The sequence below is a fragment of the Ovis canadensis genome, chromosome 13, assembly GCF_042477335.2.
Source record: "Ovis canadensis isolate MfBH-ARS-UI-01 breed Bighorn chromosome 13, ARS-UI_OviCan_v2, whole genome shotgun sequence".
NCBI lineage: Eukaryota > Metazoa > Chordata > Mammalia > Artiodactyla > Bovidae > Ovis > Ovis canadensis.
The window spans coordinates 48482481-48770838 of record NC_091257.1 but is presented as its reverse complement, the minus strand read 5'-3'; the positions used below and the strand labels follow the sequence as shown (position 1 = coordinate 48770838).

At 39.8% G+C, this 288358-nt stretch overlaps 2 protein-coding genes and 1 non-coding gene across 16 annotated transcripts; 2 read left to right on the top strand and 1 right to left on the bottom strand.

The window, feature by feature from the left end:
- The first annotated feature begins 45225 nt into the window (after positions 1–45225).
- Positions 45226–246967, top strand: ZEB1 (zinc finger E-box binding homeobox 1). 12 transcript variants are annotated; one of them, XM_069547657.1, is made up of 11 exons: positions 45226–45573; positions 97216–97372; positions 110823–110963; positions 190113–190313; positions 211189–211251; positions 218625–218786; positions 227054–227256; positions 231046–231151; positions 240311–242121; positions 244141–244321; positions 244445–246967. In XM_069547657.1, exons 4-11 carry the CDS (start codon positions 190223–190225, stop codon positions 245041–245043), a joined length of 3216 nt encoding a protein of 1071 aa, XP_069403758.1. In that variant the 5' UTR covers positions 45226–45573; positions 97216–97372; positions 110823–110963; positions 190113–190222; the 3' UTR covers positions 245044–246967. The 12 variants fall into 12 exon arrangements, with proteins under 12 accessions (XP_069403758.1, XP_069403750.1, XP_069403752.1 ...); XM_069547656.1 differs by lacking the exon at positions 45226–45573 and adding an exon at positions 45650–45739; XM_069547659.1 differs by lacking the exon at positions 45226–45573 and adding an exon at positions 45662–45739 and having other exon boundaries at positions 211192–211251.
- On the top strand, positions 195277–195401 carry LOC138417949 (small nucleolar RNA U109). The gene has a single exon (XR_011248364.1). It is a non-coding gene; the product is annotated as a small nucleolar RNA U109 (small nucleolar RNA).
- Positions 225576–286150, bottom strand: LOC138417462 (uncharacterized). 3 transcript variants are annotated; one of them, XM_069547731.1, is made up of 4 exons: positions 285690–286150; positions 284145–284256; positions 283901–283981; positions 225576–225809 (listed from the first exon to the last, which is right to left on the bottom strand). In XM_069547731.1, exons 1-4 carry the CDS (start codon positions 286058–286060, stop codon positions 225660–225662), a joined length of 714 nt encoding a protein of 237 aa, XP_069403832.1. In that variant the 5' UTR covers positions 286061–286150; the 3' UTR covers positions 225576–225659. The 3 variants fall into 3 exon arrangements, with proteins under 3 accessions (XP_069403832.1, XP_069403833.1, XP_069403831.1); XM_069547732.1 differs by lacking the exon at positions 225576–225809 and adding an exon at positions 230449–230717; XM_069547730.1 differs by lacking the exon at positions 225576–225809 and adding an exon at positions 230691–230937.
- Between the last annotated feature and the right edge of the window lie 2208 nt (positions 286151–288358).

Genomic DNA, 288358 nt, shown 5'->3' with positions numbered 1-288358 from the left:
TGTATCTACCTTCATTTTGCTGTATGGGAGAAATTATCACAATGTTGTAAATCAAATATATTGCAATTTTAAAAAATTATTTTGACCCTTTTAATTACTGAGCTCCCATTCTTACCAGTGATGGAGTTCCCTAGTTGGGTTCCCCTGCCAGTTAGAGACCACATTCCTCAAATGTGCCTATAAAACTAAATTCACTCCAATGATAGAAGCGGGCAAAAATAATATATGTGATTTCTGGGGCACCTTCTTAATCGCAAGGTGCTTGTTCTGAACCTCTCTTTCCTGCTGGCTGGGGGATCTGATGGTTCAATCAATCTGGGAAACCACCAGTTCAGGGTGGCAGAACACCCTCATAGCACTGGATACGCCTATGGGCTGAGGTGAAATAAATGTATTTCTATCTTAATTAAACTACTGTATTTTAGATCTGTTTGTTACAGCAGCTAAATAATTAGCCTAACAAACACTCCCCATGCAGAAGGTGCTGTTTTTTATTCCTCTTTGTAGCCGCTTCATGACTCAGCTCAGTGGTTTATACTGAATAAGCATTCAGTAGCTGTTTACTGGGATGCATACTGAAAAAGGAATAAATGAACTCCATATACGTGTAATGTTGTCCCTGAAATATTTAGAAGCTTAAAATCCTACATACTTTTCATTTTTAAATATCAGACAAAATTACGTTCTGCCTGGTTTTACCGTAACACATCATAATAGGGCTACAATTAAAATTACTAAAATGTAGAAAGTACAGAAAATGAAATGACTTAAAGATGGTATCTATATAATAAAGCTTTTGGGTTTTTTTTTCCAGTTTGTAAAGTATCATAGAATTGTAAAATAATACACTCAAGGATAAATTATGGATTAACAATTTAAACTAATTTTACATCTAAATTTATCCTTTGTTCTTCCCAAGAAAAGTTATCAACTTCCAAATCAGCTAATACATTGCTATAACAATTAACTGTAAACATGTGTTTCATAAAAGGTGATCAATATGCATCAAAGAGCTTGACCCCCTCATTGAAACAAACCTGATTCTTTACTGACAAAATCTGATCAAAACAATTTGTAAATCAATCCTGGTTTCCTCAAAAAAGTTAGCTGTGTGAAAACACAGTAGACTTCCTTTAAAAAATGTTATTTAATTCACCTCTAGTCATTGCAATTAAAGATTTCAGCCAAAATTTTTTTAGGTTTTTTTTTTTTTTTTAGTGTGGGCCATTTTTAAAATCTTTATTGAATTTGTCACAATATTGCTTCTGTTTTATGTTTTGGGTTTTTGGCCTAGAGGCATGTGGGATCTTAGTTCCCCCACCAGGGATGGAACTGCACCGCCTGCATTGGAAGGCGACATCTTAACCACTGGACCACCGGGGAAGTCCAGCCAAAATTTTTTCATGGCAGAAGAATCAGTAGAATTTCATATTGCTTCACAAATATATGATTTTTAAAAGGTTGCATTGCTGCTTGCTCAAGGCTAAACTACTTCTGCTTTGATGTCATTACTTCTAATAGTAAAGCTTTACGAACAGCCTTTTTAAAAATTCAAAATCAAAGAAATGTAGTGTAGAGGCTTCTTGTTGTTCAATCATTCAGTCGTGTCCAACTCTTTTCAATCCTGTGGACTGCTGCACACCAAGCTTCCCTCTCCTTCACTGTCTCCTGCAGTTTGCTCTAACTCATGTCCATTGAGTTGATGATGTAGAGCCTAGGTGTCAATATACAAATATTGAGTTTCAGGGCTGATATTTTCATGAGTGTCAGTCTTCCTTATGCCAGAGGAGAAAATCAATTGCCAGTCTGTCTACTAGGAAATCCTATAAAGACTTCCTCCCAGACTTCCCTTCACTTGGTTCTAAGGGTACAGTAATTTCTTAAGGTCAAATTAATAAGCCTTAGCAACTATAATTGTGTGTTCTCACCATCAATATAGTTATTAAAGTCAAGTCCTTGTTAGAGTTCATTCTAACTCTAAAAAACAATTTTTTATCTCAGCAAATCAACCTCCTTCCCCAATGGGTGATGTATTAAATATACAGACTGATTAGCATCCTTTTAGTTTAATCAACTATAAATGGTATGCCTGCATCACTCTCGCATTGGTATCTCAAGCTACTTACCATTCTTTCATTCAGGATGATGAAAAATCACTTACGGCCATTTACATCGCTGGCATGTAAATTTAAAGTAGCTATCCATCACAAAAATATATTATGAAATTATTAAAATGGCATTTCATTGTACTTAAAATAGTTGCTCTGATGTGAATTTTAAGTAGAAAGTGAGTTAAACACATTTTCCAAATAATTTCTCCTCAAAAGCCTTAAACCAACTGTTATTCAAAGAAGAATTTTGATACATAATGATTATCTGTTCTATAATTAAAACTAGGATGGCTGTGTGACATTTAGAATTCAAAATGAAAAGCTCTTTCATCTCCCTGCCTACCTCTGGGATTGCATTTTTCTCTCTTTAAAAACATTTTTGTTGTTGCTTAATATATATTTCTATTTATTTATTTATCTGGCTGCCCTGGGTCTTGGTTGTGGCATGCAGGACCAAGATCCCTGACTAAGGAGGGAACCCAGGCCCCCTGCATTGGGAGCCCACAGTGGGAGCCCCTGGACCATCCAGGAAGTCCTGCCTGGGATTGCAGTTTTCTTAATCTGATATTTCCCACGAGGGACTCAGCTAGTTATACAGACTCTTTGGGTGGTGCATGCATGCTGTTGCTTCACTTGTGTGCAACTCTTTGTGACCCTATGGACTGTAGCCTGCCAGGCTCCTCTGTCCATGGGATTCTCCAGGCAGGAACACTGGAGTGGGAGCTATGCCCTCCTCCAGGCAATCTTCCTGACCCAGGGATCTAACCCAAGTCTCCTGCATTGGCCGGTGGGTTCTTTACCACTAGCACCACCTGGAAAGCCACTACACACAGGTCTGAGTTTAATCCCAGCTCTTCCTCTATATGCTCTGGTGAAGTTCTAGGTGACTTAGTTACCTCACCTACAATATGAGAACAGAAATGACCACCTCATCGAGCTGAGATGTTAAGGAGGAAGTGTGGGGAAAGGGTCTAGGTGGGTGGGACCCCTCCCAGGTGCCTCGCCTAACTTAGACCCTTGTCTCCACCCTGTTTCACTCTGGCCTGTCCGTCTGTCCAGTATCATGAATATAAATCTTGAGGCCAGAAGAGTCAGAACACATAAAGAAATGACATCCGTTCTTTCAGCCTGACTCTTTGGCTTCCAGACTCTCAGGTGCTTCATAGTGTAAACACCACAAAGGCAGTCCTGAGAAACTGGATTTACCATGAGAAAAGGATGGGCAAGGATGAGGAAGCAGATTGACCAGTACTGAGAAGGTTGTGTGTTTTTGTTTCTTGTATTTCCAGTACCTGGAATTGATTGCCCAGCCATGTTCTTTTCTAGGATTATGTGCTCAGGATCACAACAAGACAGCCCAGCACCTCCTATGGTGCTGGACCTTTTTTCCATTTGTTAAAACTTTTAAGAGGTTTTCAATGGGGAGAGAGGCAAAGAGTACTTTTCCTCTCATGGTAATTTATTGGGTTGGTCAAAAAGTTTGTTTGGGTTTTTCCATAAAATCTTATGGAAAAGCCAAAATGAACATTTTGGTCAACCCAATACATTATTTCTGGTTCAAAAATTGCCTGGTGCAATGGGCCTGTCCAAAAGTGGGTCCAAGTTTATCAAAAAAGAACATCTTCCAGGTCCCAAACTAGAGGGAACTGTACAGCGGCCCACTGGGCCAAGCACCCAGGACATCCCTGGGCCCAGGGTGGAGTGGGCTCTCCAGGGCAAGTCTGAGGGTCTGCAAGGTGTTCAGCATCCAGTGCCACAGGCCATCAGTTCAGTTCACTTGCTCAGCCGTGTCTGACTCTTTGCGACCCCATGGACTCCAGCAAGCCAGGCCTCCCTGTCCATCACCATTGACCATGATGTGAGGTTATTTCAGGAGAGCTTCGAGGGGCTGAACTTCATGTGCCTGACTGGAGAAACACAGTCATTACCTGTACACTCACACACAGAGTCTCTTCTTTTAAGGAAGTGTTGTAAAGAACACAGATGGCCAGGCTGGTGACTCTCTTGGAGAGGATGCTGGGCCCAGCTTGCTGAACACATGCTGCAGGCATCAGTTACCAGCATTCCCTGTCCACCAGCTGGAAATCATCCCAGCCTTCACTGAGACAAGCCCAGGGCTATCTGTGATGCCATGGAATAACACATGTGGAGAAGGTGTGTTCCAGGCCCAGGCTGCACATAGCAGGCACTTGATGTACTTGGGGCAAAGATCTCTATGTGCTTCTTGAGTGTCTTCAAGGAAGTCCACAGTCTCTAGTGTTTGGTGACCCAACCCTGACTCGGCACACTGTGAGGTGTTAAGATGGGTGGGCCAGAGAGTTGTGTCCACAGGTAGGAAAAAGTGCAAGGACGCAAAGACAAGGAGGCCTCTAATGAAAATTTTAAGTAGAAAGTAAGTTAAATCCATTTTCCAAATAATTTTTCCTCCAAAGCCTTAACTGTTATTTGCAAAAGAATTTAAATAATGATTATCTGTTCTACAATTAAAACTAGGATGGCTGTGTGACATTTAGAACACAGCAGAACAGGAAGAGCCCTTGCTGGCTGTGCCACGTTGTACAAGTGACTTAACTTCTCTGAGCCTCAGTTTCCTTCTCTGTGAAATGGGGATAATACTAGTCTTACATATACTGGATCAAAAACTGTGATAAAGAGGGGCATTATTTATTGAGTACTTACTCTGTACAGTGTTTGGCTTGAGCACTGTATATGTGAAACTCCCTTAGTATTCACAGTATTAAGGAATAGTTGCTACTGTGATCCTGATTTCACAGTGAGAAACCTGAGCCATAATAATACTCATTATGGGAGTCATCGTTATTAACAATCACAATGTCACTATTATTGTTAGAAGGATTAACATCCAATGAGGAAAGGAAGTAAAACAACAGGAATTTCTTCACTCTAAGAAATTATTAAAGCAAGATTTATACAGGAAAAAAACTGAGTAAGGGTAAGATAAATCATTCTTTAGATTTACACTTGATTTCTTCCCCCACACTTCATTCTCCAAAGTCATAGGTCATGCAAACTATTTGCCATAAATGAGCCTTATGGTCTGAACAGTTCTATAAGACATGATTAGAAACTTGTTTGCTAGTTTCAGCAAATGGGGAAAGTATAAACAAATAATCCCCCTCAAATTAAAAGATAAGACTTTCCACATTTGAAGGGGCCAGCCCAAGAAACAAGAAAAGATACACATCAAACCACATCAGTGAAATTTAGGAACATCAGTAGAAGAGAAGATCCTAAAATCTTCCCACAAAGGACAAGCAAGTAAACACCACTCAGGTGTCAAGTGGCATCTAACTCCCAACAACACAGGAAGCTAGAGGACGATGGAGAGAAGTCCTCAAAGGTTTGAGGCAAAATTCTTTCCCACCTAAAACATTACTCCCAGGCACACAATTGATTATTTCTGGTATTTTATGATATTCAGAAGCTCAAAACTTTTACCTCCTATGTCTACGCTTTCTCAGGAAACTACTAGAGAATCCAGTCCAGAAAAAAGAGGAAGTAAGTGAAGAAAAAGGAAGACATGCAATACAGGAAACAGAGGATTTAGGAGCCTATGGAAATTCCCAGGGGGCAGTGAAAGAATGTTCCGGAATGACAGCTGTGCGGCAGCCCTGGACAGCAGGTCCATGTTCCAGCAAGGTTGAAAGCCATGGGAGAGAAATCTCCAGAGAGGGGAAAAGGGAACTGATTGATGTGCTGTGTTTGTCTTTTAGGAAAATTAATTTTTAATTATTTGACAGGTATGTTACAGCATTAAGAAATATATATATATATAGTGATAGATACACAGAAACTAAGCAAATAAAAACATAAATTAGTTCTAGGAAGAATAAAAACTTACATACAGAAAAAGAAACAAAGTATACTGCCTGTATAAGCAACAGAAAAGATTAATGTAGAACTATAAAGGCAAACCATGACTGCTGATCTAGCCACAAATTCAAATTTCACTCTGTTGGGAAAATGGGAGCGGGGAATGGAAAGGGAGGGTAAGACCATGGCCTCGCCTACAAAACACGGGTTGATGCTGACAAGAATTCATAAACTGAGGAACTGCAGTCTAAGCACATTACCTATGAGGTAGAGAAGCAGAGAAAAGAACTGAACTTGGCTGCCCTGCGGTCCTCAGACTGGGAAGTGAAGGGGGACAATGAGAGAGACTCTCTTCAACAAGACTTTCGGGGCTTGTTTTCTTTTTTAAAAAATTGCAACATAATTGACATATAACATTATTTTAGTTCCAGGTGTTTGAACTTTGAGGCTTTTTAATTTCAAAATACGTGAGTATGCTTGTGTACCACCTTACAGGTGAAAATTTTTTTTAAATAATACATTTAAAAAGCGCTGATTCTGTAACCTGGCTAAATGTATTGATTAGTTCTACACAATCGGTCACATTGTTTGCAAATAAAGACAGCTTTACTCCCTCCTTTCCAAATACATAAATATATAAGGCTCACCCTAGACTGTTTTTAGAGCCACATTAGATGATTCTGATCTCAGGGTTAAAGATTATAGTTTTCTGTGGGTCATCTGCACCTGGATGTGCACAGATAGGAAGTAATGGGAAGGAAAAAATGTAATGCAGGTAAATAAAGCATTTAAAAAATTACCAGTCGTTGATTTGAAACTAGTTACTAAAAACTTTTTTTTTTCCCCCTTTGAGCCTTAAAACAGGAGACACATGAAAGAATGTACCTAAAAGATCAAAGAGAACTAATATATTCTGAGAGGGGAAAAAGAACATTTCCAAAGAGCCTGAAAGCTCTTCCCCATCTGTGTGAGTAGTGGGATTCCCAGGCTGGAGAGGGTCTTCCCTGGGGTAGAGGAGGATGCTGGGCATGTAAAGATCTGGGGAAAGGGCTACTAGGAAATGTAGGCTTCTTCCCCCGACCCAGTCCAATTGGAAACAGGTTTTGACTTTGAATTAAATCTCTGTTCCTTCTTCTATACTTTAATAGCTATTTGTGCTACATCAGTTTCCAAATGTTCTGAGTTTCTGGGTAAAATCATATTTCAAGCCTCGTTTCCGTTCATCCAACGCATGGTGAAGTTTGAAAGCTTGTGCAGCACTACGGAAATTTGAGGTCACAAGTGGATGGTTCTGAAGCCAAGGTCACCATTTTGATGCTACCGTTATTGTTCCAGATGTCTGAAGTCCTTTCAACCATGTGAAAAGAATAAGAAAATTGCCTTATCTTTTCTATCAGGTAAGTGTACGCATGACTGCTTAGTCCACAACTTACACAGTCATTTATTCTTTAATCATTTCTAATTATTTTCATGAGAATTCTAGAAGTAGTCATAGTCCTGGTTACCAAAAGGGAAAGGTATTTAAGAAATAATGTTGGTTGAACTCACTCAGTGACACATAGAAAACTTGGATCTCCTAAAACACAGTTCAAAAGATTAACGTGAAAAAAGCCAACTTCCATTTCAAGATACGATGGGGTACCTTAGAGTACCTCAATGTTCCCATTGAGAAAAAATGGACAAATACAAGATAAGATACACAAAACACAAATCTGTTTAAATGCATCAGTGACTTATTGAAGGAACAAGGACGAACAGAGGCTGAGACTTGGAAGCTTCTGTAAAGAAGGCAACCAGGGAAAGAGCAGGTCAGAGTCTGTAGCTGCTTTTTCCCTGGAGTTTGCCAAAGGTCAGTCCTAGAATCTGGGGATGGCATGGATAGAGGGCTACTGAGCAGAGACAGAAGCAGTTTTGGGTGGTCTTGCTGCACTGGGACACAAAATTAGAGACCCAAAGGGCCAGTAGTCAATTGAAAAGGGACTGTTGAGAGTGTAGCTGAACTCTTCCATGGTATCATTGCCTCAGCAGACATTTCATCTCACCAAGGGGCCTGCAGGGGCCTTACACTGACACCAGCCTCAGTGCAAGTGCTCACCCTAGATAACAGCCCCGGAGTCACAGGCAGTGCAAGCTCCTGATATGACTTCCCCATCAGCAGTCTGCCTGCCTCCCAGCACCTCTGTTGAGGGCACCTAAGAACTTCTCCCAAACCCACTCTTTTTGGTTAAAATTGACCAATCTGGTCTTAGCACAGGAACCCCAAAAGCATTGCACCCACTGACTCTAATAAAAGTATGTGCCCAGGTCCTGCCTCTTTCTCTGCCTGCTCCCCCTCTAACCCCTCGAACTGTGCCATGAACTTCCTCCAGGACCTATGAGTGATAAACTTCTCTGTTTCAGTCTCTTGTGACCTTTTGTTGAACCATGGCTCACCACCCAGCACCCTATGTGCAACGTAACCAAAAGCTTGACAAAGTTATAACAGGAGTAGAAGAAATACTAAGACTGGCAAGTGGTAGGCTCTCCTTGGACATCTGCTGAATTCTGAAAGCTGCAAAGGTGGAAAACTAAGGGAAACTAAGAACAAAGACCAGAAAAATCAGACCTGAGTTTCTGATTGAGGAGAAAAAAAATTAAGGACTAGACAGAAGGCAAGGGTCTGGGGAACACAGGAGGCCTCCATCTGGAAGTCATGGAGAGCTGACCTCCAGTGAACACAGTCCAGTCCTTGACTGGATTTAGATGGTCAGTCTTCACTCTGTCTGCCCAGCAGAGGAAAAGGTGAAAACCATCTGAACAAAGATGATATGATCTGGAGTCTCTACAGTTTAATTCACACAGTGTCCAGAATTAATAGAAAATTACTTGGCATGCCAAGAAAAAGATCATGCAACCCAAACTCAAGAGATAAAGGAGACTTCTTAGAGATTTGGTGACTAGACTTAGCAGACAAGAGCTTTAAAATGACTATAATTAACATCTTCAATGAAATAAAAGAGGACAAAAATATACTAAAATATAGGAAAAGACAAAAACTGAAATTAAGAACTCAACATATGAGTTTAAACATATAGAGATTAAAAGAATAAGTAATATATCAAAACTCACAGGATGCAGCTAAAGCTTTACCTCCAAAACTATGTCCTCAAATGCACTTATGAGCAAAGAAAACAGGCTGAAAAGAATGTTTTAAGTTTCAACGTTAACAAGCTAGAATAAACATAAGTATTTAAAGCCTAAGAAAAGTAAAAGAATGGAAATAATAGGCACAAGGTTAGAAATCAACTGAATAAAACTGATGAAAACCTATCAAGACCAATTATTAAGAAATGTACTTGGATAAGCATATATAACATCAGAAATAAAAAATGAACATCACTACAGATCTTACAGACATAAATAATGTATTAAGGTACTAATAGGTACAACTTTTATGGTCAAGCAGCAACAGTTAGAACATGACATGGAACAACAGACTGGTTCAAAATTGGGAAAGGAGTACATCAAGGCTGTATATTGTCACCCTCCTTATTTAACTTATTTGCAGAGTGTCTGTGTGCTTAGTCACTCAGTGGTGTTTGAGTCTTTGCGACCCCATGGTCTGTAGACTACCAGGATCCTCTGTCCATGGGGATTTTCCAGATAGGCATACTGGAGTGGGTTGCCACGCCCTCCTCCAGGGGATCTTCCCAGCCCAGGGATCAAAACCCAGGTCTCCTGCATTGCAGACAGCTTCTTTACTGTCTGAGCCACCAGGGAAGCCCTATATACAGAGTATATCATGAGAAACGCTGGGCTGGATGAAGCACAAGCTGGAGTCAAAATTGCCAGGAGAAATATCAATAACCTCAGATATGCAGATGACACCACCCTTACGGCAGGAAGTGAAGAGGAACTAAAGAGCTTCTTGATAAGGTGAAAGAGGAGTGTGACAAAGCTGGCTTAAAACTCAACATTCGAAAAACAAAGATCATGGCATCTAGTCACATCACTTCATGGCAAATAGATGGGGAAACAATGGAAACAGTGACAGACTTTATTTTCTTGGGCTCAAAAATCACTGCAGATGGTGACTATAGCCATGAAATTAAAAGACACTTGCTTCTTGGAAGGAAAGCTATGACAAACCTAGACAGCACATTAAAAAGCAGAGACATTACTTTACCAACAAAGGTCCCTAAAGTCAAAGCTATGGTTTTTCCAGTAGCGGATGTAAGAGTCGGACCATAAAGAAAGCTGAGCGCCGAAGAATTGATGCTTTTGAACTGTGGTGTTGGGGAAGACTCTTGAAAGTCCCTTGGACCGCAGGGAGATCAAACCAGTCAATCCTAAAGGAAATCAATTCTGAATATTCACTGGAAGGACTGATGCTGAAGCTAAAGCTCCAATACTTTGGCCACCTGATGCGAAGAGCTGACTCATTAGAAAAGACCCTGATGCGGGGAAAGATTCAAGGCAGAAGTGGACGACAAAGGACAAGATGATTGGATGGCATCACTGACTCAATGGACATGAGTTTGAGCAGTTTCTGGGAGATGGTGAAGGACAGGGAGGCCTGGCAAGCTGCAGTCCATGGGGTCACAAAGAGTCAGACACGGCTGAGTGACTGAACAACAAATGTACAACTTCATGCCATGAAATGTGGCAGTCTGGATGAAATAACAAATTCTTTAAAAACAGAATTTACCAAAGCTGACAAAAGAATAAATGTAAAATCTAAATAGTCAAACATGCATGCGCATATGCACACACACATATGTGTTAAATAATTATGTTATTGATAACCTTCCCATGAAGAAGGCTCCAAGCCCAGATGGCTTCAAAGCCTTTCACAATTTTTCAGGAAGACATATCGTGAATAAACACATTCTAGAGAACAGAAAAAGATGGAATGGATCACAACTTTTGTATGAGACCAGAATAATCTTGATATCAAAATCTGCAAGGATATTACATGAAAATCACAAACTAGTCTCTCTTGGACAAACATTCAACATTTCTAAATCATGTAATAGCAAGTCAAATCCAGCTATGTATAAAAGTAGCATTATATTATGACTAAGTGGAGTTTATTACAGAAATGTAAGTGTAGTGTAACATCTGAAAATCAGTTCACGTAATACACTTCACTTAATGGAGAAAAAAGGAGAAAAAAGAATGATATGGTCATTTTGGTAGATGAAGAAAAAGTAGATGATGATGTTGAGCAGGCAGACTGCAGCTACCAATCCCCAGAGAGGATTCCCACTGAATGGAGGGCAACAAAGATCGTAACAGTGCCAACCACCACAAGTGGGAAGCCACAGAGCTCAGCCCACTGCACCTTCTACCAGTTGGGAAGGACTCAGCATTTAGGGTAGTGGTTGGAACAAGGTTTCACTCACAGAAGGGAGAATATATGCAGCAAAATCAGGTGTGCAGAGTGTGCTGGTTCCCAGTGAGCAGGATGACCCTCTCGATGGTCAATGCAAGGCTGTGGATATGTGCACCTCTCTCATGCTGTAGGTGAAAGCCTCATTCCTTTCCCAAGGAGCAGGGGCAGATATACATGGGGATGTCCACATGCCATATAACACACGCAGTTAAGAAATGAAAGGAAGTTTACTGCGTGTCCAGAACAGGGGAAAGTTTTCTCTAACAAGGAAGAAGCACCTAGGGCTAAGTGACAGCTTGGAACCCAGCCTCCACATAAGGGACTATCCTAGGCCCAGAGCATTGTTTCAATCCAGGAGAGGGACAGAAGGTCCTACTGCCTCAACAGATATAATTCAACATTGATCCATGATATCATTTCTTAGAAACAAGAAATAAAAGGGAATTTTATTAATCTGATGACTATTTACAAAAATAAAACAAAGCTTATGGCAAGTGTAATACTTATTGGTGAATTATTGAAAGCCCTCTCCCTAAGATTGAGAAAGAGACAGTGATGTCCAATACTACCATTTCTATTCAGCATTGTATTAGAGATCCTAGTTAGTGCAATAAGGCAAGAAAAATTTTAATGAAGAGGACCAGGAGACTTTATTCATGCCTTGATCCAATGAATCAAGAATGGCTTAAGAATGTTACAAGCACTCAGCTTCTTTCAGTCTCTCTGCTCTATCTTCTACAGTATCAGCAGCATCAAAAGGTGGCTCTTGTGGTAGTCATAAGATGACTATCAAGAGCTTCCGTGGCTACATGTTTTCTCAGCCAAAGACAGAAAGAGAGAGATTGAGATGGAGACTGCTCAAACATTGCAAGTGAAAGACCTGAGATTTACTCTGGTTGGGCTGATTTGGGACACCTATTCATCTCTTTGGAATTGGAATGAAAACTGACCTTTTCCAGGCCTGTGGCCACTGCTGAGTTTTCCAAATTTGCTGGCATATTGAGTGCAGCACTTTCACAGCATCATCTTTCAGGATTTGAAACAGCTCAACTGGAATTCCATCACCTCCACTAGCTTTGTTCGTAGTGATGCTTTCTAAGGCCCACTTGACTTCACATTCCAAGATGTCTGGCTCTAGATTAGTGATCACATCATCATGACTATCTGGGTCATGAAGATCTTTTTTGTACAGTTCTTCTGTGTATTCTTGCCACCTCTTCTTAATATCTTCTGCTTCTGTTAGGTCCATACCATTTCTGTCCTTTATCGAGCCCATCTTTGCATGAAATGTTCCCTTGGTATCTCTAATTTTCTTGAAGAGATCTCTAGTCTTTCCCATTTTGTTGTTTTTCTCTATTTCTTTGCATTGATCACTGAACAAGGCTTTCTTATCTCTTCTTGCTATTCTTTGGAACTCTGCATTCAGATGCTTATATCTTTCCTTTTCTCCTTTGCTTTTTGCCTCTCTTCTTTTCACAGCTATTTGTAAGGCCTCTCCAGACAGCCATTTTGCTTTTTTGCATTTCTTTTCCATGGGGATGGTCTCGATCCCTGTCTCCTGTACAGTGTCACGAACCTCATTCCATAGTTCATCAGGCACTCTATCTATCAGATCTAGACCCTTAAATCTATTTCGCACTTCCACTGTATAATCATAAGGGATTTGATTTAGGTCATACCTGAATGGTCTAGCGGTTTTCCCTACTTTCTTCAATTTAAGTCTGAATTTGGCAATCAGGAGTTCATGATCTGAGCCACAGTCAGCTCCCAGTCTTGTTTTTGTTGACTGTATAGAGCTTCTCCATCTTTGGCTGCAAAGAATATAATCAATCTGATTTCGGTGTTGACCATCTGGTGATGTCCATGTGTAGAGTCTTCTCTTGTGTTGTTGGAAGAGGGTGTTTGCTATGACCAGTGCATTTTCTTGGCAAAACTCTATTAGTCTTTGCCCTGCTTCATTCTGCATTCCAAGGCCAAATTTGCCTGCTACTCCAGGTGTTTCTTGGCTTCCTACTTTTGCATTCCAGTCCCCTATAATGAAAAGGGTGTTAGTTCTAAAAGATCGTGTAGGTCTTCATAAAACCGTTCAACTTCAGTTTCTTCAGCATTACTGGTTGGGGCATAGACTTGGATAACTGTGATATTGAGTGGTTTGCCTTGGAGACGAGCAGAGATCATTCTGTCATTTTTGAGATTGCATCCAAGTACCTGGAAAAGGTCAGTTTTCATTCCAATTCCAAAGAAAGGCAATGCCAAAGAATGCTCAAACTACTGCACAATTGCACTCATCTCACATGCTAGTGAAGTAATGCTCAAAATTCTCCAAGCCAGACTTCAGCAATACATGAACCATGAACTCCCTGATGTTTAAGCTGGTTTTAGAAAAGGCAGAGGAACCAGAGATCAAATTGCCAACATCTGCTGGATCATGGAAAAAGCAAGAGAGTTCCAGAAAAACATCTATTTCTGCTTTATTGACTATGCCAAAGCCTTTGACTGTGTGGATCACAATAAACTGTGGACAATTCTGAAAGAGATAGGAATACCAGAACACCTAACCTGCCTCTTGAGAAATCTATATGTAGGTCAGGAAGCAACAGTTAGAACTGGACATGGAACAACTGACTGCTTCTAAATAGGAAAAGGAGTACCTCAAGGCTGTATATTGTCACCCTGCTTATTTAACTTATATGCAGAGTACCTCATGAGAAATGCTGGACTGGAAGAAACACAAGCTGGAATCAAGATTGCTGGGAGAAATATCAATAACCTCAGATATGCAGATGACACCACCCTTATGGCAGAAAGTGAAGAGGAATTAAAAAGCCTCTTGATGAAAGTGAAAGAGGAGAGTGAAAAAGTTGGCTTAAAGCTCAACATTCAGAAAACGAAGATCATGGCATTCGGTCCCATCACTTCATGGGAGATAGATGGGAAACAGTGGAAACAGTGTCAGACTTTATTTTTGGGGGCTCCAAAATCACTGCAGATGGTGACTGCAGCCATGAAATTAAAAGACGCTTACTCCTTGGAAGAAAAGTTATGACCAACCTAGATAGTATATTCAAAAGCAGAGACATTACTTTGCTGACGAAGGTCCGTCTAGTCAAGGCTATGGTTTTTCCAGTGGTCATGTATGGATGTGAGAGTTGGACTGTGAAGAAAGCTGAGCGCTGAAGAATTGATGCTTTTGAATTGCGTTGTTGGAGAAGACTCTTGAGAGTCCCTTGGACTGCAAGGAGATCCAACCAGTCCATTCTGAAGGAGATCAGCCCTGGGATTTCTTTGGAAGGAATGATGCTAAAGCTGAAACTCCAGTACTTTGGCCACCTCATGCAAAGAATTGACTCATTGGAAAAGACCCTGATGCTGGGAGGGATTGGGGGCAGGAGGAGAAGGGGACGACCCAGGATGAGATGGCTGGATGGCATCACTGACTTGATGGACGTGAGTCTGAGTGAACTCCAAGAGTTGGTGATGGACAGGGAGGCCTGGCGTGCTGCGATTCATGGGGTCACAAAGAGTCAGACACGACTGAGCGACCGAACTGAACTGAACTGATTCATCTCTTAACAAGGTCTGGAAGATAGACTGTATTGACTGATTTAGCTTGATCACATCATCCATCCCTCAAATCCAATGATGCATTCAATGTCTCGGATCCACATGGATCCCCATAGAGTTGTTGATAAGAAGGTAATGCAGAGGTGCTAAACTTCCGCTGCTCACAGTGCCCTTAGTGCCTCAGTAATGTTTTCATGGTGCCTCTCAGTCAAAAGAAATAATCAACAGCTCCTTTTTTGTTCCTTTTATTATTAAATGGTCAGGTCCAAACAACTTAATAATAGTAGTTAACACAGCATTCAACAAATGTTACAGTGCTTCTCTTGAAAATGTAAAATATCTCCCAGGGCTTCTGTGAGTTCTCTGTGGTGCCCCAGAGCACATCAGTTCAGCATGGGGCTTACAGTAGTAATGGCTGATGCTGAGGCAACCACCCATAACCACTGACTTCCTAGGTCAACAATCAGGAAAAATAATAATTTTTAAAAACCCACATAATTATTTCAGAACAAAGGACAGATACTTTCATAAAGAGATAACTAAGGAAGCATAGCTGCAAACATCAATTTTCTGGCATTATATTTTGAACATTCTTTACCTTTAACAAGCCCACAAAATATTAAGAATGGACGGAGTTTAGGGAAGGGGCAGAAAAAAAGATGAGAAAAATTCAACCCATTCTGCTCCCCACTGAGCCAAGAGCTTTGAAAGAGGATGAGAATTCCTATGCTTGCATTTGAAACTTCATGTCCTGGAGGCATGTCCTTGGTTCTCTTCTGTACTGGCTCCTGCACAGATCTGAGCTCTGAACTAACATAATTAGACTACTTTGCAGATTTGCAGTCCCATCAAAGAACTGGATTGATGGCAAGTAAGGGAATTTCAGATAGCAAAAACAGACAAAAATAAGAGAATGTTTAAGAGCACGTATTTTAAAGGCTATAATTTTTTATATTAAAATTAAAAATTTACCTATAGCTAACTAGGGAAATTCTGCTTTCAGTGAATCTTTCTGTCACTTGCTAACACAATATCCTAGGTCTCTACAAATCTGCCTGAAGCAATTCTGACAGCTCAAGGGCTGTTTCATATGAGCTCCTTAATAAATCTGGTCAATTTTCACCATGATGAAGAGAATTCACCAGCATGTATGGCTTTAATCCCTTTTTGCTCTGTTATGTCCACTGGGCACAGCCAGGCATGCCAGGCCTACCAGGTACTGCCACATTTTATGAACATTATTGTCATTTCTTTCAGATACCATTTAATAAACAGTATATAGCTGCACAATTTTCCATGAGAAGAGGTAGAGAGTTAATCATGAGATTACAGCACACTTCTCCTCCCCAATACTTCGCCACCAATCAACAAGGCTCCATTGCAATAACGGTAGATTACAACTGAGATAGTGGGGAGACACAGACTGTTTAAGAAGGAGCTTTTCAGGAAACCTAAAGACGACAGCAGGGAAGAAAATAACACTAAAAACAAAACACTGCACACAAAACCAAAAAACCCCAGAGGAAACAGAAGCTTCTGGCCAAACTATAGCAAAGATTATAAAGACCAGCTCCTGGACAAACTGACAGTTCACACTAAAAGCCTGATAAACTCAATTCCTATTACTAGCTAGATCACATCTGGCTTTAAGCAAACAAAACACAAGTCATGCTGAAAGTCAAGACAAGGTGAAGACACCCATCTTACAGATGACATACACACACACAGAAACCTCTGCCCTTGTCCAGCTCCTCTTCCCAATGGCAGGGGGAAATCTCATGACCAACTGATGCTGTGTGCTCTGAAGTGGGTGAAGGCAGAAAAGATGTGGGGCCTTGGGCTTCAGAAGATCAGAACCAAATGAGACTCCAGCTCTGGGGAAATGGATAGGGAGAGGGGCTCTGGAGCCATATTACCGGAGTTTGAATACTGACTACTTAGCAGCTGTCTGCCTGGCTTAGCATTTCTACACTTCATACTTCCAATCTGCAAAATGGTGCTTATTATAACACCCACCTCACAGGGATTTTATGACAACAGGTAAATGAAATGATACAAATGGGCACTTACAAGTGCACCACACTTATAATAAGCACTCAGATATCAGCTGTGATTGTCCACAAAGGCCAAAATCATCCAGGTACACAGATATCCACCATGTCTCCTGTTCTCTTATAACAATCCTATATTATGGCAAAGAAAGATTTTGTTTTGATGCATGGTGTAGGAGAATAACAGAGAGCCAGGGTACTAATTTTCTAGCCGTGAAGAAAAAATATTATTTGTTCCCTTCTAGATTCAACAATTTAGGGAGTACATTAACACATGTCGTGTCCACTGCTTCATTTCTAACAGGTTCTGATGTCTTCATTTCCTGGTGTTAAACTAAGAACTACTAGCAGCAGTAGGTACAGACTTCAATGATCAACAGTTCTCTGTTAGAAGAAAAACTCAATTCTTAGAACAGCATGATTCAAAAATGATGGGTTTCCAGAGGAAATGTAGCCTGATCTTGAGAAGACAATTTCTAAATTTAAGGAATCTAAGTGAAATATTCAACTTGATTATTAGGTATATAAATGGATGATTTAATTATATTGTATTATAATTTCCATTTGTGAATAGTGGCTATACCTTTGTGTAAGTTGTCTGACATTCTATATCTGACATTTAAACAGGAACTGTGGCTGGGTGTTTGGGCATGGAATGCTATCTGCTATGTTTCTCCCTTTCCACTAAAGCCTCATTCCACTCACATTTACCATAACTTACCTGCCTTCAACGATTCATTGGTACCCATTGTGGTGCCATACTTTAATTCTTGATGAAATAATTTCTAGCTATACTGCTGAATCCAATTCTGAATGACTATTCACAAAAGCATGGTTCTGGTTATTTTCAATGTCAAAAAATATTTATACTCTTGACCTAGAGATTCCTATATACATATTCTCTCAAATACATAAAGATATATATTTGTTGTAATAATTTTGTAATAACAAATAACTAGAAGTAATATAAATACCTATCAGTAGGAGAAAAGCTAAATGTAATACATTATGACATTTCCTGATGTTTGGATATTATGCAGCCATTAAAAATATGACATCGACACTATATTTAAAACAAGATGTATAATATATTTACATACTGATATGCAAACACATGAATATGCTGAAACTATATTGTTCAGTTCAGTTCAGTTCAGTCACTCTGTTGTGTCCAACTCTTTGTGACCCCATGAACCGCAGCACACCAGGCCTCCCTGTCCATCACCAACTCCCGGAGTCCACCCAAATCCATGTCCATCGAGTCAGTGATGCCATCCAACCATCTCATCCTCTGTCATCCCCTTCTCCTCCTGCCCTCAATCTTTCCCAGCATCAGGGTCTTTTCCAGTGAGTCAGTTCTTCGCATCAGGTGGCCAAAGTATTGAGTTTCAGCCTCAATATCAGTCCTTCCAGTGAACACCCAGGACCGATCTCCTTTAGGATGGACTGGTTGGATCTCCTTGCAGTCCAAGGGACTCTCAAGAGTCTTCCCCAACACCACAGTTCAAAAGCATCATTCTTCTGCATTCAGCTTTCTTCACAGTCCAACTCTCACATGCATACATGACTAGTGGAAAAACCATAGCCTTGACTAGACAGACCTTTGTTGGCAAAGTAATGCCTCTGCTTTTTAATATGCTTTCTAGGTTGGTCATAACTTTCCTTCCAAGGAGTAAGCATCTTTTAATTTCATGGCTGCAGTCACCATCTGCAGTGATTTTGGAGCCAAGAAAAAATTAAGTCAGCCACTGTTTTCACTGTTTCCCCATCTATTTGCCATGAAGTGATGGGACCGAATGCCATGATCTTCGTTTTCTGAATGTTGAGCTTTAAGCCAACTTTTTCACTCTCCTCTTTCACTTTCATCAAGGCTCTTTAGCTCTTGTTCACTTTCTGCCATAACGGTGGTGTCATCTGCCTGTCTGAGGTTATTGATATTTCTCCTGGCAATCTTGATTCCAGTTTGTGCTTCCTCCAGCCCAGAGTTTGGCAAACCACTTCAGTATTCTTGCCTTGAGAACCCCATGAACAGTATGAAAAGACAAAAAGATAGGACACTGAAAGATGAACTCCCCAGGTCAGTAGGTGCCCAATATGCTACTGGAGATCAGTGGAGAAATAACTCCAGAAAGAATGAAGGGATGGAGCCAAAGCAAAAAAGAACCTTAGTTGTGAATGGGACGGGTGATAGAAGCAAGATTCAATGCTGTAAAGAGCAATATTGCATAGGAACCTTTAGGTCCATGCTGCTGCTGCTAAGTCGCTTCAGTCGTGTCCGACTCTGTGAGACCCCATAGACGGCAACCCACTAGGCTCCTCTGTCCCTGGGATTCTCCAGGCAAGAATACTGGAGTGGGTTGCCATTTCCTTCTCTAATGCATGAAAGTGAAAAGTGAAAATGAAGTCGCTCAGTCGTGCCCGACTCTTAGCAACCCCAGGGACTGCAGCCTACCAGGATTCTCTGTCCATGGGATTTTCCAGGCAAGAGTACTGCAGTGGGGTGCCATTGCCTTCTCCATGAATCAGGGCAAATTGGAAGTGGTCAAACAGGAGATGGCAAGAGTGAAAACTGACGTTCTAGGAATCAGTGAACTAAGATGGACTGGAATAGGTGAATTTAACTCAGATGACCATTATATCTACTACTGTGGGCAGGAATCCCTTAGAAGAAATGGAGTAGCCATCATAGTCAACAAGAGTCCAAAATGCAGTACTTGGATGCAATCTCAAAAATGACAGAATGATCTCTGTTCGTTTCCAAGGCAGACCATTCACTATCACAGTAGTTCAAGTCTATGCCCCGGCCAGTAACACTGAAGAAGCTGAAGTTGAACAGTTCTATGAAGACCTACAAGACCTTCTAGAACTAACACCGAAAAAAGATGTCCTTTTCATTATAAGGGACTGGAATGCAAAAGTAGGAAGTCAAGAAACACCTGGAGTAACAGGCAAATTTGGCCTTGGAGTACAGAATGAAGCAGGACAAAGGCTAATAGAGTTCTGCCAAGAAACTATATTGAGGAAAAGACTAAGTTGAAGAAGAGCATGGTCTCAAACTGTTAAAAAATAAACAAAAACTGTATTGACATACACTGAGCACTTGTGGAAAGATGAAAAAAGCAGAAGTGTTAACAAGCTTAATTCTGGGAAGCGGGGAAAGGTAAGGGGAGGAGTAAATGGAATTTACATTTAATTCTTATAGTTTTTTGAGTTTAAATAACAACATTTACTTTATAAAAATAAATAAATTAGAAAGATTTCACACATACATTTTAGATACACAAATAAACTACAAAATAGTATGTAAGTTATGACCACATTTCATTGTTTAAAAACTAGGCATTTTACGTGTATTGATAAACACAGGCATGGAGTAACGTGTGCAGCCATAGAACACCACAGAACAATGTATTACTTCAGAATTAAGATATTTTTTGAAAAAGTATTCACTTGATAAGCGGCTCCTAAAATTTTATTTGTAACCATGCTTGCTAACACAAAATATGCAGTAAAATAACTCGGTCATTTTTCAGGTCAATAGTATAATTTCCTGAGGTGCTGTTAATATTATATTTTTAATTCACATAATGCTGTTTCCAACAACTGTAAGATACTGTAACAGAAATAAATCCATTGACAAAATAGGTAAAAAAAAAAAATAGTACCTAATAAGTAAAACTTGCTATTCTGCAGGGGAAATTTTAAAAATCTTTTAAATATGATTGAAGTATAATAGACATATATTAAAGTGAAAATCATAACCTGATGAATTATCCCAAAGTGGACATCTTTATGACCACCCCCCAGGTCAAGAAATAGAGCATTACTAGCTTCCTAAAGTCTCCCTCTTGGTCCCTTTTCCATTTCTAAATCCTCCCTTCTCCTGAAAGATAATCAACATTCTGATTTCTATCACCATACATTCATGTTATTTATTTTTTAACTCTATATAAATGAAACAACAGTGGTTAGTTCATTTGCATTGCCTGAATGAATGTTTCACAATGTTACTTTCATATATGCTGCTATGAACATTCTTGTATACGCCTTTTGATGTATGTGCACGTATGTGTGCATTTCTGCCAAGAAGTGGAAGTACTGGGTCAGAAGGTATGACTCTGCACAGTTTTAGTAGGTGGTACAAAATAGTTTTCTAACTGACAAGTACCAATTTACATCCCTACCAGCAATACAGGGGTACCTATTGCTTCATATCCTCCCTACATTGTGCTGCCAGGCATTTCTATTTTAGTCATTCCAGTAGATTTGAAGTAAAATCTCTTCATGGTTTTAATTTCCATTCTCCTGAAGAGTAACAATGTCACCTTTTCATATCTTTATTGGTCATTTGGATATCCTCTTTTGTGAAGTTCAAGTCTCCTGCCCACTATTCTTTTGGTAATCTTTTTCTTATTGATCTATAAGAGTCCTTCACAAATTCTGGATATGAGCTCTTGCTGATTATATGGTTGCAAATATTGCCTTTTACTCCATGGATTTCATTTTTACTCTCTAATGATTTGACTGGTAGAAGTTCTTAATTTCAACGCAATCTATTTAACATGACGTACAATCACTCTCTTTTTAGACAGTGTTTTTTGGTTTCTGTTCAAGGAAACCACCTATCTTATTGTCCTGAAGATATTCCTGTTTCATTTTCTGCAAGATTTAATGTTTACACTCCATATTTATTTACAATTTACTTGTAATGGATTATGTGTGATATGAAGGGTGAGGTTTCATCTTTTACCATATGGGGAGCCAACTGACTCAATACCACTTACCAAGGATGGCACGTGTCATAAAACGAGTCCATATATGTATATGAATCAGTTTTGAAAAATCTTCTCTGGTCTACTCGTCTTTATCTCAATCCTTTTGCCAGTTGACACCCTTAATTACTTTGTTTTTTAATAAATCATGGCTCCTCCATACTTCTTTTTCTTCTTTAAGAAACTTTGCCTTTCCATATAAAATTTTAGAATCAGCTTGTCAGTTTGCTAAAAACCTGCTGGAGTCTTTATTGGGTTCATTTGAATATATTCATTACATTAAACTCACTAAATTTAGGGAGCAGAGACATTACTTTGCCAACAAAGGTCCATCTAGTCAAGGCTATGGTTTTTCCAGTAGTCATGTATGGATGTGAGAGTTGGGCTATAAAGAAAGCTGAGCACCAAAGAATTGATGCTTTTGAACTGTGGTGTTGGAGAAGACTCTTGAGAGTCCCTTGGACTGCAAGGAGATTCAACCAGTCCATTCTAAAGGAGATCAGTCCTGGGTGTTCTTTGGAAGGAATGGTGCTAAAGCTGAAACTCCAGTACTTTGGCCACCTCATGCAAAGAGTTGACTCATTGGAAAAGACTCTGATGCTGGGAGGGATTGGGGGCAGGAGGAGAAGGGGATGACAGAGGATGAGATGGCTGGATGGCATCACCGACTTGATGGACGTGAGTCTGAGTGAACTCCAGGAGTTGGTGATGGACAGGGAGGCCTGGCGTGCTGCAATTCATGGGGTTGCAAAGAGTCGGACACGACTGAGCGACTGAACTAACTAAATTTACAACAGAGTTTTTCAATGCACACACACATTTATTAAGGGGCTTCTATGCCTTTAATAATGTTTTATAGTTTGGTTTTCTATATAGAGGTGTACATCTTCTAATAAGCTTATTTCTAGGCATTTGATGCTTTTAAAACTATTCTATATGATATCTTTAAATTTTTCCTTTTTTCTAGGTCCTACTTACTCTGGAGTTTGGAGAAATACAATTGATGCTTGTATTATTGATTGCATACTCAGCCTTCTTGCTAATTCTCTAATTAATTCTAAAAATTTACCTAAAGGTCTTTTTGGACTTTGACCCAATCTTATCACTTGTGAACAACGTACTTTATTTTTTACTTTCCTATCCTTCTATGCTTCATATCTTTTTCTTGCCTTATTGTATTGGCTATGACCTTCATTACAATATTGTTTAGACATTAATAAAGGGCATGATTATCTTATCCCAATCTTAAGGAGAAGGTTTTCATCACTTCACCAATAAATACAACATTTTATATAAGGTTTTTTATAGGTGCTTTGTCAGATTAACTATTGATAAATGTACTTCTATTTCTAGTTTCCTAAGAGTTATTTTTTAAATCACAAATGAATGTTGAATGCTATCAAATGCTTTTTCTGCACCTACTATCTTAAAATTTTTATTCTTTAGTTTGTTAACATGATGAATTCACTAACTGGTATTATATTGTTGAATAAGACACGCATTCCAGATTCTTTTAACAGTCATTGTCCTATTCCCTTTTGGACAAAGGCACCTACCTGACAGTCCCTTTTGCAAAATCACCTGGGCCTCTCCAGTTTCTCTCCCTCCTTCTCAATTTCTGTCTCTATTTCTCTCATTCGCCGGTACATCCCCCTACTCCAACATGGGCTTGACACCTGTGGTGTCATTGTAGGTGCTAGCACTGAATAGACCCTAAATATTTGTTGACAGTATTTAGATGATTTTATATTAATTAAGACAATCTGCATATATCATACATCACAGAACTCTGCTAGACCTTTTTTTAAAGTCTTACAACTGTTTATATCACATTATTAAGAAATAGCCCAGCACAATAAAGCATATGTTCAGAATTCTTTTTAATAAAGGAATTTTTAAAAATTTAGGTGCTATGTCTCTATGAGAATATTCTGATTAGGATTTCTGGGGATACTCAATTAAATTATTTGGATTTAGGAATAGGCTTTGGGATCTGAGAGACCTTGGTTCTAATCCCTGCTCTAGGGCAGAAACTTGCTTGGCACATACAAGGAAACTGAGGAGGCCAGTGTGGTGGAGACGAGTGAAGATGGGACTGCAGGGGGTGAGGCTGGAGAGCTGGGTTGTGGGCACATCATGCGGACGTTGAAGATCACCGTGAGGACTGTGGATTGAACTTATTGAGAGGGCACGCTTTGGGGGGTTCTGAGCAAAGAACATGAGCTGACTTGTTTCAACAGGACAGCTCGGGCTGACCCACTGAAACGGGCTGGAGGTAGAAACAGGGAAAACCCCATGACGGACACTGGTGACTACAACAGTCCAGGTGAGTGACAGTGGCGGCTCCACCAGAAGACTGTGAAGGAAAGTGGGCAAGTTCTGAATATATTTTGAAAGTAGAACACGTGAGTTTTCTGAAAAATTGAGCAAGGTGTTTAAGAAAAAGGGGAGTCAAGATTAACTGCAAGGTTAACTCAAGATTAAGTCTGTCCTGAGCCTTTTAGAAGGATGGGATTATTGTTGTGTGAAACGAGAGACTAAGCAGACAGAAGGAACAGGTTGGGGGAGCGGAGTTGATACCAAAAGCTCAGTTCGGGGCAGTTTAAGTCTGTGGTGTCTACTGGCCATCCAATTAGAGAGGCCAAGTCAGCTCAGAGTTCACAGATTAGAACCAGGCTGGAGATATTTATCTGGGAGCCACTGACCAAGCGATGTTGAAGCTGAAACTCCAATACTTTGGCCACCTGATGCGAAGAACTGACTCATTTGAAAAGACCCTGATGCTGGGAAATATTGAGGGCAGGAGGAGAGGGGGACCACAGAAGATGAGATGGTTGGATGGCATCACTGACTCAATGGACATGGCTTTGGGTAGACTCCGGCAGTTGGTGATGGACAGGGAGGACTGGTGTGCTGCGGTTCATAGGGTCACAAAGAGTTGGACACGACTGAGCGACTGGACTGAACTGACCAAGTGATGAGAACTAAAGCCAAGGACACGGATGAGATCACTTCAGGAAGGCATGCAGGTGGAGAAGGAAAGACAGCTGTGGAGTGACTCCTGGCACTTCAATATTTAGAGAGTGGGAAGAAGAAGATGAACAAGTCAGAGAGATTGAGACGGAGTTGCTTGAAAAGTGTTAGGGAAATCAGACCAGTGTGCTGTCGTAAAGTTCAAGTGCAGGAGATCTTTTAGGAACAGAGGCTCAGCCATGAGGATTTGCCATCCCAAGGACTGAAGACTAACCGCCAGCTCTCAGGATGCTGTAACAGTTGTGTTACTGACAGGGATACGGATGCAGAAGAGAGGAAGCAATTTCCTTCCCTGAGTGAAGGAGAAGCAGTGCAATGCAGTGTACCAGTAGAGGAGGAGAGGGGTCTTGTGCTGGCCTTATTGCCAGTTGAGAAAACCAGAAGAAAATGCAAAAATACAAAAGTAGTAAGTCAGTATAGTACTAAAGAGGAAGGGGGGATGGGATGAATTGGGAGATTGGAATTGACATATATATACACTACTATGTATAAAATAGATAACTAGTGAGAACCTTGGAGAAGGCAATGGCACCCCACTCCAGTACTCTTGCCTGGAAAATCCCACGGACGGAGGAGCCTGGTAGGCTGTAGTCCATGGGGTCGCGAAGAGTCGGACATGACTGAGCGACTTCACTTTCACTTTTCACTTTCATGCATTGGAGAAGGAAATGGCAACCCACTCCAGTGTTCTTGCCCGGAGAATCCCAGGGATGAGGGAGCCTGGTGGGCTGCCGTCTATGGGGTCGCACAGAGTCGGACATGACTGAAGCGACTTAGCAGCAGCAGCAGTAGTAAGAACCTACTGTATAGCACAGGGAACACTATCTCAATGCTCTGTGATGACCTAAGTGGGAAGGAAATCCAAAAAAGAGTGGATCTATGTATAGTTGATTCATTTTGCTGTATAGTAAAAACTAATATAACATTGTAAGGCAATTATACCCCAATTTTTAAAAAAGCAGTAAGCCATTTGAGCAATAAGGAAAAAATATACTAATAAAGCTGTAAAAGTGGAAAGAAGGCCTAAGTCTCCTTCTCTGGGGAGTTAATTTTTACAGACATTCCATAAATAATATACTTTTCACCTGGGTGCAGGGTAGGGAACTCCTGTTGCTGCTGCTGCTAAGTCGCTTCAGTCGTGTCCGACTCTGTGCGACCCCATAGATGGCAGCCCACCAGGCTCCTCCATCCCTGGGATTCTCCAGGCAAGAACACTGGAGTGGGTTGCCATTTCCTTCTCCAATGTATGAAGGTGAAAAGTGAAAGTGAAGTCGCTCAGACATGTCCGACTCTTCGTGACCCCATGGACTGCAGCCTACCAGGCTCCTCCATCCGTGGGATTTTCCAGGCAAGAATACTGGAGTGGGTTGGATAATGTTAAATTTCATCTCATTATTCAATATGCAATTAAACTTGCTTATCAATCCCTCAGAGAGTATACACACACACATCCCTCTAAGAATATTTTTGAACAGCAAGGGAAAAAAAATTAAGATTTCAAGGAGACTTTATTTCTACTGTTGCATAAACAAAATGTGATAGGATATTCTTTCACAAGCTTAATGGCCAAGTTGGAAATAGAGACCTGAGGCAAAGCCCATAGCAGTGAATGTTCCAGACGCGCATTAATACACAATCAAGGACTAAAATGACTCAGGGTTTAGTGGTTCTGCTTCTGCACTAACACAAGTATTGAGACTTGACTATTCCACAAATTTAAATTCTAAAATTTTGGCTTGATTCATAAATTACATACAAAGTAGTAAAACAGTGACTTGGATATACTAATTTTTTGCAATATCCAGTTTCAGTTTTTTTCCATCTTGAAAAAATCATGAATTATTAAGAATGACTGTACAAGAGATGTTTCATTTTAAAAAATTGTAGAATTTGTATCCTGGGTGAACATATTTTTCAATAAACACTGTTTCTTAATCTGCTATACCCCAATACAAAATTAAAAGTTTAAAAAAAAAAGCAAAATAAAACAGAAAAAAAAAAAAGTCAACCAGAGTTCTCATGCATACTTGGTTGCTTCCTTTATCAGAGATTACAACAGTTCTGGTCCTACCTGCCCCCCAACCCCCCGATGCAAAGGAGAGTTGGGGTGAGCTGAGCTGAGCTCTGGCTGGGGCAGAGGAACCAACTGTGGACAAAATGAGAGAGGCATTTAGTTATTAAAGGGCAAGACTTACCTAGGTCATCGAAATACCAAGATTCGGTAAGTTCTGTTAAATACTGCCCCAGTTTTCACAACAAAACCAAGTCACTGAAGCCTAAGTAACTGAGATGTTTGGTTTTTTTAGGAACAGTTCAGTATAATATTCAGCTTTGCCTCACACACTGCGCCCTTCACCCAACTAGGTGAGCAATCATGGCAAAATAACCTTGCTGACCCTTAGCTGCCAAAAGATGTTCCTCACATTGTAATGTTATCATGAGGGAGATTTTAAGTGGTCATGAGCCCAAAGCTCTTTGAACTAGGGTGACTGGAGTTTAAGAATGATACATCTTCTTCTTACTTCTGATGATCTTTCAAGGATGAGAAAAGAGGCAGAAGTTCCCACATTGATGTGGTGTGGAGTTTTAGTGTTACTGATGATGTACGTGGATCACATTTAGAAGAGATGAGCAAAGGTACTTGAAGCCCATGGTCCCTGGCAGCAGATAGCAAATCCCTCCATATTGGGTGCTATGCAAACATATGAGCTCTGCGTTTTCATCTGTGTGGTTAAAGACATTAGCCCTGTTTTCATCAACATGCAAACACAGGCAACTGTATCACCATTAACACTGATGGAAAGAAAGCCAGAGTTGGTAACTGCACATATGTTCAATTATTTTGTTTTAAAACAGTGGTGAAATAGTATTTAACATAATGGAAAACAAAAGCAAGGTAAATAAGGAGAACAGGTGTTAGGGAGTCAATTAATGAGAGACACCACAGACTTCATTACAGTGTTCATAACAGACTATATGGGCTTCCCAGGCGGCTCAGCAGTAAAGAATCTGCCTGCCAATGCAAGAGACTCAGGTTTGATTCCTGGGTAGAGGAGATCCTCTGGAGAAGGAAATGGCAACCCACTCCAGTATTTTTGCCTGAAAAATCCCAAGAACAGAGGAGCCTGGCAGGCTACAGCCCACGGAGCTGCAAAAGAGTTGGACATGACTTAGCGACTAAACAACAGACTTATATTCTTATGAGAACTCCACTGCTTCCATTCTGGTGCTCTGACAACACCTGTTTTGAACCAAATGAACATTATGGAGGAATTAAAAGCAAACAGTCGTGCATGGAAGAAGTCCTACCTGCCTAGCTCCCCCAACACCCTCCTGGATATGCCAGTGTTCACCTTTACTTTTTAAATTTATTTTTAATTGCAGCACACACCTTTCTGAGACCATGTTACCAGCTAATGGTAATTTTGCTCAGTAATTTAAAAGAGGGATCATGGTCAATCAGCATCTCTAATCTCTCTTACCCTCTTCTACTTTTCCATAGCATTTAATCCTTTTTAACATGTTAAATGATTTGCTTATTTATTTATACTATATCCGTTGCTTATTACTTGTCTCATTCCACTAGCAAGTTCTGCTGAGCAAGGATTTGTGTCTCTCTGGCCCGTTGATGTCTTCCAACAACTTAGAACAGTGCTTGGCACACAGAAGCAGATCAATAAATATTTGTCCAATGAATGGAAAAGATTTCTTCTTAAGTGTTCCTCTTTAAAAAGATTAGGCACTCTCCCTTGCTTCCAAGGTAGGCTTATAAGGTTAAATGGCCTGTTTTGACATCTTTGACTTAATATTTGATCTGTTTTTATCTTACTTGGCACACAGCTCTGTCCAGTTTTCTAAAAACAATCCAGCAGTATTTTCTGTAATCACCTTACCACACTGACTTTCTTGATACTCAAAGAACAATCATCCTTATGCCTTAAACCAACAGTTGGCTTCACTCAAATATCTTTCAATTTCACTATGATTTCGTTCTGTTTGTTAATGACTTGGATGACTTTTAAAAGATATTCTTTCTCTGCTGACATCTCTTTGTGGAAAACTGTTAGTATCTCTATTCTTTTCAAAATTTTTTTCTTAGTGTGACTAGACCCTTATCTTTTGATCCTTATTCTTAGATATCCAGTCAATGTTTATTGTTTATATTTTACTCTTTCAAATTATCAATCACTACATCGTATGTGTATGTGCATCTATATAAAACTATCTTTTTTTCTTGTAGGAATGTCTTAGTGCTGAGACACAATTACTTGAAAACATTTTAATTTTGTCCTTTAAAACTGTTTTTTGGTAGGCTATTTGAGTTTTTTTCCTGCTCTGCAGTCATTTGTTTTGACTCCAGATAATCCTGGTTTGAAAAAGTAGGTTAACTGAGATGCTGAGAGTGATGCATATTTTTGAGATCTTGCCCTGATGCTTAAATTGCCTTCCATGACAAATAAAACATCTTGTGATGTCTGAAAAAACTTTTCCTCTCCCTACATCCATATGTCTGCCATTTCTTAATTTTTCTATTGGCTAATTTAAAATGTGCCTATCAAAGGCACGGTACCTTGAGAGTCCTACAAATTAATTCTGTATCAGGTTGGCAATCTATCTAGGTCCAAAAGGAGATAGTTATGAACTCTTGGCTCCATGTTTTATTTTATCATAAAACTTTTAAATTCTGTTTCAAAAGAATCTTTGGCATTATGTTTGTGGGTTATGCTAGCAACAATGTCAGATTTTTTTCTCCCAACTCTTAGTTTTCCCCATTAGAAGTATTCACTTCAGAAGATATACTCTTAAAAAATTATTTATTTGACTGTGTAGGGTCTTAGTTGCAGCATGTGGGATCTTTCATTGCAGCACACAAACTCTCTAGTTGTGGCATGCAGGCCCAGTAGTTGCTGCACAGAGGCTCAGTTGCCCCACAGCATGCGGGATCTTAGGTGCCCAATCAGAAATTGAACATGCATCCCTGGACTGCAAGATGGATTCTTAACCACTGGAACCACCAGGGAAGTTCTTAGAAGACATAGTCTTGACTTATTCTGTTTCTGTAACTCCCAAGCTGTGTTGTGTTCCCACTTTCATGGACCATCTAGAGCCCTTGTTATTTATTCCAGGGCTACCAAATTTTATTAAGTTGTTTGGGATGATGGACATCTTTCAACTTTTGACTGCTATTTTCCTTCTTTTGGTCTAGTCACGTCAAAGATGTCTGCTCCCCAAACCAACCTTTACTTCCTTGGCTCTCAGAAGTCAGGTGTACTAATACCATAAGTAATGATATAAAAAGTGATGGCTCATCTTTGGCAGCTCATTTCAAAAGGGCTACTGCTCTTCCAACCTTTTTTTTTTTTTGGTTCTTATTGGGTTAAGTTCAGGTCAATTACTCTGAGACAAAATGTGCTCTTTCCATGTCAGCTTCCAGGAAGGACCCTTTCAGATATGTCATTGATGGAAGTTATCAATCATGGAAGATACTTGAAAATATATATACTTTCCAGACATGACCATCACAACAACACAGTAACTATGGAGTTACAAGCACCCCATAGTCTATCGTAAAAGACTTTATAATGGAGCATGAGAGAAAAGACATGGACCAATTGATTATGAAATAAAGATAATTAAAAACTTGATGGTTGGATACTACAGAAATCAATGCAGCAGATCAGGAGGAATGGGGAGAAAAAGAACCTTCTGAAGGAATCTCTTGTGTTCACGGAATTGCTCAAGGAGAGAAGAGGGGATATGGAAAGAACTACAAGTCACTCAAAATGGTATACATCATGAGAAAACTTACAGAAATGTTGAATGTATAACCAAATGTTCACTAAAATATTTCTGCTCGTTATTTTTCTGAAGGCTAACATTTCCTTTAAAATGGCAACCCACTCCAGTGTTCTTGCCTGGAGAATCCCAGGGACGGGGGAGCCTGGTGGGCTGCCGTCTCTAGGGTCGCACAGAGTCAGACACGACTGAAGCGACTTAGCAGCAGCAGCAGCAGCAACACTTCCTTTATGCTTCAGAACTCTGTTTTGGCAAAGCCATGGGTATGCTTTTATGCTAACCAAGTACAACAGAATTTGAAGGTGGGGTTTGTTTAGTCAGTGTCAGCTGAGTCCCGGTCTAGACTATTCTCAACTGGGTGATGGCAGCCTCTCTGAATCTGTATCTACACATATGAGATGGGAATAATGTCAGTGAGCGCTGTTAATGAAGCGCAAATAAAACCATGTTGAGAGCAGATTATAAAGGCTCTACAAATTGTATAAAAGGCTCTACATCTTTTCCTTTTATTCTTTTTTGTTCTCAGATCTAAACACAGGGGATACGTGATTCGCCATTTTCTCGTGGAAAGCAGCTTTCATTCTTCATCTGGAATGCAACAGCAATCATTCTCCAGTTAGATCGAAATGACTGAATTGCAAGGTGAACTGTGTTGGGGACTAGCTCATTTTCCCTCACCTCCAGCACCCTCCTTTCCCAGATAAAGCAATTTTCCTGTGTAATGAACTATATCTGCTATCAAGTGGCCTGGAAATTAAGAGGTCCCAAGCATCTCCCAGATCCTTGTTCCCTATTTGGTATCATGATGTCTTTTGCTGTTACACCATTGATCTGTGTTTTCCAGGGCTCTGCAAAGGAGAAATGCAACAATGAATGGAACTCCAGAACAACTCTGTATCTGGGGGAAGAGCTTCAATTGATTTTTGAATTATTCACGGGATGGTTTGGGTTGTCCAATTCTTTGCATCAAGTGCTTCTGTCTGGTTGATAACATTTTGGTCAGTTCGATGCTGACTGGCAGTGGAAGAGGAGAGGATGTGAAGCAGGACATGCGTTATAATCAACAGCAACCCCCAAAGTGAACTGTAGTGGTTTGATTTACATCCATAATGCACCCAAAGTCTGCAGAAAGCGAGCTTGAGGGAGGACAAAGATATAAGTCAACTAGAGACTAAGAAAAACGGAAATTCAGGCCATGTTCTCTTGACTTATTATGACTTCTATAGGGACAGAAAATAAAATGAAGAACTAATCAATTTATTCAACTGTCTCATGACATTAATTATATTTTTCTCCTATAATCAATGTTTCTCATCTTTTTCTGTTAGTAGACAGTATCTGAGTAATTTCTTCTACTAACCATTTCTGCTATTTATAAAGTTTATGCTAGCATTTGATATTTTATATTCATATATTAGGAGGCTTCCCTGGTGGCTCAGTGGTAAAGAATCTGCCTACAATACAGGAGACACAGGAGATGCAGGTTTGATCCCTGAGATAGGAAGGTTCCCTGCAGGAAGGCATGGCAACCCATTCCAGTATTTTTGCCTAGAGAATCCCATGGACAGAGGAGCCTGGTGGGCTGCAGTTAATAGCGTCGCAGAGTAGGACAAGACTGAAGTGACTTAGCACGCATGCATTTATATATTACTTTTTAGAATTTACTAAATATGTCACTGGTTAGCTATGTGAAAATATGAGTCAGAAAATCTTTTGTATCATTGTAATATTATCTGAAATTATATTTCAGATATTTAAATATCTGAAAAATATCAGTAACAGATATTTGTCAGTGACTTTACCAGTCAAAAGCATATTGGATTGGCAGAATCAGAAAATAAGTTGAGCTACTCAAGAGAAAAAAATACTTATCTAATGACATTCATTAATTCAACATATACAAAGTGACTAAATTCCACAACTATTTACATTAAAATAACATAAATAAAATAATGTAAATGACTAGTTGTAAGTAACAGCAAAATGTATTGAATAATGTTGATTCAAAGTGTGGGTGTGCTCCATACTATTTTAAATAGGAATGATTTTACCTATAACTACAATATTGCTACTGAAAGTAAAACACCACAATTATCTAAAGTTATACAGCAAAATGTGAAACAATATAAAAGTTAGGAGTAAATAATAATTTGGTTATTTGCGGGCATTTTTAATGGTCTGTTGGGAGCACTTTATAAGGTAATCTAGAAGGAAAAATGTGACTAAATTCAATTGCATTTGACAGTTGGCTGAAATCCTGGAAGATAATTTCAGAGACAAAACTGGTCATAAAACCAAAGCCAGTCCTTTGCAAAAGTCTTCAGAAAGAAAAAGCAAATATTTTTTCAAAAGTATATCATGGTGGTTTTAAAATAATAGTTAAATATTTGATATGCCATTTTAGTTCAGACCTCTTTTTCCTCTTTTTTAATCTATTTTGGTTTTGACGTTTTCCTGTTTAAAGTCACCTCCATTAGAGGATGAGCAAGAGAAAGGAAAGAAATTAAAAATAATCAATTTATTTTACTGAAATGAGTTAATATTAGAGGTTCAAATAAAATACAAAGGAGCTAATTATTCAAAACTTCTTAACATTTGACTTTAGGAAGTATTTTTATACTGATACAGGTTTGCACAGTAAAACTTCAAATCTTGATGTCTTACAGTTTTCAAAATAACATCCACCCACATGATCTCATGTCATACTTACCAAGGCCCTGTGAATATGTAAGGGATTTTAGTTTACGTAGGGGAACTAGGTTTAATTCTGCAGGGAAGGAACCTGGGGTCAAGGAAGTTAGATGATTTGCCTAAGGATCCAACCAGTCTATTCTAAAGGAGATCAGTCCTGGGTGTTCTTTGGAAGGAATGATGTTAAAGCTGAAACTCCAGTACTTTGGCCACCTCATGCAAAGAGTTGACTCATTGGAAAAGACTGTGATGCTGGGAGGGATTGAGGGCAGGAGGAGAAGGGGACAACAGAGGATGAGATGGCTGGATGGCATCACCGACTTGATGGACACTGAGTTTGAGTGAACTCCAGGAGTTGGTGATGGACAGGGAGGCCTGGTGTGCTGCAATTCATGGGGTCGCAAAGAGTCGGACACAACTGAGCGACTGAACTGAACTGATGCCTACAATAAACTGCTGAGTGTGGACTCTCAAATCTCATGTATTCATTCACTCATTCATCCATCTTTGGCTAACTGAGCTTCCTTTCCCTAAGTTCTCTTTGTTGGATAAAGGCAATCTTGATAGAGAAATAAAAACCACCTGAGTTAAGAATGTACTATAGAAACTCAGCAAAATGGGAAAGTGGCCAGAATTGTATGGTTAGGACATGAATCAAAAGTAAAAATATTGGCTAACAGAGATTTTCAGTTTTGTCAGACCATGCTATCCTTACACTCATCAGCAGGGCTAAGAGCTGGCTGTCTTCCTACTTCACAGCTTTAAATGGAATCCCTTTACCATGATCTGGAGCATCATCTACTTTACAGCTTTAAATGGAATCACTTTACCGTGCTCTTGGGCATCGTCATCTTTCTAGCTTATGCACAGGCATGTATATGTGTGTGTACAATTATGAGGATAAAATAAATGGTAGATAAACTATACATTCTGTTATCTTGCCATTTTATCTAACTTTAATTTTCTTTTTGAGAGTTTTTCAGATCAACTGTTCCATTCTTTTTTTTACTTTGAAAAATTTATTAACTTATTTTTGGCTGTGCTGGGTCTTCATTGCTGCTCACAGGCTTCAGTAGTTGCAGCTCCCAGGCTCTAGAGCCCAGGCTCAGTAGTTTTGGTGCACAGGCTTAGCTGCCCCACACCACGTGGGATATTCCCGGACCAGGGATCAAACCCAAGTCCCACGCACTGGCATGCAGATTCTTAACCACTGGGCCACCAGAGGAGCCCCATGCTCCATTCTTTTTAAATGACTGCACAGTATTCCTAGGAATGCCTTTGGATTAATTTCCAGTTTATTTGATAGCCAAATATGCTTTTTCAAGTATTCTAAAATTGCTAACCTTTGCTATCATAGAAAAGGAATCTTTGCAGTTAACTGATTATTCCATAAGAGCAAGTGAGAATTATGAAACTTACAAAGTTCTAAATACTCTCATCTTACTAGACATTTATTTTAAAATCCAGTGATAAGCTTAGTTAGAACATAAATGAAATTCAAACTGTTCTTGCACTAATAAGGGAATTTTAAGTAAAAAAATGAATAAACACACATTTTTAATACTAGGCATGAAAGCGCTTGAATAGGTCTTTCAAGATGGAATTATTAATGTTTGAATCCAGTATGGAATTTACTATATATTCATATATGTTCTTTATTAGTTCATTTAAGTGTCTTCCTATAGATTCTAAAGCATAGAATGATCTGTATGATTCCAAGCAGTGTGAATAAACTACCTATTTTCAAAAATTTTTAGTTTTGGTGAGACCAATTCTTATATTTCCAGGGGCATCATAAGTTGATACAACTCTTTACAATGCTGATGACAAGTTTAAAAATATGTAACCATGTTCATTTTCATTGACTAAATAATTCCAGTGTTAAACAGTATTTCTCTAGGAGATGACAAAAAGCATACAATAGTGTTCATTTTTCACAACAACAAAAAACCTGGATGTAATGTAAATGTTCAACAAGATATAATTGGTTTAGTAAATTATAGTATATCAATTTGAGGAATGTTACAGTTAAGCAGGACTAAGGGCTTCCCTGGTGGCTCAGACAGTAAAGCATCTGCCTACAATGTGGGAGACCAAGGTTCAATCCCTGGGTCGGGAAGATCCTCTGGAGAAGAAAATGGCAACCCACTCCAGTACTCTTGCCTGGAAAATCCCATGGATGGAGGAGCATGGTAGGCTACAGTCCATGGGGTCGAAAAAGAGTTGGACATGACTGAGCGACTTCACAGTGAAAAAAAAAAAATTCAAATCATAAAGGCTATGTGCCTACCTGGGAAAACGTATTTGATATGCTCAGTGAAAGCAGGATAACGCTAAATTATACACCGTTCTTATACACATGTATGGCAAAAACCAGGCATTATCATAACTGTATAAATTACAAATGAAAAGTGAACAGTCCTATGTTGGGGCTGGGGTAGCAGTGACTGTTTTCATCCCAAGTATTGTGTGATGTTATAGCGTCTCCCCAGACCTCTCCTGAGTCCATCCCACCCTCGTGCAGAGCAGGAGGTTGAGAGAAAAAACGAGTCAGAGCCGTACAAGGGCGCAGAGGTGAGCAAGGGCGCAGCACTGCCTGCACATCTACAGGTGCTCCGGATCCTCACTCCTGACCAGCTGCTCCCCGACTTTAGGATTCCCTGGGGAAAATCCCACCCACATCCTTATTATTAATTCTTCTTGGGCCATGTTTTTATTTATTATTCCCTATTTTTGTTTTTATTGGGTTTCCCAGATGGCTCAGTGATAAACATTCCGCCTGCAAAGCGGGAGATATGGATTCGTTCGATCCCTGGGTGGGGCAGATTCCCTGGAGAAGGAAATGGCAACCTACTTCAGTTTTCTTGCCTGGAGAATCCCAGGGACAGTGGAGCCTGGTGGTCTACATTTTTTTTTTTAAACTGCAGTAAAATTGCTTTACAGTGCTGTGTTAGTTTCTGCTGTTACAACGCTAATCAGCATATGAACCCTCCCTCCCACCTCTGCACCCCCCAGCCCCAGGCCATCGCACAGCACGGAGCTGAGCTCCCTGAGCTATACAGCAGGTTCCCGCTAGCTACCTGCTTTACACGTGGTAGTGTGTATAGGTCAGTCCTACTCTCCCAGTTCTTCCCCCCCTCCCCTTCCCCCACTGTGTCCACAGGTCCATTCTGTGTCTGCACCTCTACGCTTGGCTTGACCCACTTTGAACTGGTGTCTGTTACAAATCAAGAAATGAAGAATTTTTAATATTCCTTTCATAATCTGTAATCTGCATTTTTAAAAGCCCCACACACAATCTGACTGCACGGCAAATAGTGTTACTCATTCCAGGAAAGGGAGCTCACTTACTGTGTAGACAGATGTTCTAGAGATAATATAACTAATGTGAGCCAATAGTATTTCTAGACAACCTAACCAAGTGATGTTAAACAAACAACATGTTAATATCATCTTCTCTTTCTGCCTTTTAATTAGAATCATTCCACCTACACCTGAAGTGACATTTTCAGGGGTAAAAATTATCTTATCCTTTAGCCTGAACAGAAAGGCACTGTGTAGGAATGCTAGTAGATTATGCTCATAACATCTGACTCTAATCTTCGCCCAAGAATTTGCTTTTGTCGTAGTACCAATCATGTTTGCCATGCGCCAAGCAGCATGTAAAACTTCACATGTAATATCTCATTGCTCTTCACAAAGCCCCCCCACCAGAATGCATGAATGATGCATGAATGGCAGGTGCTTTCAGTCTTCTCCATAATTAACCGAGTGTTCTTCCCATTAGACAGGCATTGCTTTTGGTATCAGAAATACAAAGATGAAGAGCCTCAGACTAGGCAAGGAGAGAGATGTGAAACAGTCAAGATGGTCAACGCTCACCATAGTGGAAGGTACGACATGCTCTGAAGCGGCTGAGGGAATTACCAGCTATGTGGGGCTGGTGGTACAATTCTCAAGGACTCTGATACAACTGGAGAAGTGCTGAGATAAGGTGAAAACTAGGGAATGAAAATCGACTTGCCTTCCTGAAAATACGTGAGGTAACCTGGAAGACACCAGGATTTGAATGGAGAGGATGTGAGTTTTTATGAGTTGGGCTGTAGTAAATGTGATAGTGGGGAAAAAAGCCGAGTATTAAAAGGTACATCAGAGAAACTTTCAAAAAATATTTATTCATTTAGTACATAATTTTGAGGTCCTACCATGTACTGAGGCAGTTTTAGGAGCTAGTAAGACCATTGCAAGAATGTATAATCTGAAACAATTCTACTATATATGACAGTGTTTATATGAGAAATGATAATTATGCTTTACATTGCTTTTAATATTATTATACTACTTGCTAATATAATCTGGAAATGTTATCTTCCATCTGTGCTTTGTTTGGATAGTCACAGCTTGTATTGCTTTTACTTGCTCAGTTATTCCTTTGTAAATGATTATTCAAGAGGAAAATAAAAACTTTTAGAATTTTCTTGATGTTTGCTGTTCTGCTCACCCCCTCATCCCCCACGCCCAGAACACTAATTAACATCATGTACAACATGGACACTCTTGATTTTAAAAAAACCTTTCCATGGCTACAACTCATCACTGTAAAAGCTTAGCATCTTCACAGGATCTGTTTCCTGCTCACCCACCTCTGCAGCCTCTTCTGGAACATGTGCGTTTTTTATTCGATGCATTCATTCTACTGGACTTGCCACCTCCCCCTACCCCTGCTCCACAATACACTACTTTCATCTGGAGATTTCTGCCTATGTTGTGACTTTTAACACACTTCTCCTCCTCCTGACAAATTCCATCACTTCTTCAAGACTTCCTTGACTCCAGATGACTTTAGGTGTCTCTCACGCACACTTGTGCAGCAGCCTCTTTGTCAACTTGTTTATTCCACAATCCTCCAAGCTTCTTGAGGCTGGGGACCAAATTAGGCATTTATAGCCTCACCCAACACCTGTCACATTAGAATACGGTCAAGAACATTAGGTGGGGGGAAAAAAGAATATTAGGTGAATAAATGAACCAAAGGATTATTAACACTTCTATGTGACCCAGTGTTAAATGTTATATAAAAAATAATGACCACTTAGTGAAATGCTTTATAGCTGCTTATCAATTAAGATGAACTGATTAATCAACACAAACATACTTCTCAATCACAAAGCTTAAAGCTTGCATCCTTTGGGAGGCACAGTGCCTCCCAAAGACGTCTATGCCCTAATGCCCTGAGCACAGATTGGATGTATATGTCAGGTCATCAGGCAAAGAGAAAATAAGGGTGCAGATGGGATAAGCCTAATCATAATCAGCTGACCTTAAAATGGAACGATACCTTGAATGAGCCAGGTGGACCTAATCTAATCGCAAAGGCCCTCAGACACGGAAGAGGGAGGCAGGATTAGAGCCAGTGATCCGGCAGCATGACATGCATGGGCTCTGCCCGGTGCTGCTGGCTTTGAAGATGGAAGCTGCCCAGGAGTCAAAGGATGCTGCTGCTGCTAAGTCACTTCAATCGTGTCCGACTCTGTGCGACCCCATAAACAGCAGCCCACCAGGCTCTGCCGTCCCTGGGATTCTCCAGGCAAGAACACTGGAGTGGGTTGCCATTTCCTTCTCCAATGCATGAAAGTGAAAAGTCAAAGTGAAGTCACTGAGTCGTGTCCAACTCTCAGTGACCCCATGGACTGCAGCCTACCAGGCTCCTCCGTCCATGGGATTTTCCAGGCAAGAGTACTGGAGTGGGGTGCCATTGCCTTCTCCAGTTGAAGGATGGGGAGGGACCTAAGAAGCTGGAAAAGGCCAGGAAATGGTTTCTCCATTAGAGTATTCAGCAGAAACCCAATCATGCCAACACCTTCATTTTGGCCCAGTGAGCCCCATTCTGGCTTCTGATTTCCAGAAACGTAGGATAATGTACTTGTGCTAAGCCACCAAGTGTGTGTGTGTGTCTGTGTGTTTTTTTTTAAAACAGCAGCAACAGGAAACTAATTCACAGCCCTATACCAAACAGGATTAACTTTGGCTGCATGTGACAGAAAACCTGAGACAACAGCAGCTGAAAAAAGATGTCAGTTGACTTGTCTCTGTAACGGAGACCTGGAGGCAGAAGTTACAAGCTTTCCTGTGGCGTCAGGGACTCAGGCTCCTCTATCTTGTTGGTGTGCCTTCCTTAACCTGACGGGACTCTGGCCAGCAGGTCTGATTCCAGCCAGCAGAAAGAGAAGGAATGGTGAACCACTTCTCTTGAGACTTCCATCAACCAGCACATCACTCACAGACCAGGACTGAGCAGCACAGTAGCAATGAGGTAGGTGCAAGGACCATTCCAGGGCCGTGTGATAAGCGTGGATGGTTCCATTATTAAAACAGGAAGAAACTGATGGGAACAATCATTTTTTCCATCTTAATACTGAAGCACTGATTCCCCCGGCCCATTGTTTGAAGTATATGAAAGTAGTTTCTCTTACTTTAGATCAACCAAGGCAGGGGGCTTCCTGACAAAAACAGTAACTGAATAAGTGTATGTCGTAGACTCCAGCACATTCTATGCAGCATCTGCCAGATTTTGCATGTACACTTATTAGGACATGAGTATATGCCTGACAATGATGACATAAGGCATCTACCTCACATTCAAACTTTAGTGTTGTAATTCATGGAAACAACTCTTGATTAGAAATAGGATAAAAACACATTTCTAGGTGTGTACAACTCAGGGGCCTGGCAGGCAACAGATGGCACACTCCAAGGGTAAATCGAAGAGAGTCTGATAAAGAGACTCTTACAGTGACATGGGAAGGCATTAGGGGAACCAGCAAGGGATAAGGACACACAATTATAAGGAGGAAGCCATGGCCATCTCTAGGCCTGAGGGGACAAAGGGAAGGAGCCGTTTCTGGTACTTGCTAAGACCTGTAGCCATGGGCAGGACTGTCTGACCCAAGCCATGGCCTTAGGTAGAGGAATGAAGTTTCTGCCAAAAGCCACAGAAAGGCAGGAGGGTGTGTAGGGGAAGGTTAAATTAATATCCTGACCTCTCTCTCCTTCCTTCCTCTGATCATCTGCCAATGCCTCCAAACTGGCTGAAACCGAACAGAAACCAAAGGGCAAAGGGGTTTGGGGGATGTGGTCCACAGAAACCAGTTTTTCACGGCACAGAAATGCAGTGAAGGAATTCTGAGGGTCAGAGGATAACCAGCAGTTTTTCATTCTTCAGAAAATTTTTCTGTGAAAGCATTTTACAGGGCGGGGATGATTCAAAAAACCTTGAACAAAAACAGAAAGGGAACTGACCCAAAGAGATCTGGGCTAGACCTGGGATAAAGATAAAGAGAATGATTAACACGTGAGACAGTCAAGAGGGGCACAGGTGTGATCTATTTAAGTGAGACAACAAGAGGGAGCAAAGAAATTGAGGTATAAGATGAAAAAATGAGAAGTGCCTGATCAGGAGCCTTAAAGCTGTGGATCTATGTGAACACAGTGTTTCTAACCGCCAACTGTTCCATGTGAGCGTAACACAATGATGGGACATCTAAAATCTGTTACTGGCTGCAAATATTCTTAATATGTATACTGAAAGGATGGAACAGAGGCAGTGATTATAACTGAAGGTCTGTGGAATACAGAAGGCCAGGACTGTAGGTCAAAGAAATAGCAATACTCTGTAGCAGAACCAGTCAGCTGCAAAAAATAAGCCAAGATGCCAGAGAAAAGAAATACATTGAGACAAAAGGGAAAAAACAGCAGTAGAAACCTGATATCAGACCTCTGATACCACAAGATTCTTAAAATTCCATCAAATCCTAAACATGCACGTTGCTTCCCCATCTCTAGTACAAATTACCTACCTATAGTTGTTAAGTGTATGAAAAAAATGCTATTCATGTTCATAAAGGATTTCAATAATAGAAACTATGACCTATCTTCTGTAGAGGCAGCCTTTGAAAGCAATCGTTTTAAGTATTGTGATTTTTATAGAAACTACTTTTTGGATGTTCATTAACTGCCTTAAAACAATTCTGTCTGCATTTATTTATACTTAACATCCATTAGAAATGTTTCTGAAAAACTGTCCTCCAAATAAGAAACCCCAGGGGTTAAGATTTCAGAAATTTACATGAAAAATAGGAGCCTTATTCTCCAGAGAGAGAAAATCTGTTTCATGATGCAATATATAATAAAATCACATGGAGGTTTGAGGACACCTGTCCCTACTACTGCCTCCTGGGAGGCTTCATTAGAAAAGCGTGTGTGGGTCCTTAGGCCAGCAGTTGGTTCTGCATCACATGGTAGCCATGTTTACTTCCAGACGCGGTGACGCAGAGTTGCCCTCTCTGACTCCCCGTGAACCACACATCCAGGGTCACTACTGAGCCACAGGCTGACAGCACCTCTCTGCAGGGCTTCTACAGTCTTTCCTTTGATGGATAACATGTCTCAAATGGATTCTTTTAAAGACTTTAAGATTTTTTTAAAATTACAAGTTAATGTAGTCAACCTGTTTTATGAAATAGATATATTATCTTTAAATGAAAATAACTGATTTCTTATTTTGACAAAGATTACAGAATATTATCCTGGAGGAGGAAATGGCAACACACTCCAGTATTCTTGCCTGGGAAATCCCATGGACAGAGGAGCCTGGCGGGCTACAGTCCATGGGGTCGCAGAGAGTCAGACACAACTGAGCAACAGAAGATGCACACATAGAATATTCTGCTTCTTGAACGTGTTCATAAAGTGAGCTATGCAGAAACCATGTGCTCCAAGCGGAACACCATGAAATATGCACAGCTTAAACTTAACTATGTCAAATTTTATCCTACTGTATACATGAATCTTACATGGAATGCGAATAGCAGGTGCAAAGGATTTATGAAAAATTTATAGAAAAAACTCAATATTGAAAATATTCCACCGATTTACATTTTCCCTGTAAATTTAGAAAAGATTACAGTAATTCATTTTTAGCAGAATACCTCTCCTTCAGCATGTGCAATCCCAGTGCTCTCCAGAAGCAGTGTTAACATTTCAGTGACATTAAAATTAGGAGTACACACTGAATATACATTGTATAATGACACCACAAATACTAAAAACCAACAGTACAGGGCACATGTTAAACTCTAACTAGTATCCCCATTTTGTTTAAGGAAACCTAAATTTTGAAGTATAATTGACTAAACAAACCCAAATCTTAAAACATTTAAAAATTCCTTTTCTAAAGTTCTTCACAAGATTTTTTTCCCAATTCTTCAGTTATATTTAAGAGATAAGAAGCAACCATCACATACGCATCAGGTTTAAAGCAGCAATCTACTCTGAGATTTGCCTGCTTTCTTTTCAGCTTAGAGTTCAATAATTTTGGGAACATCATAGTAAATAAAGTGCATTTAAACATATATTATGTTTACAATCTAACTGTTGTTATTGTTCAGTTGCTAAGTCATGTCTGACTCTGTGTGATACCACAGATGGTAGCATGCCAGGATCCTTTGTCCTCCACTAACCCATTACTACAGGATTTTTTAAAAAAATTGAAATTTTGTATTAGAAAATTTGGTATATCAGTATTTCCTGCACATATTTAAAAACAGAAGTGAGCAGGATTAATCATTTTGGGGGAAAATGGCTGTGGAGAATCTAAAATCTAGAGCAATAATTCTCAAAATAAGGCAGGATATAAATGACAGTAAATGGCTTTCACACCCATAATTTCAACAGCCCCTAAGAATTAATGTGATGAAGGCGATTAACCACCCTTAGTTTATAGCCAAGAACAGATCCATAAAAGGTCAACAGTACTAACTTAAAAAAAAATTACTTATCAAGTATTTGCTATGTGACTAGGTACCCTGCTAGGTACTGAGGGCACAGAAATGAAGCAAGCAAAAGGTGGAAAAAAGGTATCTGTCTGCAAGGAGCTGAATAGTCTGGCCCAAACTAAGTAAACCAGTAACCACCAAAGACGGTTTAACTCCTACTTGGTTTATTCCTTCACTTTGTATCTGATTTCAGGGTGAGGATGAATACAGAAGGGGCTTCCCAGGTAGCTTACTGGTAAACAATCTGCCTGCCAATGCACGAGACACAGGTTCGATCCCTGGGTCAGGAAGATCCCCTGGAAGAGTAAATGGCAATCCACTCCAGGATTCTTGCCAGGATAATCCCATGGAAAGAGGAGCTTGGCAGGCTACAGTCCATGGGGTTGCAGATCAGGACAGGTTACTTCAGAAAAAGGTGTGATACTTCCTAAGATTAAGACTAAGTGAAATGTGTGCTTGAGTTAGTACTTTTTTCCACTTTCTGGCTGGGTAGCTGTAAAAAGGGTGTAAGGGGGTGTGTGTGTGTTGAGAGGAGGGGCAGGGATGTGTGTGTGTGTGTTGAGAGGAGGGGAAGGGAGATGGTGTGTGTGTTGAGAGGTGGGGGCAGGGATGTGTGATTGTGTGTGTTGAGAGGTGGGGCAGGGATGTGTGATTGTGTGTGTTGAGAGGTGGGGCAGGGATGTGTGTGTGTGTATGTTGAGAGGCAGGGCAGGGATATGTGTGTGTGTGTTGAGAGGTGGGGCAGGGATGTCAGCAAAGGATAAAGAAGCTGATTCAGAAGCCTGCAACTGAAGAACACAGCTTTTGGGAGGGTAGGGAAAAATTACCGCTTGAACCAAGCAATGCATGAGCCTCGTTCTGGTTCTCACATGCACAAGTTTGGTGAACATGGGATTGAGGAGATCAGGACTGCCTGTACTTAAGCTGATCATTCAGTGATGATTCTAGCTTTGGTACTGAGGAAGAGACCAGACACACAGACATAATGCACAGCAAAGAACAGTTACAGTCCCCTTTCATGCACCAATAAATAACACATCCACTTATCAAAATGCCAAAGCAAACGTGGGAGAGAAAATTTTCATCTATATTCAGGATTAAACTTTCTAATTTTAAATTACTAGACTTCAGCTGTAAATTTATTTCAGATGAAAGGTTTGGAGAGATTATTAATGAATCTTCCAAAAGCCTGGACGGTGTTCAAAAAATTAACATAATAAAAAAGTCCTGCCGTCGGCATGGCAAAAATCATAGGCATAAATTTGTTGAGGACCTACTTTGACAGCACTGTGGTAGGTTAACTGTGACTTCTAATACTTTGTGACGTTTCAGTCTTCTCAACTTCTTTATCATCTCTTACAATGTTCATTTATAACTCTTTATTATTCGAAACGCAGCTCAGCTGTATTCCCTCAAGTTGGTCCCAAAGATATTTCCTCGTTTGAAGACGGGGAGGAGGGGAGAGCAAAGTCTCTACTGAATACTCAAGACGTGACCTTCTTGGTATTTGTGCTGGTATCTACGTGGTCTTTCAGAAATCCCTGAAGTTGTACACAGTTCGAGATAAGATCGCCATCCATCACCTGCCAAGACCACACCTGCCAGCCCTCGTTTCACGCCATAAGTTTCTGCACAGCGACCGCTGCTCTCCCAGATACTAAATTGTGGCCTGTTAACACCTTAACTCTTAAGTCTGGGGGCCTCGGATCTGGCCGATGTACTTGGGGGCGGGGGGCCGCAGGGCGGACGTGGCCGCAGGGAGGAGGGCGCGGCCTGGGGGCGGGGGCGGCCGAGGTGACAGCAGGTGAGCGCCCATCGCGCAGAAGGAAGTGAGACAGGCCGGCGTGGGGATTACTCATTCCGCTTCACCGCCGAGGTGGCTCGCAAGCGGAACTTCTCGCCCCTCTTTCGGTCCAGCTGAACTTCTACCTCGTTGAAGTCACTTCCCACCCCCGGTTTGCTCGGGGGCGGGGGGAGGGAACCGTGCGTCCGAGGAGGGGCAGGGAGTCTCGGGGCGCCGCGTGTCCCGAACCAGCCGCCCGCCAGACCCGCCTGCCCGCCCCTCGATTGCGAGGCATCCCCGGGCGGCCGGGGTTGCGTGAACCGCCACCCCCTCCACCCCGCCCCCCGTAAGGCCGAAGGAAGACAGGTCGATCCCGCCACTCCGGGGGCGGCTCCGAGGGCACGGGATAACGGCGAGAATCAGCTAGACCCGAACGTGCCCCTGGCGGCCGCAGCGGGTGTGGCCAGTTCAGGGCTCCTATTTTACCTTTCTCGGCTCCGACGGCCAGTCGCCCTTCGGACCACGTCCACATGGTTCCCCCGCGCCCCCACCCCGCCACCCCCGCCCGCGACACCTGGAGGAAACTTTTTCCTCGCCCCTCCATGCAAACTCAGCTGCTCCCCCGTCTGCCGCAAACCGTCCTCTCCCTAGCAACAAGGTTCCGGCCGTAGAGCGAGTGGCTCTAGGTGTAAGGAAGGTGATGTCGTAAAGCCGCGAGTGTCGTAAACCAGGTGCGGTGGGGAGGGGGGAGGGGTGGAGGCGGAGGGGCGGGGGGGGGAAAGGGGGAGGGAGGGAGGGGGAGGAGGTGACTCGAGCATTTAGACACAAGCGAGAGGATCATGGCGGATGGCCCCAGGTGTAAGCGCAGAAAGCAGGCGAACCCGCGGCGCAATAACGGTGAGTGGCGGAGGGGACCGGGGAGCGGCGGAGTCAGGGGGAGCCGGGCGGCCGGTGCGCCCCCGAGGGCGAGGGGGGCGAGCTGGGCTGGGGGCGGCCGGGCAGGGACGGGCCAAGTGGAGTGGGAAAGTAGAAAGTAGTGCTCTCTGCCCCCCTCCGGGCCGCCGCCGCCGGAGCCGCGCCGCGGCCGCCCGCTCTCCCTGAACCGTTATGTCTCTTACCTGGTCTCTCCGCCTAGCGGCTCCCGCCGCCCCTGCCGCCTCGCTGGACCGTTAGCCGCCGCTGCCGCCGCCGCATCCCCGGCGCGGGCGGGCGGGCGGCCGGGACGCGGCGCCCACTTTTCTGGGCTCGGGGGGGGGAGCGGCTGTTGCTTCTTTCCGCACTTTTTCCCCACTCTTGTGCCCCCTCGGCGCCCCCCTCCCCGCCTCCTCGGCTTCCTCGGCGGTTCGTCCCCGCGGCGCCGAGGCCCCGGAGCCGAGGAACTAACTTGTGCCCGGCGCTTGCCGGTGCAGAGTGGCTTCCGCGCGCCGCGGCCCCGCCGGCGCGGTGGCTCGGGCCCCGCGGCTTGGCCAGGCGGGCGGGCCGGGCTGCGGGCGCGCGGCGGCGGGACGCGGCGGCCGCGGGCTGCGTGTCGTCCGTGCGCGCGTGTGCGCGGAGCGCGCGGCGGGCGGACGGGCCAGGCCGGTGGCGGTAAAGTTGGGAGCGGCCGGCGAGGCGCGCTCGGCGCGGGACGGGGCTTCACGGTCCTCGGGGTGGGGTGCCGGTCCCTTAAGCGCCCCGAGCGCGGTCCGCGTCCCGCGGGGAGCCGGCGGGCGGGGCGGGCGCGGAGCCGCGGCCGTGGGAGCCGTGGGGTGTGTAGGGGGGGCGGCGGCGGCGGCGGGTTGGCAGAGTTGTTACCTGGTCTCGGGACCGGGAGGAACCGCAGACAGGTCCCCCCGCCCGGGAGGACGCCTCCTCTGCGCGGGGATGGGCTGCCGAGCGTGCGCCTCCCTTGTTCTCTTTCGGTTTGGGGAAGTTGTTACCTGGGCCGGACGCGCGGGGCGTGAAACCGGCGGAGGGAGCTTGGACGGCGCTCGGGGTCTCGGGTGGAAGGAGTGTGGGGGAGGGGGGCGGCCGGACCGACGGACGCGGGTCGCCGCTGCCCGCCCGGCGGCGGCGGCGGCCGCCGGGTTTACTAATGAGTGCTGATGCTGCGCGGGGAGGGGCGCGCGCACACACACACACCCCCCATCTGCCTGGCGTGAGAGTTTAGAAAAATAACAATAATAACCGGAGAGCGAGCGAGCGAGCCCCGAACATGTGTTGGGTTGCACAGTCGCCCTTTGCGGTGGGGAGAGACGGTGGAAGTTGGTTGCATTTCTGCTTATCTGGGGGGCGATGCTGCGCCCGCCCGCCCGCCGGCTCCGCGGCGACCGTCTGCTGGTGGGTATTGTCTGGACAGTTCCTGCGGCGACAGGGCCGAGGCCGGAGCGCGGCCCCCGCCCGCCCGGTACCTGTTTGGAGAATAATGGGCGGCTACGGCCCTGCCGCTGGCTGCGGCCGAGTCTATATAAGGAATTGCACGGATCTAGCGGACCGAGGGGCTCGTATGGGTTCCTGCGTTATTTTTAAAACGAGTTTCTGAGAGTAGGGAAATAAATGCGCCTGGAACGGGATCTCCGTATCCTCCAGAAAATGAGGAAATACGGGTTTAAGTCAAAACTCTCCGGCGCTCGCCCCACCCCCAGGCCCGGGCTCCCTTTCTCCCTCCCCTGCGGGATGCGAAACGCGAGGTTTTGTAACCTTTCCTGGCAATTTTAGATTTTGTGTGGGATTTCCTGTCTAGAAGCAGATACGGAGGTTTTTAGGCGGTTTCAAGATGTAAACATAATTTTAATTTATTCTAGCCGACATTGAAACCGCCGCTTTCGTGAACGGTCTTAGTTATCCAAATACACATTTGCATTTTAAAGACGTCTGTTAAGTGATGATCGATAACTAATATTTGGCGTCCTCGTTGTGGAGAGATGACTTGTTACGGCCAGGAGCGGAGCACAGGCTATTGCAATTTTAATTTCCTGTTTTAGCGTCAAACAGTGTGTGTGCTATATTGAGCTGTTGCTGCTGTTGCTGATGTGGCTTTATGAAAGGTAAGTTGGTCTGGAAAGGGCTGTTCGCGTTTTACCTTATTTAAAATGTTCATCGCCAGAGAAAGGGGCTTTTCTTGTTGCTGACGACATGTGTGTGACATGTGAGTCTGAACCACCCAGCGTCTGTGCAGCTGCTGTAAACATGTTTACCTGAGCAGGAAAGGATGGATTTTTCTTCTAAAGATCCTGGGATGTGACTATTACACCCATCAGGCATATCAACAGATGACTTAAGGGGAAAAAGCGATCCTGAAAGGTACTTGAAATCAACAGGAAAGAGAGCTGTTGGATCGCTGCAGCAAATGGCAACTTGTGCAGGTAGAAAAAAGATGGGGTTTAGTTTTCCTCCTGCATGTATGTCAGCCCGCTCCTGTCTGCTGCTTTCATTCTCAAGGGAGGGATTTATTTACCGTGCTTGCTGTCAGTGTTTTTCCTTTGTGTTTAATATTAGAAAAACAGATTTGGGGATGTTTAGCACAAAACGTCTTGTCTGCAGTGAGGATTACTCTCAGAAAACAAAAGGTGTTTCAGATAGCAGTGTGCTACTACAGGTATCTTCCATTTTCATCACTTTTGGCTCCGTCCTTGTATTTCTTTTTGTTCTCAGATTCATTTCATCCATTGCTGATTATTACAGCCACGCTATTTGATTAAGCCTCCTGATTTGCAAATTAAAAATGAAGTTACACGCCATTGTGTTGTGAAACCTCAGGATAGGTGCTGGTTAGGATTTCTTAGCAACGCAATCATATGTAAGTTGCAGTTGTTACTGGAGAGAATCGCTTGGAAAAAATGTTAACTCTTAAATCTTTTTAATGAAGGAATAAATGATGTGATGTATACAGTGGGAGATAGTCATGGAGGTACTTTATGCTGTAATTTATATGTAAATAATTTTTTGTTCATTTTGAAATAAGGCATGCAGATTTTCTGCTCAGCCTCCAGTAAAATATTTTAATTTCTTCTCTGGAATATATCTGCAGAGTAGGATACTAATGGGAGTATCAAGTAATGTGATTTGACAGGGGTAAACCAGTTGAGCAAGGTTTGAGAAAGCATCAACCTTATGTAGTAACTTTATGGTAATGATGTTAGTCGTCTCTAAAGGAGTGGCATTAGAATGGCTTAAATTTTTTTTTTTTACCATTTATAATGTAATGCTTTGTTTGCTGTATTTTCAAAATCTGTCTTCTCATTTTCCACTTCTCCTCTTTGTGGTTACTTTTTTTTTTTTTTTTCCCTTGAGAAACCTACTCTAGTCACTAATGACTACACACTGATTAATTCACCCTGGATGGACTAGCAGGTACATATCTTCTGTCATTTGCATTTCTGCTTGCTGTCTTTGGAAACCACCAGTAGAGGATGCTAACAAAAATGATTATTGCTTTAGTATTACCATAAACCTGTCTTATCTCCTGTTGATTTGGGACCTCTGCTTTGATAGGGACCTTCAATGTAATTCTGGGTCTTAACTGTTATTTAAAACTAGCCCTAGGTAAATTAGGCATAGCATTTTCTAGGCTGCCAGGACTGGAAAGAAGTAGGATTGTTTTAGCTTGGATAGTTTTATAAATTTGATCTTTTTGAATCTTGAAATTGAGGTTGCTATCAATTTAGTCTTGCTTTAGACCAGTTGTATTACTGCTTCTTTAAAGAAAGTTTTATGTTGGTAGGTTTGGAGAAGAATATGTAATGATTTGTCCATATTTATTTTACATAATTACTATTTTTTTAACTCCCTTTTTCATTCATAGTAAGATCTCTGGGAATATATACTTTTAGACGTTAACATGTAAATGGTTGGATATAGTAAGAAAATTTGAAATTGGTGATACTGTGTAATTATTTTTTCATAATTTATGTAGACTTAAACTATGCATGGGTTGGCAGACAACTTCTGAAGAAGGTATTAAACAGCGGTTACTCAGATGTTAGTGATTTTTAGATTTTGTCTTTCCCGCCCCTTCTAGTTAAGATTCAGAATCAGGTAGTATATAAATTTTAAATTGATCAGCTGAAAATTAAGGAGTGTACATTTGTTTTGAAGTTTTAAATTCATTTAAAAATCTCTGCAGCTTATTAATTAGTATGCTTGTATTCAAAGAATTCTTTTCAATAAATGTAAATTGATATAACTTATATTGCACAAGATTCAGTGTATTTATATCTTTTTGGCCTGTGTCTGTATAATTATGTTAATGTAACTGTAAACTTTTGGAATTCCTACTTAGGTCAAATGTCATGAATATTTATTTCCTTAATTGTTTTTAATGGTTTCTCCATTAATGCACCAACACCATTACCATAATGCAATTGTAATACTCTTTATCTTGAATTGTAGGAATTCAGGTAGGAATTACCTGAATTATCAGGAAAACTTGTGTGAATTTCTCACTTTAGGGTGTCATAGTTCTTCAAGAGTGTGTTTTTGTGTGTATAGTTTCACATTTCCTGATATAGTTCTTGAGATTGGTGTTCTACCAATTCCTAGAGCTCAATAGTGAATAGTGTTGGTTTACTTATTATTATTTTTTTTAATGAACTAAGGAATTTCACCACTAAGCCATGACATGTACAGTTATAGCGTGGAATAAAACTTAAAATATCTTATAAATTGGAAGCATCAAGCATTTGTTAAGATGACTCTGATATAAAAACATATGGAATATTTGGTTTGTACTTTTCTTTCTTATAGACAGTATTTTTTAAAATGCCATACCCTGTGTTTGCAATTTGGATAGCTTTGAAGCATATGGTAAGAAAGTTCTATCAAATTGGAAATGATACATTTAAAATAACAGCATAATTATTGCTCCTGGTTGTGTTATTTTCTTCTCTTTTTTTGCTTTCCCTTGTATAAATCACTTCTAAGCATGTGATTAGAGCCAGATGTAAACACAGATGCAGTATCATGTGGAATTATATTACTAGCTACACTTGACTACTTGTCATGAATTACAGAAGAGGTAAAGAAAAATCACACAGATTTTGGAAGAAGATATGCGTTAATGTGCAAAAGTGCAGTGAGAGGTTAGAGGACTTGATGAAATGATAGTAGTATTCAGGCGTGAAAAAGGGGAAGGAAATAGCAACTCACTCCAGTGTTCCTACCTTGGAAATTCCATGGATAGGGGAGCCTGGTGGGCTGTGGTCCATGGGGCCGCAAGAGTGGGACCTGACTTAGTGACTAAACCATCACTACCACCACAATCCTTGCAGTATGATCGATAATTTATGGGGAGAAATGTCTCTTCATTTCCAACAGACCTATAAGCTAAATAAAATTAAAGTTCATTATTGACATAAAATGTAAATTTTTAAAATTAAAGTGCCTTAGTTAAGAAATAAAATGCAATATATTAAAAATGAATATATAAAATGAAAATACTTTTTGAAAGACTATGTTGTGCATATAGCTAGCTAAATAATAGCTAAAATAGGTGTATTAAAAGTGGAAAATAAATGGATATACACAGAGTAGGAAAAGTTTTGCAGCAACCTTGGTTAAAATGAAATGTGACCTACTGTACAAGCTTTGCTATAGGAAATCATCTTTCCTTTGGATGAGACAGTGGCTTTTTTCTTATTTTTTCCAGCTTTACTGAGATATAATAGACGCATAACACTGTGAAAGTTTAAGGTGTACAATGTGATAATTTGATACACATATGTATTGCAGCGTGTTTACCACAGTAAGGTTAGTTAACACATCCTTCACCTCACATAATTACCAGTTTGTTGTTGTCATGATGAGAACATTCAACCTCTACTCTCAAAGCAACTTTCAAGTACAGTGTACAGTACTGTTAACCAGCCATCAGTTCCCCGAATTTCTTCGTGTTATAATTGGAAGTTTGTCCCTTTGACAAACATCCCTGTGGAACAGTGCTTGAAGAATGATAGCTGTAAAGGAAGCATTCTTGGGGCATTGGTTTTACCAAATAAAGTTTTTAAGTCTGTTGTGTGCATGATGAGGGTGGTTTATGCTGCTGGTTAATCTGAAACTGGGTGTCTTGAAAGTATGGCAGTAAGAGGCCCTCTAGTAGATTGTGTTCAGAGAAGAAAATTAATGTTTACAACCCACTTCATTGATTTTGTTAAAACATACTTTGGAGAATATCACTGGGGTGTAGATAAATTGAAAGGTTCCAAAAGTATCAGCTAAAAAAAGTATTCAAGTCCATGCTTGTGTTAACAGCTATGAAACGTTATTAGATTCTTTATTCCTTCTCTAAGAAGTTATTTTCCTCTCGTTTATTTCTTCAAACATTTTCTTGGTGTTTACTAGAGGTCCCCTGTAGACACAGAGAATGCAGTTAATTGTCCACGTACATGTTTGTCCTATAGTCAACTCTGTGGATATCTGAGACTTGATGTGCAGGCTTTGGAGTCTACACTTTAGTTGTTGGTGGAAGACCTCGTAGCGTGGTGGCCTGGGGGACCTGCAGGAACAACTGTATCTGTGCTGGAATTATTAGGAACAGATGTTTCGTGACCTCTTAATTCCCACTCCCCTTCCCCCGCCCCTTCCCCATCCGTATTTAAACTTCAGTGTGGATGAAGATAAATATGGGAGTGATGTCAGTTTCTCATATTTATTCTAAAAATATTGCAAGACATCCCTTTTCTCTTTTAATATGTTCCAGTTTCAGAATTTTAGGTATATTCTAATTTCAGGTATATTCTAAATTTTAAAATATTTAAAATATTGATTTTAATTTTCTTTTTGTAAAATGTGACATCACTATTCTTCAGATACCTCAGTTACTATTCGTGGTTACCAAGCTACAGTATAGTCTAATTTCTCTTATTTTTAAGGCCTTATATCCATTCAATCCACAGATATAATTGAACGCTTGTTTTATTTGTTGTTGTTGTTAAGTGCCCAGAATGTGACCAGTTTGTTGATTTTAAAAATTCATCATTCTTTTGGAATCTTAACATGTTTAATATGGAACGGACCTTTAGGGAATCATCAGTTTTTATCTGAAAACTGATACAGTAAAGCTGAAATTTAGAACCTTCAAGTAGAAACTCCATGAGAGACTTTAACATATGTTTTAAGAAGGGGCAGTGGTAATGGGTGGAATACCTAAAATCCTTCATGAAATAAAATGTCTGAGCCTGGGTTCCAGTTAACCTTACTCTACCTTAGATATGGGAAAAGGCTCTTTGAACATCACGGTATCTCTAATGTTTTCTAGTTTCTATCCTAAAAAACTAAGTTGCTGTTCACTCCTATTGCTACATCTTTTTCTAAATCTCTTTTGATACTCTTTTTTTTTTTTAATTGGGGGAGGAAATTGTTGGAGCAGAGAGAAAATAATTTAATGTGAACAGATAGTAATTAAATGAAATCTTGGAGCTGGAGGGATTTGGGAGAATTATCCAAATCTATTTTTTTCAGATAAGTAAACAGATTCAAAGAGGAAAAAGAACTTTGCAAAATTCTGTTACTAGTTTGCTTGGACTTGGTTCCAGTTTCTCAGGCGAGTAGCTTGATATGCCTTAATTGGACCATTTCACCTATGAAGATAACAAGGAAGAAGTAGAAGTCTTGAATTCTCAGATTTATCATAGGAAAAACCAAAGGTATCTTGTGGAATACTCAGTTGTCTCATAAAAATGGATTTGTAATCTCTTCCCATAAATCCATCAAATTTGACAGTTGGTGTGCTGACTTCATCTAAAACATTGCAGGTGCAGAGTTGGTATCGTGTTGCTTAGAGGCATATTCCTATTACTTGGATTGTCATTGTCCCTCTTCATTCCCTGCCTCAGCTTCTATTCACTCTCTCCTTCCCAACTCTCGCTTGTACTCATCTAATGTGTTTTATGTATGTTCTTGGCTGTTTCCTTGTAAAATTATCTAGTTCTTTGTTTTGTATCCGTATAACTGATATTTTGCTGTATGTTTCCTTCACTTAGTGTTGTTTGAGATCTGTTCATGTTATTGTAAGTACATGTCTTTCATTGCTTGTAGCTGTGTGGTATTTCATGGTTTGCTTCAGCACTTAACGATTACTTAATCAGTTCCCCTAATAATGGTGACCCATATTGACTCCAACTCTTGGGTACAAATAATTCTGTAAAAAGCATCTTTCTATCTGTTGCTAATGGCTGTGAAAGAGTTTCTCTGGGAACATATATCCAGGCATCGCCCGCGAACATATATCCAGGCATCGTATTGCTGAGTTATAAGTTAGTCACGTATTAAATATCACCAAGTTCTGCCAGATTATTTCTGAAGTGGCTACACCAGTTTTTTCCCTTCACCAGTGTTAGATAATTCCCATTTTCTTGCATTTTTGTCAGCTTTTGGTATTGTACAGCATCTATATTTGGTTAATTTAACAGTTGTTAAGTAGATTATTGTAATTGCTTTGTATAAAGTGTAAAACACATTTCTCTGTTTCATAGGCAGGTTGATTGTTTCTTCGCGTCCTTGGTGGCCATCTAAGTTTCCCTTTCCAGGTCTGACTTATTCATGTTCTTTGCCTTCTTTTTGGTTGAGTTTCCACTTGTTGATTTCCTGAAATTCCTTGTGTGTTTGAGATAGTAATCCCAGTCACCTGTTGATGTTGACTATGGTATGGGGATCCCAAATTGTAATATACTTAAATCCATCACGTTTTTTACTTTGTGGGTCATATGATGTCCTTTCTAATCCATAAGTTACAAAGATATTTTCTTAGATTTTCTTCTAATAGTTTTGTAGTTTTACCTTTCATATTTAGGTCTTTGGTAAGACTGTAGTTCACTTTTTGAATATGGTGTTTCTTTCTGAAGGGGAGCAAACAGTAGTTAAGGATTTGGGTTGATCCTATAATATATTACCTGAGTTGCCTTGACTAAGAAAATTAAGTTTCTTAGTCTCCATGTGCTTAAATTCCCCCATATGTAAAATGGGGATGGTAACCTTAGAGTTTACCTTAGGTTGAATAAGATGTATGAAGCCCTGAGCTTAATACATGTTTTAAGCATTCAATAAATTTTGTTTAAATTTTTATTTATATTATTAAGATTATTTGCTTTAAATGCATCTTGACTCAACTGACAATTTCTTATTCTCTTGTCCATAATTAACTTTAACTAATACAGTAATAAGTGCCATCTAAAAGGATATTGTTTTATTATTTATATTTATTTTTATTTATTTATAAAATTTGTTTTTTGTTTCTATAGCTTTAACCTTAAGCATTGCTTAATTGTTTTGGTCTTAACAACATGGCTGACTGTTAAGTCAGTAGAACAGCAACATAACCTGAAGCTTCATCTTACGGGTATCTGGGTATGTCATTTAGCTTTAGAAAGGCTGCCTTGGACTCTTTTTAAAGGACATTTTATTGCAAGAGACCTCACCGTATTACCTCATATATAGTATTGACCTGAACTTGTTATTCTGCTGCCTAAAACAGCCTAATCCCAAGGAAGCTAAGCTTCATATGCCATAATTGAATAGCATAAGGAATGTGGCATCCACAACTTTTCATGGTTTCATTCATTTAGTTTGAAAATAATACGGAAGAAGACAGTTGTATGTCTTCCTAAAACATAGTGTGTCCTTGTGGTTATAGATCAAGGCAATCCTAAGATAAAAGTTAAAATGTGACTCTGATTTTTGTGCATGTTATGAAGTTTTATTGAGGTTTAACTTATGTACAGTAGTATGCATGTACATTCTGATGAGTTTCAACATACCTGTGGTTACCTGTGTAACCAACAACAGAATCAAGATACGGAATGTTTCCCGCATCTCCAAAAGTTCCCTTGTACCTCGTCTCTGTCAGTCATCGCTGCCTCTGGCCCAAGCCACTGGCAATCCGGTTTTGATCATTAGAGATGAGATTGACCATCCTAGAGTTTTATATGAGCAGAATCATACAGTGTGTGCTGTCTGCCTGCTTTCGCTCAGCACAGCTTTTCATTGTGTTATAGCATGTATCAGTAGTCCATCCCTTTTGTCTTGCTGAGCAGTCTTCCCTTGTGTGGTAGAATTGATTTTCTGTTCATTTGCAATGGGCTTACCACAGGCAGACCTTGAAGATCCTGCAGGTTTTGTTCCAGATCACCACAGTAAAATGAGTGTCGCCTGAAAGTGTCACATGCAGGTCTCACTGTCCTGTGCTCTAAGTGTTCAGTAAGCAGCATTATGTCTTAAAAAGCTACACATACCTAAATTAAAATAAGTGCGGAAGCATGCTAGCCATCATTTGATAACACACGGTTGCCTCAAACCTTCAGTTTTTTTTTTTTTTAATGCAGTGACTTTGAAGTACTGTAAAGTCAAACAGTAGAACGAGTTATGCCTGCATTTGGGTTGTTTTCTGGTTCTTTGCTGTAGAACAAAGCAGCTATGAGCATTCACATCCAGTTTTTATGTTATATGCTTATATTTCTTTTGGGTAGAATTGCTGGCTCATGTAGTAAGTGCATGTTTAACTTGGCAAGAAACTGCCAAACTAGTTTCTCGTGTGCTTGTACCGTTTCATCTTTTGCAAAGAATGATAGTTCTGGTTGTTCCAATCCTTGCAGACGTTTGTCCATGTTTTAGATTAGGCTATTCCAGTAGGTATGTAGAGGTGTACTTTGGTTTTAATTTGGATTTAACTGCAAACTAATGACGTTTGAGTATCTTCTGATGTACTTATTGGCCATTTTGATATTTTGTTTTCTGAAATATGTCTTCTAACCATTTATCTACTTTTAATTGGGTTCCTTGCCTTTTTATTATTGAGTTATAAGAGTTCTCTGTATATTCTGGATCCAAGATCTTTGTTGGATTTAGATATGTGAAATATTTTCTCCCTTTCTGTGGCTTATCCCACATTTGATGAAGTACAGTTTATAATTTTATTCTTTTAGGCTTTGTGCTTTTTGTATTCTAGGAAATCTTTGCCCAGTTGAGGAAATTTTTCTCCTTATTTTTTAAGTTTATAGCTTTAACATTTGTGTCTATGGTCCATTTCGGGTTAACTTTTGTCTGAATCTTGTTTTGATTTTCATCTGCAAATGTAGATAGCCTTGAGTAGTTTGCAGGAGACAAAAACTAGATCTTACTCATCAAAATTTCAGCATAAGAATTTCTACTTGAGATTTTTAAGAATGTTTTTCAGAACCTAACTAAAGAACTGAAGTTCTTTCTTGATTGTAGAGAAACACAAATCCTGCTTTCCTGGTTTTATACATTTTTTTTTTTAAACAGAGAGCCATTTCATTGTGTCCAGTCAGTTTTCAAATTTTTCTGTCCTTGACACATTTTCATTTCACAGAGATACTCAAGGCTAACGTTTTCTAGAAAGATCCTGAAAGAGGGTAACCAGACTTGAGCTGCCTGTGAGTGTTCTCTGTGCACTCTTGCATTCCTGCGTGGTGGTGGTGAGTTTAGCACTTCCAGTCTTAAACTAGCTGGTTGTTGCTCCTTCCTCTGGTCTGCCACGCAGGTTGCTGCCGAAACTATCTGTGAGAAAAGAAGTCTCATTCAATCATTACCCTAGTTAAACCCCTTCCTGGGATCTTTACTAACTTACTGGGCAAAACCAAGGTCCTTCCAGAGGCATCCCAGGCCCTGGTTTATGGTCCTGCCTGCTATTTCTCCCTCTTTCTGGCAGCCCCTCCCGCCTCCAGACTCCTGGCTTTTGCTCCGTGCCTTCCGAGGTCCTTTTGTTCCCTCTACCTGGTACACACTTTTTTCCCCATGATCCCCTGGGTTTTGTTACATTGTGAAATGACAGGAGTGCATCTCAGATGTTTCTCCCACTAAAATGCTTTCACTGGTCCCCTTCCCGTTTGTCAGAGGAAGGTGGCTGTCTTCTCTTCTGTTACAGTTGTGGGCCAGGTTTATACTTGTATTATTGTGCTTGTTCTGCTGTGTCACGGAGTTTCTGTGTCATCCTCCCTACCTGACCCTGGTTTTCTTGATCTTTCTTCATTTTTTTTTAATTGGAGGAAAATTGCTGTACATTGTTGTGCTGGTTTCCTTTTCTTCCCTGCCCTGGTATGCCAGGGGTGGTCTCAAGGTGGTGGTGACTGGCCAGGTTCAGCACCTGCGGTGTTTACACTGTTCTCCACAGGGCAGGTGCTATTCTGAGGGTGTCACATTTACTATTAAGAGCTCATTTGATTCTCAGTGATCCTGTTAAGGTCAGACCCTTTTTGTAGGTCTAATAAACAGTAGAACTGGGGTTTGACTCCAGTTAGATTCCGTCTTCCTGGACCCTGCCCTTTCGTGCCTCTCAGTGAACCTGCCTATGGTAGGCAATCAGTGCTTGTGGAGTCAAGGCTAACCCTTGGAGAAGTTGTCTTGCCCTGCTCCCCTCTGCCCCTAGGGTAACTTCAAAGACTATTTTCAAATTTTCTGTGTTTTGTAATATTTAAATATTTTAAAGCATATAGATCTGAGTTGGTTAATATTATGTTTACTTCTCAATGTGAGCTTTTTTAAGGTCATTTCTCTTGAGACTGGTGGTTTTTTATTTAAGTTAAAATCTTGCTTCCTAAAACGTTTTTCCCATAAAAGGTAACATATACCAAATAAAGCTGCTTTCCTCTTAACATAAATGATCATTATACCCTTTGTTGTTGTTGTTTGATCCCCAAATTGTGTCCAGCTCTTTACAACCTTATGCACTGAAGCCCACCAGGCTCCTCTGTCCTTGGGATTCTCCAGGTAAGAATACTGGAGTGGGTTGTCATTTCCTCCTCCAGGGGATCTTCCTGACCCAGACATTATACTTTTGTCTCCTGCATTGCAGGTGGCTTCTTTACCACTGAGCCACCTGAGAAGCCCCATTATACCCATTACTTTGGCAAAGATGCTTGATCTTGTTTTTTTTTTGCTACATACTTTATCCCTCATTGAAGTTGATTAAGATAATGTTTGTTTATTATTTATCTTTTTCATGTCCTAAAAAGCCTATATGTCACTGGATTAACTCCTATGTGGTTCTTATTTTTAAGATAGTATTTTTCTAACTAATTTTTCTATTTTTATCACCTGTCCCTATTTCTTGAAAATCCATTGTAACTAACTTTTATCTTATTTTTTGTTTGTAAAGCTCTCACTTTTTTATAGTCCACTTAGCTTTGTATCTGGCTTGAACTTTATAGATACTAATGCATAATTCCTTCTGTTCTGGTATCCTTAGGTGCATGTATAGAAAGAGCTTTGAACTGAAAGATAGAAGTCTTAGATGCTAATATTAAATCTACTGCTACTCAGCCTATGAAATTGGGAAAATAATTTATTTGGGTCAAGTTTGTTCATCTGTAGAATGAGCATGATGGATCTCTGTGTGAAAGGCAGTGAAACCCTGAGGATGAAGGATACAGTATGTAGCCCTGAAGAGCTTACAGTGTACTATGGAAGAAATATAGGAAAACCAGCCTTTAGAATATAGTTTGATGTATAACTGATGTGATACTCTGACCCACATGCACAGAGGGGATGGCTGTGTCTTACAGGATGTGTCTGGGTTATCTTAGTAAAAATGTAGAGAGCAATATTCCAAACAGGGAATTGTATGCAAGTACATCACACACACACATACCCAGGGTTAGGGTTAGGGTTAGGGGCTTACAAGTCACGTTTGGTTGAACTCTGTAGGGCAAGTGGAGGAATGGCTAAAGATGAGGCTGGAGAATTAGATTGGAAGCAAATGAAAAAAATAAAGCTGTGTTTTACTGTGATTGGATTTTATCTTGGATGCAATGATGATGAGGAATTGCCAAAGGTCTTAAGGAAGAGGGTGAGGTGATTATGTAATCTATCATCCAGTTTTCTTTATGTATTAGATGTTAAATGATTAAACACTGAAGAACATATATGCTGCTTTATTAAAAGTGGGAAAAGCTATAAAAGTGAAAGCATATTTTCCCTGTTTTCCCGAGTTTTTGCTTGGGCGCTGCATTGCTAACAGTCACACAGTAACTGCTCTGATTGTGCGGCTGCCGTTGTGACGGTCACCACTGCCACTTCCTCATCTCTGAATAAAAGACTTACTTCACTGGAAGCAGAAGTGGCCTTGGTTGGAGTAGATTGCTCAAATCTGTAAGAAGTTGGTTGTTTCTGAGCTCTGCACTATTGTGAGGAATTTTATGTATATATATATATATATATTTTTTTTTCCTTTTTCAAATCAGTAAATCACAACCCATGCAAATGTGTTGTGGACTTACAGTCTTAAGGAATAAGATGGTTTTGCTGCTGTTAATTATGATTCTCTGAAGATGTAAAATCCTCTGCATTTATTATTACTGGGCAGTTTTCTAGATTATTTCTGGCACTTATTAATGGTTCTGTGTAGAACTCCATCTTGTGAATCTGTTATATGTACTTTGTGATCAGTTCTCTACTGTAGATAATTAATAAAATAAGGTAATGGTGCTTGCCATTCTTTGGGCTGGCAGGATCCACTACCTGCTTGTTAATATTAAAGAAGGCTGATAAATGAGCTGACTCTTACTGTCTACATTAAAATAACTAGGCATGTATGAAACTTACAGATTCCAAATAAAATAAAAGTTTGTTTAAGGGAATGTTTCTGGTTCATAATAGCTGTAGGATTGGTGTGTGTTTCTCTTAATAAACAAACAGAAAAAAAAATTCAAGCTCTTTTGGGAAATCACACTGCATGTTAAAGGATAGATTAGTGCTTGTATTTAGACCAGGTGCTGAGAAAGCACACTTCATCGTGTTTCAATCACTGAGTAATTCTTATGTAAAAAATATCGTCTTATCTGTATGGTGGTGGTGGTTTAATTGCTAAGTCATGTCTGACTCTTGCAACCCCATGGACTGTAGCCTGCCAGGCTCCTCTGTCCATGGGATTCTCCAGGCAAGAGTGCTGGAGTGGGTAGCCATTCCCTTCTCCTCTTATCTGTATATGTTTTCTAAATATATCACATTGGATCTAATTTTGTGTTAATTAAGGGGCTTTTGTGCTCCATATGCTATAAACTGTATTTGTAGTAGAAACTTTTAAAGCTTAACTAAGTTCATCTTCATGATACTCATTTGTACCTTTTGTATATGTTTACCTTACTGTGTGTGACAGTAGTAAACTTAACTGTTGTAAAATGCTCTGTAATCGTGGCTTTACCATGTGAAGTTGCTTTTCTGGACAAGGCTCATCCTCCTCTTTTTTCCACAGTAGATGAGTATGGAGTTTTACTGTGCTACAAAAACAGTTCAAGGCAGGAAGGCGGACTTGGACAGTCTGTTCTTGGACAGTGACGCATCGGGGGAAGGAAGCAAGGTACTAGCTGTTGGCAGATTTCGTGACCACACTCACCCCACTTGTTCTTGGTCACCTGAGTCATGCAGAGCCCAGGTTGCCGTCTGTCCTTGGTGCACTGGGTTGAGTCAGCAGTCAGTTAACAAGTCACGGTCATACTGCCACCATCATGTTCTCTTGAGTTTCTGATCACCAAGGGTAAGGAAGGCGGCCGCAGATGGAAAGTCTGAGATGTAAGGCGAGAGAGCCCAGGAGATGAAATGGTAAATAAGGAAGACAGAGCAACACTGTAAACTTGGCAGGAGGGTAATATTATTGATAAGCTGTAGACTTTGGTAAGTTGTGTACTCATGTTAAAACTTCTGAGATAAGGAATAAAAATCTGGAAGTAGTATGTATTTCTTCCAAACTAGTAGAATAGGGAAATAGAATTAGAAAATATACTCAATTTTTTAAAAAAGACAAGAAATGGGAATAAAGTAGAAAGCACAAATAAGGTAGTAGTAATATAAATGTAAATATATTAGAAATGAAATGCATGTAAATTGGAAAAATGCTCTTGTTAACAGAAACTCATTGTCAGATTGGATAAAATAGGAAAATCTAGTTATGTGCTCTTTCAAAGAAACATGCCTTTTAAAAAGTTATAAAAAATTTAAAAAGGATAAAAATAAGATATGCCTGACAATAGTTACTAAAGAAAAGCTGTGTTATGTTGCCATATGAATATTGTGTAAAGTTTACTTTGGGGGGAAAAACTATCCTAGAGAGTGAGGGTCACCAAATAATGATAAAAAAAAAAATGATAAAAGGAATGGTAATTTAAAACTGCCATGCACCTGATAATATGCTTTCTAAATATATTAAGCAAAAAATAGGACCACAGGAAAAAATCCATCAGCATTGTGAGTTATTTAAAGGTTTCCCTTACTAGAGCTTAGTATTAATTTTTAATAAGCTTATAATAATTTCTCTGCTTATAAATGTTGAAATGAGCAGAGAAAATCAACAAAAATATAGAAGATTTTAATAACAGCATTTACAAACTTGCTGTCCCGGCCATTTATAGAACATTGCCTGTCAGATGTCTTTAAAAAATTCTTTTAAAGCGCATGGGGAACATATAATAAAACTGACAGTACTCCTGGTCAAATACAGCCGGTTTTTAACAAATTCCTGTGTATTGACATCATACTGCAGTCTCTGTTTACAATGCCATTAACTACAAACACATAATTTATATAACAATAATGATAACATAATTTCCCTGTCAGTTCAGTTCAGTCGCTCAGTCTTGTCCGACTCTTTGCGACCCCATGAATCGCAGCACGCCAGGCTTCTCTGTCCATCACCAACTCCCTGAGTTCACTCAGACTTGGGTCCATCGAGTCACTGATGCCATCCAGCCATCCCATCCTCCGTCGTCCCCTTCTCCTCCTGCCCCCAATCCCTCCCAGCATCAGGGTCTTTTCCAATGAGTCAACTCTTCGCATGAGGTGGCCAAAGTACTGGAGCTTCAGCTTTAGCATCATTCCTTCCAAAGGTGGGAATTCAGGTGTATTATTTGCAAATAACTCTTGGGCCAAAGAAAAACTCATAAAGAATGTTAGAAAATATTTATAATTTAACAGTAATAAAATACTGTATATCGGGGCTTATGTGATATAGCTAAAGTGATAGTTTATGGAAATTTGTAGACTTTAATGTTTATGTTACAGGACTATATGCTGAAAAAAATAACTGAATTGTTAAGAATTAGAAGAATAAAAGAATGCTCCTTCAAGTAGTGTAAAAAGGAAATATAAGTTAATTAAATTGAAACCAAAAGTAAATTAGAGGAAACAATGCAACTAAGAACCTGTTATTTCTAACAAGATTGAAAACTACTGGCAGGGCTAAAGGGAAGAGAAGTCACAAGATAGTATGGTTCTGGAGTGAAGAAGAGTGTTCCAGTGGTGTTTCAGGAATGGCCATCTTTATGCTCCTGTAGATGGAAGTTACATCAGTGGACACATTCCTAGAAAAATATAGCTTGTATTGATTAGCTCAAGAAGGCATAAAAGATTGAATGGTCTTAAAACATAAAGGAAAAATATGCTCACAAAAATACCAGCTACACACAGGTTACTAGCAAATTCTATTGATACAAACTATTCAAGGAATAATAGTAAGATATTCATAAAGGAAGCCTGATCAGTAACAGCACTGGTATTGTTGGATGACCCGGTATTTGGGGTGGTTGGTTAATTAAGTGGAGAAAAGTTGAGTTGGAGCATCACCTCGTAATAGTTAAAGAAATCAGTTAGACTTGATTGTAGATCTAAACCTGTAGGTAAGATAAAGGCATAGTTAAGGTAAAACCATACCACTTTCCAAAGGTAATAGAGTAGGATATTTTAAGGACTGAATAAATAAGGTAAAAATGCATAAATAGAGCAAAAGATGGGCAAGCATGACTACATCAAAATTAATAATTTTTTCACTACATAGATATGTAAAGAGCATAGGGATTAGTTCTCAGCACATAAAAAGTCTGCCACACAGCGAAATAAAGAGCTCAATAGAAAACTGGGCAGAGGACTTAAATGTCATTTCATTCATAAAAGAATAAAGTCATTTGACCAATAAGCATATTATAAGATATTCAACTTCATGAGTAATCAGGGAAAGAAAGTGAAGTCACTCAGATGTGTGTGACTCTTTGCGACCCTGTGGACTGTAGCCTACCAGGCTCCTCCATCCATGGGATTCTCCAGGCAAGAATGCTGGAGTGGGTTGCCATTTCCTTCTCCAGGGGATCTTTTCAACCCAGGGATTGAACCCAGGTCTCACACATTGCAAGCAAACACTTTTCCCTCTGAGCTACCAGAGAAGCCCCTGAGTAATTAAGGAATCACATGTTAAAACCACAAGAAGGCATTTAATTCCTCCTAGATTCTCAAAAATTAAAAGGCAAATGGTACTTCTGTTCATGTAAGTATGGAGCAGCTGGAACACTTAGAAAGTAATGGTGGTAATGTTAATTGGTACAGCCACTAGGAAAAAACTGGTGTTATTAAACGAAGATGCACATACGCTATGAGGCAGTGTCTCCATTCCTGAGTGTGTCCTTGGGAAACCTCTCCACTTGACATGTTAGGTGACGTGTATAATTGCCCATACAGCGCTGTTGATAACAATAACAACAAAACCCTTAAATTCACAGTAGGATGCATAGTGATATATTCAGACAATGGAATGCTAAAAATGAGTGAGTTATAGCTGTGCTCAATAGTTCAGATCATCTGAAGAATGTACTGTTGGTACAAAACAAATCATAGAAGATATAGCATGGTTCCGTTTATATAAAAGTCAAGAATATGTGAAGTAATATGCTGTTCAAGGATACAATTACAGTACAACTCTAAAGGGAATGATAAATATAAAATTGGAGATGAGTGAATAACATTGCTTTGGGGAGGGACATAGTAAATGCAAGAGGTAAGGGTAATGTTTTTTTCTTAAAAAAAAAAACAACAACAAACCTGTATGGTGAATACTGAAATATTTATTTTTATTTATACCTTAAACTTATTTATAGAATTATTTTTAGTATTTAATATTAACAATTACTTATAAAATTAATCAGCTGCTGATAATCAGTATTTAACTGAAAATAGTAACCAGGAAAAATTATTTTGAATATTTTGAGTTTTTAATATGACATTTGTGTCTTTTTTGAGGGAGTGTGTTAGTTTCTCAGTCATGTCCAATTGTTTGCAACCCCATGGGCTGTAGCCCATCAGGCTCCACTGTCCATGAGATTTTCTAGGCGATACTGGAGCGGCTCCACGTGCCTCCCTCTAGGGGGTCTCCCAGCCCAGGGATCAAGCCTGCGGCTCTTAGGACTCCTGCTTGGCAGGCAGGTTCTTTACTGCTAGCGCCACCTGGGAAGCCCCATGAGGCACAGCCAGCTTTAATTCTTTCACATTTTTCTGAATACTGAATTTACAGTTTGCTACTTTCAAATATATTCTACTTATTGATCACATTTTAAGAAGTTTGAGAACAGCCTTGCCCTGCCTTATGTTTTTTTTTAACTTAAAACGTATGTGATGTATTTTATTCTCACAATTTGTGGATATAATGTTTTATTTTGGGATATTGGGCTTCCCTGGTAGCTCAGCTGGTAAAGAATCCACCTGCAATGCAGGAGACCCCATTTTGATTCCAGGGTTGGGAAGATCTTCTGGAGAAGGGATAGGCTACCCACTGCAGCATTCTTGGGCTTCCCTTGTGGCTCAGCTGGTAAAGAATCCACCTGCAATGCGGAAGACATGGATTCAATCCCTGGGTTAGAAAGATCCCCTGGAGAAGGGGAAGGCTACCCATTCCAGTATTCTGGCCTGGAGAAGTCCATGGACTGTATAGTCCATGGGGTTGCAAAGAGTCGGACAGACTGACTGACTTTCTTTCAGGTTATTACCACTTTTTTTGTTGTTGTTATTGTTTATAAAATAGTAGTTTTATGTGTCAGGCACTATTCTAAGCAGTTTAAAAATATTAACTCACTTAATCTGCATTAAAATCCTGTGAGATGGATATTGTTATCTTGTTTTATAAACATGGACATAGAGACAGAGAGGCTGTTGCCTAAGGTGGCACCACTAGTAAGTAGAGCCTGTAAACCCAGCAGCCTGGCTCCAGACCACTGAGCTACAAAAGACCTTATGAAGTAGGTCTCTAAGGGAAACATCATTTTCAGTATTATTTAATAAAGAGGGTACTATTTTGGAAAATTGACAGCTTATTGTTAGACTATGATCAAATGATTATATAATTCCCTTTTATCTGATGTAAAAAATGATCTGAATAAATGATGTATTTCTAGACAATGCTTAAATTGACTCAAATTAACCTGTGTCGATATATTCATGAGATGAGAAAGGTCAGAGGTCAGAGTACCTGTTCGTCTAATTGCAGGTCTAACCCATGCACAGATGGTGATAATGACCTTTCTTTCTTCTTCTGAAGGTAGTTGATGGAGTCATACTTTAAATAAGAAAGTTTAATGGTAGCATGTATGAATTTTGGAAAGCAATATTTGATTCAGGGATGCTGATGTGATACTTTTGGGAAATTCCTATAATAAGATAGACTATGAATAGAAAAAAAGTAGGCAATTGTAAGTGATTTGTGAAGAAACTAGTAGTAACATTTGAAAATTAGGCACCAGAGGTAGAGAGAAAAGACTCAGATCCTTTAGAGTGACAGTTCTTTACCCACTGAGGGCCACATCCTTTTGAGAATCTGATGTTAGCTGATAGAAATTTCCATGTAAATTCAAGGGTTTTATAACTCTGTGTTCTTACTCTTTTTCCCCTACCAAGCACATCCGGCTTTTGGCACAAGATATTTTTCTTTCAGATGTCAAAACAGTCAGGGATACATTTTAGAAATTGTTAACTTACTCTTTCGGTATAAACTTGAAACCATTTGGAGGATAAACTATAGAAAAAGTCTTGATTTTTGTTGAATGGAACTTCAGCTAATCTTTAAATCCCATTCATAACATTTTAGAAATAGCACTTAACATTCAGAAAGGAAAAAATAAATCAGCTAACTTTTCATTTTCTGTTTTATAGAGTTTTACAATCTGGTACTTGATGAACTTACTTGCTGTTCTTGGTATGAGATTAGATGGTATAATATAACCAACATTTAATGCTTGTCACCTGTGTCATAGGCACTGTGCTAATTGCTAGGGATCCAGTGATGGATAAAGCTGTGGTCCTGCACTAAGAGAATTCATAGTTGGATGATGGATAGAGTCACAATACAGGTGTTTGTAGTACAGTACAGTCAGTGTAATATAGAAAAATGGAAAGAATGGCCAAAGAAAGCAATAGTGGAAGCAATAATGTCTGAACTGAGTATTAAAAGAATCGGAGAGAGAGCATTTGTGCGTGTGTCTGTGTTGGGGAGTGGTGGGGAATAGGAACCAAGGGCAAACCTGGGGGAGAAGAGAGGTGAAGACACGTTGATGAAAGGCAACAGTTGTGGTCTGGAAGTACATGCAGGTATGTGTTGGTAGGAGAATAACTAAGGGACCAACAGGGTGGAGAGCTGCAGTACCAGAACACGGGAAGCTTTTTTATGCAGTTGTTAGAAGACTGAAGTTCCTCTCTCATTTTTTTGCTTTGGGAAGCCGTCAATGAGTGTTAAGCAGGGGCTGTATGATTGTTGCCAAGTTGAATGGGTTACTCTGGTAGCTGTTATGGATGGTAAATTTGAAGTGAAGAAGATTGGAGGTGGGAAGGCCAAGTAGTTGGCTTAATCAGAGCTGACAAGGACTTAAATAGTACTGTATTAATAAAAATGGAGAAGCAGGAACAGATTTCAGACTCTTTACACTTGATATCGGTTGATAGTAACTTCAGTACTACTTAATGCTTGGAAATAGCTGGGGGGCAGGAGTAGACAAGATTAACTCCAGAGTTTCTATCCTATTGCTTGCATGGATGGTGATGACACCAAGCAGAGCGAATACATGATGAGTAAGGACCAGTCTAGAAGCTAAGCAAGTCAGATTGGGATATTTTGAGTTTGAGGTTTAGAAAGGCAGTTGACTTTTTGAATCTGATGCTGTGGATGCTGTGATCTGGTGATTGACGTCATGAGACCTTTCAGGCAGCATCTATGGGCTAAGAACATGGAAGAGGACAGAAGATAGATAGGCTGTTGGGGAGTTTCAGAGTCAGGTGGAGAAAGAGAAGCCCCACAAAGGAGAGAAGGAATCAACCAAGAACAAATGAAATAATCAGTGAGCCCATCTGAGGCTCCAACTAAGGCTCCAACTATGGAAATAAGAGCCATGTTTTTAATAGAACAAATTGACATGGCTGTGATGCCCTCTGTAGCCTAAACAAGTAAGTGATGGCATTCGAGATGCAGCAGTAATCCAGGGTTGGAGTCTCACCAGGCTGGCACAGTACAAACTTAGGAGCTTAGTGCAGCTAATGTGTTGAAGTCAGAGCAGTTTAGGTGATTGGCTGTGGCAGGTATTGCGTATTATGTCCTGTGCGTTATTCTTTATATGTATCAACTCATTGAATCCTCACAACAGCCTTCTCTGTTCCAGGAGATTCTCTGTTCCAGGAGATTCTAAGTGTCAGTTCCATGAGGACAGGGATTTCTGTCCTCAGTGCCTGACCTGCAGAGTGCGCCCACATGGTTGTTGAATAAATGAGTGGATTTCTTGTTGTTGTTCTTCAGTCGCGAAGTCATGTCCAGTTCTCGACAACCCCATGGACTGCAGCGTGCCAGGTTCTCCTGTCTTTCACTATCTCCTGGTGTTTGCTCAAACTCATGTTCATTGAGTCAGTGATGCCATCCGACCATCTCGTCCTCTTCCGCCCCTTTCTCCTCCTGCCCTCAGTCTTTCCCAGCATCAGGGTCTTTTTCCAGTGAGTTGGCTCTTAGCATCAGGTGGCTAAAATATTGGTGCTTCAGTATCAGTCCTTCCAGTGGATATTCGGAGTTGATTTCCTTTAGGATTGACTAGTTTGATCTTGCTGTCCCAGGGACTCTATCTAAAGAGTCTTCTCCAGCACCACAGTTCAGAAGCATTAATTCTTCAACTCTCAGCCTTCTTCATGATTCAACTCTTAAATCCGTACATGACTGTTGGAAAAGCCATGGATGTAAAGTATCATTTCCATTTTGTGGAGGTAGAAGCTGGGCAAGGAGAGGTTCAGTAACTCATGTTACTTAGTGACAGAGCTGGTAGAGAAGGAAGTGAGCCAAGACGTGGAGCTGGGAGAACAAAGGCATCCTGGGACTGTCCAGGAGGTATGGTGGGGACAAGGTCCTGACAGATGCAGAGAGGAGGATGGTCAGGGAGGTGAATGATGGGGGTTGTTCTGGGTGGTGACAAAGGGTCAGGTCTCTGGAGTGGAGTGGAGTGGAAAGTGTTCTCTGTAGACGTTTGGATGGAGGGGAAGGTGGTGGCCCAGCCCTCCTAGGTGAGGGGCTGCTCTGTGGAGACATGTTCACGAGGAAGCCCACTTTCTGTGATGAGTGCCGTTTTCTCTTTCCAGTTCCCTCGCAGCTTTTGAACATGGAGGTGAGAGCTGATTTGCTGAGAAGACAGGGATAGATTGGCTTCACTCCTTTTCAGATGGGGACAGTCCTACTGCAGAGCTACGGAAGTCCCCAGAGTAAAAATACAAAAGTTGTAAATTTTGCCTAATATTCCAGCAATATTTAAGAAGTGAATTCTGAATGTTGCATTTCTCCCCTGCAAACAAACAGACAAACAAACAAACACCCCTAAAAACCTTTCCCTGGGTTTTTGTAGTAGTAGAGTAAAATCTTGGTGTTCGTAGCAACTCTGATTTTTGTCTAGTAGCTGTTGAGGACACATCCCAAGAACAGCAGGAACAAAACGCACTTGCTTTTCTCGCCCTCGGCCGCCCTCATCCCAGTGGCTGGCCATTTGTTCCCAGTTCCCTGCTGACCCTTTACCCTGCCCCTCCCCCAGGGCCCTTTTCCAATGCTTTTGTTTCAAGAAGCTCTTGAGAGCTTTCTTTCTACATTACATGGTGACACAGAAAAAAGTAAAATTTATTTTAGCACTTACATTATAGTTAACGTTTTTGGTGGAACATTTTCAGCATGTTTCAATAACCTAAGCCATCAGTCCTGATTCATTTTTAAAAAAGATTGTTCAATCTGATATTTCATTTGCTTTGGAAGGCTCTAATTTATTTTCATATATTTTGATAGCATTGTTATTTCTGTCTTGAATATTTCCCTTTAGAAAAATATAAAAATTCAGTAATTTTTTATAGCATTGTGTTAAAACTTTTATTATTTATTGTATAATTTAAAGTATAGCTTTTGATTGATAACTTTTTTGTGTGTTTTTTTTTTAATTTAAATTTATTTATTTTAACTGGGGGAAGGGAGGTGGGAGGGGTGGGAACACGTGTATACCCATGGAGGATTCATGTTGATGTATGGCAAAACCAGTACAATATTGTAAAGTGATAACTTTTTTTCACTTTGTGGTTGTATAGTTATGTCACCTATCCTTTATGTATGTATGTATGTCCTTCTGACAAGTGAGTATCACTCTGAGTAACAGCTCTTAGGAAATTCAGAGTTAATAAAATCTGTTATAAAATATGTTCATATAATGCAAAGGGTGGAGGAGATGATTCACAAAGGTGCCTTTTAGAGCAGATTCCCATGATCTTGTTCTCTGTGCTCTGCCTACATTGGTTCTTAGTAGCAGCAGCTGAAATGCTGCTAAGTGACCTTTGACACAGAACCCATGAGTGCTCCAAGTATGATTTCACTTTCACCTCCTTCTTTGTAAGCTGAAATGCTTGTCAAATCAGATGGGTGTTTAGACCTTTTTACTGAATGTGTCTTGAGCGGGAGAACAAACCTTGGGGTCAGCTTGGCATAATCCCCACGTTTATCTTTTTCTATTGTGGAGGTTTGTTGGGGGCTGAGGGGATGAGTCTTCCAGAGGAGAAGGTGTGAGTCAAGGGTAGGTGGGCTTGCTGTACTCTTCTCTCTACTTTCCATGCAGTCAGGGAAAGAAGACTGGGGTGCTGGCTGGTGTTTGTGGTTCCCACTTGACCCAGGCACTTATATTTCATTATTAGTGTGTGAACTGATGAATTGTATCGAGACGCTGTATTTGGGAGTATCTCCCTTTCCCCTTCTCAGTAAACTAGACTGGATTGCCTCACAGTAGTTACTAGTGTAAGAGGCTTTTCGTGTATTCAATGAAAAAAAGTATTATATGTGTGTATTATATAATAAATGACTATATTTGTATTTTTCTGTGTAGATTTTTGTAAATCTGGTATTTATGCCAATTTGTCAACTCTTAATTATAAAATGCTTTAAGAGTTAAGTAAATAGTATTTTAATTTTACAGTAATGAAGTTGAAATTCTTGAATCTCTAAAACTTTCTGATTTAGGCTCTGATAACCTGTTAGGGAATTAGGCCTGGTGCTTAGTTAGGCTCGCATGACTTTGAACAGCAGAAGCTGGTACATCCTTACCGACTGTAGTTGATTAGAAGCTACGAACTGTTGCTAACTGTTAAAATACAAGAAGGTTGTAGGAGGCCGTATGGCAGAAGAACTAGCTACCTTTGCAGTTTGTTCACTGTATCTCACACACTTTGTTTCAAAAGAAAAGCTCTATTCACAGCTTGGGTGAAAGGACTCTTCCTCCCTTTAAACAAGACTTGTGGGAGATTTCTTGCTAACTTGGATATTTCAACTTGTTCAGGACTATTCTGAACATACTGAACTGGACTCTTGGAATGGTTGAGAACTTAACTAATTCATTTTTTTCTTATTGCTGAATCAATAGTTTAGTGATTAAAGCTCTTTAATTCAAATTCATAAATATAAATTTGAAACTTAAAGTAATGAAAACTATTAACATGGAGGAGATCTCCAATAATTTTGATATGAGAGAACATAGAAAAATCAGAATATTTAGTATTTGTCAGATAATAAGATTTGACCAGAAGAAATATTTGACCAGAAGAACTTGTTTGATTTTAAGATTCTGGAGGAGGGGGAAGGAAATTGAAGAGGTGGCTAAACCCAAATTGACCACTGACATGTTGAATACCCAAATCTATAGGCAGTTCACTAAACCATTTCTGTTTTCAGCATTTTTGTTGACTAGTCTTTTCACTTACAGGGCTCTGAAGTCAGTTCATTTATTCACAACTCTAGCTAAAGATTACTGTATACATTTTGATAGATGAAAACAGATTTGGGGGGATTTGCATTATACAATGTAAATGAGCTTCCCAGATGGCGTAGTGGCAAAGAATTCACTTGCCAGTACAGGAGATGAAAGAGACATGGGTTCAGTCCCTAGGTTGGGACGATCCCCTGGAGGAGGGCATGGCAATCCACTCCAGTATTCTTGCCTTGAGAATCCCATAGAGAGAGGAGCCTGGTGGGCTACAGTCCATGGGGTCACAAAGAGTCAGACACCACTGAAGCAATTTAGGACACATGCATAATGTAAATAGTTTATTATATAAGTGTAATAAATTCCATTAAAGCTGCTTAAAGTAGAAATCTCTATTTCACTTTTCAGAATTGTTTAGTGACAGAAAGGTAGACTAGTAACCTCAAATCAATTCTTTCTAACTTCATCCCATTCTTTAGCTAAGATGGTAGATTCAGACCCTACATGCTGTTAAGTTGTCCAGCTGCACAGAACCACTTTCCAGAAGCCTTGATGTTCCCCATAAAGCTGTTAAGACAAAAAAAAAAAAAAAACAAACCAACAATCCTACCACCTTTTATGGGAGAGAAACCCTGATAGGGATGTGACTCTTCTGGACTAAGCGGAATGCCTAGGGGACCAGTAGTCTAAAAGGAGGAAGATTAAAAAGGAGGCTGTTAGTAGAGAAGCCCATTCACTTACAAGCATCATCATGTTGTGAGGAAGTCAGCATCTTGAGATCATAAGAAGGGTTTGGAAAATGCTGGGAGAACCTAGAAAATTTTTCTGTGCAGACTAACAGAGATGAGAATATTTTCTTTTACTATCAGTTTTGAAAAGGACTTGAAAAAGACTGAGAGAAATGAGTACTAGATTTTTAAATTGGAAAGGGCCTTGAAGAAATCCAACTGAATAGGTCATCTGTACATAGGAACCGAGAATCTCAGAAAGCTACATGATTTGGTGTATAGATCATACAGATAATTTGAAGCAGAAACTACAATTTCCTTATTGGGTTTGGTTGGTTAAAAGTATGAAGTCATTGTTAAAATGTAAGGAATATGGGGGGCCATATGCCAGAAGGACCATTAGTTACCTTACAAAATGTTCACTGTTCCTTACACACTTCAGAAGTAAAACTCTACTCATTGACTTGTACGTAAGACTGACCTTTGTTCAAACACAAACTATGGGAAATGTCTGGCTCACTTGAGATGTCAACTCCAATAGGGTTATTTCTAAAGCTTTATGGTGGTTTTTCAGAGTTCTGCTTAGGGAGACAAAGGAGTATAAAAGAGTTGTTGATGTATGGAAGCCCTAGACCCCAAATTAAGGTAGAATGTTATGAGTTTAGTACTTAGAATTTGAATGAAACAGAAACTTTTTTGAGATATTTTAACAGTTGCCCTTAAGCAGTTTGTCTTGAATTAGATGGATTTGGGACTAATAGTATTTGTTTTGGTAAAAACATAAATATATAAATGCAAATTTTAAATATCCCATTTTTTTTCTCTTTTTGAGTGGATAAAGCATTTTAATATTCCTATCTATTATGTCTTGATTAGCCAAGAACAGACTACTTGTTGAGGAGAGGAATGAAATAGTAACTAAAATAGACAAATCCTGTTTTGTTTTGTTTTTAATTCAGTATCTTTTTGTCTGGCTATTCTTTATTGTGTAAAAAGGAACTTAATAAATCTTGTCAACTTACACAAAGTCTGTTTCTGTCTTTCAGGCATTAATATGACCATGCATGTTTAATGATGTCAGTTATCAGGTCTTCTTTCAGGATAGGTTACAGAATAACTGTGTTATCAGAACTTTGAATCTTACATAATGAATGTACGTTGCACATTTTCCTGCATTCCTCATTTAATAAATGCACAAAATATCTTTCTGCCCTAACACTACTCTTGCCCATTCAGCCCTTTTCCTTGGAGTTAAGATTAGACAAGAATTATAGAATTTAAAGAGTGTGAATTTTGAAAGGCCCCTAACTACTGAGGATAGTTTGAAGCTTTGATAAGTGATATTAATGGTTTAAAAGAGGACTTTAAAAATTATCAAAACAGTATTCCAGTTTTAAGTAAAATGCAGTTGAGCTTTAGATAAGGAAGGTATTGAGGTTTTATTTGGGGTTTAGGAAATTCATTTTATTTCTACTCTAAAGTGATTATGAGAGCAGATTTTTAGTCCTTATAAAGTGCTAGAGAAAGGAACTGAATTGTGAAATGCTGATTTTAAAAAAGTGTGTTTATTTCTTAGAGGCTAAGATCACTCTTCTGTAATCTCCTCTTACTAAAATAAGATTCTTATTTCTATCAGTCTTAATTTAGTAGAATCTCACTCAATGAAAAGCTAAGGATTCATTTGATGGAAAACATTCATTTTGCATACCTTCGTGGGCTTTTAACTTGTCCCCTCCACACACAAACCATTATTTAATAGGAAAATTCCTTTTATAAAATTTATAAAACTTTCATAAACAATTGAAATTACTCCATTATAGTTCTTTTAGTGGATATGCTATCCCCTCTTATCATTGGACATATGTTATTAAATTTTTTATAACATGAATAGCCGTACATCAAGTTTGTCTGACAGTTTATCCTAGGATAGAGTCCCAGAAGTGGAATGATTGGGCAAACCCATTTAAGCCTTCTAATACATATTGCTGGTGCTCTTTCCAAAAGCCCTTATCAGTTTATATTCTCCAACATGAATTCCCGTATCCTCTTGGGAGGTTAGTACACAGAGCACCAGATGGTGTCTGGAAACATGGTTTCTAGTCTCCGCCATACCATGTACTAATTGTAGATAACCGGGTTAATCACATAAATTGTGTGGCCCTTGGTTTCCTCACCATAACCTTAGATGAATTCTAAGTACTCTCCCAGCTCTTCGCATCCTTTTTAAAAGTGGATTTGAGCAAGGAGGATGAGTGCTGGCATTTTGCCAGGGGATTTGTCTGGAAAGAAGGCAGAAGTAGGAGAATCAGATGGCGGAGGGAGGGCAGGGGGCCAGAGGAACAAGACGTCTGAGTCACTGTTCAGGTGTTTACCTGGAGAAGAAAAACAGGATCCAGTCAAACTATATCGTGTAGACAGCTTCTCTGGAGACAGAAGGATTTTCAAATAATTTCAAGTAGAGAACGGAAGTACAGGAAACATGTATGTAATTCTTCAGAAGTTGTGTCCTATGTGGACTATAGATTACAAAAGATCCAAGCCAAGGGAAAAAAAGTTTATTAAAGATTCAGATACACAGAAGGCAAAATAGCTTCATGTTTTTAGAGTAAATTATGCTGTGATGATAAAGGGAACAAATGTTGTTTATCATCTCAAATATGTAGAAGGAGACCTGGGCATAGAATAAACTTGGTTATTTCTCTCTTCAAGCAGCAGCACCTTAACTCTGCTTTTATTCAAAGAAGACTTAATCTCTGTGAATAATTCAGACAACCAGACGTCATGAATGGTTGTGAGGGAAACCTGACCGTAGCCTGGCTGGCTCTTCAGGAGCAGGACTGCCCTCGAGAGACGTCTGTAGAATTAATCTCTATGGCCCTGTCACCAGTGGGGAGGAGTTTCCTTGGACCAGTGTAAGACATTTAAATATTGAACAGACACAAATAACGATAAAAATTAAAAGGTTGATAAATGAGCATTTTGTAATCAGCTTTCTAAAGTAAGAATAACAAAAAATTGTTTCTAATATCCTGTGATGAAAGTTATTAGCTGATTTATTGGTCTGTTAATTTAAAATGGACACTTTCGGTCTGGTTTTTAAATTTATAAATTAGAAATGTATAATTTATAAATTACAGTGTTAAAAGTGTTTTCATGTAGGAAAAAAATCAGAAATTTGCCCAATAGTGATAGTTTTTAAACTTTGTTAGTCTTTGAGTTCACTATTTAGAGTTCCTTGATGGATTGTTAGAGGTAGAAATAGTGAGTTCATTGCTGGACTGAATAAATAATTCATATGGCACAAAAGCGGCTTTTTCTTTCTCCCCAGTGCCTTTCTCCCCCATTATTCGCTTTCTCTCTTTTAAAAGGATCCTTTACAGCCAAAGAGTAACGTCGTGTGAATGTGCAAGGGCTGCAGCATGGTTGCAGGCTGGGTGTAGCAGCACAACTGGGGTCACCAGAGTTGGGGGAGGCGGCCTGTGTTAAAAGTGTGTTCTCCAGCAGCGCCTAGAAAGGGGCAGAGTAGTTACACGTCGTCAGGCCCTGTCCTGGGTGAAGTTTCCTGGGGAATTTTCTTTAGCAAAATATGTTCTTCTTTTTGGCTATAGTACCTTTCACAGTTTTTGCCTCAAGACAAAATTTAATTTTAAATTGAGGAAATCATTGCATTTCTTCTGGTTTTTCAGAAACCTTTTCATTATGACTATGACATTGCCGGAATTAGTCTGGTAAAACATGAGCATTTTTTAATCCTTTACAGGCCATTTGGGAATTTTTATTTTCTAAAAATTATGAAGATAATATTATATATTTATGTGAAGTTCTATTTTTCTACCTTTTATTATAGCACCAAAGTAGGAATTAGGCCAGGTTATTTTCTCTTTGCTATTTAAGTCATAAGAGACTTGTGTTTTATTGAATCAAAGCAGTTTCTCTCAGCCCAATAATCTCTTAAAGAGTGACACAGCTGGAGATGGTGGTTATCTTTGATAAATCAACTGCATCCTTTTTTTTGTAATAAGTTAGTGTCTGGATATCTTAAGAGATTATCTAAAAATATTTCTTGAAACATGTTTATTCAGCACATTTCATGATATAATAATACCTTTTTTACACTTATGTGATAGAAATTTAAAATACTAGACTGTAATCCAGACTTCTATCAACTGGAAATATTTATTGATATTTTGCTGCTTCTCTAGTGTACAGATACTTCACCAATATAATGTTTATCCTTGAATAAGTTTTTAAGTAAAATAAAATATTGTGATGAGTATAGTTCAGTGTGTATATTGTGTGCCTTTCATATGGCAGTCTTTAATACATAGGCTAATAAATTGATTTAGATGCTCTGCTTTGATATGTTACCTATTTGCCTTTCTTTTTTCAAACCTCAGGTGACACCTTATTTGCTTATTTTAAGACTTAGTGATTCACTCAATATTAAATTCATTCATAAATAGTCATTATGATATTATGACACTTTGTGATTTTATGACACGTGATTTTAAGTGCTGAACCATGTTGATTTTTTTTCATCAAAATTAGTTTCAATCCTTAGTAATTCTTGTCGAGAATTTTTTTTATGTGGACCATTTGTAAAGTCTTTATTGTATTTGTTACAATATTGCTTCTGTTTTTATGTTTTGGCTTTTTTGCTGTGAGGCATGTGGGACCAGGGATCGGACCTGCACCCCCTGCATGGGAAGGTGAAGTCTTAACCACTGAGTAAAGTCTAACTTTACTCTGGTTTTTCACAATTCTGTTTCAATAGTCACAGAAACCAGATGTCTTGGGGGTTTTATTGGCCTCTTTCGTGCTGATACTGTATTGTTGAAGCACGTTTCTGAGGGGGACGGTGACCGTGTCACTTACCTGTTGCTGCATAACAAACTGCCCCAAGGCTTTAGTGCTTTAAAGCGACAGTTGATTTTAATTTCTCGTCATCCCGAGGGTTGCCTGGCTCTGTCTTCTGCATCATGTGCTCATGGTCAGGGTGCTCAGAAGGATGACAGGAATACAGGATGCTGCTGGGGCAGCCCCCATGGGGGCTGGGTTCTCCTTAAATGCTTCTCTCTGGACTTGACTGGGCTTCCTCCCACTTTATAGCTGGATCCCAAGGAGGAATCTCCAGAAAGTGAAGGCAAAAGCCATAGCTCTTTTAAGGCCAAGATTCTGGAGAGACTCAGAGTCACTTCTGCCCATTCTGTTGGTCAAAACTGGTCACAAGACCACCTCACCTCAAAGCTTGGTTTCAGGGAGGGCTGGGGGGCGGCGGCGGGAGGTAGGCTTCACTTCTTGATGGGGGAGATGACAGTGAAAGAGCAGATGGGATGAGATGTGTGGTTGCAGCTATCTTGGGGAACTTGACCTGCTGCAGAGGAGTGGAGTTTTTGGCTGGACACAGATGGTGGTGGTTACACGTTTCACAAGCTGGTGTCATCAGGCATATGAGGATCGTGTGCTAGCTCCACACTGGAGTCACTTAAGAGCTATTAGCTGCCGTTTTCTCAGCCATACAGTAGTCATGTCAGCCCTCCAGGATGCCCTGACAGATGAGATGATGGGACGTGGGGCCTTGTGCCAGAGCACCAGCTACTCCTGTCCCATCCCTCTCCAGCACCTTGCATGTTTGCTTAGTGCTTGTATCTGAGATGCTAGGACTTAGAAGTCTGTTCTTAATGACAAATGGTAATTCATCTAAAGTCTTATTAGTCTTACCAAGGCATTTTGATACTTCTCATCTGAGTAAAGTTGACAATAGCCATATAATTCATAGATCTTCTAATTTTAAGCATCTACTCCATGCAAAGATTCTTTGTAAATGGCTCTGTATAGGCTGTTTACCATGTAGTAAGCTGCTGGACAGTAGAAATGTCTAAATAAATCAGCTGACCATTTTCATCTGCCATAGTTCTGTGTTCAACCCAGACTGCCATTTTGCAGAGAAGTTATGTGGCTTTCCCAGGAAAGCCCCCTTTTCAGGTCACCCTCCAGAAAATTTGTTTATGATCTGATTTACAAGTCCCTTGCTGTAGGGACGTCAAACAAAATCAGAGGAAGAAGTCTGAACAGATATGTAATTTTCCAGCAGCCATTTATAAGGAGGGTGTGGATACAGAATACTTACATGGATTAATAGCCATGGTTCAGTTCAGTTAAGTTCAGTCACTCAGTCATGTCCGACTCTTTGCGACCCCATGAATCGCAGCACGCCAGGCCTCCCTGTCCATCACCAACTCCCAGAGTTCACTTAAACTCACGTCCATCGAGTCCATGATGCCACCCAGCCATCTCATCCTCTGTCGTCCCCCTCTCCTCCTGCCCCTAGTCCCTCCCAGCATCAAAGTCTTTTCCAGTGAGTCAACTCTTTGCATGAGGTGACCAAAGTACTGGAGTTTCAGCTTTAGCATCATTCCTTCCAAAGAAATCCCAGAGCTGATCTTCTTCAGAATGAACTGGTTGGATCTCCCTGCAGTCCAAGGGACTCCCAAGAGTTTTCTCCAACACCACAGTTCAGATGCATCAATTCTTCGGTGCTCAGCCTTCTTCACAGTCCAACTCTCACATCCATACATGACTACTGGAAAAACCATACCCTTGACTAGACGGACCTTAGTCGGCAAAGTAATGTCTCTGCTTTTGAACACGCTATCTAGGTTGGTCATAACTTTTCTTCCAAGGAGCAAGCGTCTTTTAATTTCATGGCTGCAGATACCACCTGCAGTGATTTTGGAGCACAAAAAATAAAGTCTGACACTGTTTCCACTGTTTCCCCATCTTATTTCCCATGAAGTGATGGGACCGGATGCCATGATCTTCGTTTTCTGAATGTTGAGCTTTAAGCCAACTTTTTCGCTCTCCTCTTTCACTTTCATCAAGAGGCTTTTTAGTTCCTCTTCACTTTCTGCCATAAGGGTGGTGTCATCTGCATATCTGAGGTTATTGATATTTCTCCTGGCAGTTTTGATTCCAGCTTTTGCTTCTTCCAGCCCAGCGTTTCTCATGATGTACTCTGCATAGAAGTTAAATAAGCAGAGTGACAATATACAGCCTTGACGTACTCCTTTTCCTATTTGGAACCAGTCTATTGTTCCATGTCCCATTCTAACTGTTGGCTTCCTGGCCTGCATATAGATTTCTCAAGAGGCAGGTCAGGTGGTCTGGTATTCCCATCTCTTTCAGAATTTTCCACAGTTTATCGTGATCCACACAGTCAAAGGCTTTGGCATAGCCAATAAAGCAGAAATAGATGTTTTTCTGGAACTCTCTTGCTTGTTGCATGATCCAGCAGATATTGGCAGTTTGATCTCTGGTTCCTCTGCCTTTTCTAAAACCAGTTTGAACATCAGGAAGTTCACGGTTCACGTGTTCCTGAAGCCTGGCTTGGAGAATTTTGAGCATTACTTTACTAGCATGTGAGATGAGTGCAATTGTGCGGTAGTTTGAGCATTCTTTGGCATTGCCTTTCTTTGGGATTGAAATGACAACTGCCCTTTTCCAGTGCTGTGGGCACTGCTGAGTTTTCCACATTTGCTGGCATATTGAGTGCAGCACTTTCACAGCATCACCTTTCAGGATTTGAAATAGCTCAACTGGAATTCCATCACTTCCACTAGCTTTGTTCGTAGTGATGCTTTCTAAGGCCCACTTGACTTCACATTCCAGGATGTCTGGCTCTAGATGAGTGATCACACCATCGTGATTATCTGGGTTGTGAAGATTTTTTTGTACAGTTCTTCTGTGTATTCTTGCCACCTCTTCTAAATATCCTCAGCTTCTGTTAGGTCCGTACCACTTCTGTCCTTTATCGAGCCCATCTTTGCATGAAATATTCCCTTGGTATCTCTAATTTTCTTGAAGAGATCTCTAGTCTTTCCCATTTTGTTGTTTTCCTCTATTTCTTTGCATTGATCACTGAAGAAGGCTTTCTTATCTCTTCTTGCTATTCTTTGGAACTCTGCATTCAGATGCTTATATCTTTCCTTTTCTCCTTTGCTTTTCCCTTCTCTTCTTTTCAGAGCTATTTGTAAGGCCTCTCCAGACAGCCATTTTGCTTTTTTTCATTTCTTTTCCATGGGGATGGTCTTGATCCCTGTCTCCTGTACAATGTCACAAACCTCATTCCAGAGTTCATCAGGTACTCTTATCAGATCTAGGCCCTTAAATCTATTTCTCACTTCCACTGTATAATCATAAGGGATTTGATTTTGGTCATACCTGGATGGTCTAGCGGTTTTCCCTACTTTCTTCAATTTAAGTCTGAATTTGGCAATCAGGAGTTCATGATCTGAGCCACAGTCAGCTCCCGGTCTTGTTTTTGTTGACTGTGTAGAGCTTCTCCATCTTTGGCTGCAAAGAATGTAATCAGTCTGATTTCGGTGTTGACCATCTGGTGATGTCCATGTATAGAGTCTTCTCTTGTGTTGTTGGAAGAGGGTGTTTGTAATGACCAGTGCATTTTCTTGGCAAAACTCTATTAGTCTTTGCCCTGCTTCATTCTGCATTCCAACGCCAAATTTGCCTGTTACTCCAGGTGTTTCTTGGCTTCCTACTTTTTCATTCCAGTCCCCTATAATGAAAAGGACATCTTTTTTGGGTGTTAGTTCTAAAAGGTCTTGTAGGTCTTCATAGAACTGTTCAACTTCAGCTTCTTCAGCATTACTGGTTGGGGCATAGACTTGGATTACCGTGATATTGAGTGGTTTGCCTTGGAAAGGAACAGAGATCATTCTGTCGTTTTTGAGATTGCATCCAAGTACTGCATTTCAGACTCTCTTGTTGACCGTGATGGCTCTTCCGTTTCTTCTGAAGAATTCCTGCCCACAGTAGTAGATATAATGGTCATCTGAGTTAAATTCACCCATTCCAGTCCATTTTAGTTCGCTGATTCCTAGAATGTTGACGTTCACTCTTGCCATCTCCTGTTTGACCACTTCCAATTTGTGTTGATTCATGGACCTGACATTCCAGGTTCCTATGCAGTTTTGCTCTTTACAGCATCAAACCTTGCTTCTATCACCAGTCACATCCACAGCTGGGTATTGTTTTTGCTTTGGCTCCATCCCTCCATTCTTTCTGGAGTTATTTCTCCACTGACCTCCAGTAGCATATTGGGCACCTACTGACCTGGGGAGTTCCTCTTTCAGTATACTGTCATTTTGCCTTTTCATACTGTTCATGGGGTTCCCAAGGCAAGAATACTGAAGTGGTTTGCCACTGGAGAATAGCCATGGTACTATCAACCAAAGGTTTGACTCCATTTGAATCAGCTGCTCTTTGTTCTTGTCTTAGGAGTCACCACTGCCACCAATCTGTTACATTGTCATTACAGAGTCTTGGTCACCATAAATAAGTGAAATTTCGTGTCCTGCTTTGCTCTTTATGATCAGATCGCAGAGGATACTGATTTGCCTTTAAATAATGTCTTCAAAGACAAAACCAAATAAAATACTATACTAAATATAATAGACAATTGGAAAAAAGAAGATAGATGTAAGAAAGAACTTTTGGACAATAATAATGATTAGATGTTAGAATAGGTTTCCCAGGAGAATGTTTTAAAGAATTGAGCATATGATGGTGTGATGGATTGTGTTGGAAGTGCTGAAAGTGAGAATAGGGCAAAAGAAGGGGGCTTAGTTTTGTCAAGTGCATTTGTCTTTTGAAAGTTAGGGGGAGCATTTTATTTCCTCTAAAACAAAGTCAGTGACATTGGAATCTTGTTCATTTTCTTATTTTTAAACGACTTTATATGTGATTTTTGAGAGAAGCTTTTAAGTTTTATGGAAAGCAGTGCTACTTTACACATACTGGAGTGGGTTGCCATTTCCTCCTCCAGGGATCTTCCCAACCCAGGGGTTGAACTTGTGTTCCTTCATCTCCTGTCTTGGCAGGCACATTCTTTTACCACGGAGCCACCTGGGAAGCCCACCTTTAAAATTACCTGTTTGCATTTGCAGAGCATGTTTGTACATATTACTATTTTTCTTGATTCTAAGAGATAGCAGTTGAAATACGTATCCTTTGATTTAATACTTTTTTTCTCTCCTTTTGGAAAAATCGAGCGCTTATTTTGGAGGCAGGAGGAGTGTTCTACTGAAGGATTATTCTGAATTTCTTTCAGCCATAGGCATGCTGTTCTTGACCTCGAGCACTTTTCGCATTGACAGCATAATTCTGAGGCACATCAAGGAGTTCCTTTGGCTTGGCTTCCATCTCTTGGTTAAGCTTGTAGCTTTTCTTTTTTTTAACTAGTTACATTACACATCACTAAAAGTTAAGTAAATTCTCTTGAAAGTCATCCAGGAGAATTTCACAGACAAGTACTTGTTACCTGCTCAGAATTATCACTTAGTAAATCTTCACTAAACATAAATTAGCCACATGTTACAGGCAGCTCTGCATGTGTAATAACTTTTTATTTCAATGCTGCATTATAGAGTTCTTTATAAAGACATTTTAAGAGGTAATTAGGGATTTACCGTTAAGTTAAAATTCACCTCTGTATGGCTCTAGCAATGCAGTTAATTGAGGTGATAGATAAAAGGTACACTGTTAATCATGCCCAAGTTTACACAGGGATAGGCAGTGACAAGATGTGATGCCGTGTGTAATGACTGTAAAGTTCTTTTGATTTCTACTGGAAAACTCCTCTTTATTTGAAAAATGTTAAAGTGAAAAATATTAAAAATAAACACTTTTGTGTTTTTGGCTGTGCCTTACAGCATGTGGGGTCTTAGTTCCCCAACCAGGAATTGAACCCATGCCTCCTGCATTTGGAGCACAGACTGTTAACCACTGGACGGGCAGGGAAGTCGCTAGTGTACATGTATTCTAGAATACATTATAGAAGAAAACAGACTATAGTTTTTTCCTCCCTCCAACTACATAAGGAAGACATAGCAGGTATCAGATACTGTTCTTATTAAGGTCAAGAATCTTGAGACTTAAAGTCACATAATAAATGGTTGCTTTGGGATTATAAACCAGGTCTTCAGGACGTCCAGATGTGTGTACTGTCTACTGTGCTACCTTTTGCACCTTTAACTGAGACTCATTTACTCAACAAATGTTTACCAAATGTTCTTATTGTGTGCTGGGCATTCTGTTGAATGATATTGTAAAACAGTACGTTCTGTATCCTTGTGAAACCAAAAGCTTTGGGAAACACTGAAACTAAGCAACTACAACTCATAGGAACATTAAGGGAGAAGAGAGTCGCAAGGTGATGTGAGAGTATGTAACAGGTAGGCCTCAGAGAAGGCGACGGCACCCCACTCCAGTACTCTTGCCTGGAAAATCCCATGGACGGAGGGGCCTGCTAGGCTGCAGTCCTAGGGTCGCCAGGAGTCGGACACGACTGAACAACTTCATCTTCGCTTTTCATTTTCATGCGTTGGAGAAGGAAATGGCAACCCACTCCAGTGTTCTTTCCTGGAGAATCCCAGGGACGGCGGAGCCTGGTGGGCTGCCATCTGTGGGGTCACACAGAGGTGGACGCGACTTTAGTGACTCAGCAGCAGCAGCAGCAGCAACGGGTAGAACTAACCCAGCCCTGTACTGGTGGGCAGCAATAATGGGCAGGTCAGGGAGGGACAAAAAAAGTTAATTTTTAGGCTGAGGTTGTTCGGAATCCATGAGTCGAAGAGCACAACAGGCAGCAGAAATAGTCTCTGCAAGAGCAAGACGTTAAGGGATGCCAGGGTGGCTGGCATTGAGAAGGAAGAGAAGTGGCAGTGGAGAGGAATTCAGGAAGCAAATTACCTGACTCCGTTCAGGAGTTTGACCCTTATCCTAAAGAATATGGAAGTCGTGGGAAGGTTGTAATGGAGATGTAATGTGATTTGTTTTCATCTGGAAACCATGAATCTGACTGCAGTGAATGTAGAGGCCAGTTGTTAGAAGCTGTTTCTATGGATCAGGTTGGAGATGATGGATTCAGCAGCTGAGTTAGACAGAAGTGGATAGATCTGAGATTTGGGAGGTGAACAAGGGATTTGACAGAAATATAACACCAGTCTTGTTGTTCCATGTGTAGAACTCGACTGTAAGAGCATCTCCAGAATCCTCTTAGTAGCCTGGGCTTAATGTTAGGCAATGACTGTTATATAGAATAACTTAGAAAGCATTGCTCCTTAAAAAATAATTTGTGTATTGAGCTAATTCCTGTTATCATTTGTTGGATTCCATTAAGTAATCTAGGGAGAACTTAGTTTTAAAAGAATTTTCATCTTAATTCATGTGGTAAAGCTTGTGGACAAGTCTGTACATGCATGATGTGTGCTCATGTGGTACATGTTGCTTTGCTCACACTGCTTATTAATCAACATCAGATTTGAAAGGTGACTGAGTATTTAGGATCTTAGTATTCTTTTTTAAATATAAATTCGTTTACTTTAATTGGAGGCTAATTACAATATTGTATTGGTTTTGCCATTCATCGACATGAATCCACATGTGTTCCCCATCCTGAATCCCCCTTCCACCTCCCTCCCCATACTATCCCTCTGGGTCATCCCAGTGCACCAGCCCCGAGCATCCTGTATCATCCATCGAACCTGGACTGGTGATTCGTTTCACATATGATAATATATATGTTTCAATGCCATTCTCCCAAATCATCCCACCCTCGCCCTCTCCCACAGAGTCCAAAAGACTGGATCTTAGTATTCTTGATTGGGGCTTCCCAGGTGGCGCTAGTGGTAAAGAACCCACCTGCCAATGCAGGAGATATAAGAGATGCAGGTTGAATCCCTGGGTTGGGAAGATCCCCTTGTGGAAAGAAATGGCAGCCCAATCCATTATTCTTGTCTGGGAAATCCCGTGGACAGAGGAGCTTGGCAGGCTACAGTCCGTGGGGTTGCAGAGAGTTGGACACGACTAAAACAACTTGGCACGCACACTGCACATTCTTGATTGATTGATGGAAACTTAGATCTAAACCATGTTGTTTTAATAGCATATTATTAAGAAACACTTTTCCTTTGTAATGATAAGAATTTACAGTTGGCTCACTGGTTCTAGAAATAGTTTCCTAGTTAAATTAGAAGACTCAGGAGGAGGATGTTTTGGAAGCACCGTTCCCTGAGTGCCTCATCTGCTGCTGTACTTTCTTAGCCACCAGTGTCTTCTGTGTTCTTAGGGCTGCTGTCTGCTGTATCAGGGGTCGCATCGCCAGATACCTGTAAGAGCTCTGACATGAAGAGTGGGAGTGTTTAGAGAGATGACCTGGAGACTGGGGCTCTAGAGAGTTTGTGCTCCTCTAAGTGGGAGAGGGGTGGCTAGTACATCATCTCACACAGTATGAAGATAAAAGATTGGAATTATTTATAGGTAAAGCAAACATCAAAAGAAGGAAGGAAAAAAGAAAAGGAAAGAGAAAATGAAGGGTTTTTTTACATAAGAAATACATAACTATCTAGGTGTTATTTTTAGTGTAAAGAGAGATTCACTGTCCCCAGAATAATTTGTGCCTCAGAGCTCACCTCTGGCAACTTCAGCTGTCTGCGTGTGCATGGATGGGAGTGTGCGGGGAGCAGGGAGCCCAGGTGCTGTAGGTGGGCATTTGATGGTTCTCTCGTAACCAGTTCCCAGCAAAGTACAGCAGAAACAAGACACAGCTGAGTCAGAGAGAACTCCAACTCTAAGACCCATATAAGTAGGTCATGGAGCCTTGAAAGCGTTACTGTCTTAAAAGCATTATTTGACTTTTACATTCATGATCAGGAAGAGATCAGATCAGGAATTGTTTTTACATTTTACATTCTGATGTTTTAAATCCTCTTCTCTCAATAACACATATAATACAGTTATTGTAGGCAGTTAAGAAAATATAAAAAAGTGTATATACCACTTTTCTTTAAAAGCCAGGAATAGGAAAGCTAATTTTGTAATTTTCTAAAAGTATTTAAATAAAGCCAGGCACTTACTAGTTTCCTAACTGCCAGTTTTCAAACTAGTCTGATTTTGCCTCTAAAAAATAATAATTTTTATAGCTTCTGGTGGAAGATTTTCTTTTTCCAAAAATTCTCTTGTCACTTAGTAGACATCTCATTGTAGAAAAAGTTATTATGTTGATCATAAATGTAACAATGTTAGTTTACATATCTTTAAGCTTTACTTTTAAAAATGTATATTCTCATTCTGCTCTTCAAAGAATTTTTGTACCATAATCTCCAGGAGAGAGTATCATCCTTATTATCTGATTAGAAAAGTGAATTATAATTTATTGAAATTATTTACAAAGCAAAAAATACTTATTTTAAAATTATAAAAAATCTTTGTGTAGAAAATGCTATTTAAGTACCTATAGTTTTGACTAAAATATTTAACCAGCTGACCATATAGTTCATTTATTTCAGTTTTTAGATTTCTAAGTATTAGCCAAATATTTCAGTATCTGGGTCACACAGTCATTACGAGCAAATCTAGGCCACGATGGTTGATGCCTTTTGGTTGCCAGCTTGCTTCTCTGTTTGACCAGGTTCTGACTTTTCGTTATTTGGTTCCCCTTCAACTAAACTTCGTTTGCTAATTTTTCAGTGTCATATAAATTCTTTGTATAGAATAGGTCTTCTTGTGAATTTTTTCCCCTCAATCAAGGTAACAGAGCAAATAAATGACTATTCTTGACCACTGTGTTTAAAAGTTGTTGCTGTACAAAGGGTCACACATGTTAAATTGCCTACTGCCATGCTAATGATCATGTGAAATCCTGTTTAAAATGCTATACAAACTGTGTTTTGGCCCCAAAGCTGTAGCATTTCTTAAAGATCCAGCCTGCATGCAGTTTGGTATTGAGAACCTCAAAACTCCTAAGACCCTATGGACACTTGAAATGTAAACCCATTTCACTTTGTCATACTAGATGGTACAGCATCTTCTTCAGGTAAATGGGAAAATCTTAACCGTCAGTATGCAGAGATACAGGAAGGGGGAGGGAAGAGAGGAGTAAACTGAAACAACAATTTCACCCTCACTTTTGAAGTACTGTAGGCTATTCTATTCTGAAATACTTTTTTTGTAAACTTTGACAGGGGTATGGTTTATTGCCAGCTTGTGTTAAAAAGAGGCCTGTGGATTTCTTTTTCTTAAAGTTAAAAACTTTATACTATTTGGAATTTGTAATAATTGGTGTTTTCCACTGAATTTATAGTGGCTGATTTCACACTGCAGTATCCTCTTGTGAAAGTATAAAATGATAGCATAAATACCTCTTGAAAGTTTGTAGATAAATTAGTAATTTATTCATCTAGAATCGTTAGACATGCAATCAGTAAGTTTTCCAGATAATAAATGCTTGCCTTCTTTGATTGCTTGAACATTTCATCTCGACCTTTCTTAGAGTAAAATTCTTAAAAGTCATACATATATATAAGAACTCTGGATTGTTGATGACTTGTTAATATCTTCAGGGGTTATTGGGGTGTGTGTGTCATAGGGCCATCTGTCCTCACAAAAAACAGTTCTCAGTATACTCTGTTTCCTTGAGTTTTTTAAAATACTGGTTCCATTTTTCAAGGCATGATATGAATTCATATGGCTACTGGCATGTGGGGAAGGCTGCCTGTGAACAAAGTGAGGAAGAGCAGGTCCTCTTGCAGAGCACTTCCAGGAGAGTGGTGGGGCTTTGCAGTGTTTACCTTCCTCAGCTACTGCCCTCCCTGTCCTGCCTACCCCTAGTCCCTTGCCCTTAAAAAAAGTGGTACTGGCAGTTTTCCAGAGTTACTGTAAAAAGGAGGAGCATAGCCAGACGACATGGGGACTGTGATGGGTCATTTAGGGGCTCTGGGGCCTTGAGCACGCCAACAGCTATAAAGTGGCTGTGCCCCATCTGCCTCCCAGGGTTTGAGTGAGGATCTTAAATCGGGTACAGGAGAGAGGTTAACAGATGCTAGTTTTTCCTTATGTTTTAAGATAAGTGACCTGTTTGCTTTGGAACCGACATTTGCCTCTTTTAGTGTGTGACTGTGTGTGACTATCCCTAAAATATGGTAGCTTTTAATATTGCTTTAACTTTTTGGAAATAAAGGGTGTAAGACAAGATATTGTAAATTAATTTTGTTGAGCAGATGAACAAAATGTGGACTATTTTTGAAGACTGAAAATGCAAACTCAGATGCAAGAAAAATATATTTAGTGAAATGTGAAAAGCATCTTTTTTCAGCCAGCAAAACTAATTGTGTTGAAATGTTTATTAATATCTCCAAAGAGTTCATGAGCTTGTGAGTGCTGTGCTGTTGCAGGGCCATCAGCAAGCTGAACGGTACTGTTTGGGTGCCCTAGGGAATCACGTGTTTGTTGTTACAGAATTCTGTAACTTGGCATAGCTTTTATTTAATTTGTGTGCACATTAGGTTAGGGGATATAATTCATTTCATAAACACACATTTAGTGTCATTGAGTTTTGGTGGGCCAAGCTGAAAACAGTGTGGCCTTTGCTTCTGAGGAGCCATCTCAGTGATGCAACCTGCTTGGCTAAGATCGGTGCATGCGATATAAGGGAAGTCTATGAACATTGCCTATGAACAGCTTTCCAAGAAAGGCCAGGGGTGCCGGGTGGGTAGAGGCAGGGTTTAAATGAGAAGCAAGTATGACTTAAATTCTTCTTACGCATAAGAACAATGTGATATTTAAAGGTGAATCTAATTTAACAAAGCAAAGGTTCTCACTTTCAATGAAATAAATGAGCTTTATTATTTTTTGTTTGTTTGTTTGCAAGTACTTGATACCTTTATTTGTACTGAATAAAAGTTTTATTGTTGATTCTTTTTGTTGGACAGGTTGAATTTGTGAATATGTTATAAACCATATTAAAATGCATTTGTACATCCTACTAAATACAGGGAACATCATCTTTCGACCAGTCATTGTCATTTTTAGGCTTTCCAAGTGTTAAAATGTTTTTTTCTTTCTTTCTGAGTCACACCCTTATGGCCTTTTGAAGTGTCATCAAGAAAAAAACAGCTGTGAATGTTTGGCTCCAGCAGACAGGCTCACACTGCCCAGTCTTTGCCAGGGTTACCCTCTGCCTTTCATGCCACATGGTGGTCCTTATTGCCTGATGCCAAGACCACCCCATGCCCCCTTTCAACAGCTTCAGCTGTCTACCACCTCCTTCATCCTGAGCTGGTAGGGTGGAGTAGAGAGTTGCTGGGAAAGACCAGACTTCAAACTTGAATCATCTTTGATACCTGTTTTGTTCCTCACTGCCGAATGATGGATTAAAATGATCCTTTGGATTCCTGTCTCTGTCCCTTTTCAAAGCCAGGGTTGGACTGTCATAACACACCCCGTTAGGCACACCCTTGCGAAATCGGGCTTTCTGAAGGGTTGCTCGGGTTTCTGAGCAGAGAACGTTGCTTGCCCTTCCCGGACGTGGCGTGGGTCCTCTGCAGTGCATGTGCTCTCCTGGAGAGTGGGAGTTTTCCAAGGTTCTGCTTCCTGTTCATGCTGTTTTCTTCAGCCTGAAATACAGTTTATCTCTACCTATAAAGATCTTATTTGTTGTAAGGTCTGCTGCGGCTACTGCTGCTAAGTCGCTTCAATCGTGTCCAACTCTGTGTGACCCCAGAGACGGCAGCCCATGAGGCTCCCCCGTCCCTGGGATTCTCCAGGCAAGAACACTGGATTGGGTTGCCATTTCCTTCTCCAATGCATGAAAGTGAAAAGTGAAAGTGAAGTCACTCAGTCGTGTCCGACTCTTTGTGACCCCATGGACTGCAGCCTACCAGGCTCCTCCATCCATGGGATTCTCCAGGCAAGAGTACTGGAGTGAGGTGCCATTGCCTTCTCCAGTTGTAAGGTCTAGCAAAGACCTTTTTCTTCTGTGAAGGCTTCCCAATCAACCTTAATTTGAATCCTTTGTCTGAGTTCCTAGCACACACTACTCATGAGCTGGAGCAGGACTTCTGTGATTCTTGGAAGAAGCTGAGAGGCTGTTTTCATGATGAGATTCCATAACGTTTCATACTTCATGCTTCTTTCCCCCTCAACACTTAGCAGAGAATCCCACTTAGAGTGAGTGGGCAAATGTTTGGTAATTGCTTTACTCACAAGAATTTTTGCAGAATTGCTTGCTGCTCTGTACCCAAGAAGGACGGGTGTATTTAAGTTTCCTTAACTGTTGTTCAAGCCAGGACCCCTTACTTCCTTCTGTGTTCCTGTCTACCTGTAGGGTTAGTTGGGTCTTTGGAAAATAGCTCTTGGCTTTGGGGATGGGTCGTGTGTGTTTTAGAGAAGGAAATAATGCTATTGTTGGACTTTGGAAGGTGTAGCTTTTTTTGTTTTAAAGTGTTTTGCTACTTGGTACTGTATGCATAAGGCCGTGTTGGTGCAGTGTTTTGCGTATTTCTTTGCTTTGTCTTTAATACATTATTTTTAGACTTTGGGTTTGATAGTGAAATAGAATCTCTGGGAGTGGGGTTTACTCTGCATTTTTACTAAGACCGCTTTGAGGTGCTTTCAAAGGTGGTGGTGGTTGTGGTCATGACCGTGACCGCTCTGAAAGCTGATGTGTGTCTGGCCTACTCCTCCAGCCAGTGGACAGCTGTTAACTTAGCTTGTGTTCACAGCAAGCCTGTGAGCTGAGTTACTGTTGTTACCTTCATTTTTCACTGGAGAAACTGAGGTAGAGATAAATAACTTGCCCCCAAATAACTTTCTTGTAAATGTAGTAAATTTATGAAAAGGATGAGGCATATTTCTTTGGCTAATTTTAAAAATCCTCCTTTCTCAAGGGTTGCTGTGAATAATGTGATATAAAGAAACTTTATGTATGTTGTCATATCAGGACACCAGCTCTATAGAATACTTCAACAGATCTAGATATGGATACCCTATATTTTACAACTCCTGGTAAAAAAAAGACACACACAACTGCACACATTGAGGAAAACTTAAAAAAATTACACATTCTAATAAACACATGATTTTAAGAGGACTGCTCTTTAGTATAACTAAATACATGCATGTATATGTATACATATGTGTGTACATATATATATGCAATAGACATATATAGAGATGTTACTTTGTGACCAAATGGAATATAAGACTCCTTAAACACATAATTTTTGCTTAAATATCATAAGTCTTGATTTTATATTCAGAAATATTCTACTTTTAATTGGGTAAGATCATTTCATGCTCTTTGGCTGTGGTCTGGGGAGCATGTGGTAGCGGTGGTAGGAGGCGCTAATCCGTTGGTATCGTGGCCTGTTCTGAGAATTTTAGTGAATGATTTTAGGTGTTACGTAATGAGTACTCTGACTTTGGAGACTAACAGAACTAAAAAAGCGTGTTGTGTTTGACTGGAAACATCTTATGAATTATGACTGAGTAGACAAACCTAAATTGAGTTAGTGCCAACTTTTATCCTTATAGCTAAATCTAAGCAGTTTTGACTATTTTTCTATTTCTCATTTACAAATTTTCTGAACTTCTCTCACTGTCAGTTTATGGATAGTCAAGATGAGTTATATCAAGCAGTCAAGATAAGAGTTTAATTTCTAATGCTATCCATGTAGCATGGTTTAATTGCTAGACAGTCCTAAGAAAAACTGGATAAAAAAATGCCAGGAGGTAAAATAAAAATAGATGTGATGCCACGGGAAAATCTACAAAATTGACTTTTGTATTAGAGACTGTGTGTGTGTGTGTGTGTAATTTTAATTTATTTATTAATTGAAAGGTAATTGCTTTACAGAATTTTGTTTTCTGTCAAACATCAACATGAATAAGCCATAGGTATACATATATCCCCTCCCTTTTGAACCTCCCTCCCATCGCCCTCCCCATCCCACCCCTTTAGCTTAACATAGAGCCCCTGTTTGGGTTTAGAGACATACAGCGAATTCCCGTTGGCTGTCTATGCTACATATGGTCATGTAAGTGTCCATGTTACTCTCTCCATACATCTCACCCTCTCCTCCCCTCTCCCCATGTCCAGAAACCTGTTCTCTTATGTCTGTTTCTCCACTGCTGCCCTTCAGATAAATTCTTCAGTACAATTTTTCTAGATTGTGTATATATGCATTAGTATACGATGTTTATCTTTCTCTTTCTGACTTACTTCACTCTGTATAATAGGTTCTAGGTTAATCCACCTCATCAGAACTGACTCAAATGCATTCGTTTTTATGGCTGAGTAATGTTCCATTGTGTATATGCACCACAACTTCTTTATCCATTCATCTGTTGATGGGCGTCTGAGTTGCTTCCACGTTCTAGCTATTGTAAATTCTGCTGCAATGAACAATGGGATATATGTGTCTTTTTCAATTTTAGTTTCCTCAGTATATATGCCTAGGAGTGGGATTGCTGGTAGTTTTATTCTTAGTTTTTTTTTAAAGGAATCTGCAAACGGTCTTCCATAGTGGCTATATCAATTTACATTCCCACCAACAGTGCAAGAGCATTCCCTTTTCTCCACACCTTCTCCAGCGTTTACTGTTTGTAGACTTTTTGATGATGGCCATTCTGACCAGTATGAAGTGATATCTCACTGCAGTTTTGATTTGCATTTCTCTAATAATGAGCTATGTTGAGCATCTTTTCATGTGTTTGATACCTATTTGTATGTCTTTGGAGAAATGTATATTTAGGTCTTTTTCCCACTTTTTGATTGGGTTGTTTGTTTTTCTGATATTGAGTTGTATGAGTTCCTTGTATATTTTGGAAATTAATCCTTAGTCAGTTGTTTCATTTGCTATTATTTTCTCCCATTCTGAGGGTTGTCTTTTCACCTTGCTTATCGTTTCCTTTGCTGTGCAAAAGCTTTCGAGTTTAATCAGGTCCCACTTGTTTACTTTTATTTTTATTTCTGTTACTCTAGGAGGTGGGTCATAGAGGCTCTTGCTTTGATTTATGTCATCGAGTGTTCTGCCTATGTTTTCCTCTAGGAGTTTTATAGTTTCTGGTCATACATTTAGGTCTTTAATCCATTTTGAATTCATCTTTGTGTCTGGTGTTAGCAAGTGTTCTAATTTTAGTCTTTTACATGTAGGTGTCCAGTTTTCCCAGCACCACTTATTGAAGAGGCTGTCTTTGCCCCATTGTATATTCTTGCCTTTGTCAAATCTAAGGTACCCATAGGTGCGTGGGTTTATTTCTGGGCTTTCTGTCTTGTTCCATTTGTATTTCTGTTTCTATGCCAGTACCATACCGTCTTGATAACTGTAGCTTTGTCATCTAATCTGAAGTCAGGAAGGTTGATTCCTCCAGCTCCATTCTTTTTTCTCAAGACTGCTTTGGCTATTTGGGGTCTTTTGTGTTCCATATGAATTGTGAAATTTTTTGTTCTAGTTCTGTGAAAAATGCCATTGGTAGATTGATAGGGATCACATTGAATCTGTAGATCACATGTGATAGTATTGTCATTTTCACAATGACAGTTTTATTTATTCCTACCTTTATTCTTCCTACCCAGGAACTTGGAATATCTCTCCATCTGTTTATGTCATCTTTGATTTCTTTCATTAGTGTCTTAAAATTTTCTGTGTACAGTTCTTTTGTCTCCTTAGGTAAGTTTATTCCTAGATATTTTATTCTTTTTGTTGCAGTGGTGAATGAGATAGATTCCTTAATTTCTTTTTCTGATTTTTCTTTGTTAGTATATAGGAATGCAGGTTATTTCTGTGTATTTATTTTGTATCCTGCGACTTAGCTCAATTCACTGATTAGCTCTAGTAATTTTTTGATAGTATCTTTAGGGTTTTCTATGTACAGTATCATGTCATCTGCAAACAGTGAGAGCTTTACTTCTTTTCTGATCTGGATTCCTTTTATTTCTTTTCTTCTCTGATTGCTGTAGTTAGGAGTTCCAAAACTATGTTGAATAATACAGTGATGAAAGTGGACACCCTTGTCTTGTTCCTGATCTTAGGGGGAATGCTTTCAGTGTTTCACCATTGAGAATAATGTTTGCTGTAGGCTTATCATATATGGCATTTACTGTGTTGAGGTAGGGCAACAAATGTGCCCATTTTTTGAAGAGTTTTAATCATAAATGGGTGCTGAGTTTTGTCAAAGACTTTTTCTGCATCTATTGAGATCATATGGTTTTTATTTTTCAATTTGTTAATATGGTGTATCACATTGATTGATTTGTGTATGTTGAGGAATCCTTGCATCCTTGGAATAAACCCAAGTTGATCATGGTGTCTGAGCTTTTTAATGTCTTGTTGAATTCTGTTTGCTAAAATTTTGTTGAGGATTTTTGCATCTATGTTCATCAGTGATACTGGCCTGTAGAGAAACTTTTGATGAAATTTTATATATTCCTCAAACTCGTGTTCTGAGTCTGTAAGATTTGGGTGTAAGACTGAATGCCTGTGGGGTTTAAATTAATCATACATTCTTCTTCCCCTAACTTTATGTATTGAGTCTGTGTCTTTGGAGTTAGTGATCTGTATGTTTGATATTTACTGTTGAGGTTAAAAGGTTTACATCTTTTTAATAAAATTATATTTATTTCTTAGGCATAATTCTTTCTTTACTTAATTATAGTAAAAGAAACATTGGTTCTTAAGGGGTCTTGATTTTCCTGCTATTTAGCTCTGTGACTTTGGACAAGTAGTATATTACTGCTGGACCTGTTTCTCCATTAAAATGAGGGGTGGCGTTAAATGTTAAAACTGTTATAAGTATGAACTAGTTGAATGCATTTAAGATTATATATAGGCACAAAAACACTTGAGAAGTCATCATTGCTGGAGTATGAAACTACCTCTGTTATGTAGGTGTGTTATCAATAATGTTGTTCACACCAAAAGAAGCATTCTATGCTTTCTGGTTCATGGTTTTGTTACTGTGATAGTAACTTTTCAGAATTATGTCTCTTGTACTAAAAATTAAATTAAATCACTAGGTAATGATTAAATCACTAAGATGATGATTGGAATCTTTAGGATTAGTGACATGAACAAGTTTAGAATTGTTTCTCTTATACTGAAGGCTTGATTTTTAAAATATCTCTTGTTCTGCAATTTCATTTGACTAAGGAATTTATCTTTGATCTTCTTCCAGAGTAAGGGTATGAATACTCCTACAGTCATAGTCTATATTTAATTAAGTTTTGCTCTGTGGGCTTCATCAGGCTCAATAATAATAAAATAGTTGTATATTTTCTGCTTTCAAAATACATGTTGATAGAAAGTCTCAGATCACCCCACATGTGACAAATCTATTCAAACAATTTAACACTTTGTGCTTGTTTCTTTCTTGGAAATCTTTCTTTCTTGGAAATCTACCAATCACACATCCTCCCACAACCCCCGTGTTCAAAGTTTTATATTATAAAACTCCTTGAGAAAGGAGGTTAACATTGTAGCTCCTACTATCCAGGAAAGAACTCTGTTCATCTCTGAATAGTTCTTAAGTGTTATTGCTGCTGAGGATTTGGGATTAAAATTATTGGATAGAATGGAGTAAGCCTGTTTCTAGGATATCAAACTATTTGAGGTCAGAGTGATTAACTCTTAAGACACAGCAGTTTTGGTAAGCTTTGGGCTTTGTTTTGAAGTCAGTTTCTCCTGGTTTAACTATAAGTTGACTCTTTACTTTATATTCTCTTGTATGTAATACCTTGTATGTAACACCAGGTTGTTGATGGGAGGAACCTGTCAGTGTGTGGGTGGCTAGAGACGCATGTGCACTTGCCTTCACGTGTGTGAGAGGAGGGCGGGCATGGAATCTGAGGGTAGGGGTGTGTCATGCTCAGCGTTCGGATCTGAGTCCTGCGTGACTAATTATGTACACTGAGTCTGCACCTGTTACAGGTGACATTCAGAAACTGGTTTTAATCAGTAGTAAATATGATACCTCAGGAAGGTAAGACAGTGTTTTCCTTTGCTTTTCTGTCTTCGTTTCAGCTTTATTGTATATTTACTGAAGCTTTACATTGTCAGGGAAAAGATGTTATTGAATGGGCCAACTTCTGACTGGGAAGAAATGCTATTGGGGATCTGAGGGAATATCTTAACCACAGGTGGAACAATGTAATATGCCAAATACTTGAGAAGTATCAGAACAGAGAGAGACTGTACAACTTAATCAGAAAGCCCAATGATTAAAGACCATATATAATTGACAGGTGCTACAAAGATCAACTGTAGTAATTGAGAGAAAAGGAGCCTCAGCTGGTGCAGAAAAGGGGCAGAGTTGGTGCAGTGTAATTACAAGTGGTAGCCAGACATTTTTCTTCTCAGTACAGAGGATGATGCTTGCAGGCAGGGCGTGTAACCTTTAACTTCTTAATGGTGTGGACTGCAAGTAGGTGATGACTTAAATACTTTATATAAGTATAGATGATGCTGTCAGAGTGTGTCCCCATATTATAATTAGTTTTCAGGTAGATTCAATGACAGAATTTAAATTTGTGACTCTATAGTTTATAGATACATCATTGAATAAATACCATCTTTGTCATGTGTTAACTTGGGTTACAGAATAATTGTGGGAGCTTTTTGGAAACAATTGAAGTTTACTTAAAACTGTTCTCTGAAGATAATATTTTTTACCCTAGCATTTCTTCTTAAACATGTTAATGACTGCTTGAAAAGAGGTGAATCAAACTCAACTCACTTAATTTTCCAGCTTAGAGTCTTTACTCATTATCAGTTAGTGGATGTGGAAACAATTTAATAAAGTTTGGGTAATTTAGTTTCAGTTTAAATTCTCAACTGGCAATTGGCCGAAAACTCCCATCTGAAGACGTGAGCATCCAAAAGTCATGTTGTGATTTGGCTGCTGTCTGGTCGACAGAGGAAGGCCCTGCCGGGAGAGCTGTGGAAGAACTGACTGGCAAAAGAGAACCCACGGTAAGAGTTTCCCTTTAACTTACTGTGTGTGTGTGTGCGTGTGTGTGTGTGTGTGTGTGTGAAGCATACCAACCCATTGTATCTGAATTAAAATTTAGAACTTTTAAAATCTAGGACAAAATTAATGCCAAGTGTTTGAATTTACATGTCTATGATTTACATCTATAATAAGATAAATGTAAGGAATGGTTTTGTAGATAAGAGATTTTTATAATGCTTGATGTTGATAAGAAAATAATATTAAGTGTGAAAATCAGTTTAACACATTCAATTTTTTATAGTTCTGCTGTAGTTAATCATTTTAAAATAGCATATTTTAAATGTTCCTTGAGTAAAGTTTCTACCAAACTGAATTAGTTTCATAGCTGCTCCTCATTCAAAGTAAATGTCATAAATTTTGCAGTGAAGTAGCCTGTTGATTCCTGCTTCCTTTTTAATTATATTATAAGATGATAGGGAGGAAGAAAGAAAGTATAATATCAAATAATCAAATACACTGAGTCTGACATTGGGCCTTTAAAACGTCATTATTACTATACCTCTGTGCAAAATACAAAGTTCTTAAGATATTTATGTAGCCAGAATAAAATGGAGTAGCTGTTTATAATATAGCACAGTATCAAACCTTAGTGAAACAATTAGACCTCTCTCTCCTGCCTTTCACATGTTTGCACTGAGAAAATAATTCAAATTTGGCTACATTTTTATGTCCTTCAAGTGACCTGAAACTTAATAGTTTTATCCTCTTTGTGTTTGGCTCCTGTATGCCCCTTTATTTGAATATCTATGTCCTGTCAGATCCATGATTCATTATAGTAACTTTGGACAGGAGTGGAATTAGTAAATTATAAAGGTTGAAATCCAAAATCAGTGTTTATCAGAGCTTACCTGAGTGTCTCTGTGGACATAGTAACTTTGTGATAACTGGACAGTGTGATGAAGGCCAGATATTAATAATAGATTGTGATTCAGTGTCAGACTTACGATTTTTGAGATTGACATAGTTTGGGTAATTTTTCTTTTGCAATTAGAGGTGTCAAAATGATGTTAGTTGAATGTGACTGTATTTTCTAGAGCTTAATAACAAACATGTCAGGACCAGCACGTGTGACAAGCGCCTCACACAGCATCTGTCACCATATGAACATTCTCACGCTGACAGCGAGCCTGGTGCCCTGGATGGCGGCATCTGTCCTCCCTGCACTCGGTCTGTGGAGAGTCTGCTCTGTGCCGCCCGTGCAGCCGAGTGCCGAAAGGAAGATGGTGCCGTTCAGAACGGAGGCGCTTCCGAACTGCCCTTAAACGTGCAGTGTAGATGGTGATTACAGTGTAGATAAAATTGCAGCTGGAACCAGTACTTTGGAGAGGCATAAGCAGGTGTGTGAGGAAAGCGGGAAAGCAGGGATCTCTTATTTATTTACTAAGGTAACCGATGACTTGTCTTCTGAACTTCCAATATGTATCATTTATTAAATGAATATCTTCTAATCGAAACATGCAGAAAGACTGAATTCTAACCACGGAAAGTTTTTTTCTGCTGCTATTCTGTTTTCTTAGATGTTCTTAAGAATTTGCAGCAAAGCCTTGTTAAAGTCATGTTCTTATAAGAATTTCATTTTCTGGAGAGAATTCTTACGTTTTAAGATTGAATGCAGTGAATGATGGCCCTGATTTCTTCAGCTGAATTTAAGATTATTAAAATAGATGTCATCCATGAACTAACCCCTGTCCTGTCCTTAGCACTGTCCTCTCCTTAGCACTGTCCTCTCCATTCTAGTGTCAGGCCAGCACAGGAATTTATCACTCGCTTTATATCATTGAGTTGTTATGTAAAGACATTTTTAAATAATAGTATGATTTCCTTAATAAACTTTTATCCCTTTTTGAAAGAAATAACTGTAAAATTTGCTTCTTTTATAGCTTATTCTGAAATATGCATATTTTATTAAATTTTTGAAAATATATATGATAGACCATTTGATGACTAAATATTTACACTTCTTCTGTAGGACACAGTGAATCTTGTCTAAGGGAAGTGATGTTTGAAAAATGATAAAGCTAGTTTGCTTCTAAGTTAGATCTGTCAACATTAAAAAACAACTCATTGAAGACTCACTTTTCTTTATTCAGCTGATAATATGAAAGCAGATTGAATCAGAGGATGCAATCTAGTAAGGACCTAAAATCAGAAAGGTTTACTTTTAGATTAGACATGTTCTTTCCCCTAATTTACTGCTAAATATGTAAGCTATTTAAAAAATTAAATAACTACAACTATTTTTCAAGTGGCAAAAATCCAGGGTAAGTCTGTTGTTAATTTCCTCCTCAAGTTTGTGATGTTGACTTGTCTCTGCAGTGACTTCTGTTATAATTTTTTCCCGGGTACACTCAGAAGAAGGACTCCAGCCTCCCTTTCAAGTATTCTGATTTGAATATCTTAGCTCAGCTGATAAGGCAGTTTGTTTGTCACTGCTGGGAGAAAGATGTCATTCCCATCCTCCCAGGAGGAGTGTCTAGAGGAAAATGATCCTGGCTGGGCCGCGGGCCTTGCAGTTTTTATAACATCCCATTTCTATGATGGCTCTTTTAGGTTCTATGCATTTAGCTTCAAGTGGTCCATGGACAGGTGGAGAATTGGGTATTTAGCCACATAAAGATGTTTAACCACATACTTATGTAAACATCACAGATGGAAGGGGATACATAGCCTTTCTTTTACTAAAATGAATGAAAAATGACTCTTGCTTCTAAGCAAACAAAAGCAAACAAAAATAGTCATCATTTTTATGATGGACATAACTGTAACTTCAGTTTAGCGAATCGGTATCTGCTTGGTATGTTGTGATACAGTGGCTTCTAAAAGAAGTTCGGGGGCTACCACTATCAGAATAAATGATGATTAGCAATGGTGTGGAATTTGAAGTTTCAGAAAGATAAATTTTAATAAAAAGTTATTGTTTATAATAGTGGGAAGGAAAAAATCATTTTCAGTTCATAGACGGAAGAGCTTTTAAATGGGGAAAATGAGTACCTTTTAAGATCCATTCTTTTAAGAACCTAAGACAGAAGTTTATAAAGAAGGAATTCTTGCTGATAAAAATCACAAGGATCATTTGAAGAAAAATTTTGACATCTTAAAAATGAATATATTAAGTGATGATAAAAATGTATTGTCTTATGTAAAATGTTATAAGCAATATTTAGTTGCTACTACTAGGGATCTTTGGGCTCCTCAGGTGGTGCTAGTGATAAAGAACCCCCCTGCCAGTGGAGGAGACACAGGTTGGATCCTTGGATCAGGCAGTTGCGTGAGGGAGCAACTCTCTCCAATATTCTTACCTAGAGAATCCCATGGACAGAGGAGAAACTAGGCAGGCTACAGTCAATAAGGACACAAAAAGTTGGACACAACGGAAGCAACTTAGCACACACATGCTAGGGATCTTTACTAAATAAATAAAACAGATAAAAGAGTATATCCCGTTCATTCATTCTGTAAATTGTTATTGACAGGCTGCTGTATGTGTCAGGCACTACACTAGGCATAGGGGGTTGTAGTCATAAATATGACTGATGTCACCTTCAGGTTAGGGTCTGTCAGGGAGGGTAGACATTAACCTAGAAATTATTACAGTAAAGTTGTGACTTTTTTTTTAAAGCATCCTTTCTTAAGGATACCTTGAGAATTGATCTATAGTGTGTTCATTATTCAGTTTATTTTCCTCTTGAATGAGGTTATTCATTTTTACATAAAAATTGAACAGAAACTCTTTGAGAATGGGTCTTAGAAATTAGTAGGGACTTATACATTCTTGGCTTTTGAATAGCTTACTTAAAATAAGGAGACTTGAAGTTTCTAAGGTACCAAGAAATGTGAATATCGGCAGAGCTCATAAAGCCTATCCTGTATGATCACTTAATAAAATAATACAAAGCAGTTTTACATTTCTGAGTTGTCATGATTAAGAGGTTGGGCTCTAGAATCAAATCGGTTGGGTTTGACTATTAACTGAGACTTATAAGCTTGCAGCCTTAAACCCCTCTGTGTACAAAGAAAATTTTTGTATTTGTAGATTAATTCAATTCAGTTCACAATAAGCGCAAGTACTTCAATGATTTTCAGATGAAATACTTGAATTAAATTTAAGATAGGTGTTTCATACTCTAGTGTCCTTATTTTTGCTTGCAGTATAGAATTACTTCTTCCATTGTAAGGTCTCAGTAAGAGAGAATCATTTCAACACTGGAAGTATCATTTCCCATGACCCTAATCAGTTGGATAGAATTAATCAGCTTGGTAAGTTACTGAGCACTTACTAAGCTGTCTAGCACTTGCTGATAGTAGTGTCATGATAGCCAGAAGAATTATGCTGTCACTGTGCTTAGGCCTTAGGAAGACTAAAACCATGGAAAGAACACTTAGACGTCAAGCCGAAGATCTGAGACCTAGTTCCTGCTCTGCAACTGATACGTGGAGGGATCGCAGATATATGAACTGCTCTAACTGAGGCTGTCTCAGGTCTCAAGTCTCCTCACTTTATGTGTATATGTTATATATATATGTGTGTATGCATGCGCATGCGTGTGTGTGTGTGCATATGTACACGCAGTATGTATATATCCATTCCATATTATTGCCCTAAATTGAAATGAAAAGCTAAGAATTCATTTAAGCTTTTTATTTTATATGCTGAGTAAAGATTTCTGTTCTACATGGTATTTTACATGATACCATCAAGTAAAAATACATTATTGATTTTTACATATACTATTTCAGGGCTTTTCAAATATTCCCATATAAATTATGTACTATTCTGTAACTTCACAAGGGAAATGTAAAATTGCTGTGAAAGTGAAGTCGCTCAGTCGTGTCAGACTCTTTGCGACCCCATGGGCTATAGCCTACCAGGCTCCTCTGTCCATGGGATTTTCCAGGCAATAGTCAAGGAGTGGATTGCTTTAGTCTACCCAATTTCAAACTGATTTCCTTGCCATATGATTAAAATTTTTTTCCAGTAAACATTTCTAGCAGGTTCCAAGTTATTTGTTTACATCTTTAAACTAGTTTTTTATAAACCAGTCTTAAATAATTATAGTAGTTCATAGCAACTCCGCCCTTTACAACAGTGTATGGTTTTCTAGTTATGTAAACGGTATCATGAGTTTCCAGAGTACTTTACTGATTCAAGTAGAGTATATAGCCTTTGAAGGGAGAAGACATAAGCAAGCATCGTTTGTGCTTGTATGTATACACTTTACCATATGATCTCGCTGAATCCTGTAAATACCACCTACTCCTGCTAAAGGGGAGCAGAGTGACCAGAAGCTGCTAGTTAAAGGTCCCCTGTACTGCCCAGCTCTGCCTCAGTGTGTGGCAGGCATCTGGGCCTCAATGTGTTCCCAGCCAAGTGAATGTAGGAAGTTGGTTTGTATGTCTGTTGACCTACAGATGAGATTATAGTCATAATTAGAATAGGCTTCGCAGGTGGTGCCAGTGGTAAAGAACCTGCCTACCAATGAAGGAGACAAAAGAGACTCAGGTTCAAACCCTGGGTCAGGAAGGTCCCTTGGAGGAGGGCATGGCAACCCACTCCAGTATTCCTGCCTGGAGAATCCCATGGAGAGAGGAGCCTGGCCAGCTACAGTCCATAGCATCACACAGTCAGACACGACTGAAGTGACTGCACACACATTAAGAACGCCTGCTGCATTTTAAATGTTAAAATAGAACAAGGCATTAAAAGCAAAGCTTTTTGGACAAGGATAGCATTTAAATTTACAAGTTATTTGGAGGAAATACTAACATGCCGTCATATGAAAGAAGTCTTAAGTTTATAAGAATATAAAACTAACAAAATTTGTGGAGGATTTGCTTACTGTGTTACCATGTTGGAAAAAGTCCTATCCATCACTAAGCGATCATTAATACAGAAAAAGCGAAACCAAGAATTTTAAAAAGATAACATCTCTAATTACTGTGAAAATAAGACAAGTAGACAGTTCTCTCTTATGCTGTAGGGACATTTTATGTGGAGACAGATAAATGATGACTGTGGTTCCATGGTGGTGGTGATGTGGTGGAGCATATGAGGGGCACGTTTCAGGGTATCTCTGCCACATACTTTACCCTTAGAGATTCATTTAAATGTTTGAGGAACATATAAATCCAAATACCTGTGGGGGTGTTAAAATCTGTCACTTGAATACTTGAGTACCTGCTGTGAATAAAATATTATGCTGTTTTATATTTTGCTCAGTGAGGCTGTAACCCACAACCTCCTGTCACTTAGCTGAGACCAGTCAACCTCATTCAGAGAAAAGAATATCGGTTGGTTAAAGGAGGGGTCATTTGAATCGGGAATAGTTCTGAAAATGCAAACCCAAGTGTAGTACATACCATTAAAATCAGAAGGCAGCATGAGTTTATTGAGATATGAAAGAGGTATAATATCAAAGTACTTTCCTTTGAATTGGTTCAGTGTACCTGACAAACCATAATATCTCATATTTGTTTGTTAGGGGTACAGATTTTTCTGTTTCTCTGATATTTTGTTTCCTAAAGTATCATTGGACTAAAATTTACAATTTTTCCTTGCATATACACATATACGCAGTAACAATATATGCAAGTCAAATTTAATTTTTAAATGACTGTCTTACAATGTGGGTACATCTGTGCCAACCACAGGGCAGTCTGTACTATCTTTTGCACCCTTGCTTTGTACAGGGTGAGCATGTTCAGTGTGTGGCAAGGCAGTAGATAATAGTTCTATTTTTACTTAGACTGTATTTGGCTTAATAGGTGATATTCTGGGGGCCTGGGTTTTTATAATTATGAAAAGTTTCAAACATGTAAAGGAAAAGAGACAAGTGTAATAAACTCTCTATATCTGTGGTCCAGATTTAACAATTAGAAAATTTTGCCACAGTTGCTTCATCTACCTCCTCCTGTTTTCTCAACTATTTTGAAGAAGATCCCAGACGTCAAATCTTTTTTTACTCCTACCTTCTACAATAGTCAACTCTTTTATTTAAAAAAAGGACTTTTTAAAAGTTTATTTTATTGGAGTATAGTTGACTTACAATGTTGTGGTAGTTTCTGTCATATAGCAGAGTGATTCAGTTACCCCTACACACACACACACACACACACACACACACAGTGTTTTTCATATTCTCTTTCTGTCATATAGCAGGGTGATTCAGTTACCCCTATAAATACACACACACGCACAGTCTTTTTCATATTCTCTTCCAACAGATACTGAATATAGTTCCTGAGCTATACAGGAGGGAAAGAAAGACTTTTTAATATAACTACAATACCTCTAACACATCAAACAAAATTAACAAAACTTACTTGTATCAGCTGATGCTATCTCCCTATTCAGTCCCCTATGCTTTTGATTCAAAATTGTCACATGATATTTGGGCTGCTTTTTCAGAAGCCACACAAAATCCTTGTCGTGTTAGGTTGTTAGGATGGCTGCCTAGTTGAAGTCTTTTCTTCCTCACTACCTACTTCCCTTCCCCCTTGCCTCTCCCTTCCTCTTTCCCTTCCTCTCTTCATCTCTCTTTCCTTCCTGTTCTTGACTCATTAAAGGAGCTGGGGAAGTTGTCCCATAGAATAGCCCCTATTCTGGATATTTCTGGTGGCTTCTCAGTTAATATACTCCATTGACATCTACATTTCCTGCAAATTAGAAGTTAGCTCAAAAGACCTGGTTAGATCCAGGTCGAGCTTTGATTTTCGGGTTTAGGTGGGGTGGACAGGAATACCTCATACATGAAGCTGTGCCTTTATGCTGAACCACGTCACGGATCATGTGGTGTCTGCTTGGCATATTCTTCGCACTCTTTGCAGTGCTAGAATTGGTCAGTGCCAACAGCCCAGTCTCTCCATGGAGCCTTTCCCCCTTTCCTTTTGTGGTTTAATCCGTTGCCAATTGTTTCTGAATCAGTTCTATCATTAGGGTTTGCAGGATAACAAATATTTTCATCTGTTACACCATCCACATTTATTACTAGAAATTCTTCTAAGAAGAATTTTCCCTTGTAAACTTGACTTTTGATTTCTCTGAAATAGTTCTTCCTAGAAATAAACCCAGTGCTCTTAATATCTCTTTTTATTTATTTATTTATTTTTTATTTTACTTTACAATACTGTATTGGTTTTGCCATACATTGACATGAATCTGCCATGGGTATACATGAGTTCCCAATCTTAAATATCTAGTTTACTATCCAAGAGTAACTTTAGGTATGAAGATCACATAGCACTGAAGTGACCATGTAATTATAGGATTTTTATAGAGTAAAGATACTTCTTACTTGATTTTTATGAACAGTGTCAGTATTAGGACAACTTTATATAGTTAGCATATACAGCATTGATCATTTAGGAACTGGGACCCTTTTCTTCCAAGTTCTACTTGGTCAAATATGTTTCTCTCTGCTGAGTCATGAGTGATTAGTTGAACTTCAGCAAGCCAAACAGTATCACAGGGCAGAGTAGTACTGTATAGGTGGGTAGCATATAAGGGATGATCTAATATTGCCAGATTTGTAAACTTAAATTCAGGAGCAAAACTGTTATTTTTGTTATTAGTTTATTTAACAACCACCAGTAACTCCATTTAATACTGTTAACAAAATAAGAAAAATATTTCACTTTTAGATGACATGACTGATTAAGAAAACCTATGGCAGTCAGCTTTAAAGCCATTTTTATAAATAGGAAAAATAAAGTTCTAGATATACTGTATCTTTATACCAACTGAAAAAACACTGGAAAAAGACCCTACTCAGAACTGTAACAAAGCATAATACTTACCAATAAATTTGAGAAAGATGTTAGACCTTCTGAAAGAAACTTAAAACATTTGAAAGCATCTTAACATTTAAATAAATGAAGAGAAACTATTAATCTTGAGAATTGTTGGCAAATTATTTCACTATAAGCAATTAATAGATTTCTCAGTTTACTTCTGACTTTCAGATTTTCTAGTGACTTACTTTATTTGATAGTGATTCAACAGAGAGGGTAAGTCTCATTCTGCTACATACTGGGAAACGTTTAAAACATCAGTGGTAATGATGCCGGAACAGACGTGTAACTCAGATAGTAGAAAATTCTCTTCCGCTTGCAGATTTGGACAGAAGTTTTCCTTGAGCCCCTGACTTCTTGGTCAGTGGGAGTTGAGAGAAATGCCCTTCATCCTGTGACCTCTGCAAATCCCTGTCCCTCACGACCTCAGCTTTCTTGCCTCGGTGGCCACTGTGATTTCTTTGCCAGTGTCAATACAGATGGAAAATCACCCCCTTCTACTAGTATTTTTAAAATGTAGCATTCAGTGAGTTTAGAGACTCGGCAAGTTTTATCTTAATCTTTCGGCAAAACATTACTACCCACATCCTTGCCCCACTTTTACTCTTTACTAAACTAATCCAATTGCCTTTGTTAGAGGGAGTCTGAAAAGTATTTTTTCTGTCTTGTAAAACATGGATTACAGGAATGTTATAAGGAATCCAAATTTAGTCCCATGTACTTACAACAACTTAACTATTTTTCATTATAGGAGAGGCCACTTAAAGGATATTCATTCAGTAGTATTAGGTAGTGGTATAACTGCAAAAGGGATAAGACAAGAAAAGGCATTCGTCCATACTTTATACAACCAGAGAGAATTTTTTTTTTAAGTAGCATGGGAAATGCTTTTACATCTCATATATGAAGCATTGGTAGGACTCACCAAGGTAAAGTATACCCCTGAATATTAAAAATGTTTGGCAGATCAAAATATTATAATAAAAAGGATCACTGAAAATTGTGGAAAATATCTAAAACAGAAGTTACAGAGGAAGTGATAACAGATATGACAGTCTCATATTATTGCAGAATATGCAAATTTAGATTTCAAGATCCTAACATATAAATGAGAAAAAGTATGACAGATTATGAGAATAAAGAAATAAGAGTAGTATGAGGGGGAGTATTTACCTGTTCACTTACCAAAAAACTACAAATTATGACTTGGAAATATAGATTTTTCATTGTATTAAAAGGGCTAAATTTTCTTAAATCTAATCTTGCAAGATAAGCAGTAACACCAAACTCTTGGGGAGTGATTCAGGCATGTATACTCAGAATCACAGTAATGTTTAAATATTTCACTTGGGATTTAGGAAATAAATATTGTGCTAATTATAAATCATATATGTAGACTAATTATAGAACATCACTGTAAAATATTGTCTTTAATAAGTTTTGAAGACTCTAGAACAGCTGTCCAAGAGAACTTTTTGCTTTGATGAAAATATCCTATGATTTACACTAATATCATAGCCACTAGCCACACATGGCTACTGAGCATGTGAAATGTGGCTGATGGACCTTAGGAACTGAATTTTTAATTTTATTTAAATTTAGATACTCATGTGGCCACAGTATTGGGCATTGCAGTTCTAGAAATGTAGAGAAATGTTAGGTGTAAGTTATGGTTACAAGTGTGTATATACTTGTATGTACCTATGTAAAGAGGTATCTGCAGTTAAAATATCTATGTTAGATTTGAAGGAAATGGGTGATTTTTTAAATGCTAATTAGAAAGTCAAGTGAAAATAATGGCAGCACCCCACACTTGTGCTGTTCAGTATGGTAGCTACCAGCCCTACGTGGCAGTTTAAATACAAATTAATTTACATTAAGTAAAAATTAAATCTTCAGTACCTCAGTCACACTAGTACATTTTGGGTATTCAGTAACTCTGTGTGGCTAATGCTTACATTTGGACAGAGCAGATACAGAAATCAACTATTGCAAAACATTCTGTTTTAAGTGCTGTGGAGAGAACCGATGGGAGGAATATACAGGAACAAGTCCTTAATAACTTAACTGATCAGTCAATTCTGAAGGCCACAATTTAGAACTGGAAATGCGAGTCAGTAAAAGAGTCTAAGGAATAGTACCAGAAGACACTACTTTTGTAACCCAGATCAGCATCCCATAGAGTACAGGCAGTGGGCCAGTGATGGGTCTGCTGTCCCTGACTGCCTGCTTGCTCTCAACCTCAGTGCTTGCCTAGAACCTTTTATAGCCATGGGATACTTCTGTGTCATCTGAGCACATCACCTGTCTTACCTCATTGAGGCAGCTGCCTGGAGAATCCCCCTGTGGTCTGAGCTGAGTAATAGCTATGAGCTATGGGAAACATTAGTCAGGATGAAAAAGAGAAAGCAGATTGCTTATGACAGTTGTGTAAGAAACTAAGTCACTTGTACTGTACCTTAATAATCTATACTTGCAAGTGAAATTAAGTGCTGAACACTAAATTTCCAAATGTGGTAAACTTAAACTTCATTCCTCCTGCCTTTGGAGATGTGGCAAAGGATCCATCACCCTCTAATGGGAACCAGGATTTTAAAGAAGCTCCCAGTCAGGGCCTCTGTCTGGGGAACTTATGTCCTCTCTTGACCCTCCTGGGCCTGGGATTCAACCAAGTAGTGGAATCTTTTTCTTTCAGCAGAATTTCCAACTTTATGTTTTCCTTTACCTCCTTTAAGCTCATTAGTTCTTTGTAACTATGTTCACTCCTCTCCCCAGAATGAGTTTCAAAGGTTTCACAAGATGTCCAGATAAGAAATATTGTTCTAAATTCAGTGGATTTCTAAAGTTTTGTTTTAAAATTTATTCCTTTTTTCACATTTAATCCTGATGCCCTGATAAAAGATATTAAATTGAATTCTTTGTGAAATAGGGAAAGCTCTTTACTACTATAATCAAAGCATGATCTGTCAGCTAAAACATTGTTTTACTGGTAATCATCAGTCCTGGATTTACTGCCTGTTTTCTTATTGTGGTTTGGCTGTGTGTTTAACAGTTGCCTGTGCCCTGAGGTGAAAGGCCCTATGGGCACCGTCCAGTGTATTTGGAGGGCCAGTTCTACAGATGTAGAATTTGGGGTCAAATGAAATCACATATTTTGTAATAGTTTGTTCTTCTAGTAGCCTTGCTTTTCTTTTTTTTTTTTTGAGTGGAGGGTAGTTGCTTTACAATATGGTGTGGATTTCTGTCATACGTCAACCTGAATCAGCCATGGATATACAAGCCTTGCATTTTAATTAAAAAACATATACAACACATACGTATTTAGTTCTTTATCAATATGATTGTTGTATCTGTTACTGATTTCAGCATTTTTTCTTTTTCTCCCTAATTTATCAAATTTGGGAAGAGTTGTAAAACTACTTGAAGGAAATCAATCTGTGTTCTTAGTAATAGTCTGTAAGTGACAGGAAAGCAAATAAATGAATAATACTCAGCATTTCCTGTTTAAATTTTGTGGGGTTTTTTTTCAGATTAAATAAAACATAAACATTTACTTGAAATTATGAAAATCATAGAATGGCATCTTCTGATTTCATTTTAAAATTATGCTAATGCTTTACTTAAGCATAGTTATGCATATATTGATAGATAACTATTATCACTTGGTTTATGTAGACCTCTTCAAAAGATGAAAAATAATTAATAATAAAGTATTAAAAAGGCATGTTTCCTTTCACTTATATTAATATTCTTACAATTGATCCTGCATAATGTACTGTGAATGTACAGTGTGTGATTTCCACCCCTTTTCAGGAATTTGACTTGAAATAATATATTTATAACATTTCCTCATATTTTAAGATACAACATTTTTAAAACATTATATTCTTAAGTTATTTAATATGTGTTTAGGAATGTTGGTGTTGTTAATATTGTTTTCAAATAATACAGTTTCAAGCTCCTTAGAACACTTGTAGGCTTCTAATTGTTTCATTTGTGTAACTTTCGACCTTGAGAATATTGGCTAATTGGTTAATATTCTTTCTACTTAACAATTTTATTTTTAGTACTTACTATGTGCCTGGAGCTATTTTAGACTGTATAGGTAATCAGTATAAAGAAGTAAAAGCACCCCAGATCCTTTTCCTCCAGGAGCCCACATTTAGTGGATTGCTTCACGTGTGATTATGTGGCATTTAACTCAGAGGCCACTTCTCTGTTAATTGTCAGGAAATGCATGTCATCAAAGAGAGACAGAGGCAGGACAAAATTTCTATTTGATCTTTTTAACTCCTTGCTTTTCAGTGAGTTTAGCTCTCCTAAGTATTTTAATGGCATTTACGACTGTGATCATTTGACAACCTAGAGTTTTTCTGTATGTTTCTCGTCTCCCAACTGTTAGTTCAGTGCAGAGGAAGAAGTTGAACTAGTCACTTAAGGTTTAGGGTTTAAAGAGAAGTCATATTCTTTAGGGAAAATACTTTTTGTGAAAGAGAATATGGCTTTTGGAAATCCCTGATTTTATCTAATTTATTTCTTTAGCACCTACCATTTGTATTCTAGATAAACTTGAATCACATGGCAAGATCTCAGTGTAATATTTGACTCTTTTCTTCTCTTCAGGAAAATCTTAAACTTCCACCAGCAGAAGATTAAAAAGAGGTCCCTCCTGCACCGAGAAGGCTCTGCAGGTCTTTTCCGTGCTCTTGGAGGTGTGGGCTGTGAGCCCTGGTCACTTTGTGTCATCCTCCTTGCTCTCTAAAGGTAAGCACAGAGCAGGGAGTGCGCTCAGGGCTGAGGCTCCTGCAGGACTGGCTTTGGACTGCTCCGTGGAGGCCTGGAGACGCCCCTCCCTCTCTCACAGAAGAGAGGCGGAGGCCTCACGTGTGGCAGGGCACCACACACACTGTCGAGCAGGGATGGTTCTCCTTGTTGAAGTGCACACGTCCTAGAGATGCAGGGCACTTTTTGTTTTGTTTTCCAGAAATTCCACTTAACAGTAAAGCTTGTCTTCCACTTCAGTCTGCATTTAAATCAACTTAATAACTACCGTCGTTGATCCTTCATCCAAAACTCTTCTTGGATGTATTAAGATTTGCATTCAAGAATTTTGACACAGTGACAGCATTTAAGCAGTCTGCATAAATTGATGGAACCAGCTTTGAAGATTTGCTTTTCATGGTCTTCTTGAAGCTTACCTTTACTTCAGAGAAAGTCCCTCAAACCATTTTTTTTTTAAATCTCTGCTAAGCTTCAAAAAGTGTGAAAGCAAATGTCTTCTTACTCTTTAATAGGTATGTGGTCATAAAATTCATGTCAGATGGTAACAGGCGATTGGAGACCTAATGTCTACAGAACATTTCAGATTGTAATCACCAGGACATTGGTATTGACAGTGAGTACTTAGTGCTGATGAAGAAATTAAATATCTATATCTAATTTTGTTCATCTTTTTTTAAAGCTCTTAAAATGATATTGGAAAGTTTAGTTCTAAAAGATTTTAACTTTTTATGAACTATCAAATTTAGGAGAAATCTGCTGATTTCTGTCTGGTTAGCCCTGTCTTTGGTTTATGATAATTCTATTGTCTTTTCAAAGCAATTGTTATTCCTATATCTGTGTAATAAAAAGATATTAAGAAGGGAAAGTACACTGTGTGTTTGCTGTTAGAATGAGTAAAAATACGACTGAGGCCTTTTATGACAAAACCTTGAGAATAAATTTTTGTGTGTGTTTGTAGTTGGGTTAGAACCAGTCTTGCTTATTACAACTGCAGGCACCTTTAAAAGATTTAAATCTACTTTGGAGATGATATAGGTTACATTAGTGAAAAATAGAGGTTACTAAGAATTTGGAAATAACCTCTATATAATTTTCTTTCTACTTTTAATTTGGAAGAACATGTTAAATAATTTTTAACTTTTATAACAGCATGGAACAGAATAGACAGGTTTATTAATTCTTTAGGCCAGTTGAGAAAACAATTCGAATTGAAAATCAAACCAAGTGAAAATGTGAGGTGGAGTATATAAAAATAAACAGGTATTACTTCTTACCTAAGCTTTAGCTTTTATATAACTGAATTTTTTTTATTCTAAAAAAGCCTCCTCCCCCAGCGCCTGTCATTTTTGAAACAAGCTTTGTCTTACTATAGTATTGACAACATACTTTTTTAAATACAATATACTTTAAAAAAAAGAAAAATTTATTTTGTAGTTCTAGAACCAGTGCTCTAATTTCACATCCATTGTTTATTTTTCAGTTGCTAAGTTATGTCCAACTCTTTGTGACCCATGGACTGCAGCATGCCAGGCTCCACTTTCCTTCACTGTCTCCCAGAGTTTGCTCAAATTCATGTCCATTGAGTTGGTGATGCCATTCAACCATCTCATCCTCTGCCACCTGCTTCTCCTTTTGCCTTCAACTCTCCCCAGCGTCAGTCTTTTCCAATGAGTCTGCTCTTTGCATCAGGTGGCCAAAGTATAGGAACTTCAGCATCAGTCCTTCTAATGAATATTCAGGGTTGATTTCCTTTAGGATTGACTGATTTGATCTTGCAGTCCAAAGAACTCTCAAAAGTCTTCACCAGGGCCACAATTCAAAAGCAGCGATTCTTTGGCACTCAGCCTTCTTTATGGTCCAACTCTCTCACATCTGTACATGACTACTAGAAAAACCCTAGCTTTGACTATATTGACCTTTGTCAGCAAAGTAATGTCTCTGCTTTTCAATACTCTCTCTAAGTTTGTCATAGCTTTCCTTCTAAGAAGCAAGCGTCTTTTAATTTCATGGCTGTAGTCACTGTCTGCAGTGATTTTGGAGCCCAAGAAAATAAAATCTGTCACTGTTGCTACTTTTTCCCATTCTATTTGCCATGAAGTGATGGGACCATATGCTATGATCTTAGTTTCTTGAATGTTAAGTTTTAAGGCAGCTTTTTCATTCTCTTCTTTCACCCTCCTCAAGAGGCTCTTTAGTTCCTCTTCACTTTCTGCCATTTGTGTGGTATCATCTGCATATCTGAGGTTGTTGATATTTCTCCCAGCAGTCTTGATTCCAGCCTGTGGTTCGTCCAGCCCTGCATTTAGCATGATAGACTCTGCATATTATTAAATAAGTAAAATGACAATATACAGCCTATCATACTCCTTTCCCATTTTTAAACCCATCTGTTTTTCCATGTTCAGTCCTAACTGTTGCTTCTTGACCCGCATAAGGTCAAGTCATGTAGCATGAATGTAAAAAATGAGGACCTTTGAGTCTAGCCCTTCTGTATCTACAGCATCATAAGTACAGTCTTCCCAATAATTCTTAATAGTTTATGTCACCCCAATTTGTATTAGAGAACAAAACACTATTGCTCTATGATTTTGATAATATATAGGAGTGGGCACCCGACGTGGTAGTACTGAGAGGTTCTTCCACTGGAACTAGGATCTGGGAGAGTTTATTTTTATATCCAGCTGCACAACTTAATCATATACAGCGTGCACCTACTAGGGTTTATTTCTTTTGTACATAAGACCTTATCAAATAACAGGTTTCTGAATTGTCTCTCAGTTATATTTGGATGCTGTGTTTTTTATTTTTAACCTATGGAAAGCAGTCTTTGCTAGAATTTCATTTCTTTGGTATGGTCATGTCCCGTGCCTACTCTCATATCTAGACAGAAGTGAGAGGCAGCCCTTTGTTTAGTAACATTGATTTTTTAGAGAAAGAACAGCAAGGAAATTCTAGACCAGTCCTCTTCTTCAAGGCATGTAGACCAGCTCTGTCCAGTAAAAATATAATGCAAGTCACAAATACAAGCTACATGTGTAATTTTAAGAGTGTTTTGGTCGCCACATAAAAAAGGTAAAAGAAGTGGGCAAAATTACTTTTTATCATATTTTATTTAATATATCTAAAATATTATTATTTCAACATGCAATTAGTACAAAAGTTTATGAGATTTTTACCTTTTTCACACTAAGCATTCAAAATCTGGTGTGAATTTTACATTTATAGAATGTTTCATATTGAATTGGCCTCAGTTTGAGTGCTTCATAGCCACACGTTGCTTGTGACCACTGTGTTGGTGTAGATCTGGATTGAGAGTGGAAGGCCCACTCCAGCACCATCCTGCGTAACCCTGTGAGCTCCCCCTGGGTTAGAGTGTGCAGAGTTAGCAGAAGACAAAAAACAATTCAGGATGCCCAGCTTAGTTTGAATTTGAGATAAATAACAAATAAATTAGTGTAATTATGTCCCATGCTATGTTTGGGATATACTAAGGAAAAAGTATTTTTCTGAAATGCACACTTAACTGTGAATCCTGGTTTCTATCTGGCAGTCCTACCCTGGTTTGAGTGCAAGACACCAGTCTGTAGGACCAGAGGATAGAGAATCTTGTCCTCTGTGGATAAGTTTTATAACCCGCTGAAAATCAGTATGCAAACCAGGAACTATATGTAGCCCGTTTCTTCCTAATTCTCCTCCACTGGCAGGTGGATTCTTTACCACTGCGCCACCAGGGAAGCCCCTCTTCCTAATTCTCTAAGATGTTTAAGAGACAGACTGCTACTGCTGCTAAGTCACTTAAGTCACGACTTCAGTCGTGACTGACTCTGTGCGACCCCGTAGACGGCAGCCCACCAGGCTCCCCCATCCCTGGGATTCTCCAGGCAAGAACACTGGAATGGGTTGCCATTTCCTTCTCCAGTGCATGAAAGTGAAAGTGAAGTTGCTCAGTTGTGTCTGACTCCTAGCGACTCCATGAACTGCAGCCTACCAGGCTCCTCTGTCCCTGGGATTCTCCAGGCAAGAGTACTGGAGTGGGGTGCCATTGCCTTCTCCTAAGAGAAGAGGGGTTTATATATGACAGGGACACAGTCTTTGTATAGTTGAACATTTAAAGTCTAATTATCACATTAAGCTGTAAGGTTGATTAAGTTTTGTAAACTGAATGATTAGTTACTTGCGTTCATAAAGGAGAGCTTGTCGAAGGCGAACAACATATTATGAGTATCAGACCTTATGAAAAACCATCCACCCTTGGTGATAATCTCAGCAGTTTTTAGGGTCCTGGCTGTTTCAAGTTACCTTCTTACTGTTGGCTACACTGCAGCTGACTCTGCACATGACTCTTGAGTTGGCAGGCATTAACACAAAATACTAGGTTGCTAAATGCCAAGATACGATATTTAAGTGCCTGTGATGCTCTGCTCTCTAGCTGACCGTGGGACGTCACCCTGATCAACAGGCAGTCAGTTCTTACACCTGCATCACTTACTCCCCCTCAGGGCTTCTTTACAGAGGAACAGCTTTCCATTCTTACACTTTAACATTTATTTTGCATAGTATTTATTCAGTTAGGTTTTAAATGTTTTGGCTGTGGCACGTGGCACACAGGGTCTTAATTTCCCAGCCAGGGACTGAACCCATGCCTCCTGTTGTGGAAGTGTTCTGTCTTAACCTCTGGATCACTAGGGAATTCTTTGCTTTAACAGTTTTAATGTTGCAGTTTTAATGCCAGTCTTGAAGCATGTAACAGCAACTCTAGTAGTGTCTCATCCCCCTTAAACTGTAGAGGAGGGACCATTGGTAATTGGTGTTTTCTAAGGACAGTAGTTACACCACCCCACACTTCCTGTGGGGGAGCACCTGCCTCCCAGGGTGGATGACTGGATGAGCCCTGCTCCGTTCCAGTCAGGCAGGGAGAGCCGAGGCCAGTGCCGTGCGGCAGCATGTGGCAGTGTAGTGGCTGGGTGTAAGCCTTGGCGCATTCCAAATCCCCTCATGCTTAGGAGGATGAACCCAAGAGTGTGGATATGTTTATAATTACTGCATTTCCTTCAGAGAATGAGAATTACAGGTAAGTTTTGTTTTGTTTTGTTTTGTTTTTTGAGGGGGCAGTGATCCCAAATTTAAGGATCTGAAAGTACTCCCTTTCCCTTAAAACAGTCACCTGAAAGACCTCAAGTGCAACAAATGTAATATTTTTCTTCCTCACTCCAAGGGGTTGAACCTGGTAATGGGAAGGGTTGGAAGGAGACGACTTATTGTGATTTGAAAGCTGTGAATGTCACACATTACCATGTCTAGAAATACCCTGGCTTTACATAAGAATCTTATTTTGCCTAACTTCTAATGCTTTAAGTATGAATTATTTTGTCAAATTAGCACCTGTGTCTATATATAAATAAGGTGTTCAGGCTTTCCAAGCTAATATCTTTAGTAGCAATGAGTAAATTAACGAATTGTGTTTGGGTTTTCACATTTATTCTCAAGCCTGACTTTCTTTTGTTTAAAGACGTTAACCTTATTTCTGAAACCAACATTTAAAACTACAAAATACTTTAAATACACCCTAGCTCCATTTTTACCAAGTGGTACTTGGATGAGTTTCAGAGGGTCTGTGAATACCCTGGAATTATAATCAAATTTTCTGTGTATGTGTTTTTTGCTGGGAAGAATGTCTGTACTTTTTCCATCATCTTCTTGAAGGGTTTTGTAACAAAAAATCTGATAAACACTGATCAGATCTGGACTGATCTGGACTAAAGTTATCTCTTTATTGACAAACTGAAGTTCAAAAAATATGTTACTTACCTTCATTCATTTGAAACTTCATAATAACTAAAGTTTAATTCTAAGAAACATTGTACTTATTTTTAGAAGGAAAAAGCTTTAACTTGAATTAATTAGACTTGAGAAATACCAGCCTAAATGGGAACATTTACTTTGCTAATAGTTTCTCATGTTCCCCGCTTTGACTGCAGTCTCTGCCAGCTGTCACATGAAAATAACTCCTCAATAAATTGTGAGACTGTGCAATAGATTCTTGAAGCTGGAGTAAAGAAAAAAATGAATTATCTATTATCATTCGGATCCTTCCTTCAAAAAGAGTTAAGACTCAAGAAAATAAGCAATAATGTTATTTTTTTTATTATTTTCAGAGTATTTTTAAAAAGCAGTTAATTGCCCTAATAAACATCACACTGAGCATTATTGGGACCTTTTCTGGTTCTGAACTCTGGTTAAATTCTGTGATTAGATAGTGTACACGTCAAGTTGTGGTTCAGTGATAGAGTATTTTAAGGTTATTCTCTTTATTGTAAGATGCTTTTAAATCAACTATACTCCAAAAAAATTCCAAAAGTGATAGTAGTACTTTAGAAATGTTATATAAGCAAGTTCTATATTAAGGAAACTAATCTTTCTCAAAATAAAGGAAGTATCTTTTTTTTTTTTAATTTTAAAATCTTTAATTCTTACATGCATTCCTCCTTGCTTTTACTGCTTCTGGCCAGTAAAGTCTACCTAACTTTAGATTTAATGAATTTTAATGAAGATTAGAATACAAAGAAATTTGAGGAATGATACACAGAAAGCAATTATTTCCCAAAAGGAATAGAAAAAAAGCAAGGTAATTCAGGATATTACCTGTATTTTTTATTTAAACCTCATTACACTTAAAAATTTCTAAAATTTGTAGCCTAAGGCTCATTATAGAAAATGGCATTGATTTCCCAAAAAGATGACAGCTTTGTTCTTTCTTTTGGGTATTAGCACTCAAGGTGGTTATCACTTGTGCTCTCTGTCTTTATAGCCAGTAACCTTTTAAGTGTTTTTTTCCAGGAAGAACAGTTTGTGAATCAACAGGCTGCCTATATTACTTGCCATGGGTAATTATAACAAATAAGGAGTTACAGTTTTACTTTTTATTCAGCAAGTTATTTTGTGTTTAAAATAGAAAAACTGAAATTCTTCTTAGGAACATTTGCAAATATTTATAGCTTTTTAAAGTTGAGATTGACAGATATTAAATATTCTTTTTGCATGCAAAGAAGCTGAAACAACTGACCTGCTCAGTCCACTCAGAGACTTGGTAGAGCCTTGGTTTTCACAACTGGTTTAAAATAACCAACATTTGAATGTAGATGAGTAGAAAATTATTTATGATCAATTTTAGGATTTTATTACCATAGATTATTATTTAAAATGGAATTTTCAAATAAATTTAATAGCTGTATTAAAAGTGACTTCTCTGTGTGACCACATACATGACTTCCTACTTTGCTGTGTATAAGTAATTTAGCATGTAACTCTTACTTCCTTTAAGTTCTGTATCAAAAACTTGGCAGTTTCACTATTTATACTGCAGTTCATAGACTGAAACTTTGTGGCAACTACCTGCCATGTTCTTGTATAGGAAATAAATTTATTCAGGGGCTATCAAATATACAAAGAACTGAGAGAACAGAGAGGTGAATAAAGCACGTGCCCTGCCCTCAGAGAATTGACAGTCTCATACAGATGTGTGGTGGGGCCATGCAGAGGGGAGACACGGATGGTAACCTCGTCTCAGATCAGGGAAGACTTCCTGGGGAAAATGAAATTTTAGCTGAATCTGAGCACTGCTAGGAGTTAGTCCAACAAAATGCAGAGGCGGAATAAGCATATATGAAAACCATAAAGGGAGAAAGAGTGACCATTTAAGACAAAGACTTCAGAGACCTTTGTGAAATGTATTTGAGGTCATTGTTAGGAATTTGGCTTTGGGGCTTCAGCTCAGGGTGGTGGGAGGTCATGGAGCAGCATGTTTTATTTTTTCTAAAACTTTTAACTAAAGCCTCACACACATGCAGAAGAGTGAGCATATCATAAGTATATAGATGGATGAATTTCACAAACTGAATACATGTACGTGACCATCTCCTGGGTGAAGAAACAGAAGTCCCCTCTCACCTTTCCTTCCCGTCAGTGTTCCCCCTGCCCCTCAGGAGACCTCTGGCCCACTTTCTTCATAGGTTACAGAAATAGGAGCATCCTGTACAGGCTCATTTCAGGGAAAGAAGCCAGACACAGCATCATAATTATGAGAGTCACCATGTAGTTGAGTGTGGTTGCCAGTCATTCTCACTGCTCTGTAAAGCTCCATCACGTGGATGTACCACAAGATTTGCGCTTTTCTGAGACTGACGCATCTGCTCTATGAAGGATAGAAAGATGGGAGGTTGTTAGCTTCACAGTCAGTTTAGGTTTGCGCTAGTGTGGCGATGGTGAGGATGAAGAGAATTGGGTGTGTTAGAGATTTAAGAGTGAGAATTTATTGGGCGTCAGGTGTAGTTAGATGAGCAGTCGAAGAATATAGAGATACCAGGGGTATCTGTGGTTTCTGACTTGGGCAGAAATGGTGTTCACTTTATTAAGCCCTAACACTGGAGAGGAATGGATCGTTGTTTGTGTTTTAGTGATACAGGGGGATGATTAATTCACTCTCTGACCTGTGTGAGGTACTGTGCCCAGGCCTGCTTTATACAGCTAAGTACCTGTCGGTTGAATGGATGCCTGGTTTTACGTTCAGTGATATTAGTGTGCTAACAAAGAGCTCTTCTGCGTAGAGAATGTTGTAAAGCTTGTCTTTCTTCACCTGTAAATCTCATGAAATACTCTCTCTAAATGTTTGTAGGAGTGATTTTGTCGCATCTTACAGAGCTTCCCCCTGAAACAGTACTAATTTCGTATGCAAGCAGAGTTACACTTTCCTATTAATATACACATAATATGAGAGGCATTGCAGTGCCTTCACGCTTTGTGGATGTGTTAGGGCTTTTTAAGATTGAAATCTGGTTGATTTACAATGTTGTGTTACTTTCAGGTCTATACAAAGTGATTCAGTTATACATACATATATATTCTTTTTGTTAATATTTTCTTCCATTATACATTATTACAAGATATTAAGCAGAGTTCCCTGTTTCATACAATAGGTCCTTGTTCATTATCTGTTTCATATATAGTAGTGTACATATGCTAGTCCAAAACTCCTGATTTATCCTTTCCTACCATGTTTCCTCTTCAGTAGCCATGTTTGTTTTCTAAATCTGTGAGTCTGTTTCTGTTTTATAAAAACTTAATTTATATAGTTTTAAAAATTTCAGATTCCATATATGAATGATAGCCTGTGGTATTTGTCTTTCTCTAACTGATCTCACTTAGTATGACAATCTCTAGGTCCTCGTTGCTGCAGATGGCATTATTTCGTTCCTTTTCATGGCTAGGTAGTCTTCCATTGTGTATATGCACCATATCTTTAACCGCTCCTCTGCTGATGGGCGGTGAGGTTGCTTCCATGTCATGGCAATTGTAAATAGTGCTGCTGTGGACACTGGGGTGCATGCATCCTATAAAATTAGGGTTTTCTTCAGATATAAACCTGAGGGGGATGGCTGGATCATATGGTAGCTCTATTTTTCATTTTTTAAGGAACCTCTATGCTGTTCTCCATAAAGGCTTCCCCAATTTACATTTCCACCAAAAGTGCAGGAAAGATCCCTTTTCTCCACACCTTCTCCAGCATTTGTTTTTTATAGTCTTTCTGATGTTGACCATTCTCACTGATGTGAGGAGATACCTCATGTAGTTTTGAAATTTGAATTTCTCTAGTAATTAGTGATGTTGGGCATCTTTTGGCCATTTGTATATGTACTTTGGAGAATTGTCTGTTTACTTCTTTTGCCCATTTCTGGATTGGGTTGTTTTTGATACTGAGCTATATGTGCTGTCTGTCTGTTTTGGAGCTTAAATTGAGTTTCTGTTGTCGTAATTTTTTCTAATTAGCACAGTACACACACCTTAAAGTGAGTTTGTTTCTGTGAAATGATTATTTACTTGGCAAATCTCAACATGACAAATGTTCATTAGATTTCGGAAGGGCAGAGGAAAGAAAGATGAGAATGAGGTAAAACCTATAACCTGAGCACAAGTCATGGCAGCTGCCACAGGCAGGACACTGGATGTCAAAGCATGGGTGATAAAACCTGGTCAGTAGATGCCACGGGGCGGGAAGGAGCTGTGAGCAGGGAACTTTGCCTGCTGTACAGTGCTGCCAGGGCTGAGTGTACCCTTGGGAAGTTTTATAGAAAGAACAGTAATCAATCAGTATAGCGCTGACAGTGAGATCACAAATAGACATGTCCATTTACCCCTGTCACCCATACCAAGACTCAGTGCTACATTTAGATCACAAGATTTAAACTAAAGGCAGTTTATCATGTTGGTGAAAGAAAAAAAAACTAAGCAATCATGATCACAATTTTCAGTTCATAGTTTTACCCAGCTCTGGGCTTTGCTGCATATGAGGTGATACTATTTTAAAAGTTAACACTCCATTTCATTTCATGGTTGTTTTTTAAATTTTTGCCTATAATCGATGTTGACATAGTTAAATCAGACCTGTATTTTCAGAAGCCACTGAAAAGTCAACTAGTTTGTTTCAGTTCAGTTCAGTCACATCCAACTCTTTGTGACCCCATGAACCGCAGCATGCCAGGCCTCCGTGTCCATCACCAACTCCTGGAGTCCACCCAAACCCATGTCCATCGAGTCGGTGATGCCATCCAACCATCTCATCCTGTGTTGTCCCCTTCTCCTCCTGCCCTCAATCTTCCCCAGCAGCAGGCTCTTTGCTAATGAGTCAGCTCTTCGCATCAGGTGGCCAGAGTATTGGAGTTTTAGGTGCAACATCAGTCCTGCCAATGAATACCCAGGACTGATCTTCTTTAGGATGGACTGGTTGGATATCCTTGCAATCCAAGGGACTCTCAAGAGTCTTCTCCAACACCACACTTCAAAAGCATCAATTCTTTGGGGCTCAGCTTTCTTTATAGTCCACTCTCACATCCATACATGACCACTGGAAAAACCATAGCCTTGACTTAGATGGACCTTTGTTGGCAAAGTAACGTCTCTGCTTTTGAATATGCTGTCTAGGTTGGTCATAACTTTTCTTCCAAGGAGTAAGCGTCTTTTAATTTCATGGCTGCAATCACCATCTACAGTGATTTTGGAGCCCAGAAGAATAAAGTCAGCCACCGTTTCCCCGTCTATCTGCCATGAAATGATGGGACCAGATACCATGATCTTCATTTTCTGAATGTTGAGATTTAAGCCAACTTTTTCACTCTCCTCTTTCACTTTCATCAAGAGACTCTTTAGTTCTTCTTCATGTTCTGCCATAAGGGTGGTGTCATCTGCATATCTGAGGTTATTGGTATTTCTCCCAGCAATCTTGATTCCAGCTTGTGCTTCCTCCAGCCCAGCATTTCTCATGATGTACTCTGCGTATAAGGTAAATAAGCAGGGTGACAATATACAGCCTTCACGTACTCCTTTTCTTATTTGGAGCCAGTCTGTTGTTCAGCATATACTTATGAAGTAAGTGTTGTATTTGTAACAGTGTTGTAGCTGAAGGTGATGATGCCAACAAGTATTTCTGCCTATACTGCTAGCGTTCTAGTTGGGAACATACAGAAACAGTGAGCTGATGCAAATTATTATGGGGTTAACTGATTGAATGGTGTTGAAGCAGTGAGTCCAGGGGAAAGAAATTATGAGGTTATCAGAAGAAATGATAGTTGTGGTAGAATCCAATTTGGTGCTTGATGGATAAGAGGATTTGAATTGCTCAATAAGTCAGCAGATATAACAGCCCAGGTGACTGATTTTTAGATTATCTGTAAGTATAATTTTACTTTACTTGTCATCAAGTAGTAATTAATTGTTTAGATTTTACTTGTTATCATATGGTAACTATTTAGATTTTATCTATGAAATTACCTAAAGGGACAAAATGATTGTGCTTTTTAAGTTCAGGGGATCTTCCCCTGAGAGCTATGGATCAGCTTCAGTGAATCTGGACCTCTCTGAAATGAAAACAGAGGTTTAGATGTGTATCATTTCTGGTGGAAGACTTGTTGACTTTATCAGAGCTTTGAAGGACCTGACAATCCAAAAAAAACATTAATGAAACAGCTCTTGCTCTCCTGACATAAAATATTTTTAATCGAACACCTGACTTCCATCTCCTGCATCGTTTAATTTTTCCTTCACTACTAGCTCTTTTCCATCAACATACAGATAATGCTGTGTTTTTTTGTTTTCCCACCTTAAAAAAATTTCCTGTTCAGATTTTCCCTTCAGTTACTACCGAGGGTCTTTTCATTTGCAGCTAATCTCTCTGAAAGAGTTGATTGTGTGTTAGGATTTCAGTGTGTGTTGCCCCTGCCACCTCACCAGAATTGTCCTTCTTACTGACCCCGGTGATGGGCTTTTCAGCCCTCAGCTCACGTGACTGGCAGCAGCTCTGACTGCTGCCTTTATCTGGCTTCCAGATGCTGCACTCAGCTAGTTTCCCTCACCTCTCTGGCTTCTGTTTCAATCTCCTTTGCTGGTTCCTTCTCTCCTCTCTAACCTCTGAACTGGAAATTCTCCAGTGTTTTGGATTTGGACCTCTTTTCTGTTCACACTTAAGCCCTTGATGACCTCGCCCAGCCCCATGGCTTTAGATGCCCGTCTGTTTGCTGATGAGCAGAAGTCATTTTCTGTTCTCAGAGTGTACTGCAGTAAACCAGACTGCCTATCTCCCCCACGCCCACTTCCTCCTGACTGTTCCGTTTCTCAGTAGGTAGCAGCTTGGTTCTTTGCTCAGTCTTGTTGCATCCTTGATTCCTAGCTTCTTTCATCCACGTCTGATCCTTCCCCACATCTCTGTCACCATAGTCTCCTGTCTGTACTGTTAAAAAATGTCCAGAATCCAGTCACAAGTCGCCGTTTCCACTGTTGCATTTCTGATCCAGGTCCCCTTCACGTCTTGCCTCTGTTATTGAAAAAGCCTATGATAGGTCTTCCTGTTTCTGCCTGTGATTTACATAGGTCTCTTCTTAACACAGCTTGTAGCGTAGTTACGTAAAATCTAAGTCAGAATATGTCACCCCCTTGATTTAAACCCCCCTATTGACTTCTCATCTCAATCAGAATGAAATCTGGAACCAGATAAGTCTCCTCCTGGGCTCCTCCCCTTGATCTCTGTTCTTCCTGGGCCTTGGCTTCTGTTGTGCACTCTTACTCTGCTCCCTTCATACTGGTTCTTGGCTCTCTTGAAGCGTGCAGGCAGATTCTTGCTTTAGAGTATTTGCACTGGCTCTTCTCTCTGCCTGCAGATCTCTTTCCCTATTACCTGTGTCACTCATTTCCTCGTCGGTTGGGGGTTTGTACTCAGCTGTTAACTCAGGCTTTCTTCAGTTACTCGGTCTAACATTGCAAATTTCCCCCACTTCAGCCCCATTCTGCTTCCTCCACTTCTTCTTTGTGAGCGCCATTCCCATCTACCATCGCATAGATTTTACTTTTCTGTTTTTTTTTTTTTTTCCCTCTTCCACATAGAATGTAAAGGCAAGGATTTTATTCACTTTGCTCACTGCTGTATCCTTAGCACATAGAAGCCCAAGGCCTGGTTCATGTTATATGCTCAGTTAATATTTGCTGAACAAATAAATGCAATTTTGGAAGTTGTTTAGTTACTAAGTTGTATCTGACTCTTTGTGACCCCATGAACTTCAGCATGCTAGGCTTCCCTGTCCTTCACTATCTCCTGAGTTTGCTTAAACTCACGTCCACTGAGTCAGTGATGCCATCTAACCATCTCATCCTCTGTCACCCCCTTCTCCTCTTGCCCTCAATCTATCCCAGCATCATGGTCTTTTCGAATGAGTGGTCTCTTCACATTTGGTGATCAAAGTAGTGGAGCTTCAGCATCAGTCCTTTCAGTGAATATTCAGGTTGATTTCCTTTAGGATTAACTTGTTTGATCTCCTTGCTCTTCAGGGGACTCTGAAGAGTCTTCCCCAGCACCACAATTCAAAAGCATCTGTTCTTTGTGGCACTCAGCCTTCTTTATGATCTGACTCTCACATCTGTATGTGACTACTGGGAAAACCATATCTTTGACTGTATGGACCTTTGTTGGCAAAATGATGTCTCTGCTTTTCATACACTGTCACAACTTTTATCATAACTTTTCTTAGGTTCGTCACAGCTTTTCTTCCAAGGAACAAGCATCTTTTAATTTTGTGGCTGCAATCACCGTCCACAGTGGTTTTGGAGCCAAAGAAAATAAAATCTGTCACTGTTTCCATGTTTTCCCACCTATTTGCCACGAGGTTATGGAATTGAATGCCATGATCTTAGTTTTTTGAAGGTTGAGTTTAAAGCCAACTTTTTCACTCTCTTCTTTCACTCTCATCAAGGGGCTCTTTATTTCCTCTTCGCTTTCTGCCAATAAGCTGGTATCATCTGCATATCTGAGGTTGTTGATATCTCTCCCAGCAATCTTGATTCCAGCTTGTGATTCATCCAGCCTAGCGTTTCACTATGATGTACTCTGCATATAAGTTAAATAAGCAGGGTGACAATATACAGCCTTGACGTACTCCTTTCCCAGTTTTGAACCAGTCCGTTGTTCTATGTCTGGTTCTAACTATTGCTTCTTGACCTGCATATAGGTTTCTCAGGAGGCAGGTAAGGTGGATGGTATTCCCATTTCTTTAAGAATTTCCCACAGGTTGTTGTGATCCACACAGTCGAAGGCTTTAGGGTAGTCAATGAAGCGGATTTATTTTTTTAATTCTCTTGCTTTTTCTGTGAGCCAACAGATGTTACCAATCTTTTCAACAGTAGCCCCCACATTAGAAGTAGTTCAGAGTTTGTGAGGGCCCTTGGATCATTTAATAAACACTCAAACATTTCAATAAACAACATGGACCTAGAAATATGACTGTATATAGCGATATAATTATTGCATACAAAACTTGCTTCTTTGAACAAATCCTTGGTTTTGACCAATTACTTATGAAATTTTATAAGTATAGAATACTGAAAAATATTATTTGAAATTATATATGATCGTTGAGTGTGCTACAACATGGATTTCTTTTAAAGACTCTTTTTGTCTTTAAAAGTGTTGGTCATTTAGTAGAATATAAAGAATCTTGTTCTTTAAGCTTTTTAAAAATAATTTAGATTTACAGAAGAGTTATGAAGATAGTACATAATATATACTCTTTAGGATTCTTAATTTATGTTTTATAAGCTTACAAGCTTCAAAAAGCTTAACATGTAGATACTAAACTTACTAATACAGCTTTTGTTAAAGTTATTGCTTTTATAAATAATTTTTAATAACCATCAGAAAACCACCAAATAACTAATATTTTAAATTTTCTGTATTTTCTGTCTTGACTGCATGCATAATGTATCAAACTATTGTAGAGATAATGTTCATTTCATTTTGTTTCTAAATTATATCCATTTTTGCCTGATTCATTATGGTATCCATCATTGTCTTTTTTTTAATTTATTTTTAACATCATTGTCTTTTTAACTGGCTAATAATAGACCACATTGGTAATGTTCATTTTGTTTTAAAGGGTTTTGTCATTTAAAAAAAATTACTGAAGTATGGTTGATTTACAGTACTACGTTAGTTACTGCTATGTAGCATAGTGACTCAGTTATACATGTATATTCCTTTTCATATTCCCTTCCATTATGGTTTATCACAGGATATTGAATATGAGTTCCCCATGCTATACAGTAGGACCTTGTGTTTTATCCATTTATACCCATTTTCATCTTCTAATCTCAAGCTCCCAATCCATCCCTCTCCCACCCCCCTCACCTGGACAATGAACAGTCTGTTCTCTATGTCCTGATTCTATTTTTGTTTCGTAGATGGGTTCATTGTATCATATTTTAGATTTCACATATAAGTGATATATTTGTGTTTATGAGTTACTTAGTATGTGATCTCTACTTAACATTTTCATTACTGCAAATGGCATTATTTCACGCTTTTTTATAGCTGAGTTCAGTTTAGTTCAGTTGCTCAGTTGTGTCTGACTCTTTGTGACCCTGTGAACTGCAGCACACCAGGCCTCCCTGTCCATCACCAACTGCCAAAGTCTACCCAAACCCATGTCCATTGAGTCGGTGATGCCATCCAACCATCTCATCCTCTGTCGTCCCCTTCTCCTCCTGCCCTCAGTCTTCCCCAGCAGCAGGGTCTTTTCCAGTGAGTCAGCTCTTCGCATCAGGTGGCCAAAGTATTGGAGTTTCAGCTTCAGTCCCTCCAATGAACACTCAGGACCGATCTTCCCTAGGATGGATTGGTTGGATCTTCTTACAGTCCAAGGGACTCTCAAGAGTCTTCTCCAGCACTACAGTTCAGAAGCATCAATTCTTCAGTGCTCAGCTTTCTTTATAGTCCCAACTCTCACATCTATACATGACCACTGGAAAAACCATAGCCTTGACTAGACGGACCTTTGTTGGAAATGTAATGTCTCTGCTTTTGAATATGCTGTCTAGGTTGGTCATAACTTTTCTTCCAAGGAGTAAGCATCTTTTAATTTCATGGCTGCAGTGATTTTGAAGCCCCCCAAAATAAAGTCAGCCACTGTTTCCACTGTTTCCCCATCTATTTCCCATAAAGTGATGGGACCGGATGCCATGATCTTCGTTTTCTGAATGTTGAGCTTTAAGCCAACTTTTTCACTCTCCTCTTTCACTTTCATCAAGAGGCTCTTTAGTTCTTCTTCACTTTCTGCCATAAGGGTGGTGTCATCTGCATATCTGAGGTTATTGGTATTTCTCCCAGCAGTCTTGATTCCAGCTTGTGCTTCCTCCAGCCCAGCATTTCTCATGATGTACTCTGCGTATAAGGTAAATAAGCAGGGTGACAATATACAGCCTTGACGTACTCCTTTTCCTATTTGGAACCAGTCTATTGTTCCATGTCCAGTTCTAACTCTTGTTTCCTGACCTGTATACAGGTTTCTCAAGAGGCAGGTCAAGTGGTCTGGTATTCCCATCTCCTTCAGAATTTTCCACAGTTTATTGTGATCCACACAGTCAATGGCTTTGGCATAGTCAGTAATGAAAGAAAAGGAAAGTGAAGTCACTCAGTCATGTCCGACTCTTTGCGACCCCATGGAGTGTAGCCTACCAGGCTCCTCTTTCCATGGGATTTTTCAGGCAACAGCACTGGAGTGGATTGCCATTTCCTTCTCTAGCGGATCTTCCTGATTCAGGGATGGAACCCAGGTCTCCCGCATTATAGACAGACACTTTACCGTCTGAGCCACCAGAAATAGATATTTTTTTGGAACTCTCTTGCTTTTTTAGTGATCCAGCGGATGTTGGCAATTTGATCTCTGTTTCCTCTGCCTTTTCTAAAACCAGCTTGAACATCTGGGAAGTTCACGGTTCACATATTGCTTGAAGCCTGGCTTGGAGAATTTTGAGCATTACTTTACTAGCGTGTGAGATGAGTGCAATTGTGCGGTAGTTTGAGCATTCTTTGGCATTGCTTTCTTTGAGATTGGAATGAAAACTGCCCTTTTCCAGTCCTGTGGCCACTGCTGAGTTTTCCAAATTTGCTGGCATATTGAGTGCAGCACTTTCACAGCATCATCTTTCAGTATTTGAAATAGCTCAACTGGAATTCCATCACCTCCACTAGCTTTGTACGTAGTGATGCTTCCTGAGGCCCATTTGACTTCACATTCCAGAATGTCTGGCTCTAGGTGAGTGAGAGTGATGTCACCGTCGTGATTATCTTGGTCGTGAAGATCTTTTTTGTACAGTTCTCCTGGGTATTCTTGCCACATCTTAATATCTTCGGCTTCTGTTAGTTCCGTACCTTTTCTGTCGTTATTGAGCCCATCTTTGCAGTATTATTCTGTTATATATATTTATCACATCTTCTTCATCCATTCATCTGTTAATGGGTTTTTAGATTGTGTCCGTGTCTTGGCTATTGTGAATAGTGCTACTATGAACATTGGGGTGTTTGTATCATTTTGATTTATAGTTTTATTTGTATATATGCCTGGGAATGGGATTGCTGGATCGTATAGTAAGTCTGGTCTTCTGCAGTACCTCCATATTGTTCTCCATAGTGGCTGCAACAAATTCCCATCAATAATGTAAGAGGATTCCCTTTTCTCCACACCCTCTCTAGCATTTATTATTTGTAGACTCTTTATTTTTTTTTTTTTTTAGATTTTATTTTATTTTATTTTATTTTATTTTATTTTTTTTAATTTTTAGTTTTTTATTTTTTAAATTTTAAAATCTTTAATTCTTACATGCATTCCCAAACATGAACCCCCCTCCCACCTCCCTCCCCAGAACATCTTTCTGGGTCATCCCCATGCACCAGCCCCAAGCATGCTGCATCCTGCGTCAGACATAGACTGGCGATTCAATTCACATGATAGTATACATGTTAGAATGTCATTCTCCCAAATCATCCCACCCTCTCCCTCTCCCTCTGAGTCCAAAAGTCCGTTATACACATCTGTGTCTCTTTCCCTGTCTTGCATACAGGGTCGTCATTGCCATCTTCCTAAATTCCATATATATGTGTTAGTATACTGTATTGGTGTTTTTCTTTCTGGCTTACTTCACTCTGTATAATCGGCTCCAGTTTCATCCATCTCATCAGAACTGATTCAAATGAATTCTTTTTAACGGCTGAGTAATACACTAAATAGACATTTCTCCAAAGAAGACATACGGATGGCTAACAAACACATGAAAAGATGCTCAACATCACTCATTATTTGTAGACTCTTTAATGTTGACCAGCTTGACCAGTGTTAGGTGGTATCTCATGGTAATTTTGATTTGCATTTCTCTGATAATTACTGATGTTAGCATCTTTTCATATGCCTATTGGTTGTCTATATGTCGTCTTCGGTGAAATGTCTGTCTTCTGCCCAGTTTTTGTTTAGGTTGTTTTGTTGTTGTTGAGATATATGAGCTGTTTATACGTTTTGCAAATTAAGCCCTTCTATTTTGTATCATTTCAAATATTTTCTCCCATTCTGTAGATTTTCTTTTTATTTTGTTTATGGTATCCTTTGCTGTGCAAAAGCTTATAAGATTGATTAGGTCCCATCTGCTTAGTTTTGTTTTTATTTCTATTTCCTTGGAGACTGACCTAGGAAATCATCGCTATGATTTATGTCAGAGGATCTTTTGCCTGTGTTCTCTTCCAGGCCTTTTATTGTGTCATGTCTTATGTTTAAGTCTTTCAGCCATTTTGAGTTTATCTTTGTGCACAGTGCGAAGGTTCTAACTTCATTGATTTACATGTGGCTATTCAACCTTCCCAGCACCACCTGGTGAGAGAATGTCCTTTTCCTGTGGTGTTAATATATTCTTGTCTTCTTTGTTGAAGACTATTGACTGTAGGTGTGTGGGTTTATTTCTGGGCTCTCCACTCTGTTCCATCGATCCACATGTTTCCTTTTGTGTCAGTACCACATTCTTTTGATCACTGTAGCTTTGTAGTATTGTCTGAAGTCTGGGAGTATTATGCCCCCTGCTTTGTTCTTATTCTTCAGGTTCCTTTGGAAATTCTGAGCCATTTATAGTTCCATTTGAATTTAGGATTATTTGTTCTAGTTCTGTGAAAAATGTCATGGGTAATGTGATAGTGATCACATTAAATCTGTTGATGCTTTGGGTAGTATGGCCATTTTAACATTAATTCTTCCAGTCCAAGAACATGGATATCTTTCCATTTTTTTGAATCCTGATATTCATTATTAATAAACTGTTCTCCTATTAGAGATTGCTATCCAGTGCAGTGGCAGTAAGCATGGAAAATAAAGTCTAAATATAAGCAGTAGGATTTATCTTTCTATAAATACAGGACAAAGAAGGTGTGAGAGAATGATTTGTCCAAGATGGCTTCAAAGTATTATCCTTTGTAGTAAGGAGTAGTGATTCTAGGGAAAGAACAGAACATCGGGAAGGACTTTCTTTAAATTTTTTTTTTTTTAACTTTCTTCATTTTCGGCTGTGCTGGGTCTTCATGGCTGTGCACGGGCTCTCTCTTAAGTTGTGGAGAGTGGGAGCTCCCCTCTAGCTGTCGTGCGGGAGCTTCTCATTGCTGTGGTTTCTTGCATTGCTGAATCCAGGCTCTAGTGCCCATGGGCTCAGTAGCCACAGCACTTGAGTATTTGTGGAGTCTTCCTGGACCTGAGATCAAACCATGACCCCTGCATTGGCAGGCAGATTCTTAACCTCTAGACCACCAGGGACATGCCAGGAAGAAGGACTTTCTGAGTGGAAGGAGTGTGTCCTCTTGAAATGGTGACTTTTGTTTACGAGGAAGCCTCACTGTGAGCCGCCGCAGCACTGGCCTGTGTCCTGAGAGTTTGATTAATTTCATGGCACCCTGGACAGCCGTTCGCTCCTCCAGCTCTGAGCTTCTCATTCGTGAAGTAAGCGTGGGGCTACTACCAGGCGGCTGCTGAAGCCTCTCCCCATTTTGGAATGATTACTGTGTCTTTGCTTCATCGAATTCCATTACTATGTCTTCTCATTGCTTTCTAGTGACCTTTTATTTAAAACTTTGGTTTACAAAAAATGAAGATAAATGTCCAATCTGGAGTCTGTTGGAGTTGAAACTTTCATTAATATAGAAAAACGCTTGACACAGGAAGTGCAAAACTGACACTTCATTTTATCTCTGTCTGCCAGAAGCAGCTTCTTGTAGATTAAAATTTAGAACAGAGAAGATTGGATTTAAGGCCAGACTTTGAGAAAGCATTCTGGAGTTTTCCATAAGAGCTACTTGGGGGATTCTTGTTTTTCTTAGCTACTATAAGTCCCAATAAATTACTTAGAAAAAGTAATGCAATACAAATATAATAATTTCACATAAATACATACATAAAATATATGTGATAAATACAGTCTTGGGGGAAGCAATAACCTGTAGCTAAAAGAGCAGATTTTGGAATTAGTTTGGGTTCAGTCATCACTTTTACTGCTGTACTAGCGGTGTACTTTTAGGCAAATTGAAAAGAAAAGCTTGATGTCAGCGGGTGATTTAGTTTGCATGTAAAATTGGGACAGTTAATACTGAGTTTGCAGAGTTGTCTTTATGATGAGAGAGAATGTAAACTACTAAATATTAGTCTGATATTCAGTAAACACTAACCTTTTATCATTAACAGTTATAATATATACTTAATACTTTTTCAAAATCTTGCCTGTATTAAATACTTATTCTGAATTCCTATCCTGTAATTTAGGATTGTGTATGTGTCAGTGTCAGAGAGAGAGAGAGAGACCATGGGGTTTCTAATATTCAACTTTTTGGCAGCTTAAATGATATGGTAAAACCAAAGAATTATTGCTAAAATTCTTATTCTAGAGCTTCAATATATTCAAGTCTCAGGTAGAATAATGTTTATTTTTAAAGAAATGTTTTTTCTCTATAAATACTTGTCTTTTGCTGCTCTTATAAAAACATTTGTTAGATTCAGACAGTATTGCAATAAAATTACTAGAAGTACACTTTTCAGGGAGTTTAGGTCGAATAATGTAAAATGTTTTTGTGATGGAAATCAGGAGAGCTAATTTTTTTCTCAAAGGTTATTGATTGTATTTTATAATGTTATTACAATCAACTGTCATACTAAATACAGTTGTTTTTTTTAATGCTAGAAGAACTTGAGTATTTAATCAAAGGAAGGCGTCCGTGGTTCTCAGTGGCCTCTTTTGGAAAGTTTCTTTTGTTCAGGGATCTAAAGAAAGGAGATGTGTTTCGTTGACTTCATTTATGCTTGCGTGCATTCTGGCTAAGTCGCTTCAGTCATGTCTGACTCTTTGTGACCCTGTGGACTGCCAGGATCCTCTGTCCATGGGATTCTGCAGGCAAGAATACTGGAGCGGGTTACCATGCCCTCCTCAAGGGGATCTTCCCAACCCAGGGATCGAACCCTTGTCTCTTACGTCTCCAGCTTTGGCAGGTGGGTTCTTTACCACTAGTGCCACCTGGGAAGCCAACTTAATTTATACTAGTTCTTTATTCAGATACATATGGAAGAAAGAAGAGTAGGACATGAGGAAACAGTGACCATGTAGACATATCATGAGTTTCAAAACTAAGAAAACATGAATGAAAATAACTGTTTTATCAAGAAAGACATTAATCAGAATGGCAAAATAGGTTAAGATGAAAAATTAGAGGGAAATTTTTAAAAGACAGTAATGCTTTAAGTATGTATTTTGTAACAGAAGCAGAAAGATTTGTTTACATTCCAGAGAAAAGACATTTTGAATAATTAAAACATGCAAATATTAGTAATATCAAATGATGTGCTATCAGAAGACCTCTTCTTTGCAGGAATTGATTCAAACCAGCATAACTACGTGATCAGATGGCTGCCTTCATGTGGGTCCTGAAGGAACGGGCGTATGGCTTTCTCTCTCCTCTGCTGCATTTTTTACCTGGCGCCAGCTCAGTAGTGCTGTGCACTTGCAACTTCTCGCTTTGCAAGACCTATTACACAGCTGTTACTGAAAGCATTTTTGGTGGCTTTAAAAAAATTTCCAACCTGTTATTGACCAAGACATTACATTCAATCATCATTGCGCTCTCTGTCTCTCTTACAGATGATTACATCATTGCTGAAAACAGTAGATTTGATGTATTTGTAAAATTGATTTTTTGTTTCTTCTAAGTTGTACTTCAGCTATCCATTTGGGTCTGGGAACACGTCATCCATAAAACATACATGAAATTTCGACAGTTTTATCTCAAATAGTTAATGATCTATTTTGAAAACATATTTGACCACCGGTTCTTAAACTTGAGCTGTATCAGAATCACCCAGAGGATTTGTTTAAACAATGATGGAATGACCCTTCACCCATCGTTTCTGACTTAGGGGGTCTAGGGTGGCACTTCAGAACTTACAAGAAACTTCTCACAGGTTCTCAGGAGGTGCTAATACTGTTGTTTCAGGGACCATATTTTGAGAACAGCTACCCTTAACTACTAACAGGATAGCTTTATTTTTCCCCACAAAGAGTTAAAAATTAGTGATGGTTAAAATTATATGCAATAAGGGTAATTTCATGACTTTTTTTTTAAACCAGGTTCCACCATGGTGACAAATAATAACCTTGTTCTAGGAACTTAGAACTAATTTCTTCTGTTATTTAAATGCAGAAATTAGTCTTTTGTCAATTAGAGAGGAATTATATGTGTAAAATTAGGATGACTTCCCCTTCTATTTTTTGCCTTTCAAATGGCATTATTTCTGAGACTAATATAAAAAAGTATTTTAAAAAGTAATAGTAGACTAGTAATCTACTAAATGTGACAAAATAGCAGAAGCAGCATGCCGTAGAATCTTGCTTACACTACTTCCTGTCAAAGATAACCAGTATTGTAGGTATCAAAGATTGTTTACTGGTACAGTATTTCCATTGTATATTCAGCTTTGCTTTCATGAAATTTACTTTAAATTTTCCAAAAAATACTTTAAACTTAGATATTTCTTAACATTTTTTATGCTTTCTATTAATTAGGAACAGATAAGTAATGCTAATGATATGGTAGTAGTAAAACGTTTTTGCAGAAATCATTTTATTTTCTGAAATAACAAAAGTACCTTTTAAAATAGATGGACAGAATATGACAGGCAAATTACTGCTGAAAGTCCACAAGTTCTTTAAGGGATAAAACATATAAATGTTGACTATGAACAGATGTTCAAGCTGGTTTTAGAAAAGGCAGAGGAACCAGAGATCAAATTGCCAGCATCCGTTGAATCATCAAAAAAAGCAAGAGAATTCCAGAAAAATATCTATTTCTGCTTTATTGAATATGCCAAAGCCTTTGACTCTGTGGATCACAATAAACTGTGGAAAATTCTGAAAGAGATGGGAATACCATAACACCTAACCTGCCTCTTGAGAAACCTATATGCAGGTCAGGAAGCAACAGTTAGAACTGGACGTGGAACAACAGACTGGTGCCAAATAGGAAAAGGAGTACGTCAAGGCTGTATATTGTCACTCTGCTTATTTACCTTATATGCAGAGTACATCATGAGAAACGCTGGGCTGGAGGAAGCACAAGCTGGAATCAAGATTGCTGGGAGAAATATGAATAACCTCAGATATGCAGATGACACCACCCTTATGGCAGAAAGTGAAGAAGAGCTAAAGAGCCTCTTGATGAAAGTGAAAGAGGAGAGTGAAAAAGTTGGCTTAAAGCTCAACATTCAGAAAACGAAGATCATGGCATCCGGTCCCATCACTTCATGGCAAATAGATGGGGAAACAGTGCTGACATTATTTTTGGGAGCTCCCAAATCACTGCAGATGGTGATTGCAGCCATGAAATTAAAAGACACTCCTTGGAAAGAAAGTTATGACCAACCTAGTCAGCATATAGAGACATTACTTTGCCAACAAAGGTCTGTCTAATCAAAGCTATGGTTTTTCAGTAGTCATGTGTGAATGCGAGAGTTGGACTGTGAAGAAAGCTGAGCACCGAAGAATTGATGCTTTTGAACTGTGGTGTTGGAGAAGACTCTTGAGAGTCCCTTGGACTGCAGGGAGATCCAACCAGTCCATCCTAAAGGAAACCAGTCCTGAATATTCATTTGAAGGACTGATGTTGCAGCTGAAGCTTCAATACTTTGGCCACCTGATGTGAAGAGCTGACTCATTGGAAAAGACCCTGCTGCTGGGGAAGATTGAGGGCAGGAGGAGAAGGATGAGGTGGTTGGATGGCATCACCTACTCAATGGACATGAGTTTGGGTAAGCTCTAGGAGTTGGTGATGAACAGGGAGGCCTGGTATGTTGTGATTCGTGGGGTCGCAAAGAGTCGGACACGACTGAGCGACTGAACTGATTGTCCACCTGAATTATGAAAGATCTGGTATATTATTCTTCTGCACATTTGAAAATAGTAAAACTCACTCTTTTTAAGAGCAGAAACTATATGTTTGAGATATGTTTGAGATAAATTCATTTTATGATTGTAGTTACTATTGAAGAATGTGTCTTAATGCAGTCATTGCCTCTGATTGCTGTGTACCCTCTTCCACAACCATTTTATTTTTTGCTCTTCTAAAGTCTGTTTCATTATAGTGATTCTCTTGTTTCAGAAAAGATAAATGGTTATTATTGGTTAATATTAAATGTAGACCGCTGCATATCCACCTTTATACATTTTCTTACTTCTCTGTATAGAGCACTTGTCTATGCAAGTACTGATTTACTAAAACAGTTACCAACTTTGTGTCCTTGAATATATCTTTTTTTTTAATTTTTATTTTTACTTTATTTTACTTTACAATACTGTATTGGTTTTGCCATACATTGACATGAATCCACCATCTTTTAAAATCTTGTTAACTGGTTAATACTCTGGTTAAAAGCAAAATACATACCTAAACCTAAGAGGTTTTCCTTTGTAGGAAAAAAGAAATAGGAAATATATTTGATCAGTTTTAAGTTTACGTCTGCTTTCTTTCTTTCTTCTTTCTTTTTTTAAAATTAATTAATTTATTTTTGGAGGCTAATTACTTTACAATATTGTATTGGTTTTGCCATACATCAACATAAATCCACCACGGGTGTACACATGTTCCCCATCCTAAACGCCCCTCCCACCTCCCTCCCCTTCCCATCCCTTGGGTCATTCCAGTGCACCAGCCCCGAGCATCCTGTATCATGCATCGAACTTGGACTGTCGATTCGTTTCACATATGATATTATACATGTTTCAATGCCATTCTCCCAAATCATCCTACCCTCGCCCTCTCCCACAGAGTCCAACAGACTCTTCTATACATCTGTGTCTTTTTTGCTGTCTCACATACAGCATATGTAACATATTGTTACCATCTTTCTAAATTCTATATATATGTGTTAGTATATTGTATTGGTGTTTTTCTTTCTGGCTTACTTCACTCTGTATAATAGGCTCCAGTTTCATCCACCTCATTAGAGCTGATTCAAATGTATTCTTTTTAATGGCTAAGTAATACTCTATTGTGTATATGTACCACAGCTTTCTTATCCATTCATCTGCTGATGGACATATAGGTTGCTTCCATGTCCTGGCTATTATAAATAGTGCTGTGATGAACATTGGGGTACATGTGTCTCTTTCAGTTCTGGTTTCCTCGGCGTGTATGCCCAGCAGTGGGATTGCTGGGTCATAAGGCAGTTCTATTTCCAGTTTTTTAAGGAATCTCCACACTGTTCTCCATAGTGGCTGTACTAGTTTGCATTCCCACCAACAGTGTAAGAGGGTTCCCTTTTCTCCACACCCTCTCCAGCATTTATTGCTTGCAGACTTTTGGATCGCAGCCTTTCTGACTGGCGTGAAATGGTACCTCATTGTGGTTTTGATTTGCATTTCTCTAATAATGAGTGGTGTTGAGCATCTTTTCATGTGTTTGTTAGCCATCTATATATCTTCTTTGGAGAAATGTCTGTTTAGTTCTTTGGCCCATTTTTTTTATTGGGTCACTTATTTTTCTGGAATTGAGCTGCAAGAGTTGCTTGTATATTTTTGAAATTAATTCTTTGTCAGTTGCTTCATTTGCTATTATTTTCTCCCATTCAGAAGGCTGTCTTTTTCACCTTTCTTATAGTTTCCTTTGTTGTGCAAAAGCTCCTAATTTTAATTAGGTCCCATTTGTTTATTTTTACTTTTATTTCCAGTATTCTGGAAGGTGGGTCATAGAGGATCCTGCTGTGATTTATGTCGGAGAGTGTTTTGCCTATGTTTTCCTCTAGGAGTTTTATAGTTTCTGGCCTTATGTTTACATCTTTAATCCACTTTGAGTTTATTTTTGTGTATGGTGTTAGAAAAAGTGTTGTAGTTTCATTTTTTTACAAGTGATTGACCAGTTTTCCCAGTACCACTTGTTAAAGAGATTGTTTTTTCTCCATTGTATATTCTTGCCTCCTTTGTCAAAGATAAGGTGTCCATAGGTGTGTGGATTTATCTCTGGGCTTTCTATTTTGTTCCATTGATCTATATTTCTGTCTTTGTACCAGTACCATACTGTCTTGATGACTGTGGCTTTGTAGTAGACCCTGAAGTCAGGCAGGTTGATTCCTCCAGTTCCATTCTTCTTTCTCAAGATTGCTTTGGCTATTGGAGGTTTTTTTGTATTTCCATACATGCTTGCTTTCTTGTATCACTTTGTATAGTTTGTCTAGCAGGCTGGTCCTTTTATGCTTCTCTTGTATCCTGTTGTTATCATATGAAGTGTAGGTTACAATTAAAATCACTCATGGACCATTGGGAGCTGTTACCTTGAACTTTTCCCTTTGCTCTCCTCCTTTTATTGTTTCCATCTGAAGATGGGAGACAGCATCAAAGGGTGAATGTGGTCTCTGCCAGTCGCCGTGCAGCTGCTGTGAGAGGGAGGGCAGAGGGGCTGGCTTGAGAGATGTCTCAGCAGTAGACTGGGCAAGGGGATGAAGCGAGGTTAAGTTCGCAGAAGGAAGAGAGCAGTCACACAGGACCCAGTGCGCTGAGGGGCCCTGTGTTTAGCAGAATGCTCTGCTGTCAATGTCTTTTAAGTTCTTAATAATTCACATGCAGGGGTCCCTGCATTTTCACTGTGCACAGGATCTCCCATATTATGTAGCTGATCCTGCCATAGAAAATAACGAGGCGAAAAAGTAGAGATTTCTTCTGCCTCCTTGGTTCTTCATTCCTTTTCTCAGAATGGGAATGATTTTTAAACATAACTTACAGACACTGAAGAGTTGCGGAAACTTGGCCTAAGGTGAAAGTGTGTGCATGTGTGTGTGCGCATGTGTACTGCAGCCACTTTAACAAAAAATTGGGTGGAGGGAGATAGGAGCTTATCAAAGTGATTTTATAAAACTATCAAAGATGATTCGATTCCAACTGAGACTTTACCAAGTAAATATGTAATATACCCAGTTTGAGAAGTGCAAACAATTTGAAACACAGAATTTCATTCTGAATTAACTTGTTGCACATTTATACAACCCATAATAGTCTTCCTTCACCAGTAAAGCCTGAAACTTTGTTCTCAGTGTAGTACTTGTGTCCAGTCGCTCAGTCATGTCTGACGCTTTGTGACCCCATGGACTGCAGCACACCAGGCTTCTCTGTTCTTCACCATCTCCTGGAGCTTGCTTAAACTCCTATCCATTGACTCAGTGATGCCATCCAACCATCTCATCCTCTGTTGTCCCCTTTTCCTCCTGCCTTCAATCTTTCCCAGCATCCAGGTCTTTTCTAGTGAATCAGTTCTTCGCATCAGGTGGCCAAAGTGTTGGAGCTTCAGCTTCAGCATCAGTCCTTCCAATGAATATTCAGGTTGATTTCCTTTAGGACTGACTGGTTTAATCTCCTTGCAGTCCAAGAGTCTCTTGAGAGTCGTCTCCAACACCACAGTTCAGTAGCATCAATTCTTCAGCACTCAGCTTTCTTCATGGTCCAGCTCTCGCATCCATAGGTGACTACTGGAAACGCCATAGTTTTGACTGGGTGGACCTTTGTCAGCAAAGTAATGTCTCTGCTTTTTAATATGCTGTCCAGGTTAGTCATAGCTTTTCTTCGAAAGACCAAGCATCTTTTAATTTTATGGCTGCAGTCACCATCTGCAGTGATTTTGGAGCCCAAGAAAATTACTTGGTAATTTTTTCCTTTGAATATTCTTGTTATTCTAACATGGTGATGGTTTCTTGCCTTTATGGTGCTGGTAAAGTTTGTTTATGTATGGCAAAACCAATACAATATTGTAAAGTAACTAACCTCTGATTAACATAAATAAATTTGTATTTTAAAAAACCAAAAATTAAAAAAAATAAAATAAAATTAATATTTAATGCATGGAACTTGGGAAAACTTTCAGAAAAAATGCAGGGACCTAATTTCTGAATCTTTGATAGCAGGGAAACAAACAAAAATGTCACAAACTTCAATATTAACAAATAAGTAATGACTTCAGCTTCATTTTTTTTCAAAATATTATTTCTTAAACCAAAAAGAAGATTTTTATAAAATCATACTCTGTTAGTGAAGCAGTAGTTGTTTGAAGTTTGGCAAGCTCAAGGAAATGGCAACCCACTCCAGTATCCTTGCCTGGAAAATCTCATGGGCTGAGGAGCCTGGTGGGCTGCAGTCCATGGGGTCGCAAAGAGTCGGGCACGACTGAGAGACTAACACTTGATTTCACATTAGCATATTTTTTCCTATTAAGTTCAAGTGAAAAAGAAAGTCTCCGTCTATATTTACATTAATGCAAATAGACATCTGGAATGATAAACTAACATTAATAATGGTTTTATGAAATGTAAGTGTGGTCAGCTCTTACAGAAGGAATGGAAATGGATAGAAGACAGCTTTTTCTTTTGGTTCTCTAGTTTCTATACTCTTTGAATGTTCTTATATTTGTACTGTGAATATTTGTCAGCAAGGGTGAAAAAGAGAAAAAAATAAAAGACTTTGAAAATTAAAGTTTAGAAATGCAAAATCCCAAACATTATGGCTTCTAGGTAGCCCTGCCAGTCTTTCTCCCTAGTACTTGTGTATTTGAGATGGAACAGACTGCTTTGTATCACATCTGAACTCGTTTTCCAGGTCTCTTCTTTGTTCAGGTTTGCTAATTTCATTGAACTGCATAACCAAGCTAAAACAAAATCAGACTTTTGTACATTCTTTCACTTGAGCATTCTGTTCTAATAAATTACAGAGTAATGGATGGGGGCGGGGGGACTGCCTAAGTTCATAAGGATTGATGCAAACTTAAGTGAACCAGTATAAGATTTTCTGAAATTTGAATTCCACGTCACTAATCTAAGTCAGGATCCATTATATTTAAAACCATTCGACATAGCAGAAGATGGTACTTTCTTTCAGGAGCAAAACTGAAAAAGATGGGAGTGGAGAGGAATAGCTGACAACACTGTCATTTCTCTGCAGGTTTACTAAAGTATGTGCCCATTTTTATGAAGTGTCTCATTAAGAGCTGACTTTTAAAAACTAGAGAAGGCAGTAATTACCAAAATTCTCATCATAAGATGATTACACTTGTGGAATTTTTATTTTAAAATTGATAAAATACATTTCTTTAAAATTCTTCCTTATATAATATTAAGGATTCATTGGCTCTATTTTAGATCTCCTTGGCTTTACATGAAAATGTAGTAGTCTATAGAAAAGTCTTTCCTGGTTTTGGAAAGTAGCCCGAAACAGCTGTCAGGAAGCATCAGGATGAAGATTTAAGCAAGGGTACTGCCCTCAGCCAAGTGAAGGTGTTGAGACTTCTGCATCCTGGAAGTATAACTAAGAGGGAGAAATCAACTAAAGTCAGCTAATTGCCTTCAGTTTCTCCCATTGCAGGAGATTTTTAAAGATTCATATAGTTAATAATTTTTAAAGTTACAGAGTCTAAATATGGATAAGTATCATTTCACTTATTTTTATGCAGAATTGCAAGATTATATATTTAGATTATATAGAAAATAAACTATATCAGAAACATTAGTTTTACATGACATTGTACATGGTAATAACTGTAAAAATGAAGTTAAATATCTGTCTGCCAATCATAAGTCTAAAACACAGACAATGTCAACATAAAAGACACACGACATATAGAAGCAGCTGAACCCTGGGCATCAGTCAAAAGAATGTAGTGGTTGACTAGTAAGTACGTTTTGGGCTTCATAGGTAATAGACTCTTCTATTTGCTCAAGTGGTCTAGAAAAAATTGCCTCTATTGCTTTGGCCTAAAAAAATTTACATAGGAGGTGAAATTGTAGATGTGGTATAGAGATCGGAGAAGGTGATTTTAACAAGCTGCATTGAGAAAGGACAGGAATTGTGATTACAGGTGTAGAGGGCAGAAAGCACTGGCTTTAGGAATTGGAGGCCTTGGACTGGTGCTTCCTTAGAAAGAAAATGCAAAACTATTGGGACAAACAGATAACAGCTGAGGAGGAAGCTGATGCAGAAGCAGGCTGGTGGGCTCAGTGCCAGAACTGTTCACTAACAGACACCTCCACGGGCATTCCTTCAGGACAGAGAATTTGAGAGAGACAAAATGCAAGTCTCTAATTAAGGCTTCCTGTAAAATTTTCTATTGCTGTCAAGAATACCGAGATGGTCTATATCTTTAAACTGAGGTTCGTTTACAGTTTACTTCTATCGATTGAACATCTTTATAATTTTATAGCAGCTAAACTTGATGTTCATCAGCGTGAACAGCTGAGACGCCGTGGCCCCTGTGTAGCCTGTGTTTCCAGCTGTCCTGCAGCAGCTCCACTGGTCGCCAGCTCTGCATCAAAGCCTAAGTTCATTGCCACAGCCTCCTCTCCTGACCCCTCCTGGAATTCCTTTTCCTCCTGGTGGTGTATCCAAGGACTAGCAAGTTAGGAGTCATTTTTTCTTTTCTCTTTTTCCTTTACCTTTTTTGGTCCTAGGTATAATTTCTGCAAGTGACTTAATCTCTCTGTGCCTTGGCTTTTTGATATGTCATCTGGAGATAAGAAAACCTTATTGCCACTTTCAGAATTCAGTGAACTAGTATTTGAAAGCACCCAGCATAGTGCATGGCACACAATCATTGACCTTCAGTCGGAAAATGTGTGTTTTTCCTCTCTTACCAACTAGTAATCATAACTCTACTGAAAAGGTGACAATTTAGAGAAAAAAATGAAATGAATTGCATTTGCCAAATGGATTTGTATATAAATTTGTTCTCATTAGATAGGTTATCAAGTGTTTTCTCTTTACCTTACTTGTTTTAAAAGGTTAGTTGTAGCATAACAAAAATAGCATCACTGTCCTACAGTGGACCCATAAAATCATAATTATCTTAAAATTAGTTTGAAAGTTACTGAGAGGGTTGTTACGTGAGACGGGGTACACTTAGTTCTCATTTTAGTTATGAAATTATTTGCTTCTCAAACTGAGGCAGCATCTCTACTCCCATATCCCTGTCGGTGACTCGGTGATGTTTGGAGGTTGTGAGTGAATGTCTGCACATCCTTACCTGTGATGTAGACTGTCTGGATCCTGAGATCCCCGGCATCTGCGGCAGCATATTGAACTTCATAACCTTAGTACCAACCCTCTACCTATCACAACTGCCGCCTTTCCGTCTTTCAAGATCCCTCAGCAAAGAAGAATTCAGTCCTCACTCGGTTATAAATAGCAGCAGCATTGTCAACTAGACTTCTTGATATATTAATTGAGCATACATCTAAAGAATGATAAAAGTCTTGTTCATGCTTTATAAAGGTTAACCATTGATGAAAGGGTGGAATTGAAACTTACCCTGAGTGGATCAACTGTATTCAAACAAGATTATTGAGGAACAGGAATCACAGGTTTTACCCAATATAGTTTTATAAATTCTATGTTGTTTGTCATCCAGAATCATTTGACTGTTCCCTTTGCCTGCCTCCAGCATCCTTACAATGAACTTTGACCTGGTCAGCAATCCTGATGGTGACGTCCAGTTCCCTTAAATCTCCCCTTGGAATATAAAGTCTTTGTCTCCAATATAATTAGCTTTTCAAATATATATGGCTGAGTACCTTCACTGTACTTAAAACTACCACAACATTGTTAATCGGCTCTACCCCAGTACAAAATAAAACGTTTAAAAGAGAGAGAACGTGATTTCTATGAAAAGACAGCATAGTCCTATAGATTTGTTTTACCTTGCTCACTTAATTCTAGAAACTTAAATATTAAAAAAAGTTCTTAATAACCACTGAGGTGATACGTGTTTAAAAAATTACATTTCTGAGAAGTAGTGCTAGAAATACTTAGTCCATGTATATGATATCGATTAAACAAGGACGCTTTAATCATCCTGGCTGCTGCTGTCGTGACTAGTACTAGCATACCTACCACTAAGAGTGCAGAGAAAGGTCTCTTCTGTTCATAGGCTTGGGGTCAAAGCCATCATGGGTGGCAGGATCACATCTGTTCTAAAGTCTTTTTGGTTGTCTTATTAAAGTGAAGACAACATTTTTTTCTTGTTTATGTTTGGCTGCGCTGAGTCTTTGTTGCTGTACGGGCATTCTCTAGTTGTCGCAAGCTGGAGCTCCTTTCTAGTTGTGGTGTGCAGGCTTATTGTGGTGGCTTTTCTTGTCGTGGAGCACGGGTTCCAGGGCACACAAGCTTCAGTAGTTGCGGCTCGCCAGCTCAGTAGTTGTAGCTCGGGGGCTTAGTTGCCCTGTGACATGTGGAATCTTCCCAAACCAGGGATCAAATCCATGTACTTTGCCTTGGCAGGAGGACTTTTAACCACTGACCATCAGGGAAATCCAGAAAAGTGAAGCTTTTATTTGAATGTAAACCAGTATTTGAGATATTTGTTGCCTTTTTTGCCTTCTCAAAGATAATTTAGAATTACTAATATTGATGGGTTATGTTGTTCCATAACCTTTTGTGAATGATTATTGGCACCAAGTATTACTTTCTCCTCAATTGTGAACAATAACAAAAAAGTTATCTAGAATTACCTGGTGTTTTAAGAACTACCCAAGTTGACACTCAAAAATTTTAAGATGGCTTCAGAATGTGAGATACCTAATTGATAGGCAAGGCTAGAATTATTTGTAATAATCTTAGATATACATGCTAATGTCTTACTGACTTTCTACTTCACTTTTTTACTGCTGGTATAAAAATGTGTTGAAAGGTTTGAAATTATTTCCTCTGTTATCATTTGTGTCCTATTGTAGAAGTGTGATTATCTGAAGATGGATTTTTTTCCCCTCAGATTTTAAATATGGGGTACTGTTTACTACTAACACATAGTTCTAAAGACTATCTGGGCTAGATATTTTCGTTCTTTTTGATTGGTTACAACTTAACATTGCCCATATTTGGAAAAGAAGAGAGGTGATTTTAGTTATACTCGTCAGTGGTCTCTTAATCTCTTTCTCTCTTGTGGTGTAGATTTCTAAGCAAAACTTGAAACAATTAAATGTGCTGAGCTCTCCATTATTTTATTTTACTACTGTAGTCCATTCTGAAGGAGATCAGCCCTGGGATTTCTTTGGAAGGAATGATGCTAAAGCTGAAACTCCAGTACTTTGGCCACCTCATGCGAAGAGTTGACTCATTGGAAAAGACTCTGATGCTGGGAGGGACTGGGGGCAGGAGGAGAAGGGGACGACCGAGGATGAGATGGCTGGATGGCATCACCAACTCGATGGATGCGAGTCTGAGTGAACTCCGGGAGCTGGTGATGGACAGGGAGGCCTGGCGTGCTGCGATTCATGGGGTCGCAAAGAGTCGGACACGACTGGGTGACTGAACTGAACTGAACTGTCATACAAAAGAAGACACTTTCTGCTGCCATGTAAGCCTAGCTACTGGATCCCATCACCAAGCATCATCATTCCAGCTCCTGCTGCCAGCTTCAGTTTTCATTGCCATATGTGTACCAGTGGTCAGTCCTTACTGCTGTGAACACACTCTGCTACCCCACCCCTGCACAAGTGCTCACAACTGGCCATCAGCACGACACACACTCACTCTTGACTTCATCTGGCCCCTGCCGCCATTCTGGCTCCCGCTGCTGACCGTGTATCTATGGATAACTCCTACAGCAGCAACTGCACACAGCGGGCTTGGCCCCTGCTGCTACATGCATGCCTACAGCCAGCCCCCAGTGCTGTAGCCAGCCTGCTGAACCCCTACATTCATAGCCAGCCCTAACCCCTGCCTACCCAAGGATACTCACTACTGGATCTAGAGGTACTGTTGAGGACCCCACCAGCCCTCATAGCCTCATAGCCACTGGTTGACCTTAGCTGCTGCACCACTGGGCCTCTCCCCCAAACCTGGAACTGACATCTACTCCTACACTCAATGGAACCTTCTTTATCAGAACTGGAAAAGGTGACTTGCTTCTTCAGATTCTGCACAGACACCAGTGCAAGGAAACAAGAAACATCAAAAGTCAAGGAAATATGACACCACCAAAAGAACTCAGTAAACTTCCAATAACCTACCCCTAAAGAAATGGAGATCCACAAAATGCCTGAAAACAGGCAAAATAATTGTCCTAAATAAGCTCAGTGAGCTACAAGAGAACATAGACAAACAGTGGTAGGAATTTAGGAACATAACACAAGAACAAAATGAGATGTTCAATGAAGAGACAGAAAAAATATAAAAGAACCAAATAAATCCTGGAGCTGTAGCATAAAATACCTGAGCTAAAAAATGGAATTCAGAGCTCTAACATCAGACTTGATAAAGCATAAGAGAGAATCCGTGAACTCAGAGATAGGTGATTTGAAATTATCCAGCTGGAGCTAAAAAAAGAATGAAAAAATCCTACAGGATTTATGGGACATTGTTAAAGGAACCAATATGCTAATTACAGAACTCTCTGAAGGAGAAGAGAGAAAGGGGCAGAGAGTTTATTTAAAGAAATAATAACTGAAAACTTTCCAAATTTGGGGAGGGAAATAGATATCCAGACTTAGGAAGCAATAGGACTCCAAACAGATTGAACATAAAGAGATCTACAGAAAGAAACCTTACAGTTAAGCTGTCAAAAGTTAAAGGCAAAGAGAGAATTTTGAAAGTAGCGAGAGAAAAGTGACTCATCACATACAAGGGAACCCCCTTACTCCCCAGAAGACTCTCAGTGGGTTTTTTAAGAAACCTTGCAGGCCAGGAGAGAGTGGGATGATACATTTCAGAATATCCAAAGGAAAGAAAACCTTCAAACTAAGAATACTATACCCTGTGAGGTATCCTTTAAAATGAAGAGAGAGCCTCCCAGGTAAACAAAAACTGAGGAAGTTTAATACCACTAGACCTGCCTTACAAGAAATTCTTAAGAATTCTTCAAATAGGATCAAAACATGCAAAACAGCAACATGAAAATATATGAAAGTGTAGATCTCACTGGTAGAGTGAGATAGGGCATATATCTAGACAAATATAGACTATATATAGACAAATATAGCATAACACAACAGTGTAATGGTTGTGTACAAATTACCTATAACATAAAACTTAGAAGACAAAAGTATTAATTATAACCACAAAAATTGAATAACAGATTCACAATATAAAAAGTAAATTCTGACCCAAAACTAAGAGTTTTTGTATGCAATTTAACATGCATTATCAAATTAAGATATGTGGTTATAAATACAATAAGACTTATATGAGCCTCATGGTAACCACAAAGAGAAAACTTCAGTAGATAATCAAATGATAAAGAGAAAGGAGTCAAACCAAATCATTACCAAAGAGCTCAACAAAAGAAGGGAGGAAGAGAGGAGTAAAAAGAACTTCAAAACACACATAAAACAATAAAGTGAAAATAGTTAAGTCAGTAATGACTTTGAATAATTACTTTAAGTGTAAATGAATTAATATGCCCAATCAAGAGGCAAAAAGTGGCTGGGTGACTGGAAAAATGAAGATCTAGTGATAGATTGACTAGAAGAGATGTACTTTAGATATCAAGTCAGATAAGATAAGGGATAGGTAAAAAGATATTACATAGAATTGATAACCAAAAGAGAGCAAGTATGGCTATACTTATATCAGACAAGGTAGACTTTAAGTCAGAAATTGTCACTAGAGACAAAGAAGGTCATTATATAATAAGAGTCAACTCAACAAGAGGTAGAACAATTATATATGCACCCACTATCAAGAACACATAAATACATAAAACAAATATTGACAGATCGACATAGAAAGCTGACAAATGGGAGAGTTGTTGGAGACTCCAGTACTGCACTTTCAGTAACAGGTAGAACATTCGGCAGAAGATCAGTGAGAAAACAGATGCTGTGAACAGCACTGGAGATGGAGAGGGCCTAATATGCAGAGCTTTCCACCAAACAGTAGTAGAATACGCATTCTTCTCAAGCACCCAGAAACATTCTCTAGGATAGCTCATGTGAGGTTATAAAAAGTAACATCTTAAATTTAAGAGGACTGAAATAATATCAAGTATCTTTTCAGACCACAGTGGAATGAAACTAGAAATTAATAACAGAAAATAGGAAGATTCACAAACAAGTGGAAGCTAAGCAACACATTCTAGAACAGTCATTGAGTGAAAGGGGAAATCAAAAGGGAATTTTAAAAAATACCTTGAGATAAATGAAAATAACATATAGTTTATCAAAGCTTATGGGATACACAAAAGTAATACTAAGAAGAAAGTTTATAATGATAAATACCTACATTAAAAAAGAAGAGCAACTTCCCTGGTGGTCCAGTGGTAAAGAATCTGCCTGCCAATGCAGAAGACACTGGTTCAATCCCTGGTCCAGGAAAATCCCACATGCCATGGGGCAGCTAAGCCCATGTACCACAACTACTGAAGCCACATGCCGAGACCCCATGCTTTGCAACAGGAGAAGCCACTGCAATGAAAAGCCCATACGCCACAATGAAGAGTAAGCCCCCCGCTCCCCACAACTAGAGAAACCCCACATACAGCAATGAAGACCAAGTGCAGTCATAAATAAACAAACAGAAGAGAGATCTTAATCTACCTTTACAACTCAAGGACCTAGACAAAGAAGAGCAAACTATACCCAAAACTAGCAGAAGGAATGAGATAATAAATACGTCCATGGGATTCTCCAGGCAATAGTACTGGAGTGGATTGCCATTCCCTTCTCCAGGGGATCTTCCTGACCTGGGGATTGAACCCGGGTCTCCCGCAATGTAGACAGACGCTTTACCGTCTGAGCCACCAGGGAAGTCCAGAGCAGAAATAGAGAATATAAAAACATTACCAAAACAAAGTCCATGAAAGTAAGAGTTGGTTCTTTTAAAAGATAAAATTGACACACCCTTAACTAGTTTAGGGGAAGAAAAGAGAATATTCAAATGAAATCAGAAATTGCAGACATTACAAAGAAATAACAAGAAACCGAAAGGACTGTTAGGAACAATTATATGCCAACAATTGGATAATTCCTAGAGACATACAACGTACCAAAATAGAATCAAGATGAAATACAGAGGTCAAACAGACTAATAAGAAAGAGATTGAATTGGTAATAACCAGCCAACAAAGAAAAATTGTGGATTGAATCGCCTCATGGAAGGAATTCTACCTAACATTCAAAGAAGAATTAATACCAGCTCTTAAACTCTTCCCAAAAATTAGGAGCAGAGAAAATACTCCTAAACTCATTTAATGAGGCCAGCATCACCCTGATTCCAAAACCAAAGACAACACAAGAAAACTATAGGCCAGTATTTCTGAACATAGATGCAAAGTCTTCAAGATACTAGCAGATTGAATTCAACAGCATGTGAAAGTGAAAGTCTCTCAGTCATGTCCAACTCTTTGCAACCCCATGGACTGTATAGTCCGTGCAATTCTCCAGGCCAGAATACTGAAGTGCGTAGCCTTTCCCTTCTCCAGGGGATCTTCCCAACCCAGGGATCAAACCCAGGTCTCTTGCATTGTAGGTGGGTCTTTACCAGCTAGCCACCGGGGAAAGCCGAAAATACTGGAGTGGGTAGCCTATCCCTTCTCCAGGGGATTTTCCCAACCCAGGAATCAAACTGGGGTCTCCTGCATTGCAGGCAGATTCTTTACCTACTGAGCTATGAGGGAAGCCTGAAAAGGTAAAATTTATTCCCGGGATGCAAGGATTATTCCTTGTATGAAAATCTATCAGTGCGGTGCAATGGAATGAAAGACGAAAAACAGATGATCATCTCAATAGATTCAGAAATAAAATTTTGACAAAATTCAAATCCTTTTATGAATAAAAACTTTCAACAAAATAGGTGTAGGAGGAATGTACTTCAACACAACAAAGGCTATGTGTGAAAAAAAATTAACATCATAACCAATAGGAAAGTAACAGCTTTTCCTCTAAGACTCAGAACAATAGAGCTAACAATATAATAACAGAAGTTCTAATGAGTAATCAGGAAAGAAAAAGAAAGAAAAGGCATTGAAATCATAAGAAATAAAATTTCCTCTTTATAGTGACATGATCTTACAGATAGAAAGCTCTTAAAGTTTCCACAAAAAAATCCTATTAGAACAAATAAATTCAGCGAAGTTGCCGGATATAAAATCAACATTAAAAAAATCAGTTCCATTCCTATACACTAACAACAAACTATCTGAAAAAGAAACTACAGAAAAAGCCTATTCGCATTAGCTATGCAAAGAATAAAATACTTAGGTATTAGGCAAGGAGGTTAAAGACGTACACTGAAAATTATAAAGCATAGATGCAGGACATTTTTAAAAAGCACAAATAAGTGGAAAGACATTTAACATTCATTAATTGCAAACATTAATATTGTTAAAATGTTTATACTACCCATAGTGATCTATAAGTTCAATGTAATTCCTATCAAAATTCCAATAATTTTGATTTTGTTAATAGAAAACATCCTAAAATTCATATAGAACCAGTCCTGTCCAACTCTTTGCAACCCTGTGGACTGTAGCCTACCAGGCTCCTCTCTCCATGGGATTCTCCAGGCAAGAATACTGAAGTGGGTTGCCATTTCCTTCTCCAGGGAATCCTCCCAACCCAGGGATTGAACCCAAGTCTCCTGCATTGCAGGCAGACGCTTTACCCTCTGAGCCACCAGGAAAGCCTACATATAGAACCACAAAAGACTTCAAGTAGCCAAAGCAATCTTAAACCAAAAGCAAAGCTAGAGGCCTCGATGCCTGACTTCAGATCACATTCCAAAATTACAGTCATCAAAAGAGTAAGGGACTGACATAAAAGCAGACATATAAACCAATGGAACAGAACAGAGAACCCAGAAGCACACTTACGCATTTATAGTCAACTGATCTTTGATAAAGTGTCCAGTAACACATGATGGGAAAAGGATAGTCTCACATGATGAGGATATTCAAATAAACTCAGAAACTGTAGACATTAGAGAAAGAGAAATAAAAAGAATCATAAGGGGCTGTTAGGAACAATTATATGCCAACAATTGGATAATTCCTATAGACATACAATTTACCAAAACTGAATCAAGATGAAATACAAAGCTTAAACAGACCAATAAGAAAGAGATTGAATTAGTAATAAAAGAAAAATCGTCATTTTCCCCCCATACATGATATTGGGAAAACTGGATATCTCCATGTGAAGAATTAAATTGGATGCCTATCTTCTATCATTTACAAAAATCAGCTCAAAGTGAGTTAAAACTTAAATGTAGGGCCTGACTCTGTTGGGTTGGCCAAAAGGTTCTTTTATTTTTTTCCCGTAATATGATTCTAGTGGCACTTAGTTGTCTTTAATTTCATTCAAAACAGTGTTGTTAGATCATACTGTGTCAGCTGTCTTATCAGCGTTCACTTAAAGACTTAACAAAATTGATAAAATTTTGTGTAGTTATTTTAATATTGAAGAAAAAAGTAACATTTTTGGCATATTAGACTTTATTATGTCAAGAAAGGTAAACACTTACACACCAAAAAAGACTTGTGCAGTGTATAGAGAAGGTGCCTGTGACTAATACATGTCATAAGTGGTTTTTGAATTTTGATGTTGGAGATTTCTCGCTAGATGATGCTCCCAGGTCAGATAGATGAGTTGAAGTTGATAGTAATCAAATTGAGACTTTAATTGTGAGAGCAATCAACATTCTACCACATAGGAACTAGCTGATAGACTCAACATATCCAAATCAAGAATTGAAAATTATCTGCATTATTTTAGCTTTGTTAGGTTTATTGCTTTGGTGTTTAGCTTCCTCGTAAGCCAAAAAAAAAAAATCTTCACTGTATTTCCTCATGTAATTCTCTACTGAAACATAATGAAAGTGTTCGTTTTTAAAATAAATGTTGATGAGCAATGATAAGTGGATACTGTACAATATAATATGAAATGGAAGAGATCATGGGGCAAGTGAAATGAACCACCACAAACCACCAAAGGCCAGGCCTCTTGATGATGTTGTGTATATGGTGGGTTTGGAAGGAAGTCCTCTATTTATGAGCTCCTTCTGGAAAACCAAACAATTAATTCCAAGTATTACTCCCAATAGATCAACTGAAAGCAGCACTTGACAAAAAGCATCAGGAATTAGTCAACAGAGAATGCATCATCTTCCATGCAAGATTGCATGTTTCTTTGATGAACAGGCAGAAACGCACAGCTTGGCTGGGAAGTTCTGATTCACCTTTCATACTAACCAGACATTGTACCTTTGGATTTCCATTGATTTCAGTCTTTACAAAATTCTCTTAATGGAAAAATACTTCAGTTCCCTGGAATACTGTAAAAGGCATCTGTAACAGTTCTTTGCTCAAAAAGATAAAAAGTTTTGGGAAGATGGAATTATGAAGTTGCCTGAAAAATGGCAGAAGGTAGTGAAACAAAAGGTTGAATACGTTGTTCAATAAAGTTCTTGGTGAAAATGAAAAAATGCATTTTATTTTTATTTAAAAACTGAAGGAATTTTTTGGCCAACCCCATAAAAATCTCCTAGAAGGAATATAGGAGAAAATCTTCTTTACATTAGTCTTGGCAGTAATTATTTTGGCTATGACACCAAAAGTACAGGCAACAAAAACAAAGAAATAGGGGGAATTACATTAAAAAGCTTCTATAAAGCAAAGGAAAAATTCCCTATTAATTTTCTGCTGGAGGTTCAATACATTACTGAAAGTGGGGAAATAATCAGCAACGTGAAAAGGCATAATACGTAATGGGAAAATACTTGCAAACCACATATCCGATACAAAGTTACTATTCAAAAAATATGAGGAATTCATACAACTCGATACCAAAAATAAAAATACCCCATCTTACTCTTCAAAAGTAATTCAGACATCTAAAGTATATGGAAAGATGCTCATTATCTCTGATCATCAGGCAAATGCCATTTAAACCAAGTGATACTGCTTCACGCCCATCGAAATGTCAGTTATCACAAAGATAAGTGTGGGTGAGAATAAGGAAAGGGGAATCCTTGTGCACTGTTGATGAGAACATAAATTGGTACAGCCACTATGGAAAATGGTATGGAGATTGCTCAAACATTTGAAAATGGAACTAATGTGATCTAGCAGTCTCACTTCTTGAGACAGACCCAGATGAAATAAGGATCTGAAAGATACCCCGTACATACCCATGTTAAGCACAGCATTATTCACAGTAGCTGAGATGTCAACCCTACAAGAAATCAGTCCTGAACATTCACCGGAAGGACTGAGGCGAGATGGTTGGATGGCATCACCGACTCAATGGACATGAGTTTGAGCAAACTTTGGGAGTTGGTGATGGACAGGGAGGCCTGGTGTGCTGCAGTCCATGGAGTCGCAGAGAGTCAGACACGACTGAGCGACTGAACTGAAGTTGTGGGAAAGACCCTGATGCTGGGAAAGATTGAAGGCAAAAGAAGAAGAGGGTAGCAGAGGAGGAGATGGTTGAATAGCATCACTGATTTAGTGAACATGAGCTTGGTCGAACTCCAGAAGATGGTGAAGTATAGGGAGGCCTGGCATGCTGCAGTCCATGGGGTCGCAGAGTCATACATGACTTAGTGAATATAAATGGAATATTATATATTTATGGGCTTAAAAATAAGGAAATCTCACATGTATGTGGGATTCCCTGGTGGCTCAGATGGTAAAGAGTCTGCCTGTAATGCGGGAGACCCGGGTTTGATCCCTGGGTTGGGAAGATCCCCTGGAGAAGGAAATGGCAACCCACTTCAGTATTCTTGCCTGGAAAATCCCGTGGACAGAGGGGAGCCTGGTGGACTACACTCCATGAATTACAAAGAGTCAGACATGACTGAGTGACTTCACTTTCACTTTCACATGTACGTGGAATCTAAACTCATCAAATTCATTAAGCAGAGAGTAGAATGGTGTTGCCAGGATCTAGGGATGGGGGAGTGAAGTGATGTAGATCTGAGGGTACAGAGTTTCAGTTATGCAAGACAAGTAAGTTCTAGAGATCTCATGTGCAATATGGTGATGACAGATAGCAGTACTGTATTATATACTTGAAATTCACAAAGAAGATCAGTTCAGTTCTGTCACTCAGTCGTGTCCGACTCTTTGCAACTCCATGAATCACAGCACGCCAGGCCTCCCTGTCTATCACCATCTCCCGGAGTTCACTCAGACTCATGTTCATTGAGTCGGTGATGCCATCCAGCCATCTCATCCTCTGTCGTCCCTTCTCCTCCTGCCCCCAATCCCTCCCAGCATCAGAGTCTTGTCCAGTGAGTCAACTCTTTGCATGAGGTGGCCAAAGTACTGGAGTTTCAGCTTCAGCATCATTCCTTCCAAAGAACACCCAGGACCGATCTCCTTTAGAATGGACTGGTTGGATACCCTTGCAGTCCAAGGGACACTCAAGAGTCTTCTCCAATACCACAGTTCAAAAGCATCAATTCTTTGGCGCTCAGCTTTCTTCACAATCCAACTCTCACATCCATACATGACTACTGAAAAAACCGTAGCCTTGACTAGACAGACCTTTGTTGGCAAAGTAATGTCTCTGCTTTTCAATATGCTATCTAGGTTGGTCATAACTTTTCTTCCAAGGAGTAAGCGTCTTTTAAGATAGATATGATTAAATCTCACCAAACAGAGGGACACATTTACAGCTATGTAGAGATGGATATGTTATTTATAACTTGATTGTAGTGATTGTCTCACAATGCATACACATATCAAAACATCAATTATATGTCAAAGATATCTCAATAAAGCTGTTAAAATAAAAAACAAATTCAAGGGAAAGTATTCAAGAAATTAAATACCAAGTTATTTCTTACTCTCAAATGGTGACATGGCAGTGTATATTTTCTAGTCTTGTTATAAGCTTGGACTTATCTTTATGATGGTAATGCACCAATCTGCTTAAGGTGGAAAGCAAGACATTAAAAACGGTGAATCTGAATTCTCAATAAACCCCTTAGCCATTTTTCCTAGAAGATTTTGGATCAGATTTTAAAATATTTTGCTAAAGATTCTAAGCACCTTATAAACAGGAGATATTACAGGTATACCTAAATCTTATTTTTAGAGCACCAGAGAGAAACATAGGAGTATATAGAAAGAATGAATTCAGCTACATACTTGATAGTTAATCCAAGGACTCAGCAACACAGGCACATACTTGCCAAATAAAATAACTCTATGAAGCAAATATTTTCTTGATTGTACCATACTGGCCTAGAAATTTCTATCACTGGTATTACTCTGATCATTGAAATCAGTTCCAGTGCAAATATTCAGGCTGTTAGAAAATTTACAAAACCATTATTTTCCAATTCCACAGCTGCTCCCCTAGTCCTGGCTCTCATCTTTTTACACCTGACTTATTGTATCTTGTGTGCTGGAATCTGTACCTCAGTCTTGCCCTGCTCAGAGACATTCAGTAATTAATTTATTTGAACTGTATACATCTGAGACCCAACCATGTGTCAAGCATTTATTTAAGCAATGTTTTTATATGTTCCATTTCTAAGTTAGGAGTTTTAGTAGTCCTTAATTGGCTACCAAATCAAAACTCAAGCTAGAATTTAAAGTTTTCCAAATCTCACTTACTCTTGGTCTTCAGCCCAAATCTCTTGTTGGTAACATTTTCTTATTTTCAACATAGTACATGTCTGTTTCTGCTTCTTGGTGCCTTATCCTTCCTCTTCAAGAATGTCTTCCTCCTTCCTTAAAATATTTAAAAACACAGCCAGCCAGAAGTACCTTGTGAGATTTGAGGTTGAATTTAGTCATCTAATTTGGATCATTCTTTTATTCTGGATCCGAAAGCATTATCAGAAAATTGAGTATTCTAGTTAATTAGTGGGTTATCACATTTAATTTATAGGTGAACAAGGCTCAGCATCTTTTAGTCAAACTCACATTATGAGAGAATATACTGAAGCATCCTTAATGCTACTTTGATGATCCTGAAGATGTTTTGCTTAGAAACTTACATGTATAGGAATACTAGTTAATGGAAATTTCTAGTTTTTGCCCTGTATTTCATATTTGCTGAAAATTTTATTCGAAGCTACTGTAAATATTTTATGGTTCATATTTTTAACCAAACAGTATCTCTAGTCCCAACTCTAATGCTACTTTGTACATAATAGGTTTTTATAAAACACTGGATTATTCTGTCAAAAAAAATTTTTATTGAGTATCTACTATGTGCCAAAACATACGACTTTAGTACTAGAGCCACGAATAGACAGTCTGTGCTCTTGTTATTGTTATTGTTCAGTTGGTAAGTCTTATCTGTCTTGCAAACCCATGCACTGTAGCCCAGCAGGCTCCTCTATCTGTGGAATTTCCCAGGCAAGAATACTGGAGTGGGTTACCATTTCCTTCTCCAGGGGATCTCCCCAAACCAAGGATCAAATCCAGGTCTCCTGCATTGCAGGCAGATACTTTACCATCTGTGCCACCTGGAAAGACTCTACTTACTCTTTTTTAAAATTTTTATTTATCTTTGGCTGCACTGTGTCTTTGTTGCTTCATGCGGGCTTTCACTGTCTGCGGTTTGCAGACTTCTCATTGCAGTGGCGTCTCTTGTGAAGCACAGGCTCTAGGGCGTGTGGGCTCAGTAGTTCTGGCATGTGGAATTTTCCTGGACCAGGGATTGAACCACTATCCCCTGCATTTTCAAGATGGACTCTGAACCATTAGATCACCAGGAAAGTCCTATACTTTCTTACTGTTAATAGTGTTGCTTAAAGAAAGCACTTCTGATCCCTTAAATAAGTGATTTAAAAACTATTGTTTTCCTGTAAGTGAAATTCTTAAAAATTTCAATACAGTATTTTAAGGAAGGGCTTCTCTGGTAGCTCAGCTGGTAAAGAATCCACCTGCAGTGCAGGAGACCAGTTCAATTCCTGGGTTGGGAAGTTCCCTTGGAGAAGGGCGAGGCTACCACTCCAGTATTCTTGGACTTCCCTGGTGGCTCAGACACAATCCGCCTGCAATGTGGGAGGCCTGGGTCTCGTATTTTAAGAAAAGATAGAAGGAGAAGTTCTCTGTTTCAGTTGTGGTGATTTCGCGATTGTTCTGCTGTATCTAGCAGAGCAGTGGGGTGATGGCCTCACCTCTGCTCCACTGAAGTTGGGAATTGTGTTCTCCAGTGACGTTATGTTACCAGGTTGGACTCTGGGCTTCTCACTGTTGGTGGCAGTGGCCTTCATGATTTGTGACTTGTAGTCTCTTAGGTTTTTACTTTTATGTACTCAACAAAACTACCGCACAATTGCACTCATCTCACATGCTAGTAAAGTAATGCTCAAAATTCTCCAAGCCAGGCTTCAGCAATACATGAACCATGAAATCCCTGATGTTCAAGCTGGTTTTAGAAAAGGCAGAGGAACCAAAGATCAAATTGACAACATCTGCTGGATCATGGAAAAAGCAAGAGAGTTCCAGAAAAACATCTATTTCTGCCTTATTGACTATGCCAAAGCCTATGACTGTGTGGATCACAATAAACTGTGGAAAATTCTGAAAGAGATGGGAATACCAGACCACCTAGCCTGCCTCTTGAGAAATCTGTATGCAGGTCAAGAAGCAACAGTTAGAACTGGACATGGAACAACAGACTGGTTCCAAATAGGAAAAGGAGTACGTCAAGGCTGTATATTGTCACCCTGCTTATCTAACTTGTATGCAGAGTACATCATGAGAAATGCTGGACTGGAAGAAACACAAGCTGGAATCAAGATTGCTGGAAGAAATATCAATAACCTCAGATATGCAGATGACACCACCCTTATGACAGAAAGTGAAGAGGAACTAAAAAGCCTCTTGATGAAAGTGAAAGAGGAGAGTGAAAAAGTTGGCTTAAAGCTCAACATTCAGAAAACGAAGATCATGGCATCTGGTCCCATCACATCATGGGAAATAGGTGGGGAAACAGTAGAAACAGTGTCAGACTTTATTTTTTGGGGCTCCAAAATCACTGCAGATGGTGACTGCAGCCATGAAATTAAAAGACGCTTACTCCTTGGAAGAAAAGTTATGACCAACCTAGATAGCATATTCAAAAGCAGAGACATTACTTTGCCGACTAAGGTCCGTCTAGTCAAAGCTATGGTTTTTCCTGTGGTCATGTATGGATGTGAGAGTTGGACTGTGAAGAAGGCTGAGCGCCAAAGAATTGATGCTTTTGAACTGTGGTGTTGGAGAAGACTCTTGAGAGTCCCTTGGACTGCAAGGAGATCCAACCAGTCCATTCTGAAGGAGATCAGCCCTGGGATTTCTTTGGAAGGAGTGATGATAAAGCTGAAACTCCAGTACTTTGGCCACCTCATGCAAAGAGTTGACTCATTGGAAAAGACTGTGATGCTGGGAGGGATTGGGGGCAGGAGGAGAAGGGGACGACAGAGGATGAGATGGCTGGATGGTATCACTGACTCGATGAACATGAGTCTGAGTGAACTCCGGGAGTTGGTGATGGACAGGGAGGCCTGGCGTGCTGTGATTCATGGGGTCGCAAGAGTCGGACATGACTGAGCAACTGAACGGAACTCAACAAAATGTGAACTAAGTACACTTAGTTCTGGTGATACTTCTCTGAGCAAAACAGAGACAGTCCCTGACCTAGTGGAGCTTCCAGTGTTGTGGAGGAAATCGCACGGGCCTTGTGGTAACTAATGTACAGAAACAGGAGTTACGCTGGGAGCGCTTTGAAGAAATGACCTCGAAGTGGAGACTTAACCTAAAATCTGAAGGGTGAGAAGGAGGTTGGCAAAGGCAGAAGGTTCCAGGCACCAGTATAGCAGGCATGGGTAGTCCGAGGTGATGAAGGGATGGCATGGGAGGAGCTGGGGCGGGGTGGGTGGGGGGCAGAGCCAGAAGATGGAAACCACACTGAGCACCTGGGCACTTATCCTCAGTATAATGTGCTCAGTCGCTCAGTGATATCTGACTCTTTGCAACCCTGTGGACTGTAGCCCACCAGGCTCCTCTGTCCATGGGATTTCCCAGGCAAGAATACTGAAGTGAGTTGCCCTTTCCTACTCCAGGGGTCTTCCTGACCCAGGGATCAGACGCGCATCTCCTGCATTGGCAGGTGAATTCTTTATCACTGAACCAATGAGAAGCCATTGAAAGGTTTGGAACAAGGGAATTAAAGATGAGTTGTCTTAAAAAGGTCGCTGTGTGTGATGTGTGGAGTTGGCCAAGAGCGCAGCTAGAATGAACACAGAGACATCAATTAGGAGCCTACCCAGCATAGGGCACACCGCAGATGTGTGTGGATTTGCTGCGCAGTGACCAGACCACTGTCTGCTGCAGCATCGTGGATTATTCATACTCCGACCATGAGTGAAACTGAATAGTTTTAAGGAGTTGTGAAGACTGGTGCTGATTGGTACTAATTTTTCCTCATAGAACTTCAAATATTCTGACTGACTTCTTCATCTTGGCCAGTATGAGTCATTCATTCATCAATAAATACTGGAATGTTTAAAATGTGCTGGGTGGCTGAGAGCTGAATATACAGAATTATGAATAGGACGGGCATGCAGTGTATCATCAGGGGACTTGCAGTCTGGCTAACAGAGCTGAGCAAAGCAAGTGGCATGCTGTCCTGCCTGTCAATGGTGTGATGTGAAATTAGCCTCACTGTCCCAGCCTCGGGATCTGGAATGTCCTGGATGAACAACAAGACTCTCATGGTTCTCACCTATATTACTGGGTTTCTGCTTCGATTGCCTTTGCTGAAAATACAGCCCCTCCTAAGTCCTAACATGTATCAGGGACCTGGTGACTAAAGATGGGCTCCCAGTCTCCTTCCCTCTTAGAAAAGCTGCTGCTGCTGTTCAGTCTCCAAGTCATGTCCACCTCTTTGCAGCCCCATGGACTGCAGCGCGCCAGTCTTCCTGTCCCTCACCATCTCCCAGAGTTTACCCACATTCATGCCCAAAAGAAAAGCAAAGCTGGGACCCTGCTTAATGGATTACACTTCCACTGCTACATAAATCACCACAAATTTTATGAGTTCAACAGCACGTTTATTATCTCACAGTTTCTGTGGGTCATGAGTCCAGGCACAGCCTCAGTGGGTGTTGGATGTTGCAGTGAAAGGACTCTACCAGGCCATGTCCCCACATGCAGTTCAGGGTCATCGTCCAGACTCCTTCAGCTTATTGACAGAAGCCCTTTCCTTGCATTTGTAGAAAGGCTGCTCCTTTCCATGGGCATGGAAAAGGGCATCTAAAACATGGCTTTTTCCTTCTTCAAGAACAGTAAAAGAGAGAAAGTCTCTGCTTTGAATCTCTGAGCTCAGGGGAGGTCTGAGGTCTAAGCCCTCTTTTAAAGGTTTCATCTGATTAAGTCAGGCCCACTCAGGATAATCTCTTTTGAAAAACACAAAGTCAGCTGATTAGAGACCCTCATTATATCTGCAAAATCCCTTCACTTTCATCATGTAACAGTGCTATACTGGGAGTGATGTTTCTTGTCCATACTTACAAGGCAGGGATTATACAAGGTAGTCACTCATAGAACTGTGTCTGCCTCACCTGCCCTTCTTGAATTTCTCCCACAGTGGTTTCCCATGGACACGGTCATCTTAGTCTCTCCATGTCTTTGGTGGTTTCTTCTCCATTATCTTCATCCATTCCATAAATGTTCGTGTTCCCTAGAACATCCTGATAACCATCCAGCCTGTTTCTTGACCCTGTATCTATTGTTTTTCATTTGGTTGAGGACCATTTTCCTACTTCTAAAAACAAAACTAATAGGTTCTTTTCCTTCCAATCACTTGCTGACAGACATCATATATCGAATAAAACGAAAGCAGTCTATTCTATTACTTCCTGCCATTCTTGGGTCCTTCTGGGAAGACCGGGGATGATCCCCAGCCCCAACTTACCATAATTGGTTACAGCTCCAACCACTCAGCTGTGTGTGGATGGTGGCGAAAACCCTGAGGATGGTTGGGAAACTTGACCAGCTCAAGGGCTAGGTGGTTGTGTCAGGGGGTTCTTGAAGGTATAGCCATAGGGGAGTCGTGGCGCACCTGGCACCTTCAAAGAGTGTATGTACCCTCATGGCTTTTATTGGGAGGGGCCAGACATGAATGAGTTGGGACATGCCTGGGCTGTTATTAACCCACCAGTGAATTTAAATCATAAATGCATTCTTAGAAGTCAGGTATATCATTTGCACTTGAATTCAACCTTCTGTCCTCTAGCAAAATTGAGTATCCTATGTATAACTTAAGGCCTTTAGTCTTCTACAGTTTCCCTAATTTAGGAATAGCTTGGTGGAATTTGCCTGGAAGAAGCAGTTCCTTTTCTTTATGAAAAGATCTTCATCTCTTTTTATCTGTTTAGTTTATCCATTAAGAACCAGCTTAGGAAAAAAGGCTTAGACATTATGTTCTTGCTAAAGCATTTTCATTTCTTGAAACCTGCCCCGGAGTCCACCCTTGAGAAAGTTGATCCTTCTTTTACTCTTTGCTCTCTATCAGGCTGTTATGTTTATATCAAGTACACCGTCATAACGCATTATAACTTACTTATTTAATGTTTGTCTACCCTACTTGTGAGATCCTCACCAATAAAATTGTAATAACATTGATTTATTCATTTTTTTAACTGTAGTGTCTGACCTATGACAGATGCTCAGTAAATGTTTTAAATAAATGAAGGAATCAGTCATTGCTCCCAAACAAGTCATATTTCCATCCATATGATTCAGGTGGCCACACCTTGCTCCATGGCTAAATAATGATACTTGAACTAACAGCCATCCTTTCTGTAGCGTGTTTGGTTACTCTAGCCTAGAGTTCTCTGCTTTTTTCCCTCTCCCCCCATCCCCTACTGACCAGCATGTTTTAAATTCATAAGACCAGTCTTTCAAAAAGATGTTTTGGTTGAGTCAAAGTCTTAGTGTCCTGAAGCTCTGTAAGTCACCCCAGAAAATACAGGAAGAGCAAAGTGCTTGGCATTAGGGTGAAGCACTAGCCGAGGGTCTTCATTATAATTTTTTACCTTTGTATGAACCTCTGAAGATATGAAATAGACGAACAGGAGCAATAATTCCACCAGTATCTTTAGGTATGGGGTATCAGTTCAGTTTAGTCACTCAGTCGTGTCCAACTGTTTGCGACCCCATGGACTGCAGCATTCCAGGCTTCCCTGTCCATCACCAACTCCCAAAGCCTGCTCAAACTCATGTCCATCGAGTCGGTGATGGTTTGGGGTATAGACCAAACATTATCTTTGGAAATCACCATATTTTGACATGTGCACTGTTATTTTTAAGGTTGTGTACTATTTGAACTACTAAGGAAATAATTTTATATTCATACTTAATAGAGAGCCAAGTCAGAGAGGATCTTTTGATTATTGTCTCTACTGAAGGTCTTTACATATTTTACCACTGAAAAGCAGCATTAAGACAGTGCAGTGTCTTCTTTTGCTGTCTCACATAAAGGGTTATTGTTACCATCTTTCTAAATTCCATATATATGCATTAGTTGGAGTGCCAGTCCAGGTTCGATGCACAAGACAGGGTGCTTGGGGCTGGTGCACTGGGATGACCCAGAGGGATGGGATGGGGAGGGAGGGGGGAGGGGGGTTCAGGATGGGGAACACATGTACACCCATGGCGGATCCATGTCAATGTATGGCAAAACCACTACAATATTGTAAAGTAATTAGCCTCCAATTAAAATGAATAAATTTATATTAAAAAAAAGAAAGACGGTGCAGTGGCATCATTAGAAATTTGACCTTGGAAGAACATCACTTCCGTATCACAAGCGTACTTTTTAATGTGAGAAGTAATTCTATAAAATATCGATGACTGTAGCATAGAATAGAACTAAGAGAATTTGATACGAATAACAATGCTGCGTTAATTTCAGAAAGCTCTGTGTAGCTCTTGTTCTGGAATACGGGCAGAGAGTAGTTTCATGGCTTTCTCTACGGTCAGCATTTTCTCTCGGTACTTACCTTGTGAAAAGTAACTACAATTAACTAAAAGCTATTCTTTAAAAATGAATCTATTTTAAATGGGAAACAGAGTCCTGGAGGTGAGTAACTTTTTATTATGCAAGAAATAATGGCTTTTAAGCTAATAGTTCTAAAAGCAGGGGAGGGAAGTGAATGATTCAGTAGAAGGTGGGACATGCATGTGATTTTTTAAGGTCGTAAAATGTTAGTGCATGTTTTTCTTTCTTCTTTCCTGTTTCCACAGGAAAAGAGGAAAATTATTATTATCAATTATTATTCTGATAACGAGTTTACGCCGTAGGTGTTCTCCACAAAGGCTGTGTTACTACATAATGTAACTGCATAAGGATCAGTTTTCAGGAGCTAAGTTGGCACAAACTTTTTAATTTATCTCTTCCCAGAATGTAATTTGTGACTATAGGTAGGCACACTTGTTAGGAAGAATTGGAAAAGTGGGGGAGAATTGCTCACTAAGCAAGTTTGCTCTTCCAGAAAAAAACTTCAGGAGTTTTAGTCTGAAAACTTCATGGGGAAGTCTTAAAGCAGTCAATTGAAGGCAAACATGGTTGCTTGGAATCAGATGTTCTTCAGGCCCAGTCTTTTCATTTGATTCGCTTAAAGTCCCGAACGAAGGATTGCAGTTGCACACTCCTCTCATGCTAACAGGGGCCATGGGGATCAGAAACCACTCTGGAACCACGGGACTACTTGAGATTTTTCCTAGAGATTCTGTGAGGACCAGCTGTCAGGAAGGGCTCCTGACACAAAGCCAAGCTGTTACTTCTGTCTCTCTTCTTCTGTTGTCCTTATTTTAGTTCCCGGCTTCAGCTTACTGTCTTAGGACCTTGCCTTCTGAGTAGTACTAATCTCCTTATTCTCAATTTTAATTTAATATTTTTCTGAAAAGTGTTCTGCCACTCTGTTAAAATATTCCATACCTTCTTCTCTAACACACATTTGAGGCCACCAGCTGTGTCACTGGTGAAGCTGTGTGTTTTCCTTATAGACTAGTCTTTCCGTCATGAGTTTGCAGGGCCTTGATTCAGTAGATTAACAATTTGATTATTATATTTTACTTTTATGATACCATGAATAATGCCTAAGGTCTCAATAAGAAAATTTGTTGGGGAGGGATTTTTTTAAGCTGTTGGATTTAATTGATGCTGCAATTTAGTTATTCCACTGAATCTACGCAGAGCACACACTTGACATGGTTAATAAAAGGTGTGATTAACCTACTCTATATTGCACATTTGAGCATACACAGTTCTGTGGTGCATTAGGATTTGAGTTCCTTATATATGAGAATATTTACTACCTTTTGTTTCATTTCAGAATGACCTTATTTTAAAATGTATGAGGCTATTTATAATCGACTCTGTGGCAGTGATTAAAGAGCTGTGAATAATAGGTTATTGGAACTTGACAGCTTCTGGTGTGCTAAACTTGTGTTAGAACGTTCATGCTGCTCACAAGGAATTTATTTTTCTAAGGTGGGAATTTCTTTTTTGACATGTGGGTTATTGGCATAATGTATTTCGTAGGTTTTTCTCTTTAAAGTGGTTTACCAAATCATAGTATTTTATTGATTTATTTTATGTTTTAAACCTTTTTCAGCCTATGAATCGACATTTTATGCTTCATAACAATAACTTTGTGTATGCTATCAATCACACAGTCAGTATAGACAGAGGATTGTGCCTTAAGCACAGCACTGACCTGCTGTCTGAAGCGTTCCTATACAATAAATGCAACCCAAGTTTCATTGTTTTTAATGGGGAAAATACATTTTATTACAGAAAGTTTGAAAACATTTGGAAGGTTGATATTCAGCCCTTGTTACTTTGGGAGGAATGTCAGTACTCCTGAGGGAATTTGGGATAGCACAATATATGCAAAGAAGAGGAGTTGTATACCTGCTGGCTTAGTAGACTTTTGTTAATTGTAAATACAGAGACCAGAAATCATGAATTGGAATTAAATTTAGATTAGACAGTATTTTAAAGATGAAAGGAAATGGAAGACATTATTTTAAAATTTTGAATACATTTTTAGTAGTTTCGAGTTAGCCAGTAGTTAGATGAATAACTGAATAATTTTCCCACCGTCATCATGAACTCAAAGCACTTCGTCATGTGGTAACACTCTGAGGTACATTCAAGACTGAGCGCTAAGATGCATTTTTTTTGTTTTAATAGGACAGCTCAGTGATTCCTGCCCAGCCACAAGGTGAGGTTTCTAGAAAGAGTGAGGTTGGCAGAAATGCAGGAAGGACAGACCTCAGAGAAGATAGACTCTAGGGAAATCATAAGAAAAATTGCTATATATGTGTTCCTCAATAAACCTGAGAAATTCTCTAATGTAAAAGTCCCCACATTTCTCAGCATGATAGACTTCCTCCAGTATAACTCTACATCACCTGCTTTCCTCAGTTGTGATCTGTTAGCATCAGAGTTTCCCACAGATTTTGAATTATGTAAATTGTGCCCATTTTAAAGGTTTTAAACTATCTGACTTGAAGCTTAACTTTTTCACTTGATTTTTCCCTTGTTTCATTTTTGCAAGTCTGAAAAATTATTGTGTAGCAACTTGCATTTTGATGGCACTTAAGGGTATATTTTTCTAGAGCTGAACATCTACCCATGTATTGAGAAATTAGAATACAAATGTTTACCAGAGGATGAAATAATTGTTTGCAGGTATCAAAGAGAATTTTAGATGCATGCATATAAACAGCACAAAGGTTTTATGGAAGATTAATTGAGAAATTCAGAGCACCTAGCAAGAGACTTAAATTTGTTCCTGGAATACCATGGTACTTCGGAGAGAACTCCAGAGACCTGCTTTTAATCCTTACTTTCCTGCTGACTCTCTGTGTGAATTTATATGCCTTTTCCTTAAAAGGTGGTTGATGAGAACACCAACTATACACTCTCTTGGTATTGCTCTGAGGATGTTCTGGTTGAAGGGCTTTGTCATTTGTAAATCAGTTTTAAGGTCTGGAGATGCTGTGGGTTGTTGTACTCTTTGTCAATCTGAAGGTTCACGTTGAAATACAAAACACGTGACCTAGAGAAAACAAGAGACTCCACAATGTTCCCGAGTGACTCAGGGTGACAGCTGTTCATAGTTAAGAGATTCTTGGGGAAACAGGACATTTTGGGCAGCTCTTTATGGATATTCATTGACTTCTAGATTGTTTTGACCTTGTGAAACACTCCTCCTGAAAGACAGTTTTATGTCTATAATTCACTCCAGAGTCTTCAGACTACTAAGATACTCTGATTATAGTGTCAGCCTAACTTTATAGCCCAGGAGTAGTCCAGAAAACCCTCATATTGTTGAGGTTTTACAGCTGGGACGTCCTGTGATCTGACTGTTCCTAGTGCACTAGCTAATCCCACCCATATCCTGTTTGTGACTAACTGGATAGATGCCTGGAAATTCTAGTGCCAGATTGTATAGCACCTTCTACAACAGAAATCTCTAGTTTGCATGTTTACCCTCTCCCTAAACAAACACCTCTTGTAGGTGAGTCTCTTAGCTCAAAAAGGCAAGATTATAACAGAGACCACTAGCTAGGTCTCCAGTCACACTTTAATGAGCACGCTCCGATGATGGGAATGGGAGTCATACCTGAAACACAAACCCAGAGCTGCAGTCTTTGTGCATAATTGAGAGAACAGGTTGTAAATTGTATACCTCCTCATATGAATGTAGCAGAAGTCTTTCCGGAAAAAGAATTTCTTATTATCTTCTTTTCAAAATTGTTGAGACTAGGAAAATCTCATTTGCATCTTTGTAGTCTCTGTTGCCATTTGATCTTCTTTACAGACTATCAGAGTGTATGGTTAAAAAACAGATGCATACAGGTATATACAACCTGGTCTTAATTCAGAAAGGAATTCCATGGTTACATCTCAAGGACATGTGCAATAGTGCTGCTGCTTCGAAGCTCAGGAATCAGTGTCTTGAGTATAAAAGCCAAAACCATCATTCACTAAAGAATTCTAATGGATGTTATAGAAATAAAACCTATATCTTGTCTACCTGCTGTATTCTCACCCATAATTAGTTTATTAATAAAGACTATTGGGTTGTAAGTTTCAGATACCCAACTTAATCAGTAGGCATAAGCCCAAAGCCGGGAGGAGGGCAAGGAATGAATTTTATTGGCTCATATAATATTAAAATACAAGGGTGACGACTTCAGGGTATTGATTGATCCAGGGGCTCAGTCTCAATCTCCTCCTCTCTCATTCTCTCTCTCCCTCCCTCCCTTTCTTCCTTCCTCTCCCCTCTCCCTCCCTCCTTATCCCTCATCTGAAATATACAAAATTTGAAACACTTGCTTTAAAAGTCAACGAATCGGTCTGGGACACTGTAGACTGACTTCATACTTAAGGGAAAGAGTCTCATGGGATTCTGAGAGTCTGTTTTTGATAGTCTTATGCAGTTGCATATGATTCTTTTAATCTAAATATCTTAATTTTCTTAAACGTCTTTATTTTATTTTTAATATAAATTTATTTATTTTAATTAGAGGCTAATTACTTTACAATATTGTATTGGTTTTGCCATACATCAACATGAATCCGCCACGGGTGTACACATGTTCCCCATCCTGAACACCCCTTCCCACCTCCCTCCCCATCCCATCCCTCTGGGTCATCCCAGTGCACCAGCCCCGAGCATCCTATATCATGTATCGAACCTGGACTGGCAATTCATTTCACATATGATAATATACATGTTTCAATGCCATTCTCCCAAATCATCCCACCCTCGCCCTCTCCAGAGTCCAAAAGACTGTTCTATACATCTGTGTCTCTTTTGCTGTCTCACATACAGGGTTATCGTTACCATCTTTCTCAATTCCATATATATGCGTTAGTATACTGTACTGGTGCTTTTCTTTTTTGCTTACTTCACTCTGTATAATAGGCTCCAGTTTCATCCACCTCATTAGAACTGATTCAAATGTATTCTTTTTAATGGCTGAGTAATACTCCACTGTGTATATGTACCACAGCTTTCTTATCCATTCGTCTGCTGATGGACATCTAGGTTGCTTCCATGTCCTGGCTATTATAAACAGTGTTGTGATGAACATTGGGGTACACATGTCTCTTTCAATTCTGGTTTCCTCGGTGTGTATGCCCAGCAGTGGGATTGCTGGGTCGTATTCTTACTTAAACTTCTAAGTGATATTTGACATAGTAAATTTTTTTAAATATTGTATCAGGTATAGATTACTAAAGTGAATCAGTGTAAAATGCTTGTAAGTGTATTTGTGTCCTGGGGAGACTGTATGTGTGATGCGTGGGATCATTCATTAGTCATTCACTGTGTACCCTTTACTGAATGAAGCAGTTTATAGAAATTGACTAATTCAGTCCTGAAAACAGCCCTGAAGTAGTCATTATTGTGTCATATGTATGGAAACCAAGACTTAAGAAGAAAACTTACTCAGGGACCACCGCCCATTGGATGTTTGACCCATGATTTACACTCAAATCAGTTGGACCCCAAAGTCTCTGTTACATTGTTAGATTAACCTTTATGGCTTTTGTTAATGAATTGCCTCCTTGTTTTTTATTTTCATTTTGTATTCATTTATTTATTTTTTATTTTTATTTTTTTAGTTTTTTATTTTTTTAATTTTAAAATCTTTGATTCTTACATGTGTTCCCAAACATGAACCCCCCTCCCACCTCCCTCCCCATAACATCTCTGTGGGTCATCCCCATGCACCAGCCCCAAGCATGCTGTATCCTGCGTCAGACATAGACTGGCGATTCAATTCTTACATGATAGTATACATGTTAGAATGCCATTCTCCCAAATCATCCCACCCTCTCCCTCTCCCCCTGAGTCCAAAAGTCCGTTATACACATTTGGCTACACCAGGTCTTAGTTAAGCCTGAGGGCTCTTAGTTGCAGCATATGGGATCTAGTTCCCTGACCAGGGATCAAACCCAGGCCTCCTGCATTGGGAGTGTGGAGTCTTAGGCACTGGACCACTAGGGAAGCCCCTAAATACTACCTTTTTAACATAGTAGTTTAGATTGCTGCTGTAGAGAGGCATGACTTGAATTTCATAAACACTGTCTCTTTCTTCAGTTTAATAAGTAGTCATATAACTTTTATCTGTTTCCTAATTTTTCCATGCTAAAATTTAACAAGCCAATTTGAATCATAAAATCTGATTTTACTTTACAAAAAATTCTACCTCTGCCAATATAGTGTCAAACTTTTACCCTTAACCATAGTTAATGTTCCTTGGAAAATAATTTGCTGCATAAGCATACAAACAGTTTATATGGAAAATAAAGCAGTTTATGAAAATATGTTAGCTCTTATTTAGATCATAAGCCTTTCCGGTTACAGAAACATTGTTTAGAATGAACTTATATAACAAGACAAAATTGAAAACAGGCTTTAGGAGCTAGCATATTATAAAGTTTATAGTTTACAAAAATTACTTAATTTAAATGGTAATTATTTTTATTTTTTTAATGAAGAAATAAATTCCTACAGTTCAACTTATGGTACACATTCTTCTGCATGGAGGAGGGGTGATTTTCTAAGCCCCAAAGTAGTACCTACTCTGTACTGTACAAAGAGTATTTAGTTTTATGGATCATGTTTTTGCTTCTTTCACCCAAAAGGCAGATTTAAGAAAGACTATTGTCTTCTTTTTCCAAAAAGAATCTTTCACGGGGTGTGTGAAGGGGATGATACATAGTCCTAAAATGGCAGAGGGCTTTTGTATAGATGGGAACAGCCAATCTCTTACCTAGTTCCAGGTCCAGCTCTCGGTCATTGCCCAGAGAAGTACCTACCTGGCTAGGAGTCCACATATCTCTCCTGTTCTTCTCCTTCCTGTAAACATCTTGCCTGCCAGGGAGCACTGCCTCAAACTAAACAGGAAATAAGAGGCAATGTCCACTACACTATAAATCTCTTATCTCCTGAGTGAGGAGGAACAGAGGACAAGTACAGGCCCGCCCAAGCTTCTTGGTATTCCAGAGTACTTTGCAGTTTTCTTAATATGTAAAAACTTAAGGTGTATTTAAACAAAATGTATTTAAAATTTTAACTTTAAGAAGCTTCCCCAAATTTCATTCCCTGCTTTTAGTAGGATATAAGGATTGTCAGATCAAAATAATTAGCTGCTAAAATTTTTTAAAGTTAGGAATCCTACAACACTATACAGGAGATGAAACCCTGAAGTGAAGTGAAGTGAAGTCACTCAGTCGTGTCCGACTCTTTGTGACCCCATGGACTGTAGCCTACCAGGCTCCATCCATGGGATTTTCCAGGCAAGAATACTGGAGTGGGTTGCCATTTCCTTCTTCCAGGGGATCTTCCTGACCCAGGGATCGAACCCAGGTCTCCCGCATTGCAGGCAGACACTTTACCATCTGAGCCACCAGGGTGATACTAATTCATTCAAAACAAATTTAATCATTTCATTGTTTACTATAACTTAATATAACTTTAAAAACTGCTTTCTTCAGCCACATGTACAGAAGTCTGTGGAAAACATGAAAGTCATAATTAGTGGTTTATGATTATGAACTATAATACCTATTTTGCATGATCAATAGATAGTAAGAGGGAAGGACTGGGTTTAAATCCTTAGTTATGAAAATGAAGTGAAGCAAGATAACTTGACCCTGGACAAAATAGTTCATTACACAAACAAAAAAAGTTGAGACCCAGTGCTTATAAATTTGGACAGGAATATATTGAAATATGAAAGATAAATAATCAAATAGGCTTGTCTTATGTAAAACCCACAATAAATATTTATTGAGTTAATAAATATTCAGTTGAACAGATATTTTTCTTATTCAGCATAATTTCTAGTAATGTATATTTAAGGCATTATGGGCCACAATATAGTATCATGTGTATAACATTACCATGTCCTCTATATGTAGAATAGATATTAGTGTTTTAGTGTTAAGATATATATGCTTTTTAGGGAGTTAAAATGGATATGAAAATATTGAAAGAATTGTACCAGTGATATTTAGTAAGATGCTGATTAACTGCCCCCCAAATGCAGTTATAGATAAGCACTGTCCAATAGAACTTTCTGTGATGATAGAAATGTTCTATATTCTGTCTAATGGCCACTAGCCACATGTAGTTATTGAGTACTTCAGCTGAGTCTGGTATGAATGAGGAGCTTTACATTTTATTTATAATTTTAATTGACTTTAATATGAAAAATAATATGTGACTAGTGGGTACCTTATTAAACAGCACATTTCTCAAAGTTTTTTGATCTCAGGGTCCCTTTACACTGTCCCTTTACACTCTTCAGAATGCTTGAATACTTCAAAGTGCTTTTAATTATGTGGATTATGTTTATTAATATTTACTATTTTCAGAATTAAAACTGAAAACACATAAAATATTTATGATTCTTAATAAAACACTGAAATGATTCTTAGTAACAGTAAAGGTAGCTGGGTTCACATTTCTGCTCTGCCTTCAATCTGTTGCAAATTGTTTTGGTTAAAGTATGTTAAAATATAGCCTCACACAGTTATGTAGTTGGAATTAGCTCTTTCTGATAATTGGGGATATTCTTTGATTATTGCACCAAAATTCATCAAGTAGCAACTCTTTAGTTGCAGTGTGGGTGAAATATGAAACCATATAATGAATTTCATAGTCTGTTACATTAAAATCCATTGGTCTATCTTGAACTTTAAATAATAATCAGCTGTTCTTTCAAGTAAAATTGCTATACCATGAATAAAGCAGATAATTTAGCTGGCAACTCAAAACAATTGCATGCTTTGGTATCCAGCAGAAATGTTTTATGTGTACATCCCATTTTGTGTCACAGAATATTTAAAAGACCTGTACTAAAAGGATTAGATGGCTGGATGGCATCACTGACTCGGTGAACGTGAATTTGAGTGAACTCTGGGAGTTGGTGATGGACAGGGAGGCCTGGCGTGCTGTGATTCATGGGGTCGCAAAGAGTCAGACACGACTGAGCGACTGAACTGAACTAAAAGGATACAGATTTAATAAAATGATGTTTACTACTTCATGAAGGCGTTCTTAACTGAAATGGCAATTATTTTTAAACTGGAAATGAGTGGCAGTGAAAGACACAAAGATACACAGTTTGTTGCTACTGCTTTGAATTGTGCTATAGAACCCACAGTTTTACCCACCATTGCCTTCGCATCTGTGCAGATGTCAAAGAGTAAATAAGGTGAATGACATAGCACCTTAGCAGTGTTATATAGATGCTTGCACCCCCGCCAAGACATATGAGAAGGGAGGAGGGCAAGTGCCGTTCATAAAGACAGGCTGGGGCAGGCATCGTGACACAGGTCAGTGGGTATGCCTTTGCTGCTTTGCTTTTTCGTGTTACCTGTCCTTTCCTATGAAAGTAGCAAAGCATTTAGCTTGTTAAAAATTGTGTAACCTTGTTTATTTGTATTTTATATTTTAGTCATTCATTAACTCAAGTATTCATTGACTGTCTGCTCTGCATAAGTTATTTCTGTTATTGAGAGGTTGGAAGTATATAGTGTCTATGATAACAGTCACGCCAGTAAGAGCGTCTACTGCCCCCACTGTGTATAGAGCACTTGCTCTCCGCTGGGTCTTGCATCTGTGTTCTTTTAGATGCGTTCATTCCATCTTCATGGCAGCCTCAGGAAGTGGGTTCTTACAGAAACTTCACTGAATCTTGTGCCAGATTCATAATTTTTGTGTATAACTAGACAAATTACGTAGCTTCTTTGAGTTTCAAATATAAAATATTGGACTGAGACTTATACTCCAAATACTTTCCAAGCTTAAAATTTATTAACATACATTTCACAGCAAGGTGATCCTTTATTGACACATTGTTAGAATATACCACACTTTATTAGGGAATCATAAACAATTACAAAATCATTAACACATTTTTGAAACCTTTTAAAGTCTCTTTCACTTTAAAAGTCATTGACTGTAGACCTCTTTCACAGCACTTAATCATTTATATTATCAGGACACTTCACACTTAACCAAAGACCTAATGTCGGCATGTGAACCTAATGAAAACATAATGGGATGTATACACTATTGCAGAAAGTGTAAAAATTTCTATAAGATCACAGAGGTTAAAACAAGATTCTTGACAAGTTAAGAAGAACATTACCAAAGCAGTAGCATTTTAATTAATTCAACAGATTTTTTGAATGCTTTCAGTAGGCCCTGCAATGCTTGGAACTAGACTCCTGGAGTGAACAAGACAATGTCTGCCCTTGTGGAGCTTACACTTTAGTGGGAAGGTACAGTAGATTGAATAATGGCCTCCCAAGATGCCTGTGTCCTAATCCCCAGAACTTGTAAATATGTCACATTACTTGACAAAAAAAAAAAAGTAGCAGAAAAAATTCAGCTTACTAATCAGCGGAGATTGAAATGGAACTATTTTGAGTTATCCAATTGGCCTTGATGGTATGTTAGTCACTCAGTCATGTCTGACTCTTTGAGACCCCATGAACTGTAGCCCACTAGGCTCCTCTGTCTATGGGATTCTCCAGGTAAGAATACTGGAGTGGGTTGCTATTTCCTCCTCAAGGGGATCTTCCCCACCCAGGGATTGAACCCGAGTCTCCTGCATTGCAGGCCGATTCTTTACAGTCTGAGCCACCAGGCAGTGGTAAGAGCCCTTAAAAGTGGAGGTAAGAGAGAGACAAAAGTAGTGTCAGTGTTGGAATGTTGTGATGTTAAGGAGTCTCCACTGCTGCCATTGCTTCTTTGAAGTAGGAAGGGGGTCACATGCAGAAAATGTGGCAGCCTCTAGAAGTTGGAAGAGATGAGAAAATACACTCCTCTAGAGCCTCCAGAGAGACTCTTGCTCTGCCAACACCATGATTTTAACCTGCGAGACCCATCCTGGACTTCTGACTTCAGAATTATAAAATAACGTGTAATTTGAACCTCTTAAGTTTCTGGTAATCTAATCTATTACAGCAGCAATAGGAAACTAATATAAAGGAAAGAAAATAAACAAGTAATTAAACAGTTTAGAGATTTACAGATTGGTTGCTCTGAAAGAAATAGGATGATGAGAGAGAACACAGGTGGATCAGGTTAGGTTGGATGGTATTGGGAGGGTTTGAGGCTGTGACATTGCAATGGAGACATGGAGAAGAGAGCTGCTGTGGAAGGAGCTGGGGGCAGAGCATCACTCCATGCAGAGGGCAGGGCAAGGACAAGGGCTTGGAGAGCACAAGGCTGGCTAGACACATGCCAAGAACAAGAAGATCATCTAGTGAGAATACATAAGAATCATGGAGAAGAAGGTGTGGGCCTAAACACACAGAACCTGCAGGCCGTGACAGAACATGGAAGAGCCATTGAAAGGAGGAGAGTGGCGTATTCTGCTTTTTGCTTTGAAAATACCGCTGTGGCTGCTGTGGGGTAGATGGAGGCAAGGGTTCCAGTGAGGCGAGTCCTGTAGGATCCAGTGAAGGGCGTGGAGAGGTGTGACTAGCAGGATTTGTTGATGGCTTGGATGTAAGTTCTGAAAAATGAGTAGAAATTTGGCAGTAGAGGATAAGGAGCAGAGGGGAACATGAATATTCAGAGATGTCTAGGGAATAGAATATATTGGGCAGAATGGTAGGGGTAAAGATAAAGAGATATTGGAGGCCATAACATTCAGTCTGGAGGCCCTTATTTGCTGTGCATAGGATTTTGGAATTCAGGTATGTGTGATGGAAATTTAAATCAAGAAAATAAAACAATCTCTGAACTGCCATTTTGTAATTATCTGTCTTCTAATGTCATTCTGATATAAAGATGAATAATAAGGATATTTTTAAGTTTTATTTTCTGAGATTCTGAGGTCAGAAAGATTTAATTAAATGCTTGTCAGTGAAGTATTTAATAATTCATCATGACCCTCTCTTTGCTCCTGGTTTGTGAGGATTTGTTGGTGCTATCATTCTGCTTGCCTGGGGAGGCAGTATGTATAGGTTCAGAGCAGGATCTCCAGAACCACACAGCTTAGATTGGAAATCCTGGCTCCAGAACAACTGGTATACCTTTGGCAATTCCATAACCTCTTCAAGTCTCAGTTTTCTTATCTGTTCACTAAGAATATTAATAACTCTTCATATGGTTCTTATACAGATTAACTGAATTTACATTTATAAAATAACTGAATATGTAGTATTCTTGAGGCAGATTGTAAAACTGTTTACACAGTATTGATTGGCTTACCTTTTCACTGGCAGTAGAAATTCAATAGGTCATAATGTCTTTTAAATACTTTAAAAATACCCCTTTTTCTGTTTCTGTATATGATCTTAAAAGGTTCCATTTATGTGTGTTTTTCCTAGAATCTCTATTTCTTTGACCACTAGAGCCATTTCTTCTCTAAGGTAAAGTTCATATGAAAATTGGAGTGTAGTGAGTTCACATGGTCTTCCTGTTCACTGGCTTTCTGGTGGCTCACATGGTAAAGCGTCTGCCTGCAGTGCGGGACACCCAGGTTCAGTCCCTGGGTCGGGAAGATCCCCAGAGAAGGAAATGGCAGCCCACTCCAGTATTCTTGCCTGGAGAATCCCATGGACAGCGGAGCCTGGTGGGCTACTGTCAGTGGGGTTGCAAAGAGTCAGACAGGACTGAGCGACTTCACTTTCACTTTTCAGTTTCCTGTTTACTATATATTATTTATTTTCTGGAAAGGTTCTTTCCAAAGATAGTTACCATTCTACTCCTTCTCAAAACGGGTACAACCAAATACTAGAAATTCTTTGGTACAAAATTCAAATCCATTTAACTTTTCAACATATTTCAAATTAAAAATCAGAAGTATTAAAAATTGTATTTTAGTAGCTCATTATCAAAGCATAAAGATTAAGACTCAGTGTTACAGGGAATCCTGTGGTATTTATTTACTCCATCACTCTTAACTTCTGGGCTTCCCAGGTGGAGTCAGTAGTAAAGTGCCCACCTGCCACGTAGGAGACATAAAAGACGTGGATTCGATCCCCGGGTCAGGATGATCCCCTAGAGGACCTGGCAGCCCACTCCAGTGTTCTTGCCTGGAGAATCCCATGGACAGAGGAGACTGGAGGGGCTACAGTCCATAGGGTTGCAAAGAAGTGGACACGACTGAAGTGACTTAGTACGCATACACTCTTGGCATTTATTTACCATCACATTTCTCATCATAATAGTCAATGTATATCACTCATGCTTTGTAAATATTGCACATATTCAAAAAGCAGAGACTGTAGACAACATACGTCTTCATTCTTCCACCTTCTGGAGCACTTAGGTCAGAAGAACTAGTCTTCTTCCTAATTTGGTAAGTCACAAGCTTATATCATGTAATGTTTAGAAGATCTCAGTAAAACTAAAATGTAGTTACCTATGGATTGTTTTTAATTCTTCATTAAGAAATCAATTCCAGTTCAACTCTATTAGTATGATCTTTGCTACTCCATGTCCAGTCCATGGAGGAGTGAAGCGAGTTCCTTTATGAGGCCAAACTCAAGGATTCAGTAACTGAAATGCCCTCAGCTTGGGTACCTTGAGCCCTGCTTGGACTGCTGTGCTCCACCTCGCCTGGAAGCCAGTGATGAGCCAGCCTCAGACTCTGTCCTGGGGGCCACAGCCTGTTTCTTGCACTTCTATGATTCCTTTTCCCATTGTGAGCAGTGGTGTCCAGCACATGGCCAGAAGCTTTCAGTTAAACACACAGTATTACTAGTTGAAAGATTTCTGAAAAACCTAAATGAAGGATTTAGAATAAAATTCCTGTCCTCTATGTTCATCTTATTTTTCATAACCAGTTCAGCCTGAAATGGATGAGTCTCAAAACCAATCAAGGAAAAAGTGCCTTCTGGGATTGGTAGATGACAAGATACGTCTTAAAACTTTTTTTGTAAATTAAGAAAAACTTAGGATCGTGTAGCAGAAGCTGTTAAACACGCGATTGTATGTGTGGATGTGTGTGTTCCTCTGACCAGAGCTTTGGGAGCGTTAGCTGCCTCTGATGACGGGTGGCACGCGTTCTCTCAGGGCTGCCTCCTGGGCGCCTACGCAGTGTGAGCCGGTGGCCTCTGGGCACCGGGGAAGGGTGGGGAGTGAGTGCTGGGCTGCGTGTTCACTTAGCTCCCTCTGCAAGTGTTAGCTTCCTTTTCATTCTACGTGATTTCGTACTTTTATGTAACTATGGGTAAAAATGGTGAATGCTACTCACACTGTGAAACAGAAGCCGTCTTTTATATTTTACATGTAAGAAAAGTAGGGCTATTATTTTCTAATAAGAAGTTGTTTATTTCAAAATCTACAAGATGTATATTTACAACTTATTCAGTTTCTTCCTAAACATTATTTTTAACCTCTGTTTTTAAATTTTCATGCTGTTTCTAATCATACCTCCTATCTACCATTATTAAAATTTAAATAACAAAAATATTAAGAAAATGTTTCCCTGATCCCAGTTCAGTTTTCTGATGTTCACCACTAGCAGTCGTATGCTGCTCTTATTTCAGACTTTTCCCCTGCAAGTTTAAAATTTATCTTTAAAAAAATGTAATACAAAAATGTAAACAGTCTCATAGAATGAGTGAAGTAGGAAAAAACAGATCACTCTTTCATTACCCCATTTCTTCATTTGTATGTCCTTCAAGACATTATCATGTATTATTGAGATACATGTGTATATACTCCGTGTCTGTTTTCTACAAGAATGGGATCAGACTATTTTGAAGGACTCTTCTGTATTAGTAAAAATGGATATACTTTGCATGGCTGTTTAGGTGGTTTACAATTAAAAACAAGTTTGCAGAGAAACATATGTATGCATATTTGCACACCTGTGTAAGTTAATTTATAGGGTAAATTCCAAGAAATTACTAGATCAACAGGTAAACATTTAAAATTTTGGTAAACACTGTCAAATTCACACAACATGTAAGCATGTACTTGTTTCCTTAGCCTCTGCATACACCATGAGTGAATAAACAGTGTTGTTACAGGGAGGCGCAGCAGTGAACAAAACAGAAAAAAAAACCTTGCCCCTATGGATTTTACATTCCTATCACTCCAATTGAGAGGAGACAATTTTAGTAAAGTATTATGGCAGTTGGCAATAAGTATTTTTGAAAGAAAGAAATCACAGGAAGAGGGGTGTGTTTTTGTGGAGGTCTTTAAATGTAAACAGCACAGCCAGGGAGGCCTCTCTGAGGAGGTGAAGCTGAACCATGCAGGAAGAGCATTCCAGCTGGAGCGGCGTGACCGCAGACCCCTTGGCCAGGTGGAGCGGCGTGACCGCAGACCCCTTGGCCAGGTGGAGCGGCGTGACTGCAGACCCCTTGGCCAGGTGGAGCGGCGTGGCTGCAGACCCCTTGGCCAGGTGGAGCGGCGTGACTGCAGACCCCTTGGCCAGTGCCTCTGGAGTGCAGGGAGCAGGCGTGAAGGCAAAGGTGGTGTCTGGGAGGTGGCAGGGGAAGGGCACAGCTCCAGAGGGGCCTCTGAATTACAGAAGATATGGTGGGAATTCATTACATGGTTTGAGAGAAGGGTGACAGGGTTCCTCTGATGCTCTAGAGGGTTGTTTGGATGCTATACTGAGAACTGACTGCCAGAAGGCAGAGAGGAAGGAAGAAGGCCTGATGGGAGCCTGTTAGAATGTTCTGGAGAGAGTGGTGGGGTCGGGGAGTGAGTGGTCAGATGCTGAAGGTATTTTAAGATACATTCCCTCTGGGTTAAATGTGGAATATAAGAGAAAATTAGGGAGTCAAAGCTGACACAAAGAATTTTGGCCCAAGCACCTGGAAGAATAGAGTTGCCATTGACTGAAATGGAGAGGACCAGGGGAGGCCCAAGAGTTGGACCTAGGGTATGGCAGGTCTGCCCTTGGACATCCAAGTGGAGACATCAAGTAGGCAGTGGTTGTGCAAGTCTGGAGTTCAGAGGAGAAACTGGAACTCGGGTATTAAAGCAGGTTTAGAGCCCTAAGACAGATTGAGGTAGGGAGATGAAGGGAAGCAACTGAAAAGCAGCAGTGTATTAGGAGAACCGAGAGAGCAGAAAGAAGAGATGGCTTTGAAGAGGGAGAGGGTGACGGATTATGTCAAATGCTGCTACTTGGTCGTGTAACATGAGGCCTGATTGTCATTGGATTTAACAATGTAAGCATCCTTCACAGTCCTGACAAGATAAAAGCAAATAGAAAGAGACATCAGAGATGAGTGTAGGCAGTGTTTTAAGGAGGTTTTGCAGGAAAGCAGGACTGAGGTATAGAGTCTAGAAAAGTGAGATTAAATGAAAATAGGGGCTTTGAAGTCAGAGAAAGGCAAGAGAATTGAAGTTATGTATGGAAGTAATGATATGTTAACAACATAGGATTAAAGTAAATAGAGCTTTAATTGATGGGCATCCCTGGGGGCTCAGACAGCAAAGCATCCTCCTGCAGTGCCGGAGACCCAGGTTCAGTCCTCGGGTCAGGAACATCCCCTGGTGAAGGGAATGTTCTCCACTGAAGGGCTGCTCACCCCAGTATTCTTGCTTGGAGAATTCTGTGGACAGAGGAGACTGGTGGGCTACAGTTCATGAGGTCATGAAGAATCAGACAGACTGAGTATGCACACGCATCCTTAATTGGCAAAGTTGAGTGTTCTTGTTACCTGCTTATTGGCCACTCATGCTGTTGTGTCTGAATTTCCTTTGCATATTCTTACTGGTTGGTCATCATTTTCCCATGGGTTTTTAAGAATTGTGTAATAAAGAAATCAACCTTTGGTAGCATGTAGTACACATTTTTCACAATTTGTTGTCTTTTGACTTTAATTTTGCTATGTATAATCATGGATTTTGTGTTATGCTTATAACAGCCTTTCTTAAAAAAAAAACATTATTTTATATTGGGGTGTAGCCAATTAACAATCTTGTGACAGTTTCAGGTGAACAGCAAAGGGACTCAGCTGTACACATACATATATCCATTGTCCCCTAAACCCCCCTCCCATCAAGGCTGCCACATAACATTGAGCAGAGTTCTATGTGCTATATAGTAGATCCTTGTTGGTTATTAATTTTAAATACAGTAGTGTGTACCTGTCCCTCCCAATCTCCCTATCTATCCCTTCCGCCCATCCTTCCCCCAGCAACCATAAGTTCGTTCTGTGAGTCTGTTTCATAACAGCCTTCCTATTCTAAGTGTGTAGAAGGATTTGCCTGTGCTTTCTTCTGTTACTTTTATGGTTTAATTGTTGTTGATTAAAATCTTTGACTCATGCAGATTTCATTTTGGTTAAAGTTGTGAGGTGGGAATCTGATGAGCAAGACCACCATGTATTTGGGGATCTGTTTCTGGATTCTGTGAGGCCCATTGATCGGTTGCCCAGCCCTGTGCTGGTGTAAACCTTTCCATTTCTATGGCTTCGAGACTCGTTTCCTGTCTGGTGCAGCTCATCCGTGTTCTCCTGCCTCTCATCTCCAGTGGCCTCGTCCTGCAGCAGCTTGAAACAGGGTTTTGGTTCCCGGCCGGATACTGAGGTTGGGCCATGGCAGTGAGAGTGCTGGACCCCAGTCACTATGCTGGTGATCAGTGACAGGGTCCTGGCTTTTCTGCTTTGTAGAGAATCCCCACAAGAACAGAAAGTAGTGAAACAAGTAAAGTATTTAGTAGAGGAGAAAGAGTATATGTGGATAGACACGTGGGCAGACTCAGAGTCACACCCTTGTGCTAGTTTAAATCATTTGTATGAGCCCTTTCTTCCCGTTTCCTTTGGCTAGTCATTTTGACTTGCCTGGGTCTGAGTCAGTGTTTGCTTTATCTCAGGGTCCTCTCATATGCGTGCATGCATCTCTCAGCCAAGATGGATTCCAGCGAAGAGGCTATGGGTAGACTGACATCACTCCCCTTTTGACCTCCAAGGAACTTTCTAGTTGGGAAGGTCTCCTTGACTTCAAGAATGAGAAATAAGTGGTCTCTGTCTTGTATCTGGGTGGGACTCAGATTAACCTTCCATTTATCTTTCTGTTATCCTTCCATTATGGAGTTTCTGTCCACAGCAGGTGAATTCCATTTGCTCAGCCTGGGACCCAAATATCTCCTGCCTCACCACCACCGTGTGTGTGTGTGTGTGTGTGTGTGTACTCAGTCATGTATGACTCCTTGCAATCCATGGTGTGTGTGTGTGTATGTGCACACTCAATCATGTATGACTCCTTGCAATCCATGGACTGTACCCTGCCAGGCCAGGCTCCTCTGTCTGTGGGATTTACTAGGCAAGAATACTAGAGTGGGTTGACATTTCCTGACCCAGGGATTGAACCTGTGTCTCTGGTGTCTCCTTATGCTGGCAGGTGGATACTTTACCCCTGTGCCACCTGGGAAGCCTGTAACTATTAGTTTAATGAATTTTCCTGAATACTTTTATTTCCCAGAAAATAATAATACTAACATCATGTGTTGAGCACTTATGTGCAGTACTGTATGAAGTTTTTGCTTATATAATTTTTTTCTCATTATGTTAACTCTATTATGGACATGCTATCATCATTCCCATCTTAGAGATGAGGAAACTGAGGCATGGGAAGATTGAGTAATGTGCCCAAGGCAACACGGCCAGTAAGAGAGGAAGCTGTGATTAGAACCAAGCAGTCTGGCTCCAGAGACTGTGCTCTTGTGTCTCCTTGTAAGCTTTAGAATCATTTGGGCCAGATCGTCTAGATTTAGAATCTAAAATAGCATGTTAGTACTTGGGCCAGAGTTGCATTGAGTTTGTAGATTATTTTAGGTAGAACTAAATCTTTACCACATGAAACCGTTCTACCCCAGAGAGGGATGTCTTCATTCACCCACATCCTCCATGCTCATTGAGTGTGCCAACTCCCTGCTGGCTCTCCAGGCTTCTTTTTCTCCTGTAGGTGTGATTTTCTGAGTAGTTATCAATATTAGTAGAATATTTTTTGCTATGTCTTTTGCAGGTTATTGTTGATTTATTGGAAAACTATTGATTTTTCCTATTAAATTCATAATTAGTTATTTACCAAATTTTCTAATTGCTAATGGTTTCTTAGTGATTTTTCTTGCGTTCTCCATGAAGAAACATCTTCATATCACTCGCCAATAATAATTTTGCTTTTTCTTTTCTATTACTTGTGCTTTTCTTTCATTCTTTTACAATATTGGCTTGTTCCTTTAGAATACTGCTAATTCCTAATGACATTAAACATCTTTATCTTAAAAAATGCCTCCCAATACATAATTGTTTATCAGGATACTAACTTCAATTTTATTTTTTATGACAAAGTGTTTATCAACAAGGAATAGGGAATATTTTCAGATGTGTTTCAGTTTCTATACAAGTCATATTGTCTCTCCTTTATTGTGTTAATGTAGTGAATTCTCATATATTTCTTAATACTGAGTAGTGCTTGCTTTATTCTTTTAATATCCTGGATTTAATATTTTATTTGGAATTTTTACATCAGTGATTACCAGTAAGACTGATTTTATTGGTTGGAATGTGGGAAGGGCAAGAGTGTGGTCTTCCTCAGATTCTAGTTGACTGTTACTATGCTGGCCTCATTAAAAGAACTTGGACTCTTCATTTTCCTCCTCTTTGAAAAAGCAACAGAATTATCAGTCTTTTGAAGATCCTGAAGTTCACCTGGGAAAACATATGGCACTTTATGGTTAACTATTTGATATCTTCCCTAATTTATTTTATGGTCTGTCTACCTTGGCTCTCTCTTCTATAATTTTATAAATTCTATCAAATAACAAATATAGCTATAATCATTTTCAGTTTCAAAGAAAGTTATTTCATCCATGTTTACAAATTTATTTGCTTAGATTTGTGCAAAATATTTATAAAGTTTGTCTCTTAAATTCCTCTTTAGTTGGTAAGTCATGTTAGTTGCTTCTCTGTTTGTATTTTACTATTGAATATTTGTGCCTCTCAATTTTTTTCTAGTGTTAAATGGGCTAGTGATTTGTCTGTGTTATTAATTATTTAAAGATCTGGCTTTTGGATTGATTTATTGATTATATAGCTTTTCTGCTTTTTGACTTAATAATTTCTATGTATGCATTTTAAATCCCTTCTTCACATTGAGTTTTGTCATACTGCATGTATTACATGAGTAACAAGTCATATAAATTAAAAATTAGCATCCTTTTTATCAATGTAGAGTTTACCTGTGAAGGAACTATTAGTTATTGATAATTTAGCATGAATTATTTTAGTCTATATACATTCCTCACCTGTTCCTGGGGCTGAATTTAGTTTAATCTGCTGATAATTTTGCTGTTTAACAATTTTGCCAGCCTTATAGTAAATTATACAAACATTGGCTAAACTAAGCTCCCTGAGTGAGTGGGAGTTTTGATAGGGCAGAAAAAGGGGTGGCTCTTGGGAAGAGATACAGACAGAGGGACCCATGGAGAATAGGAGAAAGGTCCAAATAAGAACTAGAGAGGACCAAAGACAGATCTTATGAATATTCAGTGATTTCTGTGTAATGAGAGAGGGGAGAAAATAAGAACGAGGATTCTGTGCATGGTAGCAGCCCTCCCTCCCACCTTGGCTCTCAGCTGTCCGTCTATTAATAGCTGGTATCTGGAGGCACTGGAAACCACCAGCCCTTTTGCAGGGGTAAATTTCAGAATCACTGACTTTCATTGAAGTTATGTTTCTCAAATTATTTTGAAAATGTCAAAAGAGTCTGTAATTACTGTTTGTTGGGTACTCTTAAGAAAGATTGTACCTAGAGAAGAATTGAAATGTTACCTCCAAATTTGCTGAACCATTAGTGTTTATAAAATAAAATCTTGCATGTTCAGTGTTTAGAGCACTCTACAATCACTATTATATCTATTTTTAAGGGACTTAAGATTAGCTAATTACACTTTATATATTATTTATTACATTGGTGGTGGTGTTGAGTCTCTCAGTCATCTCCAACTGTTTGTGACCACATGGACTGCAGCACACCAAGCTTCTCTGTCCATGGGATTTCCCAGGCAAGGATACTAGAGAGGGTTGCCATTTCCTTCTCCAGGGGGTTTTCCCAACCCAAGGATTGAACCAGCATCTCCTGCTTGGCAGACAGATTGTTTACCACTGAGGAAGCCCATTTATTAGATTACTTGTATGTTACAGTAAATATGCATACTCATAATAACTTTGTGCAGTAAAATGCATATAGATAGTAAGTTAACATTACCTATAAATTAGTTCAAAAGCCAGATTAACAAATACTGAATGTAGTATTTATGGACAGCACTCCTCTTTCCTGGAGTCATGCTGTTTGCACAAGTTTTCGCTAACCTTACAAACTGTCAGGTGACCTCTCCTTTCTATGTTGTGTGTTAATTGACAAGTTTTTTTATCTGGTTATCATTGCAGCTTTGTCTTTATCTTCCTGAATTATCAGTAGAACTTAAATATACTGACTGACTTCTTCCCTGAGAAATAAATAAGTGTGGGCTCACATTCAATTCAGCAAATAATTCTGTACCTACTCTGTGGAAGGGGAAGGCAGTGAATGTGTCAGGGACTGTGCTCAGGTCAAGAGAAACACGAATACGTGATGTGATGGTATTTTCATCACAGCGATGTTAGCAATGATGGAAGTACTTGGGCAGTGTCTCCACCTTCCAGTCTGTTTCATAGCACTCCTGCCTAAACTGTCTTGTTCTCAGCATAGTGCAGACATGTGTAAAATATGGCTCCATCCCCCTCTAATATGGAGATCGTGATTCAGTGTACCTGTTTTCTAGGTCTCTCTTAAATTATGACAGTAAGTTAGACTGATGTACGAAGAGCAGTTTGCTACAAGTGGCTTGTTAGTTTTTAAGGACCAATCTTGTGTCTCCTCCTAAGAGAAGTTTTCTTTTCTGCCATGCAGATGTGTGTGTGGGGGGATTGGTGAAGGAGTGGGATGTAGTTCAGCGTGATGTACTTCTCCTCTGGAAGGAAAAATGCCTTTGTACATCAGAAAATGTGTCAAAACGTGGCCTTTGCCTGTGGCTTTAGTCAACATATGCCACTGCTGTCACCTGACAGGAACCGAAGGCCTGTGAGTCAGACCTGACCCACCCCACCTCCTCTTCCACCGCCCCGCCCCCCTTTACATACAGGAACCTAATCTGCTATGCAGCATGATTATAAACGGTGTCTGGTGGGGCTTCTATTTATAAAGGCTTCAGATATCTTTCTCTCACCTTTGTGATGGAAGTTAGGGTTGTATTGCTCAGCTCTTGAACCTCGTTCATCTAATTTAGCTAATTCTTTTATTATAATTGTACATGACTTAAGAAATAGGTACATAGAGTTTAATGAGCACCTTTGACACAGTACTACATGCTATCAAGTATTGAAAATAGTATGTGCAAGTCTTGTAAAGGCTTATTGATTATAATAATGATATTACTTCATGGGATACTGTTGGTTATATTATTTTGAGATTCTAATGGTTAAAGTTTTTGAGTTATTCAAAAATGTTTTTAGTGGCAAATTGTTAAGTATGGAATTACAGGCCCCCAGAATAGGCTAGACACAGAAATACAAGTTTAAAAATACTTATCACTAGTGCAGAAATCTTCAGCCAGCAGGCTTTATCCATAGTAGTAAAAGCATATGGGCTGTAGAATCAGGCAGACCAGGATCGGAGTCCAGCTATTCAACTTAGTAGCTACTTGACCTCAGAACCGTTACTCAGCTACGTTTTCTGTCTATAAAAGGAAGATGTAATAGTACCTGCTTCTTAGGAATTGTCGTAAAGGTTCAGTGAGATGCCACTGCTGCTGAAGAGTAATAGCAGATACTTCTGTAGTCTTTACTGCTGGTAAAATACTGTTCCAAGCACAGTGCATTTCTCAGTCATTAGCTCCTCACAACCACATTGTGTGGGAAACACTGTTAAATCTGGCATTAATGTGAGCAAGTAACACACAAGAATCACCACCAAGAGTCAGCATATCCTTACGACATTCTGGAATGCATTGAAAATTTTACCATTTTTATTGAAATTTGATTTTCACATTGTGTATATTTATAATATAATTATATAATTTTCTATATTTAAAGATTTTTAAACCTTTATATTTTTCTTTCTTAACATTTTATTATTTTAATTAAAACTCAAAAGTGAGAGGTAACGATCACCTGTGATTGTTAAAAATGCTTCTCTTTAGAAAAACTATATTTCATTTTTTTTATTCAAAGGTTGCACACAGCATAGAGATATTGAAATAGATGGACAGACAGTTGAGATCACTGACACTCATTGTGTTCTACAATTTATAAAGGTCCTGCATTATTCTCTCTGTGTTTCTGATGTGGGAGCTGTGTAGTTTGAAATTAGCTCTGTGGATCCACCAAAGGATAGATCCAGACACACAGGCTTGTGTGTTATCTGAGTTATGATAATTAATATAAGTGATTTTCACTACTTTCTCTCCACTAAGTGACTGTGAAGCAGAAAACAGTGAGAAGGCTTATTGGTCTTTTTTTCCATTTTCGTCAACAAAATATATTGCTCTTCTGGATTTTTCAAGTTTTATTCCACTTATTCAAAACACACTTCAGGGAAAATTCACAAGATAACAGTAAAATATATGCAGTCTCTGTGTTTTTGTTATATGGCTTATAGTCATCCATACTACAAAGGCAGCTTCTACTGGGGCACAGGAAGGAGTTTTACTAGAACCCTAGAAAGTGACAGATATTCACAAAGAGGACTTCAGGCTACAGTTGATTCAGATGGAATGAAACAGCTCAGAGTAAAAAGAACTTAATGAAAACTATGAAGCATGCAGATAAATATTTAAACCATAATGTGGGGGTATATATATATATATATATATATATATATATATCTTAAAGCCAATTTTTGGAAAATTTTCAAGCCCCAAACACTCTTAAGTGTACATGTAAATATACAATCAGGAGTTAACCAGACAGCCTACAGCCAACAAAATTGATAATACTAAAGCTAAACTAGAGTATATTGTATTAAAAGGCAAGAATAGCATCACTGCAAACCCATGGCCACTGCAAAATACAGAAAAGGTACTAAAACCTCCTTTTAGAAATCAGTAGGAATTTCAGCTCGCTGTGAATGTCCAAGCACAGTGTGAGCTCTGCGCTGAACCAGACCTTCCACGGCAGCCAGGTCTAGTGGGCTGCAGAATAAGTTAATCCTCGGGAAACATTAGCTGTGTTCAGATTTTAGTTTAGGGCATTGTAAATGCCTTTATATACCGTCTCAACTTTAAATGACTTCAGTTAAGGCTTTCAGGAGGCTACTAATAAGGAGCCCTGGAAAGTAAAAACAAGACTAATAGCGTTTTGCATCATTTGTCAATAAGATCTCTCATTCAAGCGCACACACCCCCACACACTTCCCTGGTGCCCATTGGTAAAGAACCTGCCTGCCAATGCAGGGAACATGGGTTTGATCCCTGATCCAGAAGATCTGACATGCTGCAGGGCAACTGAGCACATGAACCACAGCTTCTGAACCTCTAGCCCCAGCTGCTGCTACTGAGCCCATATGCCCTAGAGACCATGCGCCACAACAAGAGAAGTCCCAACAATGAGAAGCACTTGTGCCACAACTAGAGAGTAGTCCCCGCTCACTGCAGCTGGAGAAGGCCCACGCACAGCAAAAAGACCCAGCGCAGCCCAAAATAAATAAAAGCGTGAACACACACATTCGTATCTTACTCTCAGTTAAACGCTTACTCTCATTGGGAAACGCTTTTCCAGCTGTAGACTGTTCTTTGAGAATCACACTCTTTACCTGCAACATAGGTTCACAATTTACCTTATTTGTGGTGTGACTGGAGTGGAAGGAATTCCTGCGTTTTCATAGCTACTTAAATGTAAGTTTTCCTTGGATTCAGCAATTCCACCCCTACCAATGTATCTGACAAATGTATTTAAGGAATGTCCAAAGATGTACTTATAAGAAAATGTATTACTACATTGTTTACAATGCTTAAACACTAGAAAAAAGCTAAATTTTGTCTACAGATGATTGGTTAGATTATGTCTGTACAGTGAAATGCTATGTAGCCATCCAGAGGAAAGTGAGAAAGCTCAATAGATCCTCACATAGAAAAGTTTCCAAGATATGTTACTACGTGGCCCAAAAACTACATGGCAAAACAGACCCCATATGTGTTTATTTAGATATGCATGCATACATTTATATATATAGGGTATATATTAAATAAAGGTGTATAAGGTGAGGTCTGTTACAATTAAATAGTATAAAGTATATAAAACGGGTGGTAGCAGGTGGTACTAGTGGTAAAGAATCCACCTGCTAATGTAGGACACAAGAGACGATGGTTCGATCCGTGGGTCAGGAAGATCCCTTGGAGGAGGACATGGCAACCCACCCCGATATTCTTACTGCTGAATCCCATGGACAGAATCTGTGCCAGAGAAGCCTGGCAGGCTACAGTCTAGCACTGCAAGTGACTTAGCAGCAGCAGCATCGTATAAAATACTTAGTATCATGTCTGTGTGTATATAGTAGTCACTCAGTCGTGCCCAACTCTTTGCGACCCCATGGATTGCAGCCCACCAGGCTCCTCCATCCATGGGATTCTCCAGGCAAGGATGCTAGAGTGGAGTGCCATTGCCTTCTCCAAGTACCATGTCTACCTAGTGCACAAATTGATTAATAAACCTTGCTGTTATTGTTACCTTGGAAGAATGGGTTGAGGAAGGAAAAATTGGGGGAGGGGGCTTTTACTAACTACACATGTTTTGTATTGTGAGTTTTTTACAGTGACATTATTACTTTTACATTAAAACTCGAGAGAGAACTATTTGCTCCGGGGAACGATCTGGGAAAATGTATTTATTCCAAAGTATTAAAGACACAAGACTTGATATTTTTCCTCAGATATGGAAGAGTTCCTAATGTGGGCAGAAGGGTACCTCTGGTACTGTTTTGGACAGAGGGGTCTTCCTTGGGTCTGTCAAAGGAGTTTTGGAGACTTTTGGTTTTTAGTTCCTGCCTTGACATACACATCCCTACTTTCAGATTGTGTTTCTTCTTTAGTGTTCTTTTGGGTGTGTGTGTGTCTGTGTGTGTTTATATGGGGAGGGGTGTATATATATGCATGTCATTTAAGCATTTAGGTGATTATCTTCTTTCAAGAATGTTTGGAAATTTTAAGGGAAAAATGGAAAGAATAACTGAAAGCGATTATTGTTTGGCTACATGAACAAAGCTTATTTTTTCCCCTTCAGTTTTAGCAAGTAAGAATCACCCTGCAGATTGCTGAAAAGAGCTATTCCAGTGATTATATCCAATGAAGTTCTAAATAATTAATTCAATTAAAGTGACTATTACAAAGACTCTGGAGGAAAAATATTGACTGGACTTTATTGTTTGTTTTGGTTCTGTGAGCTGTGGTCATTCAGAATAATTATATATCTTTATAACGCTGATGTTAAACTTTACTGAAGTTCATTGAAAAGGTAGAAAGGATGCCCATTTGAAAACTGAACATTAGGTGTCTTTTTTCAGAATGACTCACATATAAACATCACTTACATATAAACATCATTTAAATCATGTCTGAATTATGTGGAAATTTGGTTATATTGGGTGATTCTTTCTAAAGTTGGCATGGGATTAATCGAAAATGCCTGGACCTAATTGACAAATTGAGAATACTGTTAAACTTGATGTTGCATTGCCGTTTTATTAGGGAAGATGAACTCTTCTCTTAAATTGTAGTACTTGAAAGATTTGAAGCCCTCATTCCATATAAGCAGTATCATATAACATAAGCTTGCTATAACTGGAGAAGATATTTGATGGAGTGTTTAAGAATACAGAATATGGAGCCAGACTCCTGGGGTTCACATCCCTGCCCTGCCACTTCCTAGATGGACAAGTGATCTTCCCTGTGTCTTGGTTCCCACTTCTGTAAAATAGGGCTTTAAGGAGTAAGCAGTAGATAGATCCTCTTTATCAAGATCACATGAGTTAACTCTTTATAAAACACCTGTACATACAATTAAGTGTTCACTAAGCATGGCTACTATTATTTGCCTTTTTTGTATATCTAGTAAGTGCTGTATGTATGCATGTTATCAAATACATTAGTTGTTTACATTTTACAGTCTAAAGTAAACTACTATTGAGTGACAATCTATTTTAAGCACTTCTTAAAATTTCTTTTTACTAAAGTGTAAAAACTGATTTTTATACTAGTTGGTTTTGATTGTTTGTTTCTTGTTTGTATTACAGTTACAAATTATAATACTGTGGTAGAAACAAACTCAGATTCAGACGATGAAGACAAACTCCACATTGTGGAAGAAGAAAGCATTACAGATGCAGCCGACTGTGAAGGCGGCATGCCAGACGATGACCTGCCCTCAGACCAGACAGTGTTGCCCGGGAGCAGCGCGAGAGAAGGGAGCGCAAAGAGCTGCTGGGAGGATGATGGTGAGTTCAGTTTTTCTTGTAATATTCTACTCTCTGGGTTCTTTTTAAAAAGTGTATTAACTGAAATGATAAACTAGATGATAAGTTTGAAATGAACTACAGTTTATTTGTCTTGTTAATCCAGTGGTTCCCAACCTTTCTGGCACCAGGGACCGGCTTCATGGAAGACATTTTTTATGGACCGATGTGTGTTGGGGGGTGGGTGTTTCTGGAGGATTCTCATAAGGAGTGTGCAACCTAGATCCTCACATGCACAATTCGCAGTAGGGTTCACACTCCTTTGAGAATCTAATGCCGCTGCTGATCTGACAGGAGGTGGAGCTCAGGCGGTAACACAAGTGATGAGGAGCAGCTGTAAATACAGATGAAGCTTCACTCCTTTGCCTGCCGCTTACCTCCTGTGCAGCCTGGTTCCTAAAAGGCCACAGACCAGCTCCTTCTACTTACCGAAAAGTAATTTCTGAAGTAGAATGATAGTTATTTCAACCATACTTGCATTTAGTATACTTATCTATATGTATATTGATTTCTGTTAGTTTTTTATAAGCAGAATCAAGCTTTTCATACACTGTTGAGATAGTTAAACCTATCTTTAATTTCATATCATGACCTCAAATGAAGACTCTGCTTTAGTTCAGTTCAGTCGCTCAGTCGTGTCTGACTCTTTGCAACCCCATGAATTGCAGCACGCCAGGCCTCCCTGTCCATCACCAACTCCCAGAGTTTACCCAAATTCATGTCCCTTGAGTCGGTGATGCCATTCCAGCCATCTCACCCTCTGTCGTCCCCTTCTCCTCCTGCCCCCAATCCCTCCCAGCATCACAGTCTTTTTCCAGTGAGTCAACTCTTCGCATGAGGTGGCCAAAGAACTGGAGTTTCAGCTTTAGCATCATTCCTTCCAAAGAAGTCCCAGGGCTGATCTCCTTCAGAATGGACTGGTTGGATCTTCTTGCAGTCCAAAGGATTCTCAAGAGTCTTCTCCAACACCATAGTTCAAAAGCATCAATTCTTCGGCGCCCAGCCTTCTTCACAGTCCAACTCTCATATCCATACATGACCACAGGAAAAACCATAGCCTTGACTAGACGGACCTTCGTCGGCAACGTAATGTCTCTGCTTTTGAATATGCTATCTAGGTTAGTCATAACTTTCCTTCCAAGGAGTAAGAGTCTTTTAATTTCATGGCTGCAGTCACCATCTGCAGTGATTTTGGAGCCCAAAAAAATAAAGTCTGACACTGTTTCCACTGTTTCCCCATCTATTTCCCATGAAGTGATGGGACCAGATGCCATGATCTTCATTTTCTGAATGTTGAGCTTTAAGCCTACTTTTTCACTCTCCTCTTTCACTTTCATCAAGAGGCTTTTTAGTTCCTCTTCACTTTCTGTCATAAGGGTGGTGTCATCTGCTTATCTGAGGTTATTGATATTTCTCCTGGCAATCTTGATTCCAGCTTGTGTTTCTTCCAGTCCAGCGTTTCTCATGATGTACTCTGCATAGAAGTTAAATAAGCAGGGTGACAATATACAGCCTTGATGTACTCCTTTTCCTATTTGGAACCAGTCTGTTGTTCCATGTCCAGTTCTAACTGTTGCTTCCTGACCTGCATATAGGTTTCTCAAGAATCTGCTTAGAAACCAACAAATTATATTTTTGTATTCTTTTTGTTGTTGTTCAGTCACAAAGTCATGTCACACTTTGCGACCCCATGGACTTGCAGCATGCCAGGCTTCCCTGTCCTTCACTGTCTCCCAGAGTTTGCCCAGACTCATGTCCTTTGAGCTGGTGATGCCAATCTAACCATCTCGTCCTCTGTCATCCCCTTCTCCTGTCTTCAATCTTTCCCAGCATCAGGGTCTTTTCCAATGAGTTGGCTCTTTGCATCAGGTGACCAAAATATTGGAGCATCAGCATCAGTCTTTCCAGTGAATATTCAGGGTTGAATTCCTCTATGATTGACTGTTTTGATCTCCTTGCTATTTAAGGGACTCTAAAGAGTCTTCTCCAGCACCACAGTTCAAAAGCATCAATTTTTTGGTGCTCAGCCTTCTTTATGGTCCAACTCACATCCGTACATGACTACTGGAAAAACCATAAGTTTGACTATGTGAACATTTGTTGGCAAAGTGATGTCTCTGCTTTTTAATGCACTGTCTAGATTTTGTCACAGCTTGTCTTCCAAGAAACAAGCATTTTTTTAATTTCATGGCTGCAGTCACCATCCACAGTGATTTTGGAACCCAAAAAATAGTCTGTCACTGTTTCTGTTTTTTTTCCCATCCTTTTGCCATAAAGTGATGGGACTAGATGTCGTGATCTTAGTGTTTTGAATGTGGAGTTTTAAACCAGCTTTTTTACTTTCCTCTTTCACCTTCATCAAGAGGCTCTTTAGTTCCTCTTTACTTTCTTCCATCCATGTCTTCAAAAACAAATATCATATGAGATCATGCCTCCTAGGAACAATGTAAAAAATGGATATGAGTCCAGTTATATGACTTTTCTTTTACTGAACCCATCCTGAGTGCTAGTGATCAGTGTTTTATTTTTATTTTTATTCTTTAGTGCAGATACACACACACAGTACCTTTATATCATCTATTCTAGAACACATTCTCCAGAAGGAGGTTAGACATCTCTGACCTGTAGTTTCAAAAGGACCAATATGCAAATGGAATGACTTTGTCCACCTCTCCTAATCTCCACTGTCCCTCAAAGATCATGAGTCGGGATCAGGTCATTTATTTATTTTCAAAGATTTTTTTGTATTTTCTGAAAATAATTTTGTATGAGTCAGGAAACCCAAGTGTTTTTGTACCATGATCTCGCTATCCTGAGTTTTGAGTTTCTTTTGCTTCTTGAACTTCATACTTTCTGGAAGAGAAGATCACAGCTAATTCTCATGTTCCTGGTTGCCTGTGGGATTTGAATCCAGACTGTGCCGTGTAGCAGACCAGAGCCCATGCAGCCCGACTTGACCGCACCCTCCTAGACTTGATTTGAGAGCTTCAGTTCTTCTTCAGTTTTTATCTTCCTGACACTTGGACCTTACATTGTCTAAACTCCTGTATTCAATCTGGGTTAGGTGATATTTCTCCTGATTTTGTAAATATACTTTTGAAATTAGAGCAACCTGGAAGCTCCTTCTAAGTGGCACTTTGCTTATTTTATTTTCTTAAACTTTTCTTATGTAAAATATGAGTAGAGATTAAGGAGTTTTCTGGGCTGGCCCATGTATAAGCCATCTGGGAAGCAGTAAAATAAGATAATAACTTAATCCCTTATCAACTCTTTTTTAAAAAACTGTGGAGACCTCTGCTTCTAGGGAGATGAAATACATATCTTTCCATGTTTCTCGTGCTAAGTACAGCCAGAACCTCTGGATATTACATGTAAACAAACCCAAGAAGACTCTGGAAGGGGGAGAGAAGATGAGCAGATTTCCTAGGATCCAGGGAACAACACAGTCAGTAGTGAGTCCCTTGGGGATCAGAACCTCAACACTTGGTAAGAAGAAGGCTGTGCACACCAGCTGCTCTAGTCCAGCCACAGGAAGACTGCAGCCCTGCAACGCATGCCCACCAGTGGGGATCCTAGCCTTTGGCATCCACTAAGCAGAGCACACACACACACCCTGCCATGGTAATGTCAGAGACCAAGCAGGGAGATGGGGCTTTGCTCCCCCTTTAGCAGCAGTGAGAATCGACACGGCCTGGAAACCACGTGGGAACCTGGCCTTCCACTCCCCCTCCCCATAGTGGTGATAGGCATCCTGCCCTCTCCTGCTGGGAAGCCTGGTGAGGACTCAAGGCTTCCACCTTGCACCAGCCGTGATGTGAGTGGAAGCCACGTGGGGCAGTGATAAGGCACCCTCGCCCCCTCAGCCAGAGTGGAATCAGAAGAGCCTGGTAGGGGCCTAGATCCCACCTATAAAGAGCAGGCCCTCTTCCCCAGGCAGGAATAGAGGCTGAGGGAGGAGCCCAGACCTGCCCTCCATGGCCTGGAATGAGACCTTGCACACCTTCCCACAGGAGATCCAGGGTCTCTGCTGACAGAGTAACTGAATGTCCCAGTGAAAGGGAAGTTGCTCAGTCATGTCTGACTCTTTGTGACCCGCTGGACTATAGCCTACCAGGCTCCTCAGTCCATGGAATTTTCCAAGCAAGAGTACTGGAGTGGGTTGCCATTTCCTTCTCCAGGGGATCTTCCCAACCCAGGGATCGAACCTGGGTCTCCCACATTACAGGCAGACGCTTTACTGTCTGAGCCACCATGGAAGCCCCAAGTGTCGTTCAAAACTCACTCATTGGAAAATTTCAACTGAAGTAGAAAAGACAATCAACAAACACCAACACTGAGGTGACAAAGATGCTAGAATTGTCTGACACAGATCATCATGATAAAAGTGCTTCAGCTCCCAATCGTGAGCGTGCTTCAAATGAAAAGATAATCTTCACAAAGAAAGAAAAATATAAGGAAGCACCAGATGGAAAATTTAGAACTGAAACATACAATGACTGAAATTCAGAGCCTCAGCACACAGACTCCATAGCTAGGTGGGAGGACACAGGAGGAATTAGTGATGTGGCTGTGGGGACTGGAGCCTGCGTGAGCCCATGTGAACAACAGAGCCAGACTGCAGAATGGAGCTGAGCCCGAGCCACTCCTCCATGTCCCGTGTGCCTGTCATCAAAATTCCATGAGAAGAAGATGAGCCTGAAAACTTATTCCAAGAAATAATGGCTGAAATTGTCCCAAATGCAGCAAAAAGACAGGATCCTGCATCCCAAACAGGATAAATCCAAGGAGACCCAGGTCACGGTGTATCATAAGCAAACTAAAGCCAAAGAAAGAATCCTGAAGCAGAGAAGGGAAGTACATATATCTTTAGGGGGGAAACGGTTTAAGTGCCAAAAATTTCTCATAGGAAATCACAGGACCTCAAATGCTAAAGAAAAGAATTGTCTTGCACGCGGAAGTGGCTGCTCCTCATTCATTTGGAAGCGGAATACATGCTACATTAAAAAAGGAGTTCTCAGGGCTGCCAGCCTTATAGTACAAGTTGAGTAGTAGTATATTTCTCCTGCATTAAAAAAAAAATGTCAACCCTGGGATTCTGTATCCTAAGAAGAGATCTTTCAAAGATGAAGAAATCTAATGAAGGAATACGGAAAGGGTTTGTCCCCAGCAACCTTCCCTAAACGAGTGTCTGAAAGTAGCCTCTGAATAAAAAGGAAATGACAGAAAAGAAATCTTGGGCTATCAGGAAGGAACAGAGCACAATGATGAGAGTGAACATATGGCCACATGCAATAGATAGCCTTTTTTCCCAGGTTTTCTCAGTTATGTGTGATGACCAAGTGGAAAACATGAGTAGGGGTCGATAAAATGAATGAAATGGAACAAATGTCAATACTTTCTAATTTGTATTGTGTATAAGCTCCCTCAAGTTACAGCTGACTAAATCTTATGATCAATTTGATACTAAGTCATAGGGTATTAAGAATTGCACATTAATTCCTACCTGAACATAACTGTTGGTTATCTGAGCCACAGTTATTCAGTGTGCATTGCTTAGAGAACATGCTACAAAGATAGTGAAAACTAATTAAAACTCCTCTTAAGAAATAAGCCCTCAGTTTGAAGATACATTCCTTTCATAAATAAACTATAAAGTGCTAGTTCTGGGCTTTACCTCACCTAGTTAAATAAGTAAATAAGGTTTATGTGTGCCACACCGTGTTCAAAACAGTCTTGCCTGACCAGTAGAACGAGCCAGTAAACATAAAACCGTTCCTCTGGTAAACAATGGGAATTTAAAATTTCATCTGCAAAAAGATGCACAGCCGATTTGCAGCTCTGCCCAGGGATGCAAGGCAGCCCAGACTTTTTGCTGGACTATTAGTTCAGAATCCTCTGTAAATTAATTTAACTTCATGAATATCCAGGTTAGTAACTTTCAATGGTTCATTCAGTCGGTTACAATTAACCGGCCTTTAATCATGCATTCCACTGAAAGTTTATATAATGAGGCCTCAGATCCAGAGCACTTCTACCCTTGAATTGTTTTATGACTCCTCAGGATGGTCCCTGTGGCTGAATTTGAAAAATTATCTGTCACATTGGACCTGGTTGACCATACCAGCCTGCTCCCAGAGCAGAAACAGCACCTGAGTTAGACCAGAGGAGCTGGCACCCAGGGGCAGATGGTCCCCTTAGCCTCTGTTCTATCGGGAGGAGACATGGCTCCACGGCTGCTCCATGTTCTTTACTTTTTGGTGCATCCTATTAATCAACCACTACCCAAGGTAAAACAAACAAAAAGCCAAAGAAGGAAAGCTACAGGAGCCACACTGTTCTATGCCAATTGGTTTCCTTAAAGATTAAGAAAAGGGGGAACGATAAAGAAAGCAGGCAATGACATTCAGCTGTGGCAGAGATCAGCACGTGAAACTGGTACAGATTTACAACCAGAGTACAAACCGTCAGTCTTAAGTGTGCTGGAAAATATTATATGCTATCAGAATGTTAATTATGCCATCAATGCCTTTTAAAATCTTACCTGTGAATGAAGTCTCAAGTTAGGATCAAGTTCTTAGAAGGATTAAAGAGAAGCAGTATTTTCATTATAAAACTAAATAAACTAAGACATGTTGACATCTAAGGATGAGATTTCTAGATTCATTAAGTCCTGTTGTCTTAAAAGACGTATAAATTTCTGGTGTTTTTTTTTTGGTAGGAAAGATAGTGTAACTTGGCAGTGTTCCAGCATATCATGCTTATCTGACAAGAGCTTCTTGTGGTTCAGCCAAAAACTCGCATGCTTGTGTCAGTTAAACGTTTTTAAATATGTTTGCCCTTTCAGGACACCTGTCTTATAGACCTTTTATTCTTTTAGCTTTTAAAAATTACATGAAACTGATCCAATGGTATACAATATCATTTAATAGACCGGCTATTTCTTAATGCCTTAAAATGATCCCAAGTAACAGTGACTTAACCATTTTTCTGACTTGAAAATTTTTTACCTCTATAGAAATGCACATGTTGACAAAAATGCCAAGTCAATGAAAACTTCTTTAAGATAAAAACATATAAAAGTCTGATCTTACAGTTATAGCAATAAAGCTTTTTTGAATACAAGTTATAATGGCAGCTTAGACAGTAAAGAATCCACCTGCAATGCAAGAGACCTGGGTTTGATCCCCGGGTCAGGAAGATCTCCTGCAGAAGGGAATGGCAACCCACTTCAGTATTCTTGCCTGGAGAATTCCATGAACAGGGGAGCCTGGTGGACCACAGTCCATGTGGTCGCAAAGAGTTGGACACCATTAAGCAACTAACAGTATAATAAAATATAATAAATAATCTATGCAAAGAATGCCTCCATTGGTATTGAACCAAATTATCCTCATCTCAAGATTTAGCCTGACCTACCCTTTGGAACCTTTTTCAACCAAAGGTGGTGTGTGATGTGGAAAAGCTCACCATGTGGCTTCTCGTCTTCTTTGTACTGCTGTGTCCCCTGAGTGTCACTTTTGCATCTATAAAATGAAAAAACTGGGCCAGATGACCGCAGAGGTCTTTTTTTAGCTCTGCTCATAACAGGATCCAACTCCATTTGCACTAAATGTGCAACACTAACATTTGAGTGACTCTAAATGCCTAAGCATTATGAGGTGGCACAGGGGGAGGAGTCTGGGCTCTGCCTACAGTGGGAATCTCAGCTGTGCCCACTGCCCTCCTGAAAAACTCCCAGCCAGTCAGACATGTGCCTGGATGGAGAGCAGTGTGTACGGCTCCTGTGTCGTCAGCTCTACAGCACATGTTCCAAGTATTGATTTCCAAGTTACTTAGGTTCTTGGCTTCCCCACCTCCTTCAGTGTGTTATGTAATTCATTTGTAATACAGCTAGGTTCCCTTGCTAATGTCTATATTTCATTTTGTATTCTGTCTTCTGGGTGATTGATTTGGGGGAGGGGTGGATTGTCCTGGCTGTAAAGGTGCAGAAAGACACACTCAGAAAAGTGTCACACACCCATCCCTGTCCCCGTTTTCCCTAATAAAAATGCTACTCACAGAAGAATGCATAATTTTGAAACTACTTTATGTGTATAGTGTACTCTGAAATTGAACAAGTAAGTAAATATGTTGAGGATAAGGAGACCCAGGTTTCTCACTGTCAGTAGGAAGTTACACACAAGGGGAAGAAAGGAGGCTGGGATAAACCCTGTGGTGTCTGATTGGATTCAGAGGTATTAGCGTGACCTTATGGTTCTTAATGTCTATGAAGGCAAATAAAAAAGTACACACGCCTACGTGCAGCTGTTAGTGCACATACGTGTCTCCCAGCTCTGTCTGCTGAGAAGGCAGGGCGGCAGTGACAGACACTAGCAGTAAGCATATCCAGTGCCCAAATCTGTAGAATGACTGCAGAAATGACTGACTGATTCTGGAACCAAGGGAGAGAAAATGTAAGATAAGCCTGGAACATGAGTAAGAAAGTGCTAAAAAAAATTTATGAAGGCATATCAAGAGACACAAGAGCTAACTTGAAGGAACTCCCCATGGCCAAATCTAGAACAATTTTGGCAGCAAAATAAATGATAGTACTGGATTATAATCTAGGAAATGAAATAAATATCAATGCATCCACATGGATATAAATACTTAAATACATGGAGGAGAAGGCAAAGCTCTTCCTTATAGTATAATTCTAGTTGTAAATTAAGAAGTAATCAGGGGAGTGGAAAATCGCCATTAGGCAAACACCTTGGTAATTGTTGTGGGCAAGAGCCGTCAATGGTTGCTAAAGTTAGTGGGTGCCGGTAACATGAGAAAAAAGATACGTGCATAATCTCCAAGTATTTCCCCACTAGATAATTATAAAGAAAGGAATAATAACTGGTATAAAGAAACCTGGCAGACAGCATCTTAACCAGATGATGAAGGTTCCTCAGGTCATGCTGACACCATGCCTTGACTATTATAAATAATGCTTCAGTGGACATAGGAGTACAGATATTTCTTGAGATAGTAGTTTCTTTTCCTTCAGATATATACTCAGAAGTAGGATTTCTGGATCACATGGTAGTTCTGTTTTTAATTTTCTTGGGGAACCTCCATACTATTTTTCATAGTAGCTGCACCAGGTTACATTCCAAACAGTGCACCAAGGGTTCCCTTTTCTCCACATCACCAACACCTTGTCTATTTGATGACAGCCATTCTAACAGGTGTGAAGTGGTATCTCATTATGGTTTTGATTTGCATTTCCCTGATGATAAGTGATTTAGAACACCTTCTCATGTGTATTTCTTTGCCGTTTCTAGTCTTCTTTGAAAAAAAGAAGAAACAGTCTATTCAGGCCCTTTGTGTGTGTGCTCAGTCACTAAGTCATGCCTGACTCTGCAACCCCATGAATGGTAGCCTTCCAGGCTCTTCTGTCCATGGGATTTCCAAGGCAGGAATACTGAAGTGGGTTGCCATCTCCTCCTCCAGGGAATTTTCCCGACCCAGGGATCAAACCCACGTCTCCCACATTGGCAGGTGGATTATTTACCACTGAACCACCAGGGAAGCTCATTCAGGTCCTTTGCCCATTTTTAAATCATTATTTGCTTTTTTACTATCAAGCTGTAGAAGTTCCCTGTGCATGTTGGATATTAACCCCTTTCACTTGTATGCTTTGCAGATGCTTTTTTCTGCTTGCACAGATTGCCTTTTCATTTTGTTGATCATTTCTTTTGCTGTGCAGAAGCTTTTTTAGTTTAATGTATGCCTTTATTTTTTATTTTTTAACTTGTGCTTTGGTGTCATATCTAGAAAATCACTGCCACGATCAATGTCAGGGAGTTTTTTCCCCTGTGTTTTCGTCCAGGATTTTTATGGTTTCATGTCTCACATTGAAGTCTTTACCTGTTTCGAGTTAATGTTTGATAGTGATATGAGATAGGAGTCTAGCTTCATTCTTCTACACGTGACTGTCCAGTTTTTCCAACACCATCAATTGAAGAGACCACCTTTTGCCCACTGAGCTATCTTGGCTCTCTTGTCAAGTATTAGTTGACTTTAGTATATACATGGGTTTATTTCTGGGCCTTTGGTTCTTTTCCATTAGTCTGTGTGTTTTCAGTGCCAGTACCACATGTTTTTATTGCTATAGTTTTATAGTATAGTTTGAAATCAGGAAGTGTAATACCTGCAGCTTTGTTCTTATTATTCAAGATTGTTTTGGCTATTCGGGATCTTTTGTAATTTCACATAAATTTTAGCATTTATCATTTATTTTCTGTTTCTGTAAAAAATGCTATTGGAATTTAGATGGGGATTGCATTGAATCTACAAATAGCTCTGGGTAGTATGGATATTTAACATGGATATTAATTCTTCTAGTTCATGAACACAAGATATCTTTCCACTTATTTGTGTTTTCAATTTCTTTCCTCAGTGTTTTACAGCTTTTTTAGGAAATTGTGTTTTAATTTATTTTTTAATTGGAGGAAAATTGCCTCACAGCATTTAGTGCTTTTATTTCCTTGGTTAAATTTATTCATAAGTATTTTGTTAGTTTTGATGCTATTGTAAACAAGATTTCATTTATTTCTTTATTTCTGTTTCATATGGTTTTAGTATATAGAAATGCAACTGATTTTTGAATGTTGTTTTTTTTTTTAATCTGTACAGGTATTCTTTGGTTTCTTATATTAGCATTTTATAGTTTCAAAATGCAGATCATCAACATGTTTTGAGAGACTTAAACCTCTTTCTTTCATTTTTGAAGGGAAAAACTATTGTGAATATTTTATTTTTAAGTTTCCATTTGTTCATTCTCATTAGGGTTACACGGTTGGGCAATATGATTGAGTTTTGTGTGTTGCCCTTGTATCCTGCAGACTTGCTAGTTCTAAACATTCTTTGGAGATTCTTAAGATTTCTATGTAGACAGTCTTCTCTTCAAATTGGGGTAGTTTTTCTTCCTTTCTAGTCTGTATACCATTTATTTCTTTTTATTAGAAAATGCCAGGAGTGGTGAGAGTGGACATTTTCCCAATCTTAGAAGGAAAGTATATGGTCTTTTGCTTTAAAGTATAATGTTAACTGTGAGTTTATTGTAGATGTCCTTTATGAAACTATTCTCATTTCTGGTTTGCTGAGAGTTTTCATCATGAATAGATGTCAGATTTTTTTCAGTGCTTTTTCTGTGTCAGTTGATATGATCATGTGGTTTTGCTTCTTCAGCCTGTTAACACAGTGAAATGCATTAATGGACTTTCCAATATTGAACTAGCTTTAGATTATCTGGAAAGCCCCTCTGAGTCATTGTGTTTTCATATATTGCTGAATATGATTTGATAATTTTTTGTTGAGTTTTGTGCCAGTGTTCATGAGAGATACTGGTCTATAGGTTGGTTGGTTTGTTTTTTGTAATATTGTAACATGGTTTTGGTATCAAGGTAATATGGGCCTCATGAAATTAATAGGAAAGTCTTCCTTTTTCTTCTGTTTTCTTAAAAATACTATCTAAATTTAGTGCTGTTCAGTAAATGTCTGGTAAAACTTAAAGTGGAAAACATGTGGACCTAGAATTTTCTATTATTTGGAGAAGATTTTAAACTACAAATTAAAATTTTAAAACAATTATAGGAATATTCAGATTAGCCATTTGATCTTGGATGACTTGCAGTAGTTTCTAGTTTTTGAGGATATAGTCCACTTAAAAGTTTTCAAATTCATGTCTGTTAAGAGATGTTAACCTTACAAGACTGCTTTAAGGAAAATAGCTCACAATTATATAGCACTTACTGAGTGTCTGGTGCAATGCTAAGCACATACTGTAGTGATTTTATCTTCACAACTACCCTAACTACTGTTACTATCCTCCAAATTTATATTTTATAAACTGATTATGAACTGCCTCACAGATTTCATAATGGACATATAAAATTTTTCATTTAAGTGTAATTACAAACAACCTAATTTCTGGCACATTAAAAATGACATTTTAAAACACCGTTCATCTGTGAAATTCATAGCAATTTAATACCTTCATTTAACACTTCCATTTAAAAAAAAACATGAATAAGCTTCTTCTTTAAGAGTCAGAAATGTATATCTTAATGTTTACTTCTTGAACGCATAGCCCTTTTAATATCTTCTGGCTCTGCAGTGATCCCCTTTTCATTCCTGATATTAGAAATTTATAGCTTCCCTCATTTTTTGTCAGTCTTTCTTAATGTCTGTCATTGTTTTTGGTCTTTTCAGAGAACCTTTTACCATTTTCTCTATTTTTTTTCACTTTTATTGATTTCTATTCTTAATACTTCTTTCTGAGTTTATTTTTCTCTTCTCCCACTGTTTACCATGGCAGCACAGAGTTCTTATTTGAGCCCTTATTTTATAACATAGGCATTTAATAATGTAAACTGCCCTTTAAGCAGTGTTTCTGATACATTCCACAAATATTGATATTTTGGTTTTCGTTTTTCTCTTTGACCCATGGATTCCTTAGAAGTGTGTTAATTTCCAAAGTGTTTAGAAACTTTTTCCCCTTTCTCCTACATATCTAGTTTATATTCATTATGCTAAGAAAACATACTAGGCTGGCCAAAAAGTATGTTGTTTTGGCCAACTCAGTACTTTAAATTATATTTAATTTGTTAAGTTTTGTTGTATGATCCTGGATGTGATCTGTCTTCCTGAATCCTTTATGTGCTTTTAAAAGGGACCAGGTTGAATGTTCTATAAATGTCAGTTGGTTCTAGTGGTTGTTAATGGTGCCTGGTTCTTTATATTGTTGCTGACTTTTTCTCTACTTGTTCTGTCAGTTAATGTGAGGGAGGAGTATTGAAGCCTCCAGTTACAATCATAGATCTGCCTTCTGTTCTCTCCGTCTCCTGATTTGAAGCTTTGCTAGTTTCACACATATTTAAGAGGGTTATATCTTCTTGGTGGATGGACTTATCATTATAATGTTTCTCTATATCTCTGGTAATTTTATTAGCTCTAAAGTCTACTTTAATGTTAAAATAATCGCCCTATTTTCTTTTCATTAATGTTTGCATGGTATATCTTTTTCTATCCTTTTACTTTTAACATACCTATATCATTATATTTAAAATGACTTATTTGTAGAGAGCTATAGATGGAGCTTGGTTTTTAAAATCTCTGTCTCCTAATTGGCTTGTTTAGACCATTTATATTTAATATAACTTTTGGTTTTTAGATTTAGGTTTATAATTGTATTTGTTTTTCATTTTTTTCATTTTTCTATTCTTTTCCTGTCTTTTTTGGACCATTTGAATATGGTTTAATATTCCATTTTCACTTATTTATTTCATGTTTGACTGTATCTCTTTATTGATTTTTTAAGTAGTTGCTCTGTGGATTTGAATGTTACACACTTTTCACAGTCTACTTAGAATCAGTATTTTACTACCCCAAGTGAAGTACAGAAACCTTGCACCCACATGGATGCCATTGCCCTCCTTCCTTTATATTGTAGTCATATATGTACTTGTCATTTCTTATATTCTCCTTCACTCCTGACATTTCAAGTTTCCCTCTAATACCATTTCCCCTTCTTTCTGAAGATCTTCCTGTAGCAATTCTTTTAGATAAGGTCTCCTGGCAATGAACTCTGCTGCTGCTGCTGCTGCTGCTAAGTCACTTCAGTAGTGTCCGACTCTGTGTGAGCCCATAGACGGCAGCCCACCAGGCTCCCCTGTCCCTGGGAGTCTCCAGGCAAGAACACTGGAGTGGGTTGCCATTGCCTTCTCCAAGGCATGAAAGTGAAAAGTGAAAGGGAAGTCGCTCAGTCGTGTCCAACTCTTCGCGACCCCATGGACTGCAGCCTACCAGGCTCCTCCGTCCATGGGATTTTCCAGGCAAGAGTACTGGAGTGGGGTGCCATCGCCTTCTCTGAACTCTGCTAGCTCTCTTTTATCTACGAATATCTTTCTTTTACCCCCAGTTCTGAAGTATGTTTTCACTGAATGTAAAATTTAGGTTTGAGAGACTTTTATTTTCTTTAGCACTTTAAAACATTCCACTTCCTTATGGAATCCTAAATTTCTTTTTTTTTAATATAAATTTATTTTAATTAGAGGTTAATTACTTTACAATGCTGTATTGGTTTTGCTGTACGTCAGCATGAATCCGCCACAGGTATACACATGTTCCCCATCCTGAACCCCCCTCCCTCCTTCCTCCCTGTACCATCCCTCTGGGTTGTCTCAGTGCACCAGCCCCGAGCATCCTGTATCATGCTTTGAATCTGGGCTGGTGATTCGTTTCATATATGATATTATACATGTTTCAATGCCATTCTCCCAGATCATCCCACCCTCGCCCTCTCCCACAGAATCCAAAAGACTGTTCTATACATCTGTGTCTCTTTTGCTGTCTCGCATACAGGGTGATCGTTACCATCTTTCTAAATTCCATATATATGTGTTAGTGTATTGTATTGGTGTTTTTCTTTCTGGCTTACTTCACTCTGTATAATAGGCTCCAGTTTCGTCCACCTCATTAAAACTGATTCAAATGTATTCTTTTTAATGGCTGAGTAATACTCCATTGTGTATATGTACCACAGCTTTCTTATCCATTCATCTGCTGATGGACATCTAGGTTGTTTCCATGTCCTGGCTATTATAAACAGTGCTGAGATGAACATTGGGGTACATGTGTCTCTTTCAATTCTGGTTTTCTCAGTGTGTATGCCCAGCAGTGGGATTGCTGGGTCATAAGGCAGTTCTATTTCCAGTTTTTTAAGGAATCTCCACACTGTTCTCCATAGTGGCTGTACTAGTTTGCATTCCCACTAACAGTGTAAGAGGGTTCCCTTTTCTCCACACCCTCTCCAGACTATTGTTTCAATCATTGTTCCCTTATATTACATTTTCTCTTACTCTTTTCAAGTTTTTTTTTTTTTTTTTAATTTTCAGAGTTAGTTTGATGATATGAGCCTGCGTTTGGAGGGCTTTACCCTGCTTGAGATTCAGTTAACCTCTGAACCTATTCATTTGTGAGTGAAGTGAGTGAGTGAAGTCGCTCAGTCATGTCTGACTCTTTGTGACCCCATGGACTGTAGCCTATCAGGCTCCTCCACCCATGGGATTTTCCAGGCAAGAGTGCTGGAGTGGATTGCCATTTCCTTCTCCAGGGGATCTTCCCAACCCAGGAATCAAACCCGGGTCTCCCGCATTGCAGGCAGACGCTTTGCTGTGTCTTCTGTTAAATTTGGGAAGTTTTTAGACATTATTTTTTCAAAAATTTTTTTCTATATCATTCTCTTCTCTTTCTGTGACTTCAGTGACATGAAAGATACTTCCCTTATTATCCTGTACATCTAATAGTCTTAGTCATTTACTCTGCTTTTCAGATTAGAAAATTTTCATTAATCTGTCATCAAGTTCACTAATCTTTCCTCTTTCATCTCTATTTTACTATTGAGCATATCAAGTGGGTTTTAAAATTTTTTGTTATTGTATTCTTCTAAAGTTTTCTTTTGATTCTTTTTTATAGTTTCTATTTGCTGATGCAAGTTTGCTGAGACTTTCCTTCTACTCTTTTCAAGAGTGTTCACCCTTAACTTCTTGGAGAACCTTTATAAAAGCTGTCCTGTAATTTCAACACCTGTGTTATCTCAGTGTTGCCACATTTTCACATTGAAGCTGTGGTTTTCTTGGTTCTTTGCATGCCAAGTAATTTTGGATTGTATCCTGGACACTTTTGAGTATTATCTTATGAGACCCTTGCTGTTATTTAAATCCTGTGGAGAATTTTTGTGCTTCTGGTTTAGCAGGCAATAATTCAGTGTATCAGGCTGTAAGTTCCAACCAGCTTTTTGTGGGTTGTGGTCCCAATGTAAGTTCCCTTTTCAAGCCTTTGCAGTGCTTTTCAGATCTGTACCATGCAGAGTGATGATCTTAGCCCACGCTTCAGTTCTCAGAGTCTGTGATCAGATCCACATGAGGGAAACTTGGGATGCACCCAGGGGTCCACAGACAGCTCTGTGCAGGTGCTTCCCCATGCTCCTCCCTCTCAGTGGTCTCCTCAGTATTTCCAGTTCCTCAGGACTCTCCTGTTCAGTCTTCTGTCCAAAATCCTGGGACTTTACTGCAGTACCTTGTGCATACTTCCTGCAGCTGTGACGGTGAGAAGAACTGCAGGAAGACAGGCAGAGGGAGTTCAGTGGACACACGTACCACCCTCTTCAGGCTCTGCTCCTTCCGCTGGAGGAGAAGGTGCCCCTCCCTTGGCTTTTAGGTACCTGGGGGCCCCTGCTTTTACCATGGTCTCTCCCACTATGGGATGACCTAGGGGCTGGGACCCAAAAGGAAAGATGGAAAAATGCATATTTCTCCCTTTCCTGCTCCCTAAGCCTAAACTGGAGGGCTTTTCTAGCATATTTCTTCCATGCTTCAGTGTCCACATCCAGCTTTTGAACCACCCTGAACCCCGGCTGTGGTGGGAGGAATCACTTCCAGCTCAGTGGCCCCCTCTTCTTCCTCTGCCTGCTCTGGTTCACCTTCTGGAGTCTTCACACTGCCCCTCCATGCGTTTTCCCAGGTGTTGTAGCTGCGTCTGGTGGGACATACAGGTAGCCTATCTCCATGTTCACCAAAGCTGACTTTAGGCATGTTTTTTTGTTTACCATTGTCTACATTAACAGGTTTTCCTGGAGGTTGTGAATTGTATTTACTGGGAGGTTGATGGACAATTATACCAAAAATAGATTGATACACATGTAGAACCTAATGGATATAAGAAGGAAAGATGGAGCTGTCTGGAAACATTCTGAAAAAGTATACAGTGAAACAAACATTTCATCCTTAATCAAAGTTTGAATACTTTATGTTTGAATTCAGGAATTTCTCAATGTTTGCTTTTTGGACAGTGTTACTGTAATAGGTTTCTCTCCTGTAACGGGGACAGTGGGGTGGGGCTAGCAGAGAGCAGGGTCAGGGAAGACTTACAAACTGAGAGACACGTGAACTGAGCTTCAAAGAAGTCAGGTTAGTAGCAGTTACTCAGATGAATGGGTAACAGCATTCTAGCAGAGAACACAGCTTTAAGAAAAAGGCAGGTCTAAATGTGCTTGGTGTGTGTGTCATCGAGAAAAAAACAGGAGCAGAAAAGGAGAATCTGACTCCCTTAGCCACTCATTGTGCCTTCTTAGCCATTGCTTCAAAATATCCCCACAGAAATATGTGTAATTGTTAGAAACACCTTGATATTAATTTCAGAAATCCAAGTTTTAGAATTTAGAACATGTGTTAAATTATCGGTCCTGTACTTTGAATTATCTTATCTCGCCATTGATAGTAAGCATCTACATCTCTAATTAAAATCAACTGCATCTGTCATACTTGTTTTTACTTACTAGGAATTTCATTCTTCAGCAAAATGAACAGGTGCTATCTACTTTGATCTAAATGTGTGCTATTTGCCTCTTTTTTAAAGTAAACTTTCAATTTTGAGATAATTACAGATTCACAATTCATAGTTTTAAATTTACAAATAATACAGGGAGTCTGTGCACCTTTTACCCAGTTTCAAATGGTAACATCTTGTAGAACTGTAGTACAGTATTGTAACCAGGATATTAGTGTTGATACAGGTGAGATGCAGAGCATCCATGACCACAGGGTTCCCCACTTGCCTTCAGACAATCCGTCCTCTCCTCCTTTCCCCTCCTCCCCATTCTTAACCTTGGCAACCACTAAGCTAGTCTCCATTTCTGTAATTTTGTCATTTCGTTAATGTAATATAAGTGCAATAATGCAGTATGCAATAACCTTTGGGTTGGCTTTTTTCACTCTCCATAATCTTTTGGTGACTCATTGAAGTTGTATGTATCAGTAGTTTGTTCCTTTTTATTGCTGAATAGCCTTTCATGACTTACTTCAGCTATCTTTTGCCATTCTTTGAAAAACTGAAGTCTTGTTACTCTGGAGTTTGTCCTTTAGATACTTGCTTTGGTATTTAGACTAAAAGCCAAACCCTCAGGAGCACTCTGGTTTTCCTTCCTAAGTTGCACTTAGATTGGTCAGTCATAATATGTTGACATTATAAAGTCTTATAGGAGAAAAAAAACTTAGGTACAAGTAGATTTAGTTACTTTATTCCTCTTATATTTCTTAAAACTAGAAGTAAGGTCAGAACACAGTAGGGAGAATGCTGCTTGAGAAATATTTAGAACAGCCCCTGTTCCAAGATGCCCTTGTGCTGGTCCCTGGATGGAGCGGGGAGGGACTACTGCAGGCAGTGATTTTTGGCGAGAGGAGGGTACCCACCTGACGGCCCAGCACAAGTTCCATTTCTATTTCATTAGTTGACATGATTTTAGTTGTTGAACAAAAATTCCGCCCCCAATAAAGAGGGGATGATTGGAGCCTTCCAGGTTTCAAACTGTGGTAAATAAGCATGGGACCAGATTCTGACATGTTACATTCTCATGTAAGTAGCCTAGATTTCACTCCTGCAGAAGGAATAATTTAATTGAATTGCAAACAGTGTTTAAGTGAAGTGAAGTCGCTCAGTCGTGTCCGACTCTTTGTGATCCCATGGACTGTAGCCTACCAGGCTCCTCTGTCCATGGAATTCTCCAGGCAAGAATACTGGAGTGGGTTGCCATTGCTTTAATTGCAAGCAGTAAAGTTAATAAGGTCCAAAATATCATTTTAAACTTTAAAATCAGTGATACCATGGGCTTTCCTGGTGGTCCAGTGTTTAAGACTCTGCGCGTCCACTGGGGCAGGCATGGGTGCAGTCCTTGGTCGGGGAAGGTTCCACGTGCCATGTGGTACTGAAGAAAAAAAAAAAATAGAAACAAAAACTCCAAAATAAATAACTAAAATCAGTGTTACTTCCACCTTAGCGAGTCATAGCTCTGCCTGCTTCGGTTTTCATGTGAGGAAAAACAGCGAACACACATATGCAATAATAAATATATTACTATCATAATTACCCACTTGGCACACTGTTTATTATTTTAGGTTAAGTTGATGCTTTGGAGGAAGAGGAAAAAAAATAAACATTGGAGACTTTCAGATGCTTAGCAAATACCAGTGTTTACCATACAGTATTGTTAACACTTGACCAGGGATTTTTAAATTGTCATTTTGCTGATAGCAAATATAAAATGAGAATTCTTCAGCAGAAGTTAATCTCATCATTATCTACTTCAGACAGTGTTTTTTATGCTGATCTAAAGAGGTTTATGCATATTTTAACTATCACATAATGATCATCTTTAAGTAGTAACATAAAAGTTAATGAGTATAGAAAATCTGCCAAATAAATCCACCCAGTAATCCAAGACACTTATAGAAATACATGCTTTAATGTGAGCACAGATTTTACTTGATTAGTGCTGTATTTCTCAATTCAGTTATCAAACTTAAGGAAAATCTGAATCAAGATTTTTGACTGACATATTCAATGGGATTTGATTGGAGTGCAGATAACTACACAGTGTTTTAGTGTGACTTTGTAACCAGTCTTCTGATCATAATTACATTATATACTCTGAAAGCAGTTTTTAACTTCTAGTCTTTTGTATGTACACAGGTTCTTAATAAACTACTCAATGAATAAAATGTACCTAAATATATAAAGTTTACTTTCTGCTCACCTAAATAATGTGCATATTGACTCTGATCTTATCAGCTCATTACAAATATATAGGTGTCAGAGGTGGGTAATGTGTGTTAGTTGCTCAGTCGTGTCTGACTCTCTGTGACCCTATGGACTGTAGCTCTTCAGGCTCCTCTGTCCATGGGATTCTGCAAGCAAGAATACGGGAGTGGGTTGCCATTCCCTTCTCCAGGGGATCTTCCCGACCCAGGGATTGAAGCCATGTCTCCCGTGTTACAAGCAGATTCTTTACCATCTGAGCCCCAGAGAAGGTGGATAATAGACATCTAAAATATTTATTGGCATATAAGAAATGAATTGCCAGTCCAGGTTCGATGCAGGATACAGGATGCTTGGGGCTGGTGCACTGGGATGACCCAGAGGGATGGTACGGGGAGGGAGGTGAGGGGGGGGGGGTTCAGTACACCCGTGGCGGATTCATGTTGATGTATGGCAAAACCAGTACAACATTGTAAAGTAGCCTCCAATTAAAATAAATAAATTTAAATTAAAAAAATAAAATATTTATTGGTACCACTATTATCATTTAATACTGCTTACTAGTAGTTAGAATCATGAAGAGAGTGAAAGAAAAGGTATAGTCCTTAGCTGTTTGCTCTGGGCACATTGCAGGTTGTCAGGGACTCTGTCTATAGTGAGATAAGCCAGGGTGGAGGAGAGAGCGGGTTTTAGAGCCATTCAGACCTGCTTTCATATTCCACTTCCACCACCCAGTAGCTGTGTGTCTGTAGGCAGGTTCTGTAACCTCTTCAAGCCTCATGTTTTGGTGGGATTTTTAATTTATAAAGAGATAGTTTATGAAGGTTAAAGGAAATGAGTTGATAAAGCACCTAGCACGATGCCCAGCACATAGCAATCTGTGCTTCAGGAAAGAGATGAAAAAGGAATCCTACTGCCTGTAGGTAGAGCTCCTCTCCTAAAAAACAATACCATTAATAAAATCCTAGTATGCATATAATTCTAATATATGTAGAAGTCCTGAATATGTAAACATTTTCTCTCATTTTGCTTCTCTAAAATATCTCTATGAGTTCTGTGAAACTGCTTAGTTTCTTTAAAAAGCTTTAGCTTAGTAGGACATGTTACTGTACTTATACAAGGGGGGAAAAATCCAAATCAAATATAACCTAAAAGTTTCCATTTCAGATTTATAGAAGTTAAGTGTTGGTGAGAGGGGGGATCTATTTTAATGCTTTTGTTCTTTGATTTTTAGCAGGAAAGGAAGGACAAGAAATCCTGGGGCCGGAAGCTCGGGCAGATGAAGTGGGATGTGCAGGTACTCTTGCCTTTTTCTCAAGCACTGTCATCTTTGAACAGCCTTTTGTGTGACTGGTTTTTGCACTTGTGAGTCCTGCATTTAATCTGTTTCCTCCTCTTTAGCTTGCCCCCCTTTAAATGTTTAAGTACCTAGGCATACGGGGCACTGTAGGAAAAGTTAGATGTTTATATTCTTTAAATATACTGCAAGCTTAGATATTCATATAATACAGGTATTCATCTGTAAGGATAACAGATATAATCTACAGATAATCCACAGAGTAAGTGTTTAAATGATAATTTAAACTTTTATCAGATTTTTACCATAGTTACAGAAATACAGATCTATTTTGAGTTTCATTATTAGTTACCAGCATCTACATGAAATTGCCCACAAGACTAAAAGCAGAAGAGAGAAAAATAAGCAAATATCATGGGTTATCTAGAAACCAGATGAAAATTATGAGTATTAATAAGTGAACATGTCACAGCAAACAAGAGAATACACTTTTTCTTACCATTTCTGTGATTGAAAAAGGCCAAAATGAAGTTGAAAGTGAAAGTTGCTCAGTTGTGTCCGACTGTTTGCGACCCCATGGACCAGAGTCCATGGAATTCTCCAAGCCAAAATCTGGAGTGGGTAGCCTTTCCCTCCTCCAGGGGATCTTCCCAACCCAAAATGAAGTTGAATTATAGTAAACAAAGAAATTTGCTTCTAGGTGACTATATTAGTACATATTCCCCGAGACTTAAACTATTCCTCTATTATTGGATTCAAATCAGATTTAAGAAGCAAAAGAGTAAGTGCAAATCTTAAATCCAGATATTTCATATGATAATATCCAATATGTAATAATACCAGGCACTTATTACTTCTGATAAGGCAGTCTTCGAATGTAAACTTCAAAAAGAAATTCTAAATTATTAAAACATTTCCTCAAAATTCTGTACTTAAAAGTAGTATTATTGTATTCTGTATATTCAACCATAGATTAGATATTTCTAGCATACAGTTTTAAATTTTCTTTGTTTCTTCTTTGGCTTAACATTTATAGTTTTTTGTTCTTTGCAGTACATTTTAGGAGTATTCCACAGAGCCTTATAAATCACCTTGTGTTGTGTAAGATGAGTGTATTTTGCAGTAATGTGTCAGAAATCGATTTTTACCTATAAGCATCAGCCCTCCCATACTTGTCAGTTCTATAAAACAAAGAGCAAGCCTTTGTATTCTTACTGAAAGTGCACTCCAAATTAATCAAATAATGGAATATGTGATCATTTATGGTGCCACAGCCAAAGATTTTGTATTCTGCCTTTAACATGGTTGTGTTGAACTTGCATGAATAATGTATTCAGGTATGCTTATTATCAAATATTTGTCAGGCTGACTTATACATTACATAAAATATTTAAACAATATATTTGTTGTTAGTAAAATAGTGTTAATGAACACAGAAGAATGCTGTTCACCACTCTTCTGTTTAATGTTAAAATGTGACGACTCACATCACCAGAGTAGTAGAAGGTCTTCTGTAGGTCGTTTGCCCTTTGAGGCAAAGTGCCAGCAAAAAAGACACCTAGAGTTCCAAGTTGACAGTATTTTACCTCACAGTCTGCTCTGCAGTACAAAAATGAATCCATGCTTTCAGTTTGAAGTACTGAGTGATACACAATTTCCCTCCTTCCCCCAAAAATAGTCAGATCTGGAAGGCAGTGTAACTGTATATAAGCTAGAGTTCCCGCTGAAATACAGCACCACCCCCCCTCCAAAATAGTGAGCCCTGTGTGTTACTTCCCTGGCACTCGGGGAGTTACCAGTAAACAAACGTTTAATCAAACTCTGATAAATGCAGTTTTCAGCAAAGAAGGGTGGAAAGGAGATATTAAGAGACTTCAGAGCAGTAGCTTTGAAATCGTGTTTCACCTTTGCTTGTGTTGGTTCTTCACTTCCAGGGAATAATGTGCTGACAAAGTAAACAAAACCGTGGCAAGAGGTCACCGTCATTAGTTCAGAACTTTGTCAGCTCCTTCCTCAAGCTGACTTCCTTCTGCGGTTCTCGAAGTCAGGAGAACTATAGTCTCAGCTTAGTATTCAGAGAATGAAAAAGTCACCCCGAACAGCCTTTGTTCTTCTAAGCATCCTTTCCCTGTTTATTTAGCTGATACTTGTGCAAAGTTTCAAAACTGGAGGATAAAGGATAACTATCCTTTATTCTGATGGGATTAAAACACTGATAGCCTCATTAAAATGTTATTTAGCCTTTATATTAAATGTTTGTCTCTCTAGCCTTGCTTTGTATAATTTGTGATTATAACTCTACAATTATACACTTTGACCAATGATTATAACCCTATAATTCTATACTGTGACAGTTCAGAGTTTTGTCACAAATGAAAAACCAAGTTGTCATCATATTCTCTGTATTTGCTCATGTCTTTAATATTTAAACACATGCAATTAATTAGTCTTAAGACTAGGAATTTTGCTTTATAATAGAATAGACCTTTTCACCATGTGCACTCCCCAGCACTTTATGTTTCAGGGGTAAAACTGAGGAATGGCTGGTCTTAGCTTGACATTGGCTTGGTAAGTACAGGCTCATGGAAGCTGTGTACTTTAGCTGGAAAGAGCCCAGCTTTCAATAGCAGACCCCCAGTACTGAGTCATCTGCTGTAGTTCAGCGTTCACCTTGCAGGACTGCTTTGAAGGAAACATAACCGTTACAGAGCACTTACCATGTGCCTGGTACAGTGCTAAACACATACTGTGTTAATTCATTTCGTCCTCCCAACTACCCTAGGACACACTGTTACTCTGCTCCAGGTTTTATATCATACAGACTGATTAGGTATTGCCTCCCAGGGGTCTGATGGACATACAGAATTCTTCACTTTAGAGAGTACAGTTGACCCCTGAACAACACAGGTTTGAATGATGCAGGTCCACATATACATGTATTTCATTTAATATTAGCTACTGCAGTGAGTCACAGTCTGGGGTTGGCCAAGTCCGAGGATGTGGAATCATATACAGTGAGGGCTGACTCTTAAGTTATATGTGGATTTTCCATCACTTGGAAGGTCAGCACCCCTAAACTTCATGTTTTAAGGGTCAGCTATAGTTACAATCTATTATCTGGCAGATTAAAAATGACATTTCTAACATCACTGTTATATTTGAAACCCACAGCAATTTAATACCATTCATTTTTTAAATATGAATACTTCTTTGAGAGTCAGAAATGTTACATCATAATGTTTACTCCCTGAACTAATACAGAATTAAATGCTAACCAGTGTATATTTCCTGTTGGAAGATACTTTTGATCAGCTGTCATTTCTTTGCAAGAAAAACATATACATAAATTGAAATTTAACTTTCTGTTTAGTTTCCAGGGACTATATGGCCCCTAGATTTTTTTAAATTTGTGGATTATTTTATCCTGTGATCACTGATCACAACATACATGACAGATTTTAATAACTACGGTTTACCCTTGAACCACCTAGGGGTTGGGGTGCCAACCCCTCTGCCCAGTCAGAATCCACATACAACTTATAGTGAGCGCTCCTGAGTGCCCGGCTCCTCCGTACACAGAGCCCCTCTCTGTCTGCGGTCTCACGTCCATGGACACAGCCAACCATGGAGCGTGTAGAGCTGTAGCGTTCACTGCTGAAAGCATCCGGTATAAGGGGACCCATGCAGCTCAGAACTGCTGCTCAGGGGCCAACTACTCGTCAAAGTCAGATGTTAACTGGAAATGAGATTGAAGGAGCCAAAGCATTTTCCAATTAGCCCATAATCAGTAGTTCAGTGTCGCTTATTCTAGAAGAAAAAGTGTGGAGCATTAATTCTGTTCCTGGTTTTTCTTCAGCTCTGAGAGAACTTTATTCTCATAAATAAAAAGATGAAATAAGTTTTGTCACAAGTGACTTATTAAATTCTTTATATATCTTCAGAACTATATGCAAAGAATTATGGTTATCTGTTAAGAAGAATATTTTAATGACTTGTCAATGACCAGTTCTGTTAAATGCGCCTTCAGTTTTGTTGAAAGCAAAAATTGAGAGCCACCTGTTTCGCTAAAGGATTTGTTTCTCAGTCACCTGAATCATTCAGGCCCTCACTTCCTTGGGTGTATACCAAAAGGCTTCACCCATACTTACTTACCAAAGACTAATGAGATCTTTTCTGACTTTTGCTACTTTTTTTACTCCCACTTAGAGGCACCTTGTGGAATATATTCAGAAATGGTTGGGAATATTGAAATATTGCTAATCAGTACCTTTCGTCAGTACATTTTTAAATAAAAATTCTTTTAATACCTTAACTAAGTATATTTTGATCAATTTCTTAGAGCTATAAACTTAGTAGTTCATTCAATTTCTGGAAAATTTGTACCTAATAACCTTACTAGTGAAACCAATTATCACTGTTAGACCATCAGCCAAGTCAGACTTTCTGGCAGAAAAATAAAGTGCGTCTTCATTTTTCTAATTAAAATGAATGTGTTGATATATGTTTTGAGGAATTTCATAAATTTTTTTCTATTAATATGAAGAATATATAATTTATAAAGAGGAATGTATAAATAAATACTTATTTAAAATAGATTATTCAACAATGAGGTTATTTAGATCTAATTTAATTATTATGAGTTATAAAAATCTTTGTCTCCAAATGCGTATCTTTACAACCAGTGTATAGATAAGTTTATAACTTATTGAAGATATAAGATTCATGTGTAAAATACATGCTACACATGTAACTCTGAACAGCATACACTACTGAAAACTTCCATCATTCCATCATCTGGGATATATTTAGCTACTAGGCTACAGAAAACATATGGCATTGAAACATGTACAATAGCATATAAGAAACGAATCACCAGTCCAGATTCAGTGCAGGATACAGGATGCTTGGGGCTGGTGCACTGGGATGACCCAGAGGGATGGTATGAGGAGGGAGTGGGAGGGGGGTTCAGGATTGGGAACATGTGTACACCCATAGTGGATTCATGTTGATGTATGGCCAAACCAATACAATATTGTAAAGTAAAAAAATAATAATAATAAAAAGAAAATGTAAACATTTTGAAAGTGGAGAATATTTAATTGAAATAAATATTTCATAATATAATCTGACAAAAGTATTTTTAAGTAACTTGTCAAATCTATATTTCCTCTATAAGAAATCACATAAATATAAATTTCATTTGTGAGTTTAATCTAGTTTAACTCAAATATCTGAAGTTACACTGAAAAGATCTACTTAAAAAAATAATGGTAATATACAATGGAACTATATGTAACTTCGTTCTGTGTTTTCCAAGTCTCCTGTAAATGTGTTATCATACTTTCATAATTTAAAAAATAAAAAAGGAAAATAAAATGATAAAAGATATAACAACACAGACTTGTACTACTTTAGTTGTTCAGAAGTACGTATTGTTTTAGCTAATGACAGATCCTAGGAAAGATTTTTGAGAATACTCCTTGCTTTGTTCTCACCAGCATTCTGAAGAGCAGTGAATTTTTTAAGAATAGTTAAGGAATGAAACAAGTGAGGTCATTAAAGGGAAATTACTCTACTTTCTCTGGCCATGTCATATAGCTGATTTCAGAGATGCATAACCATGGCCAAAACATCCCCATTTTAGTCACCAGCTTTTCCCCTGATAGAAATCCTGGGAAGGCTGGACACTAGAGTGCTCTTATGTTGGCCTAATTGATCAGTAAAGCAGGCTTCTCCCAATCAGTACTTTGAATTGTTTTCCTTTGGCAGCTGGAGATTTTATACTGCAAGGCATGCGCTGTACTGATGTAATGGATGGAGGGGGGAACCTGTCTGTCTTTGAAGTTAGAGCAAAGGACTATGAAAGAGGAGTAGAAGAAAGAAGCTTTTGGACTCTAGGAAGGGCCCTGCATGAAAGCTGAAGATCTGGAAATGGATTGCCTTTAGGTGAAGAGTCGTGGCTTCCCTCTTAAAGAGTCTTCACCTCCGCCTGGACCCAGTGACCAAGGTTTGGTGACGACTGGCATCAACTGAAAAAATAGAGTTCTCAGTACAGGTGACCATCGAACACAGTGGTGGAGGCACCTGCCCCCCTGCAGTGGGAATTCCATGTGTAATTTACAGGCAGCCTTCCCAATACTGGATTCCTCTGCGTCTACACTTTCACATCCATGGGTTCAACCAACGACAGTCGTATAGTACTAGAGTATTTACTATTGAAAAAACCTGAGTATAAGTGGATCCTCACAGTTCAAACTCATATTGTTCAGGGACTGACTATATATAGCAGACACTACGTAACTGATAGCTACTGACTGTGTTTAAAAGGAGGAAAAGATGGTGAGCAGTCACCTTTATTACTGTGTCATTGGTGCTGTAAGTTTTAAACAGCAGCCACACTGAGGAACTGAGTTACTGCTCCCGTGCAAGTGTTTTAGTATCTGTTGAACAACAAGATGCTGGTACATCACCATCTTAATTGGGCCCAGTTAAGTCTGCTGTTTCACAAATTCAGAACTGACTTCAATCTGAAGTATGTGAAGAAGTCATACATGAGACACCCAGAGGCCATACTGACCCAGGATAGTCACCAGAAGTGTGGACCCTCCTCCGGGAGGAGGACAGACGGATGGAAACCCCAGCGCACCAGGCCCACCCTGCAGCACACCAGTGCCCTGGCTCCCCTTCTCCAAGTGAAGATGTGCGTTACCCTCGTAACCTTCTGACTCCGGAGGAAATGCCCCTCCCATCATCCAACAATGACACAGTTACTGGAGCAGAAAGACAAAGAACAGCCCTGTCTGTATCTGAACACTCGGGGAGATGGAAAGCACTTTTATCAATTTGATACTCTTTAACTCTTATTAGAAATCTTTCTGGCTGTAGCTAACTATTAAAGCTGTTTTCTAAGAAATCACACAATTGAACTGAACTTCAGAGCAGTTTGCACTCAGTTTGTCATTCAAGTACAGCTCTAAGTAAACATGATACAGTAGGTTGCTGGGATGAACTTAGGTTTGAGAACTGTTTTTCTCTTTTCCTGTTCTCCTTGCTTTATTATTGATTGAGAAACTAAGGATTCAGCCAGCTTCCACTGGGTCTTGTTCACCAGTAAAATGGAATAGAAGTACAACCCTAAAACTTAAAGAGGATATGGTAACAATGTTGAGACTTTTAGAACACCTTAAACTTACGAAAACAGACTTCTCAATAGATTATAGCTGAATGAGTAAATTGTTTTTAATATTCCTGTAAATATTTCCTGTAGATTCAAGGACAGTCGTGTATTCTCTCAAGATAGTTTCTTATTTAGGAAAACTATGTAACAACTTGGTGGTGAAATGGCTTTTTTATAGAGTATGCATTTCTTTTAGTAAAAGATGATGAATGCGACTCAGATGCAGAAAATGAACAAAACCATGATCCTAACGTTGAAGAGTTCCTGCAACAACAAGACACTGCAGTCATCTACCCCGAGGCACCCGAGGACGACCAGAGGCAGGGCACGCCGGAGGCCAGCGGGCATGACGAAAACGGTAATTGGAGCTCACGGCCGCTTGGTTCTCACCTCTGAAGGATTATTGCTTCCATTGCACTGTGTGGGAACCCACCCCACTATAGGGAACATTTCTGAAAACCAGAATTGATTGCAGATGGCAATCGAGAGTAATTTCTTTAGCGAGTGGAGTGATGTCCATGGTGACAGTGTGTAGTCTTCTGTGAGTGCATCTCATGTATCCTGTGATGCCCCCACGTGTGAAATGCTTAGACCATGCCTGGACATTGACTTCCATTCACTCATATGGCAGCAGGCAGTAGAAGTAGGTACTGGGAGAAACCATACTTTCCCTTGATGCTACTCCTCTGTTCTGGAAGAAAACCTCGGTGGTATGGCTCAGAACATACTAATTTGGAGACAATTTTTTTTTTCCCTGTATCTATCTTGGTTGTCTCTGATATTAACAGCCAGTGTATAAACAGCAGTAAAATACAATAGTAATGTGTTCATATGTCATTTTGCCTTCCAAGCACTAGAAACAGATAAAAATAGCATGTTTCAATACTACTCTCTCAAGTCATCTCACCCTTTCCCTCCCCCACTGGGACCAAAGGTCTGTTCTTTATATCTGCGTCTCCTTTGCTGCCCTGTAAATAGGATCACCTGTACTGTCTTTCTAGATTCCATATATATGCATTAATATATGATATTAATATACGATTGTTCGCCTCTCTTTTTCTGACTGGCTTCATTCTGTATAATAGGCTCTAGGTTCATCTGCCTCATTAGAACTGACTCCCATGTGTTCCTTTTTATAGCTGAGTAATATTCCATTGTGTATGTGTACATCTTCTTTATCCATTCATCTGTCAGTGGGACATCTAGGTTGCTTCCATGTCGTAACTATTGTAAATATTGCTATAATGAACATTGGGGTACATGAGTCTTTCTTTTTCAGTTATGGTTTCTTATTCTCAGTAGTGGGAATGCTGGGTCATATGGTAGTTTTGTCCTTAGTTTTGTAAGGAATCTCCATACTCTCCTCCACAGTGGCTGTATCAATTTGCATTCCCACCAACAGGGCAAGAGGGTTCCCCTTTCTCCATACCCTCTAGACATTTATTGTTGGTTGACTTCACGATGATGGCCATTCTGATAAGAGTAAGATAATACTTCACTGTAGTTTCGATTTGCATTTCTCTGATAGGAAATGATATTGTGCATCTTTTCATGTGTTTATTAGCCATCTGCATGTCGTCTTTGGAGAAATGTCTGTATAGGTCTTCTGCCCACTTTTTGATGGAGTTGGTTGTTTTTCTAGTATTGAGCTGCGTGAGCTGCTTGTATAATTTGGAAATTAATCCTCTGTCAGTTGTTTCACTTGCTATTATTTTCTCCCATCCTGAGGGCCGTCTTTTCCCCTTGCTTATAGGTTCCTTCATTGTGCAGAAGCTTTTCAGTGAGATCCCGTTGGTTTTTGTTTTTAATCTATGTTACTCCAGGAGGTAGGTCAGAGAAGGTCTTGCATATTGCTATGATTTATGTCAAAGAGTGTTCTGCCTATGTTTTCCTATGAGTTTTATTGTTTCTGGCCTTACATTTAGGTCTTTAATCCATTTTGAGTTTATTTGTGTGTGTGGTGTTAGGAAGTTCTGATTTCTTTCTTTTGCACATAGCTGCCCAATTTTCCCAGCACCACTTATGGAAGAGACTGTCTTTTCTAATCTGTATATATCCCTAGGTCTGAAGTGGGTCGTGTGTGTGTGTGTGTGTGTGTGTGTGTGTCTGTGTGTCTCTGTGTCTGTGTGTGCGTGTGTGTGTGTGTGTGTATTCAGTCAGTAAGTTGTGTCTGACTCTTTGCAACGACATGGACTGCAGCACGCCAGGCTTCCCTGTCCTTCACTACCTCCCGGAGTTTGCTCAAATTATGTCCACTGAGTCAGTGATGCTATCTCATCTCATCCTTTGCCACCCGCTTCTCCTTTTGCCTTCCTTCTTTCCTGGCAACTGCTGCTGCTGCTGCTGCTAAGTCGCTTCAGTCGTGTTCGACTCTGTGCAACCCCATAGACAGCAGCCCACCAGGCTCCCCCATCCCTGGGATTCTCTAGGCAAGAATACTGGAGTGGGTTGCCATTTCCTTCTCCAGTGCATGCACGTGAAAAGTGAAAGTGAAGTCGCTCACTCGTGTCTGACTCTTAGCGACCCCGTGGACTGCAGCCTACCAGGCTCCTCCATCCATGGGATTTTCCAGGCAAGAGTACTGGAGTAGGGTGCCATTGCCTGGCATCTGAGTCTTTCCTAATGAGTCGGTTCTTTGCATCAGGTAGTCAAAGTATTGGAGCTTCAGCATCAGTCCTTCCAATGGATATTCAGGATTAACTTCCTTTAGAATTGACTGGTTTGATCTTCTTGCAGTCCAGGGCACTCTCAAGAGTCTTCTCCAGCACCACAATTAGAAGGCTTCAATTCTTTGCCACTCAACCTTTTTTATGGTCCAGCTCTCATGTCCATACATGACTATTGAAAAAACCATAGCTTTGACTATACGAACGTTTGTCAGCAAAGTGATGCCTTTTTAATATGCTCTCTAGGTTTGTCATAGCTTTCCTTCCAAGGAGCAAGCATCTTTTAATGTCATGGCTGCAGTCATCATCTACAGTGATTTGGGTCTCTTGTAGACTGCATATATACGGGTCTTATCTTTGTATCCAGTCAGCCAGTCTTTTGGTTGGAGCATTTAATCTATTTACATTTGAGGTAATTGATGATATATATATTCTTATTGCTGTTTTGTTACTTTGGGGATTGTTTTGTGGATTTGGGCACTTATTGTTTGTAGATTTTTTGATGACAGCCATTCTGACTGGTGTGAGGTGATACCTAATTGTAGTTTTGATTTGCATTTCTCTAATAATTAATAATCTTGAGCTTCTTTTTGTGTGCCTTTTAGCCATCTGTATGTCTTCTTTGTAGAAATGTCCATTTAGATTTTTTGCCCGTTTTTTGATTGCATTGTTAAAAGAACAGCTGAGTTGCATGAGCTGTTTGTTGGGTGGTTTGTTTTTGTAAATCTTTTTTCTTCCCTTCCTCTTTGGTTCTCTTGTGATTTGATGACTATCTTTAGTGTTGTGTTGGGATTCCTTTTTCCTTTTTGTGCATATGTCTGTCGTAGATTTTCGGTTTGCAGTTCCCACAAGGTTTTGCTAAAGCAGTCAGTATATATACGAGGTAGTTTTAAGCTGCTGGTCTCTTAATTCGAAATGCATTTCCAGTACCCTGCATTGTGCTTTGCTGTTCTCACAATTGCTGATTTTGATGCCATGCTTGGGTGTGGACGATTTCCTGCCTTTACTGTATGTTTGCCCTAACCAGTGAGCTTTCCCATTCATAATTGTCTTGTTTCTAGTTGTAGGCTTTTTTTCCCCCTGGAGAAGTTTCTTTATCAGTTAGTGTAAAACTGGTTTGGTGGTGCCAAATTAGCTTTTGCTTGTCTATAAAATTTTTGACTTCTCTGTCGAAATCAGAGCTTTGCTGAGTATCCTTGGTTACAGGTTTTTCCCTTTCATCCCTTTAAATATAGGTTGCCACTCCCTTCTGGCCTCTAGGGTTTCTGCTAAAAAATCAGCTAATAACCTTATGAGGACTCCCTTGTATGTTATTTGTTGCTTTTCCCTTGTTGCTTTTAATATTTTCTCTCTAATTTTTTAATTTATTTATTTAATTGGAGGCTAATTACTTTACAACATTGTAGTGGTTTTTGCCATACATTCTCATGAATCAGCCATGGGTGCACATGTGTCCCCCATCCCGAACGCCTCTCCCACCTCCCTCCCCATCCCCTCTCTCAGGGTCATCCCAGTGCACCAGCCCTGAGCACCCTGTCTCATGCATCGAACCTGGACTGGCAGTCTGTTTCACATATGGTAATATACATGTTTCAATGCTATTCTCTTTGATTTTTTATCAAGTTGATTAATATGTCTTGGCATGTTCCTCCTTAGGTTTATCCTGGGTTTATCTGTGCTTCCTGGACTTAGGTGACTATTTCCTTTCCCATGTTAGGGAAGTTTTCAGCTATTAATCTCTTCAAATATTTTCTCAGGCCCTTTCTCTCTCTTCTTCTAGGACGACTGTAATGTGAATGTGGGTACATTTCATGTTGTCCCAACGGGTAGGTCTGGCCCCGGCTCCTCTGAAATCACTGCTCTTTCCCTTGTGTCCCAGCGCACCCAATACCTTGTGTGAGCCCCTTAAGTGTGTTACTTCTCTTTTCCTCAATTTTTTGGAGTTCCTGTGATCAAGCCCCTTTGACCTTAAAAGTCAAATGCTCTTGGGTCTCATCCCCCTGATGCCAGATCTCCAGACTCAGGAGCCTGATGTAGGGCTCAGAACTCTCATTCCTGTGGGAGAACCTCTGCAATATGATTACTTTCTAGTATATGCATCACCCACCCAGCAGCAATGGAGCTTAGTTGTATTGCAGATACACCCCTTATACCATCTCCTTACGGCCTCTTCTGTGTCTTTGGAAGTAGAATGTGTTTTCTGGTAGGTTCCAGCCTTTTATGCTGTTGGCTGTTCAGCAGTTAGCTGTGATTTGGGCGTCTTCTTGAGAGGCGGTAAGCGCAGGTCCTTACTCCTCCATCTTGTCCTCTGGGCTTATTTTAATCTTAGGCACATATTCTTGAACTCAACACTGCAATGGTGATTCCCCTATTCTCTGTCATGAAGATGGATGAGGAAGGGGGTATGATTTGACCTATTATTGCATTATTTGATTTCTTACTGTTGAGTTTGAGTTTTAAGGATTCTTTGTGTATTTTGGATAGTAGTCCTTCTTCAGCTGTGTCATTTGTAAATAGTTTTCCCAGTCTGTGGTTTATCGTCTAACTTGCTTATTGTCTTATCTCATGAGGTAGAACATTCTCAGTTAAGTCCAGCTTATCAATTATGTCTTTCATGACTCTTGCCTTTGGAATCTAAACAGGCCTTACAATACCCAAGTTGGTATAAGTTTTCTTCTGTTACAGCCTATGTCTTAGTCATTTTGCATTTTATAGTTAGGCCTGTGATCCTGTTTAATTTTTGTGAAGGGTATAAGGTCTGTGTTCACATTCGTATCTCTTTGTGTGGATATCCAGTTGTTCTTGAAAAGACTGTCTTTGCTCTATTTTATTGCTTTTGCTCTCTGGGCTCACCTGTATTCCATTCCACTGATCCATCTGTCTGGTCTCTCACCAACACCACACTATCTTATCATAGTTCCGTAGTGAGCCTTGAAGACAGGCAGTGTCAGTCTCCCGTTATTCTTGCCTTCAGTGTTATGTTGCCTCTTCTGGGTCTCTTGCTTCTCCATGTGAGTTTAGAATTTTTGTCAATATCCACAAAATAACTTGATTGGGACTGCACTGAATATGAAGATCTAGTTGGGAAGAACGGACATCCTGATAGTATTGAGTCTCCTTATCCTTGAGCATGGAATATCTTTGTACTTATCGAGTGCTTTGGTTTCATTTATCAGAGTTTTGTAGTTGTAGTTTTCCTCAAATAAATCTTATATATATTTTGTTAGATTTATGCCTAATCATTTCAGTATTTTGGTGCTAATGTCCTTTCACCTGAAGAAGCAGTAGGTTACAATCAATATGAAAGGGAAATATAAAACCTTAAAATACAGATGTTTATAAGTATGTAAAATTTTTATGTAACAAATAGGATTTCAAAAAGCCTCAGTGAAATAATGAAAACTAAACTTTGTAAAGTCCGTTGTTACAAATCAGTGCAGTTAAGTCCCATAAGAATTGGAGCCTTAGTCATTCTGAATCAGTATAACATTTGAAGTATATGATGTTCTTCATTCGGGTATTCATTACCTTCAGGCATGTAATGTAGTTTAGCTACTAATACAGTGCTTCTCAGTAGACATGCTGTCACACCAGCAACATCTCTTTCCATGAAAAAGTAATTATCTTCAGAAGCACTTAGGTTTTTAACATTTTAGTAAATTAAATATACCATCCTGTACTTCATAAGTTGTAAACAGGGGAGCTTTATTCCAGCAGGTTGATTTATCAAAATTCTGGAACAGTGGGAACAAATCAAGGAGGCTTTTTCACAGGTTTTGTATCAGTCTGCCACTAAAGGAAGTTTAAGACACAGAAATGTAAAATGTTCTTTAAGTAAGTTTATTTATGGTCACAGATTCATAAATGATCACGGATTCATAAAGAAATTATAGTTCAAAAAGTGGTCAGACATAGGGTGGATTTTTTAGTACTGAATTCCTACCACAGGTGTATTATAAGAATTCTAAAAAGAAACATTTATTCCTTAAAGGTCTTCATTGCTAAACGGTGAGTTTAAAAAATATATATTATTTTTTTAAAAACAAAAACAAAAATTTTAACTTCTAAACCTGTTCATTCTATAAACTTATGATGTTAAATATTTAGATTTGTTTTTCATTGTTTTATGCTGTTGGCCTAAAATAATAAGTTCATATCTCATATGTGTGAGAACATTCAGTTGATATTTATGAAAAGAACTTGCTGTTAAAATATGAGCCGCCAGTCTATGTCTGACGCAGGATGCAGCATGCTTGGGGCTGGTGCATGGGGATGACCCAGAAAGTTGTTATGGGGAGGGAGGTGGGAGGGGGGTTCATGTTTGGGAATGCATGTAAGAATTAAAGATTTTAAAATTTAAAAAATAAAAAACTAAAATTAAAAAAAAATTAAAAAAAATCAAAAAAAATTAAAAAAAATAAAAAAAATAAAAATAAAAAAAAAATATGAGCAACTTGCCATTTTATAAAATTATTAGTATTTTGTACATTAATTACAAGAATTAACCATGAAGACAAACTAGAAAATAGGACGTAATGCGAGCAGACAGCTTATGACACAGGAGTTCAGGGCAGCTTGACTGGCGGAAGCAAACTGACCGCGGTGCTGATGATGAAGCCCCTGTCACGTGGACTCAGACTCCAGCCTCTGAGCCAGCTGAGCGCAGCAGCACCGACGGGCGAGGAGAGCGTCCCAAGTGCTGACTGCCCACTTGCCTGTACAAACAGGAAGCTGACGTTAGACAAAACACAGCATGGTTCCCCACCCATGTCCTCACGGGGCTAGTCTGGTCCCCTGAGAAGTGGGTCATGTCAGAGTCATCACCGGTGACTCCTCGCTAGCTGATAACAGAAGATACCATCATAAACTTTGGGGTCTTGGTTGTCTGACTTTATTCATATATTTGATATATATTTCAGTGTACTTAGCTGTGTAGAGTCAGGTGTTCAGCCTGTTCTTTGCAGGCTTGTCCTTGAACAAGACATTAAATTTATATGGACTTGAATTTCAATAACAGTGACGTGTTGAGGAAGTAAAGAAAACTTGTGAGATTTTCTTTGGTAGTCTGTTTTTCTATAAGAAATTAAAAATAAAGTTAAGATAACATTTATAGCAAGATGTGACTTAGGAACTTTTTCCTTTGAAGAAGTAAATCAAATATAGAAATGCAGTTAAATAATATCGGCCAAGTGGTATTACATTTTAAGATTGGCAGGCTTAGATGTTTCCATGTTTTAAAAATATGTGGTTCATTCTCTGAACTACGGTTTATCTATGATGGCTTATTTTCTGAAAGCTATCCTAATAGTCATCCATCTGAAACTAAGCAAGAAGTGTGCCGGTGTGTCTCAGGAGGTGAAAGAACACGAAGAACTCACGCGGGGGCATCTCAGTGGCCAGCCCCCAGTCGAGCCCCCACTGCTCCTCACACCTCCTACAGTATGTCCTCCTCAGTCACCTGCAGGGGAGCCTTAGAAACGGGCTCTAACTGTATGTTACTTAGTCTCTGATGCCTGAAGTGACATTTTTCAAATTTGAAAGAATGAACATTCAATAACTAACGATGACATTGTTACTTTGTAGAAAGATGGTTACTGTGTACCAAACTCCTTTCATGTGTATACATTCACAACGATAACCTGCATTATAATTTTGCTTTTCTTTGTCTAATTAACCATACAAAAGAAGAGAAGAATTATGTTTTAGTGAAAAAGATATGAGACTTTAAAGTCAGCTTGCATTTGACTCTCAACTTCATTGTTCACAGGCTGTGTGACTTGGAAGTAATTTAACCTTTTCTGGGCATCACATCCTCTCTTTATAAAACAGAGACACATCAGTGTGTTGGTTTTGAGGATCAGATACAAAGCACAATATCTGGCACACAGCAGAGGGCCTCGGTGGGCACTTTGGTACTAATTTGGGAACATCTTTAAAATGTACGATCCTTGTTTTACAGGAACACCAGATGCATTTTCCCAGTTGCTCACCTGTCCGTATTGTGACAGAGGATATAAACGCTTTACCTCTCTGAAAGAACACATTAAGTATCGCCACGAGAAGAATGAAGACAACTTCAGCTGCTCCCTGTGCAGTTACACGTTTGCATACAGAACCCAGCTTGAGCGCCACATGACCTCCCACAAATCAGGACGAGAGCAGGTAAGTGGCGTGACTCAGATTCACCCACTGTCCACACCGAGAACTCCTTGCTCCATGGAAGGCAAGGGCTCTCACACACTGAAAGATTAAGGGGCTGTACCAGACAGTGTCTGGTCTGCAGCCTTGTAAAAAGGACAGTGATTATTCGTTTGGATGATCAGGTCATTTCTGAGTTTAAACGCACATGTAAACACTATGAAGACTATTTTAGAAGTGACTACATTTTTTCTTTTTCAGACAAGGTCCCTTTCAACTCAGTTATTTTGCTTATATCATAACAAATATGTCAAGTTTATCACTGGATTTCAAAATGGATTCTACTAAAATGTTCCATGTAGGAAAAATAAATAGCATCTCATAAAGCACATGACTTACTACTGACCAAGTAGAGGAGAAAATCAAACAATAATTAAGTTTAATTTTTCGTGAAACGCTGACTGTTATCAGTACAACTGTGGCTTTTTTTCATGTAAGGGAAGTTGCCTCTTAAGAATCTAAAGTTTAGACTGAATCATTTTTAATCTGAGGACTCAATTTTTCATATGGTTTATTCTGTTTCTATGTCACTTTGCCTCAATTTCTAGAAGTATAAACCAAGACTATCCTTAAGTTACATTGCTGGCTCTGAATTTAAGGATTAAAGTCAGAAACGTTTTGCCAGTTCTGATTCTGTAAGGTCAACTGTAAATAATCAAATTAATATCTGGTTAATCTAGATTTAAAAGTCGAATAAGTATTCAGCAGCACACAGTATGTTGAAGGTGTGTGCTGTGCTTGGGGCACATGTCCAGTCTCTTCTGTCAAAAGACTCGGAATACCTGTGCACCTGAGTTTAAGCGTCTGCTCCGTGTGTGCCCATGTCACTGACCCGAGAGAGCAAGTCACCCTCTGGGCTGTGATGGCTCAACCAAAAACCAGGCCAAAATCTGTAAGAGAAACAGTGATGAGAATGGGTCAGCCTGTCTTCTCAGGACCCTGGTGACAATACTCATGAAATCATGGGGTGTGGAGTGTACAGGCAGGCATGAGCACAGGGCCAGCTCTTCCTTGGGTAGGTCAGCGCTTCAGTCCACAAAGGAGCACTTGGGGTGGGAGTGAGTGCCACGAGGAGGAAACTGACCCACAGAAGACAAACCCCATCTTCTCATCTGCCCTGAACGAGTCTTGTCAGGGACAGAACAGAGGCATGCTCTCAGCACCCCGGCGTCCTGACCTGACCACAGTGTGGGTGGAGCCTGGGGACCTGACCCCAGTGTAGACGGGCCCTGGGGGCGTGGCCACAGTGCCGACGGGCGCTGGGATAGGGGCTGTTCAGGTGACATTTGGGAGCAGAGCTGTCCTGCAAGCACTGCCCCCACATCCTCTCCACCAAGGGCCCTTGTCAAAGGAAGGAGCTTCGAAGGACAGAACTGGAGGGAAAGCAGGAGATGCTGTGAGAAAAATAAGTCATAAGCTCTCTGATGAGCATGGAGGCCACTGTGTGTGTGAGGCTTTCTCTGAGGGATGTAAAGGTGGCTGGTCGGTTTCATATGTGAAATACGTGGTCAGACCAAGGTCAGGAAGGAGCCGTGATGGAATGTGGAAGCCAGCAACATGAGGGGTATAATTGGGAACCGTTTAGGTTAGGAGGCAGAGCGTCTGCCTTGCTGGCCTCTGGAAATCAAGGTAAACATTTCCATGTTGTCTTATTCATACAACAGATGTCTGAGTTTTGATTCTGTGTAAGGCCTGTTGTAGGTGTTCAAGACAAAGTAGTGAAAATGAGCAAGTCCCTGACAGTAGTGGGCATGTATTATAGGTGAGAGAAAACAGATGTAAAATATAAACACAGGTGGAATGAAGAAAACAAAGCAAAGAGGATAGAAAGTGGTGGAAGCTGCTTTTTCTTTTTTAATAGAGAGACTAGGGCATCTGACCCTAGACTTGGGTGAAGTGAGGGAGCCAGTCACAGAATGACTGGGATAAGGGCCTTCTGTGCAGAGGGAGCAGAGGGGCGTGAAGGCCTCAAGGCAGAAGCCAAGGAAAGGCAGGCAGCCAGGGCGCATGAAGGGGAGAAAGACGAAGAGGCTGGGTAGGGAGGAGCCAGATGACGAGGCCTCTTGTATGAGCCATGGCTAAGGCCTGTGATTTTACTCTAAAGTATTATAGGGAAGCATTTGAAAGATACTGAATTTTGTGTTTATGTCTTATTTTTAAGGCCAGATGAGCTGTGGGGTGGAGAGTAGATGGACAGAGACAAGAAGGAAGCAGGAAGCACACTTAAGGGCTGTGGCTGTAACCCAGGCCAGAGGCACTGGTGTGACAGATGTGACATCATGAGGATGGTGGCTGCAGGCTGGCTTGCTGAGGGATTGGAGAAGGGTCTCGGAAAGAGGGACCAGGATTCCTCCAAATTCAGGGCCTAAGGAATGATCAGATAAATGAGGGGTTTACTCACAAAGGTAAGAAACAAGAGTAAGTAAGTGTTACTCAGTTGTGTCCAACTCTTTGTGACCCCATGGACTAGCCCACCAGGCTCCTCTGTCCATGGAATTCTCCAGGCAAGAATACTGGAGTGAGTAGCCATTCCCTTCTCCAGGGGATCTTCCCCACCCAGGGATCGAACCCTGGTCTCCTGCACTGCAGGTGGATTAAGCCCCCAAAAAACAGGAGAGGAGGAGCTGATTTCCAGGAAAGAAATGAAGAGGTCAGTGTAGTCCTCTTAGCAGATGCCTGTCACTGTTCAGTGGGGACATCGAGGAAGCTGTGAGAGTCTAGAATGGAGAGAGGAGAGATCTAGAGAGAGCTGTTTGGAGTTGGCGCCATGTATTCAATTTCAAAGCCAGGGGTTTGGGTGAAGTAGAACCTGACACATACTTCACGCTTATTCTTGGTCCTTCCTATATGAAGGACAGAAGGGAGATAGCAGTTTGGGAAAGCACAGAGCAAGCAGAACTGGAGCCTTTGAACGATGGGTAGAGTCGTAACAGTCACAATTAAGGGGAAACATCGCCAAGGAGGAAGGGATGGTATCAGTGGGAGCAGAAGGTAGGACTCACTGGATGATGAGATGTGGACTCCTGCTGAAGAAGCCTGGAAACTCGGGGCTATAAACCTGGCATCTGTAGCCTCAGAATCTGTGCCCAGGGGTGAACAGGAATCCTCTAGAAATTTATGAGTAGAATGTATTGCATAATTCAGTTCAAACACTGCTTTTGTAAGATGAATAAAGGGTGCAGAATTTATTCGAAGTATGTAAAAGTGGGGGGTTGATAAACCAGACAGAAAGGTATTACAGTAATCCATATTTGACTGAAAAGAGGGAAGTATTTTTTAAATCATCAGATTAAGATTTTGGAAATACCAAACTTGCTAGAGAGGATGAAGTCCTGAAAAAGCCCAGCCTTTTCTTCTGTTCTGGAGACCTTGTTCTTCTTTGCTTGAGACAGATTCCTGGACGTTCTGGACCGTGGTTTCTTTATCTGTCAATTAGAGTGCAGGCGAGGGAAATCACCTCTAGTTCCTGGTCAAGTACATATTTTTTTGCTAAATGCTATATTGCGTCATAGAGTGATTGTGATTCTGATTCTTTAAACTGGGAAGTGGAGATTTTCCTTTATTTCGAAATTCTGTTGCCACTGTCCTCTTCCTTTTTGGTAACATTCCAAGTATTAGATTTTTGTGACTGCTACTATTTGAGGCCTTTAAAGAAACAAAAGAACCACCCAAACATTACTTTTAGCAGACTGGATGTTCTTTATGTCTAAAGCTTTTTTGCTTTATAAATAAAATACCAATTCTTTCTTACAGAGACATGTGACGCAGTCTGGGGGTAATCGTAAATTCAAGTGCACTGAATGTGGAAAAGCTTTCAAATACAAACACCATCTAAAAGAGCACTTAAGAATCCACAGTGGTAAATATGTTTTCTTTGTCTACCTTGACTATCTTAGTGATTATGATAGTAAATTAATATCACATGTGAGCTACACATATGGTTAGAAACTCATTGCAATTGTTTTGGGATAAACACTAATATGGAGACATTTTCTGCTTATAACGGTATTTTATTGGGATCTTACTCTTTGGCTGAAGTATATCAAGCTAAGAGGACACACTTTGAATTTCCTAATAAGAATATAGCATTTTACAAGATGTACAACCTGAGACACTTAAGCTTTTCGATGAATGTTCATTTCATTACCTCTTGCACAGTTAACAAGGGAATGATAAAGCGTGTGGGATACATGCTTGATAAAGCATGTGCACAAGGAAAGGAGGAGATGAAGATATTCTCTCCATAAGAGAAGGAGAGATAGAACTCAAGATAGGAAGTGGCATGGTGCACCGTGGGGATTGTGGGAGAGGGCAGCACAAGGAGGGGTGGAACTGTGGCACAAGGGGAGATTTCACAGAAAATGGGCTTTCCCCATCTCACCCTCAGTTCTGCACAACTCATCATCTATAGCTTCACATGAAAAGTGAACATTAATACATGGTAAAAATACTATGTCAATTTTATAGACTTACAACCAAAGAGAGCTCTATTTGCCTTTTTTTGGAGGCTTTACTTACCCAAAAGCAACCAAGAAAATTCAGATTGCATTATGAAATCTGTCTCCTGGTAAATTTTGATGCATTATTTAATACTAAATAATTTCAATGAAAGACACCTGTTATGGATTTCTGCATATGCTTGTTTTGTGAAAATTATTATATTAACAATTATTAATTGATTTTACAAATATCCTGCACAAAAAGTACGGTTGGGTGGCTTTGTGATATGTGTGTTTTATTTTGGAATGGCATTAATAGAAGTTGTGCTGAATTGCTCATTGAGGGCTAAAGAATGTTACCTCTTAAAACATGCTCAAACTGAGATTCATACATTTTTTAAAATTTTTAGACGTTAATGTGTCTGGAAAACAAAGCTGTCTTTTGGCATCTGCATCAGGATCCTATTTCTTAGCTCCTGTGCTACTGAACAGTTTTCATCAATTTCATATATATATTAACATTATATTAACATATATCCAATGGATATTTTTCCTCTACTACTGTCCTTTTTCTCCTAGCTTTATTGAGATATAACTGACATACAGCGCTGTATAAACAGCATGATTTGACTTATCTTGGCTATTGTAGATAATGCTGCAGTGAATGTATGGAAAAGTATTCTATTTCAATGTATAATATATACAGGGCTGTATATATAATCTTTTCGAAGTAGTGATTTCATTTTCTTTGGATGAATACTCAGAACTGGAATTGCTGGATTAAAAGGTAGTTTTCTTTTTAATTTGTTGAGAAATCTGTATACCATTTTCCATAGTGGCTGCACCAGTTTACATCCTCACCCACAGTGACCTAGGGTTCCCTTCTCTCCACATTCTTGCCAATACTTTTTTGTGTGTAATAATCATTCTGACAGGTGTATGGGGATATCATATTAATGATGTTGAGCATCTTTTCATTTGACTTTTGGCTTCTATAAGTATTTTTTGGGTAAATATATCTGTTCAGATTCTCAGCCCATTCTTAACTGGGTTGTGTCTTCTTTTGATTTTGAGTTGTATGAGTTCATTGGACATTTTGCATATTAACCCCTTATCATTTATAAATATCTTCTATTCAGTAGGTGGCCTTGTTCATAGTTTTTTTGTCTCTATAAAAGTCTTTCAGTTTGATGTAGTCCCCTTTATTTTTGCTTTTGTTCCCCTTTCCTGAGGAGACATATCAAAAAAAAAAAAATATTACTGACATCTATGTCAAAGAGCTTACTGCCTGTGTTTTTTTTCTGGTAGCTTTATGGTTTCAGATCTTTAATCCAAAATTTACTTCTGTGCGTAGTATGAGAGAGTGTAGCTGTCCAGTTTTCCCAACACCAGTTATTGAAGGGGCTTTTTCCCCACTGTATATTCTTGCCATAGGTTAACCACCCTTACGAGTTCATTCCTGTGGTTTCTGTTATGTTCCATAGATCTATTAATCTGCTTTTGCGCCAACACCATGCTAAATGACTGTAGCTTTGCAGCATAGTTTGAAATTGAGGCATGTGACACCTCCACTTTTGTTCTTTTTCAAGATTGTTTTGGCTATTCAGCATCTTTTATGTTTCCATGCAAATTTTAAGAGTTATTTATTCTAGTTCTGTGAAAAATGCATTGTCATTTTGACAGGAATTACCCAATAGGCATTTTGAATATGTAGAATGAATGAATCTATATAGAATCAATATAGAATCATTGAACCTATTTTAATTGTTCTTTCTTGTGATTAATGTCTAGAAATTCAACAGATTTCTACATTAATTTTTTCTTTAGATTTTATTTTATTTTATTTTAATTTTTAGTTTTTTATTTTTTAAATTTTAAAATCTTTAATTCTTACATGCATTCCCAAACATGAACCCCCCTCCCACCTCCCTCCCCAGAACATCTTTCTGGGTCATCCCCATGCACCAGCCCCAAGCATGCTGCATCCTGCGTCAGACATAGACTGGCGATTCAATTCACATGATAGTATACATGTTAGAATGTCATTCTCCCAAATCATCCCACCCTCTCCCTCTCCCTCTGAGTCCAAAAGTCCGTTATACACATCTGTGTCTCTTTCCCTGTCTTGCATACAGGGTCGTCATTGCCATCTTCCTAAATTCCATATATATGTGTTAGTATACTGTATTGGTGTTTTTCTTTCTGGCTTACTTCACTCTGTATAATCGGCTCCAGTTTCATCCATCTCATCAGAACTGATTCAAATGAATTCTTTTTAACGGCTGAGTAATACTCCATTGTGTATATGTACCACAGCTTTCTTATCCATTCATCTGCTGATGGACATCTAGGTTGTTTCCATGTCCTGGCTATTATAAACAGTGCTGCGATGAACATTGGGGTACATGTGTCTCTTTCAATTCTGGTTTCCTCGGTGTGTATGCCCAGAAGTGGGATTGCTGGGTCATAAGGTAGTTCTATTTGCAATTTTTTAAGGAATCTCCACACTGTTCTCCATAGTGGCTGTACTAGTTTGCATTCCCACCAACAGTGTGGGAGGGTTCCCTTTTCTCCACACCCTCTCCAGCATTTATTGCTTGCAGATTTTTGGATCGCAGCCATTCTGACTGGTGTGAAGTGGTACCTCATTGTGGTTTTGATTTGCATTTCTCTAATAATGAGTGATGTTGAGCATCTTTTCATGTGTTTGTTAGCCATCCGTATGTCTTCTTTGGAGAAATGTCTATTTAGTTCTTTCTACATTAATTTTGTATCTGGCAATTTTACCAAATTCATTGATGAGCTCTAGTAGTTTTTTAGTGGCATCTTTAGAATTGTCTATGTATATAGTATCATATCATCTGTAAACAGTGATAGTTTTACTTCTTCTTTTTCAGTTTGGATTCTCTTATTGCTTTTTCTTATCTGACTACTGTGGCTAGGACTTCCAATACCTTGTTGAATAATGAATAAAAGTGGCAAGAGTAGATATCTTTGTCTTGTTCCTGATCTTAGAGGAAATGCTTTCAGCTTTTCACCATTGAGTATGATGTTAGCTATGGGCTTTTCATACATGGTCATTATTACATTGAGGTATGTTCCTTCTGTACCCATTTCTTTGAGAGTTTTTTTTTATCATAAATGGATATTGAATTTCGTCAAAAGCTTTTTCTGCATCTATTTAGATGATCATATGGTTTTTACTTTCAATTTGTTAATGTGGTATATCACCTTGATTTGTAGATATTTAACCATTCTTCATCCCTTGATAAATCCCACCTGATCATGGTATACCTGGGTGTTTCAATGTATTACTGAATTTGGTTGGCTAATATTTTTGTTAAGGAGTCTTGCATCCCTATTCATCAGTGATACTGGCCTGCAGTTTTGTGTGTGCTTTGGTTTGATATCAGGATGATGCTGACCTCATAGAATGAGTTCACAAGTATTCCTTCCTATCCAATTTTTTTAAAATAGTTTGAGAAGGATAGGTGTTACATCGATAATTTATTTTTAATAACCCCCCTTCTTATCAGAAGGTCTTCCCTGGTTCAAACAGTAAAGTATCTGCCTGCAACACAGGAGACTCAGGTTCAATCCCTGGGTCGGGAAGATCCCCTGGAGAAGGAAAAGGCAACCCACTCCAGTACTCTTGTCTGGGAAATCCCATGGGAGGAGCTTGGTAGGCTGCAGTTTGGTAGGCTGCAGTCCATGGGGTCACTAAGAGTCGGACATGACCGAGCGACTTCACTTTCACTTTTCACTTTCATGCACTGGAGAAGGAAATGGCAACCCACTCCAGTGTTCTTGCCTGGAGAATCCCAGGGACGGGGGGAGCCTGGTGGGCTGCTGTCTATGGGGTCGTACAGAGTCGGACACGACTGAAGCGACTTAGTAGCAGCAGCTTCTTACCAGAAGGGCATCCCTGGTTCAAATGGTAAAGCATCTGCCTGCAATGCAGGAGACCCAGGTTCAATCCCTGGGTTGGGAAGATCCCCTGGAGAAGGAAAAGGCAACCCACTCCAGTACTCTTGCCTGGAAAATTCCATGGATGGAGGATCCTGGCAGGCTACCCCATGGTCTCAAAGAGTCAGACACAACTAAGCGACTTCACTTTCTCACCAGAAATTATTTGAAGTTGTTGATAGAGATTATAGCTAATTCATTTTTTAATGTTGAAGTTGGGGTAATAAAACAGAGTAAGATTTCATATATAAAAATGAATGTCCTATTGCAGTCATATAGGAGGGTAGCAGATCTATAGATTATATGCAGTTGGGAAGCACAGATCGTACAAAACATTAAAGTATTTTAAGTCCAGAAACAAGAAGTTGATATCTAATCACAAAATCCTGCACTGATCATCAAAAATCAGCTTCAATCAAGTAATAATGCTTGTGCTATCTGTAGAAACCCTTTAGGTGTTTCCATGGTCAAGAGCTTTATAGTAAGCTCACAGCATGCTGCTGCTCTGAAAGAGGAGGCAGATTCAGGCCACATCATGGCACACAGACTCCTGTGCTCTGCTGTCCATTCATATTTACGTCTCTTAAAGAAAGCAAGACAGGCATGAAGTAAAAATGAGAAAGAAAAAAAAAATACTATGAATTCCTTTGTACATGCTAGAAGAGACCACAAATTAGACCCTAGGTTTTAGGAAGTAAGAAAACTACAGTTAGTAATGGAAATCTAGAGTGTTTGTAGGTAAAAAGGATCAGATGTCAGAAGATGAGAGAAAAAGCACAACTCTTCTGATACAAAGTCCATAGAGAAAGTTGTTCCTTGGAACATCATTAAGAAGAAAGAACCAAAAGATAATTTACATCATCCTCAGAAATATCCTTAGAATAATACAGCAGAGGATTCAATAGTGTTTTCATTCTAAAGTAAGATTCTTCCATAGAGGCCAGTGATATTTCACCAAAATGCAGTTCAGAAAGAGCACTGCCCCAGGGTGCCCAGTGGATACCATCCAAGTCTACAGCTCCCTGGTGGGTTATTCCAAAAGCAGGGCTACTCCAAGTCATCCCAGATAAACAGAAACCGAGGGTAAGCATTTAGAAAGTATTATATCAAGACAGAGCTGTGACAAATTCATTAGAGTCTGTACAATGTTAGTCCATAGGAGATTGGAAAATGTTTTTTAATGAAAAGAACAATGATCATTCACCACAGGTAGTTTTGAAAGCACTGCTTAGAGTACCTAATAATGAATGAACCTCATATCCTTCAGGAAACTCTGGGGGTTTTTTTGCAGCTGAGTTTTTAAGGCATTGAAGGTTAGGGCCCTCAAGTTATGTGCCCTAGAATTGCATGGATCTCTTCTGATGTCCATGAAAGGAACCCTATGTGTCACGGTCATATATACTTTGCACATGGGAAATGTACAAAGGAACTGTGAGGAGGCCACTGCACCTGCCCACAGAGAGGGTGCGAAAGAGCCCCTGCACCCAGGCGGGGAGCCTCCCCAGCAAGTAACCTGGGTTTGTTCCACAGCCTGATAGTCGTTTCAGCCTAGAAAACTTTTATATCAGGTGCAACTGAGCACCACCTTAGCCATTAGAAAAAGGTCAGTGTGCATAATGTATCAAACTTTGAGCAACACAACTTCCTGTCGTAGTAGTAGTTACAAACACTAACCTAGGTCAATAACTGAGGTGATGTGCTTTAGCTATGAAGTTAGAATTAGAAACACAGCTTTTTCTAACAGACATAGACTTTGGCTTTAGAATAATTGTTCTGCAGTCTTTGTTATAGCAGCAGTAAAGTAACTGGGTGGTTCCCATAATAGTAATGGTAACTAGCACCTGCTGGACCCTCAACTGCATTAAGTCATGCAGCTCTCACAGTAACCCTGGGAGGTAGATGCTACTGTTTCCTCCTTTTTCACTGATGAGAAAATGGAGTTTCAGAGAACTTAGCTTGTCCCAGTCACTCAGCTGGGACACAGAAAAGCTGGGCTCTGTGACACAGCCCTCCTGACTCCAAAGCCACTGTCATCCCCACTGTGCTCTGTAAAGACAGAAATAATCAATACTACAGATGCTTATTTTCCTAGTCAGCAAGGGAACAATCATGTAGTTCATCTAAAAAGGTCATCAAATAAAGATGCAAAGACATATCCCTTGTTTTACACCCACTGGAAATTTTTATCCAATGCATTTTGAGTATTGAATCACATTTCAGGCATCCCATTGGAAAGATATTGGTAAAACTGGAGAAACTCAGAGGTGAGTTACCAAGCGGGTAAGAGTTCTGAAGAACACATCCCATGAGGAATGTGTAAAAGACCTGGACACATTTAACCTGCATGAGGGAAATTGAAGGATTCTTGGGACAGCTCTTCATCACATCGAAAGTCTGGCTTGTCAAGGAAATGTTAGACCAGCTCCATGCGGCATCAGAAACAAACATAACATGGAAGGCCAACTTTGGCTTAGTACTGACCCTCTGTCTCATTGCTTTTCTAAAGAGTCACTAACATTTCTTGAGAGCACACTGGGTTTTGCTATATCATCTGTTATAACCAGAACAATCCAGTGAGGATGTATCTACATTTATTTATGCACCAAAACACTGAGGCTTGGACAGGTTAAGAAAATAAACATAGTATGTGCCAGAGCAAGAATCTGAACTTAGATCCTGGTCCTCAGCAAAGCCAGACTAGACTGCCTTCCTCCAATCTGTCCAGCGGCAATAACCTCCTTTTAAAGAAGAGGTTAAGCAGAGATGAGCTGGTGCCAAGGATGATATGAAATGAACCCTTCATTGAGAAGGAGGCTGTACTAGAGGGCTTTATTAGATTCCTTCCAACTCTAATTTGATTATGCAGACACATTTGAGAAAATATAATGCACTTGTTTTAATCTTTATAACATTGAAATTCCAAGACTAGCAGGTCCTACGCTTTCTTGCTGCTTTCCTTTTAATCATTAAAAAGAAAGGGGGAGATAAAGAGCTGTATTTTGCTACTGAGTAGATAAACAGCATCACCACACTTCATCATTGTATAGTTGGCCACTCATTCATCTGGCAGAGGCTTACAGAGCAGCTCTGTGACCTGCACGCAGCAGGTGTGGGAGTAAACAGCACTGAGACCCGGATCTCCCTGAACCCAGGCATTGGTAACTTTTAGACTATACATTCATGAACTAGAACATGTTCAAACTTAAGCAAAAAAAAAAAAAATGGGTTGTATGAAAATATTCCATTCAACTCAAAAATTTCTGTCAGAATACCCATAGTGACCCAGAAGAACACCTTGTACCCTGGAAGGTCTTGGGGAGTGACGTAACTGAGGCCTCTGCAAGCAGGAAGCTTCATTTTTTTTCCTTACATTTCACAAAGATGTTGTATTTGTGCAGCAGAAGTATACTCTGTTTTAATAATGTTCTAAGTTACTGTAACCACTGTCACTGAAATTGAAACTCCAAGATGCTTTTCATACCAAGAGGCTCGGTGGTAAAGAATTCACCTGCCAGTGCAGGAGGCACAAAAGACACAGGTTTGCTTCCCACATTGGGAAGATCCCCTGGAGGAAGAAATGGCAATCCACTCCAGTATTCGTGCCTGGAGAATCCCATGGACAGAGGAATCAGGCAGGCTACAGTCCGTGGGGTTGCAAAGAGCTGGACACAACTGAGCAACTGAGCACACAGAGAACACTGCCTTATTTATCTAGAAGTACATACATCCCTCGTAGCTCAGCTGGTAAAGAATCTGCCTGCAGTGCAGGAGACCCTGGCTCAATTCCTGGGTGGGGAGGTTCCCCTGGAGAAGGGATAGGCTACCACTCCAGTAGTATTGGGCTTCCCTGGTGGCTCAGACAGTAAAGAATCCGCCTGCAATGCAGGAGACCTGGGTTCGATCCCTGGGTTGGGAAGATCCCCTGGAGAAGGGCATGGCTACCCACTCCAGTATTCTGGCCTGGAGAATCCCATGTACAGAGGAGCCTGGTGGGCTACAGTCCATGGGGTCATAAACTGTCAGACACGACTGAGTGACTAAGCACACACGTACATCCCAGCTTAATAAGTCAAGGCTTGTAACAATACTTGTATTTAAATTTTTCTTCCCCACTGAAAAAGGTCTTTTCAAGCAAACCTATGAATATAGGGAGGATAGATACTCATATGACTCATACAGTCAAGGATAGATGTCCACAGTTATTAAGTCTTAGGGGAGATTTTGCTTCCTTTTGTCTAATATTAATTTCTCCTATAGATGGTTAAGTAGAGTAAAATATAGAGAATTACATAGTTTAGTGACACAGGATAAGAAAAAAATTACTTGAAAGAGTGAGAGATAATTTTTTGGTATCTGAGAAAGATTTGAACTTTTAAAAGTGAACAAAACTGTTTTACACACCTGAAGAGAAGATTCTCTTACTGGTCAGCACATAGTTCAAACTAACATTTTACTGGTGCTTGACATTTATGTAGGTTTTCAACTTAAAAGTGATGATTCTAAATTGTATCACAAGCACACATGGTAACCCCCTTTTTAAATTGATACTGCTTGTTTTAGGGAAAATGTGAATATGTGAAAATTTACGAATGTAACTTTTTGTTGTTGTTTAGGAGAGAAGCCATATGAATGCCCAAACTGCAAGAAACGTTTTTCCCATTCTGGTTCCTACAGCTCACACATCAGCAGTAAGAAATGTATCAGCCTGATGCCTGTGAATGGGCGGCCGAGAACAGGGCTCAAGACCTCGCAGTGCCCCTCACCCTCGCTCTCGGCCTCTCCAGGCAGCCCCACGCGGCCACAGATGCGGCAGAAGACAGAGAACAAGCCCCTGCAAGAGCAACTTCCCGTAAACCAGATCAAAACCGAACCTGTGGATTACGAGTTCAAACCCATAGTGGTTGCTTCAGGAATCAACTGCTCAGCCCCTCTACAGAACGGGGTTTTCAGTGGTGGTGGCCCCTTACAGGCAACCAGTTCTCCTCAGGGTGTGGTGCAGGCCGTCGTTCTGCCAACGGTGGGTTTGGTGTCCCCCATCAGCATCAATTTAAGCGATATTCAGAATGTACTTAAAGTGGCGGTAGATGGTAATGTCATCAGGCAAGTTTTGGAGAATAATCAAGCCAGTCTTGCATCCAAAGAACAAGAAACAATCAATGCTTCATCCATCCAGCAAGGCGGCCATTCTGTTATTTCAGCCATCAGTCTTCCTCTGGTTGATCAAGATGGAACAACCAAAATCATCATTAACTACAGTCTTGAACAACCTAGCCAACTTCAAGTTGTTCCTCAGAATTTAAAAAAAGAAACCCCAGTCCCCACCAACAATTGCAAAAGTGAAAAGTTACCAGAAGATCTTACTGTCAAGTCTGAGAAGGACAAAAGCTTTGAAGGGGGAGGGAACGACAGCACTTGCCTCCTGTGTGATGACTGTCCCGGGGACATCAATGCACTTCCGGAGCTGAAGCACTATGACCTGAAGCAGCCCGCCCAGCCCCCTCGGCCCCCCACCCCAGAAGCTGCCAAGCCCGAGGCCTCTGCTCCATCGGGGTCCGGAGATGGCAGTTTGTCTCCCAGTCAGCCACCTTTAAAGAACCTCTTGTCTCTTCTGAAAGCATATTATGCTTTGAACGCACAGCCAAGTGCAGAAGAGCTCTCAAAAATTGCCGATTCCGTGAACCTACCACTGGATGTAGTGAAAAAGTGGTTTGAAAAGATGCAAGCGGGACAGATCTCAGTGCAGTCTTCTGAACCATCTTCCCCGGAACCAGGCAAAGCCAACACCCCTGCCAAGAGCGACGGTCAGCCTCAGGCTGCAGATGCAGATGAAACCCAGGACAGCACAGGGAACCGCCAGAGCCCTCTGAAGAGAGCTAGCTCCCCCGTCTTACCAGGGGGCTCGGCCGTCAATGGTTCCGGAAGCAGCGCCTCCTCCCCTTCTCCCCTGAACCTCTCTTCCTCCAGAAGCGCACAGGGTTACTCGTACCCGACAGAAGGGGCACAGGAAGAGCCGCAGGTCGAACCTCTTGATCTTTCACTACCAAAGCAGCAGGGCGAGTTATTGGAAAGGCCAACTATCACTAGTGTTTACCAGAACAGTGTTTATTCTGTCCAGGAAGAACCCTTGAACTTGTCTTGTGCAAAAAAGGAGCCACAAAAGGACAGTTGTGTTACAGACTCAGAACCAGTTGTAAATGTAATCCCACCAAGTGCCAACCCCATAAATATTGCTATACCTACCGTCACTGCCCAGTTACCCACGATCGTGGCCATCGCTGACCAGAACAGCGTTCCGTGCTTGCGAGCACTGGCTGCCAACAAGCAGACCATCCTGATCCCCCAGGTCGCCTACACATACTCGACTGCAGTCAGCCCGGCGGTCCAGGAAACACCCTTGAAGGTGATCCAGCCCAATGGAAATCAGGTAAAAAAGGAAAAGAACCACTCCCAACCCCAATCCATTGATCAAATGCTAGTTTGATTTATTTTAGTGAATTTCTCTAATAAAAACCAGGCATGAGAGAGCCAAGCAGCTTGCTAAACTGTCACGTTTGAAAGGAAATAGCTGACTGTGTGCCTTAGCTGCGGTGGCATCTCGGCTTTTGCTGTTTACTGATCCAGAGTGTAGTTTTCAACTGCAGTTTGGAGTATTATTTTGCAGAAAAGAGGGTCGATGGGTCTCAGCAATAAGATTGACTGTTTGAAACTAGAGATGGAGGAGGAAAGTAAAATTCAAATACTCATTAATCAGACTTCTGTTTTATAGTTAAGTTCCCAGAATTCATCACAGTTTCTGCCTTGATTATGATCATCAGTAAATGAAAATTTGTTCACAGATGTTTTACACCAGGCTAACTTAGCTCTCACTTTTTGTGTTAACCTCTGTTTATAAAAGGCTTTAATGAAGCAAACAAAAGTATATAAAAAATTCACCTAATGAGTTTCCTGATGATTTTATAAGCTGTAAACTGGTGTTCAATCATAATACCACATGAGGGAATACAGTTGTGAATCTGTGTTTTCCTCTGTAACGCTCTCCGAGTCCGTGACAGTTACGATAAAGCTATTCTGCATGACTGTTGTGTGTTGCACTGTCCAGGCTTTTTCTGTGTCACTGACCTTGATGTCTCCATTTTTTCCATCAATTTCTGATCGAATCAAATGAATACTAGAGATAAATTTAATCTTTTCCCAAATACTTACTCTAAGAAGATACAACTAAAATAATTATAATATCCTGTTCATGTATGTTTTGCTACTTTTGTCTCCTTAAATATTGCTACCAATGGGGCTTCCTGTAATTGTGGTAACCTTGAGAAAGTTTTCACATGGCTAAATTTTTCATGAAATCTAAATTTTAACTGTATAAAACACTCTTCACACCTTTGAAGAATAAACTGGGAAATTTCAGTTAACGAGATCCAGTAACATGAAGAGAGTTCCTTTAACACCATTGGCAGCTTACAAGTGACAGAAAAACGTCTGTCAGCACTGCGCACCCCTTGTTGTTTAGTCACTCAGCTTAGTTGTATCTGACTCTTGGTGACCCCATGGACTATATAGCCCACCAGGCTCCCCTGTGCATGGAATTTCCCAGGCAAAAATACTGGAGAGGTTTGACATCTCCTCCAGAGAATCTTCCTGCATCAGGGATTGAACCCACATCTCCTGCATTGGCAGGCAGATTCTTTACCACTGAGCCACCAGGGAAGTCCTCTCCTGCCTTACAAAGCTATAAGAAATTGTGGGAAACCTCTAAACTTGTGGAAAATGTGTGAGTTTAGGATGGAAGTCTTCAGGAAAGACACAGGATCCTAGGAGCCCAATCCCACTGCAGGCTCCCTGCAGAATTCTTCCACCTACAGGAGACCCTGCTGCCAGTTTTCTTCCTAACCCTCACCCAAAACTCTGAAGATTCACCATCAAGCAAGGATTCTTGTTTAAAAACACAGACCTGCCTGCATTGTTTTTCCATTTTGCTTCTTAGAAAAGTGATAGAACAAACCTCCCTCTTTACAAGGAGACAATGAAGTTTAGTTCACAAAATTCTAAGGTTCTGGAAGATACAATTTAAAGACCACTTTTAAGAAAGAGTCTTAATTTTCACTTAGTAAAACCGAGAAGGTAAGTGATGCAGTTAGAAATTCACGACTGTTTAGCAAACTGGTAAGTTAAAACGTTGGGCAGACTTCTCATAAGTTAATGATCCATAGGCAGCTGAAGTGTTCTCTGCAGCGTCCTTTCTTTCAGTGCCCGCCGACCCTGGGCTGCTTTTGCTGTTGTGACTGCACTGCCCACTCACCTGAACCCTCCCTTGGAGCCTGCTTTGGTCAGGTTGTTGAAAGCAGAAATCAAAGTGGTTCCTTCAGCTCTGCTTTTATTTATGTCTGTCGTTTATCCTGTAATCTTAAATGAACTTTTCCTACTTCCTTTTCTCCTCTAGGATGAAAGGCAAGACACTAGCTCAGAAGGAGTATCCAACGTAGAGGATCAGAATGACTCCGATTCCACGCCCCCCAAAAAGAAAATGCGGAAGACAGAAAACGGAATGTATGCTTGTGATTTGTGTGATAAGATATTCCAAAAGAGTAGCTCACTGTTGAGACATAAATACGAACACACAGGTATGTATGTTAAGGAAGCTGCCAGTTTTGCAGTTGAATTGATGGCTATTTCCATAACCGGAAGTGCCCCAAGGCCTAGCAGCTCCATGCTGTTACATTTCATAGCTGTGCCCTTATTTTCAGGTAAAAGACCCCACGAGTGTGGCATCTGCAAAAAGGCGTTTAAACACAAGCATCACCTGATCGAGCACATGCGCCTGCACTCCGGGGAGAAGCCCTACCAGTGCGACAAGTGCGGGAAGCGCTTCTCCCACTCGGGCTCCTACTCCCAGCACATGAACCACCGCTACTCCTACTGCAAGAGGGAGGCCGAGGAGCGGGAGCCCCCCGAGCCGGGGGCCGCAGGCCCAGGGGTCCCGCCTGAGCAGCACGCGGGGCAGGGCGACTCGGACGAGAGGGAGAGCTCGACGCGGGAGGAGGATGAGGACAGCGAAAAGGAGGAGGAAGAGGAGGAGGAGGAGCGGGAGCTGGAGGAGATGGAGGAGGAGAAGGGAAGTGGAGCGGCGCAAGGGGCGGAGGAGGTGGAGGAGGAGGTGGAGGACGGAGAGGAGGAGATGGACGACGAGGAGGACGAGGAGGAGGAGGCGGAGGAGGAGGGGGAGAGAGCAGAAACGGAAGGTGTGGGGCAGGGGGCGGGGGCTGGAAGCCAAGCCCATAGCTTAGAACATAAAGTCAGTGAGGGCAGCGAGCAGGTGTCTGAAGAGAAAACAAATGAAGCCTAATAGTTTTTCTAGAAAAGAAAGAAAATTCTAATTGGTAATGAAGTTTTGTTCTATATTATACATGCTTTTCATGGAAACACAGTAACCTGTATACTGTGATTTCTGTTCACTACTGTGTAAAGTAAAAATTTAAAAAAACACAAAATCAAAAAAAAAAAAAACCACACAAAAAAAATCCGGGTGTGCCTGAACCTCAGACCTAGTAATTTTTCATGCATTTTTCAAAGTTAGGAACAAGTTTGTAACATGAAGCAGATTAGAAAACTGAATGACTCAGAAAGCAGAGATTTAACAGGTTAAAGAAAGCTGATTGATTAGATGAGCACCTGACATTGTTTCATTTTATCAGTATTAATTAGCACTCTTACGTTAGTTTATTCTTAAGCTGTACAATTGGGAGAAATTTTATAATTTTTTATTGGTAAACATATGCTAAATCCGCTTCAGTATTTTATTATGTTTTTTAAAATGTGATAACTTCTGCACTACAGAATTCCCTTCACGGAGAAGTATAATGCAGTTCAAAACCGTGCTAACTACCTTTTCTAAATTCAACCTAGAAGGTAGTCATTTCTAATATTTAGATGTCACAGTAGAGCGTATTCTCATTTAAAGTGTATTGTTAGCCTTAAGAAAGCAGCCGCTAGAAGAGCTGAAGTTTCTTACTCATGTGGGTTAAAATGGAGTTGACGAGATTGCCGTTGAGTTCTGATTGCAGGGACTAACAGTGTTGATACTGGTGAGACAGCAGAGACGTCAGAATCAGTGTTCGTAATTGTGTTTGCGTACATGGTACACAAATATGAAGGATGTGATATGAAGCTTTGTATCTCCTCTGGCCTTAAGCAAGACCTGTGTGCTGTAAGTGCCATTTATCAGTATTTTCAAGGCTCTGACCAGCCTCCGTTCATGCGTGGCCTACAATAACTAGCATTTGTTGATTTGTTTCTTGTATCAAAATTCCAAAATAAAACTTAAAAACCACTGACTCTGTCAGAGAAGCCAAACACTGGGACATTTCACCCTTTAATTCCTCAGTATTCATTTTGCGTTAATTGACTTTCAAAATTTCTCTACTGAAACGAAAGGGAAATTTTCTAATCTGCTTTATCCATGTACTTGCATTTCAGACATGGACCTGCCATTGTTATTTGGCTCATAACTGTTTCCAAATGTTAGTTATTATGGACCCAGTTTATTAACAACATTAGCTGATTTTTACCTATCAGTATTATTTTATTTCTTTTAGTTTATAGATCTGTGCAACATTTTTGTACTGTATGTCTTCAAACTTGGCAGTATTAATACCCTTCTTACTGACATATGTACTTTTAGTTTTAGAAAACTTTTATATTTATGTGTCTTATTTTTATATTTCTTTATTTATTACACAGTGTAGTGTATAATACTGTAGTTTGTATTAATACAATAATATATTTTAGTATGAAAATTTGGAAAGTTGATAAGATTTAAAGTAGAGATGCAATTGGTTCTCTTGCATTGAGATTTGATTTAACAGTGTTATGTTAACATTTATACTTGCCTTGGACTGTAGAACAGAATTTAAATGGGAATGTATTAGTTTTACAACTGCAATCAAGTCATTTTACCTTTACCCAGTTTTTAATATAAAACTCTTAAATTTTGAAATTCACTGTGTGACTAATAGCATGATGCTCTGCGGTTTTATTAAGAGATTAGTCTAACCATAAAACTCTCATTTCCTTAGGAAGCCAAATTAGGATAACCTCATGTAAACAGTGTTGGGAACAACGTTTAACATTTTGTGCCAATTTGTTCCTGTATTCATGTATGTAAGTTACAAATCTGACTCTTCATTTTTAAGTTCCTTGTTACACCATGGTCATTTTCTAGTTTTTTACCAGACTCCCCATCTCACAATAAAATGCATCAACAAGCCTGACCTGCTGTCCTTCTTTTGATCATTGTCAAGATTTTCTCTGGAAAACTGTTAAGTGGGTATATAGTCATCCTGCTCTGGGTGTATGTTGGGCTGAGTTTGGGTAAACTCAGTGGTTTAGACATTCCCCACTAAGTCAGGGATTTTCCTGCAGCTGGTGTTTCTGGGAATGTCAGAGGTGACAATGAATGGCCAACTGAGAGCTTGCATCCTCGTCCAGAAGCTTTTACCCCCGACTCTGGATTTGTGACCTCTTACCCTGGGGGAGCTGGGTTTCACAGTCTTTCCTCTGCACTCCCAAAGCCTTTGCCTTCCTCACCTCAGCCCCTACACTGTCACTCACGCCCCTCCCACCAGGACCAGGATCCTCTGGACCACCTGCCAGGTCACTCTCCTGCCCCAGTGCCCAGCACAAGTCCATGCGGCCGTGTGTGCTGAACGATAATATAATTTGCATGTTAAAAGAGCTCAGCTATGTCTTTACTACTCTTTTGCTTCTGTATATGTTAAATGATTTCAGCAATTTGGTAATGTCCTTATTCAGGTCCTATTAAACACTAGACATAATAGACAAATAGTAAACTCTGCCTGTCCACCTGCCTTTCTGTTCTGATTTGTGAGTTTATTTCTAGGTGTCTTCCTTGTGCTTAACCTCATGGTACATGACACATGTGTTCAAGGCCCCTGGGAGGAGTGCCGGCACCCATCCTAACAAATTCCACGAGGACCCCCTTCCCTTCTGATGGCCTCACATTCCCAGCGTGACGCCTCACTTCTATCAATGAAAAACCTCCCCAGTAAGCACAGTAGAGGTTTAGGAACCAAGAATAAGTAACCGTTCTGAGGACACATTCATACTATAATCACTCTAACAGGAAGCTCAAAGAAGTCCGTGCTCAATTTATATGGGTAAATGGCTAATGAAGGAATTCTAGATTCATCAGAGAAGTTCTGAAGATGAAAACGCATCAGCATTTCCCGTCACTCCCCCAAATCCAGCAACAGTGTGCCACTGGCCTGTGCCACGTGCACAGACTCCTTGCTGCTGCTGTTGTCAAAGCTGGTTTCGCAGAAGCCTTACAAGACAGAAACACCACGTGCCCATGAGCACACACATATTAAGGAGCAGAATAACATCTGGCACGGAGAGCCATGTTCATCACCAGCCTGCATCACAGCTCATGTGAGAACAGCCCACACTTACATCTAAACTTAAGCCTGGCCATAGGTAATATGAGTAGAAGATGTCAGCAAGACGTGTCATAACATGGAGAAAAAGAGAAGGGCAAAGACTCTTTTTTCAAATCTATGTGTAAGCTTAAAATCAGCCATGAAAACATGAAAATGCAAACTTAGACTTCTGAAGATCAATGGGAGGATATACTAGAACAACTATAATACGGACTCCGAACCTTAAAAAAATAAAACATAAATTTCTCTGTTCTGGTGAACAAACAGTCCACTCAACAATTCACATTTTTTCTCAACAACACATGGGACATTCATGACGAGAAACCATATTATGAGCCATGAAACAACCTTCAAATTCAAAAGAATTAAAAACAAAGTGGTTTTCTCTGACTACAAAATAAACTAGAAATCAGTAACAGAAATACATCTGGCAAATCCCCTCCCCCTGCCCTGCAAAACTATTTGAAACTGTTAACATGTTTCTCGGTAAACATTGACAATAAAAAGAACTAAGTAAAAATGAAAATCCAACATCAGAAGTTGCAGTAACCAGTAAAAGCAGTGCATATAAGAAAATTCATAATATTAAATGCTTATATTAGAAAAGAAGGCATAAGTTTCCCCCTTTAGAAATTAGAAGAATAAAATTAAATCCAAGCCAAGCAGAAAAGCAGTAAAAGAAGAAGTTAATGGCACAGAAAACAAAAGCAATGGGTATACCAATGCAATCAGAACCTAATTCTTTGAAAAACTTAATTGATAAACCTCTAGCCAGATAGATCAAGAAGACAAATCATCAAGAATAAGAGAAGATACTCTTGAAAATTCTACAGGGTAAAAGGATGAAAAGGAAGTATTGTGAACTTTAAGCCAATGAACTTGAGAGCTTTGATGAAAATGACACAACCAAAACTCACTATAATAAGAAATAGATAACCTGATTAGTCCAAGCACAAAGAAATTGCCAGTTAAAAACCTTCCCATAGGACTTCCCTGGTAGTCCAATGGTTAAGACTCCACCTGCCAATGCAGGGGACGTGGGTTCAATCCCTGGTCCAGGAAGATCCCACATGCACTAAGCCTGTGTGCCACAAGCTCTAGAGCCTGTGCTCTACAATAAGAGAAGCCACTGCAATGAGAAGCTAACACATCACAACTAGAGAGCAGCCCCCACTTGCCACAACTAGAGAAAGCCCATGCACAGCAACAAAGACCCAGTGCAGCCATAAATAAATAAAACTTTAAAAAATCTTCCCACCAAGAAGACTCCAGGACCAGATGGCTTCACCAGTGAATTCTACCAAGAAGTTATTGTACAAATTCCACACAAGCTCATCCAGAAAATAAAACACATTTCCTGCCTTAGTCTGTGGACCCAGCATTAACCTGATAGGAAAATCAATAACATAACAATAAGTAAAAACTTCACATAGTATTTCTCTGAATGTAGATGCAAAAATCCTTGACAAAGTATTTGGAAATCATTTTGAGTAGTGTATCAAAAGGAAAATACTTTATGACCAAGTGGAATTTTATCCCAGGACTGCAAGGTTGTTTGGCATTCAGAAACCAATTTACATCATTTTTACATACTTCTGTCATATTTACAGGACAAAAAGAAAAGCCACATGATCATCTTAACAGGTGTAGAGGAAGCACCTGACAAAATTCTACACCAAATCATAAAAGTCCTCAGCAATCTAGGAATAGAAGGAAATTTCCTCAATCTAACAGAGGGCACCTGCAACAAACCCCATAGTTATTACAATAATTTTGAAAAATTGAATGGTTTCTTCATAAAATTATAAACAAAGCAAGAATGTCTACTCTCACTCTTTTTTTAAAGCATTGTACTAGAGGTCCCGTCAGGTGCAGCATAACAGGAAAAAGAAATGAAAGGCACACAGATTGGGAAAAGAGAAGTAACTTTTTATTTGCAGATATAAGGTCATCATGCAAAAATCTATCATTTTTATAACAGTGGTAAAATGGAAATTTAATTTTTTAATATAGGAATCATTTACGGATAATTTATCAAATATGGGCAGAACCTGGGCACCAAAAGTACTAAATACAGCTGAAAGAAGCAATGCAAATGAGAAGATAGTCCATGTGTACCGATCAGAAGATTGATTCAATGTCATTGCTGTGTCAGTCCTCCTCAAATTCATCTATTGATTCAACATGATTCCAGTGAAAACTGAAGCCATATAATTGTGGAAATTGACAGCTTTATTCAATGTTTATATGGAAATGCAAAGGACTTCAGGTAAGCATAACAATTTTGGAAAAGAAGAAAAATTGGAGGACTTAGATTACCTGATTTTTAGCCTTCCTATAAAGTTGCAGCAGTCAATACAAGGTTGTAAGAGCATGAGAATGGACATAGAGATCAAGAAAACCATTAAAAGTTAGGAGGAGACCCACATATTCATAGCCAATTGATTTTTGCCAAAGGTGCTAAGATAATCCAATGGTTAAATGATCATCTTTTCAAAATATACTGCTGATATTAGAACTTGATCCTCATGTCACCCCATATGCAGGAAAATGAACTTGACCTTATGTCATACCATACAGAGAAATTATTTCCAAATGGATAACATACTTAAATACAAGAGCTGAAATTATAAACCTTCTGGAAGAAAACATAAGGAAGGAATTCTTTGTGACGTCCAATTAGGCAAATAGTTCGTAGATAAGACGCAAAAAGGATGCATGAGTCATAGAAAAAAGTAGCTGATGAAATTACAACTTAAAAATTTTGCTCTCCAAGATACTGTTAAGAAAATCAAAAGAGAAGACAGACTGGGAGAATACTTACACACACTCATTTATATACCTAAGACTATCGGTAATACCAAATACTGTGCAAAATAGAAAGCAACCGGAACTCTCATACATTACTAGTGGGAATTTAAAATAGTATACCCACTTTAGAAGATAGTTTGTCAGTGTCTGATAAAGTTAAATACAGTTAGATACTCACTGGAGACATATTAGTATGTCTTTTGTTATCATTATTGATTGGAGACTTAGCAATACATTTTTAGGGAGTAATACAATTAACTGTGCCAAGTTATTACAGCTTAAAATTGATCATAGGTTCATTATGCAATTTGTGACTGTCGTGATCACATTTTGCTCCATCAGATTTTTGTTCAAACCTTGTATATATTATAAACACAAGTTTATTACCATAAAATTTTCAAAAATGACGTATCATGGAATTTTGAGTGAAGAATTTTTCAGTGAATTTTATGCAGATACTTTCTCTGATTGTTCACACAACATGTATACCAGTATCTCAGAAGATAATTCTTCAAAATGTTCTGATTCATATGGTATGAATATTAAACCAACAAAAAGACAAACCTTAGTGATTGCTTCTGATATAAAAAGTGAAAATGAAACTCATGGTGCTGGAGAAGATTTACAGGTGTGTCAGGTGTAACAACTGAATGTAATAACCTGCAAAGTGTTTAGTGAAATAAAAGAATTCATTTTTGGCTGGCCAAAATAAAAATCACCAGCCACAAGTGTTAGTTTCTGCAGAAATCCTCCAGTTAATACTGAATTGAAAGCCAGAAATCCACTCTTTTGTGTTTACCAAAGCTTAATAAAGGCATAAGTCCACTCAAAAATTGTATTAAGACATGCATAGCAGTTTTAGCCATAACAGCCAAACTGAAGATAACCCAGATATCTAGCAACCAGGGAATAAATACACTGCAGTATTCCACACAATGGAATACCACTCAACAATAAGCAACACATACAACATGGATGAATCTGAAGAGCAGATATGCTAACTACAGCACGAAGACTGGTGCCCATACAGGAATACACCTTTGCAAAAACTGTAAAAAATTAGCCTTTTCAATGTTTCCACTTTCTTTATTAATTAAAAGAAGATCAAAACAAAACACGGAGTAAGCACTGTCTGTGTGTTCTAAGTATATTGAGCTGTGTTGCAGAGACTCACTATTTCTGTTACTGGATTAGGCTTCTTTTAGGGTACTAGAAAGTGGGAAGGGAACTCTCTTAAATGCAGACATATTCAAGGCAAATTAGAAGTTAAAATTTTTTTAAATAATCTCTTATCTTCAGAAAATGCTATGTTCTACTATTACTCTGGGGCTTGTCTGTTTTCTTATCGTAAAATAAGTACAATATATACTTTACCATTTTAACCATGTCTAAGTACACAGTTCAGTAGCGTGAAGTATATTCACCATGTTGTACTATCACCACTATCCACTTTTCATCATCTCCAAACAGAAGCTTTGTACCCGTAACTCCTCACCCCTCCCTCTCCCCAGCCTCTGTTAATCTTATTATGCACTCCTGTATTTTCTCTATGAACTGGTCTACTCTGCATACCTCATATGAGTGGAATCATGCAGTATTTGTCCTTTTGTGTCTGGCTTATTTCACTTAGCATAACCGTTTATCCTCAAGGTTCATCCATGCTGTAGTATGTATCAGAATTGCATTCCTTTTTAAGGCTAAATAATATTCCGTTGACTGTATATGCCACATCTTGTTTACCCACTCATCTATCAATAGACATCTATTTCCACCTTTTCTGGCTAATGTGAATAAGGCCTCTGTGATCACTGACTTGCAAATACTTGAGTTCCTGCTCTCAATTCGTTTGGATATATACCTAGAAGTGGCACTGCAGGATCAAATGGTAATTCTACATTAAACTCTTTGAGGAGCTGCCAAACTCTTCCACGGTGGTACACCATTATATATTCCATCAGCAATGCACAAGCATTTCAATTTCTCCATGTCCTTGTCAACACTTGTTATTCTGTGTTTTGATAATAGCCATTCTGATTGGTGAACACAGTACAAGAAGCAATGAACAAAACCATCCCCAAGAAAAAGAAATGCAACAAGGCAAAATGGTTGTCTAAGGAGGCCTTAAAAATAACTGAGAAAAGAAGAGAAGTGAAAGAAAGGCGAAAGAGAAAGGGAAAGATACACCCATCTGAATACAGAGTTCCAAAGAACAGGAAGGAGAGAAAAGAAAGTATTCTTTTTTTTTTTTTTAGTTTTTTTTTTAAATTTTAAAATCTTTAATTCTTACATGCGTTCCCAAACATGAACCCCCCTCCCACCTCCCTCCCCATAACATCTCTCTGGGTCATCCCCATGCACCAGCCCCAAGCATGCTGTATCCTGCGTCAGACATAGACTGGCGATTCAATTCTTACATGATAGTATACATGTTAGAATGCCATTCTCCCAAATCATCCCACCCTCTCCCTCTCCCTCTCCCTCTGAGTCCAAAAGTCCGTTATACACATCTGTGTCTTTTTTCCTGTCTTGCATACAGGGTCGTCATTGCCATCTTCCTAAATTCCATATATATGTGTTAGTATACCGTATTGGTGTTTTTCTTTCTGGCTTACTTCACTCTGTTACGTGAACAATGCAAAGAAAAAGAGGAAAACAATAGAATGAGAAATACTAGAGATCTCTTCAAGAAACTAGAGATACCAAGGGAATATTTCATGCAAAGATGGGTACAATAAAGGACAAAAATGGTAGGAACTAACAGAAGAGATTAAGAACGGATGACAAGAATACACAGGAGAGCTGTACAAAAAAGATCTTAATGACTTGGGTAACCATGAAGGTGTGGTCACTCACCTACAGCCAGACATCCTGGAGTGTGAAGTCAACTGGGCCTTAGGAAGAATTAACTACAAACAAAACTAGTGGAGGTTATAGAATTCCAGCTGAACTGTTTCAAATCCTAAAAGATGATGACGTCAAAGTGCTACACTCAATATACCAGCAGATTTGGAAAACAGCAGTGGCCACAGGACTGGAAAAGGTTATTTTTCATTCCAATCTCAAAGAAGGGAAATGCTGAAGGATGTTCAAACTACCATACAACTGAGCTCATTTCACATGCCAGTAATGTAATGTTTAAAGTCCTTCAAGCTCGGCTTTGACAGTATGTGAACTGAGACCTTCCAGATGTACAAGCTGGGTTTAGAAAAGGCAGAGGAATTGAAGATCAAATTGCTGACATCTGTTGCATCATAGAAAATCAAGGGAATTCCAGAAAAACACTTACTTCTCATTCACTGACTACACTAAAGCCTTTGACTATGTGGATCAAAACAAACTGTGGAGAATTCCTATATGGGAATACCAGACCACGTTAACTGCCTCCTGCAACACCTGTATGCAGGTCAAGAAGCAACAGTTAGACCTGGACATGGAATAGACAGACTGTTTCAAAATCAGGAAAGGAGTGCGTCAAGGCTGTATATTGTCACCCTGCTTATTTAACTTGTATGCAGCATACATCATGCAAAATGCTGGGCTGGATGAAGCACAAGTTGGAATCAAAATTCCTGGCAGAAATATCAATAACCTCAGATATGCAGATGACACCACCCTAATGGCAGAAAGGGAAGCAAGACTAAAGAGCCTCTTGATGATGATGAAAGAGGAGAGTGAAAAAGGTGGCTTAAAACTTAACATTCAAAAATGAAGTTCATAGCATCTGGTCCCATCACTTCATGGCAAACAGATGGGGAACAGTGACAGACTTTTATTTATTTTCTTGGGCTCCAAAATCACTGCGGATGGTGACTGCCCATGAAATTAAAAGACACTTGCTCCTTGGAAAATAAGCTATGACAAACCTAGACAGCATATTTAAAAGCAGAGACATTACCTTGCTGACAGAGGTCTGTATAATCAAAGCTATGGTTTTTCCAGTAGTCATGTACAATGTGAGAGTTGGTCCATAAAGAAGGCTGAGTCCCAAAGAATTGATGCTTTCGAACTGTGGTGTTAGAGAAGACTCTTGAGAGTCCCTTGGACAGCAAGGAGATTGAGCCAGTCAATAATAAAGGAAATCAACCCTGAATATTCACTGGAAGCTGATGCTTCCAATACTTTGGCCACCTGACGCAAAGAGCCAATTCATTGGAAAAGACCCTGATGCTGGGCAAGGCTGAAGAAGAAGAAGGGGCAACAGAGGATGAGATGACTCGATGACATCACCGACTCAATGGACATGAGTTTGAGCAAACTCAAGGAGACAGTGAAGGACAGGGAAGCCTGGTATGCTACAGTCCATGGGGTCACAAAAAGTCAGAAAGGACTGAGTCACTGAAAAACAGCAATGGGTATGAGATGGTATCTCATAGTGATTTTCACTGGTATTGACTCAATTTCCCACCCTTAACGCTAACCTTTTCCTCTACATCTCCACACCAATAAAGACTCTGGGAGCCAGACATTAGGACATTTAAAACAACTAATATATGGAGGAAATTAGAAAGTAATTTCACATGCTCAAGAAAAGGCTCAGAAAAGACTCAAGAAAACATAAGTTTACACTTTAGATGGATCACTGGCTCAGAGACAGTTTACAAAAATAAAACAATAACAAAGAGCAAACCCTGGAGAAAGGGGATAATCTGATTTCCAGAGTGCCATTATTAGATTCAGAAGTCTAGCATTCAACAACAACAAAAAAATCACAAGTCATAGAAAGAGGAAAGTGTGGCCCATTCAAAAGGTAAAATAAGTCAACATAAACTGTCCCTGAAGAAGACCAGATAGCAGATCTACTAGACGAAGATGTTACAACAACTGTCTTACAGATGCTCCAAGAATTAAAGGATGAGGCAAGAAAGTCAAGAAACTGCACTGTGAACAAAGTGGAAACTAAATAGAGAGACAGGATTTTCCTAGTGGTCCAGTGGTTAAGAATCTGTCTGCCAGTGCAGGGGACATGTGTTTAATCCCTGGTCCAGGAAGATTCCACACACCATGGGGCAGCTGAGCCCGTGCGCCACAGCTACTGAGCCCATGCTCTAGAGCCCCTGTGCGCAGCAACTGAGCCCACATGCTGCAACTACTGAAGACTGCAAGCCTAGGGGTACGCACACCTCTAGCCTGTGCTCCACAACAAGAGAAGCCACAACAAGAGAAGCCACCACAGTGAGAAGCCTGCACACTGCAACAAAGGGTAGAACCTGTTCACTGCAACTAGAGAAAGCCCATGCACAGCAATGAAGACCAAGCACAGGCAAACATAAATACATTAAATAAATAAATTTTCTAAAATAGAGATTTAAAAAAAAAAAACTGAAAAGAAGTTCTATAGCTTTTGAAAAGTACAACAAACTTAAAAGTTCACTGGGCATGCTCAGTTGCTCAGTCATATCCAACTCTTTGTGACCCCATGGACTGTAGCCCACCAGGCTCCTCTGTTCATGGAGTTTTCCAGTCAAGAACACTGGAGTGGGTTGCATTTCCTACTCCAAGGGATCTTTTCAACCCAGGGATCAAACCTGCATCTCTCATGTATCCTGCATTGGCAGGCAGATTCTTATTACTGAGCCACCTGGGAAGCCTTAAAACACTGCTGCTGCTGCTAAGTCACTTCAGTCGTGTCTGACTCTGTGCCACCTCATAGACGGCAGCCCACCAGGCTCCCCCGTCCCTGGGATTCTCCAGGCAAGACTAGGGGCATTCAAAAACAGATCTGAGTAGGCCAAAGGAAGGATTAGCAAACTGGAAGATCGGGCCACAAAAATTATCAAATCTGAGGATGAGAAAGAAAAAAAAAAAACTGAAGACAGGTAAACAGAGACTGAGGGACCTGTGGGACACCACCAAGTGTACCAGCACACTCACAGGGGTCCTAGAAGAGAGGAAAGGGGAGGAGAGAACAGCTGAAGAAACAGTGGCGGAAAACTTCTCATGCTTAATTAAAAGCATGAGTATTAACTTCCAAGATGGTCAATAATCTCCAAGTCAAGATGAACTCAAAGAGACCTACACCAAGACACATCATAATCAATCCAGAGAAAGAATCTTGAAAGCAGGCAGAAAGAAGCAAATTATCACATACAAGGGACCCTCAATAAGATTATCAGATTTTTCATCAGAAACTTTAGAGTCCAGAAAACAGCGAGCCAATATACTCAAAGTGCTAAAAGAAAAAACTTTCAACCAAGAATCCTATATCCAGAAAAACTGTTTTTAAGAATGAAGAAGAAATTAAGACATTCCCAGATAAACAAAAGCTGAGGGAGTTCTTCACCATTAGACTTGCCCTGAAATAAATGCTCAAGGGAGTCCTTCAAGGTGAAATGAAAAGACACTAGATGATAACCTGAAGCCGTATTGAAAAATGAAGATTTCAATAAAGGTAATAGATGGGAAATTGTAAAAGCTATTACAAAAACAATGTGTAACTGCATTTTTTGTTTTCAACATGGTTTAAGAAATTAACACATTTAAAGAAAAAATTATTAGTGTAAAAGTTATTATTGCTGTAACTTTGGTTTATAACTCCAAATCTTGTTTTATACATAATATAAAGGACTAATTAATGCATTTTAAATGATTATCAGTTTATGTTTAGGGGTGTACAATGTATAAAGATGTAATTTTGTGACAACCACCACCAAAGAAGGTGGGGTAAAAGCTGTAAAGGAGCTGTGTTTGTATGTTAACAAAGTTAAGTTGATATAAATTCAAATTAGAGTGTTACAGCTTCAGAATGTTAACTGTAATCCCCACAGTATCCACCAGAAAATAGCTACAGAATATACATAAGAGGAAATAAGAAAGGAATTTAAACATTTCAGCACAAAAACCAGTTAAACCCAAAAAGTAACAGGAATGTAGGAAAGGAGAGCAAAAAAGCTGTAAAGCATATAAAAAACAATGACAGTAATAAGCCCCTTTTACAATTAATTACTTTAAACATAAATGGATTAAACTCTCAAATCACAAGACAGATTGGCATGTGTATAAAAACACAACTCTATAGCTATATGTATCAGTTCAGTTCAGTTGCTCAGTCGTGTCCGACTCTTTGTGACCCCATGAATCGCAGCACGCCAGGCCTCCCTGTCCAACACCAACTCCCAGATTTCACTCAGACTCACGTCCATTGAGTCAGTGATGCCATCCAGCCATCTCATCCTCTGTCGTCCCCTTCTCCTCCTGCCCCCAATCCCTCCCAGCATCAGAGTCTTTTCCAATGAGTCAACTCTTTGCATGAGGTGGCCAAAGTACTGGAGTTTCAGCTTTAGCATCATTCCTTCCAAAGAAATCCCAGGGCTGATCTCCTTCAGAATGGACTGGTTGGATCTCTCAAGAGTCTTCTCCAACACCACAGTTCAAAAGCATCAATTTTTCGGAGCTCAGCCTTCTTCACAGTCCAACTCTCACATCCATACATGACCACTGGAAAAACCATAGCTCCAACTATATGCTATCTAAAAGAGAATCATTTGATATCCAAAGACACAAGCAGGTTGAAAGTGAAAAGATGGGAAAAGATTTAACTGCAAACAGTAACCCAAAGTTACTGGGCTTCCAGGGGATGAGACTATGGTAATATGAGACAAAATAGACTTTAAATCATAAAAGGTTATAAGAGACAAAGAGGAATGTCATATATTATAAAAGGCTTAACACAGAAAAAAGATATAACAATTATAAACATTTATATATCTAATTTTCCAGACAACACTGAAGTGGGTTGCCATTTCCTTCTCCAGATCTTCCCGACTCAGGGACTGAACCCAGGTCTCCCATATTGTAGGCAGACGCTTTACCATATGAGCCCCCCAGGAAGTCATATATCTAATTACAGACCATCAAAATATAATAAATGCAGAAAAAAATGGACAGAACTGAAGGGAGAAATAGAGAGCTCCATAGTAAGAGTTGGAGACTTCAATACTCACAATAGTGGATAAAATGACTAGACAGAAAGTAAGTATGGAAATAGAAGACTTAAAAAGACAATAAACCAACTAGATATAATAGACATACACAGAACACTCTAGCCAGCAACAAGAGAATACAAATTATTCTCAAGTGCACACAGGACATTGTCCAGGATAGACCATATGTTAGGCCACAAGTCTCAAAGGTTTTAAAGATAGATACTATACAAAATATTTTCTCTAATCCACAACAGGATTACAGTTAGAAATCAATAACAAAATTCACAAAATTTTAGAAATTAAGCAACACACTCTTAACCAACGGATCGAAGAAAAACTCACAAAGGAATCTGGAAAGTCCCAGAGATGAGTACAAATGAAAACACAGTGAGGTGCAGCCAACACAGCAGAGTAGAACTGGGCTCACTCCTCACATGGGCACACAGAATTTACAACTAATTACAGAGAGACTATCGATGAGCACAAGCTGAAGACCAGCAAAAAGATTTCTCCAAAACTAAAGGTATAAAGAAGGAACCACAATGGGATGGGTAGGGATGGCAGAGGCACAATATGATCTGACCCATACCACCACCCCCTCAGGCAGACAATCCACAAAGGGGAAGATAACCACAACTGCAAAGGTTCTTTCCAAAGAGGGAGGGGTCTGAGGCCCTGCACCGAAAACAAGACCCCAGAACATGTGGCTCTGACCGGTGACAGGGCTTGTGTATGGGAGAACCAGAGGGATGCAGAAAACAGAGATTCCTAAAGGGCACACAGTAATCACACATAATTCAAGTCCCAGTGCAGACTTAGTACTTTGCAGGGATTTGGGTCAAACTCACTGATTTGGAGAGCCTCTTGGAGGCTACTGAAACTTCCCCTGGTTTCATAGACACTGGCAGCAGTCATTTTGGGGAGCTCATTCTACCACTAAGATACTGGTGCTGGCAAGCGTCATTCTGGAATCCTCCCCCCAGCCACCCACCACAGACTAGCATCATTCCCAGGTCCCTCTGGCCCCACAGCCAGCCAGCCCAGGACCCAGCCACTAGTAGACTGGCATCAACCCCAGGACCCCTCAGGACTAACAGTCAGCCACCCAAGGATTAGACCACACCAACAAGCAGGCCAGCACCAGCTCTAGGCAACCCCCACGCCATGCAGTCAGCCATGCCAGGACCCCTCCCCATCTAACAGCAAGCCAACAAGGGTGGCTTGAACTAGGGCTGTGTACTCAACTGGGCCAGGGATCAGACCCATGTACCAATGTGCCCACCGTAGTCATACTAACCACAACATAACAGTCAACACAGCCTACATGAGGTAACCAGAAGGGAGTGGGCTCCCCTTCATTGAATGTCTTCTACATAAGGCCATTTCCTCAAGATTAGGAAACAGCTGAATTACCAACACATGGAAACACAAAATTAGGCAAAATGAGGAGACAGAGGAGTATGTTCCAAACGAAGGAACAAGATCAAACTGAGAAGAAGAACTAAGTGGAGATAAGCAATTTACCCAACAAAGAGTTCAAGGTAATGATTATAAAGATGCTCAAATAACTCAGAAGAATGGATGCATGCAGTAATAAGTTTAAAAAGAGTTAGAAAGTATAAAGAAGAACCAGACAGAGCTAAAGAATACAATGACTGAAATAAATAATACAGTATAAGTGTTACTAAGTCCAAGCTCACTCTGCTTGCTGCACAACAGGCCAATGAATCCAAGAGACGAGGTGTTGAGGCAAGGAAGAGACTTTAATCAGGGAGCTGGTAGGCCAAGAAGATGGCAGATTAGCACCTCAAAATAACCATCTTATTGGGGTCCGGATGCCAGGTTCTTTTATAAATTAGAGATGAGGGGAGGTGAGGAAGCAAAGTAAAAAGGCCAGTAATCTTGCAAACATCTCCTAGAACGGCAAGCCTCAGGAAAGAGACGTGTTAATTTCTTTCTTCCTGCCATCCACATGTGGACAGGACTTTGAACAAAGGAACTTTAGTTTAGACAGAGGGGCAGGATTCTCTGAGGTAAACCATTCTGTATGATTATAATAACAAAAACAATGGAAAGCAAGTCAAAGAAACAGTTCCAACATGGAGTCAGAATTGGCTTCCTCCCTGCGACAAAAGAAATCAACAGATTAGGTGACACAGAGGCAAACACTAGTGAACTGGAAGACAGTACTGGAAAGTATCCAAGCTGAAGAGAAAAAAGAACAAAAAGAATTTTTAAAAATTAGGATAACTTCTTTAACAAAGGCGGCAAGAATAACATAATGGTGGACAGTCTCAATCTTCAATAAATGGTGCTGGGAAAACTAGACAGCTACACATAAAAGCATGAAAATTAGAATACTCTTTAGCACCATAAACAAAAATAAACTCAAAATGGATCAAAGACCTAAATGTAAGGCTGAACACTATAAAATTCTTAGAGGAAAACAACACTCTTTGACACAAATCACAGCAATATCTTTTTGGATCTACCTCCCAGAGCAATGGAAATGAAAACAAAAATAAACAAATGAGACCTAATTAGAGTTTTTGCATAGCAAAAAAATCATAAACTAAATAAAAGGACAACCCACAGAATGTGAGAAAATATTTGCAAACAAAGCAACCAACTAGAGTTTAATCTCCAAAATATACAAACAGCTCATGTAGCTCTATGTCAAGAAAACATACAACCGAGTCCAAAAATAGATAAAAGACCTAAATAGATATTTCTCCAAAGAAGACATGCAGATGGCCAAGAGACACAGGGGAAGATGCTCAACATCACTGATTAGCAAAGAAATGCAAATGAAAACTACAGCGAGGCATCACTCACAGCAGTCAGAATGGCTGTCATCAATAGGCCTACAAACAGAAAATGCTGGAGAGGATGCGGGGGTCTTCCCCAGTGGCTTGGCGGGTAAAGAATCCACCTTTAAGGCAGGAGACACAGGAGACACAGGTTTGGTCCCTGGTTCAGGAAGATTCCCTGGAGAAAACGGCAAGCCACTTCGGGCAAGTATTCTTGCCCGAAGAATCCCACAGACAGAAGAGCCTGGTGGGCTACAGGTCAAAGGGTCACAAAGAGTTGGACATGACTGTGACTGGACACACATGCATACAATGAGGATGTGGAGCAAAGGGAACTCCTACACTGTTGCTAGGAAAGTGAATCGGTACAACCACTATGGGGGACAGTATGGAAGTTCCTTAAAAACTAAAAACAGAGCTACCATGTGATCCACGAATCCCACTCCTGAACATATATTCAAAGAAAGCCTTTCTTTGAGAAGATACATGCACCCTAATGTTCACCACAGCACTATTTACAATAGCCGAGACAGGGAAGCAATCTAAATGTCCATCAACAGGGGTATGGATAAAGAAGATGCGTCATATATATACAATGGAATAATACTCAGCCATAAAAAAGAATGAAATAATGCCACTCGCAGCAACGCAGATGGACCTAGAGATTATCATGCTAAGTGAAGTAGATCAGAGAAATACAAGTATCATAGGATATCACTCATATATGTGATCTAATTTTTTTTAATGATACACATGAACTTATTTAAAAAATAGAAACAGACTCACATATTTTTAAAACAAACATATGGTTACCAAAGGGGGGACAAGGTGGGGAGTGATAAATTAGGAGCCTGAGATTAACATACACACACTAATATACATAAATAATCAACAAGGATCTACTGTATAGCACAGGGCACTACTCAATATTCTGTAATAACCTATATATTGATAAACAAACTGAAAAAGAATATGTGTATAACTGAATCGCTTTGCTATATACCTGAAACTAATACCATATTGTATATCTTCCAATAAATTTCTTTAAAATGAGGATAGTTTAAAAGAATTATGACAAAATCCAATATACTAACACTGGCATTATATGGGTTGCAGAAGGAGAAGAGACGAAAGGTGAAGAGAACTTATTTAAAGAAACAATAGCTGAAAACTTCCATAACCTAGGAAAGGAAACAGGTTCAGGAAGCACAGACAATGCCCAGTGAGATGAACCAAAGAAGTTTGTGCCAAGACACATTATGATTAAATGGCAAAATTAAAGGAAAAGAGAAAGTCTTAAAAGTATCAAGAGAAAGGTAAACATGCACAAACAGACTAGAAGCCGACTTCCCAGTCAAGAAAGGAGTGCTACGATATGTTCAAGTGATGTAAGGAAAAAACATACAACCAAGAATACCCTACCTGGCAAAGCTATCCTTTTGATTTTAAGGGCAGATCAAGAGTTTTACACATAAGCAGAACCTAGAAGATTTAGCACCACTAAACTGACTTTACTGGAAACACTGAAAGGACTTCTCTAGGAAAAAAGAAAGACCACACTAGAATGTGAAAAACACAAACACCGCATGGTGAAGGCACACATACAGTAAAGGCAGGAGATCAACCACTTCTACAGGTTCAGTTCAGTGCTCAGTCGTGTCCGACTCTTTGTGACCCCACAGACTGCAGCACGCCAGGCTTCCCTGGCCATCACCAACTCTCAGAGCTTGCTCATACTCATGTCCATTGAGTCGGTGATGCCATCCAACCATCTCATCCTCTGTCGTCCCCTTCGTCTCCTGCCTTCAATCTTCCCCAGCATTAGGGTCTTTTGCAAGGAGTCAGTTCTTCACATCAGATGGCCAAAGTATTGGAGTTTCAGCTTCAACATCAGTCCTTCCGATGAATAATCAGGACTGATCTCCTTTAGGATGGACTGGTTGGATCTCCTTGCAGTCCAAGGAACTCTCAAGAGTCTTCTCCAACACCACAGTTCAAAAGCATCAACTCTTCAGTGCTCAGCTTTCTTTATGGTCCAACTCTCACATCCATATGTGACTGCTGGAAAAACCATAGCTTTGATTAAAGGAACTTGTCGGCAAAGTAATGTCTGTGCTTTTTAATATGCTGTCTAGGTTGGTCATAGCTGTTCTTCCAAGGAGCAAGCGTCTTAGTTTCATGGCTGCAGTCACCATCTGCAGTTGTTTTGGAGCCCCTCCAAATAAAGTATGTCACTGTTTCCATTGTTTCCACATCTGTTTCCCATGAAGTGATGGGACCAGATGCTGTGATCTTCATTTTTTTAAATCTCAGTTTTATGTATTTATTTACTTTTACCTTACAACATTGTATTGGTTTTGCCATACATTGACATGAATCCTCCATGGTTGTACATGTGTGTTGAGTTTTAAGCCAGATTTTTCACTCTCCTCTTTCACTTTCATCAAGAGGCTCTTTAGTTCTTCTTCGCTTTCTGCCATAAGGGTGCTGTCATCTGCATATCTGAGGTTATTGATATTTCTCCCGGCAGTCTTGATTCCAGCTTGTGCTTCATTCAGACTGGCATTTCACATGATGTACTCTGCATGTAAGTTAAATAAGCAGGATGACAATATACATCCAGGACATGCTCCTTTCCCAATTTGGAACCAGTCCGTTGTTCCATGTCTGGTTCTAACTGATGCTTCTTGACCTGCATACAGATTTCTCAGGAGGCAGGTCAGGTGGTCTGGTATTCCCATCTCTTTAAGAATTTTCTACAGTTTGTTGTGATCTACACAGTCAGAGGCTTTGGCGTAGTCAATCAAGCAGAAGTAGATGTTTTTCTGGAACTCTCTTGCTTTTTCACCGATCCAGCGGATGTTGGCAGCTTGATCTCTGGTTCCTCTGCCTTTTCTAAATCCAGCTTGAACATCTGGAAGTTCACGGTTCATGTACTGTTGAAGCCTGCCTTGGAGAATTTTGAACATTAGTTTCCTAGTGTGTGAGATGAGTGTAATTGTGCGGTAGTTTGAGCATTCTTTGGCACTGCCTTCTTTGAGATTGGAATGAAAACTGACCTTTTCCAGTCCTGTGGCCACTGCTGAGTTTTCCAAATTTGCTGGCATATTGAGTGCAACACTTTCACAGCATCATCTTTTAGGATCTGAAAGAGCTCAACTGGAATTGCATCACCTCCACTAGCTTTGTTCATAGTGATGCTTCCTAAGGCCCACTTTACTTTGCATGCCAGGATGTCTGGCTCTGGGCGAGTGATCACACCATCGTGGTTATCTGGGTCATGAAGATCTTTTTTTGTATTGTTCTTCTGTGTATTCTTGCCACCTCTTCTTAATATCTTCTGCTTCTGTTAGGTCCATACCGTTTCTGCCCTTTATTGAGCCCATCTTCACGTGAGATGTTCCCTTGGCATCTCTAAGTTTCTTGAAGAGATCTCTAGGCTTTCCCATTCTATTGTTTTCCTCTATTTCTTTGCACTGATCGCTGAGGAAGGCTTTCTTGTCTCTCCTTGCTATTCTTTGGAACTCTGCATTCAAATGGGTATTTCTTTCCTTTTCTCCTTTGCCTTCAGCTTCTCTTCTTTTCTTGGCTATTCGTAAGGGCTCCTCAGACAACCGTTTTGCCGTTTTGCATTTCTTTTTCTTGGGGATGGTCTTGATCACTGCCTCCTGTACAATGTCACAAACCTCCATCCGTAGTTCTTCAGGCACTCTATCAAACCTAATCCCTTGAATCTATTTGTCACTTCCACTGTATAATCGTGAGGGATTTGATTTAGCTCATAGCTCAATGGTCTAGTGGTTTTCCCTACTTTCTTCAATTTAAGACTGAATTTTGGAATCATGGGTTCATAGTCTGAGCCACAGTCAGCTCCCAGTCTTGTTTCTGCTGACTGTATAGAGCTTCTCCATCTTTGGTTGCAAAGAATATAATCAATCTGATTTCTGTGTTGACCATCTGGTGATGTCCATGTGTACAGTTTTCTCTTGTGTTGTTAGAAGGTGTTTACTGTGACCAGTGTGTTCTCTTTGCAAAACTCTGTTAACTTTTGCCCTGCTTCATTTTGGCCAAATTTGCCTGTTACTCCAGGTATCTCTTGACTTCCTACTTTTGCATTCCAGTCCCCTATATGAAAAGGACATCTTTCTTGGGTGTTAGTCCTAGAAGGTCTTGTAGGTCTTCATAGACTCATTCAACTTCAGCTTCTTCAGCATTATTGGTTGGGGCATAGACTCAGATTCAGTTCAGTTCAGTCACTCAGTCGGGTCCAACTCTTTGCGATCCCATGAATCACAGCACACCAGGCCTCCCTGTCCATCACCAACTCCCGGAGTTCACTCAGACTCATGTCCATCGAGTCAGTGATACCATCCAGCCATCTCATCCTTGGTCTTCCCCTTCTCCTCCTGCCCCCAATCCCTCCCAGCATCAGAATCTTTTCCAGTGAGTCAACTCTTCACGTGAGGTGGCCAAAGTACTGGAGTTTCAGCTTTAGCATCAGTCCTTCCAAAGAAATCCCAGGGCTGATCTCCTTGCAGTCCCAGGGACTCTCAAAAGTCGTCTCCAACACCACAGTTCAAAAGCATCAATTACTGTGATATTAAATGGTTTGCCTTGGAAACGAACAGAGATCATTCTGTCATTTTTGAGTTTGCAACCAAGTACTGCATTTTGGACTCTTTGTTGACTATGAGGGCTACTCCATTTTTTCTAAGGAAATCTTGTTCACAGTAGATATAATGGTCATCTGAATTAAATTTGCCCATTCCAGTCCATTTTAGTTCACTGATTCCTAAAATGTTGATGTTCACTCTTGCCATCCTCTGTTTGATGTAAATCCTCTAATTTACCTTGATTCATGGACCTAACATCCATCTTTGCATATCCATGTGTTAGCTATTGTGAGTAATACAGCTATGAACATGAGTATGTAAATGTCTCTTTGAGAATTTGCTTTCACTTCTCTTGGGTTTATGCCTAAAAGTGGGACCACTGGCACTAATAATTCTATGTATAACTGTTTTGTGGAACCAACATACCAACTATACCTTTTTACATTCCCACAGAGTGCACAATGGTTCCAGTTTGTCCACTGCTTCACTAAACTTCTATTCTTTTTTAAACCAATACAATATTGTAAAGTAATTAGCCTCCAATTAAAATAAATAAGCAAACAGTAGCCATCCTAATGGGTATGAGATGGTACCTCACTGTGATTTTGATTTGCAGACGCTTACTCCTTGGAAGAAAAGTTATGACCAACCTAGATAGCATATTCGGAGAAGGCAATGGCACCCCACTCCAGTACTCTTGCCTGGAAAATCCCATGGGCAGAGGAACCTGGTAGGCTGCAGTTCATGGGGTTGCAAAGAGTCAGACATGACTGAGCGACTTCACTTTCAATTTTCACTTTCATGCACTGGAGAAGGAAATGGCAACCCACTCCAGTGTTCTTGCCTAGAGAATCCCAGGGATGGGGGAGCCTGGTGGACTGCCATCTATGGAGTCACACAGAGTCGGACACGACTGAAGTAACTTAGCAGCAGATAGCATATTGAAAAGCAGAGACATTACTTTGCCAACAAAGGTCCGTCTAGTCAAGGCTATGGTTTTCCCTGTGGTCATGTATGGATGTGAGAGTTGGACTGTGAAGAAGGCTGAGCACCGAAGAATTGATGCTTTTGAACTGTGGTGTTGGAGAAGACTCTTGAGAGTCCCTTGGACTGCAAGGAGATCCAACCAGTCCATTCTGAAGGAGATCAGCCCTGGGATTTCTTTGGAAGGAATGATGCTAAAGCTGAAACTCCAGTACTTTGGTCACCTCATGCAAAGAGCTGACTCATTGGAAAAGACTGATGCTGGGAGGGATTGGGGGCAGGAGGAGAAGGGGACGACAGAGGATGAGATGGCTGGATGGCATTAACTGACTCAATGGATGTGAGTTTGAGTGAACTCCGGAAGATGGTGTTGGACAGGGAGGCCTGGCGTGCTGCGATTCATGGGGTCGCAAAGAGTCGGACACGACTGAGCGACTGAACTGAACTGAATGATTAATGATGCTGAACATCTTTTTGTGGCCACTCACATACCTTCTTTGGAGAAATATCTATTCCAAGTTCTTTGCTAATTTTGAATTGTTGTTGAGGTTGTTTTTTGTTTTCGTTGTGGTTGAGTTTTAGGAGTTCTCAATATATTTTATTAATCCCTTATCAGATATATGATTCTCAAATATTTTTTTACCATCATGCGGTTTTGCCTTTTTACTCTTTTGACTGTGTCTTTTTGTACACAGAATGTTAAATTTTCATGAAGTCAAATTTGTGTGTTTTTTCTGTTACCAGTCCAATGTCATGAAGCTTTTGTTCTATCTTTTCTTCTGAATTGTTTAGTTGTTTTAATCTTGTTGTTAGATCCTTGATTCATTTGTAGTTAATTTTGTATATGGTGTTATGTATGGGTCCAGTTTAATTCTTTTGCACGTGGTTATTCAGTTTTCCCAGCATCATTTGTTGAAAAGGCAACATTAGCACCTTTATCAAAAATCATTTCACTGTATATGTGAGTTTATTTCTAAGCGCTCTGTTCTATTCCGTTATTCTGTGTTTATTGTTCCGCCTATCTCCCATTCTTGACTACTCTATCTCTGTAGTAAGTTTTGAAAGTAAAGTGTGTGTCATGAAGTTTTGTTCTTTTTTCCAGACACTTCTGGCTATTTGGAATCCCTTGAGATTTCATGTGACTTTTAGTTTGGGTTTTTCTATTTTTGTTTAAAAAGTGCCACTGGCATTTTGATAGGACTTGCTTTGAATCTGTAGATTGTTTTGGATAGTATGGACATTCTTAACAATATCAAGTCTTTCAATCCATAACATGAAATGTGTTTCCACTTATTTATATCTTCTTCAGTTTCTTTCAGCAATATTTTGTAGTTTTCATTGTACAAGTCTCTCACCTCCTTGATTAAGTTATAATTCTAAGTAACTTATTCTTTTTGACGCTATTGTGAATGGAACTATTATAATTTTCTTTTTAGATTTATTGTGTATAAAAATGCAACTGAGTTTTGTATGTTGACTTTGTATCCTGCTACTTTGCTGAATTCATTTATTACCTCTAATTTTTTTGTGTGGAATTTTTAGAGTTTTCTATATATATAAATATATGATGATATCATTTGCAAACTGATTACTTCTTCCTTTCCAATTTAGGTGTATTTTATTTCCTTTTCTCATTGCTAATGGCTATAACTAATTGTTTTGGCTATAACTTCCAGTACTGTGTTGAATAAAAGAGGTGAAAAATGGGCATCCTTACCTTGTTCCTGCTCTTAGAGAAAGAGCTTTCAGTCTTTCACTGTTAAGTATGATATTTGCTGTGAGTCTTTCATAAAAATGCTCTTATTTATGTTGAGATAGTTTTAGTCTATTCAGTTTGTTGGAGTCTTTTTTTAATCAGGAAAGAGTGTTTTATTTTGCCACATTACTTCTCTGTATCAGTTGAGATGACTGTGCAGTTTCTTCATGCTGTTGATGTGGCATATTATACTGATCAATATTCATATGTTGAACCTTCTTTGCACTGCAGAAATAAATCCTATTTGGTCATTGTGTATAATCCTTTTACTATGCTACCAAATTCTTTTTGTTAGGATTTTGTTGAGGATTTTTGCATCAGTATCCATAGGGATATTGGTTTGTAATTTACTTTTCTTGTAATATCTTTGTCTGGCTTTGGTATCAGGGTTAAACTGGCCTTATAGAATGAGTTAGGAAGTGTTCCCTCTTCTGTAATTTTCTGGAAAACCTTGGGGAGAATTGGTGTGAAATTTTTCTTTAAAATGTAGAATTCACTAAGTGAAGCCCTCAGGTTGAGAGCTTTTCTTTTTGGGGGGAGATTTTTGATTACTGATTCAATCTCCCTGGTAGTTATAAGTCTGTTCAGCTTTTCTCTTCATGGTTTACTCTTGTTAGGATTTGTGTTTCTAGGAGACTTACCTGATCATCTAAATTATCCAGTTTGTTGGGCATACAGTTGTTCATAGTACTCTCTTATAATTTTTATTTCTGTAGAATTGGTAATAATGTCCATACTTCTAATTCTGATGTTAGTAATTTTTCTTAGCTCATCTAATGGTTATCAAGTTTCTTGATCTTTTCAAAGAACCAACCTAAAAAATTGTTTAAATGAAGTAATTTCCAGGGCTTCCCAGGTGGCACTAGTGATAAAGAACCCACCTGCCTATGCAGGAGATGGAAGAGACACGGGTTCGATCCCTGATCAGGAAGACCTCCCCTCTAGAGGAGGAAATGGCAACCCACTCCAGTATTCTTGCCTGGAGAATCCCATGGATAGAGGAGCCTGGCGGGCTACAGTCCATAGGGGTGCAAAAAGTCAGACATGACTGAAGCAACTTAGCATGTAGTTGATTTCCAATGTTGTTTTATCTTCATATAAACCAAAGTGATTCACACATACAAGCATGTATATAAATATATGTATATATGTGTGTATTAGATTCTTTTCCATTATTCAGTTGCTCAGTTGTGTCCAACTCTTTGCAACCCCATGGGCTGTAGCCTGCCAGGCTTCCCTGTCCATTACCAACTCCTGGAGCTTGCTCAAACTTATGTCCATCGAGTCGGTGAAGTCATCCAACCATCTCATCCTCTGTCTTCCCTTTCTCCTGCCCTCAATCTTTCCAAGCATCAGGGTCTTTTCTAATGAGTCAGTTCTTTGAAGCATCAGGTAGCCAAAGTGTTGGAGCTTCAGCATCGGTCCTTCCAGTGAATATTCAGGACTGATTTCATTTAGAATTGACTGGTGTGATCTCCTTGCAGTCCAAGGGACTCTCAAGAGTCTTCTCCAGTACCACAGTTTGAAAGCATCAATTTTTTGGTGCTCAGCTTTCTTTATGGTCCAGATCTCACATATGTACACAACTACTAAAAAACCTATAACTTTGACTAGATGGACCTTTGTTGGCGAAGTAACGTCTCTGCTTTTAAATATGCTGTCTAGGTTTGTCATAGCTTGTTTTCCAAGCAGCAAACATCTTTTAATTTCATGGCTGCAGTCGCCATCTGCAGTGATTTTGGAGCCCAAGAAAATAAAGCCTTGTCACTGTTTCCATTGTTTCCCCATCTATTTGCCATGAAGTGATGGGACCAGATGCCATGATCGTCATATTTTGAATGTTCAGTTTTAAGCCAGCTTTTGCACTCTGCTCTTTCATCAAGAGGTTCTTTAGTTCCTTTTAGCTTTATTACATAAGGGTGGTGTCATCTGAGGTTACTGATATTTCTCCTGGCAATCCTGTTTCCAACTTGTGCTACATCCACCCCAGCATTTTGCATGATGTACTCTGCATGTAAGTGAAATAAGCATGGTGACGTATACAGCCTTGACATATTCTCTTCCCAGTTTGGCACCAGTCCATTGTTCAATGTCCGGTTTTAACTGTTGCTTCTTGACATGCATACAGATTTCTTTTCCATCATAGGTTATTATAGAATATTGAGAATTGTTTCCTGTGCTAAACTGTAGGTCCTTGTTGGTTATCTATTTTATATAAAGTAGTATGTATATTTTAATCCCAAACTCCTAATTTATCCTTCCCCCATTTTTCCCTTTCATGGCCATAAGTTTGTTTTCTTTGTTTGTAAGTCTATTTCTATTTTGTAAATAAGTCCGTTTGTTTCCTTTTTTTAAGATTCCACATTAAGTGATGTCATATAATATTTGTGTTTCTTTGTCTGACTTCACTTATTATGAAAATCTGCTGCAAATTACATTACACTATTCTTTATGATGGAGTAATATTACGTTGTGAATATAGACCACATCTTTATCCATTCATATAATGATGGACATTTCCACTGTGTAATTGTAAGGGATTTGATTCAGGTCATAACTGAATGGTCTAGTGGTTTTCCCTACTTTCTTCAATTTAAGTCTGAATTTTGCAATTAGGAGTTCATGATCTGAGCCACAGTCAGCTTCCAGTCTTGTTTTTGCTGACTGTATAGGGCTTCTCCATCTTTGGCTGCAAAGAATATAATCAATCTGATTTCGGTGTTGACCATCTGGTGATGTCCATGTGTAGAGTCTTCTATTGTGTTGTTGGAAGAGGGTGTTTGCTATGACCAGTGCATTCTCTTGGCAAAACTCTGTTAGCCTTTGCCCTGCTTCATTCTGTACTCCAAGGCCAAATTTGCCTGTTACTCCAGATTATCTCTTGGCTTCTGCTTTTGCATTCCCGTCCCCTATAACGAAAAGGACATCTTTTGGGGGCATTAGTTTTAGAAGGTCTTGTAGGTCTTCATAGAACCTTTTAACTTCAACTTCTTTGGCATTAGTGGCTAGGGCATAGAATCGGTTTACTGTGGTATTGAATGGTTTCCCTTGGAAACGAACAGAGACCATTCTTTCATTTTTGAGTTTGCACCCAAATACTGCATTTTGGACTCTTTTGTTGACTATGAGGACTTTCTTCATTTCTTCTAAAGGATCCTTGGCCACAGTAGTAGATATAATGGTCATTTGAATTAAATTTGCCCATTTCAGTCCATTTTAGTTCACTGATTCCTAAAATGTCGGTGTTCACTCTTGCCATCTCCCACTTGACCACTTCCAACTTGCCTTGATTCCTGGACCTAACATTTCGGGTTCCCATGCAATATTATTCTTTACAACATCGGACTTTACTTCTATCTTCAGTCTTATCTGTGACTGGGCTTTGTTTTCACTTTGGCTCCATCTCTTCATTCTTTCTGGAGTTATTTCTCCACTCTTCTTCAGTAGCATATTGGGCACCTTCTGACCTGGGGAGTTCATCTTTCAGTGTCATATCCTTTTCTGGTTTCATACTGTTCATGGGGTTCTCAAGGCAAGAATACTGAAGTGGTTTTCCATTCCCTTCTGCAGTTTAAATTGAAGAAAGTAGGGAAAACCATTCAGCTATGACCTAAATCAAATCCCTCACGATTATACAGTGGAAGTGACAAATAGATTTAAGGGATTAGGTTTGATAGAGTGCCTGAAGAACTACGGATGGAGGTTTGTGACATTGTACAGGAGGCAGTGATCAAGACCATCACCAAGAAAAAGAAATGCAAAACAGCAAAACGGTTGTCTGAGGAGGCCTTACGAATAGCCAAGAAAAGAAGAGAAGCTGAAGGCAAAGGAGAAAAGGAAAGAAATACCCATTTGAATGCAGAGTTCCAAAGAATAGCAAGGAGAGACAAGAAAGCCTTCCTCAGCGATCAGTGCAAAGAAATAGAGGAAAACAATAGAATGGGAAAGCCTAGAGATCTCTTCAAGAAACTTAGAGATGCCAAGGGAACATCTCACGTGAAGATGGGCTCAATAAAGGGCAGAAACGGTATGGACCTAACAGAAGCAGAAGATATTAAGAAGAGGTGGCAAGAATACACAGAAGAACAATACAAAAAAAGATCTTCATGACCCAGATAACCACGATGGTGTGATCACTCGCCCAGAGCCAGACATCCTGGCATGCAAAGTAAAGTGGGCCTTAGGAAGCATCACTATGAACAAAGCTAGTGGAGGTGATGCAATTCCAGTTGAGCTCTTTCAGATCCTAAAAGATGATGCTGTGAAAGTGTTGCACTCAATATGCCAGCAAATTTGGAAAACTCAGCAATGGCCACAGGACTGGAAAAGGTCAGTTTTCATTCCAATCTCAAAGAAGGCAGTGCCAAAGAATGCTCAAACTACCGCACAATTACACTCATCTCACACACTAGGAAACTAATGTTCAAAATTCTCCAAGGCAGGCTTCAACAGTACATGAACCGTGAACTTCCAGATGTTCAAGCTGGATTTAGAAAAGGCAGAGGAACCAGAGATCAAGCTGCCAACATCCGCTGGATCGGTGAAAAAGCAAGAGAGTTCCAGAAAAACATCTACTTCTGCTTGACTACGCCAAAGCCTCTGACTGTGTAGATCACAACAAACTGTAGAAAATTCTTAAAGAGATGGGAATACCAGACCACCTGACCTGCCTCCTGAGAAATCTGTATGCAGGTCAAGAAGCATCAGTTAGAACCGGACATGGAACAACGGACTGGTTCCAAATTGGGAAAGGAGCATGTCCTGGATGTATATTGTCATCCTGCTTATTTAACTTACATGCAGAGTACATCATGTGAAATGCCAGTCTGAATGAAGCACAAGCTGGAATCAAGACTGCCGGGAGAAATATCAATAACCTCAGATATGCAGATGACAGCACCCTTATGGCAGAAAGCGAAGAAGAACTAAAGAGCCTCTTGATGAAAGTGAAAGAGAAGAGTGAAAAATCTGGCTTAAAACTCAACACACATGTACAACCATGGAGGATTCATGTCAATGTATGGCAAAACCAATACAATGTTGTAAGGTAAAAGTAAATAAATAAATACATAAAACTGAGATTTAAAAAAATGAAGATCACAGCATCTGGTCCCATCACTTCATGGGAAACAGATGTGGAAACAATGGAAACAGTGACATACTTTATTTGGAGGGGCTCCAAAACAACTGCAGATGGTGACTGCAGCCATGAAACTAAAAGACGCTTGCTCCTTGGAAGAACAGCTATGACCAACCTAGACAGCATATTAAAAAGCACAGACATTACTTTGCCGACAAGTTCCTTTAATCAAAGCTATGGTTTTTCCAGCAGTCACATATGGATGTGAGAGTTGGACCATAAAGAAAGCTGAGCACTGAAGAGTTGATGCTTTTGAACTGTGGTGTTGGAGAAGACTCTTGAGAGTTCCTTGGACTGCAAGGAGATCCAACCAGTCCCTCTTAAAGGAGATCAGTCCTGAATATTCATTGGAAGGACTGATGTTGAAGCTGAAACTCCAATACTTTGGCCATCTGATGTGAAGAACTGACTCCTTGCAAAAGACCCTAATGCTGGGGAAGATTGAAGGCAGGAGGCGAAGGGGACGACAGAGGATGAGATGGTTGGATGGCATCACCGACTCAATGGACATGAGTATGAGCAAGCTCCGAGAGTTGGTAGTGGTCAGGGAAGCCTGGCGTGCTGCAGTCTGTCAGATTGCAAACAGTCAGACATGACTGAGCGACTGAACTGAAAACATCAAAGCACCCCAGGTGTGCACCAACAGATGAATGGACAGGCAAAATGTGGTCTATACACATGAACTATTACCTAGCCTTAAAAAAGAAAGAAATTGTGCAATACGTAACGTCAGAGATAAACTTTGAGGACATTATTTAAGTCACAAAAAAGACAAATGCGGTATGAACCCACTGAAGTGAGTTAACTTAGAATAGTCAAAACTATAAGCATAGAGAATAAAATGTTGGTTGACAGGCTGAAGGAGACGAAAATGAGGAATTACTCAGTGTGTGTATAGTTTCCGTTTTATATGCTGAATAGAGTCATGAGGATGGAAGGGCGGGGATGACTACATAGCAGTGTGCATGTATCTAATACCATTGAACTGTACTCAAAAATTGTTAAGATAGTGTATTTCACGTATGTCTATTTCACATAAACATGACATTACTCCTGAGTGGCAGGAGTGTCTTTTGCTATTCTTAACACTCCCATCTCATCCACACCTGTGTTTATGCTAACATAGACACATAGGTTAGTGAACTTATTGATCGTGTTGGGGGAGTAGCTGTTCCTGGAGAAGCATGGAAGCCCTGTCCCCCACCCCACTCCTTGCCCTATATGCATCTCTCCCATTTGCCTGTCCCTAAGTTTCACCCTTTGTAAAAAATAGAAAAGTGGTCATTGTCAGCAAAGCTTTATTCTGAGTTCTGTGAGTCATTCTAGTGAATTATTGCACCTGAGGGGTGAGCGTGTGGAAAATCTTGAATTTGCAGCCAGCTGGGCAGACGTGCAAGTAGCCTGGGGACCTCATCGACAGCTGCCTTCTTAAGTGCGGGCACTCACTTCAGCACTACTCAGCCCTCAAGTGTGGGGTCTACACTCACTCGGGTTTGTTACGTCAGACACCTAGTTGGTTTCAAAGGTTGTTGTTGGAATGACACAACCACCCCATCACTATTCCCACAGTAAAGATGAGGAAAGTGGAAGAAAGAGATGTGAGGGGCCTCACCCAATGTAAGGGAGCAAGCAGCTGGGATTCTAGCCAGGCTGCCTGACTCCAGAATCCACACCAGTAACTTTTAACAGCTCTCCCATACCTTACATTCCAACCATAAATGAAATGATGTTTTCCACGGGCAATTCCATATTTTTCTGCTTCTGCATTACTGCTCATCTTACCTGGAACACTCTTCTCTCCCACCTCTATGTTCCAATATGACATCAAGGACAAGCACCAGTGCCAGCTTGTGAACCCCTCACCCCAGTGCTCAGCTGCAGCCATCGAAACACACTTCATGCGCCAGCAACAACAGGACTGACCTCCAGGCCAGCGGCTTCACTCTGGACTCAGTGCTGTCCCTGTGTGGAGGCCACATCACCCCTGGGCTGCTCCCGGCCATGACTGAGTATAACAGACACCTCCAGACAGCTCTGAGGCTAGCTTTGGCTCAAGGACTCCCGATGGCCTGGCCACATCTTCCCTGGGCAGCCCTCTCTTTCTCTTAACCCTCAATTTCTCTTTCACTCAGGGGTCAGGCTGCACGGTGGCTGGATGGCTCTCCCAGGTTTTCTCAGCTCCCTCCCTGTTTTCTCAGAGCTCATACCCCCTAATCAATCCTTGCACGGTTAATCCTGTCTTGGAATCTACATTTTTCTCTATTTCCCATTTTATTATCTATTTACTTTTTCATTTAAAAGTCTCTCTCAAGCTTTTAACTTATGTAACTTATGGGCACCAACAGCACCACCAAAAACTCTGGGCAACTAGTGACATTTTCAAATTCATATTTAATACCTAAATAAACATTGTTAATGTTCATTAATATACCATCTGAAATCATCCAGGAACTCCTAGTTGGCTACAAAGCACACATTGGGAATCTGTTTCTTGAAGGACCCAGACAGATATTCCCTGGGTTGAAAGGCTGTCTTCCACCCTGAGCCTCCACAGCATCTCACTGGTGCCTGCATCGGGACATGTGACACAGCCAACCTTGGACAGCCATTACCGTCTTATTTCCCCTACTGGACTTTAAGCTTCTCGCGAGACTCTAAGCCTGAGTAATTTTTTAAATCCTTCTTTATACTTAGCGTACAGCCTATAAATACCTTTTCTGTTCTGTGTGGATCACAATGAGCTGGAAAATTCTGAAAGAGATGGGAATACCAGACCACCTGACCTGCCTCTGGAGAAATCTGTATGCAGGTCAGGAAGCAACAGTTAGAACTGGACATGAACAGACTGGTTCCAAATAGGAAAAGGAGTACGTCAAGGCTGTCTATTGTCACCTTGCTTATTTAACTTCTATGCAGAGTACATCATGAGAAACGCTGGGCTGGAAGAAGCACAAGCTGGAATCAAGACTGCTGGGAGAAATATCAATAACCTCAGATATGCAGATGACACCACCCTTATGGCAGAAAGTGAAGAGGAACTAAAATGCCTCTTGATGAAAGTGAAAGAGGAGAGTGAAAAAGCTGGCTTAAACCTCAACATTCAGAAAACGAAGATCATGGCATCTGGTCCCATCGCTTCATGGGAATTAGATGGGGAAAGAGTGTCAGACTATGTTTTGGGGCTCCAAAATCACTGCAGATGGTGATTGAAGCCATGAAATTAAAAGACGCTCACTCCTTGGAAGGAGGGTTATGACCAACCTAGACAGTATATTGAAAAGCAGAGACATTACTTTTCCAACAAAGGTCCGTCTAGTCAAGGCTATGGTTTTTCCTGTGGTCATGTATGGATGTGAGAGTTGGACTGTGAAGAAAGCTGAGCACCAAAGAATTGATGCTTTTGAACTGTGGTGTTGGAGAAGACTCTTCAGAGTCCCTTGGACTGCAAGGAGATACAACCAGTCCATTCTGAAGGAGATCAGCCCTGGGATTTCTTTGGAAGGAATGATGCTAAAGCTGAAGCTCCAGTACTTTGGCCACCTCATGTGAAGAGCTGACTCACTGGAAAAGACTCTAAGGCTGGGAGGGATTGGGGGCAGGAGGAGAAGGGGACGACAGAGGGTGAGATGGCTGGATGGCATCACTGACATGATGGACATGAGTCTGAGTGAACTCCAGGAGTTGGTGATGGACAGGGAGGCCTGGCGTGCTGCAATTCATTCACAAAGAGTCGGACACGACTGAGTGACTGAACCGAACTGAAGTGAAGTGAATGAGTAAATAAGGACCTGCAAACAGGGAACACAGACTAGCAGGGGAATATTTCTCAAAGTCTGCTCTCTGTGATGTTAACAAGTACCATTTGGAAGGAAAATTCATGGTCACACCAAGTTTAGGAAGTGCTGAGCTGAACAAAAATTAACAGATGTCTTTACTGTACAACTTCTCTAAGCATTTAAGATGCTCCTTTCGTTTCGTGACTCTCCAGAAAGCAGTGTCCTTCTATGGTCCATAGAATAGGTGTTCTGAGGAACCCAGTTTGGGAAGCGTAATTAGAAAGACCAAGGAAAGCTTCCAGGATGCGTGGTGCATCTGAGATGATTCTGAAAGAACTGCAAGGGCTTCAGCAGGCTAAGATGAAAGAGAGAAAGTGAACTTTACAAGGAGCACTGAGTAAGCTACAGAGGCAGGAAGGGACCAGTCACATTTGGAGAAATCATACAGACTGTTTACTAGGTTCCCCTGGTGGCTCAGACGGTAAAGAATCCACCCGCAATGTGGGAGACATGGGTTCAATCCCTGGGTTGGGAAGATCGCCTGGAGAAGGGAACAGCGACCCACTTCAGTATTCTGGCCTGGAGAATTCCATTAACAGAGGAGCCGGGCAGGCTACAGTCCACAGGGTCGCAAAGAGTAGGACACGACTGAGTGACTTTCACTTTCACAAGAGCCTAAAGGGTAGCAAGAGCAGAAAGGAAGGTCATGGAGGAACTGCATTTTAGACTATGACATTTGGCCTTTATCCTATGATGCTATGAAAGTTTCTGCACCAGGAAATGATGGGATAAATGGTGACAAAGGGAATCGTTAGTTTTAATTAGAAAAGCATGGTGCATGTTTAATGGTTCACCAAGAAGAATTCCATATGCTGCAAAACCAAAGAAAGCAATCTCAGGTTTTATAACCAAGGCAATCTGTTTGTCACATTACTAAATCCATAGCCATAATAAGGCTTCTGCAGTGCTTAATGTTCTGGTTTGCAATACGTGTTATGGGAAAGAATCTACTAAAATGTTATTAAGATGAACAAATCATCTTGCATCAATTTCTTTGGGAAAGAAGCTATAAATTACATCATCTCAATTTCTTGCCTCTTTTTTGGGCCCAGATTTGTCACTTACAGTCACATATTTCGGGCAACTGAAGTTAGTAACCTTTAAGCAAACCTATAGCTTATTCTCACCAAGAGATATATGGTACTTGCAGACATTATCATTCAACCAAAAAGCTGGTATATGGCACGATGCAGAAAGAGGTGCCGGGGCATGCACATCTGAGTCTGTGCTCCTAGGAAAGGCTGGTTGTTGCAGAGTTGAAATTTAACTAATCAGCTCTTCTTCTCGCAATTAAATTAAAAGCAAATACTACTTTATAAGTTGAAAATATATTTGTCTTCAATATGCAATAATGGGAAAGTTGAATATATTCCAGATCTAACATATTGCTTTGGTTTATATTATCCCAAAGAATCATTTTTAATTATTTTCCATTTTAACCTGCAACATTTTGAGTTCTGATCATTTCAAATCAATGCAGGAACAACTTAAAACCCTTCCAGAGACATTTTTGTGTTTTCTGAGGGTATGTTCAGTTATTGAAATATGTCTTTGCAGTTATTTTTCTCAGGATACAAATAGGATTTTTATCTTCTGGGGTTTTTCCAACTTTAATGCATATACCTTTCAGTTTACAACCTAGGACTCTTTCTCAATTCTTCTCTGTCTAAAGAAAGTTCATCCAGATTTTTCCATAACATTTGACAGCATAATTCAAATGAACGTTTTGGCCAACGTAATACCATCAACACGACTGGTTCAGACTTGACTGCAGAAATCCCTGAATGTATTCATTTAATCCTCTCATCCCATCTCATTGGCTCCCTGCCTTAGGACTTTTACTCATGCTGTTCCTTCTCTTCCTCACCAAGATAACTCCTATCACTTAACCCAAGACATTTTCCTTGATGGTCATAGTTGAGTCAGTGCTTCTTGCATCACTTCTCATAGCCTTTCCCCACTCCTTAATCTTACCACTGTTGTAATTTTCATATTTGTGCTATTATTTAATAGTAGCCTGATTGCCCCTTGGACCCTAATTTCCCTGAATTATGGGGATGGATGGTGAGATAGGGAATCTAGTAGATCTTTTCTATCAAATAATAAATTAAATCACATTTAATTTATATATTTCAAACTCTGCAATGTGATGTCCAAGAAATTATCTGGTTTGGAAAGTTGCCCAAAACTTTTAAAGTTTTTTTTGGAAAATTCCCCAAACCTGAGAAGAGGACAAGAACTACCAGAAGGTGAGAAAGGTTTGGCTAATTTTTAAAGAACATTGGATCTGCTTTGGCCAGTAGAAACAAATCAGAAGATAAATCTGTCTAATCAGGTAGGCATACCTCTGGCATAACTGGTCAAGAAAAACAGAGATAATATGAACTAGAGATGAAGGGATTAACTAGGGAGTTTGTGATGGACACATATGCACTGCTATATTTAAAATGGATAGCCAACAAGGACCTACTATACAGCACAGGGAACTCTGCTCAATGTTATGTGGCAGCCTAGATTGGAGGGGAGTTTGGGGGAGAATGGATACATGCATATGTATCGCTGAGTCCATTTGCTGTCCACCTGAAACTATCACAACACTATTAATCAGCTATACTACAATGAAAAATAAAAAGTTAAAAAAGGAAAAATATAATCAACTATGACACAGTGATATAACAATAATAAAAATATTAACTACTCAGCTTTAATACACATAGAAAGTCTAGCCAAAATATAGTTCTGGATATATGTAAAATTTTAAAAATGGGGATGGGAAAGATAGGTGAAGGGGATCAAAGGCACAGACTTCCCATTATAAATGTCACTGATGATATAACAATATACAGCAGTGACTATAGTTAATAATCCTGAGTTGCACATTTGAAACTTGCTGAGAGAGTGTCTTAGAAGTCTTCATCACAAAAAACACACTGCAACTATGTGTGATTGCAACTATGTGTGGCAACAGATAATAACTAAACTTATCATGGTGATCATTTTGCAATATATGCAAATATCAGATCATAATGTTGTATACCACAAATGAATATAATGCTGTATGTTCATTTTAACTCAACGAAAATTTTTTGAAATGGCACAGGAAGAAATACTGAACAGACCAATAAGTATTAGGGAAATTGAGCATTCGCAAAAGTACCCAGACCCAAAGGGTATTCTTAAGGTATTAAATATTTGTGTCTTCCTGGAATTTATATGTTGAAGCCTCATTCCCAATGTGAAGGCATCAGGAGGTGGGGCTTTGGGAGGTGATCAAGTCATGGGATTAGTGCCTTTACAAAATAGACCTCAGAGAGCTCCCTTATTCACTTCCAGCCATGTGAGGATAAAGCAACAAGACAATGGTCTATGAACCAGCTCCTGACCAGACCCTGAACCTCCTGGCACCCTGGACTTGCCACCCTCCAGAACTATAAGAAATAAATGTTGTTTAAGCCACCAAGTCTACGGTATTTTTGTTACAGCAGCCCAAATTAAGACAGATATCGTGGATGTAATCTACCACACTTCCAAGGAATAGATAATCAGCATCATATGCCTGATTCTGAAACTAGTAAGAATTAAAAAAATAATAATAATAAGTTCTTTATACTTGTGAATCCTAACAAAATATTAGACAACCAAGTCTAACAGGTATTTACGATGCAACAGCATCAAGAAGTTTATGCTAGAAATTTAAATTAAGCATATGTTATGAAGAAGGCAATGGCACCCCACTCCAGTACTCTTGCCTGGAAAACCCCATGGACAGAGGAGCCTGGTAGGCTGCAGTCCATGGGGTCGCGAAGAGTCAGGCACAACTGAGCGACTTCACTTTCACTTTTCACTTTCACGCACTGGAGAAGGAAGTGGCAACCCACTCCAGTATTCCTGCCTGGAGAATCCCAGGGACAGAGGAACCTAGTGGGCTGCCGTCTCTGGGGTCGCACAGACTTGGACACGACTGAAGCAACTTAGCATAGCATAGCATAGCATAGGATCAGAACATCAGTAACATTAAGACCTAAGGTACTAAGAACTAAAGGGGAAAAAAATCATGTTACTATGAAAATAAATGCAGAAAAGTACTAGGTAATATTCAATACCTATTATGATTTTTATTTTTTTTAATCTCAGCTGGGAATATAAAAGTATTTTCTTATTTTGACAATATCTCAATAACAAAAAAATCATACTTAGTCAACAAAACATTACACTTAATAGAAAAACCTAAATATGTCTACCATCATCATGATGAATTATAAATCTGGAGATCCTGGCAATCACTGAGACAAGAAAACAAAATAAGAGCTAAAAGAATTTGAAGAGATGATAAAGCTGTCTTTATTTGCACACTGGATCATCTGCATGGAAAATTCAACAGGACCATTAGATGAGTCATTATAACTAGTGAGAGTTCATCAATATTGCAAGATAAAATATTAACTCATAAAATTTAATGTAATGTTCTTTACCAATGATAGCCAATGGAGAAATAAAATAGAAAATCATTCATAACAATTAGAAAAACCATCACTTACCTGGAGGGAGGGTACAAGGAAATGTTCTTAACTGCAATGGTGGTTACACAACTATATACATTATGTCACAATTCAAGAACTGTCCACTAAATGGGTTCATTTCATGCTGAAGAGGGTGTGGAGAAAAGGAAAATCCCCTAAACTATTGGTGGGAATGTAAACTGGTACAACCACTGTGGATAATGGCATGGAGGTTGCTTGGAAAACTAAAAATAGAGTTACCATGTCATCCAGCAAACCCACTCCTGGGCATATTACCTGGAGAAAACTGTAATTCAAAAAGATATACCCCTATGTTTGTAGCAGTGCTATTCACAATAGCCAAGACATGGAAGCAACCTAACTGTCCACTGACAGATGAATCAACAAAGAGGCAGTTACACACATACAATAGAATATTACTCAACCGTAAAAGAACAAAATAATGGCATCTGCATCAACATGGATGGACCCTAGAGATTATCATACAAAATGAAGTCAGAAAGACAAAGACCATGTGATACCACTGATATGCGGAATCTAAAACACAACACAAATGACCCGTCTGCAAAACAGAACTATGGACAGACAAAACAGACTTGTGGCTGCCAAGGGGGCTGGGGGCGGAGAAAGGATGGAGCAGGACACTGGGGTTAGCAGGTGTGAGCTTTTACATACAGAATGGATAAGCAAGTTCCTACTACGTTCCTACTATGTAAAACCGAATCATCTTGCTGTACACCAATCATTAACACAGCATTGTAAATCAACTATAGTTTAATTTTTTCTAAAAGGGTCCATTTCACTATATGTGAATTGTACTTTTTTTAAGCAGACAAAATTAAAAAAAAAAAAATCACCAGACTCAAAAGTACACCAAATCCCGAAGCTCTGAAGGGCACACATGTGCCCCCAACAGGCCTGAGAGCCACCCTGGGCCTTCTGCTAAGTGTCCCACTCTGGCTCTGTCGAATTCTGCTCCTAGAGCAGCCGAAGAACTGTGTGAGCCTGGCTTCCCTCACCCCCGTAAAGCCCTCAACACACACACACACCCGCCCTTTCCTTCTCCTTTTCCCTCCCTTCCTGTTGCCCACGTTCTCCCCAGGAGAGGCCCCACCAACCACCTGCTCAGAGCCGAGCTTCAGAGGAAAGCTGGGGACCCAAGGCCACTGTCAAAACCACGCAGGACACCTCATGGGCCAGTCAAGCCTTTGCGGGCTGATCCACGTCCCCAGATCACTCTCAAGGACAGCACTGCTGCTACAGCGCAGTAACCACAGGAACAAAGAGCGTTCAGAGCACACCCTGGCCCAAGCTGAGGGCAGCCCGCACTTTGGTCTCCTTGGAACAACTTACCCTTCTGGGTTTCAGGCTGAACCAGGGTGTAGGGAGGTCTAGCAGAAGCCCTGGGGTCAAGCCGTCCCACCTCGGCTGGGCCTAAGGAGAAACACGGCGAGGCCTAGGTCAGCTCAGACGGACGGTGAAGCCAGTGGAGAGAAGATGGAGACTGTGGCCTGTGCTCTCTGCTCCCCCACCTCCTGGGAAACCCCCTACCTCTTCCCTCGGGTGTCCAGCCCCCTGGTTCCTTCACCATACGAACCTCACTTGGAAAGTCTCCCACCAACTCTTCCAAGATGCAAAGTCCCAGGCACGAGAGGGAAGAAAGAACTTCCAGTGTCACCAACCAGGTTTGTTTCCTGAACGCTGAGATGCTGAAATTTGCAGCAAAGAGTGTTTGCTCCGGGAGCATGGGGAAAGGTGACGAGGAAAAGCGGTGAAGATGGCTGTTCTGCGCATGCGTGACTCCACTATGGGCCGGAAGTAGTAACAGACCACGTGCTCCCGCTCGCTCAGATAAAGGATGGGCGGTTCCATCCAGTCTTAACCAACTCAGCTCATAGACACAGCTGAGTCCAAGTTTCTAGAAAAGAACTCAGGCAAACATGTTAGCAGCCTCAGGTTCTTAAAATGACCATGCTTAGTGAAGGCAGGTGAAATGGGTTTAACCCATGGCCTCAATGGGCCCTACTCTCTATCAGGGAGAAAGCCTTAAACTAAGAACCTCTCAGGTGTGTTTGGGGCGGGAGCGGGCAGCCAGGGTAGGGGGTGGTTCTTGTACGTCTTTAGATAGGTATCTGGTGGCGGGCCCAGTGCACTGAGCTTAAAGGAGTCTCCGCCACACCCTTAACCCTGGCAACCCTTGACCCTCCCACTAACCCCAGCCTCAACCTCAGCATCCTTCTGGTACCAAAGACCATACTTAAGACTGCAGAGGGGCCACTGGTGACGGCCAGAGTCCCAAGCCTGCTGTTGCCACCTATTAACATGAGCTGATTCTTTTTATCGGCACAGATTAGAAAGGGTCTTCTGTCTCAATAACCCCTAGGGGCAGCTCAGCCTCCTACGATGTTGCTAAGTTTTGCAGACCAGAGCAACTGGCTCCATAACACCAATCTCTCCTGTGTGGGGAGAAGGCCAGCTTGAGCCTCTTGGCTCTGAGCAAAGATGTCTTTCCCTGGAGGAGCAAGGAAGTCTCCTCTTGTTTGTGTGAGATCTAGAGTTGAGTGTTGGGCTTCCACGCTCTGCCAGAGATCTGCAGCCTGACCCTCCTTACAATCCTGCCCATCGGCAGCCTCACAAAGTGAGTGGATGTCACCGCTTGACTTAAAGTGCTCACGGACTCCCTGCAAACCACATCTGAGGCTCTTGTTGGCAGCCCTGCCAGCCCCTACATCCATCTGCAGCCCCAGACAGCACAGCAACCCCCACCTCTCACCCCACTCCCTTCCCAGCCCGGCAGAAGCTCCTCACTCCTCAACTGCTTCTCTCCCCAGCTCACTTGGCTGCCTCTTCTGTGCTCCCTCCAGGACCTGGCCCTGATCACTGTCCCTCAGCTGGATGGCTCACTCCCAGAGGCATCAGGAAGCATCACCACAAACCAGTGTCCTTCATATGTGTGCTCCTGCCCAGAACAGGTCTTCAAAAACACATCAGACTCTCACCTTCCTGTCACCATTTATCTGGCTTCCCAGAGGTCAGGGGGCAGCAGAGAAGACTTGCTGAGGCTGAACTAAATACCTATCAGACCACAAGGAGCAGATGGTCAGCTGTGACCTGGCCTGGAGGGACGAGGGATCTTCCTTACCTCTGGGATTTGTGAACACCCATGGTGTGGAGTCCCAAGACATGGCCTTTTCCCTTGTAGGGTCTGGGGTATTTCATCTGCTCATTGAAAACTTTTCTAGGAGGGGTCCAGAGCACACAGACCTCACTGAATTGAGGCCTGTGGGAGAGTCTGTGTGTGAAGGCTGAGCAGAGTCTCGGGCATCTGGGCCACCAGACACATGGACCAAAGAGTGCAGATTCTGAGATGAAATCATCCCGTGAGTCATTAGCCACCCTTAGGGCCACAACTGGGGCTTCACGTGTGCTCGGCCATTTCAGGCTTGCCATGGATGGGCCATGACCAAGGATGATTCCAGATTGTGTTTGAGCTGCTCCTGTACTGCACCCCATGGTGGGGCATTTATACAAAGGCCTCCAGACTTACCAGCCAGGACAGGGCTCAAGAGAACCAGCTGCTGCCACTCAAACTCCTGCTCAAGTCAGGAGGCTCCCAGCACGACTGCTGCACCCACAGCCCTGTCCAGGGGTGGCCAAGGCTGGACTGAGCTATGATGGGGCCATTTAGCACCAGAGCTGGAGCTGGTCCAAGGAGGAGGGAAAGGATGAGGAGGCCCGGGGGTTTGCAGCTCCAGGAAGGGCATGGATCAGAGTCGGCATGACCTTCAGTAAGTCATGATGCTCCCCAGACCTTGGTGTCCATGTCCATGCTGTCCACCGGATGGATAGCAGTCCTTATAAAGAAATGAGGAAATGTACTTGAAAGTGATGGAAAACTAGTAGCACAACAGATGTACCAACTACTTCCAGAGGTCCCTTCCAGTCCTGAGCCGTATGCACGTACATTTCTGTGAAATCCAGACTCCGAGGGGCCAGTGGCTTGATGATCTGGCAGAGGGACATGGGGAGCAGAGGGAGAGGAAGGAGCTGGACGGGCAGTCTTCCTGGTGACACAAGCATGTGGTGACCACAGGGGCCGGTGTGGTCGTGAGGAGAAATGCCAGCACATCACAAAATGCCATGTGTCGTCCTCAACATCCGAGACATGGAGACCCCCTCTTCAGGAAGCTGGAGGTATTTCCTGGTGGCTTGTCCACTCCTAAGATCTGGATCCATCATTGATCTTTCTAGCACAGCAAACTGCAGCACCCCCAGAGACCTACACCTGGGGGGAGAGCTGCAGGGGGCCATTGTGCTCGGAGCCCAGCCTGCCAGGGTCCCATATCACTGCAAGAGCCAGAGGGCAGGTGGGCAAGAACAGAGACCCTGAGGGGCCATCACAGCATCCAGCCGTCGGGAAGCCACTGGTCCCTCCAGCCAGGCTGTCCTTCTAGGGAGCCCGCCCCAGGCAAAGTGCCCTGGAGGATGCATCCGCGTCCAGTGATGGCTGGTGCCCCATGAAGACAGCAGCCAGAAAGCTGGGGGGGAGAGAGAGACTGCGTGGGCGAAGGCAGGGCCGCCAGGGCCTGCCCAGGATCCCAGCCCACCTCCTGTGTCTCGTCTTCTCATCTTGAAAAGAACTGCACGGTCATCCTCTTTTTTTCCCTGACGTTTTCAGCGCCACCTCGGAGGGCTGCCCCCTTTCAGAGAGTCACTCCAGGACAGTGACTCAAAGGGGAACTCAGCTGCCCCAGGGTTATTTCTCTGTTTCTCTCATTTCCCCTCCAGGACAAACCTAGGTCAGCAGCTGCAGCAGGTCCTTGAGCAGAGATGCTGGGGCCCAGGGGACTGCCTTGTCTGATCTCTCAGCCTCTCTCCCTCAGGCCTTAGATTTATCCAGAAAGAGCGCCTTCCTGTATGTCTGTGGGCTGATTACATAAATACAGTGTTGCATCGTCTGCCCTGGGCTCCTGGAGACCTCAGCATCAGACTGACTTCAACGCCGAATGAACAGAACGCAATCCCTGAAGAGGACCAGGAATGTCTCAGAAATGTTCTTTCTTCCCATTCCAGCTGTGCCATGATGACATTACACAAAATGAGATAAGATAACATTTTTTGAGAACCCTGGCTCTCCAGCTCTGTGCCACAGAAGGAAGTAAGCTCAATCTCATTACACAGAACAAACAGCTGTGTTCTCTCCCTGTGCACGGCCCTCCCAAGGGCCCATGGTCGGCTCCCTGCCTCCACCCACCCCCAGGAGACCACCTTGCGGGGGATGACACGCCTCCCTCAGAGCCATCCCTCCGAAAGGGAGTCAGCTATGACCCAGGCTTCCTCTGCTGTTTGTTTCTCTTGGTGACTGTTGCTAGGCCTGGCCAGTGAATTTCAGCCCTCAGAGCAGAACTGATGCTGCAGAAATAAACCGCCCAGAGAGCTTCACAGGAGGAGGGCCCCCCGCCCACAGCTCTGGAACACACAGGGCTGCCACTGGGCACAGCTACTCACCTGGTGCATCCTGCAGCCTCCCCACCCAGTGAGGCCCAGCCTGGAAAGCCGTGGTACCAATGTGTGAGTCCCCCAAAAGTCTGCTCCAGGGGCCACAGCAGAGCTGTGGGGGGTCCCCTCCTGCCTGGGCTCTAGCCACCCTTGGATCCCCCACCCCCAAGACACTGGCTTCCCCCAAGACTGGCAGTGTCATTCCTGGCCTGGGGCCCGCCTTTGAGCTCAGCTTCTGCCTGCATTTGCCCAGTTCTATTTATCAAGCACCTTCCAGAGCAGACCTCACACAGGTGCTGGGGACTCAGAAGC

What these genes read in the sequence shown, in the direction of transcription:
- ZEB1 (XM_069547649.1), top strand. Translation starts at nt 45,682, where the DNA reads ATGGCGGATGGCCCCAGGTGTAAGCGCAGAAAGCAGGCGAACCCGCGG. An exon ending in GAACCCGCGGCGCAATAACG is followed by an intron (nt 45,740 to 190,112) that starts GTGAGTGGCGGA and finishes TTTGTATTACAG; the next exon opens with TTACAAATTATAATACTGTG. An exon ending in TCCAGCCCAATGGAAATCAG is followed by an intron (nt 242,122 to 244,140) that starts GTAAAAAAGGAA and finishes TTTCTCCTCTAG; the next exon opens with GATGAAAGGCAAGACACTAG.
- LOC138417462 (XM_069547730.1), bottom strand. Translation starts at nt 286,060, where the DNA reads ATGGGGTGCAGTACAGGAGCAGCTCAAACACAATCTGGAATCATCCTT. An exon ending in GGTGTTCACAAATCCCAGAG is followed by an intron (nt 284,257 to 285,689) that starts GTAAGGAAGATC and finishes TGCAAATTTCAG; the next exon opens with CATCTCAGCGTTCAGGAAAC. An exon ending in TCAGCCTGAAACCCAGAAGG is followed by an intron (nt 230,938 to 283,900) that starts GTAAGTTGTTCC and finishes GTTTCTTTAAAG; the next exon opens with GCCTCAAATAGTAGCAGTCA.